This window comes from Peromyscus californicus, unplaced genomic scaffold (genome assembly GCF_007827085.1).
Source record: "Peromyscus californicus insignis strain IS unplaced genomic scaffold, ASM782708v3 Scaffold_13__1_contigs__length_99412109, whole genome shotgun sequence".
NCBI classification, from domain to species: Eukaryota; Metazoa; Chordata; class Mammalia; order Rodentia; family Cricetidae; genus Peromyscus; species Peromyscus californicus.
Genome location: NW_026294424.1, coordinates 16136429 through 16423378, shown reverse-complemented (window position 1 = coordinate 16423378; position 286950 = coordinate 16136429). Strand labels below are relative to the sequence as shown.

The following is a 286950-nucleotide window of genomic DNA, read 5'->3' as shown; positions in this document are numbered from 1 at the left end:
ATTTAGTATCTTGGAGCCTGAATTTTTTCATTCATAAAATCTGGAAGCACCTAGTATAGATGGTTTAATTGATGCAGTGTAGAAGATTTAATAGCTAGCATTAGCTAGTGCTGCTTTATCAAGCCATGTGACCTGCGTGTGGTGCCAAGGGAACTTTTCAGTCACAAAGAAGATGGAGTTGTTTGCAGAAAAATGGATGCAAGTAGAGACAGAGTAGGTGAATTAAGCCAATTTCAGACAGAAATTATGCATTTTCTCTCATCTGTGGTTCCTATATTTTATATAGTTACACAAAACCATGTATGTATAAAACAAAAGTAGAAATAAAATTGTCTAAATGACAACCATGTGGGGATGAGAAAAGGGAGGATGGGAAGGTATAGTGTGTGTGTGTGTGTGTGTGTGTGTGTGTGTGTGTGTGTGTGTGAGATCAATATACAATGTAAACCTGAACAAACTATGTGGGGGTGGATGGGTGCCACCTTGCATTCACACGCAGAGGCCAGAGAAGCATGTCATGTATCTTCTTCTACCATGAACTCCTGCTTTATTGCCTTGAGACAGGATCTCTCATTGAGCAAGAAGAAATTCACTGATTTGGGTGTTGGCTGGCCAGATGACTCCCAGGAACTGCCAGTCTCTACCAGGCAGTACTTGGTTACAGGAATGTGCATTCGTACTCTATTATTTGTATGGGTGCTAGGGATTTGAACTTGGGTCCTTTATTTACACAGGAAACACTCTTGTACACTGAACCATCTTTCCCAGGCCCACTGTATGAAGAAAAATTCTTTTGATTAAATTTAATTAAAGACCTACCACAAGGTCACAATCTTTGGGATCTAAACCACTCAGGAAAACTTTGGCAACAAAACTGCAATGATATATATAACATTATATTAATTAATCAACAGTTATGGGTATTACATTTCAGTGTTGATGATAATATAATATTCCAACCATTATTGGTGTTTTCTCTAGGGCATTGCACATTATGGATCTGATAATAATTATTGACTTTTTAATACAGAAAGTATTGCACAGCTATTAGTGGTTTTTCCTCATAACTATTTGAGGAACTGATGTTGTAAATGAAACAGTGTGAATGTTACCATCCTTAAAAGGTTAGGAATCACTGAGGTTTGGAAGGTATTCTATGTTTCCTAGTTTCTTTTTAAGGCCGTTTTTCCTGTTATGCCTAAAGAGTTCCAGAGGTATAACCCTCTTCCACACAGCGGTTGCAATGCCTTGTTGTCTAATTTCTGAGTGACTTCTATATTCTGACCCATTAACACTGGACTGTGAGGCTTTTAATTTATTCATTTGAGACCCCAAGACCTAGAAAAGAACTCTCTGTAATAAAAAAGCCTTGAACGAGATTGACCTATAAAAACCCTTTCTTTTACAAATATTTTTCATTTTATTTACTTTGTAGGCCAGTGTGTATATCCTACTAAATCTATACTGCTTCTAAATTTCCAGTTTTTTTTAATAGACACACATTAAAAACTGTTATTGTATTCCTTAGAGAATCTCCACATTTTATACATGGTAATTAAAAGTTCTTTTAAGCTAAACAACTTAAGTTCTTCAGCACCAACCATAAAATCTACTTTGAGTCCTTTGATAGTGCAAATTGCCATTTCTGTACTTTTGAGGGGAGGAGAACTATTATTTATTGAACTTTCAGACTAGACCTGTGTTGAAATCCTTGCTTTGTGTCACTGAAGAAGTTATTTATTGATGGCCTTCGATTTTTGGATATTTTGGTTGTTAATTAAAAATAAGAAAGATCTGGGCATCATGGTACATACCTTTAATATCAACATCAGCAGGTGAAGGTAGAAAGTTCAAGGCCAGCCTGAGCTGTATGATGGCATCTTCAAGGCAAACCTAAGCTAAATGAATCTTGTCTCCAAAAATCAAGGGCTGGGCGGTGGTAGCACACACTCTTAATCCTGTCACTCAGGAGGCAGGTGGATCTCTGTGAGTTCAAGGCCAGCCTGGTCTATAGAGCTAGTTCAATGACAGCCAGTGTTACAGACAGAAACCCTGTCTCAAATAACAAACAAAACAACAACAACAACAACAACAAAAAACAACCCAAAATCAATCAATCAATCAAGGGATAATGGTAGAGTGCTTACCCAGTAACCAAAAAATAAAAAATTAAATAATGAAAGTGAAAGGTAGTAGAAGAACTTGTAGGGTTGGTTGGTTTATAACCTGACACAAAAGAAACACAGAAGCCTCAGTGAAGTTGAAACCTGACACACAGCATTCAGAACACTGGCTGGAGGACTGGGGATCTGAGCTCATGTGGACTTCACAGTTCCAGGCTATCCTGGACTATACAGATGACAGAGTGAAACCCTGTCTCAGAAAAAAAAAAAAAAAAAAAAAAAAAAAAAAAAAAAAAAAAAAGCTGGCCAGATCTTGCTCTTGCAGCCACACCTGACAACCTGAGTTTGATCCCTACAACCGTAGGGTGAAAGGAGAAAAGAGACTGCCCCAAATTTTCCTCTGACATTCACATGCACACCACAGCACATGCCTGTGCACATGCAATCACACACAAAATAAAATGTTATAAAGATAGTTTTAAAAAAACACAACTCAAACCGAAACAAAATCCAAAATAAGCCCTCAATAAGTATTCCTCCCTGCTGCCCTTAGTATCTTCAACCTTATCCAGGAAGAAGTAAAACAACTACCATTTGCTTTTGCATCCGTTTTCTCACTTTTAGACATCATGGCCTTCCATGTACTCTTGTCCACCTTTAGCTTTAAAGCATGGTAGTAATAATGGGACATGATACCCTGAGCAAGGTGTTTCTCCTGTAGACTAGATTGTAAAGATTAGGAGCACTGTGTTGTGAGATTAAGTTTTAGATCAAATCATTTTAATCACAGATTTAGAACAATTAAAATCAAACTGTGTGACAGAAGTGGATGGCAAGTGGAAGAGTGAGGACTGAAGGCTGTGTCAGTGGGCAAGGATAGTTATTCAGTGATGGGTGCAAAGGTTAAGTGTGCTGTATCTGCTTGTGGAAAGTCACCATTCACAGTGAGCTCTGACACAGGTACAAATGCCATGGCCAGCTGAACAGAAACAGTAATGATTCAAGAATGAGCATGTAATCACAAAGGTCATGACTGCAGCTTGTGATCTTACATGGTGCCACAGTGTGACACTGCCACTGAGTTGCGGAGCAGTAGTGAATGTTTTGATGTGGGTGGGTGGATACCTTCTTCTGTAGCACAAGTAAAGTGGTGAGGCAACTTAAGATTCCATTAAGAAAAAAAGTCTAAAAGTTCGAGCCTAAAGAAGAATCACAGTTGAGAACTTTGAGAAGAAAATGGGAGACACTTGATGAATAGTTTAGTTTACTTCTGATACCTCCTAGGCTGATGCCATTCTTTTGAAAACAGTTTGTCAAATTAAGCTTTCCTGAGTCTTTTATTGTATTGTTCTAGCCTACCCTTCCTTCCTTTATAGAACTATAATGGAATTTGTTTTCAGGTCGAAGTTAATTACTGCAGCATTTACAAGCTTTTCCAGAGTTTGGAAACACAGCCATGATTTTAATCCTCTTATAACAAGCCTGAGGCAAACCCGATTTAAGTTTCCTTTTTGTTGCTTTCTCTGCCAACCAATGAGGATTTAATAATTGGTTATAAGATTCAGGAAAAGAAATCTTAGAAACTTTTCTTTATTTTAAGAGACAAAAAGCAGCATTAAGAAGAAGTTGTGATATTTCAACCCTTTTTTAGTCATAAGGGATAAATAGCCATGGGGAGCATTGCAGACAGTGAGTCCTTCTGTGTCAGGGATGGTCAAGTGGGGTCTGCAGGAAGCTTTGTCAGCAGCCACAGTGAAGGAGGGTATGCTCTCTCCTGCTGAGAAACAGTAATTCAGACTGTTAATATTCTGATCTGTCCAGTGAAATTCTGACCCTTGGCACCGCCCTTCCTGTAAAAGGAAAAACTTGGCCCCTTCTCTCTCTTCTGCTTTCCTCCCATGAGGTGGTGCACCCCTTCCCCCTCCTCCCTCTTTCTCTCTCCTCTCCCCCCCCCCCCCCCCCGCCCCCCACACCAAATAAAACTCTTCACTGAGCACTGTCTGCATGGCATTTCTGTCTCTCATCTATTAGTGAAATTATTAAGGCCACTCCACGTAGTTAAAAGGAGATTTATTTAATGGCGTAACTTACAAGTTAAGGGATAGGCAGGTTGCGGGGTCTGGGGAAGGTGTATCGCAGTCCAGCGGTGTTCTCTGGAGCTCTGCTTGGCCCACCTTCACTGTCCAAGGTCCCGGAACCAAGTGAGTGCCCTGCCCATCCAGATCTCAGGTCTCCAGGCACCTCCCTCAGCCCCGCCTTGTAGGCGTGACAGTTGCCAAAGTCTCATGGGGGTTGGAACTTCCAGATCAAAGCTGGAATGGCTACCCACTACATCTCCCCCTTTTTGTCTAAATAAGAAGGTTCTAACCTAATACAAGACTAGATACAAAGGAATGGTTATCAAATATATTGTCCAGGAATAATGAGGGATAATGACCTAGATAAGATGGAACTACAACCAATGCGAACAATATCAAGCAAGAAACACATACTAAAATCCAGAGAAGTATAGAGCATAGGTAAATGACATGTTACAAAGATCATTCCAAAAGGTATCCTATCTTAAAGAACCTGAATCTAATACTTAATATGTTCTATCTACTAAGTTGTAACTATAACTGCTAGTCTTCAATCCCATCAAAGACCTGAGAAGGAATATAATGGTACCTGAGAAATGGTAGATGGATGCAAGCAACTTTCGGGAATCTTGCAAGAGTAGACCGAGACAGCTGGCAGCCTGGACAGTCACCTAATGTTTCTCAGCATTGTTGGTATATTCAAATTGGCTACAGGCCTAAAGCATCTGACAGACCATTTTCAGAAGCAGGAATTCTGAAAGACCATCTTACCCTGTCTTGGCAGAGTACAGTGGTCGCTTTCCTTGTGTCCCACTTGTCCAGAAAGGACAGCACTGCATTTGTACTGTCAGCCGTTGAGGCAAGGGCAGTTCTTTGCTCAATAGGTCATTTTGTGCCAAGAAGACAAACTTCTAAATGGAAATGTCTAGAAGCCCAACATTCTCTCAGGATCAAATTGGTGCAGCCAGGAGCAATTGTGTCTCATGTCAACAGAATTCTAAGTTATTTAAATGCCATATTCTCTAGGTCTATGAAGTGTTTGAAGATTACCTGGGCATCTGATCTATGTATCTGTAAATCTGGATAACCTAACTAACGTAACTATAGAGATGACAAGCATAGGTGACTATAAATCTATAAGTCTTATTTACCTTAATAACCTAAGGACTAAGGCTTCCTTAGTTAACAAGGTAAACAGTCTATAATCAAATGTATGGTAAAGAACGATGACTTCAAAATTGTCACAATACACAAGATGTTTATAACAGAGGTAGGAGTATATAGTGTGATATGCAATATGACAATAATCTTAAATATATATCAATATACCGAATATCCTAAACAGAAGTAGAACATACATAAAGTATGACAGATATAAATTTACATTTGTATCAATATACATATGTTTCAAATAAGAGTAAAAATATATGTACATTATAACAAATATAGTTCTGTATTTGTATCAATATACAAATTATCTTAAACAGGAATATAAAAATAGTTTACATTTGTATCAACATATAAGAATCCATAACAGTGCAAATTACAGTGCAAATTATTTAAGGCTGCTATTTTACTAAATTTGTTTACTAGTATATACAATAATCTACCATAATATCTTATACCTATCCATTCCATTTCTTCTTTTCCCTTTTTTCTCTCTTTTTTTTGAATACTGAGTTTAATATTTTCTTCCACCCCCAACCCTATAACCATCATCCACAACCCTGAGAATTATGAAACCTAAGGGAGAAGGGCCGTCGTTTTCTTAGAATTGCTTCCTGCTGTTTAGGGGGTACTCTGTTGGGTACTGTGAGAAAGCTCAGATAGTTAAATCTCAGTTAGACTAACTGTAGGTTCTGCAGCAAGTCTTAGAGTAATGTGTAAGATTGTCTGAAATTCTGGTAAGTATAGTATGATGATGATTACCATGGCATCATTCTGGATTGGGTAGAGTTGTTGTTGGGGTCCCATCTTCCTTCTGGAGACTTCTGAGATTGCTATTAGAAAAACTTATTTGTTATCAAAATGGAAGGTTTGGATTTAAAGAGGACATAGCATGTAAGAAAGGATTCTGAGAAATCAAGAATAAGCATGGAGAGAATTAGAATCTAGAAGAAAATGGTCCCTTTTTATTGGTTTCCTTCTGTCCCACACCAGAGGGCTCTTCTGATATGGGACTGAAGAATCTCTCAAACTTCTTTTAGCAATGTGCTTGGGTTTGGAGAAGGAGTGAGCCAATTCCATCTCCAAAGCCAGCTTGGCTTATAATTGAATTGGAACCACAATTTTTCTAGATTGATAGAGAGATAGATGTTAGACAGTGAGATTTTACCATGTGTAGATTGGTACCAATAGATTCTTTCTTTCTGCTGTAAACATCTGGATATCCAAGGCCTTATGATTTTTGGAAGGTGGGTATTTCCATTATCCTGGAAAGACAAAAACAGAACCCTACCCCAACCTTTGATTGTTAAATTTTTCTTACAACTTGTAGAGATGTCACATTGGTGGATGATCTTTTACTTCTCCTCATCAAGGGGTTTTTCCTGTTTGAATCAAATTTTTATTAATTTTGTTGGTATCCATAGCTTTTCTTCTCCTGCAGAAACAAAGGCAAAACCCCTTCCCCAACATAGAACATATCCAGGTTTCCATTCTGAGGTCAGCACATCCTTGAAATAAACCGGTTGGTTTAGCTCAGGAGTTTTGTCTGTCATCCAGTGTCTCTCCGCAGCTGTTGTTCCTTTCTCATCAGCATTGAGAAAATTCAAGGTTAATAAAGTACTATGCAATCTATTTCTAGGAGTCATTGTTACCTGTTGCTGTTTATTTAGCATATCCTTTAAAGTTCGATTGGATCTTTCTATGACTGCTTGGCCTGTGGGATTGTGTGGTATACCTGTAATATGCTTTATATTGTAATAAGCAAAGAATTGTCTCATTTTATTTGAGACATATGCTGGGGCATTGTCTGTCTTAATTTGTACAGGTATTCCCATGATGGTCATAACTTCTAATAGGTGTGTAATCACAGAATCAGCCTTTTCAGAACTCATAGGAATTGCCCATTGAAATCCTGAATAGGTGTCAATGGTATGATGTACATACTTTAATCTTCCAAATTCTACAAAATGAAACACATCCATCTGCCAAATTTCATTTCTTTGTATACCTTTTGGATTGCTCCCTGCAGGTAATGGAATTTGGTTATAGATGGAACAAGTAGGACATTTTTTCACAATATCCTTAGCCTGTTGCCAAGTGATGAAAAAATCCTTCTTCAAACCTTTGCTATTTACATGATATTTCTTATGAAATTCTGAAGCTTCTAGCATATTACCTATTAGTAACTGATCAATATCATCATTATCTTGTGCTAGAGGTCCTGGCAGACCTGTATGGGATCTGACATGTGTTATATATATATAGGATGTTCCCTTTTTCTGATGATTTCCTGCAATTGTATGAATAATGAAGTTAATTCTGCATTATCAGGAATAAATTCAGCAGTTTCAATATGTAAAACAACTCTCTCTGCATATTGAGAGTCAGTGACTATATTGAGGGGTTCTGTGATGTCCATCAGTACCATAAGAATGGCATACAGTTCTGCCTTTTGTACAGAGCTGTATGGACTTTGTACCACTTTACTTAAGTCTCTTGATTTATATCCTGCTTTCCCTGATTTATTTGCATCAGTATAGAATGTGAGGACTCCAGAAATTGGCTTTTGTCGTACAATGTGAAGAAGGACCCATTCGGTCTTCTTTATGAATTCTATTCTCTTGCTTTTGGGATAGTGGTTGTTAATCTTTCCCAAAAAGTTACTGCAGGCTCTCTGCCAGTATTCATTATCTTTCCATAGTGATGAAATTTCTTCATAAGTTAAAGGTACTACAATTTCTGCTGGTTCCATTCCTGTCAACTGGTGAAGTCTTAGTTTACCTTTTTGAATCAAATCAGAGACCTTTTCTATATAAGTCTTTAATTTCTTATTTGGTTTACGTGGTAGGAATATCCATTCCAATATAATATCAAAATACCTGTGGGGGAATGTCTGGAGGGGAATATGACAAGAATGCATTTAAGTTCTGGATCCACATGATCCACATGTGCTTCTCGAATTGTCTTTTCTACTAGAGCCAATTCCTTCTCAGCTTCGGCTGATAATTCTCTTGGACTATTTAATTCTTTGTCCCCTTCTAGAGTATTAGCCAAATTTTGTAGTCCATCTTTGGGTATTCCCATGATACCCAGTAAGTTGGAAATGCTTCCTAATAACTTTTGAAAATCATTAAGAGTCTTCAATTGATCTCTCCTTAGTTGTACCTTTTGGGGTCTAATTTTTTGTAGCTCTATCTTATATCCTAAGTAATTAATAGAATCTCCTCTTTGTATTTTTTCAGGAGCAATTTGCAGTCCCCAGCGAGGCAAAACTTGTTTTACTTCTTCAAACATGCTTTCTAATGTATCTAATTTTGGATCAGCTAATAGGATATCATCCATATAGTGATAAATTATAGATTGTGGAAACTTTACACGAATTATCTCCAATGGTTTCTGCACAAAGTATTGGCACAAAGTAGGGCTGTTTAACATTCCCTGTGGGAGGACCTTCTATTGATATCTCTTGACTGGCTGAGAATTGTTATAATTAGGTACTGTGAAGGCAAATTTTTCTCTATCATTTTCTTGTAAGGGTATGGTAAAGAAACAGTATTTTAAGTCAATAACTATTATAGGCCATTCTTTAGGTAGCAGAGAGGGCAAGGGCATCCCAGTCTGTAGGGAGCCCATTGGCTGAATTACTTTATTAATAGCTCTCAGATCTGTCAGCATTCACCAGTTACCAGACTTTTTTTTAATAACGAATACAGGAGAATTCCAAGGGCTGGTAGATTCTTCAATGTGTTGAGCATTTAACTGCTCTTGAACCAGCTGTTCTAAAGCTTGTAGCTTCTCTTTTGTCAAAGGCCATTGTCCAACACAGACAGGTTTATTAGTTAGCCATTTTAAAGGTAAGGCAGTTGGTACTTCTGAGAGTTCAACAGCAGTTGTGCTCTGTTTGTGAACAGCCTGAATGGTTGGTGACTGATTTTTATAGCATGTCATGATATTGTTCCTAGAAACATGTATTGGTCTGTATTCCTTTTCTGAAAGTGTAGGAATTTTAATCTGGGTATTCCACTGTTGTAACAGATCTCAGCCCCAAAGATTTACTGCTACATTTGCTACATATGGCTTCAGCCTTCCTCTCTGTCCTTCTGGCCCTATGCATTCAACCCATCTCGAACTCTGTTTTATGTGAGATAGGGTGCCAATCCCTAAAAGTTGGACATCTACCTCTTGAAGAGGCCAATTCGGATGCCATGATTTTGGTGTAATCACATCTGCATCTGTGTCTACCAGGCCCTCCAGAACCAGGCCATTAATTCGAATCCTAAGCTTTGGTCTTTCTTCATTTACGGAAGTCTGACAAAATATTTGTTTTATAGTGTTCTTTGTAAACTGTAATCCACCTATCAGAGCTGTTTTATCATCCATTGCAGTATCGGTTTTTACATTAGGCATTGGTTTATTCAGTTGTCCTGGAGAGGAATTTCTTCCACAGTGGCTGGGAATGTTTGTACTACATTTGATTTGGGGGCCTGCAGGAGGCCCCCTGTGGCGTTTCCCACCAGTAAAGGGTTGCCTCGTATATCTATTTTTGATCTGCACTTACTGGTCCAATGTCGGCCTTTGCCACACCTTCTACATAATCCAGGAGGTGGTTGGGGTCTCCTGTTTAGGCTATTCCTAAAAGGAGTATTACTTCCAGGAGTACCCCACGTACAGTTTTTACTTATATGACCTGGTGTACCACATTTAAAACATCTGGTAACACGGGGCCTTCTTTCACCTCTGGGATTTGTCTCTCCTATCTAAGCCTCATTACTGTGAAAGACCTCACTTATAGCAAGCTTTTACTTAGCCTAAGAAGCGCCATTCTGCAAGGCAGGGAAAACAGGGAGTTCATGACTGTGGCTGGCCACCTGGCCTTGGTAAAGAGAGCTGTGGTCAGCCACCTAGCCTTGGGAGAAAAACCGTTGAGTCAAAATAAGACATCTGTGGTTAGCTACCCGACCTTGGGGAATAAATAGTTGGGCTGGGAAAACACCCACAAGGCCAAGTCAGACACACACATCAAATTCCCGAGAAGTTTAAGAGTTCACCCTGACCTTAATTGAATCCACCAATGGGAACCCTGTAACTATGCCTCTCGCTTCTGTAACCGCGCTTCTGCACCTGGAAACCTTTAAAAAGTCCCCCTTACCCTAGGAGGGCGCGCAAGTCTTCCGAGAGACTTTGTCACCCAGGTACCTGTATAATAAACCCTCTTGCTGTTTGCATCTAATCCGTGGTTTCGGCGTGTTCCCTGGGGTTGGGGTCTCTCCTGAGGGAAGATCTCCTCAGGGGGTCTTTCATTGGAGGTTCCACCGAGATCAGAGACCCCTCCCTGGGACCACCGACCCACCGTCAGGAGGTAAGCCGGCCTCAGTTTATGTTGTCCCTGTCCTGAGTATTGTTTGTCTGTCTTTGTCTGTCTGTGCGCATCTGATGATCTGTCTGTAGCGGTGGGGGCTGAAGGAGCTGACGAGCTCGGACTTCGCCCACCGTAACCCTGGAAGACGTTCCACGGGTGTCTGAAGTCCCCTCAGGGGCACGGTTTTTCAGGGCCACTCACGTATCCAAGGGATACGTGGTGTTGGTCGGAGACGAGGAGTCCGGACCCTCACAGCAGTCTCCCTCTGAGTTTTTGCTTTCGGTTTGGAACCGAAGCCGCGCAGCGCGTGTTAGTCTTATTTCTGTTTGTTTATTGTTCTTCATTTTCTGTTTAACCGTTCTCCTCCTAGAAACAGCCATGGGACAGACTGTCACCACCCCCTTGAGCCTCACGCTCGACCACTGGTCAGACGTGAAGGCACGAGCCAACAACAAGGGAATTGTAATCAAGAAAAATAAATAGATCACCCTTTGCGAGGCTGAATGGGTCATGATGGATGTGGGATGGCCTCGCGAGGGAACTTTTAACCTCAGTCTCATTTCACAGGTGGAGGGAAAAGTTTTTGCTCCGAGCCCCCATGGCCGCCCGGATCACTATTGGCAACCGAACCTCCCCCATGGGTTAGGCCGTTCCTCTCCCCTCCAGTGCCCCAGGCTTCCTCCCCCATGTCACTGCGACCCCGCCCCGCCCGGCCTGCGCTTCCCGCCGCCGCCGACCAGGCTTCCTCCCCCACGGCACCGCCGCCCCCCTCGCCCTTCCTACCTCCTCCCTTTATCCTGTTCTCCCACGAAAGGATCCCCCTAAGACCCCTGTCCTTCCCCCAGACCCCAATTCACCTCTTATTGACCTCCTGACAGAGGATCCACCTCCATACCCAGGGAATCGGAGACTAGAGGGACCGGCGGCTTCCGCGGCGCCTTCCGCGGCGGCCCCGGCGGCTTCCACGGGGGGGCCTCCGAACCAACGCCGGCCTCCTCCCCACTTGCTGATGAGGCTCCAGCTCCCTCCCCAATTGCTGGTCGCCTCCGAGGAAGGCGCGACGAACCAGCCAAGGACCCTGTTGCCCTGACTAACTTGATTGAGTCCATTTTAGTGACCCACCCAATTGCCTAATGTATGCAGCTTTTCCCCTCACCCGCCCGGACTGGGACTTCATGACTCCAGAAGGTAGGGAGCACCTACGTCTCTATCGCCAGTTGCTCTTAGCGGGTCTCCGGGGGGCTGCTAGACGCCCTACCAATTTGGCTCAGGTTAGAAATGTGATCCAGGGCAGCATTCTTAGAAAGACTCAGGGAGGCCTATAGAATGTACACCCCATATGATCCGGAAGATCCAGAATCTATCAGTCAAGTTCAGATATAAGGGCCAAGTTACAGAGACTAGAGGGATTGTTTGTCAGATTTATTAATAAGAGAGAGACAGAGAAAATGTTTAATAAGAGAGAGACAGAGAAAATATTTAATAAGAGAGAAGCAGAGAAAATGTTTAATAAAAGAGAGGCAGAGAAAGAAAAAAACTCCCGAAGAGCGGGAAGAGAGGATGTGGCAGAAACAGGAAGAAAGGGACGAGAAACGTCATAAAAAAATAAGTAAAGTCCTGGCCGCTATAATGTCTCAGGGACAGGGCAGAGAGAGAGTTAGGACGGGAGATCAAAGAAGGATACCGCTTGATAAAGACCAGTGTGCTTACTGCAAAGAGAGAGGAACAACAGCAGGCCTTTCAACGAATTAAGAGAACTTTACTCGAGTCACCAGCCCTTGGCCTACCAGATCTAACTAAGCCCTTTGAACTGTTCGTGGACGAGAACTCAGGCATTGCAAAAGGAGTGCTGGTACAGAGACTGGGGCCATGAAAGAGACCTGTAGCCTATCTATCCAAGAAACTAGACCCGGTAGCTGCAGGTTGGCCCCCTTGTCTGCGCATGGTAGCCGCTATTGCTGTCTTGCTCAAGGACGCAGGGAAACTGACTTTGGGACAGCCATTAACTGTGTTATCCTCCCATGTGGTGGAAGCTCTGGTCCGACAGCCCCCAGACCGAGTGATGTTCGGACCAGTTGTCTCCCTCAATCCTGCGACCCTGATGCCCTTGCCAGACCCATCCGAGGAGTACAACTGCCTCCAGATTCTGGCAGAGGCCCATGGTACCCGCTCCGACCTCACAGAAGGGCCGGAGCAGCCGTCACCACCGAATCAGAGGTCCTTCAACAGACACCTTTTCAGGATGGACAGAGGCCTTCCCTACCAAGAAGGAGACCGCTAACGTGGTAACCAAGAAACTCCTGGATGACATATTTCCCAGGTATGGGATGCCCCAGATATTGGGGTCAGACAATGGGCCCGCTTTCATCTCCCAGGTAAGTCAGAAGGTGGCCAGGCTATTGGGGATCAATTGAAAACTACATTACCGCCCCCAGAGCTCAGGACAGGTAGAACGCATGAATAGAACCATTAAGGAGACTTTAACCAAATTAACGCTTGCAACTGGCACTAGAGATTGGGTGCTCCTACTCCCGCTAGCCCTCTACCGAGCCCGGAATACTCCTGGACCTCATGGCCTAACCCCATTTGAGATTCTATATGGGGCTCCCCCACCAATTGTAAATTTCCTCCACCCTGATATCTCCTCTTTTGCCACTAGCCCAACCCTGGAGGCGCACCTCCAAGCCCTCCAATTGGTACAGAAGACGGTGTGGAAACCCCTGGCTGATGCCTACCAGGAGCAACTGAACCGCCCGGTGGTGCCTCACCCATTCGAGATTGGGGACTCTGTCTGGGTTCGACGCCATCAATCCAAGAACCTAGAGCCGAGATGGAAGGGACCGTACACGTCTTGTTAATAACTCCCACCGCACTCAAGGTTGACGGGATAGCGACTTGGGTCCACGTGTCACATGTGAAAGCTGCCAAGAAACCCAACGAAGCAGAGAACACCGAGACGTCTACATGGAAGGTTCAACGCTCTCCAAACCCACTAAAGATAAGACTCACCCGTGGGCCCCCTAATCATCCTCCTGCTCATTTTAATATTTGGGCCATGCATCTTCAATAGATTGGTCCAATTTGTCAAGGACAGGGTTTCTGTTGTCCAGGCTTTGGTCTTGACCCAACAATATCAGAGGCTAAGACAGTCGGAGATGGAGATGACCCCTTATTCTCCATCCTAAAATGGAAGATTCCATTTTGGGCCCATAAGAAAATGGGGGAATGAAAGACCCCACTTATAGCAAGCTTTTACTTAGCCTAAGAAACGCCATTCTGCAAGGCAGGGAAAACAGGGAGTTCATGACTGTGGCTGGCCACCTGGCCTTGGTAAAGAGAGCTGTGGTCAGCCACCTAGCCTTGGGAGAAAAACCGTTGAGTCAAAATAAGACATCTGTGGTTAGCTACCCGACCTTGGGGAATAAACAGTTGGGCTGGGAAAACACCCACAAGGCCAAGTCAGACACACACATCAAATTCCCGAGAAGTTTAAGAGTTCACCCTGACCTTAATTGAATCCACCAATGGGAACCCTGTAACTATGCCTCTCGCTTCTGTAACCGCGCTTCTGCACCTGGAAACCTTTAAAAAGTCCCCCTTACCCTAGGAGGGCGCGCAAGTCTTCCGAGAGACTTTGTCACCCAGGTACCTGTATAATAAACCCTCTTGCTGTTTGCATCTGATCCGTGGTTTCGGCGTGTTCCCTGGGGTTGGGGTCTCTCCTGAGGGAAGATCTCCTCAGGGGGTCTTTCAACTGTAGTTAAGAGACTCAACACCATTAGTATACTGAATCCATTCTTCCAAAGGAGCTGATCTGATCTTTAATGGTATAAGTATTCTTCTACATTCTGCATTAGCATTGTCGAATGCCAAGGACTCAGTTAATACTTTTCTTAATTCTTTATCTGATACAGCTTTTGTTATAGCTGTGTTCAGCCTTTGTAAAAAATCGGTGAAGGGTTTGTGAGGTCCCTGAAATATCTTTGTGTATACCTCAGTTGGTTTTCCAGGTTCTGGAATTTTTCCCAACCATTTAGAGCTGCTGTATGGCATAGGGATATTGTATGCTCATCATAAGTGGCTTGTACATTCCTGTCAGCGAAACATCCCTCACCAAGTATTTGATCTTGGGAGATCACAAAACCTCTGATTTTACCTTGTTGTTCTAAATTTTTTGCCTCTTCTCTCAACCAGCTTTTCCACTGTAGCTGCTGGCTATATTCTAGAACAGCTGAAATTAACTGATGTCAGTCATCTGGGATGATTCTATGTGAGGTAGACCACGAGTTTAACATCTGTCTTACATATGTGGAGTGTATCCCACAGGTAACTACTGCTTCCTTTATATTTTTAAAGTCCCTTGTTGAAATTGGTTGTAATGTATATGTATTATATGGCTCGGGGTGTGTGTCATCTGCTGGCTTCTCATGGATGATAACAGGATAAGCCATTGTGTGAGAGCCATTTGGAGATGTTACAACCTCTATGGTCTTGCCCTTCTGCTTATTAGGTCCCTTGTCATGTTTACTGAGAGTTTCTTCTAAGGCTTGCAAACGAGCACCTAGGATCTGTTCTAGGGAGTGAACCTCCTCTCTGGCAAGGGACTCCAGATTTCTCATGGAATCATAGAAGTTTTTATGTTCCTCAGAAACACATGATTCCATGGACCTTATCTTATCAATTAATGATAATCTTTCTTCCTTATATAGTGTCTGGAGAGTTAGTGTTCTGTCCATTAAATATTCACATTTATTATCAATAAGATCAATTTTTGGTACAAGCCTGTTTTGTAAATCCTGATCAGGAGATTCCAGAGAAAGAATCTTTTTCTGTAAGTTTTCATTGCTCTCTTTTAAAGCAGATTCCAGAGAGAGAATCTTTTTCTGTAAGCTTTCATTGCTCTCTTTTAAAGCCTGTAAATCCTGGTTAGCAGATTCCAGAGAAAGAATGTTATTCTGTAAGCCTTCATTGCTATTTTTTAAATCATGTATCAGTCCCAATAATGACTCATCTTTGTTCTTGTTATTAAACCAGTGCTTGAACATTGTGTGAATTATTACGATGAATGCCAAAATGGTACAGGCCAGATATGCCTTAGGAATTCCAGGAAGATGTCATTCATCATACAGGCAAAAAGGTTTTCAAATTCTTGTGAGGTAATGTTGTCAGCCATATTACAAGAATTATTCAAAATTTGTTAGTCAATTTTAAGGTGTAAAATTATCAAGTACTTTTACTTGAAACAATATGCTTACCTTTCGTGGTTTTGGAGGGTGTAGTAGCACTTTTCAGTCAGCACGTGGCATTGGTACAGCTCCAAAGCAGGGTCTGCTGGTGATCTTGGCTGACTGCAGCTCGCTGGAGTCAAGATGGCGGGAGCCGGAGCCGGTGCCAGCTCTCAGGAAGCGGGGGAGTGCCTCTTTCGCTGGTCTCAGGGCTAAGCTAGGGAACTGAGAGCAGACTAGCTGCTCCCTTTTTTGGGAATGGAACCGTGTAGGCGTTCCCTGGTTATATGGAACTTTGCAGGCGGGTTTAGGTACCCGCTAGCCGGAGAGGAGGCTGAGGGTGGGAACCACCCAGGCCTTTGGAATTTGCCCCACATGAGTGCCAGATATTGGTGAAATTATTAAGGCCACTCCACGTAGTTAAAAGGAGATTTATTTAATGGCATAACTTACAAGTTAAGGGATAGGTAGGTCGTGGGGTCTGGGGAAGGTGTATCGCAGTCCACCGGTGTTCTCTGGAGCTCTGCTTGGCCCACCTTCACCGTCCAAGGTCCCGGAACTGAGTGAGTGCCCCACCCATCCAGATCTCAGGTCTCCAGGTGCCTCCCTCGGCTCTGCCTTGTAGGCGTGACAGTTGCCGAAGTCTCATGGGGGTTGGAACTTCCAGATCTAAGCTGGAATGGCTACCCACTACACTCATCTGCCATGGTGCACCTTGGCTCTACCTGTCAGGACCTCCCTCATACAATATCATAACATTGGCACCCAGCATTGCCAGGCAATCCCACTGCTTTTGTTGTACCCAGATCATGACCCACAGAGAGACCACTAAGGATGAGCATACCAGAATGCAAAAGCAAGGTTTAATTCAGGATATCCAAAAGCAATACAAGCCTAGGCAGGGACTTTGTCTAACAGATCCAACGCAGTGGAGGCTGGAGGAAGCGCCTGCCTCTTTGCAAGCTCAGTTTTTAAAGGCAAAAATCACAAGGTTACATCATTTAGGGGTGCTAGTACGGATACAATTCTGATTGGCTTGTGTCTAGGAATTCCAGAAATCACAATTTAATTTTCCTTCTAAGGAGGTGGTTGCCCATCACCATTTCTCATTGGCTGCCCCCAGATGGGGGCATCTGGTGATTACACAGTCACTATGGAAACTAGGGTTGGGACACTCTATGGTCAAACAGTTACCTAGGGAACCAGGGAGAGGACATTCCATAGTCCGGCAGTCATTACCTCCTGACTATCTTGTAACTCTGTACTTTTACACTTCCTGGTTTCTGGAATCTGGACTGACTGGTTTCAGTAACTCCTGGCCTATTCCGGTAACTCATGGCCTGTACCTAAAAGGAGAAATCTTAGGCCTTAGTTTTAGGGTGAAAGCATTTTGGTCTTATTTTGGTTCCACACTTTCTCCTGCCTGTGGCACTCTGAGGAGCTTTGGGACCCTGTACCACCCACCATTTTTCTGGCCAGAGGACGTGGGTAAAATCTTCACCCTATTGGATCTGTAAGTTTCTTCCTTCCCTTTTGGCCATTTTCCCACAACTGAGGATTATATCATGGTGCTGGTACCACTTCTCTTCTGGGCTCTAAGCCCCTCAGACCTATGCCCTCTAAAGCCCATGCCATTGTGGCGATTGTTGTGCCCAGATCGTGACCCCCAGAAAGACCACCAAAGATGAGCATGCCAGAATGTAAAAGTAAGGTTTAATTTGGAATATCCAAAAGCATATCCAAAAGTAATACAAGCCTAGGCAGGGACTTTGTCCAATACATCCAACACAGTGGAGGCTGGAGGAAGTGCCCACCTCTTGCAAGCTCAGTTTTAAAAGGCAAAAACCACAAGGTTACATCATTTAGGGGTGCTAGTATGGGTACAATTATGATTGGCTTGATTCTAGGGGCTTTCTAGAAATCATGGCTTAATCTTACTTCTGAGGGGGTGGTTACCTGCCACCACTTCTCATTGGCTGCCCTCAGGTGGGGACATTTCTGTGGTCAGTTACCCTGGAAACCAGGGAGAGGACATTCCATAGTCTGGCAGTCATTACCTCGTGACTACCTTGTGACTCTGTACTTTTACACTTCCTGGTTTCTGGAATCTGGACTGACTGGTTTCAGTAACTAATGGCCTATTCCTAAAAGGAGAAATCTTAGGACTTAGTTTTAGGGTGAAAGCATTTTGGTCTTATTTCTAAGATGGCTCATTTTGGTCTCACAGCGATGGTCCTTTAGTTATCTTGTGCTGTTATACCTCATTGTGGAAAGATGAGCCTACAGGCCCCAGCCCTCTCCCTGTCACCCCCCCCCCCCCCATGCTCCTTCAGCCTCTGCTAAGCAATTACATCATCACCTGCAGCCGGGTTCCTTTCTGCAACATGTAAAATTGCCCACCAGGCAAAGCTGGCTGTCTTGGCCTGTCCCTTGCTCCTAATTCCTCTTCTTGTCTGTAAAGTATCACTTAAATCTTTCCTCTCTGTCATTTTGCCTCTGTCACCAGAACCTCCTATTCCACCCGCTGGAGTTTCATGTGAGTCCCCCTCCAACCATGGCTTGGAGCCCTGCCACTCCCTCTTCTAGCAGCCTGCCTTCTTGCTGCCCTGAAATGGGGCTCCACTGGCTGCTGCACCACCACTTGGTCACATGGTCAGGTGCCATATTTGATAGGGACAATCATTTGATCAGGTAGTACCATCTTAAATAAGGGCAACAACATGGTCTAGCCACCATCTTGGCTAAGGTCAAAATAGGCAGGTCGTATTACTAAGGGCAGTGTGGGTGGGGGCACCCAGCACTTAAACAATCGGGGTAGGGTGGAGAGAGGTCCAGTCTTAGTCTGCTGTTTATTCCTCCATGACCACTCCAGGGCCTGGAGACATATACACTCCCTCGGGGGCATCAGCGGAACTACATGTTGGTGATATAGCCAACTTTCCAGCTAATTGGCCTGGTAGTCCTCAGCTGCCCCTCCTATGGGGGTGGTGGGGACGACATGCTCCTATGCTCCTGTGGGATAGGGTAGCAGCACTAATACATAAGTGCTGTAAGCCACAGGAAAATGTAATGGAATTCAGCTACTATCACAAAAGCTACTACTTGGAAAAGTCAAGGACTTCTCCAAAGGTCAAGCCATGGCTTAAGAAGTCTTGGTGATATTTTAGCTTTTAGGAATCATTTGGTTCCTAAAATGATTTTCTTGTGTGCTTCCAAGAACTCCTAACAGTGTATTTATCTAAAATGCCTATCAAGCATCCAAGGCCAAATGAAACAACACCTGTCTCCTAGGTCAGGTGGATAGCTTTATTTCTTGTGCAATTTAGCGTGAGACCCTCCTTTCTTATACAACCTTACTAATAGACCCCTAACTTCTCACCTAACCACCTCTAGGAATATAGACTTAATAGACCCCAGACCCAGGGTACTACCTTCTCGGGTGGGTGCCCCAAGAACCCAGACTCCAGTCCAGTTGATGCAAACAGCAAGAGGTTTATTGATGCGGCTGTGCAGTCAGGCTACTCTCCTCCCAAGAGCAAGAGTCGAGCCCTACTGCAGTCACATAGGTACTTTTAAAGGGAAAAAAAAAAACCATACAAAGTCATAAGATTACAATTCCCATGCAATTTCGTTCCGATTCACAAGATCATGGCCTAATCACAGGGTAGGTACAATCACGTCCATGTGCACATTTTTCCCGGAACCTCATGGGGGGGGTATCAGGGCGGGAGTGAAGGTTACACAAAGGTTACAGTGGTCTTTCCTGGAATACTTGCAATTATCCTGGTCACAGGTGAGCAACATATCTTAACAGAAATCTCCATACATTGTGGTAAGGGTGGTTGAGTAATGGCTGAGTCAGTCTGCCTTTGGAACTAGCTTTTTAGTTCCTCATTCTCCTGGGGCTTGGGAGGTGTAAGCCTGAAGGGCTAGGGTCTTTCAGACTGAGCACATAGATCCCCTTTTTGATATACTAACCGGTCATTCACACTCAGTTGACCTCCTCTTTTACTACTCCCATTTTGGATTATAAAAGAAAGTCTGGTGGTCACTGCCTGAGGAAAATTCTTACCTGCCTTTATGACCTCGTAGAATTCAAGTCTGGTGACCTTGCTTGACCAGGGGATGGCTATTGCTTGAGTATATAACTGGATTCCTGGGAGACTTAGGATGAAAGTGGAGAACTTAGAGAGAACAGAGAGGGATAAGGAGGATTTGGACCAGAGAGAATGTGTGAATGAGATAGAAGATGAGGAAGAGTCAGATGGGGAAGTACTAGCTGGGTAAGAACAAGATGAAAAGGATCTAGATGAGGCAGAATTAAGACGAGAGAATTAAGATGGAACTTAGAAGGAGCAGTAGATTGTAGCTAGAGTTTTCCTGCCTGGCCCACAGTCAGGACAAATCTCTATCACCCGCCAGTCCCACAGCCACTCAGACCCAACCAAGTAAACACAGAGACTTATATTGCTTACAAACTGTATGGCCGTGGCAGGCTTCTTGCTAACTGTTCTTATATCTTAAATTAATCCATTTCTATAAATCTATACCTTGCCACATGGCTCGTGGCTTACTGGCATCTTCACATGCTGCTTGTCCTGGTGGTGGCTGGCAGTGTCTCCTTCTGCCTTCCTGTTCTTTCTTTTCTCCTCTCTGTTAGTCCTGCCTATATTTCCTGCCTAGCCACTGGCCAATCAGTGTTTTATTTATTGACAAATCAGAGTAATTTGACAGACAGACCATCCCACAGCAGTAGATAAATAGAAAAATCAGGCAAGAAAGGAGCTAGGCATGAGAACAGAACTGAAGCTGTGTAAATAGGATGTTATGCCAGAGGAATTAAAGCAAGTGGACTATAGAGCTTGGTGTCCTGAGATTCTATTTCCCAAAAATAGTCCTCACCATTAGTTCTCTCTCCTGGGTCACTGGGATGTGTAATATTAAAGCTGGTCCCACTAATACATACAAGACATAAGATTTTAAATTTTGGATTTTAACATTTGGATACTATTTGGGTCACAAGCTCAGAATTTTAAACCTACAGGTATGAGTCTACTGCTGCTTTTCAGATGTCCCATCCCTGATCCAGCTGAGGAGTCTTTCTCATATGTCTATTCCTGAAGATGGCATTTTTTTTTCTCTCCTGGTCTCCAATTACCAAAACTATAGGCCTGAAAGCTTCAAATAAATTCATAAAATTTTAACTCATCTCTAGTCTATATTCCAGCAGGGTGGCAGAAACATTGAAGCAGCAGTTATGGAACATGTAGCACTTTCCCTGCCATGGATGCCAACAGAGATTTTTGTCTATGTGATGTGGACCATCCCCAGCCAAACATAATTATTTTCTTCCTCTACTGCTAGATCAGATTATAAATACCCCATTGGGTCCTGAACACCTGCGCCCCAGTTCAGCTTGTATCAGCTATGGAGAATACATCATCCTGTGCTCCCTGTTGATATTTATTAATTAAAATGGTTCTGCAATAAGATTCTGCACTTGACCTTCTTTATGCAGAACTGAGGTGACATTATATGACCTTAAGGAATTATTATGTCTATATCAATCATTCAGAGTTGGGCTTCACCCTGACTCACAAGCCCCTTTTCTCCTGTTCTCATTCAGCCTTGGGATCTTTCCCTGTTACTTTCCTTGCCTTCTCAGGAGACAGCTTAAGAAATAATTATTTCTATATGAGTCATTGAAGATTATAATCTGGCTGTACTCAAAGATCAGAACTACAGCTACAGGGTCTGAAAAATGGTAGTAGATTCAGATATCACAGCCAACAGCTTAAAGAATGTCTCTCTTCACTCAAGGTCTATTCAGGCTTAGAAGGTTAGCCCCCACCCTGCCCTTGCTAATTTCATTATGCCGTAACTAACTGGGAAACCTGTATATTCAGGTTTAAGCCATACACACACACACACACACACACACACACACACACACACACACACACACACATGCTCTCAAAGTCATAAGTACATCTAACAGATTTTGTTCCCCCAGTCCTCAAACACCTGTAGAGATCTGAGAATATGGCATTTAACATAAAAGCTTGTTAAGGTAAAGAGACATGTCAGCTCCTGGCAGCAGCATCCTGTATCATCTCCAAGAAGATAGATGGCCACTGTACCTTCACCTGAAAGCTTATGGTAAGGCAGCCATGGAGCAAAATGCTGAGATCCTGTCCAGACCATGAATAAAGAGGAGTAACAGAGATAGATAGTCCTCTTTGCTAAGACAGGTAGGACAACCTCCCCAATTCCCACTCTACAAAAAAATCTGTCAGATCTTCTGGGCCTATCAGCTGAACAAATGCTTCCTTTGGGGCTTCTTTCCCCCTGCCCCAGTGACCACAGAGAGACTTGGGATTGCTGCCTAGGTAGCTGGAAAGCTGTCTCACTTTTTAAATTTATCCTTCTCAAATCTGAAGATGTTTGATGACCAGGGTGTATCAGTTTGACAGCTCCAATCCCAAGATTACTGACAGTTCGTTAATACATTTCCTATTAAAATTACAGACAGGTATACCTCATTCACAGACTTCATGGTACAGGATAGATGGTTTTCAGATGTAACTCCAGAGGTTCAAAATTTTAATATTGATAAATGCAGCTTTGATAAACTGATACAACTTTGACTACAGATAGTTCTTAAGAGTCCTTAAATTTCTGTGGATTCTGAATCCTTTTGCTATGATGTAAATCTTTTCCAGCTGTCTTACAGATACCTACAGGTCCCTGGGAAAAGTTCTGCTACTGTATCAAGAAATCTGGTCTGATGAAACCTAGTGATCTCCAGAGCCCATTTTAACCTCACCCATTTTCAAGCATATCTTGCAGTTTCCCTCCCCTGCCTGGGCCAAGGGGCTCCCCAGATACACCAGCTCCTGCACCAGCTGGCACCAGCTCTGAGGTTGCCAACCCCCAACCAAGGACACCAACTGAGATGGATGCACCTCTACCTCCAGAGAAATGACAGATGTGATGACTCCTACAATCCTGAAGAACACATCCCTAAGTTCACTGCTGGTACCACCTCTCCGGGCTCAGGTGGGCACCTCCCCAGCAACTGGAATCTGGCTTTCCAAGATGTCCCAATGAAAGACATACATGCTGTCATGTCTCACTCATTCATGATAACAATCTATTTTTTTCTCCTAGTAACCTGCCCTCTCAGCACATTCAAAGGAACAGATGCCTGAGATTTTTCACAGTGACACAGCTCACTCAGGGAACAGATGCCTGAAATCTCCATGATGACAGCTAACTGGATGCTTCTTCATTCATGCCTCCCACCATGCATGACCGCTGGTTTCCCCCCTCTCCACTTCACCCCTTTCCAGCTTGAAGTAGCCTCAAGAATTCAGCAACCCTGTTCCCCTACTTGCTCCCACAACTCACCTCTTTTTATAGTAATCAAAATGGAGAAATGTTAATATTCTGATCTGCCCCTTGAAATCTTGACCCTTGGTGCCACCCTGCTTGTAAAAGGTAAAACTCCACCCATTCTTTCTCTTCTGCTTTTCCTCTCCCCTTGCCCCCCTCCCTCTTTCTCTCTCCCTTTTCTCTCCCCCACCACCAAATAAAACTCTTCACTGACCACTGTATGGCATCTGTCTCTCACCCACCATGGGGCACCTTGGCTCTACCCACTAGGACCTCACCCATACACATCATAACACAGACTGCTTTTCTTGTTCATTACTCCTGAGACCCCTGGCAAATCTGACTCCTCTGAGCCTCTTTGGCTTTACTGTCCACTAGGTCCATCATTTACCCTGCCTATCTGAGCAGAGTTCAGGAAATAGTTCCATGGGAAAGAGCTTTGTGAAATTATTACTAAAATTCCTTTCCTGGAGGAGATGTAAGCAACATCTACCCTTCTCTCCAAGGTCCCAAGGACAGACAAACTGAGGTATAATTCTGCCAAACTTCATCCTGGGGGGAACAACGAGTTTATTATACTTACAGATCATGGGTGAGGGGACAGGCTGGAGGAGCTATGTTGAAGGTCTGTACCCAGCACAGATGATAATTTCCACATGGTCACCTAATGAAACTGTCCTTCCTAGTTCTTTCCAACCTATGTACTCTGGCCTCTTCCCCAGACCATGTGCAATTAGGGCAGAATTGCATATGTAGAGTTGGGAAGAGAGAGGCTGAATGCTTCAATTCAGTCCCATGACACTTTCCACTCCTTCCTTCTATGACAGAATGTTGATATTCATCAAGAGATGCTGTGATGACCTTTTGTGAACAGGCCCAGCTGAACTCCTAAAGATGGCTGCACTTTGCCTAGGAAGATAGCACTGCCAAACAGCACCTGTCTTTGCTTAAGTCCATGGTATCATTTTTTTCAGTCTGATGTAGGGTGTGCAAGTGTTCTAATCTCATGCTCCTGGGAACAGTTTCACAGGGAAGACTCCCCATGGGTGAAATACCATGTTTGTCAATGTGCATTTTGACAGGCAACTGCCTACAAAACTAGCATTTGCTTATTGTTCTATATGTTTGCTGAGCTTGTCATTATTCCTCATTTTAAACTAGATATCATCTCTTTCAGAATAGTAGGCTGAGGATAGTCTCCTCCCAATATAATCTACTCCAGACTCATATTTATCTCTTTAAACATGAGCCTTACTTGTATAGAAGATAGGACAAAATAGCTCATTTTTTTTTTGGAGCTTGGATCCTAATAGTTCCTCCAGGGGAGGGGGTGAGAAGGTGTGGTATCAATGGCACAGACACTTGGAGTCTGTTGAAGGCAAATAATGAACTCATTTATTCAATAACAGGGAAGGCCTTATATAACCTTCTCCCAGCACCCAGTCTGTGTGGTCATCCCTCATTGGCTGGGCATGATCAGGAACTCTGACATTGATCAGGAACTCTGACAGTGATTGTTGCTAGGCCCTCAAGCAGACTCTAGGTTGGCTCTTAAGGAATATGTTATGTGCATGCCTTGGCAACTGGTCTAAGCCAATTTCCTCGACCCTATGGGCCTGTCCTACTACATATACACCTTTTTATTTTATTATATGGTACTCAGCTGGAGTCAGAGTTCTTTGCTCTGGCCTTGTTGAACCCACCTCAGGAGCTCAACAACTGGACTGTGCCTGTATTAGGTTGGCTTGCCAAACAAGGTCTTACCTGTCTTTGACTACCAGCCCTCAAGAGCATAGTGAGTTACCCCAGGTGGGGAGTTTCAGGCCGTTTGAATTTCAGAAAGCCAGGCATGCATAACCTCCTATGGAGGGCTATTAGTTGGATGTCTAAGAGTCATTAACACCTATAGAGTCGCCTTAGTGGCCACCTGCTGCTGTTGGATGTGCTGTAGGAGACACTTAAAAAGGAGAAATATCAAAAGCACCACCAAGTTAATTAAAACATAAGTGAAGTCCAGGAAGGCTCAAACAACCTCTTCATATCATGCCAAACCTTTTCAAGAAATAAAGAGTCAAAGGCCAAAACCTGTGCTATTGTCTGATTTAACTGGAAAATTACATGTGTTAGCTGTAATGGATAATATAGAAACTTAGCCCTTAAAATATTTAGCTAGCTCCCAGCCTGCTAAACTAATGTTTCTCATCTCAAAAGACATCATACAAAATCAGGAAAAGCAAGGTTCCACAAGTCTTCAGCCTTTAGAGGGGAAATGAGAGCAAGAAAGTGGAGTATATACATTACCCATCCTGGGTGATTTTCTCCTTGGTGGAAGCAGGCTGACCTATGACCAAGTGCACATCTCTTGCTGGGACCCATATTGGCATAGTGGCACTCTGAGGAAAAACACAAGCGTGCCCTCTCCCACAGGTTAACAGGGGGGCTGGCAGCTACCATTGGAGGGAGATAGGGTCTCTCCATCTCACCAGGGTCAGAGGCATGTTCCTTGGCAGAGATGCCCAGTGCTTGCAACCTGGGCTGAGTCCCTTGTAGGACCTTGAGGGCCAGGTCTGAGACCTGTTGAAAATAGACATTCAAACCAATCTGTGCCTGTTGCACAGGATAGACATATTCCCCATGCCCTGTGAGCATATTATAGGTCACTGGGATGTTAAACAAGATGTTTGTCCAGGCCTGGGATTTTGCTTGATCATCATAGGCTGATTTCCAACTGAGAAAGACTGCAGGCTCCAACACAGCTTTAAGCAAATGGTACCAATGGAAATACGTTTGTAACTGCATCAACCATTGGGCCCATATTGAGTGGGAAGACTTCTATGGGCCTACAGACCGACAGTGGTGCAGGGTGTGAGGGTTGTAAGACATCTGGCACTGTGGAAGAGTAGCCACCTCCTGAGGCAGGCTGGTATTGGGGAAGATTGCTCCAAGAATACTGCAGCAGAGGGGTAGCTGCCAGAGGTGGTGGTGGAACAGAGTGGGTAGCAGCACATGATTTACTGACAGCTGCCTTCTCTTTGACAGATTTGGCAGGACCCAAACTGACAGCTACATTTTCCTTGATAGATTTTGTGGGGCCCAAACTGGCAGTTACATCCTCCTTGACAGATTTGGGGGGCCCACACTAACAACTCTGTTTACCTTGTCAGATTTCATGAAACCCAAACTGACAGCTAAGTTCTCCATGATAGATTTCACCAGGCACAAACTGACAGATATCTCGGGACCCAAACTGACAGATTTCTCAGGGCCCAAACTGACAGCTACGTTCTCCTCATCCTTGGATATCATAGAGATATCTGACAGGGAAGTGGTGGGGGTGATGAAAAGATTACCCATCTTTTCAATAAGATGAAAATTTGTATTGGACCCTTATGTCCTGTGCTTAGTGGGGGACTTTCATGGTTTTTTAGGCCATGACTGTAAGCCCACATGGTGTCTGCAGATGAGGGATGGTGATTGGGAGCTGAGACTTGGTTCCTCCTGGGGGGCGGTGGTGAGCCCTATGTTGAGGTGCCGAGAGAACTGAAACAAAAAAAAATATGCCTTCCTAATGGGATGGGCAGACAAACAATGCAGAGAACACAAAAGAAGGAAGGAAGTGGGGGTCCCAATGCTTACCTGCCAAAGGGACCAAAAGAACGCAACACTGAGGGGCCTTTTCACCGAAACACACTGTCTTGGGGGCCCTGTCAAGCACCATGAGTGAAGAGACAGAGAATATCAGAACCTGTACTGGGGGAAACAAACTAACAGAAGCCCCATGTTCAAGCACGAGATGTTGCTTGGATCCTAATGGCTTCCTGGGGAAGGGTTTGAGAAGGTGCTGAGTCAATGACACAGATATCAGGAATCTGTTGAAGGCAAATAATGAACTTATTTATTCAATAACAGCGAAGGCCTTATATACTCTCTTCCCAACACCCAGTCTGTGTGGTCATCCCTCATTGGCTTTGTATGATCAGGAACTCTGACAGTGACCAGGACCTGTGACAGTGACCAGGACCTCTGACAGCTCCTGTTGCTAGGCCTTCAGGCCGACTCCAGGTTGGCCCTTAAGGAGTATGTTATGTTCATCCCTTGGCAACTGGTCTGAGCCAATTTCCTTGACCTTATGGGCCTGTCCTACTACAATTTCTGACTTTTGTCTTAACTTCAATATAGGTTTCATTAGTTTATAGAAGCACAAAATAGAGAAATATAATGATTCTAAGTATACTACTTCCCTAATGAATGCTTGAAGCTACTTGAAAAACAGGGAGGGCATATAATTTCATTTTAGGCATAATTCACAGAGTTGTAGTGCAAACTTTTTTCTATCACTTTTGTTCATATTTGGTAATTTTAAATTTGTGCTACAATCCATGATTACTGCTCTTTTCAAACATTTTATCTTCACTTTCTCTAAAAAAGTTTATGCTTGTTTTGCTTCGATGCAGTACATTTTTTTTCCTGAACTGAGTACAAACAGAACCCAAACCTTCATCTGTATTTTTAATACTCTTACTTGCTTCTCATTCAGCATAGTGGTTACAGGCTGGATGCTTTGTCTTTTAGCTATTTCCTTACCTGCCAATGGATACCAACTGTAGACCTTTCCCAATGGAGTTTTCAAGAGACATGGTGGCCCATGTGTACTACCCAGAAAATAGTAAGGGCTCATTCATCTTTTTCCATGAGCTGCTATCATCCAAATCAGACAGAGAGGAAGGCTGAAGCCATATGTAGCAAATGTAGCAGTGAATCTTTGGAGCCGAGATCTGTTACAGAAGTGGAATACCCAGATTAAAATATCTACACTCTCAGAAAAGTAATACAGACGAATGCATATTTCTAGGAATAATATAACATGCTATAAAAAACAGTCACCAACCATTCAGGCTATACAAAACAGAGCACAACTGCTGTTGAACTCTCAGAAGTACCAACAGCCTTACTTTAAAATGGCTAATAAACCTGTCTGGGTTGTACAATGGCCTTTCACAAAAGAGAAGCTACAAGTTTCAGAACAGCTGGTTCAAGAGCAGTTAAATGCTCAACACATTGAAAAATCTACCAGCCCTTGGAATTCTCCTGTATTTGTTATTAAAAAAGTGGTAATTGTAGAATGCTGACAGATCTGAGAGCTATTAATAAAGTAATTCAGCCTATGGGCTCCCTACAGACTAGGATGCCCTTGCCCTCTCTGCTACCCAAAGAATGACCTATGATAGTTATTGACTTAAAAGACTGTTTTTTTTTTACCATACCCTTACAAGAAAATGATAGAGAAAAATTTGCCTTCACAGTACCTACTTATAGCAATTCCCAGTCAGTCAAGAGATATCAATGGAAGGTCCTCCCACAGGGAATGTTAAATAGCCCTACCCTGTGCCAATATTTTGTGCAAAAACCATTGGAGATAATTCATGTGAAGTTTCTACAATCCATAATTTATCATTATATGGAGGACATCTTATTAGCTGATCCAAAGTTAGGCACATTAGAAAGCATGTTTGAAGAAGTAAAAAAAGTTTTGCCTTGTTGGGTACTGCAAATTGATCCTGAAAAAATACAAAGAGGAGATTCTATTAATTACTTAGGATATAAGATAGAGCTATAAATAATTAGACCCCAAAAAGTACAACTAAGGAGAGATCGATTGCAGACTATTAATGATTTTCAAAAATTGTTAGGAAGCATTTCCAACTTACTGGGTATCATGGGAATACCCAAAGAGGGACTAAAAAAGTTGCCTAATACTCTAAAAGGGAACAAAGAATTAAATAGTTCAAGAGAATTATTAGCTGAAGCTAAGAAGGAATTGGCTCTAGTAGAAAAGACAATTTGAGAAGCACATGTGGATTGTGTGAACCCAGAACTTAAATGCATTCTGGTCACATTCTCCTCCAGACATTCCCCCCCAGATATTTTGTTGCAGAGGGAAGATATTATATTGGAATGGATATTTCTACCATGTAAACCAAGTAAGAAGTTAAATACTTATTTAGAAAAGATCTCTAATTTGACTCAAAAAGGAAAATTAAGACTTTGCCAGTTGACAGGAATGGACCCAGCAGAAATTGTAGTGTCTTTAACTAATGAGGAAATTTTCTCACTATGGAAAGATAATGAATACTGGCAGAGAGCCTGCAGTAACTTTTTGGGAAAGATTAACAACCACTATCCCAAAAGCAAGAGAATAGAATTCATAAAGATGAGTGAATTGATCCTTCCTCATGTTGTATGACAAAAGCCAATTTCTGAACTCCTCACATTGTATACTGATGCAAATAAATCAGGGAAAGCAGGATACAAATCAGGAGACTTAAGTAAAGTAGTTCAGAGTCCATACAACTTTGTACAAAAAGTAGAACTGTATGCCATTCTTATGGTACTGATGGATTCCATAGAACCCCTGAATATAGTCACTGACTTGCAATATGCAGAGAGAGTTGTTTTACATATTGAAATTACTTAATTTATTCCTGATAATACAGAATTAACTTCATTATTCATATAATTGTAGGAAATCATCAGAAATAGGCAACAACATATATATGTATCTCAGATAACATATGGGTCTGCGAGGACCTCTAGCACAAGGTAATGATGAGATTGGTCAGTTGCTAATAGGTAACATTCTAGTAGCCTTTGAATTTCATAAGAAACACCATGTAAATAGCAAAGGATTTCTCCATCACTTGGCAACAAGCCAAAGAAATTGTAAAGAAAAAAATGTCCTACTTGTTGCTTCTATAACCAAACTCCATTACCTGCAGGGAGTAATCCAAAAGGTACACAAAGAAATAAAATTTGGTAGATGGATATGTTTCATTTTGTGGAATTTGGAAGATTAAAGTATGTACACCATACCATTAACACCTATTCAGGATTTCAGTGGGCAACTCCTATGAGTTCTGAAAAGGCTGATTCTGTGATTACACACCTATTAGAAGTTATGGCCATCATGGGAATACCTGTACAAATTAAGACAGACAATGCCCCAGCATATGTCTCAAATAAAATGAGACAGTTTTTTGCTTATTACAATATAAAGCATGTTACAGGTATACCACACAATCCTACAGACCAAGCAGTCATAGAAAGATCCAATCAAACTTTAAAGGATATGCTTTAAAGCAATAGGTAATAATGACCCTAGAAATGGGCATAATGCTTTGTTAACCTAATTTTCTCAATGATCATGAGAAAGGAACAACAGTTTAGGAGAGACATCGGACGATAGACAAAACTTCTGAGCTAAATCAACCAGTTTATTTCAAGGATGTGTTGACCTCAGAATGGAAACCAGGATATGTCCTATGTTGGGGAAGGAGTTTTGCTTTTGTTTCTGCAGGAGAAGAAAAGCTATGGATACCAACGAAATGAATAAAAATTCAATTTGAACAGGAGAAACCCCTTGATGAGGAAAAGTAATAGGTCATCATCAATGTGACATCTCTACAAACTGTAAGAAAAATTTTAACAAACAAGGGTTGGGGTAGGGTTCTGTTGTCTTTACAGGACAGTAGAAATACCCATCTTCCAGAAATCATAAGGCCTTGGATATCCAGATGTCTATAGCAGAAAGAAAGAATCTGTTGGTACCAATCTACACAGGGTAATATCTCACTGCCTAACATCTATATCTCTTTAAATCTAGAAAAGTTGTGGTTCCGATTCAATTATATAACAAGCTGACTTGGGATTTGGAATTGGCTCACTCTTTCTCTAAACTCAAGCATATTGCTAAAAGAAAAGGTTGAGAGATTCTGTCTCATATCAGAAGAGCTATCTGGTGTGGGACAGAATAAAACCAATAAAAAGGGACCATTGTCTTCAAGATTTCAATTCTTGATTTCTCGGAGTCCTTTCTTACATGTCATGTTATTCTTTAAATTCAAACTTCCCATTTTGATATTAATAATGTTCAAGTTTTTCACAGTAAAAAATAAGTTTTTCCAATAGCAATCTCTGAAGTCTCCAGAAGGAAGATGGGACCCCACAACAATGACTCTACCCAGTCCAGAATGATGCCATGGTAATTACAAAAATTACTCAGTGATCAACCTTGGACTGAAAACTCTCCAAGATAATTCCATTATAAGGTGGTTCATCATACTACACATCTAGCCAGAATCTCAGACAACCTTACCCATTACTCTGAGACTCGTTGCAGAATCTACAGTTAGCCCAACTGAGACTTAACTATCTGAGCTTTCTTATAGAACCCCACAGAGATACCATTGCCCCCTGAACAGCAGGAAGCAATTCTAAGAAAACAACACCCCTTTTTCCCAAAGGTTTAATGTTTCTGAGGGTTATGGTTAATGGTTATAGGGTTGGGGGTGGAAGAAAACATTGGATCTGTATTTACCTTAAGAAAAGAAAAAAAAGGGGAAAGGATAGGTATAGGATATTAAGGTAGATTATCGTATATGCTAGTAAACTAATTTAGTAAAATATCAGCCTTAGATAAATTGCACTGTTGTGGACTCTTGTATATTAATACAAATGTAAACTATTTTTATATTCTTATTCAAGATAATTTGTATATTGATACAAATACAGAACCATATTTGTTGTAATGTACATATATTTCTACTCTTATTTGAAATGTTTTGTATATTGATACAAATGTAAAATTATATTTGTCATACTGTACATATGTTCTACCTCTGTTTGGAATATTTGGTATATTGATACATATTTAGAATTATTGTCATATAGCATATTGTACTATTCATTCCTACCTCGCTTTAGCTATTTTGTGTATTGTCACAATTTTGAGGTCATTGTCCTTTTATGGTACTTTTGCTTATAGACTGTTTACCCTGTTTACATGAAGCCTTAGTTCTTAGGTTATCTAGGTAGATAAGAATTAAAGATTTACAGTTACCTATGCTTGTCATTTCTATAGTTATGTTAGTTAGGTTCTCCAGACTTACAGAAACATATGCCATTCTGACAGGTGTAAGATGGATTTACATTTCCCTGATGGCTAAGGATGATGATGTAACTGGTATGTAGAAGATTGAAAATAGATCCATGTCTATCACCCTGCACAAACTCAATTCCAAGTGAATCAAAGAACTCAACATAAATCCAGATACATTGAACCTGATAGAAGAGAAAGTAGGAAGTAGCCTTGAATGCTTTGGCACAGGAGACAACTTCGTGACTAGAATTCCAGCGCACAGACACTGAGAGCAATAATTAATAAATGGGACTTCTTGTAACTGAAAAGCTTCTGTAAGGCAAAGGACACTGTTAATAGGACAAAACAGCAGCCTACAGAATGGGGAAAGATCTTCACCAATCCCACATCTGACAGAGGGCTGATTTCTAAACTGTAAAGAACTCAGGAAACAACAACAAACCAAGTAATCCAATTTAAAAAAATGGGGTAGAAACCTATACCCTGTACTTTCTTAAGGGGCTGTCCCAGCTGGCCTCATGATCTCAGTTTTGTCTACTGGTGTCATCAGGGAGCTTTATTCAAGCAGTTAGAGATCTTGAGGGAGAGGACAGATTCTGTCATCTCCTTTTCATCTGAATCTTTATCCTTGAGCTGAGTTCTTGCACAGCTAAAGGAATCAGAGTTTTGTTTGCTATTTGACTGTAATTTCTGGTTTACATAATCCTTTCACAAAGAATTCTAGAAACAAGACAGAATCCACATGCAAAACCAAATCCTTAGTGCTATTATCCATTTAGATTAGGCTACCTTATAACACTTTTTAAACAGCCTCTATGAATCTTTTCCTTAAACTTCTTACAATATGAAGAAATAAACCCTGATTATAATGGCCTATGTTTCCCTGTTAATGAGTGTGAGATTCCTGCTGTGTAGTTATTCAGATGGCCAAAAATGCCATGTAGGCACTGGGTAGATGAAATTGGCCCGGTTTACAGCCACATACACTAGTAGTGGTATGGAAAGGATACTACTTGAGGTTTATATGTGAGAACCAGATGAACAACCAGAGGCTGTGGAAAGCAGGATTGGTGTGACTCTAGGTTTCTAATAGAAGGTGTGGTTAGCTTGTTTGAGTGACTCTGCAAGTTGGCAAGGAGATGAAGCCTGCTATTCAGTAAGAAGCAGGAAGCAAATCCAGTCCTTAGATAAGGAGAACTGTTTGGCTAGGAAACCTTTTTCATGGGGACAGAAACAGAGGAAGAGCACTTCAGACCATTTCCCCAGATAGTAAGATTTATGCCACACTTAACAGCAGTCTATAGCATCATCTATTTATTGCCTTAGAGTTTTACATGAGATGTGCCTATTAATGTCTTATTTTCTAAACTGTTGGCTACTCAGGGGTAGCCAGTATTTAAGTCCCTCAATTAAAAACAATGATCTTTGTGGTTTGCAAAAACACAATTAGCAACAAAATGATCCATTTTGACATTTTCAAGAGATGTTTCAAAAATTATTCATATGAATATCATTTCACATACTGAAGTTTTCTCTTTGCACATGGGTACAAAATGTAGTGACATTGTTAGTTCTAAAGCATGTGTGAGGCAGAATTTAACTTACATTCATAGACTCTTCATGCTTGGATGGCAGTGATGCCCATGAACACCCATACTGAGTTAAGTTCCTATGATGTGCTGTGGATTGACAGCTCAAAACAGAAAGTGTTTCCCAGGTCTGCTTTGCTTACATTTGAGAACAGCACAAATTTCCCCCACTCTGCTTCTAAACTACTGGCGAAATAATAAAATGATGGGAGTAGTGACATTCCTTTTTTAATCAGAGTTAAGCTACAGCCTAAACAGAGTGTGCTGATACCTCAGATGTATTGTGCACACTGAATACTGTAAAGCCCTAATGGGGCCCATGAAGAGACTCCTTACTGTTGCTAAATTCAAACAAATTGGTATGGGGGAGAGCTAGTAAGAAAGAGGTCATAGACAAATCAGAAGTATTATTTGGCTTCTCTGTTTTCTAAAAATCTAATGTTAAATCTTTCATTCATTTCAACTTAAATTCATCTGATTATATTTTCTGCTTTAGTGATATATCAAAACTGTATAAAACCACAAAACCAGATCTCTCCTCTTAAAATTAATATAGACAATGAATTGTAAGTTTCAACATTTTTACTTTCCTTTTTCTTCAGAATAATCCATTGTGTCCTTGAGATGAAAGATCATTTCTGATTTATAATTCCATCAGATTAATCACATTAAAATATTATTATGGAGAAACTAGTGGACATATGAGATGGCTCAGCAGATAAGGGTGCTTGCCACTAAGCCTGGTGACCTGAGTTTCAAGCCCATGACCCATATGATAGAGGAAAGCACTCTGACCTCTACATATGCACTGTGACATACCTGCACACAGGCAGAAAGACACACACACACACACACACACACACACACACAGCACATTAAATGTTAAAAAGAACACTTAAAGAAATGACTGATTTCGCCGGGCGGTGGTGGCGCACGCCTTTAATCCCAGCACTCGGGAGGCAGAGCCAGGCGGATCTCTGTGAGTTCGAGGCCAGCCTGGGCTACCAAGTGAGTTCCAGGAAAAGGTGCAAAGCTACACAGAGAAACCCTGTCTCGAAAAACCAAAAAAAAAAAAAAAAAAAAAAAAAAGAAATGACTGATTTCAATAGAACATAATAACTTAAAATCAACTTACTAATTTAAATGAAATGATTGTAAAGGTTTTTGTTAAAGAAACATCTAGAGATAAACACAGCTTTGAAGGATTAAGTCCTAATTGGGTTTATATTCTGGTAGAGTTTAATTTTTAAAAATTCTAGTGAAATCAGCTGGGTAGTGGTGGTGCACACCTTTAATCCTAGCAGACAGGAGGCAGAGCAGGTGGAGCTTTGTGAATTCTAGGCCAGCCTGGTCTGGTCTATAGAGCAAGTTCCAGGACAGGCTCCAAAGCTAAACAGAGAAACCCTGTCTTGAAAAACAAAACAAAACAAAACAAAAATCTAGTGAAATCATTGCTTGCTTTCAAGTTTGGCATTAAGGATTTACTATGCAGTTTTCAATAAGTTATTTTATATTCTAAAGGAATAAATGCATTCCTACAAAACAATCTGGAAGCATACACATAAGCAAAGCAAGTATCCTAGTTGGAGGTTGTGGTTTGGTGGTTTTATTCTATAACTTTCCCATCCACCCATGCTGTATTGTCCAACACGACAACACTAACCATAAGTGACTACTTACATTTACATGAATTAAAATAAAAATTAAGTCCACATTTCAAGGCTCAGTAATCATGCACAGCTAGTCCAAACAGAGCACATTTTATCATCACAGACAGTTCTATTTGCAGTTCTAGTCACAGGGAATCTCTCTCTCTCTCTCTCTCTCTCTCTCTCTCTCTCTCTCTCTCTCTCTCTCTCTGTGTGTGTGTGTGTGTGTGTGTGTGTGTGTGTGTGTGTGCCTACTTTTATATCAATGACACAAGCTAGAGTCATCTGAGAGAAGGGAGCTTCTGTTGAGAAAATGCCTCCATAACATCAGGCTGTAGGTCTATGGGGCATTTTCTTAATTAGTGATTGATGGAGGGAGGGCCTAGGCCATTGTGGGTGGTTTCCCCTGGCTGGTGGTCCTGGGTTCTATAAGAAATCAGGCTGAGGAACCCATGGGGAGCAAGCCAGTAAACAGCACCCCTCCATAGCCTCTGCATCAGCTCCTGACTCCAGGTTCCTGCCCTGCTTGAGTTCCTGTCCTGGTTTCCTTCAGTCATAGACTATGATGTGGAAGTGTAAGCCAAATAAACCCTTTCCTCCCCAACTTGCTTTTTGGTCATGGTATTCATTGCAGCAATAGAAACCCTAACTAAGACTATATATATATGTTGTGTATATACACAAAAGTATATATACAAAAATATTTATGTACACAAAAAAATTTATACAGAGTAAACCTGCTATGGATATCGCTCTGTATAAATAAAATGCTGATTGGCCAGTAGCCAGGCAGAAAGTATAGGCAGGACAAGGAGAGAGGAGAATTCTGGGAAGTGAAAGGCTGAGACAGAGAGACGCTGCCAGCCGCCACCATGAAAAGCAAGATGTAAGGTACCAGTAAGCCACGAGCCACATGGCAACTTATAGACTAATAGATATGGGTTAATTTAAGATATAAATCTAGGTAACAAGGAGTCTGCTATGGCCATACAGTTTGTAAGCAATATAAGTCTCTGTGTGTTTACTTGGTTGGGTCTAAGCGGCTGCAGGACTGGCAGGTGAGAGAGATTTGTCCTGACTGTGGGCCAGGTAGGACTGGAGAAAACTCCAGTTACATAAACCCAATGTATAGTTTTGATGAAAACATTTGTACACAGCTTTGCTTTCTGAATTTTTACTTATAAGTGGATTCATAGTACCAGAATAACTTTTCTGAGACTGTCATTATCCTTTGTCCTTTCACACTTAAAAATTTCTGGTTGATGATGGTCTCTTCCCTAAAGACTGAAAACAGCCCTGGCACCCTCTGGCTTGCACACCTGCTCCAGCGGTGGCCTATATCTGAGTCACTGTGGGAGATTTTCTGTTATTTATACCATCACACCATGTTCAACTGCAAGTGTTTAAAATGCTATTCTGCTTTCTGGGGAGGTCAGAATTGGGGGTTCAGTTTCACAGAATTACCTCCCACTGTGACCATTCCTCTTTCATCTTTTTCTTTTTCAGAAATTAATGATAGAATTTAAAGGCTTTGCATTCCATTGATGGTGTTTCTAATCTCATCCAGTCTTTCAACAATTTCCCCAAATCCATTTCTAGCTTACTAGTATTCTCTTCAATGGCATCTAATCTGTTGTTTGATGTGACAGCTACATTTTTTTTTTTTTTTCGAGACAGGGTTTCTCTGTGTAGCTTTGCGCCTTTCCTGGAACTCGCTTTGGAGACCAGGCTGGCCTCGAACTCACAGAGATCCGCCTGGCTCTGCCTCCCGAGTGCTGGGATTAAAGGCGTGCACCACCACCACCCGGCGACATCTACATTTATAACTTCAGCAATTATATTTTTCTTTTTTTTAATTTTTACTGGGTTCTTTAAAAGAAATCCCCAAATGTTAAACCAAGCCAACCAACAAACCTCATCCAGGCACGCCTCTGATCCTGGTGCTAGAAAGCAGAAAGCAGGAGGACTGGGAGTTCCAGGCCAGCCGGATCTGCATCGTGAGACACTGTCTCTAGTACATTGGATGTGAAATTTATATAAAGTGCACCTGAGCCTGTAATTCCTTGAATTTTGACAAATATCCACATGCATGCAATTTCTGGCTAAATTAAGAAATATGTCTGGGTAGTGGTGGTGCTCATTTTTAATCCCAGCACTCAGGAGGCAGAGGGAGGTGGATCCCTGAATTCAAGGCTGGCCTGGTCTGTGGAGTGAGTTCCAGGACAACAAGGCTACACAGAGAAATCCCATCTTGTAAAAAAACAAAACAAAACAAAAAACAAAACAAAACAAAACCAAACAAAACCCAAACAGAAAAAATCCCCCCAAAACAAAAAAGAAATATGACATATAACTAAAAATTTAAATTTGTAACTGTTTAAGAAGTCTAGCATTAGCAAAGCACAAATTTATCATAATCCGAGTTCACATTATATGGTTGTCAGCTTTCCTCTGCTATGACCCTTTAATCTAGTTCCTCATGTTATGGTGACCCCCAACCATAAAATTATTCGTTGCTACTTCGTAACTGTGATTTTGCTACTGTTACGAATCATAATGTAAATATCTGAAATGCAGGATATTTGATATGTGACCCCTGTGAAAGGGCCATTTAATCTCCAAAGGGCTCGTGGCCCAATGGTTGAGAACCACTGCTAGTACAGTATGTGCAGCACTGGGCAGCTGGCTTAGCCCCAGCAGGAGCTCTGTTTATTGCATATTGTGTAGTGCTCCAGTGTGTCAGGAGCCCATGGCCTACGGTGCTTTCTTTACCTTTGCTGTCTTCAACACTTTCTTTTTCTTTTTCCTTTTTTTTTAGTTTAATGAGAAAAACACTGACTTACCATTTTTAATGATTCTCTCGGGGGTAGGGGTAAAGAGTTTATATTTAGAGTCGTTTGGGGGCTGATAGATTTCTTACAGCGCAGATCTGTTGGAAACTATTTTTTTCCAGATTTGGTACATCTGGAAAAATGCTATTTTTATCTGTTTGTTTGTTTTTGAATTTTCACTAGATGTAGAATACTAGGTAGTGTTCAGTTTTCACTCCGAATTTCAACGGTGTGTATTCTAAAAGCTAAGGACTGAGAACCTGGCATTTCTTTCCTTCCTTCAGGGTTAGGCTTTGTTTGGCAGTATGAGTTATGTGCAGATTAATAGGCTTCTTCCAGTGCTGTTTTTTGGGTTTCCTGTAATAGGTCTAGAACAATCCCGGAGCATGATCTACTTCCGGTTTCTCCTTTTTCAGCTCCGTGCCAACATTAGCATTTTCTTCTTTTTACAGTTCCCCCTGTGTCTTTGTGGAAATTCATTCTGCACATGTGTGGCTCAGAGGCATCGAAAACTCCAGGGAATGCCTGTGAATATTTCTGAAGCGCCCCACCCCCACCCCCACCCCACCCCCGTTCAGCTTTTTTATTTCCAGGGCTCTCCCCTGCTAGTTCTACCAACCTGAGACTCCCTAGACTCCTTTCTGTCTCTTGCCCTCCACACAGTTCCAAGTCCCCCTTCCATGATTTGCCATCTGGAAGTTACCTCTAAGCAGAAACTCCTGTTCCCCTTTTCAGGGGATACAAGTGTTTTGTATATTTTTGTTCAGTTGTTTAGCAAAGGCGAGCTACCCTAGGGTTTGTCACGTTGTGGTTGATAGAGATGTCGTCACTGTATGTCTCTTGTCATCATTGATACAAAAACACAGTTCTCTGCTTAAAAGGGATTTAGAGACAGTTTATTCTGGAGCCAAAGATAGGTGACCAGAGCCCAAGAACATGGATTCATGCTGCCCCAAATAAAATGTTAGCAACAAAAAGTTAGAAATCATAATATTTTTAAAAGACATTTTTGGGAACTTCAGGTTGGGCAGTTACACAAAGAAGGGAAATCTCTGCTATAGGCCTCAGAGTTCATCTGATGACATTCTTAATTTTTGGTTTGCTGGAAGCTAAGAGGTCTTGTTTGTACATTCCAAAAAGAATTTTTACTTAGTAGTCACAAAGATATTAGGTCAAATACAGATCTGGGGGTCAGATGTAAAGCTGGGCAATGAATAGCTACTAAGCAGGCCAAAAATAACCAAAGATAATGTGCCTCAGTGCCTGCAACATTCCAACTGTCCACAATCATGGAAGTTCTGTTACTTTAGCAAGCCTGTGGAGTTTTTCACACAGGTGAGGTTTTCTCATGGGGACTTCAGCTCACACAGTCATCAGTTTAGCCATGTCTTATTGATAGTGATGAGTACATGGTCTCACTTCTATCATCTATGCTAAGTCCTTGGTCTTATATTTAATATTTACTGCTGGGCATTGACAATGGCTACATGCTGTCATAGGTGTTACTGACCCGCAGGGCACAGCCGTGTCCCCTTCAGCTTTCTTTGGGGGGGTGAATGGTAATAGGTAAGCTCCATGTGGAAAATGAAGGTGTTGATGAGAGACTGAAGAGTGAGTATTTTACAGTCAAATGTGGTGACAGGTAAGGCACATGGATAGAATGACAGAAGGAAGTAGCTGAGCCATGCCTGTGCTTACCGAAAACATTTACATGAGAGTGAGTGGTAAGCAGAAAAGCCTGGGATAACTCATTACTAGGAGCCTTCTATGGCCAGAGTGGCACAAACAAGCTGGGGCAGAGCAAACAATGAGTGCAAAGCCAGAAGGGCAGGCTGGATGGTGCGGGCCTGCTGGGCACTTGGAATGATCCTTGCCTTTACAGAGGGTAAGAAGATGACACCAAGAACGTTCTGAGCTAAGGTATGGCTTGATATGGTTTCCGTCCAATCCTGTTCCCCTACCCAACTGTCCCCAAACTTCTGATGATCAGCTGGTTTGGCAGGCACAGCTCCATGTTGGTAACACATTTTGCTGTTGGCTGTAATAATTCCATTAACTTTGACTATATTTTAAGTGTGTGTGTTGCCTGTTCCTCAGGTATAATCTTTACACCCCAACTATCTTTGCCTCTGCAGTGCTGTCATTAAAGGGGAGTGTACCACAGTGCCCTGCCTTCAGCTAATTTTCTTTTTTAAAATTAATTTTTTAATTTATTTTTTATCCCTACCACAGTTTCCTCTCCCTCCTCTCCTCTCATCCCCTCCCCCATTCCACTCTTCCTCTATTTCTGTTCAGAAAGGGGCAGGTCTCCCATGGGTATCAACAAAAGCATGGCATATCAAGTTGCAGTAAGACTAAGCACCTCCACTGTAAGTAAACTGCAAAAACTCTGGGTTTGGTGTCCTGGGTTTCAGCACCAAGATGTTAGTAAATTGATGGCTGAAACTGCAAGGAGACAGTTCAGCCCTAGAGGGTGAGGTATCCCGGACACCTTGAGCTACTTAGAACAAGAGCTCTGCCCTGAAGGTGTCCTGGACACCTGGAGCTGTGTAGCACAGCTCTGATGACTGGGACTGCAAAGAAACAGTCCAACCTTGGAAAGGAAGGTTTTCTGACTTCTCGGGAGAGTCAGGCCTGGAACTGCTTCAGCAAGGAAGGGTATCCTGACTCTTCTGTAAAGTCAGGATACACCTGGTATGATGTCTCCCCACAGGACACAGCAATCCTGCTCCTCTCCTGGAGAGCCACAATCTCTTGCTCAGTGTTACCAGCTCTTTCTCGTTCAGTCCACTATGGGACATCCCAGGAAGGTTCTTCTGTTCAGCTCCCCCTTGCTCAGTCCACTATGGGACGTCCCAGCAAGGTTCTTCTGTTCAGCTGTCAATGAAGGTCTTCACCCAATACTCTTTTGAGAAAGAGGTTTATTTTGGGAAGGAGGAGTCCAGGAGAGTAGCTGCCTCACAACTGACTGGACAGGGTGGTTTATATAGAATATCTAGGGGACAGAGTCAACTCTGATTGGTTAGTTTATTTTCTGCCCAGGGATTGGCCAGTTTTGTGAGCAAGGGGCAGAGATGACCCTGATTTCAGGGCCAAACTGTGTTTCTTTCACTGGCCTTTCTTGGCTTTTTGACACTACCTCTAAGGCCAGGGTACATTTCTTTCACTGACTCTGATTCTAGGGGCCAAGAGTGTTATTTTGGTACTAGTTTCAGAGTCAGGGCATATTTCCTGGGTTCTGGGTTTGGGGATAAAGTGTCCACTTCTCTGGCTCAGGTCCCAAACACAGGCTATGTTTCTTTCCTTGGTCCTGGGTCCTAGGGCCAGGATTCTGCTGTCCTGCTCTATGATTGGTTGATTTCACAAGTCAGTTGGACAGGGGCAGAGATGGCTCTGATCTGAGCTAAATTGTGTTTCTCTCACTGGCCTTACTCAGCTTTTTGACACTACTTCTAAGGCCAGGGCACATTTCATTCACTGACTCTGATTCTAGGGGCCAAGAGTGTTTCTTTGGTACTAGTTTCAGAGTCAGGGCATGTTTCCTTGGTTCATTTCTCTGGCCCAGGTCCCAAACACATGCTGTGTTTCTTTCCCTGGTCCTGGGCCCTAGGGCCAGGATTCTGCTGTCCTGCTCTGTGATTGGTTGATTTCACAAGTCAGTTGCACAAGGGCAGATATGGCTCTGATCTGAGCTAAACTGTGTTTCTCTCACTGGCTTTATCTGAGCCATCCTTCCCTAATTCTGGGTTCCAGGGTCAGGGTGGGTTTCTCTAGCCAGCCTCTCTTCCCTACATCTACCTCCTCTCATATTCAGCTGGGCAAGACAATCTAGTATGAGGAATAGGTTACCAAGAGCCAGCCAATGCACCAAGGAATGAATAGCCCCTACTCCCATTGTTAGGAGTCCCACAAGTAGACCAAGCTACACAGCTGTCACATATATGTATTGGGCCTAAGCTGGTCCCATGCAGGCTCTGTTGGTTTAGACTGTGAGTTCCTATGAGCCAGGGTAGTTGTTTCTATGGTTTCCTTGTGGTGTCCTTGACCCCTCTGGTTCCTACAATCCTTCCTCTGTCTCTTCCACAGGGTTCAATGAGCTCCACATAATGTTTGGCTGTGGGTCTCTGCATCTGTTTCTATCAGTTACTGGATGAAGGCTCTCTGATGACAATTGGGGTAGTCACCAATGTGATCATAGGAGATGGCCGGTTCAGTCTTCCTATCCACTATTGCTGGGAGTCTTAGTTAGGGTCATCCTTGTAGATTTGTGGGCATTTCCCTTGGATCAGGTTTCTACCTGACCCCCAAATGCACCCCCTTTTCAGTCATCTCTTTCAATACTCTCCCCTCATCCACTCCACAACCCAATCCCTCAAGTTCCCATTCCCATTCACCCCCATTCTACCCAGGAGATGTCTTCTATGTCCCCTTCCCAGGGAGATCCATGTATCCCCTTTGGGCCCTCCTGGTTACCTAGCCTCTCTGGGTTTGTGGACTGTATCATGGTTATCCTTTACTTTACAGATAATATCCACTTATGAGTGAGTACATACCATGCTTGTCTTTCTGGGTCTGGGTTACCTTACTCAGGATTTTTCTAGTTCCATCCATTTGCCTTCAAATTTCCTGATGTCATTGTTTTTAATAGCTGAGTAATACTGCAAGTAACACTCCATTGTATAAATGTACTACATTTTCTTTATTCATTCTTGGGTTGATGGACATTTAGGTTGTTTCCAGTTTCTGGTTATTATGAATAAAGCTGCTATGAACATAGTTGAGCTAGTGTCCTTGTGATAGGATGAAGCATCCTTTGGGTATATGTGCCCAAGAGTGGTATAGCTGTGTCTTCAGGTAGATCAAATCCCCATTTTCTGAGAAACCACCATATTGATTTCTAAAGTGGTTGTACAAGTTTGCACTCCCATCAGCAGTGGAGGAGTGTCCCCCTTGCTCCATACCCTCTCCAGCATAAGCTGTCATTTGTGCTTTTGATCTCTTACCCATTCTGACAGGTATAAGGTGGAATCTCAGAGTTGGTTTTGATTTGCATTTCCCTGATGCCTAAGGATATTGAACATTTCTTTAAATGTTTCTTGGACATTTGAGATTCCTCTGTTGAGAATTCTGTTTAGATTTGTATTCAAGGTTTTAACTGGATTATTTATTTTGTTGCTGTCTAGTTTCTTGAGTTCTTTATGTATTTTGGAAATCAGCCCTCTGTCAGATGAGGTATTAGTGAAGATTTTTTCCCATTCTGTAGGCTGTTGTTTTGTCCTATTGACAATGTCCTTTGCCTTATGGAAGCTTTTCAGTTTCATGAAGTCCTATTCAATAATTGTCAATCTTAGTGTCTGTGCTATTAGTGTTATATTCAGAAAGTTGTATCCTATGCCAGTGCTTTCAAGACTATTCCCCACTTTCTCTTCTGTCAGGCTCATTGTAACTGGATGTTGAGTTCTTTGATCCACTTGGACTTGAGTTCTGTGCAGAGTGATAGGTATGGATCTGTTTGCATTCTTCTACATGCCAACCTCCAGTTATGCCATTTATTGAAGATGCTTTCTTTTTTCCATTGTATAATTTTGGCTTTTTTGTCAAAAATCAGGTGTCCATAGGTGTGTAGATTTACAACTCAGTCTTCAATTTGATTCCATTGACCCACTTGTCTGTTTTTATGCCAATACACAAGCTATTTTTATTACTATAGCTCTGTAGTAGAGCTTGAAATTAAGGATAATGATACCTCCAGAAGTTCTTTTATTATACAGGATTATTTTGGCCTTCCTGGGTTTTTTGTTTTTCTATATGAAGGTCTGTAAAGATTTGTGTTGGAATTTTGAGGAGGATTTGTTGAATCTGTAGATTGCTTTTGGTAGGATGGCCATTTTTATTATGTTAATCCTACTGATCCATGAGAATGAGAGATTTTTCCATCTTCTATCTTCTCCAATTTCTTCCTTCAAAGACTTGAAGCTCTTATTATATGGGTCTTTCACTTGCTTTGTTAGTGTTACCCCAAGATATTTTATATTGTTTGTGGTTATTGTGAAGGGTGTTGTTCCCCTGATTTCTTTCTCAGCCCATTTATCATTTGTATATAGGGGGACTACTGTTTTTTTTTTCAGTTAATCTTACATTAGCCACTTCACTAAAAGTGTTTATCAGCTATAGGAGTTCCCAGGCAGAATTTTTGGGGTCCCTTATGTATACTTATATATATAAAATATAATATATATATATAATGTCATCTGTAAATAGTGATACTTTGACTTCTTTTCCAATTTGTATCTCCTTGATCTCCTTTTGTTGTTTATTGCTCTAGCTAAAACTTCAAGTACTATATTGAATAAATATGGAGAGAGTTACAGCCTTGTCTTGTCCTTGATTTTATTGGAATTGCTTTGAGTTTCTCTCCATTTAATTTGATGTTGGCTATCAGCTTGCTGTATATTGCTTTTATTACATTTAGGTATTTTCCTTGTATTCCTAATCTCCCCAAGACTTTTATCATGAAAATGTGTTGGATTTTGTCAAAGGATTTTTCAGCATCTAATGAGATGATCATGTGTTTTTCTTTCTTTCAATTTGTTTGTATGGTGGATTACATTGACAGATTTTCATATGTTGAAGCATCCCTGCATTTCTGAGATTAAGCCTACTTAATCATGGTGAATGATCTTTTTGATGTGTTCTTGGATTTGGTTTGCCAGTATTTTATTGAGTATTTTGCATCAATGTTCATGAGTGAAATTGGTCTGTAATTTTCTTTCTTTGTTGGGTTTTGTGTGTTTGGGGTATCAGGGTGACCAAGGCCTCAAAAAGAATTCGGCAACATTTCTTCTGTTTCTATTTTGTGGAATAGTTTGAGGAATACTGGTATTAGCTCTTTGAAAGTCTGATAGAATTCTGCACTAAAACCTTCTGGCCCTGGGCTTTTTTGTTGGGAGATTTTTAATGACTGTTTCTGTTTCCTAAGGGGTTATACGTCTATTAAAATTGTTTATCTGGTCTTGATTTAATTTTGGTATGTTGCACTTATCAAGAAATTTGTCTATTTCTTTTAGATCTTCCAATTTTGTAGAGTACAGGTTTTTGAAGTATGACCTAATGATTCTCTGGATTTCTTCAGAATCTGTTTTTATGGCCCCCTTTTCATTTCTGATTTTTAAAATTTGGATATTCTCTTTCTGCCTTTGGTTAGTTTGGATAAGAGTTTGTCTGTCTATCATTGGTTTTCTCAAAGAACCAACTCTTTGTTTCATTGGTTCTTTGTCTTGTTCTCTTTGTGTCTATTTTATTGATTTCAGCTCTCAGTTTGATTATTTTCCACTGTCTACTCCTCTTTGGTGTGTTTGCTTCTTTTTCTTTTAGAGCTTTCAGGTATGCTGTTAACTTTCTAGTATGAGATTTCTCTAAATTCTTTATGCAGGCACTTAATGCTATAAACTTTCCTCTTAGTACTGCTTTCATTGTGTCCCATAAATTTGGGTATGCTGTGTATTCATTTTCATTGAATTATAAGAAGTCTTTAATTTTCTTCTTTATTTTTTCCTTGATACAATGGTAATTCAGTTGAGAACTGTTCAGTTTCCATGAGTTTGTAGTCTTTCTGTAGTTTGTGTTGTTGTTGAACTCCAGCTTTAAGCCATAGTGATCTGATAAGATACAGGGGATTATTCCAATTTTTTTGTATCTGTTAAGACTTGCTTAGTGACTGAGTATGTGGTCAATTTGAAGAAGGTTTCATGAGGTGCTGAGAAGAAGGTATATTTTTCATTGTTTGCATGAAATGTTTTGTAGATATCTGTTGGGTCAATTTTAGTCATAACATCTGTTAATTTTGTTATTTCTCCACCTAATTTTTGTCTGGATGACCTGTCCATTAGTGAGAGTGGGGTGTTGAAGTCTCCCACTATTCATATGTGGTATTCTATATGTAATTTAAACTTTAGTATGTTTTTTGTTTGTTTGGGGTTTTTTTTGTTTTTGTTTTTTTTTACAAATGTAGGTGCCCTTGTATTTGGGGCACAGATGTTCAGAATTGAGACTTCATCTTGATGGATTTTTCCTGTGATGAATATGAAATGTCCTTCTCTATCTCTTTCAACTGATTTTAGTTTGAAGCCTATTTTGTTAGATATTAGGATAGCTACACCAGCTTGCTTCTTAGGTCTGTTTGATTGGAAAATCTTTTTAAAATCCTTTATGCTGAGGTAATGTCTGTCTTTGATATTGAGGTGTGTTTCTTTGACACAGCAGAAGAATGACCCTGTTTTCATATGCATTTTGTTAGGCTATGTCTTTTTATTGGCAAATTGAGTCCATTGATGTTGAGAGATATTAATGACCAGTGATTGTCAATTCCTGTTATTTTGTTGTTGGTGGTGGTGGTAGTGGTGGTGGTGTATGTGTTTCTCTCTTTGGGGTTTTGCTGGTGTGGGATTATCTATTGCCTGTGTTTTTGTGGGTATAGCTAACTTCCTTGGGTTGTAGTTTTTCTTCTAGTACCTTCTGTAGGTCTAGGTCTGTGGATAGATACTGAATTGAATTTGATAATTCAATAATAATAATAATAAAATTTGATTTTGACATTAAATATCTTGTTTTCTCCATCTATGGTGATTTAAAGCTCTACTGCATACATATATAGTAGTCTGTGCTGGCATCCATGATCTCTTAGAGTTTGCAAGACATCTGTCCAGGATCTTCTGGCTTTCAGTCTCCACTGAGAAGTCAGATGTAATTCTGATAGGTCTGCCTTTATATGTTACTTGGCCTTTTTCCTTTGCAGCTTTTAATATTCTTTCTTTGTTCTGTATGCTTAGCGTTTTGATTATTATGTGATGACAGGACCTTTTTTTCTGGTCTAGTCTAGTTGGTGTTCTGTTAGCTTCTTTTACCTTTATAGGCATGTCTTTCTTTAGATTAGGGAAGTTTTCTTCTATGATTTTGTTGAATATATTTTCTGGGACTTTGATCAGGGATTCTTCTCCATCTTCTATTTATATTATTGTTAGGTTTGGTCTTTTCATAGTGTCCCAGATTTCTTGGATGTTTTGTGTTAGGAATTTTTTAGATTTAACTTTTTCTTTGACCTATGAATCTATTTCCTGTATCATATTTTCAATGCCTGAGATTCTCTTTTCTATCTCTTGTATTCTGTTGGTGTTGCTTGCATCTGTAGTTCCTGTTCACTTACCCAGATTTTTCACTTCCATAATTCCCTCAGTTTGTATTTTCTTTATTTCTTCTATTTCCATATTTAGGTCTTGAGCATGTGGAGGCCCACAAAGGTTTTCTAAAGAGATCTGAGCTTGCTTTACCCAGCAGAGCTGCATTAGAGGATTGTTTGACCATGTTCATGATTACCAGGTGATTGGAAAGGGTCTGCACTTGGCTGAGCTAGGGGGAGGTCTTTTGCTCCATCCCTTGGCATTCCTATAAATAGTCCTTTAGAAGAGCCAGAAGAGGCTGGTGGATTAGGATCCAGGCCCTCCCAAGGCTATCCTGTGTTTCTATCTGTTTATCTCCCTTCTATCCTTCTATCTATGTCTCTTATCCCTCTCTCCTCAAGAGCACCCTGGGGTAAAATGTGGGAGCTGGTTACCCAGGTGGTCTCCCACATGAGCAGTTTTATATGTTTCCATCAACTGTTTATTTTTTCTTGGTTTTCTTGACATTCTTTAAGAGATTTATTGATTTCCACTAATTGTTTAGTTGTCTTTTCCTCAACTTCTTTAAAGGATTTTTTCATATCCTCTTTAACAACCTCTATCATCCCCATAAATTTATGTTTTAAGGTCATTTTCTTATGCTTTAGCTGTGTTGGAATGTTCTGGTCTTGCTGTTGTAGGATAGCTGGGTTCTGGTGATAAGATATTGCCCTTTCTGTTGTTGATTGTGTTCCTACACTGGTGTTTAGGCATCTGGGTTTGGGGTGATTATAGGTCTAGGTGTTTATTCCTGTGTTTGTCTTTGTTGGAAGGGTGTTTTGTTCCTTGGTTTCTGTTTCCTCTCTCATCTTCAGGTCTAAGTGGCCAAGGGTTTGGTGACTGGTGAGTCTTCATGCCCAATAGGATGTCTCCAATGGGGGTTTGGGGGGGACTTGGATCCCTTGATCTGGTCTGACCTCAGTTAAGCTGAAGTTTTCTTGGGTCTCTAGACCCAGCTTGGCCTCCAGTAAAGCCTGAGTCATCCTCTGGGATACCTAGGACCAGCCTGCCTTCTGGCAGAGCTTCTGGGGCTGTTCTTCCAAGTGATGTGACTCTACATGGGCCTATGGCATCTGTTCTTCCAACTGGTGTGGGCTGTGTCTGGACCTATGGAGTCTGCCGGAGTTCTGGGAAGGGCCAGTCATAGGGAGGATAATGAGATGGGAAGGGTTAAGTGATGGTGTGGGTCTTGGTGGAGCAGAATCCAGGGGGTAGCAGCAGTCCAGCTGGCAGGCAGGATACTCACCTGCTCATCAACCACTGATGAGGGCTGCACCAGAGCTGTGGAATTCCTCTGAAGTTAGGGGCAGGGACCAGCAGTGGTGCGGGTGCTGAGATGGGACAGGGCAGGCTGGTGTGGTCTGAACCTTAGTGGTGGAAGTCTGCTGGACTTGGGGACAGGACCCAGCAGCAGCAGGGCCAGGGACCAGCTAGGATGAAGTTGGCCTGGGGAAGGGTCATGGGGTACAGAATCCAGGGAGGGGTACAGTTCTGGTGGCAGGTGCTTACTCATTCCAGCTAAGTTTCTAAATCCATCTATTTTATCGTAATTTGTATACATTCTCTCCAAAGGTGCTCCGCTTTTCTTTGGCAGAGGTCAATTCTCATTGTGTGCTACAGAGTGAATCAACAGATGTTTCCTGAAATGTTTCTTCCAACAACAAATCGTTTTCAGAGTTATGCACATCCGCTGTTCTAAAAGACAATGCACCCTTTACCTTGGGCTGTAGGGCTTTGTGTGACTTGTAAGGCTTGTTTTCATTAGCATTCATATCTCAATGAGGAAAGTTTATTTATATACTGGCCTGTATTTGCCAAAAGAAAAGTATATTCCTCTTGTGTTCAAAGTCTTAGCATGGCTGATCTGCCCTAACCCATACTGTGCTATGACACTTTTAGTATCATTAGTTTTTTCTTTTCTTTCTCTCTTTCAATTATGGCATGTATAATACATATAAAAAGCCATACAGAATACATTGTAGATTTTAATTACAAAGTGAACATTTATGAGTTTACAACTCAAGTGAAGAAATATAAGCTCCTAGCTGGCCAGGGGGTGCTTTTTTGTGTACTTGTTCTGGCCCACAACCCACTCCCTCTATCCTGGATATAACCACTGTCTTTGTTTTGCAGCAAGCATCCCTTGTTTTTCTCTACTTCCATCACTGCTGCTGACATCCGTCAACACTTTCCCCTAGATTCTGCCTCTGAGGCTCTTTTCTTTGCTCAAATGCCATGCTTTGGCTAAAAGAACAGCCCACTATACCACCACCATGTTTTCCTTGGGTGCTGTGACTTAAGTGGAAGAAAGTGTGGTAATCAGGATCAGTGAAGAAAGAAAGGCTGATTCTTCTAAACTTCCTTGAAAAATCACCTTTTACATTGTTGAGATTCCTATTCCGTATATTTCCCCTTTGGTTGATATCCATCCTACATCTCCAAAGTGATGTAGGCAGTACACTCTTTGTGCAGATTTCCTGATTGAGTTTTGTAGGCATGTTTTTCATCCAGATGAATTTGGTAGAAATTGTACTTTCATACTTGTAGAGTAAAATCATGATGATTTATAATTGGACTTTCTTTGGGCCACCAGCTCCCAAATAATGACATGGAGACTTCTTATTAATTATGAAAACTTGGCCTTAGCTTAGGCTTGTTCCCAACTAGCTCTTAAAACATATATTTATATTGATCTATATTCTTCCCTGTGACTTGTTATCTCTCCTCAGCACTATACATCTAACTTCTTCCTTGTCTCACTGGCCAATTCCCCACCTCTCAGATTCTTCCCCAGAGTTCCCCTCTCTCCATGAAAGTCCCACCTATCCTCTCCTGCCTAGCTATTGGCCATTCAGGTCTTTATTAACCCAATCAGAAGGTGCCTTAGGTAGATGAGCTAAAACAAAGACACATCTTCACACTGTACAAAAAGATTATTCACAACAATAAATTTCACTTTTTAGAGTTCTGAAATAGAAACTCCACTCTAACATCTCTTTCCTGAGTCTTCTGACTTCCTCCAGACATCATCTAAGATGTGTGAAGAATGAAGAGGGAGGGAGGGAGGGAGGGAAATGGAAGGAAGAAAGGGAGAGAGAGAGACTATATTTATTGTTACTTTCAGCATTTATCATGAAAAGTGGAAATAAAACTCATAAAATAAAAATGTACTTTGAAGATGAAAGATGCATCTGGAATATCTAACCAGAATGCATACTGATTTTTTTTTCTAGCAGAGAAAAAAGATAATCCAGATTCCCTTAAAAGGGGAAAATAAACCACTTCCTGTTGAAAACCTGCTGATGGGCTCACATAAGAACTAGACTTTTAAATCTTAATTTAAAAAAAATCATCAGAACTTGGTTTTATTGTCAATCACAAACCATAGCCAGAGGTAGGGTTCAGTGGTAGAGTTTACCTAGCACACACGAGGAATAAAACAAACAAACAAAAACAGCATTCCCCGACAGAGACCTGTGAATTAATTAAGAAAAAGCTACCTCCTATCCAAGATCTAAATATTAGAAATTGCTATGACATTTATAAATGTATAAACATTTATAAATTTAAAAAACATTTAAAAATTAACCACTAATTACATATTTGTATTTCTTCTTGCATAATTTCCATCTTTGTTAAGATAAAAACAGAAATAAGAGATAACATAAAAACAAACTTGGAGACTACTGTAAGAAGTAAGAATTTGTTTGCTATAGTGCTTTCTGCATAGCATGTGTATTCTCAATACAAATGGCTTATGGTTCAGTTTACATACTATGTCAGCCTGACAGAGGCAATCAGAGCAAAACTTAGAAAACTCCTAAGTTACTAAACCTGAGGTCTTGGTTGTTTTGGTTTTGTTTGCATCTCTAGGGTACTGTTTCAGGCCTGCACATGCTGGGCAAGTGCTCTACCTGAGCTGCACCCCAGGCCCAGGATTTGGCTTACAAAATGTCCAGGGCAATCCTAATACATGGATGGGTTGAGGGGTGGCTCTGCTCTGGCTGGATCAGCACCAGAGGCTAAGAACTAACCCACATCTTTTTCATGGCTTTCTCTGGCTTCCCTCCATCACCCCTGGATGTCCTCTGGCTCACCTGCATCTGGGAAGGATCTAACTTCTAGATGTTGCAGCTGAGGATCCCAGGACACTGCTAAGTAGAGGATGGATTGGGCCCAGAACGCAGGCCTCCTGAACCACTCAAAGTCTCTGATATGCCGTGTTTAGTTCCTCAAGGGAAGCCTTTCTTTTTACAGAAGGGTGAACATTTTCTGATACCTGTATCCACAGTCATGGCGAGACTTAATGTATAAACCATATTTGTAACACATATATTTCCAAAAAAGTCATAACGTGTTTTATGTAACATCAATTAATGAAAAAAAAATGGTCATGGATTTAAAAGAGAGTCGGCGGAGGTATATGCAAGGGTTTAGAGTGAGGAATGGGAAGGGAGAATAAAATAATATTTTTAAAAAGTCATAATGGTCAGCAGATTCCAACAAAATCATATTAATGGGCATTGTTGCCAGCCTTCACAGCACACCTGCTAGTTTTAGATGAACCCTGGGTTCATGCCCCTCCTGATAGAAACAGTTGAGAGCTTTCTTCTTCTGTTCCTTGGGTATCTCCTGCTGCATAAGAGGCATTCTCTACCATACTCCCTCTCCTGTCAACAAGTCCTGCTGAGCTTTCCTTGTTTTACATATTTGAGTGTTTTGTCTGCATTGTTTTGCCTGTATGTCCCTGAACTGGAATTACAGACAGTTGTGAGTCACAATGTCTGTGCTGAGAATTGAACCTAGATCCTCCAAAGAGTGCAGCAGCCTCTTGACTGAGTTTTTAAAAAGATAGGAACTTTTATATAAATATGAAAAATGATTTTGTCAGTCATGCTGCTTGGGATTCTGGTTGCTTAAAGGGCAGGCAGAGTGGGTATGAGGAGTATTGAGGCACCAGTTGATAGTCATTGAATTAAGTATCTTCCCCTTAAATTTTTCTAGGTTTTTAAAATGTCTAATTCTGACATAAACCTTTCTTATTATAACATCTGGAATACTGTATATAAATTAAAAATCCTTGTATAAATTAAATATGAAATTCAACGAATTAAAATTTAAGGTGTGTTATCTGGTTTCTATAACACATTTATATGTTGATTTATCCTATATCTTGCTTTCTACCCATTCATATACTTCAATCATTACCTACAGCATTTCTACTCACTAGTAGAGGTTATTTATTTATTTATTTATTTATTAATCATTAGTATGATTTACTTTGTGCAGATAGAAGATTGTTTCAACAAGGTGTAATTATTTTAAGAGTTAAGAGAACTACTAAAGGACATAAGTAAAATGTCACATATTTTTTACACCACTGAGCCTTCATATATACAGAGAAATACAGATCTTTATTCCAAACATGAACGGGGAGACATATCTATCTTCCTCTTTCTACTGCTGTCTGTGAGCTGGGAAGTTAAGTCTGTTTCCATGTGTGTTGCCTTCTTTCTCAGAAGGAACACATAAGAGGCCTTAGATGAGAAAGTGTCCCAGGTTGACCTCTCTGGTCTCAAGTGTCTGTCATTTACTGTTACTACAACCTAAGCCACTTTAGTGATTGTAGATGCTTTGCAGTACTTTGGGGATAAGAATTTTGGTAGGGCCGGGCGGTGGTGGCGCACGCCTTTAATCCCAGCACTCGGGAGGCAGAGCCAGGCGGATCTCTGTGAGTTCGAGGCCAGCCTGGTCTCCAAAGCGAGTTCCAGGAAAGGCGCAAAGCTACACAGAGAAACCCTGTCTCGAAAAACCAAAAAAAAAAAAAAAAAAAAAAAAAAAAGAATTTTGGTAGGGCCAGGAGTGCCTATTGCATCCTACTGATCTCCCTAGGGGGGCTTCTGGAAGAAAGGTACAGGTTTTCATGACATGGGAAAGTGCAACTTCTTGGCTGTTTCCAAAGTCTGAGATAATCCTTTGCTCCCTTAGGTCTCAACATTGCTGCTTCTCTTTTACCCAGTGAAGACCTAGTATGTATCTTTGTCCACACCCACAGTACAGTGTCCCCCCCCCACCCCCATCATTTTGTTTTTCAAGATAGGGTTTCTTTGTGTAGCTCTGGCTTTACTGGAACTCACTCTATAGACCAGGCTGGCTTTGAACTCAGAGATCTGCCTGCTTCTGCCTCTTGAGTGGTGGGATCAAAGGCATGCGCTGCCAGTGGCAATGCTCTCTTAAAATGAAACCTTAGAAGAAAAGTCATCAGATGCACCTGGCATCAAAACCCTCCCCAATGAAAGGTAACACAAAATCATGTCTGCTTTCCTTCACATGGAGTAGGGAAATAGAACAGAATAAAATTAAACTACCCAATAAATATACTGCTTGTCATCATGATAGTCTCAAATAATAGGAATGTTTCTTTCTTTTTAGGTTATATAGAAAGTCATTTCCCAACATTGCACTGTCTTATGTACATGTGATATGTTATTACAATCCATGGAATGAACTTTTCAAGCTAACAGACATCCCACCTCTACTCCTTTTTCTCAGTTCTCACCATACAGCAGGTAGAAGAGACGGAGGCACAGTCTAAGACACATGACTCAGACTACATATAGCAGTGGAATCTGCTACACGGATAGGATGGTAGTTTCCAGCCTGCATTTCCAAGGGATTTGAAATAGACCAGAAATCAAGGAAGGAGAGGCTCAACGGGCCTCTCCATTCCATTCAATCACATCAGCTGTGCTAAATCACAACAACAAAACATAGCAATCAACTTCTTTTATGTGTTCAATTCTACATAAAGTTCTGTTTTAATGGAGACTTCCATTATAAAAATGTGAAAATCAGGACCACAGCGATAAAAGCGCTGGTTACATGATCCTGACAGCTTAGGACACACATACAAGGTAGAAGGAGAGAAATGGCTTATGAAAAATTGTCCTCTGACCTCTACACACATCATGGAACAAGCATTTCTGCATTCACACACAAATTCGCATGCACACATGCAATAAATGCAATAAAAAGAAATAAAATTGCTGGGTAGTGGTACCCATGCCTTTAATCCTAGCACTTGAGAGGCACAGGCAGGTAGATCTCTGTGAGTTGAGGCCTGGTCTACAGAGCAAGTTCCAGAGCAATGCAGAAAAACCCTGTCTTGAAAGACCAATATAGAAATCATTGAAGAACATATGTATTATATACACATTTGAAACAGTATTTTCTGTTAAAGGTCTTTCCTATTCAATATTACAATTCCATGGTATAGAAATTAACCCTCATCTTCAAATATTATGTTGCCTTCTTATCATTTGAAGACCCCCAATTGATAGTCCAAGTTTAGGTGACTTAGAGCCTCCCAGTGTTTTTAGTCATAGGAATGCAGCTGGAGGGAGTGGATACAAGTCTTGAAGCTTGCTATGCTGAAACAAGGTCTTCTAGGTGCTGTCACCCAGCCTGCCTCTCCACTCTTCAGAACAATGAGGACAAACATGCCAAGTAGCTCTGGCTTAGTTCTGACTCAGGCCTGGGTTTACCAGAATTCTGCACACTAACTCTATTGCTGTTACTTTCTGGCTACAGTGATCATCACATACAGTTATTTTAACCATTTTTAAGACTTCAATGACAATACAAATTACTCAACTCTAATAGTAACTTATTATTCAGAGGACATTAAAATTCACCCTATTAGCCAACAGTACCTAAAGATAATTTTAGATAGCTAACTTTATTTCATGTCTATCCGAATAACATGTATACTGTAATGTTTTCTGAAATTAATGACTCCATAAGACAATACTTCACTTGAATGATCATATCTGAATCTGATACTTTACAACATTTTATTTTATAATATTTGTTTTCTTCTTGCTGAAAACATAGGTGGGTAAAAGTTTTTCAGTTTCAGACATTTTAGTAACATAATTCTGAGGTTTCCAGAACAGAAAGTCCCCATTTTTTAATCCTACTACTACAAATTTAAGAAAGTGTTTTATTTCCTGCAATGTAACTTTACAATTGTTATTTTTCTCCCATTAATATCGAATACTAAAATTAGAGTATTCCAGTTTAGAGATGGTTTTTTCATTAGAAAAGTCTGTCCGGTCGATGCGAGAACTAGGACTCCCAACCTTGCTTAGCCAGGCTTTCCTACAAAACAGAAACAAACAGAAATGAGCATGTATATAACACAGAGTTACTAAAAGATCCCATAAGAGGTAAGAAAGGGAGTTCACACATTTGCAATGCAACTTTTGCATATAATGTCACAATGGAGGACATTATTCTATATAACAAAAATTAACTATGATAAACAAATTGCTTACATTGTATATGCTGTTCTAAGAATTCTACCAAGTACAATATAAGATTACACATGGACAAAGAAAAGGTAATAATTTAAGTAACTTACTTCATATTAAGATCATTCTCCCTACCCTAAAAGAAACACTTCAAGGTCATTATTACCTAGCTCTTTTAAGTTTCAAAATATTTTTACAAAGTGGTTAGTAGTAAAAGTAATTCGTCATTCTTTTTATTACAAAGTATATGGTAGACTTGTGTGTGTGTGTGTGTGTGTGTGTGTGTGTGTGTGTGTGTGTGTGTACATGTGGGCATGTATGGAGGCTAGAGAACAACTCAGTATTGTTCCTCAGGTGCTATATACTTTTTTTTTTTTGAGACAAGGTCTGTAAGAGGCCTGGAACTTGCCAGAAAGGCTGGGCTGGCCAGTGAGCCCCAGTCTCTGCCTCTCCAGCACTGGGATTACTAGCAGGAACACCATGATCAGCATTTTTCTCACATGGGTTCTAGGAATGAAACTCAAGTCCTCATGCCTGCAGGCAGGTATTTTACCAACTGACACCCATCCTCCACAATAATGAGGCTGTTGTATGCAAGTGATGGCATGAGCCCAGCTGTTACGGAGGAAACAGTTCCTCACATCCCTGAAATTACTCCTTGCTGTGAAACACACCTGTATTGTACTGTGCAGCGTAATCTCATATTGAATTAAGGCTTGGATTAAAAAACTATTCTCTGGGCAAAACTGATTGTCTGAAAATGACTCTTAACCAGGGAAAAGAATTCTAATGACTCAAATTGCCATTATGCTTTGAGCTCCACCCACTTGGCTTTACTTGTGACTTTTGCTGGGTGAGGTTAATTTTGCTACTCTGCATGGGCTAAATCATCAATAGTTACAGACTTCATTTCTTTTACTCATCTAATTAAAATCTTAAAAGTGAAAATTTCACATTCTTAGTTACTTCCTCTTGCTGTTATTAAACACAATGGCCAAGGTAACTTATAAAAAAGCATTTTAATTTGGAGCTCACTGCTCTAGAGGAGTGGAGTCCATGATTATCATGATGGGAAGCATGGCAGCAGGCAGATGGTATGGTGCTGGAGCAGCAGTGAGAGCTCACATCTGATCCACAAGCATGAGGTAGGGAGAGCTAACTGGGAATGATTGAGCTTTTGAAACCTTGAAATCCTCCTCCAGTGACACACCCCCTCCAACAAGACTACATCTAATCCTTTCCAAACAGTTCCACCAACTAGGGGTCAAGAATTCAAGTATATGAGCATACGGGGCCATTCTCATTCAAACCACCCACACTTATTGAATAAAATTCAATTTTTGTGACAAACAGTTGAAGACTTCAATTTTACTTATCAAATCTCTAAATTTTCTTGAAAACAAAGGCCAAAATTGTAGCCAAACCTAACATTTAATGAGCACCGACTGTCGACTAAGTTCTTTATATACACTTTTTCTTTATTCTACATGTGAGCCCTGGAGCTAACAATCTACTACTTCCCAAGGAGATAGAAAGCAAGAGAACTCAGTAAGCTGCTCCATGCGGTAGTAGCAGAGGAGAAATGGTCAGGCTCTGAATGCATCTAAAGGACTGTAAGTAGATTTGCTCACAGAGTGCACACAAGTGGGAGAAAAGGAGAGGTGTGAGGATGACAGCCAGTATTTGGTGTGAGTAACTAGCTGGATGGAGTTGTTACTTACTGACAAGGAGAGGTAGGGACAGGGGCAGGTTCTGGGGGAAGATGAGAATTTTAGTTTTGGGATACCAAGCTTAAGATGCTGTTAGCCATCCAGGTGAGATGTTGACTTGGGGTGGGATCTACAAGTATGGCAAGAGGAAACACAATTCAGAGTCTTTTAGCAAACAGACCAGTATCGAACACTGTGAGACTGGTTGGCATCATCATGAAAATGAAGATAGATAGAAAGAATGGGGGTTCTGTGACTACATTTTGAGGTACACTAATGCGAAGAGCTGAAAAAGGTGAGGAAGAATCAGAAGAACCATCCATTGAACTCTGCAGAAAACTAGGAGAGTGTGGTATCCTGAAAGCCCATACAGTCTGCAGGGAATAAAAGGATGTCCACAAACCTGCTGGTGGTCAGGGGAAGAGAGAACTTAGGAATGATCATTGCACTTTAGCAATGGTGATGACCATAAGAGAAGTTTTGTGGAATGAAAACCATATTTGAGTAGGTTCAAGATAGAACAAGAGCAGAAAGATTAGAATGCAAAAATCCAAGACAAGGACAGGTGGGCAGAGGAATGCAGGAAATCTATCTGTGCTGATAATGCAGTGTGTTGAGGTAGCTGCTTTATACCAGCTCCTCACCATCCATCAATACCTTCCTGATTGCTAGTCAGATGGCCAGATAAGGACATCATGACTGGTTGTTGGAAGGTTTAAAGGCCTTGTTGTTTCCATTGTGGTGAGGATGGCCACATTGTGTCATGGTTCCACACATGCCACTACTGTCACTAAGAACCTCATTGCCTGACCTGGCTGTTAAGGAATATCCTGACCACTGGTCACAAGTCGTGAAACCTCACTCTCCCCGGGCTGTTCTTGCAGCTGGCGTTTAACATGTAGTTAGGTTCGGAGACTGTTGATCTACGAGTTCTAGGGAAAAACAAAATTGTCATGAAATTTCACATAAATGTATGCTAATTAAAAGGATGCTTACCCTATCCCATACATTTCACATCTACATACATATCCACATATGTATATATGTATGCATATATACATACCCTTACATTGAAAGAGACCCACATCGTCAAATGGTATAGGTGACCAATTCACCAAGAAGGCATTTTATGCATGGCATATTCTAGGTGCTTGAATGCATACACAAATGCATACTTAAAATGAAATTTGTTCTCTTGGGGACTTATGTCAAATAGGGAAGTGTGGAGAATAAAGATGGCTATATGGTAGAATGTAACATGCAAAGTGCTGTCCACAAAGGAGGAGACACACCAAAGGCATGTACACTGAGAATGCACTTGGGTATATCACTGTGAGAGTGATAGCACTTCAACTACGTTCTTAAGAAAATGTTAGCAAATTTGCAAATCTTAGAAAAGCACGATTGAAACAAAGAGCTGCTGGTAATTTTTATATAAAATTGTTCAGGTTTTGAATGACCAAAAGAAAGTCTTAAACAAACAAATAGCAAAATGGAAAACTTATTTGGAATATTCTTCTTATACAGACTACTTTAAACCAATATATAAGATGTTAGTGCAATAGAAAAATGGGCAAAAAACATGAGTACATAAAAATAAATATAAATAATGCCAATAAATATCTGAAAATATTCACAGTTTTATGTTAAAAATTCAAAGAAAGAATGAGATAGTATTTATTTATTTATTTATTTATTTTGTGTGTGTGTGTGTGTGTGTGTGTGTGTGTATGTGTGTGTGTGTGTGTGTGTGTGTGTGTGTGAGAGAGAGAGAGAGAGAGAGAGAGAGAGAGAGAGAGAGAGAGAGCATGTGTGGAGATTAGAGGAAAATGTGAATGAGTTGGTTCTCTCCTACAATATTGGCACTGGTGACTGAACACAGATCATTAAGCTTGATAGCAGGTACCTTTACCTGCCAGGCCATCTCTTCAGCCCTTATAACACTTTCAATAATTTAAATTTTGTTTTATAGAATTTCATCCATGAGAACTCAATGTGCATCATTTTTACCACTTCCCTTCCAATCTCTTCCATGTTCCCATCCCTCCCCCTCAAATTCATGACCTCTCTTTAATTATAAATTTTGTAAATTAAAAAAATCAAGTTTTGCCGGGCGGTGGTGGCGCACGCCTTTAATCCCAGCACTCGGGAGGCAGAGCCAGGCGGATCTCTGTGAGTTCGAGGCCAGCCTGGGCTACCAAGTGAGTTCCAGGAAAGGCGCAAAGCTACTCAGAGAAACCCTGTCTCGAAAAACCAAAAAAAAAAAAAAAAACAAGTTTTATAAATTATAATTTATAAATAGAACTGGTAAGTCCATTTAGTATTGCTTATATGTATATGTGTTTAAGGTAGACCACTTGGGATTGAATGACATTTCACAGACTTGTCCTTGGAGAAGATGGATTTTCTCACTCTCAACTGCCATTAATTGCCCATTGCTCTTTATTTGGGGTGGGGCCTTGAGAGATTTCCCCATCCATGTTAACATGTCAATTAGTGTTGATGATGTAGGTCTTGTTTAGGTGTACATATTGTTGAGATTTTATGGCTACAGCTCCCTGTTATACACAGAAGACACTGTCTCACAGCATTCTTGGTCCTCCAGCCTTACAATCTTTCCACCTCTTCTTCTGAGATGTTCCCTGGGCCTGAGGTGTATGGGTTGCATTGTGGATGTATCCGCTGGGGATGGGTACCCTAGGTCAATTGTTCTCTGTGTTTTGAACACTTGTGTGGATCTCTGTAAGAGTTTTCTATCTGCTGCAAAAAGAAGCTTCTTTGATGAGGGGTGAGAGCTCCATTTATCTGTGGGTGTACGTATTTAGAACACAGTAGTTAGGAATTGTACTGGTGTCAGAATTATCAGTAGTAGGTTCTAAAACAAATTTTTCCCAAAATTTACTTAAATGTAAACTTAAATATAAATATCTTATAGTGGCAGTTAAGGTACAAGCAAAGAGACATTTTTTTTTCCGTGTTGTTGATGAGATTACAGGACTTGTTTTAAGAGCAGTTTGGTTCTACCTAACAGATGATGAAATGTCCACATTACCTAGGCATACTATCATTGGGAGGATATCCTGGGATACAAACTCTGAGACAGAGATTAGCATGTTAATCAAAGCTCTGGTTTAACATCTCCTGGGAGGTAAGAAAACAAGACAGAACTGGATGGCGGTGATGCTGAGCAGCTTATCCAACATGAAGCTCTTGAAGCCAGAAGGACCCTTCAGGGTTGTCCAGTATAAGGTGAAAGGGTTGTGTCTTTGTGTCTTTACTTCCTATATTAACCAGACAAACGATGCTGTGCAGAGAAGGGGTTTAGCCTTTACTCAGGAGCCTGCTCTATCGAGAGGCCATTCCTCAGGAGGGTGATGACAGTGGCCAGTCTTCTAGCAGCTCTCCCAGCACCTGGAGGGAAATATAAGTGGCACTTTGCAGCCTTTGTTCATGCCCTCAGCTCAGGGGGATGATTGAGCGGGAAGGACAAAGGGATGGTGACTAGTGGGACAAGGCCCAGGGGAAGTTGGATAAAACAGGATAGGCACATTCATTAGGTTTAATTTCTGTTTTATACTTATTATTTGTCTACATGTATATGTGCCATGGCACTGTGGTAGTAGAGCTCAGAAAACAGCCCCTGGGAGTCAGTTCTTTCCTCTTATTCTTATAACCAGGCATGGCAGCAAGCCCCTGTGCCCACTAAACCATCTTGCCAGTCCACTTTTTAGAAAATAAGGAAGACACTTCTTTTCTTTCCAGAAGGGAACACAATACATTTATTTAAAAATTGAAGAGCAATTTGGATGTAAAGAGACATTTACATGAAATAGTCTCCATATTCACAGCAATGTAGGAATTAAGATAATTTATTGTGCATTGACAGATACACAGTGAACAATGGGAGGCCTTAAGTTCTTCCCTGGATGCTGGCCCTACTAAGCTGGTCAATGCCAGTGAAGCCAGGGGTCAATGTCTGGGCCAATAGTTTCTCAAGAGCAACAACTCATCTTAGGGGAGATTTAAAATTTTTTAACATAGTTTTGTATGAGACTCCCACCTCCTCCAACCTAAAGTGGACTTATCTACTGGCTTGTCCCTAAGTTCTGCTTCTTTCTGTGTTGAATAGGATGAGCCAAATAAACTGCTTCCATGGTGAGTCTGCTCTTGGTCTTTGAACACCTTTTCTCTTCTATCTATTATATTCTACAGGAAAAAACACACCTGATATTCCTGCCCACAGGGCATAACCTGGCCATGCTGTCCTGGGAGTCTGTGAAGGTTAAAGCCTTGTGCTGGCTGGTTTTACGTCAACTTGACACAAGTTAGAGTGATTTGGGAAGAAAGAACCTCAGTAAAGAAAACACCTCCCACCCCCAAACCCCACTCCCATTTACCCCCCAGATTGGCCTGCAGGCTAGGCTACTGTGCATTTTCTTGGTTTCTTGATTGGTGACTGATGTGAGAGTGCCCAGCTCACTGTGGGTAGGGCCACTACTGGGCAAGTGGTCCTGGGTTGTATAAAGAAGCAAGCTCAGCAAGCTAGTAAGTGGCACTCCTCTATGGTCTCCACATCAGTTCTGGCCTCCAGGTTTCTGCCCTGATCTCCCTGGATGGTGAACTACAAGTTGTAAGATGAAATAAACCCTTTCCTCCCCAGTTTGACTTTGGTCAGTGTCTAATCACAGCAACAGAAACCCTGACTAACACAGACTTGGTGCACATTAGATCTTAAGTATCCCCCAGAGGTCCATACAGTAAAGACTTCCCCTGAAGTTGGTGATAGCAGGATACAGTGGAGCCTTTGAGAGGGAGCTTACTGAGAGATCTGCAGGTTGTTGGGGGATAACCTGGAAGTGCTTGTGGGACTCTCATCTTTTCTTTGATCACAGGCCACAAATAATGGTACAAATCAGTCATGGACTGAACCTCCAAACTGTGAGCCAAATAAACCTTTACCCTTTATAAGGTGATCATTTCTGATGCTTTGCTATAGTAATGGAAAGCTGAGTAATGCAAGATGTCCACATTCAATGATTCACTTCCACTGGATTTCTTTTTCGGTCCTATATTATCCTCCACTGTGCCCATGGGACCATCTCCAGGGCATAAAGTTTTGACTTCCTCTGGGATCCCCAGCAGCTTGCTAGTAAAGTCTGTAGGATAAGTGCTTACTATTCAAATCTGGAATAAGTCTTATTTTTAGCCCTCCCTTCATGCCTGTGTCCCACTGTCTGAGTCTTGTTGGATTCCCACTGTATTAACTCTGTTACACAGCTGTGCAGCTCAAGTCTACCTCATATTCACCCAACTGCTTCCCAGTTTTCATGGTTGCTGTAACTTTCTATCCCATTCTTAGACCTTATAGGTGTTTCAAGAAAATCCTTCTTCCTAGTAAGTGGAGTTTATGTAGGAGTAAAAGTAAATGCCTGTGTTCAAAATGTAATATCTTTAAAATATGGTTTTATCCTTTATATTTACAACTTCAGGGCCAGCAAGATGGCTAAGTAGATAAAGGTACTTTTCTGTCAAGTCAGACAACCTAAGTTCAATCCCTGGAATCCGCACATTTGTAAAAGGAGAAAACGACGTCTAAAAATTGTCCTCCTACCACCACATGTGTGCAATGATGTGTGTCTCACAGCACTCTGAGACTTTCCTGCCTCCCCTCTCCTTTACACAATAAAGAATTTTTTTTTTTTTTTAAAAAGAACGTCTTTAGCCTTTGTGGAGTTATATAAAATATCTCCTAATTTTTAATAGTTAGATATTTTCTTCAGTACTTTTTACTGAATAGCTTAGCTTTCCCCACATGCTTCAAACAGAATTTCCAGCACATTCTAAACTGGCACCTGCACCTAATGTTTTCCTAGACATTCTGCTTGGCACTGGAATCTGCTCTCTAAGCTAGTACCAACATTATAGCTTTAGAGCACACTTTAATTCAGTCGTCTCCCTACTTCCTTCAATGACTTTACTTTTGAATGTTGTCTTATATAGTTTTCTAGCTCTTAGCAGAATTTTAACCATTCCCTGTTAAATATTACACCTGTTGAGAGAAAACTCACATTCTGTATTAGCTACTTGTGACATAACATTCGATAGAAACAATTTAAAAGAGGGAAGGATTATTTTGGGTCCTGATTACAGAGGTTTCAGGCCAGGGTTTCTTGGTCCCAAACACGTGGGCAGATCATCTTGGTGTCAGAAGCATGTGACTTGGGAGCTTCTTCACCACATTATGGACAAAAAGTAGACAGGGTGACTGAAAGGAGCCAAGGACAAGGTGCCCCTGAAGAAGAATCCAACCCAAGGATCTATTTCCTCTGGGTAGGCTGTAAGTTACTCTTAAAGTTTTCAGAATTTCCCAACATAGGGCCACCAGCTGGAGATTTGGACTTTAAAACATGATCCTGAGGGGCCTAAGGAGCATTTCCTATTGAAACCACAGTGTGTTTAACAATCTTATCAAGAGAAAAATGTTCACTACTTTTTTTCAAGTCTTTAAGTGCCTCCACTCAAGTTTGTAGTTTGCTTAGCTTGGGTCCTCTGTACCTCTCAATAAATTTCTACTTAGTTAAGCTTCCACATTTCTTGCTATTTTGAGCAATACTTGAACCTTATAGGTGGAGATTTTAGTGAGCTCTTAAGCTGTAGTTGGTGTCTTGCTGAGCTTTGCTGGGGGTGTAATGTTTCTTACTTGTTTTCATTGGTTTCCTATGATTTACTTAGAGACCATCTCATGTGATTTTTTTTTCTGATTTGTCAGTTTTTTTCACACTGACTGAATAATTTCAAGTTCTCTGTATTTTGGGTTTCTTAGCCACATTTCTCCAATTATTGCATTCTAAAGAACTGCTGCTGTAACTATGCAGAGAAAGAAAGGGACATGGGCAGCATGCACAGCTGAGTGCACATCACAGCCAGCACACATTGCTCTGGTGCCTTCCTATCTTATCCATTTATCCATTAGTGCAGTAGACTCTATAAATGGTGAATGGATCATTGGACTGATAGATGAATTCTATGCACCTGAGAGAGACTGAAGTCAAATACTTCTGTTATAAATCTGAATGTATTCACACATACATGCATTTCACGTATTTCTATTCAAGAAACACTATCCTTTGATAGGATCTTTAGAAAGTTCAAAATCCAAGTTTGAAAAAATTGAAAAAGATTTGGAAAAAAACCTATTGACAGAAGTCATATTATTTGGGAGTCATATGTCTCCTTTCACTGCAACATATTTTAAATGTTTTTTGTTTGTTTGTTTGTTTGTTTTTTGAGACAGAGTTTCTCTATGTAGCTTTGGAGCCTGCCCTGAAACTCACTCTGAAAACCAGGCTGGCATTGAACTCACAGAGATCGACTTGCCTCTGCCTCCCCAGTGCTGGGATTAAAGGCGTGTGCCACCACCACCTGGTTTAAATGTGTTTTTAAATGTCTTATGTAGAGTTTTTAAAAATGAAACTAATTTTTGTAAGACTTTTTATTTTTTTACTAAAATCATGTTGGCTTTAACATGTAGCAACATGTAACATAACACAGTAGCAACTGAAAAAGGGGTTTCATTGTGAATGTATTTCTTATATATTTGATGAGAATTATACATGTTGTGAAAAGAATTTTTTATGGAAGGAAAAATCACAATGATCTTACATGAATGATTTCTAAGCACCTTCTTTGCATTATAAATAAATAAAACACAGGGCTGGTGCATATCAAATGGCCAAGGAAAGATCTCTTGTCTAATAAATTAGCAGTGCTATGTTTTTATTATCATTATTATTTTAGTGTGTGTGTGTGTGTGTGTGTGTGTGTGTGTGTGTGTGTGTGTGTGTGTTACCATTCAGATAGTCATCGACCATCAGGCCCGTTGGAGTTCCACAACGTTCTCTATAATTCTTTGTGGCAGATGGTACATATTTAGCCATCAGATACAGTAAGTGCCATACATTCATGGCCTTGGCAACAGTAAAGCAGTCAGATGTGGCCTTTGAAAATGTGCTTAGGCTACTGACCTTCCAGGGTCAGTATGGAAAGGCCCTGCCTCCACAGTGTGTCATAGCAGTGACATTTGTAAATTGCTATATATGTATAATTGCTTATGTGTCCTTGATATGCCTCCCTGACACTAGCATGCAAATTCTAAGACAGACTCAGTCTTATTATTAAATAATAATGTCAGTACTAGATAATAACATATTGAAAGAATGAGTCTTTGTCACCTGTATGCTTTCTTCAGGTCTACAGCTCCCATGCCTTGGAGAGTATTCTAGGTCCTATACCATCAACATGCAGAAAGAAACCCTGAGTATGGACTCAACTTTGATTTTATAGCACATGAAACGAAAACCTTAATTTTGAAATAATCTTTGAAAGCAAAAAAAAAAAAAAAAGGTTTGCCCATGGTGTTCTCCTATGAAACAGCACAATTAATGGCTACGGTCATCTTCTCAAAGGGTACTGGAAGCCTTGGCATCTGACTAATGACTTACACCTAAGCCTGGGAAGCAAGATGATTCATTGCAATTGGTTCATTTATTTTTAACAGCTCCTCTAATTTTCTTATGTTTCTTATGACTGAGTTTATACAGGATAGAAATAAACACAGTGACTGGCTTTGCTTGGTGTTCAGAGTAATTCTTACAGCATGACAGGGGGATCCAGTTCATCCTGCATGCCCAGTCATGGACATGCCGCCATCTCCTGCGAATAGTGCATGACTGTTAATGTGGACATACCAGTCCTAGGATACTTTCCTTAGTGTCTCAACAGACATACAAACACCCACTCATGTATTTGTTATATTAATTCAGGATTTTCAAGCCTTTGACAGAAAAGATCTCTTTTTCCAACATTTTAAATGAAAGCTTCATGCTCTTTGGCACAGTGCTTTTCTCTGACAGAAGAGAATGACTTGTGTGTGTGTGTGTGTGTGTGTGTGTGTGTGTGTGTGTGTGTGTGTATGCACAGAAATCCCATCCACCACAGGCTTCACTGCCCTCAAGCATTTCAGGAGCATTCCAAGGGCTATGAGAAACTCAGTGTGAAAACTGCCCCATTAACCTATCATTCAGCAAAGCCATAGAGTAGACTGTAAAGAGAATTCATCATCTGTGGGAACAGAAACCAGCAGCGCTGTCTCCTCTCTAACTCAAGTCAGTGTTGCCCGTAGAAAGTGGGCAAGTGAGCTCCTAGGATGATAGAAAAAAATGCCATCTAAGTAATATCCTTGACTGAAACAAAGAGGTGAAATTAAAGCACTAGAAAGCCAACACTATCAATAATTCATAGCAGTTCTATTTCCTGGGACTAAAGTGGGGTGGAAGTATCCTTTCAGATATCTCTGCAGCACTGGTATAAAACTCGACTGAAGTGAGGAAGCAGACAGTAAGAAAAGATAGTGTATGAATTAAGCTAATGTAGTGCTTGCCAATCTCAAGCTTTTAAGCCAGCATTAATAATGGACAGATAGTGTATAACATTTTTGCTATTCTCTTTTTCTCAAACTGCTTTCTTTATTCAGGTATATGCAGACAAATAATACTATATTATAAAAATAAATGTTTAAATGGTACTTTAATAGCAAGCCTAAAAACTTGCTAGCTGATTATCCAGAAACCCCCAGGTCCTGCATAATTAACCAGAGATGAGATTCCTCTACTACTGTCATCACAGAGATTCTGAAAAGACTGAAGAGGATACCCAGAGAGGCCTTCCCCTAGGTCCCATCCCTGGGCACCAGCCATTCCGGGGAAGACCTGCCCAACTTGGCCCCAGGTTCGGGAAGGTTCCCCTTTTCCAAGACCCCAGGCAGACACTGCAATCTCCATGCCTTGCCCCCACACCCATCTGCCTGAGACCCCAGTCACTTCCTGAGACTCAGAGACCAGCCCCCAGCTCCCATCTGGCCCGGAACTCCCATCTGGACCAGAGGTGAGTGCCTGGGGTCATACCCAGAAGGTCCCATCCCTGGGCACCAGCCATTCCGGGAAAGACCTGCCCAACTTGGCTCCAGGTTCTGACCATCAGGCGGGACCTCTCCCCCAAGGTTCCCCTTCTCTAAGACACCTCCTGCCCCGGCAGACCCTGCTATCTCCACACCCTGCCCCGACACCCATCCACCCAAGACCCCAGCCACTGCCTGAGACTCAGAGACCAGCCCCCAGCTCCCATCTGGCCCAGAGCTTCCATCTGGACCAGAGAAAGGCTTCCTGAATCTGTCAGCTCTGTCTGGACCAAGAGCGCTGATAAGACCAAGAATGAATCCACGAGGAGATGGGCAGACGACAAGGCAGAAGTACATACAACAAAATAAAGAGCAATACAGCATCACCAGAACTTAGCCCTCCTCCAACAGCTAGACCTGAACATCACAAAATGGAAGAAGCAGAAGAAAGCAACCTTATGAATAACATCATGAAGAGGGGAGAGGCTTATATAGAAGAAATCACAAATGAAATTGAGGAACAGACAAACAAAAAATGGGAAGAACGCTATAAAAAACTAGAGGAAAGGACAAATAAAGCAGAAGAAAACAATAAATCCCTGAAAGAAAATCATGAAAAAGCAATGAAACAGATGAGGGAAACAGTCCAAGACCTGAAAAGGGAAATAGGAAAAATGAAGAAGACACAAACAGGGAATGCTGGAAAAAGAAAATCTGAGTAAATGAACAGGGACTTTAGATGCAAGTATAACCAACAGAACGCAAGAGATAGAAGAGAGGATCTCTGGTGTTGAAGATATGGTAGAAGAAATAGATTCATCAGTCAAAGAAAACAGTAAAGCCAACAAAGTCATGATCCTAAATGTCTAAGAAATTTGGGACACCATAAAAAGACCAAACATATGAATAATAGGGATAGAGGAAGGAGAAGAACACCAACTCAAAGGCACAGAAAATATATTCAACAAGATCATAGAAGGAAACTTTCCCAACTTAAAGAAGGAAATGCCTATGAAGATACAAGAAGCTTATAGAACACCAAACAGACTAGACCCCCCCAAAAAGGTCCCCTTGCCACATAATAATTAAACAACTAAACCTACAGAATAAAGAAAGAATATTAAGAGCAGCAAAGGAAAAAGGCCGGGTGAGTTATAAAGGCAAACCCATCAGAATAACACTCAATTTCTCAATGGAGACTTCGAAAGCCAGAAGGACCTGGACAGATGTAATGCAGACACTAAGAGACCATGGATGCCAGCCTAGACTAATACACCCAGCAAAACTTTCAATCATCATAGATGGAGTGAACAAGACATTCTAAGACAAAGCCAGATTTAAACAACACTTATCCACAAACCCAGCCCTACAGAAAGCACTAGAAGTAAAATTCCAACCTAAAGAAGTCAGATACAACCTCGAAAACACAGGCAATAGATAACACCACAGCAGTAAACCCCAAATAAGAGAAGTACACACACACTACCATCAAAAAAATAACAGTAATGTGCTGTGGGATGTTCTGTATGGCAAATGTGTTGCTGATTTGTCAATAAATAAAACACTGATTGGCCATTGGCTAGGCAGGAAGTATAGGCGGGACAAGGAGGAGAATAAACCTGGGAAGTGGAAGGCTGAGTCAGAGAGACGTTGCCAGCCTCCACGATGAGAAACAGCATGTGAAGATGCCGGCAAGCCACAAGCCATGTGGCAAGGTATAGATTCATAGAAATGGATTAATTTAAGCTGTAAGAACAGTTAGCAAGAAGCCTGCCATGGCCTTACAGTTTGTAAGCAATATAAGTCTCTGTGTTTACTTGGTCGGGTCTGAGCGGCTGTGGGACTGGCAGGTGAGAGAGATTTGTCCTGACTGTGGGCCAGGCAGGAAAACTCAAGCTACAGTAATGAACAATCACTGGTCATTAATATCCCTTAATATCAATGGAATTAATTTACCTATAAAAAGACACAGGCTAACAGAATGGATACAGAAGCAGGACCCATCTTTCTGCTGCATACAAGAAACACACCTCAAATTCAAAGATAGACACTACCTAAGAATAAAAGGCTGGGGAGAGACTTTCCAATCAAATGGTCTTAAGAAGCAAGTGGGTGTAGCCATCCTAATATCCAGCAAAATAGACTTCAAACTAAAATCAATCAAAAGAGATCAAGAAGGGCATTACATACTCATCACAGGAAAGATCCACTAAGATGAATTTTCAGTTCTGAACATTTATGCCCCAAACACAAGGGCACCCACATATGTAAAAGAAACATTACTAAAGCTTAAATCACATATAAACCCCCACACATTAATAGTGGGAGACTTCAACACCCCTCTTTCACCACTGGACAGATCTCCCAAATCAAAACTTAACAGAGAAATAAAGGATTTAACTGATGTTATGACTCAAGTGGACTTAATAGATATCTACAGAACATTCCATCCTAACAAAAAAGAATATACCTTCTTTTCAGCACCCCATGGAACCTTCTCTAAAATTGACCACATACTTGGCCACAAAGCAAATCTCAACAGATACAAAACAATTGGAATAACCTCCTGCGTTCTATCAGACCACCATGGTTTAAAGTTAGATTTCAACAACAACAAAAACTACAGAAAACCTAAAATCTCATGGAAACTGAATAATGCTCAACTGAATCACCAATGGGTTAAGGAAGAAATAAAAAAAGAAATTAAAGACTTCCTAAAGATCAATGAAAATGAATACACCACATATCCAAACTTATGGGACACTATGAAAGCAGTGCTAAGAGGGATATTCATAGCACTAAATGCCCACATAAAGAAGTTGGAGAAATCTCACACTAGTGACTTAACAGCACATCTGAAAGCTTTAGAACAAGAAGAAGCAAAGTCTCCCAGGAAGAATAGACACCAGGAAATTATCAAATTGAGAGCTGAAATCAATAAAATAGAAACAAAGAGAACAATACAAAAAATTAATGAAACAAAGAGTTGTTTTTTTGAGAAAATCAACAAGATAGACAAGTCCTTATCCAAACTAACCAAAAGACAGAGAGAGAGAGCATCCAAATTAACAAAATCAGAAATGAAAAGGGGGACATAACAATAGACAATGAGGAAATCCAGAGATTCATCAGGTCATACTTCAAAAACCTCTACTCCACAAAACTGGAAAATCTAAAAGAAATGGATAATTTTCTGGATAGGTACCACATACCTAAGTTAAATCAAGACCAGATAAACTATTTAAATAGTCCAATAACCCCTAACGAAATAGAATCAGTCATTAAAAGTCTCCCAAGCAAAAAAAGCCCAGGACCAAATGGTTTCAGTGCAGAATTCTATCAGTTCTTCAAAGAAGAGTTAATACCAATACTCTTTAAATTGTTCCACACAATAGAAACAGAAGGAACATTACCAAACTCCTTCTATGAGGCTACAATTACCCTGATTCCTAAACCAAACAAAGATGCAACAAAGAAAGAGAACTACAGACTGATCTCCCTCATGAACATTGATGCAAAAATAGTCAATAAAATATTGGCAAGCAGACTCCAAGAACACATCAAAACAATTATCCACCATGATCAAGTAGGCTTCATCCCAGGGATGCAAGGATGGTTCAACATATGAAAGTCCATCAATGTAATACACCATATAAACAAACTGAAAGAAAAAAAACACATGATCATGTCACTAGATGCAGAAAAGGCATTTGACAAAATCCAACACCCCGTCATGATAAAGGTCTTGGAGTGATCAGGAATACAGGGAACATACCTAAACACAATAAAGGCAATTTACAGCAAGCCAACAGGCAATATCAAATTAAATGGAGAGAAACTCAAAGCGATTCCACTAAAATCAGGAACAAGACAAGGCTGTCTGCTCTCCCCATACTTATTCAATATAGTACTTGAAGTTCTAGCCAGAGCAATAAGACAACATAAGGAGATTAAGGGGATACAAATTGGAAAGGAAGAAGTCAAGATTTCCCTATTTGCAGATGACATGATAGTAAACTGAGTGACCCCAAAAATTCAACCAAGGAACTGATACAGCTTATAAACACCTTCATCAACATAGCAGGATACAAGATCAACTCAAAAAAATCAGTAGCCCTCCTATATACAATTGACAAACAGGCTGAGAAGGAAATCAGAAATACATCACCCTTTACAATAGCCACAAATGATATAAAATACCTTGGTGTAACTTTAACTAAGCAAGTGAAGGACCTATATGACAAGAACTTTAAGTCCCTGAAAAAAGAAATTGAAAAAGATGTCAGAAAATGGAAAGATCTCCCATGTTCCTGGATAGGCAGGATTAACATAGTAAAAATGGCAATCTTACCAAAAGCAATCTACAGATTCAATGCAATCCCCATCAAAATACCAACACAATTCTTCATAGACCTGGAAAGAAGAAATCTCAGCTTCATATGGAAAAACAAAAAACCCAGGATAGCCAAAAGAATCCTGTACGATAAAACAACCTCTGGCGGCATCACGATCCCTGACCTCAAGCTCTGCTATAGAGCTACAGTAATAAAAACAGCTTGGTACTGGCATAGAAACCGACATGTGGACCAATGAAATTGAATTGAAGACCCTGACATTAACTCTCACACCTATGAACATATAACTTTTGACAAAGAAGCCAAAAGTGTACAATGGAAAAAAGAAAGCATTTTCAACAAATGGTGCTGGCATAACTGGATGTCAACGTGTGGAAGATTGCAAATAGATCCATATCTGTCACCGTGCACAAAACTTAAGTCGAAGTGGACCAAAGACCTCAACATAAATCCAGTTACTCTGAACCTGACAGAAGAGAAAGTAGGAAGTAGTCCTAAATATAACACCAGTAGCACAGACACTGAGAGAAACAATCAATCAATGGGACCTCTTGAAACTGAGAAGCTTTTGTAGAGCAAAGGACACGGTCCACAAGACAAAGTGACACCCTACAGAATGGGAAAAGGTCTTCACCAATCCCACATCTGATAGAGGGCTGATATCCAGAATATATAAAGAACTTAAGAAATTAGACATCAAAATGCCCAACAGTCCAATTAAGAAATGGGCTAAAGAGCTAAACAGAAAATTCTCAACAGAGGAAGTTCAAATGGCTGAAAGACATTTAAGGAATTGCTCAACATCCCTAATCATCAGGGAAATGCAAATCAAAATGATTCTGAGATACCACCTTACACCTGTCAGAATGGCTAAGATCAAAAACACTGAAGACAGCTTATGCTGGAGAGGATGTGGAGCAAGGGGAACTCTCCTCCACTACTGGTGGGAATGCAAGCTTGTACAGCCATTTTGGAAATCAATATGGTACTTTCTTAGAAAATTGGGAATCAATTTCCCCCAAGACCCAGCTATACCACTCTTGGGCATATACCCAAGGAATGCTCAACCATACCACAATGCTCAGCTATGTTCATAGCAGCATTGTTTGTAATAGCCAGAACCTGGAAACATCCCAGATGCCCTTCAACTGAAGAATGGATAAATAAAATGTGGTACATATACACAGTGGAATACTACTCAGCAGAGAAAAACAATGACATCATGAGGTTTGCAGGCAAATGGATGGATCTAGAAAAAAATCATCCTGAGTGAGGTAACCCAGACTCAGAAAGACAAACATGGCATGTACTCACTGATAGGAGGATACTAGATGTAAAACAAAGATGACTAGACTGCTACTCACAACTCCAGGGAGGCTACCTAGAAAACAGGACCCTAAGAAAGACACAGGGAATGCCCAATGACAGAGAAATGGATGAGATCTACATGAACAACCTGGATGTGAGTGGGGGTAATTAAGGGCAAGGTTCGAGGGAAAGAGAGCTTAGGGGAGTGGAAGATCCCAGCTGGATCAAGAACAGAGAGGGAGAACAAGAAATAAGAGACCATGATAAATGAAGACCACATGAGAATAGGAAGAAGCAAAGTGCTAGAGAAGTCCCCAGAAATCCACAAAGATACCTCCACAATAGACTGCTGGCAATGGTCAAGAGAAAGCTCGAACTGACCTATTCTGGTAATAGGATGGCCAAACACCCTAACTGTCGTGCTAGAAATCTCATACAATGACTGAGGGAAGCAGATGCAAAGAACCAAGGCCAGGCCCCAGGTGGAGCTCCAGGAATTCAATTGGCGAGAAAGAGGAGGGATTGTATGAGTGAGAATTGTTGAGACCAAGATTGGAAAAAGCACAGGGACAAATAGCCAAAATAATGGAAACACATGAACTATGAACCAATAGCTGAGGAGCTCCCAACTGGATCAGGCCCTCTGGATAAGTGAGACAGTTGATAAGGTTGATCTGTTTGGGAGGCACCCAGGCAGTGGGACCGGGACCTGTCCTTAGTGCATGTGCTGGCTGTTTGGAACCTGGGGCTTATGCAGGGACACTTTGCTCAGCCTGGGAGGAGGGGACTGGACCTGCCTGGACTGAATCTACCAGGTTGAGCTGAATCCCCAGGGGAGTCCTTGCCCTGGAGGGGATGGGAATGGGGGGTGGACTGGGGGGAAGGTGGGGGGGGCAGGAGGGGGGAGGACAGGGGAATCCATGGCTGATATGTAAAATTAAATTAAATTATAAAATAAAAAAATTTAAAAAAAAAAGAAAAGACTGAAGAGGATGGTTGCTTGCAGATCATCTCATGGACCATCTAGATCACATAGTAGACTCTTTTTTTTTTTTTTTTTGGTTTTTCGAGACAGGGTTTCTCTATGTAGCTTTGCACCTTTTCCTGGAACTCACTTGGTAGCCCAGACTGGCCTCAAACTCACAGAGATCCGCCTGGCTCTGCCTCCCGAGTGCTGGGATTAAAGGCGTGCGCCACCACCGCCCAGCTGTAGTAGACTCATAATAACTGTTATTGCAGTATAATTGTTCTCTGCCTTTGCACATTTGGTAATCTCTGGGATTCCCATAATCACATACTTCCAGGGAAATTCTACTCATAAGGCCTTCAGTCTTGGCAGAAGTCCTTCTCAGCTGTGGTGTAAAGTGTCACATCACTCTACCTCTTCAAATTAGTAAGTCTGGGAAAGTATCCCAGGCATGAGCTGTGACCAGAATTCTGAGAAAGCCACCAATCCAAGGGCCTAGGAATGGAGAAGGTAGAACAAGTGAGTCCATAACTATAACCACAGTGACAGACATGCTCTAATTTTTGTCTTATTCAGAAGTAAGAAGGTGCTAGCATCGTAGCAATGGCAATGGACTTCAGGATCCTCATGCTTGGTTGTAGGGCATGTAGGAATTACTAGAACTTCCCTGAAACATATCTTATATGGAGCAAGGAGGCTGCCACTGAAATAATTCACAGACATATGGGCATAGCAGAAAGCCCTACCAGAGTCATGGATATCTCAGCATTGTTGTCCCTGGCCCACATAACACAACCCAAAGTTCAATTTTCACCTACATATCACTGAGTGTGAAAGCATAAAGCACATATGAAATCTTGACTTTGAGGCAAGTCATGGAAATATAGCTTCTAACTCTGTTGGGTCTTAAATAAAAGATAGCAGGAGGAGTTTGGACTAGAAGTTGATCAGGATAACATAGCACACCTATCTCCACTACTGTTGTTCAGTTAACAAGAACTACATAAAATCCTATGCTGTGGACTTCAGAAGTAGCAAGTGTCTTCTGTTTGTTGCTAGTGTGCAGTTTTAGTATATGATATTGTTGGACCCATTTCTTCAAATCTAAAGGAACACCAGCATTGAAGGATCAACAGAAGAGAAGCAGAAACACACCAGTGAAGGAGCAGAGAAGAGGACCGACCAAAGTGTAGCTCTGGGAAAACCAAGAGCACAGAGAAATTTATGGGGACAGTAGTCAACTTTCAAATGCTGCTGGGGCCAAGTAAAATATAAGCTGAAAAGTGGTTTGTAACCTTAGCAAAACAGCATCAGTGATGTGGTTGAAGTAGAGGAGGTTAGAACAGTTTTAAGGGTGAGGATGGAGCAAGAAATGGAGAGAGCAAGAACAAAGCTGTTGAGTTGTCTGTGAAAGAAGAGGTAGAACAGCTTCACAGAATTCTGCTGATGACCAGTCCAGCCAGACTAGATTTTGAACTCAGTGCCTTTGGGTATTCATGAACATCCTGTGTTAGAAGTGTACTGAGAAAGGCTGTATTAAGGACACATAGTTCAGCATGTTCTCTGTTCCAAATATGTTAAGATCTATTCCTACAGGAAGCCAAATGAAAAATGAGTTGGCCGGACATTCTTGTATTTTCACCCTTTACCCTGACTTTTCTATTTCCCTTAAAAATGCTCTTAGGCAAATAGAGGCTAATGCCATTAGCAGATGGAGGGCTACTAGACAGTTTAGAGCCAAACTCCAACCCACCCACAGCAGAGGTCTTATTGTATTTTTATGGCCTTCTTTCTGACTCTATATTATACCCCCACCCTTAATTTCATTGCTAAATGTCCGCTCTCTTGTTAGCAGTTTAATATGTTCTTACAACTCATTTTAAATTATGTAGGGATCTAAGTAAGGTATAATAAATACATGAAGCTGTGATCTTTTCTCCTTCCTTGATATTAACTTTGTTACTTTCTCAATGAGAACTACAGGATAGGGTTACCTATAGACTTGTGTTCTATAATTGGCTTTGCTAGAGATCCTTTTCCATTAATGCAAGGAACACAATCTTCTTCCATCATAAAAACATATGTCTTAAGGGCAGTGGGCTCTGCAACTGCAGTCCTGTTGATGGCCATGAATTTCTGGACTGAGAGCTGGTTTCCCCAGATCAAGCAAGGGTGGAGTAAGACTGGATTGACTCTCTGAGGTGATGTGCCTGTGTGCAAATGCATGCATCCCCTTGGCAATCACTTTGAAAATAGTTTGCAGAAAAATGAATCAGAAGAATAGTTCAAGTGCCTTTGTGTGAAAAGCTATCTCACTGTCCCTTCACTTAGAATCTTATGTCCTAACAGATAGTTTATATATAATCATTATTTGCATACATTTAATCTTTTAATTTCAATAATTTATTCAGCTCCAAATATGTCATATATCAGGCCAAATGTCATATTCTGTCCCAAATGTGTGTCATATTCAGCTCCAAATGTATAAAATACTAAAAACACAATTTAAGTCCAATTTTGAGACAAAAGTACTTAATTAACATATGCTTCATTTCCAGGGAAACTGGGGTCTTCTGGGTAGTAAATAAAAACACTAAAAATGCATAGCAAGATAATTTTAGCTCCTTTGTAGAGGACATAGGATGTAAATCAGTAAACATATAAATGAAAGCCATAAAAAGGAAGTTTGCTTGCCTCTGTTATAACTCATTTATTCTATATAAGAAAATAATTTACTTGTAGGGCTTAATTACTGTTTTTATAACTCTTGTTCAGATTCATTTCAGTGAGTCTATGTAGTAGAAAAGTGAAGACCACGGTGAAGCATTTTCCTCAATCATGTTGGCTTTTCCCTCAAAATCTCCCTGGCTTTCTCACTAGGCACTGTAACTCTCATTTGTAAAACTGTGGTTCTATTTTTTTTTTTAATTTTACCCCATAGTACTGGAGTCTAGAATTAACCCACACATCACAAAAACTGAGCACAAGGGCTTCTCCAAACTCTCTTCATGACTGCTGCTACATAATGTCTTTGCTGTTCTAGTTCCTAGATAAATTTTGTCTAGCCTCCACTACCAACTCATCTTCACCTGTCTTGGGTATTGTATATGCTAGTCATGTACATCTCATAGCCTATTCATTCAGATATTATTTTACCCCAATACATATCAACAGTGCATCTCAGGTGGTGGAGGCAGAGGCAGGCATATCTCTGAGTTCAAGGATAGCCTGGTCTACAGAGTGAGTTCCAGGACAGCCAAGGCTACAAAGAAAGAAAGAAAGAAAAAAGAAGCAATGCATCTGTGCATATGCACTGTGGTACCACCATTGATATACTTTACATATGCTACTTAATTTGATAAATTGAGTTCATTTAGGTAAGAAACCTTCTGGCAGCTGAAGAATGAGATTTTAGGAAATTGACATTGAACCTTTCCTTCAAAGCTGAGACAGCAAGGTTAATTATAACTGGACTCTGGCACCTGGTGATCCTTCTTAGTGGGAAGGAGTTCTTACTTTGCTGAGACCATTTGGTCGTCTTAGGCTTAATTCTGTCTCCATCTTCACTCTCTGAATGATTTAGCATAAAATTTTCAGATACACTGTGTGCACTTGATTTTTCAGCTCTTACACCTCTACCTGGCTCCATGCCTCTGCCCACTCACACCCCTTATCCATGTGTTCTCCTGCATTCTGGAACCTGACAGAATCTTGGTGGTTATAGGCTGTTAGCCATCTTGCATAGCCAATCAACTTTGATTTGAATATTTTTTTTTCATTTCTCTCTTTTTTTCCATCCTTATTACCTCTTACTTACATCAGGCTTTTATCTGCTTGCTAGGAATACAAATTAAACTTGCTTCTGAGGCTTGGGGCAATTGTAGCAGATGCTATGAAAAAATTTTGAGATTTGTGTCTTTCCTAACAGTGTTTGGTTCTGGACATCTTTTATTGCTGGATCTCAGTGGATTGGAGTGGAGTCTCAGAAATGAAGGAAAAACTATAAATCACAATTTGTATATCATCTTCATTGCAGTTAAAATTTATCTTAAAACAATCACAGAAGATGATAAGTCAAATGCAAACTACTTAATAACAGTTATTAAATGCCTATTTTGTACTCTGTGCTAGGCATACAAAGACAAACAGGAAGGCTGCCTGTCCCCAGTGAACTCTGTTGGGAGAGACAAATGATTACAGTTTGGCAAGACAAACACAATGACATGTGTGAGCCCTGAGGAACCTCTACCCAGGTGCTCATCTTCACTGCAGTAAGTTACATTGGCAAACTTGTATTTGGGTATGAAAACTTAGGATTCCTGTAGAGAATAAATGAGACATTTGAAGACAAGGAGTATATCTGGGACATTTATGTTTGTAATCTCTTTAAAGGAATTTATCCACACAAGGATGAAAAAAAAGGACTTATAAGTCATTGAAATTTCAGCTTCACTTTTTTCTTACAGAAAAGATGTATGCTGTATAAATGTAAATATAAGATGAATATTTACATTTATGCAATTAGCAATTGTTTTATGGGCTACTATAATATGTCAAGCTAAGGATATGCTTAATGTTACATTTTATTGGCTAAGTGTTAATTAATTAGTGTGTTGGTTTCTATCACCTCTGTGCTTAGCATTCCTTAGGAAGGAGAATGTTCATTCCCAAACCCACCCATGCTCTGGCAGCTATCAGACTTCCTGGCAGCAGAGCCCTAAGTGTGCTGAAATAAAGCACAGAATTTGCCACTCTAACATTATTCCACAATTTTAGGGAAAATTAACAAAATTATTGACCTAATATTGGAAGCTAGAAACAGTTGCACTGTTCCCCTTTCAAAGTTAACAGCTGTTGAGGCTTATCCATGTCAGTTTCTACTGCTCTGGGGAAAATGTGTTTGCATTACAGTTAACAGCAGTCTGGTTCTTTTGTTTGTTGTTTGGTCTGCTTTTGAGACAAGGTCTCATTTAACCAAGGATGGCCTCAAACTTACTATGAAGATGAAGACAACTTAAATTTCTGATTCTCCTGCTTGAGCTCCTCTTGAGCGCTGGAGTTACAAGTATGCATCACAAGGCCTGCAATTTAGGGATTTACAAAAAGTCTAACTTGAGAAAATACAGGAAGAGTAGCCACATTACAGTCATCCAGTAGAGCTGGATCATTTCAAATCAAGGTCAAAAGCACATTTGATTAGAGCACTTAGTAAAATCAACATTATTTAGGTCAGGTAGTTCTCTTTTCTTTTTCATGTCCTATCTAACAGAGAGCTTTAAATTAATATTAGGAACCTTTAATATGGTTTAGAGAATTCTGGACCATTTCAGTTCAGGTTGCCATGGTATTATTATTGTTTTTAAGTAGCCAAGCCCTGTATTTCTTTGGCATCATAAACTAACATTGAGAATATAAAACTGGTACACATTATCGATACATTATTATTCAGATTTAATTAACATGTTTTCCTCTTCCTATTCTTAGACAATAGTGTTTAACCATTAGAATGTAGTGAACAAACATTCGCAAACAAAGCCTGAAGGGCTCTCTAACAGGCCCAAGCATGCAAACATGGCATCGACAGGCTTTGCCATTTTGCCCTTTTCCCCTTTCCTCCCCCTTGCTAAAAACCATTAGATCATATTCCTAAGCTAGCTCCCAAGATCCATCCCTTATTTGGCCACTGACTCATTCCTGAGACAAACACCAAAGTCCAACAATCAAAATTCATTATTTGGCTAACATGCCCAATCAGGATTTACTAGCTCACCCTAGCACAGACTCTCCCTTTTCTCCTTAAAAACCCATTCCTGCCAAAACACCTGCTTGTTGTTGCTGTTTGCTATCTGCCTTTGCGGACCACACCCTGCTTGCTGCTTGGGGTAATAAATTTCCTTTGTGCTAAGAATTTGGTGTCTGGGTGTGTCCTGACTCCTGGGCGGGGGCACTCTCCCTAACAAAGCCATTTTTTTTCCCATTGTCATTGCTCTGAATGTTTCAGTTTGATCCATGATACTGAAAGCTCCACCCCTGTGGAAGCACAGACCTGTGCCTCCTCTTTTGTGTCTCTTAGACACTGCTCCCGGCCTATGTAAGGTTTTCTTTTCCCACATATACAGTGGCTTATACAAAATACCTTGAGTCTTTATTGCTCTACCCACTATCCATCCTTTTATTCAGGAACTCAGTAGAAAAAAATTGATATCCTAAGGTTAAGTCATTTTTCAATAAGAAACATTTAAATCCTCTGGAGTTTTCTTTTAGTTTAAAGAACAATAATTTTTATGGTCTTAGTATGATGCTGATCTTTACAAAGCTCAAGAGACAAAACCAAACACTTTTGCATGTTGCAAATTCTTATTTTTAATTCCTAAAATAACTGCTGTAACTACTGGTGATACAGGCCTTCCTTCCTTGCTTCCATTGGCTAGGGATGAAGCAGAGGAGTGCTCAGGCATAGAGATTTAGAAATATCAACAAATGATGGGTGAGATAAATTGTCTCCTAGGGACTGTGCACCTTCCTTTTGGATTTTTTTTACATAACAGAATAACATTGTAGGATCACAGGAAATGGCAATAGGAACAACTCAAGATAAGGGAAATACGGCTGTTGTAAGCAATTTGCAATCTTTAAGAGGATTAGAATATACATTTAGCAACAGGACCAGTCTGTGGAAATTGAATTATTTTATTTAATTCTTTATATGCAGACTAGGAAGATGAAGTAACCCAGGTAAACCATGTCACAGACATGACAACCAGAATGTGGACATCACTGGCTATTCAGAGCAGCCCGTTTCTTCATTATTTAACGTTTAGATAATTTTGGACAAATTGCTGAGATCTTAAAGGACTGATACTGTTTGAAGGCAAGGACAGGGAGAATGCAGACTGCCCTCAGAACTGTCTTCTCTTAATTTACTGAGGTCAAGAAAGGAAGTGACAGGTGAGCATAAAATAAGAATTTGGGAGAGCTGGTCCAGCTCCTAGATCATTTCCTAGCTCCTAACAGAGTGGAAAATTCAAGGTCAATCCAGTTTCCAGGAAATAAGAAGTCTACCAGATCATAGACTTCCATACACAGGCCAGCACAGAGAGATACTATAGTATACTAATTCTTATTGCTTCATCAGGCCTATCATGGACAGGCTGTTCTGCTGGAAACCTCCAGCTCATACTCCTGCTTGAGTGGAAAGCCCCACTTCTCTCTCTCCAAACCCTGCCCTCTCATAAAATCTCCAACAAAGAAAAGCTGTCAAAAGCCCAGTTCTGCATTTTTAGTGGCTTTTGGCAGCTCCTCCCCGGAAGTTGCCAGCCGCCTAAAACCCCACCTAAAGTGTTCAGCTTTTAACCATACTTGGGCACAAACTCAGCTTGTGGAGGAGACATCATCACCCCTTGCCTACAGGATATATAAATTCCCTGCTTTAGCTTGGCCATGTGACTTCTTGGGCCCTGATCTCTGGGGCTGGAGGGCTAACCCAGGAGTTGCTTTGCTCAAATATACCTGTTCTTTTACTTTTTCAATTTTGCTTGATCTGACTTACCTGCGTTGGTGGAGAAACCTATTATCACACTACAGAAAACCGATTATCTTGGTGTCAATAACCTGGGAGAAGTTAAGCCTTCCTGTTGGGTGGACTAGGTTCACCAGCCACGTGGTGGGGCAGGGGCACTCCTCTCCCTTTATCTTCCTCTCCACCAGACATGATCAACTTTTGACTTAGAGTAAGTCCCCCATTTCCCAGACACCACCTAAAAGAGGTACTGGGTACCTTTCCCAGGTCAAAGACCCCCGGGATTCCCTGCCAAGTCACTGCCATGCCAGGGCAAGCCCAACCATTTCAGGAGCAGATGGTCATTGCTCCTGGGGACTTTGCGGAAAGACATCCTTCCCAAAGGCTACCTCTACCCCTACTGCTCCACCCCAAGCTATCCAGGGGGAATGCCTTGCCCTAGTCTTATGTCTCTGGCACAGGCTTGGAAATGGGCAACCCTGGGTCTAAACCCAATCCTCAGTCACCCAAGGGGTGTCTGCTCCAAAATTTACCCAAATTGGGGCTGTCTCATACCATATGCAAATGGTTTGGGCTCCCTTATCCAGGGTTTGTGAGCTCTGCACTCCCGCCCCTCCCTCTGTAGCCAGTGCTCAGTAGCCCAGGTTTTGTTGGCCAAGGTTGTGGTGGCTCCAGGGGCCACCCAGAGATTGACCCTGAGCCCTGCTACCTGACTAGGCTGCCTGAGTCACTGGCTCCCCCTCACCTCTCTTCTTCCTTTCGTATCTTCTCTGCTCTGTTTGTCTACCTGCCTCTCTGATGTCTCTACTCCAAGATGGCCTTTACTCTCCCCATTCCCCAATAGACCTCTTACATTAACTCTGTTGTTCATGGTGTATCCCTTGGAAGGGGCTGCCAAAAGGTACTCACTTTGCCTTTTTTCACTCACTGGGCTTTCCTGCCATTTGATCTGAACTATGCTGGGATTCTACCGGCCCGCTCCACCTGCAACAGATTCTATCTCCTGGTTTGTTTCTGTCTGCTCTTCCACACCACCATGCTGGAATCCTACCCCATGTTCTACCTGCACTGATCCAGCCTCCCCAGCAGGAGCCATGGTCCTGGCTACCCATTTCATTTCACAGCCATCGATAGATGTTGGAAAAAACCTAAAAAGGCTGAGGACATTCCCTACACCTCCATACAGGAATTGGTGAAAATGGCTTTTAAGGTTTTTAACACTGGAGAGGAGGCAGCTGAGTCTTCCTGGCAGGCTCAGATGCAACAGAAGGCTATATACTCCATGCTCATGCCTTGGCAGTTGACATGAGGCCATCAGCATTCCTGAAGAGGGAGCAAGGGAAGTCCACAAGGCTCCATCCCACTGGGGCCTAGCCAAAATCAACTTCACCAGGGGCTTGCTTCAAATGGGGCCAGTAAGGCCACTGGTCCCAATGCTGCCCCAACCCTTAGCTGCCAACAAGGCCATTCCCTGTCTGCTGGCAGCCTGGTCACTGAAGTTGGAATGTGCCTATGTGGGCTCATCCTCTATGCCACACCATGGAGGTCCAGCCCCACCAACACAGGCATCTGAGACTCTTCCAGCCTTCAACTTCTTCAGCCTGGTGGAGGACTGACAGTACCCAGACGCTGAGACTCCCATCACCCTCACAGAGCCTAGCTTCCTGGTGGACATGGGAACTACTTTTTCAATCTTGACCTCTTACTCGGGTCCCAGAGTTCCCTTGCCAATTTCTGTCATGGGAGCAGATGGGACCCCCTCCTTTCCGCCTAAGACCCTGCCTCTTCCCTGAATTTTTGCAGGGCTATTCTTCTCACACTCTTTTCTAGTCATACCCGTTTGTCTGGTACCTTTACTTGGCTGTGATATGCTCAGTTGCTTTGGGGCCACCCTCACCTTGGCCCCTATTCTGTCTTCTGACATCTATCTTCTTTTTTCTTTAATTGCCTCACAGGACCCTGCAACCATCCTCCCTGCCCCTTCCTCATCGGATACCTCCTCCCACTCCTGCCCAGAGGCTGTGGAGGATTTATGCTCACCCCAGCCTGGTCTCCTACACCAACCCCTCACAGACCCCGAATTCACCCTCTTTGTTGATGGAAGCTCTCTTATAGACAGATCAGGAAACCACCAGGAGGCTTGTGCAGTGATCACTTCCATTGAACCAACCTGCCTGCCATTGGGGACCTCCTCACAAAACACTGAATTAATTGCCTTGACTAGAGCACTCAAAATATCTAAGGGTCAAAAGACAGGCTAACATCTACACTGACTCTAAATATGCCTTTTAAAATAGCCCATACCCATTCTGTCTTTTTGAAGGAAAGGGACTTTCTCATTACCAAGAGCATTCCCATTGTCAACAGACCCCTTATAGCCAAGCTCTTGGAGGCCCTTCATCTTCCTGCAGAGGTAACCATAATCCACTGCTGGGGACATCAGTCCTCCAGGGACCCAGTGGCCTTAGGCAATTCCGGGGCTGACTCAGTAGCCTGGGGACTGGCCTCCAGCTCCTCTGGATCTACAGGACATATTTTGCTTTTGACACCCTCCTATCAGCCTTGTTACCAACCAGAGGAGAGGGACAAACTCCTGAATAAAGGGGTCACGCAGACAAAAGATGGAAGGTTCATCACCCCTTGCCTACAAACTAAAGCTCCCTGCTTTAGTTTGGCCATGTGACTTCTCCAGCCCCAAATTCTGGCACTGAAGGGCTCACCTGGAAGTTGCTTTGCTCAAATATACCTGTTATTTTACTTTTTCAATTTTGCTTGATCTGGCTTACTGCATTGGTGGAGAAACCTATTATTGGGTTATAAAAGACCTATTACAGGCTACCGCTGTTCATTTCTGCTTCCTCAACTGTGATATTTAATTATTTTAATACAATAGCAACACCACAAATCATTTATCATACATCATTATGACAGATATAACAATAATTTCAAATATAACAATAATTTCAAAAACTGAAGCATTTTGAGAATTACAAAATGTTTCACTGGGACTGTTGAGGTGTTTCAGCAGATGAGGGCACTTGCCACAACCAACCCTGATGACTGAGGCTCAATCCTCAAGATACACATGGTTGTAAGAGAGAACTCACTCTTATAAGTTGTCCTCTGACCTCCACATATACACTGTGGCATGTACACACATGTGCACACACACACAAAATAGATATAAATGTAAAACAAATTCAAAATGTCACACCAAGACACAAACACACCACACACAATACACATCATTGGAGAAAAGGTATCAGTCTTATTTGAGGTAAGGTTGTCACAAACCTCCAATCTGTAAAAGCGTAACAAAAATGGGGCATATCTATGTACTTCTAGGCTTGCTCTAGGTCCTGATCCTGATGGCTTACATGGAGTGCCAAGTGTGGCTCCTGATCCAGGGGCTAAGGAAAGGTGCTTCACAGATAACCTCCTCAGATGAGGAACTGACAGGGAGATGCAGCCCTTCCTGACTCTCTAGCCTACTGCTCTTTCCAGAACACAAACAAGGAACACATTCATTCATCAGGTATTCACTCTCTGCCAATGGAACGAGGCAATAAATAGATAAAACATGATTATCTGAAGTTTTCGATGACCATAAATCCTATGGCATCTATTAAATTTACTAGCTTACTAGGAATTTTTGAAAGTGATTGCATTTATAGTGAATTTAACATAATTAGGATCTCTATCATAATTAACCACCAGCTAAGTAATACAATAAAAAGGCTAAGAACAAATTCTTTTTAAATTAGAAAAATAGGGGCTGGAGAGATGGCTCAGTGGTGAAGAGCACTTGTTGCTCTTACAAAGAACTCAGGTTTGTTTCACAGCACCACATGGTGGTTCAGAACCCTCTACAACTCCTGTTCCAGGGATCCATCACTCTCTTTTGACCTCTGCATACATCAGGCATGTATCTGGTACACATATGTACATGCAGGAAAAACATTCATACACGTGAAATTTTAAAAAATCAATCTAAATTGGGAGATAATATTCAAGATCTACATATGGCATTTATAAAATATTATTTTAAAAATTTATGTGCCATATGTAAGTAAGATTGCAGTTTTCTTGGAATAGCTAAAACAATGAACAAATTGAGGTATATCACATTATTAACAGGAAATCCATTTTCACCAGGTTATTTACTATTTGTTTAACAATATAATTTCATATTAATAAAAAGACAATGAGTTAATGTTGGTCTAGTCCTCTGAAAATTCTGATATAAAGCACACTAATTTTTCAGTAATTAAATAAATAAGGCAGGACCGAGGAGGGCTCTGAGGTAGAATGCTTGCCTAGGCATACATGAAACTCTTGGGAGAGCAGTATGGTACATATTGAAATAAATTTAATACATGATCTGTAGTCATATTAAGGAAAATACTTACTTAGAAATTACCTAATGACACAAAGGAAGAAGCATAGGGAAACCACTCCCCACTTCCTCTCTCTAAATGATGGACACTCCCACGCCCAAGCACAGGTCTCTGGATAACTATGATCCCCCAAGTCTTTCTGAGAAGCCAGAGTCAGAAATACATTCTTTCTCTTCATATAAGAGATGATGGAAAAACTATGATAAAAATTTGGGAGCTGGGTAGTGGTGGTGGTGGCGGTGGTGGTGGTGGTGGTGGTGGTGGTGGTGATGGTGGTGGTGCACGCCTTTATCCCAGCACTTGGGAGGCAGAGCCAAGGCGGATCTCTGTGAGTTCAAGGCCAGCCTGGTTTACAGAGCGAGTTCCAGGACAGGCACTAAACTACACAGAGAAACCCTGTCTCAGAAAAACAAACAAACAAACAAAACCAAACAAACAAAAATTTGGATCTTTTGGAGATTTTAACCCTTCCCCCCATACTACCTTCTTTTTAAGGAGCATCACTGGAGATGAGAAAAGCTGCATTTCAGAATGCTGTCAGAATGGTTTTGACACTGTTTATTCTATTGGTGTAATTTTGTAGAAAAAGAACAACTTTGATCATTTAGGGATTTTTTTATATAAATTTTTTTAGAAATCTCAGACTTGTATTTTTGTGTTTGACATTTTTATTAAGTTCTTTTTGTAACTGGAACCATGCCACAGTATGGGGAAACTGCCTTCTTTCAACTCTTTGCCTCTACTGTTTTCTAATTTTTAGGTGGAAAGAAAGCAGATACATCAAATTTACCTTTCTGTGTAATTAAAATTGTATTTATCTGTTAAAAAAGGAACGGCTTAATTATACCCTAGCAACTGCCAAAATAAGTGGCTCACATCTAAATACAACAACAACAAAAGCAGTGACTTAGATAAGCTCTTATATCAAATACCAGAGTAAGTCCTGGTGGACTAAATGGTGAAATATTTCCTTTAATTCTTTCCATGTTAAGAAAAAAAAACAATCAAATATTTATGAAGTCTTTAGATGGACAATTATTTTTCAAAAGTTTATGACAACAGTGGAAATTAAATGGCAAAAATAAATTGCTCAAAACTACAAGAAAAGTTATTTTAATACTGAAAACTGAATTATAATAAGAGAAACACAACTGAGAAATATTCATAACAACACAGAAAGTTAGCATATAACAAATAGCTTACTCAGATTTTCAAAAATATTCAGGCTAAGAGATAAAGAGGCCAAGAATTAAAAACATGCCATTCATATAAGAAACTCAAATAAATTAGGTACATAAGGACATTCTTAAAGTACTGATAGCAACAAAAAACTGTAAACAAACTGTTCAATAAGTTCTAACTCAACATACCACCATGTAGTCATGAAAATTTATAATGAATATATTTCCCAGGTGGAAGAAGGTTGCTATTGAGACATGGAAGTTAGTCTTAATAATAACTCCACTCACTGTGTGTATTAGGCACATAGGAAACAACAAAAATGAAATTCACTATTTATATTCTTCAGATAAATTGTAGTAGAACATTACATATTTTTATTGTATTTAATATATTATAGATTTTATGGTATTTTTCAACATATAAAGGAGAACAAGAAGAAAAACAAAAGAAATGAGGACTATGGTATCCAAAGGTAAGCAGCTTTCTAGTGCTCTTTCACCACACCAGAGCCCTCTGGGGGGCTCCTGATGCTACCTGTGGAGCTCGGTTCTAGATGTCAGTGCCATATGTTACTTCCTCTTCCTCCTTAGTGTAAAGAGGTGAATTCTTGATTCATGTTCTTGAGGGCATCTTAGGTTCTTTATGGAGTCACATGTAAACAATAGGGGAAGTTTCATTCCTTACAGCACCTAAGTCAAAGATCTCACTTACTAGAATTGGAATGATGTACCCAATCCTGGCTTTATGACTTTAACAGTCCAATGGCTTCACTGCAACTAAGAAAGCTGTGGAATAGTCAAAACCAAGATGCAGAACTGTTTGGTGGAGTTTATACTTAAACTTTTGAATATGAAAATTAATCTCAGTTGAAAAGTTCAGGTAAGTAGGAAGGAACACTTTTATTTTATTTTATTTTATTTTATTTTATTTTATTTTATTTTATTTTATTTTATTTTATTTTGGTTTTCCGAGACAGGGTTTCTCTGTGTAGCTTTGCGCCTTTCCTGGAACTCACTTGGTAGCCCAGGCTGGCCTCGAACTCACAGAGATCCGCCTGCCTCTGCCTCCCGAGTGCTGGGATTAAAGGCGTGCGCCACCACCGCCCGGCTGGAAGGAACACTTTTAAAGGAATTCAATGTTGTGGCTCATGTTCAAAGTAACCATGGACAGCAGAAACCCAAAGATTCCATTTGCTATCTTAGGCTATGACTAACTGCGGTACAGGTTTTGTGAGTGTTTTTCAAACTTGAAATCAAAGAGTGCAATACAAACTTTACTTGAACTTTATCTAAATTTCAACAGGTACTGACAGATGCTTTTAGAATGAATAGGCCCCAATTCCCAAACAGCACAGCATTTCAAAGCTATTTTTGATTCTGAAATGAGAAGCAATTCCAGGAAGACAGTCCTGAGCCTTTTTTCCAGCTACGGAAATAGCTCCTCTTGTGGCCCTTCTGACCCACACCAAGGAAGCTGGTTGAGAAGATGTACTTTTATCCACAATCCTATGACTAGTGTAGCCCACAAGTGGAAAAGTAGGCTGTTAGGTCATCTTCAGAGAACCTATTCTCATATTTCCCGGAACCAGGTATATATACAAAGCCACAGAGTTCTCAATTCCTCTTCTTCTTTGAAATGATCTTAACATTTTGTTACCTTGGGAGACTCGTTTACAGAGTGAATGGGGGGGTGGTTATCGATCAGTGGATAGTCACTGTTAACCTTCTACCAAATAACTCAATTCTTCTAGAAAAGTTTTGGCAACCCCAGCCTCAAATCTTTGGGCCCTTGTTTTACTGGTTGTAATTCCCACCAGCCTGAACCACATTTTGCCTTTCCATGGCTTCCCACTCCTTACTTGGGATGTTCAAGGCTTTCTCATTCAAAAGTAAAAGACTTTCACTGAATTATCCTCCAGTATCACCCCACCTTATTTGTCCTTCACATCCAAGCTTCCAGAGCTGATGAATTCCTATTGAACCAAATGGAAACTCTGACTTAGCTTTCAGGCATAGTGACAATTGTGAAGGCAATACAGACCCCATCTTAGGGAAGGGTCACCATCTTATACCACCTGCTGTACTCAGTTCCAGAAAGGACCTCAGGAATGTGCCATGACAACTCGAACAGAGCAGTATGCTCCTGCAGACATTCTGTCTTTGGTTTATGGCCCTTGAAGATATTTAGATAATTCTGCTGGGCAATCCAGATAATTGTGTTCAGTGGGTTGTGGTTTCCTGCCAAAAGTATAATCCAATAGTTTCAAATGTGGCTTCATGCCGAAAGTCTAGACCAACAGTTTCAAAAAATCACCTTGCTCCATATCCTTTCTACCCAATCCCAAGCATGTAATTCCCTACTTGTGGTTTTCCCTATAAAAACTTTCTACACCTGGGCTCATGGCTGCTGCCACATTTCCCTCCATCTGCCATGTGTTGGCCCAGGTTGAACCTGACAATAAAAGGACCCTTATGTGCTAGCATCAGAAACCAGCTCTGTGGTGGTCTCTGGGGGTTTCGAAGGTACAACAGCAATGACTTTATAGGGCGCCTTTCTAAACCAGGGATTCTTTTTTTTTTTTTTAATAATTTGATTTAATTTTATATATCAGCCACGGATTCCCCTGTCCTCCCTCCTCCTGCCGCCTCCCCCAGCCCAACCCCCATTCCTATCTCCTCAAGGGCAAGGACTCCCCTGGGGATTCAGCTCAACCTGGTAGATTCAGTCCAGGCAGGTCCAGTCCCCTCCTCCCAGGCTGAGCTATGTGTCCCTGCATAGGCCCCAGGGTCCAAACAATCAGCTCATGCACTAAGGACAGGTCCCGGTCCCATTGCCTGGGTGCCTCCCACACAGTTCAAGCTATTGAACTGTCTCACTTATCCAGAGGGACTGATCCAATTGGGGGCTCCTCAGCTATTGTAAACCAGAGATTCTTATAGGGATTTGTTAAACATTTTCTTGATTAAAAATATACAAAGATCATCTCCTGCTGCATTAGTGACCACCAGAGCTACAGTCCCCACCTGCACCTGATTGGTGGAAGAAGTGAGTGTCTGAGTGATGGCTGGACACCCATGCCCTCTAGGTCTTAGCCCCTGGGGGCACATCCCAGGCCCTTCCCCCACCTACCTTCATCTCAGCAACTCAGGAGCAACATCATCTCTCCCAACCATTCCCTACTGCATCAGTGACCTCCAGAGCCACAGTCCCTATCTGAACCCAATTGGTGGAAGAGGTGAGTATCTGAGTGCTGGGCTGGATACCCCCCACGCCCACCTCAAGTGCCTCCAGCCCCTCTAGATCTTAGCTTCTGGGAGGCACATCCTGCACCCCTCCCTCACCTGTCTAAGTCCCAGTGACATGGCAGCATCCCCCTCAAACCATCTGCAGCCTCTTCAGAGACCACTGCCACATTAGCAACCACAAGAGCCACAGTCCCCACCTGCACCCAATTGGTGGAAGAGGTGAGTGTCTGAGAGCCCAGTTGGACAGCCCTGCTCTCTAGGTCCTAGCCCCAAGGAACATACCTTGTGCCCCTCCCCCAGTCACCTCAGTCCTAGATTGGTAGAGGAGTGACCATTGGAGCTGTAGAGCCCACCTACACCCATTAGAGGAAGAGCCCCTAGCGACTGGGCAATAACATCCCCTCCCAACCATTCCCTGAAGCCTCAGCGACCCCCAGAGCCACAGACTCCACTTGTACTGATTGGAGGAGAGGCAACCCCTGGAGCCACAGGCTCCACCTGCACTAATTGGAGGAAGAGATGGGTAGATGGCAGTGTAAGAATACATTCAACAACATAAAGAGCAATACGGCACCACCAGAAACTAGTGGTTCTAAAACAGCAAGACCTGAACATCCCAATGCAGATGAAGCAGATGAAAATGACCTTAAAAATAACTTTATGAAGATGATAGTGACTTTTAAAGACAAAATGAAAAATTCCCTTAAAGAAATGGAGAAAAAGACAAAGAATTGGAAGAAATCAATAAATCCCTTAAAGAAAACCAAGAAAAAACAAACAGGTGAAAGAAACAGTTCAACAGTTCAAGACTTGAAAATTGAAATAGAGGCAATAAAGAAAACACAAGCCGAGGGAATTCTGGAAATGGAAAACCTGGGTAAATGAACAGGAACTACAGATGCAAGCATCACCAACAGAATACAAGAGATAGAAAAGAGAATCACAGACACTGAAGATATGATAGATGAAATAGATTCAGTGGTCAAAGAAAATGTTAAATCCAACAAAGTATTAACACAAAACATCCAGAAAATCTGAGACCCATAAAAAGACCAAACCTAAGAATAATAGAGATAGAGGAAGGAGAATGCCAGCTCAAAGGCACAGAAAATATATTCAACAAAATCATAGAAGAAAACTTTCCCAACCTAAAGAAGGTCATGCCAATGAAGGTACAAGAAGTTTACAGAACATCAAATAGACTGGACCAAAAAAAAATTCCCCTCACCACATAATTATCAATCTACTAAACATACAGAATAAAGAAAGAATATTAAAAGCTGCAAAGGAAAAAGGCCAAGTAACATATAAAGGCAGACCTATCAGAATTACACCAGACTTCTCAATGGAGACTCTAAAAGCCAGAAGGTCCTAGACAGATGTTTTGCAGCCACTAAGTGACCATGGATGCCAGCCCAGGTTACCATACCCAGTAAAACTTTCAATAGTAATAGATGGATAAAACAAGATATTCCATGACAAAATCAGATTTAAACAATACCTATCCACAAATCCAGCCCTGAAGAAAGCACTAGAAAGAAAACTCCAACCCAAGGAAGTTAGTTGCACCCATGAAAACACAGCCAATATATAACCACACACCAGCAAATCCCAAAGAAGAGAAACACACACACAAACACACACACACACACACACACACACACACACACACACACACACTACCACAACCACTAACAAAACCAAACAAAACGGGAATTAACAATCACTGGTCATTAGTATCTCTCAATATTAATGGTCTCAATTTGTCTATAAAAAGACACAGGCTAACAGAATGGGTAGGATAATAGGACCCATCCTTCTACTGCATACAAGAAACACACCTCAACCTCAAAGACAGATATTACCTCAGAGTAAAGGGTTGTGAAAAGATTTTCCAATCAAATGGACCTAAGATACAAGCTGGTGTAGCTATCCTAATATTCCACAAAACAGACTTCAAACTAAAATCAGTTGAAAGAGATGGAGGACATTTCATATTCATTACAGGAAAAATCCATCAAGATGAAGTCTCAATTCTGAACATCTATGTCCCAAAATACAAGGGAACCCACATTTGTAAAAGAAACATTACTAAAGCTTAAAGCACACATCAAACCCCACATACTAATTGTGGGAGACTTCAACATCCCACTCTCATCAATGGACAGGTCTGCCAGACAGAAACTTAACAGAGAATTAAGAGAACTAACAGACATCTATAGAACATTTCACCCAAACACAAAAGAATATACCTTCTTTTCAGCATCTCATAGAAACTTCTCTAAAATTGACCACATACTAAGTTACAAAGCAAACCTCAACAGATACAAAAAATTGGAATAACACCCTATATCTTATCCAAAAACCATGGTTTGAATTGAACAACAACACAAATTGTAGGAAGCCTACAAACTCATGGAAATTGAACAACCCTCAAACTGAATTACCACTGGTAATTAAAAATAAATTAAAGACTTCATAGAATTCAATGAAAATGAATGCATAACATATCCAAACTTATGGGACACTATGAAAGTAGTGATAAGAGAAAAGTTCATAGCACTAAGTGCCTACATAAAGAATTTGGAGAAATCTCACACTAGCAACTTAACAGAACACCTGAAAGCTCTAGAACAACAGCAACAACAACAACAACAATAACAACAACAACAACAAACTCATCCAGGAGGAGTAGATGTGGTTGAAAGTTTCTTGGTCTGCCTGGTCCCCTGGCAGAGCTGGTCATTTGGGCAAGAAACTGCTCTTGCCTGGACTGCTTGACATTATGTTATATAAACTGGACATAGAAAAGTAGATGGCAGGAAATAATCAAATTGAGGGTTGAAGTCAATAAAATAGAAACAAAGAGAACAATACAAAGAATCAATGAAACAAAGAGTTGGTTGTTTGAGAAAACCAACAAGATAGACAAACCCTTATCCAAACTAACCAAAAGGCAGAAGGAGAATACCCAAATTAACAAAATCAGGAATGAAAAGGGGGATAAAACAACACACACTGATAAAATCATTAGGTCATACTTCATAAAGTGTGACCTCTACTTTACAAAATTGGAAAATCTAAAAGAAATGGACAATTTTCTGGATAGGTACCACATACCAAAATTAAATCAAGACAAGATAAATAATTTAAATAGTCCGATAACCCCTAAGGAAATAGAAGCAGTCATCAAAAGTCTCCCAATTAAAACAAAACAAAACAAAAATCAAATCAAATCAAATCAAATCAAAACAAAACAAAATGCCCAGGGCCAGATTGTTTCAGTGCAGAATTCTACCAAAATTTCAAAGAAGAGCTAATACCAATATCCCTCAAATTGTTCCACATAATAGAAACAGAATGAACATTGCCAAACTCTTTTTATGAGGCTACGGTTACCCTGATACCCAAACCATACAAAGATGTAACTAAGAAAGAGAATTACAGATCAATCTCCCTCATGAACATTGATGCAAAAATACTCAATAAAATACTGGCAAACTGAATCCAAGAACACATAAAAAAAAATCATCCACCATGATCAAGTAGGCTTCATCCCAGAGATGCAGAGATGGCTCAACATATGAAAATCAGTCAATGTAATTCACCATAAAACAAACTGAAAGAGAGAAAAAACCCACATGATCATCTCATTAGGTGCTGAAAAAGCCTTTGACAAAATCTAACATCCCTCATGATAAAGGTCTTGGAGAGATCAGGAATACAAAGGACATATCTAAACATAATAAAGGCAATTTACAGAAAGCCAGTAGCCAACATCAAACTAAATGGAGAGAACCTCAAAGTAATTCCACTAAAATCAGGAACAAGATAAAGCTGTCCATTTTCCCCATATCTATTCAATATAGTACTCAAAGTTCTAGCTAGAGCAATAAGACAACAAAACGAGGCCAAGGGGATACAAATTGTAAAGGAAAAAGTCAAACTTTTATTATTTGCAGATGATATGATATGAGTGACCCCAAAAATTCTACCAGGGAACTCCTACCGAAGATAAACACCTTCAATAATGTGGCAGGATACAAGATTAATTAAAAAAAATCAGTATCCCTCCTATATGTACATGATAAATGATCTGAGAAAGAAATCAGAGAAACAACACCTTTTATAACAGCCACCAATAATATAAAATATCTTGGGAGTAACTCTAACCAAACAAGTGAAAGACCTGTATGACAATAATTTTAAGTCTTTAAAGAAAGAAATTGAAGAAGATATCAGAAAATGGAAAGATCTCCCATGCTCTTGGATAGGATCAACATAGTATAAATGGCCATCTTACCAAAAGCAATCTACAGATCCAATGCAATCCTCATCAAAATTCCAACACAATTCTTCACAGACCTCAAAGAACAATACTTAACTTCATGGGAAAACAAAAATCCCAGGATTTTTGTACAATCCTGTACAATAAAGGAACTTCTGGAGGCATCACCATCCCTGATTTCAAGTTCTATTATAGAGTGACAGTACTAAAAACAGCTTGGTATTGGCATAAAAACAGACTCTTGAATCAATGGAATCAAATGGAAGACCCTGATATTAATCCACACACCTATAGACACCTGATTTTTCACAAAGAAGCCAAAATTGTACAATGGAAAAAAGAAAGTATCTTCAACAAATGGTGCTGTCAGAAATGGATGTCAACATGTAGAAGACTGCACATAGATCCATATCTATTGTCGTGTACAAAACTCAAGTTCAAGTAGATCAAAGAACTCAACATAAATCCAGTTACAGTGAACCTGATAGAATAGAAAGTGGGAAGTAGCCTTGAATGCATTGGCTACTTCCTAAATATAGCACCAGTAGCACAGACACTGAGAGAAACAATTAATAAATGTGACCTCTTGAAACTGAGAAGCTTCTGTAAGGCAAAGAATATGGTAAATAAAACAAAACAGCCTACAGAATGGGAAAATATCTTCACCAACCACACATCTGACAGAGGGTTGATCTCCAAAATATACAAATAACTCAAGAAATCAGACCTCAAAATACCAAATAATCCAATTAAAAATGGGGTACAGATCTAAACAGATAATTCTCAACAGAAGAATCTCAAATGGCTGAAAGACATTTAAGGAATTGCTCAACATCCTTAGCCATCAGGGAAATGCAAATCAAAATGACACTGAGATATCATCTTACACCTGTCAGAATGGCTAAGATCAAAATCACTGCAGACAACTTATGTTGGAGAGGATGTGGAGTAAGAGGAACACTCCTCCACTGCTGGTGGGAGTGCAAACTTTTACAGCCATTTTGGAAATCAATATGGCAGTTTCTCAGAAAATTGGGAATCAACCTACCTCAAGATCCAGCAATACCACTTTTGGGCATATGTCAAAAGGATGCTCAATCATACCACAAGGACACTTGCTCAACTATGTTCATAGCAGTATTATTCATAATAGCTGGAACCTGGAAACAACCTAGGTGCCCCTCAACTAAAGAATGGGTAAAAAAAATGTGGTGTATTTACACAATGCAGTATTACTCAGCAGTAAAAACAGTGACATCATGAAACTTGTAGGCAAGTGGAAATATCATCTAGAAAATATCATCCTGAGTGAGTTAATCCAGACCCAGAAAACAAACACAGTATGTACTCACTCATAAGTGGATTTTAGATGCAAAGCAAAGGATAACTAGGATACAATCCACAATCCCAGAGAAGCTAGATAAAAATGAGGACCCTAAGAGGGACATACATGGAGGGCCCCAGGAAGGGGAAATAGTTAAGATCTCCTGGGTAAACTGGGAGAGGGGATAGAAGGGAGAGGATGGAGACAGGGAACATGAGGGATTGAGGTGGCTGAGTTGGGAGAGGGACAGAGAGAAAGAACAATGAAAGAGACATCTTGACAGAGGGAGCCATTATGGTTAAAGGAGAAAGCTGGTGCTTGGGAAATTCCTGGGATTACACAAGGATGGCCCCAGGTAAGACTCCTAGCAACAGTGGAGAGGGTGCCTGAACTGGCCTTCCCCTGTAATCAGATGAGTGATTACCCTAATCGTCACCATAGAACCTACATCCAGTGACTGATGGAAGCAGATGTAGTGATCCATAGCCAAGCACTGGGCTGAGCTCCTGGAGAGCAGTTGAAGAGGGGAAGGAAGGATCATATGAGCAAGGGGGGGGGGGGTCAAGATCATGATGGGGAAAACCACAGAGACAGCTGACCCAAGCTAATGAGAGCTCACGAACTCTGGACTGACAGATGGGGAACCTGCATGTGACCAAACTAGGCCCTCTGAATGTGGGTGACAGTTGTGAGGCTTGATCTGTTTGTGGGGCCCCTGGCAATGGGACCAGGACTTATCTTGGGCACATGAACTGGCTTTTTTGAGCCCATTCCCTAGGGTAGGATACCTTGCTCAGCTTTGATGCGGGGGTGGGGGGGTGGGGGATGGTGGTGGCTAGGCCCTGCTTCAACTTGGCATGCCAGATTTTGTTGACTACCCAAAGGATCCCTTACCCCCTCTGAGGAGTAGATGAGGAGTGGTGGAGAGAAGGGGAGGGAGGGGTAACTGGGGATGTTATATAAAATGAGAAAATTTAATAAAAAAAATTTTTGAAATTAAAAAAATATATACAAGGATAAGGACTGTGACAAGTCAAACCATACAGAAGCAGATAAAGACAGCATCAAAATCTCCTACCCAGCTCTTGTTATATCTACATAAAATACACACACACACACACACACACACACACACACACACACACACACACACACACACCAGAGAGGGTGTGTGTGTTCCATTATGTACTCCTGGCTTGCCTAGCACTTACAGAGATCTACCTGTTCCTGCCTCTCAGTGCTAGGATTAGAGGGGTGTACCACTATTACCCAGAAAAATAATGAATTTTTGATCCTGTGAGATGGCACAGCAGGTAAACAGGCATTTGTCATGCCAACTGTTGAAATGATTCCCCAGAACTCACACAAAAGTGCAAAGGAGGAACCAACTCTACAAAACTGTCGTTGGACCTGCATACTTGTGTCCTGGCACAAATGTGTGTGGCTACCGCTCTTAATTCCTACATCTTCCTGTAGCTTGCTGATGTATATATATATATATATATATATTTTTTTGGTTTTTCGAGACAGGGTTTCTCTGTGTAGCTTTGCGCCTTTCCTGGGACTCACTTGGTAGCCCAGGCTGGCCTCGAACTCACAGAGATCCACCTGGCTCTGCCTCCCGAGTGCTGGGATTAAAGGCGTGCGCCACCACCGCCCGGCAGCTTGCTGATGTATATTAAGATCAACTTCATTGCTGTTTTATAGGTGATTGATATTGTTACTTTATTTTTTCACATTCTGACATGTAGTAAGAGAGATAAAATAACATTCTGCTGTGACATGAATTGCTAAACAGTTTATTAATAAAAAAAAAAAACCCAGAGCCAGACATTGGGGTGAAAGCTGAAAGATCAGAGAAACAGAACAAGCTAGCCATGTTCTTACCTGCACGGAATCCTAAGCCTCATGAGAGACACTTCCTGTTTACTCATGTCTTATATACCTTTCTGTGCCCTGCATCTTCCTTCCTTCCTAGTGCTGGGATTAAAGGTGTGTACCACCATGCCTGGCTCTGTTCCCAGTGTGGCCTTGAACTCATAGAGTTCTGGATGAATCTCTGCCTCCCAAATGCCAGCATTAAAGGAGTGTGCTACTACTGCCTGACCTCTATGTTTAATATAGTGGCTGGCTTTGTCCTCTGATCCCCAGGCAAGCTTTATTGGGGTACACAATGTATCACCTCATTCTGCAATAGAGTTTCTACCCTGTGTTTTCTGCAAGTTTTGCATTAGTGTGCGTGCGTGTGTGTGTGTGTGTGTGTGTGTGTGTGTGTGTGTGTGTGTGTGTGTGTTTTAATACTCCCTTCTGTGGAAAATTCATTGTAGTTCTGTAATTGTAGCAGCCTCTTTGAGGGACTCTTCTTGTTTGGATATATGGTCAGAACTTTAATATTTTCCTCAATCTTTCTCCACGATAGTGTCTGTGGAGAAAGTGTATGTGGAGGGGAATGGTTTAGTGATCTCCTGGCTCCAAGGGAGAAGAAACTTGCATGGTTCTCATTTCCTCTGAGCTCCATGGCAAGGCCCTGTGTCTATCTGGATCTTTGGAGCCTTGCTGGTCTTGATGCTTAAATCCTTGGCTGATAAAGGTCAGAGGTCCTTCCCAGTTGATGTTGTACAGTTCAGGGAAGCTCTTGGGTTCCGATAGTCAGCAACTGTCATTGCTTACCAGCCAGGGAATGCTTTATAACTACATTCTCCCTCCCTGAACTAGCTTCCTAGCCAGCCTCTGAGTTATGGTTGCTGCATCTTTTCACTGTGAGAATCAAGGGCAGTTCAGAGTGCGACCTTAGGCTCCCTCTGTTCACCAGACTGCAGCTACTCTGTCCCTGCTCTGCTAGCTCTCACAAGTGGGAGCATAGGTCTCCAGATGGAAATGCATGAACACTTTGCTCTTGGCTTTCTTTCTTTTAGACCATCCTCAGATCACCTCTATGGAGTCTGACTCAGAAAACGAAAGTCAGCAGGTAAGTGCCTCACTTCTGGCTTCCATCTTCTTCACATAGTCCCTTTGGCTAGAAGGAAGGAGGCATCCTATTGTATCTTCTCTGCTTCCTTAGCATGTGGGTGGTTTGTCATAGCACACATGTGCTCAGTATACCACTTCCAGGAGTCAATTCTTTCCTTCTGCCATGTAAGGTGGGGTAATTTAATTCAGGCTATCAGACTTGGCAGCAATCACTTTTACCCACCGAGCCACATCATAGGTTCAAGCTTTCTCAGCTTTTATGTATAGGTGAATTGCCCCAGGACCTTGTTAAGATGCAGACTCCAATTTAGAGAATTCAGGGAAGTCTTGAAATTGTGTTTATCCAACAAACTCCAGGTGAGGGCAACGGTGCTAATTTTTGGACTATACTTTTAGTAGGAAATCACTACTATTATACCCCTTCTTTTGAGAGGCATCCTTCCTCTCTCTTTCTCTGGGCCTTAATGGCAGAATGGCTCTGGGACAAGGAATAAATACAGCCAGATAACAAAATCTCTGCAATGTATGTCATCATTTTAATCATCATATCACCCTTTGCAGACAGCATGTATAAAACAGAAGAAAAAAACATGGGATCAAATATGCTAAGTATCTGCCCAAGTCCAGCAGATCATATCTGTGTTCTTCCCCCTTTCCTTGCTGCTTTTCATCATCTGCCTCATCCAGCTTTTTTCAAGACTGTGGTGCTTATGGGGCTAGAAAAGTGCACTTGCCTAGCATGGTTGAGGCCCTGGGTTTAATCCCTAGGACCACCCAAAACCAAAATAACAAAACAACTTCTTTGGGTCAGTGAGATGGCTCAGTTGGCAAAAGTGCTTTGTGCACAAGTCTAAAAAGAGAATGGTGATTACATGCTGACACTCATGCTAACACAGTCTTTATACATATACCAAAACACAGAAGGAACAGTAAGACTAAATGATTCTGTGTGCTTTGTGTGTGAATGCATTCATGCACGCATGCATGTGTGTGTCTGTGTGGCCAGTTAACATTTACTGTATTTGCTTTCCTTTCCTCCATCCCTCCATTCATATAATTTGATTAAAAACCTAATGTTCACTGGAGCTGGAGAAATGGCTTAGCAGTTGAAAGCACTTACTGCTCTTGCAGAAGACTTGGCATCCACATGGCAGCTCACAACCATCTGTAACTCCAGTTCCAGGGGATTCACTGTCTTCTTTTGGCCTCCCCAGGCACCAAGCACACAGTGCGATGCACGTCATACGTGGGGCACTCACACACATATATAAAATAAGTATTTTTTAAAATCTAATAATCAATCGAAACCCCCATTTTCCCCAACTGCACTCAGTGTTTTTTATAGCTTCCCTGCCTCCTGTCTTGAACCAAAACTATAGATCATTTTAGAACAATTTGCCATCTAAATGTACACTTACTTTTTGTTATATTTTAAAAGCATTCATTGTTCAGTTTATTTAGTTACACTTTTGTGAATTCTGAGAAATTCTAAAACGACAACTGGTATAAAGGCTGACGTTTGGGCATTATGTAGTGTGAACACTATAACACTAGTATTTTGCTACTCTACTGCATTCATAAGGGGAGGCACTTGGCACTGGTTAGGACCCAGGTCCAGTCAGGGGCCTGCACCTCTGCCTACCCCTGACTGCGTTGGGCTAGCCCTGCCAACTGTCTCTGCTACCTCGAGGCCAGTCAGCTGGGCCAGGACTTCACAGACCTTCCGTATCTTGCATCTTCAGGAGGCGGTTGCCTGTATTGCTGCTTGAGCATACTTGAAAACAGTTAATCGTAATTATTAACTTATCTAAGATAAATCAGTATCTAAATCCTAGCAACATTTCCCCCTGCTGTCTACATTTACATGATCTATATGATCTTTCTAAGAGGCAGGAGCCTCTGGCACAGCTACAAAGCCATTCAGGAAACCACTTAAGGCTTCTATGTAACCATGCCCTTTACAAACAGCTTTAATTTACTTTCTAAGGGAAAGAGGAGATTAACAATGTGTTTCTTCTCTGGCCTACCAACATGCTTTTCATTTCTTAGTCCAATGAACAATAGTTCTGAACAAACAAGGCTGTTTAAATAAGTCAAATGGCTTGTGAGGTATCCCTTTCAAAACAAATTGGAACTGAGTAACAATATTTGAGGAGTCAAAGGAAAACATGGCTGTAATTCACAGGCTCTCTTCTTTCATCTTACATTTACTTTACCTTTGTAAAGTCACGCTTTTTCTGTTTCTCAGAGATTTTAAATATGCCAGCAATTCTGCAAGCAGATAGATGTGTAACTCAACTGAAATGTCCCCAAAAAGCCCCCTTTTTCTTCCCTTAGCTCCATTCTCTTCTCTTTTGACTGCATTTTGGAAATTCTGTATTAGTTCTATTTGATAATTCTAAAAACAACACAACGGAAACAACAATAAGATGCAAGCAGAATGTGTTCCCTGAGGGTTGCAACTGTTCTTTTCAATAGTTTCTGGTTCCTCCCGATGACACTAGCAGAATGGAACACCATAAGGAAACAATATTTCACACTGAACTCAAAGACTATCATCAGCATTCACATTTAATTTTTAAAAAGGATATATGGTTCTTATTTTTGATTGCCTATTGTATATGTGGTATTTTAGGTTCTTAAAAGAAAATGAAATAGTATATAACAGGGTCTGCAATGTTAGAAATATGAAATTCTTGAGTGTCTGCTTTCCCGATAGTGAAAGTTTACCCAGAAGTGGTGGCCCTGTACCTTAGCTCTACAATACAGACACAGCTTTGAATGTCCTGATGAATCAGACTACTTTGCATTATACATATCATTCCCCACATTTATTGAGAATGGGTTCTGGGCTCATTTCTGCTTCTCTCTGGTCTTCAATTTCAATGATTTCAATATGCACACAGGGGATCCTTCCAACCCTGGCCTCATAGTTCACTCGCTTCCAACCGGCAATGACCTTGACTTCAACTGGCCCCATGATAGCCCCACACGGACAGAAAAGTGGGATTCTGACAAATCCTCTGCAGCCCACTCTCTCTCACACTTCTAGCTTGCCTTTGTAACCCTTCAGTATCCAGGCTCTTGCCCACAGTCAGACCACCTTTTCACTGACCCTCTCCTCTGTGCATCTCTGTCCTTACAGCTGGAATTCTAAGACCAATTACTGCAATCATACTTGCTATTCTTGCTTCAGCTCTGACTAAATACAACTCTGCTTTCTCACATTGCACCTGGAGACTGCTTGGGGCTGGAGGAAGATTCACAACCATGGTGAGTGCTAAGTTTCAAATTCACAACTCTAATGCTGTCTGAACATCACCCCACAGTCCAGTCACCCATATATTCTCACGGTAACTCTCACACTTTCTTTTCTCTCCTCAGAGTCCCACAGGCTCTTGTCATGTCCTCATGCTTACTCCTCTTGCTTTCTACTTTTCTGAGAATGCTGAAGCATTCAGAAGACAGTTCCATGAATCTAGTTATCCTTTCTCTCACCTGTGTACCCATCCTCACACTCTGCCCTCCTGCCAGTTATCAGAGGTAAAATTGTCATGTTTCTATTAAATGTCTGACTCCTGCTGCACTCAGGCTCTATCTCATCTATCAAGGCATGTGTTTGATAACTCTCCTCCCATCTCCTACACCATTAGTCTTTGCTCTCTCTTAGATCATCCACAGAATCATATACACATGCATCTTTTTCTCAAATTTAATTTTTAAAATTTATTATTGTATGCATGATGAATGTATATGATGTGTATGTATGAGAGTATGTGCTATGAAAGTCAGAGTGAGGCAGACAAATAGAGGAAACAGTTTAGTAACCCAGGAGCTCCATTTGGTTTTGGGTTATTCATCTTTCATTCTTGTAGTAATACACTTGGTATCCCAATTCCTTCACATGCACTGCGTCCTGTAGTAATCTTTAAGGAAGCATTCCCTGTTAACTATCTTATGCCTATGAATAATATGGGTTTGCATATAATTATGGGAAAGGGCATGTGCTGCAAGAAAAATAAATGTATGACTTAATCTATCAATCAAAATAGAGAGCCATTCTAACTATACCCTTTAAAAACCAAACTCCTCCTTCTCTCCAACCCCACTAAAGAAAGCACCCAAACAATAATTGGACCCTTGAGTGTTCTCATTTGGGGGCCTCCATCAGTCCTGAGTGTCTCCCTCTATAACTTTAACCATCACTCTGCCCCAAACAAAGTTGTCTTGCTTCTTTTTATAACTCTCTATAAACCCCACATTTCCAGTTCTTCAGATTAAAGACCAAGAATCTGGAAATACCCAGCCCAAATCTCAATAAGCGGTAGCAAGAGGAGAACTTTCCTGAGTTGGTTTTTTTCTGTACCAAGGGTTCCGAGGACTAAGCATGAGCCAGTTAGGCTTCTGTAGGAAATGCTTTCATCAAGTGAGCCATTTCACCAGCCTTTTTATCTATCACTTACAAAGAAAACAGCACTTTCTTTGGCCCACATTTCTATCAACCATCATCTCATTTCTTCAAAGAAAAAAATAAACCTTCAAAAGAATTGGTTATATTTTCTCTTTTAATTTTTCCGTTCCTATTTTCTCCAAACTGTCACCTCCACTGAGACTGTTCTTGTCATGACCCCATTTCTTTGTTTCCATTTGGAACAAAATTACTCAAAAGAACAGTCAATGTGCACTGTTGCCCATTTCTTTCCTTCTGTTCTTTTAAAACCTATTCTATTTCCTAGCAAGCCACTAAAAGTACTATTGACTCATGGGTGGTTTAAATGAGAATGGCCCCCATAGGCTCATGTATTTGTATGCTTGGTCCCCAGCTGGTGGGACTGCTTGGGAAGAATTAGGAGGTGTGGCCTTGTTGGAGGAGGTGTGTCACTGGGGTTGGTTTTGAGGTTTCAAAAGTCCATATCATTCCCAGTTGTCCTGCCACCTCTGCTTCTTGCTTGTGGATCAGGATGAAGCTCTCATCTATTGTTTCATCACTATGCCTACCTGCCTGCTGCCATGCTCCTCACCACAGTGGTTATGGACTCATCTCCTGAAACTGTAAGCTCCACAATAAAACCTTTCTTCTAGTTGCTTTGATCAAAGAGTCTTATCACAGCAATTGAAAAGTAACTAAGACTCTCTCACCAATGACCCTTCTGTTCTAAATTCCAGCTGTGACTTCTCCTCATTGACCTAACTTCAGCCCACACTTGAGCACTTCCATTTCCATCTTTGGTTTCCAATACACCACCCTCTCCTGGCTTCCCCCCACCCACCCCCAATCACCCCTCAGTCTCTATGTTAGTTTTGCTGCTTCCTTTTCTTGACCTTATAACTTGAGCCTGAAAGCCTTTTGTGACCACATATACCCATTATCTCTGACATGAATGTCCTCAGCTCTAACCTCTAAACTCATGATGCGTACTGGCGTCAGAACTCTACTGCCCAAGTCACCTCCAGCTTAGTATGTCCAAAGCACACACTTTTCCTGCAAAGATCACTCCATCTCAACTTCTCCCATCTTTTCTTCTTCCAACTCAGTTGTACTAGCTGTTCTGGTGTAGCTTGAGTTTTCCTGCCTGGCCCACAGTCAGGACAAATCTCTCTCACCTGCCAGTCCCACAGCCACTCAGACCCAACCAAGTAAACACAGAGACTTGTATTGGTTACAAACTGTATGGCCGTGGCAGGCTTCTTGCTAACTGTTCTTACAGCTTAAATTAATCCATTTCTATAAATCTATGCCTTGCCACATGGCTCGTGGCTTACCGGCACCTTCACATGCTGTTTCTCATCATGGCGGCTGGCAGTGTCTCTCTGACTCAGCCTTCCACTTCCCAGCTTTATTCTCTTCCTTGTCCCGCCTACACTTCCTGCCTAGCCAATGGCCAATCAGTGTTTTATTTATTGACTAATTAGCAACACATTTGCCATACAGAACATCCCACAGCATTCTGGTCCGAATCTTAGGGGGCCATCCTTGACTTCTTTTTATACCCCACTATCCAGTTAATATAAAAATCAATCTAATTGTACCCCTATATCATATCTGCTATCCACTGCTACTGCTACCATCTGATAAGAGAAACATGCTTTATCTTGACAACTGGAATCATGTCCTAAAAGACTTCCCTAAAATGTATCATTGAGTCCACACAGTCTACACCTTATCTATGAGCCAGAGTGATCTATATAAAACATAAAGCAGATTTTGAGTCCTCCACTCAAAATCCTGTAGTGATTTCCCAGTTCACTAAGAATAAAATCCAAAACTATTTCAAAATGATACAAGCCCTGTGTTAGCCACTTTTCCTGTTGCTGTGACAAATATCTGACAAAAGTGACTAAGAGAAGGAAAGACTAAAACAGCCACTGAGACCGAAGGATACCAGGACCTGTCACGTCACGTCAAGAGTCAGGGAGCACAGGGAGATGAGTGCTAGTGTATGGCTCACTTTCTCCTCTTCATTCAGACTGGGACCTTGGCCTGCGGGTTGGTGCTGCCCACATTCAGGATGGGTCAGTTAAATCTTTCTAGAAACATCGACAGTGAAGATTAACTATCACAGAGCCCTGATTGACTTAGCCTTCCACATTGACTCTACTTCCATGCTCTTTGAATAGCCCAGGCCTATCCCCTATCTTCTGCTACCTTCTTCTCTCCTAGAATGCTCTTTTCCAAGATAAACATGTAGGTCACAATGAGGCCTTTTGACCCCAGTTACATAGTAGTCTGTTTACTACTCCCAGAATACTCTATCCTTTTAGTCTATTTTTATTGTTTCTTCCACAAGGTTTGTAATTTTCTAATGTGCTGCTTTCTTCCTCCCTTGCTAAAATATAAACTGTAAGAGGGAAAATGTTCATGGACTTTGAAGAATGGCAGGCACACAGTAGGTGTACAACAAACACTTATTGGATGTTTAATGAATACCAAAATGCATAATGTGTTCCTTAAAGGGTTGATAGCATTTGCCATGAAATCATTTGAACCTCTTGTTATTTTTGTGGACTTTACCCCAAACTCCTGATAATTTATTGCTTCTAGGTCTATGTAGGCTTTCGATTGTATGCCTGGTTGTCAGTGTTAATGAGTTAAGCATTTCCATCAAGTTACATACTTCATTTAAGTGTGAAAATGTACTGGCACAAAGCTGCCCCAATGTTCTCTTAATTTCTGTAAAGCACCACTGTGACTGTTTTTGATTCAAAGCACTGCTTATGCACTCTCTCTTGCTCCTTTTAGTATCAATTATTGCTGATGCTCTGCATTATCTTTCATAAATTTCTCTGTTACTGTCTTTGGCCAAATTCTGTTGGTCTTTTACACATTACCCAAGTTATACTCTGTGAAGGGTCAGTGTCTTCACCATACTCTTCCTGTTATCGTCTCACTCGATGGGGTTGGGGCACAGGGGGTGAGGGGTAAGCGGTGGGGACTTTACCTCCCTGACTCCTTAAAGTTAGGCCAGGTCATTTGGTTAATGGTTAAAGCCATATATCCCTTTAGATGAAAATATTTTTTAAAAAATCTATGTACAGGAAAGAAAGTGTCTTTCCAGTAAACATGGACTGGGTCAATTAGATATTCATATGGATAAAATAAATCAAGATCCTTATCACACCATTTACAAAAATCTCCAGATGGTTGGAAGATATAAATGTGAACAATCTTGGACAGGCAGTTTAAAAAAACAAAACAAGAGGCAGGTGGAGGCGGCTAGCCACAGAGGCAGGCAGGCGGAGGCCGCAGGTGGCGGTAGTTGTAATAAAGACCAGAAACTGAGCTATTACCCGCGGGAAGAGTTAGTGAAAACAAGCTCTTAATCAAGAGCCTGGAACAGGGACGCCTTTAATCCCAGCACCCGGGGAAGGAGCCATCTTCATGAGACAGAACCAGAACGGATCTGAACACTGTCTGAGGCCAACCCAGGGCCCAGCTGCTGATCCTGTGAAACCCAACAACTTGGAGGTGTTGGTGAGACTACCCTGCTCAGCTGAAATCCATCCGGGAGAGGATTCAGATTCCTACAGTTTACAGTCTGAGGAAACAAGATCAGCTGAGGAGTTGATGAATGGGCAAAACATGACGTGAGAACACAAAAGAAGGCACCGCCCAGCCACCGAACCAGATCACCAGAATCGTAAGTATACACTTCACCGACTGAGAACAGGTATGCTCCCATCTCCAGACCGACAGATCAGGTCTCTAACCCCTAGGCCCTACCCATCAGAGTCCCAGCCCTTTCCCTGCTCTCCCCCCAACTGCCCCCCAAAAGAAAACAAAAAACAAACCCCTACGAACCTAACAACCACTGAAACCATAAGCTCACCCTACACCAACTGGGAACAACTGCTCCCAGAGACAGAACCCAATAACACTGATTTGACTAAGCTACTCCCGAAGAAACAGAGCCCAACAGCAACAATTTAATCAAGAACTCCTAGTGAACCAAGACTAAAAATTAGAACAAGAGAGGCACCTTCAGACACAGACACAGCCTGCACCGAGCAGAGGGAGAGATGAGTAGACGCCAGTGCAAAAATACAGGCAACAACATAAAGACCTATATGACAACATTAGAACCTAGTGATTCTACACCTGCAAGACCTAAACATACCAAGACAGAAGAAACAGAAGAAATCAATCCTAAAAATGACTTTAAGAAGATGATAGAGACCCTTAAAGAAGAAATAAAAAATTTTCTTAAAGAGGAAATGAAAATCTCCATTAAAGAGGAAATAAAAAATTCCCTTAAAGAGGAAATAAAAATCTCCATTAAAGAGGAAATAAAAAATTCCCTTAAAGAGGAAATGAAAAAACTCCATTAAAGAGGAAATGAAAAACTTCCTTAAAGAGGAAATAAAAAAATTCCCTTAAATAAATGGAAGAAGAAACAAACAAAAAATTGGAAGAAATCAAAGAAAGCCAAGAAAAAGTAATTAAACAGATGAAAGAAACATTCCAAGATCTGAAAAATGAAATTGAGACAATAAAGAAAACACAAACTGAGGGAATGCTGGAAATAGAAATCCTGACTAAATGAACAGGAACTACAGAAACAAGCATAACCAATTGAATACAAGAGATGGAACAGAGAATCTCTAACATTGAAGACACAATAGAGAAAATAGATTCGTCAGTCAAAGAAAACACTAAAGACAAAAAAGTTGTAACACAAAACGTCCAAGAAATTTGGGACACCATGAAAAGACCAAACCTAAGAATAATAGGGATAGAAGAAGGAGAAGAATATCAACTCAAAGGCACAGAAAATATATTTAACAAAATCATAGAAGAAAACTTTTCTAACCTAAAGAAAGAAATACCTATGAAGATACAAGAAGCTTACAGAACACCAAATAGACTGGATTAAAAAAAAGTCTCCTTGCCACATAATAATCAAAACACTAAACATACAGAACAAAGAAAAAATATTAAGGGCCACAAAGGAAAAAGACCAAGTAACATATAAAGGCAAACCCATCAGAATAACACCAGATTTCTTAATAGAGACTATGAAAGCTAGAAGGTCCTGGACAAATGTTATGCAGACACTAAGAGACCACGGATGCCAACCCAGACTATTATACCCAGCAAAACTCTCAATCACCATAGGCAGAGTAAACAAAATATTCCATGATAAAACCAGATTTAATCAATACCTGTCCACAAACCCAGCCCTGCAGAAAGCACTAGAAGGAAAAATCCAACCCAAAGAAACTAAACACACCCATGAAAACTCAGGCAATAGATAATCCCACACCAACAAACACCAAAAAAGGACAACACAACAGGACCACAAAAAATAACAGGAATTAACAATCACTGGTCATTAATATCCATCAATATCAATGGTCTCAACTCAACTATAAAAAGACACAGACTAACATAATGGATAAGAAAACAGGATCCATCCATCTGCTGCATACAAGAAACACACCTTAACTTCAAAGACAGACACTACCTCAGAGTAAAGGGCTGGGAAAAGGCTTTCCAAGCAAATGGACCTAAGAAACAAGCTGGTGTAGTTATCCTAATATCTAATAAAATAGACTTCAAACTAAAATCAATCAAAAGAGATCAGGATGGACATTACATATTTATCACAGGAAAAATCCACCAAGATGAAGTCTCTATTCTGAACATTTATGCCCCAAATACAAAGGCACCCACATGTATAAAAGAAACATTACTAAAACTTAAATGGCACATCAAACCCCACACATTAGTAGTGGGAGATTTCAACATACCACTCTCACCAAAAGACAGATCTACCAGCCTGAAACTTAACAAAGAAATAAAGGACCTAACAGATGTTATGACTCAAATGGACTTAATAGATATCTACATCACATTCCATCCTAACACAAAAGAATATACCTTCTTATTAGCACCCCATGGAACCTTCTCAAAAATCGACCACATGCTTGGTCACAAAACAAATCTCAACAGATACAAAAACATTGGAATAACCTCCTGTATCTCATCAGACCACCATGCCTTAAAGTTAGACTTCAACAACAACAAAAATTATAGAAAGCCTACAATCTCATGGAAACTGAATAATGCCCACCTGAAACATCAATGGGTCAAGGAAGAAATAAAGAAAGAAATTAAAGATTTCCTAGAATTCAATGAAAATGAAAGTACAACATACCCAAACTTATGGGACACTATGAAAGCAGTGCTAAGAGGAAAATTCATGGCTCTAAATGAACAAATAAAGAAGATGGAGAAATCCCATACCAATGAATTAACAGCACACCTGAAAGCTCTAGAACAAAAAGAAACAAACTCACCCAGGAGAAACAGACGCCAGGAAATAATCAAATTGTGGGCTGAAATTAACAAAATAGAAACCAAGAGAACTATACAAAAAAATCATTGAAACAAAGAGTTGGTTCTTTGAAAAAATCAACAAGATAGACAAACCCCTAGCCAAATTAACCAAAAGGCAAAGAGAGAGCACCCAAATTAACAAAATCAGAAATGAAAAGGGAGATATAACAACAGACAACAAGAAAATCCAAAGAATCATCAGGTCATACGTCAAAAACCTGTACTCCACAAAATTGGAAAATCTGGAAGAAATGGACAATTTTCTGGATAGATACCACATACCAAAATTAAATCAAGACCAGATAAACCATTTAAATAGACCAATAACCCCTAAAGAAATAGAAACAGTCATCAAAAGTCTCCCAACCAAAAAAACCCAAGGACCAGATGGTTTCAGTGCAGAATTCTACCAGACTTTCAAAGAAGAACTAATACCAATACTCTTCAAATTGTTCCACACAATAGAAACAGAAGGAACACTACCAAACTCTTTTTATGAGGCTACAATTACTCTGATACCCAAACCACACAAAGATGCAACAAAGAGAGAATTACAGACCAATCTCCCTCATGAACATTGATGCAAAAATACTCAACAAAATATTGGCAAACGGAATCCAAGAATACATCAAAACAATTATCCATCACGACCAAGTAGGTTTCATCCCAGGGATGCAAGGATGGTTCAACATACGAAAATGTAATACACCATATAAACAAACTGAAAGAAAAAAATCACATGATCATCTCATTAGATGCTGAAAAAGCCTTTGACAAAATCCAACACCTCTTCATGATAAAAGTCTTAGAGAGATCAGGAATACAAGGAGCATTCCTAAACATAATAAAGGCAATTTACAGCAAGCCAACAGCCAATATCAAATTAAATGGAGAGAAACTCAAAGCGATTCCACTAAAATCAGGAACAAGACAAGGCTGTCCGCTCTCCCCATACTTATTCAATATAGTACTTGAAGTTCTAGCCAGAGCAATAAGACAACATAAGGAGATTAAGGGGATACAAATTGGAAAGGAAGAAGTCAAACTTTTATTATTTGCAGATGATATGATAGTATACATAAGTGATCCCAAAAATTCTACCAGGGAACTCCTATAGCTGATAAACTCCTTCAGTAAAGTGGCAGGATACAAGATAAACTCAAAAAAATCAGTAGCCCTCCTACACATAAATGATAAAAGGGCTGAGAAAGAAGTCAGAGAAACATCACCCTTTACAATAGCCACAAATAATATAAAATACCTTGGGATAACACTAACTAAACAAGTGAAGGACCTTTTTGATAAGAACTTTAAATCTCGAAAGCAATTGAAGAAGATCTCAGAAAATGGAAGGATCTCCCATGCTCATGGATAGGCAGGATTAACATAGTAAAAATGGCAATCTTACCAAAAGCAATCTTCAGATTCAATGCAATCCCCATCAAAATCCCAACACAGTTCTTCACAGACTTGGAAAGAAAAATACTCAACTTCATATGGAAAAACAAAAGATCCAGGATAGCTAAAAGAATCCTGTATGATAAAGCAACCTCTGGAGGCATCACCATCCCTGACCTCAAGCTCTACTATAGAGCTATAGTAACAAAAACAGCTTGGTACTGGTATAAAAACCGACATACGGACCAATGGAATCAAATTGAAGACCCTGACATTAATCCATGCACATATGAACACCTGATTTTTGGCAAAGAAGCCAAAACTATACAATGGAAAAAAGAAAGTATCTTCAACAAATGGTGCTGGCATAACTGGATGTCAATATGTAAAAGATTACAAATAGATCCATATCTGTAACCTTGCACAAAACTCAAGTCCAAGTGGATCAAAGACCTCAACATAAATCCAGTTACATTAATCTTAATAGAAGAGAAAGTAAGAAGTACTCTTGAACGCATTGGCACCGGAGACCACTTCCTAAATATAACACTAACAGCACAGACACTGAGCACAACAATTAATAAATGGGACCTCTTGAAACTGAGAAGGTTTTACAGGGCAAAAGACACAGTCAATAAGACAAAAAGACAGCCTACAGAATGGGAAAAGATCTTCACCAACCCCACATCTGACAGAAAATTGATCTCTACAGTATATAAAGAACTCAAGAAACTAGACATCAAAATACTGAACAACCCAGTTAAAAAATGGGCTAAAGAGCTAAACAGAGAATTCTCAAAAGAAGAATCACAAATGGCTGAAAGACATTTAAAGAAATGCTCAACATTCTTAATCATCAGAGAAATGCAAATCAAAACGACTCTGAGATACCACCTTACTGCTCTCAGAATGGCTATGATCAAAAACACTAATGACAGTCAATGTTGGAGAGGATGTGGAGCAAAGGGAACACTCCTTCATTGTTGGTGGGAATGCAAGCTTATACAATCACTGTGGAAATCAGTGTGGCGGTTTCTCAGAAAATTAGGAATCAAATTACCTCAAGACCCAGCTATACAACTCTTGGGCATATACCCAAGGAATGCTGATTCATACCACAAAGATACATGCTCATCTATGTTCATAGCAGCACTATTTGTAATAGTGAGAACCTGGAAACAACCTAGATACCCCTCAACTGAAGAATGGATTAAGAAAATGTGGTACATATACACAATGGAGTACTACTCAGCAGAGAAAAACAATGACAGCATGAAATTTGCAGGCAAATGGATGGAACTAGAAAAAATCATCCTGAGTGAGGTAACCCAAACCCAGAAGGACAAATGTGATATGTACTCACTCATAAGTGGATTCTAGATATAAAGTAAAGAACAATCATACTACAACCCACAGAACCATGGAGGCTATATATATAACATGGGTGGCCCTAGGATGACTGTGGCTTACAATAAGTTTTGGTTTTACTCCATTACTGAGCAAACCTCAATGAAACATTTCACTATTAGGATAAGAATTTATACTGTATCAAGCTGATAATAGAAAAATTAATTAATTAATTTAAAAAATAAAAAAATAAAAATAAAAATAAAAAATAAAAGAAAAATTTAAACTATTAAAAAAAAACCCAAACAAACATATTTTGCTAAAGTAAAAAGGGGGAACTAGGGACTCATCATTCCTCTCCACATTCTATTCTTTCCCTTGTTTTATATATTTTAAATTTTTATCGGTGGATTCTGCTGGAGTATCCGCTGCAGATAAGCACTGGAGGGCTCCTGTTGCAAATCACCCTCTGGAGTGATGGAAGGATCTTTCTATTGGCACTTGGAGGAGACACGATCTGGTATTGGTGTGGGCCTGGGGTTCAGTTTATGTCTTTCCTCAGGACAATGAGGTTCCTCTTTGGATTCCTGAGCACAGAGTGCACCCTGTGGCTGCTGCTGAAGCCCAACATAGCAGAGACCTATTGGGCCTTTGTGAAAAACTCTCCCCTTCTGACGCCAATGGGGATTGAGAGCCCAATTTGGCCAACTTTGGCAAGCATTAATGTAAGCCTAGGAACTGTAGCCATGCAGTTGGATTCTCCAGAAGGTAATGTATGGTAACTGCTTTTTCAAGTATGTTTGAGAACATGTCACCCAGACACCTTGGAGATTAAGGATAACCCTGAAGGTCACTGACCTCCATTTGTTAACAGTTGCATGCCAACTAAGCCTTTTCATTTTCAAAATCCTCTTCAAGCTGGCATAATACATACTTTTCAGGAGCGGCTCTGTGCAACATTTATTGGCCTCCTGAAATTCATTTAACCCCCTTTGAAGATACCTTAAAATTTATCAGCCTAAATGTAACCATTATAAGACCATTAGTTATGTTCCTTGTGAGATGCCTGTTTTTTGTTTTTTTTTTTTTTTTTTTTTTTTTTTTTTTTTATGGTTCTTAGTTGTTCTTTTGCAGAGCTGCCTGATTAAGTTGTGCTGGGATCAAGAAAAATGGACCTTGGCGATTCATGTTCCTGGAGTTATCCATGCCAGTGGATGCCCACACACTCCAGAAGAGAATTTGACATTGCTGCTGCCATTGTTACTGTTATAGCAGAGGTGGCCACCTGTGCTACTGTTTCTGGGATTACCATTTCATAATTGGTTACTACAGCTAGCACAGTGGAGACCCTGGCAGCAAAAGTAGCTACCACAGTTAATTAATCTTTCATTCTATTGGGCATGATAAATTTAATTCAATAGTTATGTACATTTCGACTGGCTTTGAAAATTATAAATTTATAAACTCAAGTTCCATTTGCTTTTAGTATACCATCTTACAAGGACTCCAATTTGCAGTAAGGCTCATTAAGGAAGGGAATGTTGCCTTTAGCCTACTGGCTATGGGTGGGTTAGGACTTCTGTTGGTCTTTTCTGTGTCGAACACGCAGATTGCAAGCCCAGTGCCACTTTGAGATCTTTGGCAGCTCATACACTGTTGAGCCTGTATGATAATGAGTATTCAGAGACGGGTAATACCTGGGGGGCGCTCACCAACCTAAGACAGAGCACCTGTGTGGCCTGGGCAGGCATCTCCATGACAGGTTAGGTGACCTGCTGATGTCCCATGCAACCTAAGTCAGAAGCTCATTTATTAGTAAAAAGGGGACCTGTAGGGCCCTGGCCCCCGTTTTAGGTAACTGTTGCCTTGCTTGCTGACCTTGATATCCTCCCTACGCTAATTCCCTCCCAGGTTCCACCCTCCTGAATGCTTAAGGGAAGTTCATTGTCTATGTATCCTGCATAATGGGCATTAACAGCTTAGATGCAAGATTGTAAAACATCTGTAGCGAACTTCTGCCCTCCAGGGTTCTCCCATTGTGCTGTAAGCCTATATTTAAGACCTCCTCCCTCCTTCAATAAACGGCATTTGGCATTAAAAAAACCAACAAAACAAACAAAAAAACCCCTAAAAAACCAAAAAAACAAAAAACAGGGCAACAACAACAAAACAAGACAAAAACAAAAAAACCTCTAAAGAGAAATGAAAAATAGTGAAAAAATTTGGTGCTGTAGCACACAACTATGGTAATATTTTATTTGTACTGAAATGTGATTTTATTTGTATGTTAATAAATAAAGTTGCCTCGGGGTCAGAGCTAATAGCAAGCCATAGTAGAAGCTGGGCAGTGGTGGTGCTCACCTTTAATCACTTGGGTGCAGAGCTAGGCAGATCTCTGTGTGTTCAAGGATACAGCCAGCATGTAGACACACGCCTTTAATCTCAGTACCAACCACAGAAGACCTGGAGGTCTGTATAGACAGGCAGTGATGAGGAGGTCATGTGGTTGGGTTTACAACCAATGAGAAGGCAGAACAGAAAGTCAATAAAAGGACAGACACACAGGAAGTAGGCCTCTCTTTTCTGAGGGGAAGGATGACAGCGGCAGCTAAGGGTAAGAAAGGCAGTTTTAAGTCTCAGCTTTCAGCTACTGCTCTGACCTCTTGGGCTTTTAACTCTGCAATTGGCTCTGTGTTTCTTATTTAATAAGACTGTTCATCTACATACAACTGTTAATTTTAGCACTTAGGAAGCTGAAGAAGGAGGATTGTTGTGAGTTAAAAGACTAGTCTAGGCTAAAGAATGAGACACTAGCTTGGTGGTGGTGGTGGTGGTGCATGCCTTTAATCCCAGCACTTGGGAGGCAGAGACAGGCAGATTTCTGTGAGTTTGAGGCCAGCAGAAGCAGGCAGACTTCTGAGTTCCGGGCCAGCCTGGCCTACAGAGTGAATGAATTCCAGGGTAGCCAGGGTGAAACCCTGTCTTGAAAATACACACATACACAAAAGTGTGACACTATTTCTCACACATACACACACACACCTCAAATAAGACCAAACAACAAACAAAGCGGGAGATTTACAATGCACACATCTGAAATTGACTAAGCATCTAACATGCATAAAAAGATTCTTAAAAAATATGAAGGGCTAGGGACATAGCTGAATAGATCACTTTCCTAGCATACATGAGGGCCTGACTTCAATTCTCTCCCTCAGTCAATATGAAAAAGAGAATACTTAGTTGAAAAAACTGGGGGTGGGGGTGGTCAATGCTTAAGAGAAGTGGCCAGGAGTGGCGCTAATTCCAGCACCCTGTAGTCTGAGCCTGGCAGGATTAGACTGGCCTGGGCTACAGACAGACAAAAACCAAACTACAGAATACCTATGCTGTTGTCAATCCATTGGATAAAAACATATTTACATTATCCTGCGGTGCCGTTGCAAGCTTCTGTGAAAACTGTGGGACAGGCGAGGGTAGGGTTTGTGTGGATCTCACGAGACTCGAACGTGTACCTGAGAGCAGCCCAGCGCAGGGCATCACAGCCCCACTGCCCAGTGTCCAACCACCACTCCAAAGGTCGGTGGCCTCGCCTGTGAGGAAGACGATGGTTCCGCCCGAGTCTGGCTGCTCCGACATGAGCTCCCTCGGTGGGACGGAGCCGAACCCTGCCCTCCACACATTCAGTCTCACACCCCCTGACTGTGGTGCCTGGCAGGGCCTCGGAGGGGCGATGCAGGCCACCGGGGCAGGTGAGCACAGCATGGCACCTCGGCCTGCAGAGGCACCTGGAGCCTTCTGGGAGCCTGCTGCAGAGAAGTCTCCCCAGAACCGAGCCTGCGGGAATCCTGGCCACAGCATCGCAGTGGGCATCGACAGGGTGGGGCAGGAGGTGGCCTCACCACCCCGGAAGGCCTGGAGGCCACCCCTGACGAAGGCTTCACGTGAGGCTTGCCAGGTCCAGGCGGGGCAAAGGCCCCAGAAAGCTGCAGCGCAGCAAGGCCTGCCCCGATGGCATGGCTAAGGCCAAGGCCAAGGTCTAGACAAGACCGACAAGAGCGCAGGGAGGAAGGGGCTGAGAAGCCATCAGACATGGATGTGGAGGCAAACAGTGGGGCGGAGGAGTCAGGGCCGAGCCTCCTGAATGTGGCTCTGCAGATGAGGTCCCTGGAGGCTGTCCAGCTGGATCTGAACACCGTGAATACCCAGGCCGACTGCGCCCTCCAGCAGCTGGAGCATGGGCAGATCCATCAGTACTATCTAGAAAGCAGGAACTACGGCATCCAGAGCATCCCAGGCTTCTGGATCACCACCCTTCGGAACTACCCGCAGCTGTTCGAAATGATTACGGGGCTGAGATGTGGAAATGTTAAGATACATAACCAACCTGGAGGTGAAGGAGTCTTTCTAGGGCAAGCTGCCGGTTCAAGTTCTTTTGAAGAAACCCCTTCTTCAGAAACACTCCGATCGTCAAGGACTACAAGGTCAGACCCACTGGCCAAGTGGTATCACTCTCCACTCCAATCATATGGCGCCCTGGCCATGAATCTCAGCCCTTCATTCATGGGAACCAGGATGCCACGTGTAGTTTCTTCACCTGGCTTCCAGACCACAGCCATCCAGAGCGTGACAGGATCACACAGATAATCAAAGAGGACCTCTGGCCAAACCCACTGCAATACTATCCCTTACACGCAGGGGCCGCTAGAGCCAAATGTCACAAGATAAGAGACCCTGTGGAGATCCCTAGGCCCTTTGGGTTCCAGTCTGGTTAACCATTGCCCATGTGATTACTCCCATACAGGTCCTCTACAACTCACTGCTGGACCAGTGACTAGACAACAGAAACGGGTATGCCTTTTATTGTGTTGACATTTCTGTACCCTCCTTCTTTTAAACTTCTGTTTTTAAACTTTTTCAGCTACAAGACTGAAACTTTATGATTCTGTTGCCTTGTTTCCATATGGTCTTTTTTGCATTTTTTGCATATGCGCTTTTTTGCATTTGTATCATATGATGTCAAGTTCACCTATTCTAAACCAAGCAAATGATGCTGTACATTTCACCCTCTTTATCTGCATTGTTTGGACACTATTTGTTTTCCAGGGCCTTTGGTCTACCACCTAGATTTCAAGCTATTCCTGGAAACATGCTCTTCCCTTCTCTACATTTGTCAGTATAGACATATTGCCTGTGGACAACCGCTGAAGACTGATGACATTGAGAGCATTAATGGGCCATTTGGTCTGTGCAACTTACATGGTTCCATGTTGTTGCTGCTACAGGATTTCCACACTTGAGTTGCTGCCAGTGGATGAACAAACACCAGACCATTGACTGTTATCAGCTACCATTTTCTGTTGTCTGGTAAACAAGGATCTCCAGAACTAGTAAGGGAGCAAGACTTTCTGCCAGAGTATGATTCTTTCCTCCTTAAGGGACTTTCCCCCTGCTTTTCCTAACCACCACCTCTACCTCCACCACCTCCACCACCACCACCTCCACCACCACCACCTCCACCACCTCCACCTCCACCACCTCCACCTCCACCTCCACCACCTCCACCACCTCCACCACCACCACCACCCCACCACCACCACCACCACCCCACCACCTCCACCACCACCTCCATCCACCACCACCCCACCCACCACCACCACCACCCCACCACCCCACCACCTCCACCACCACCTCCACCTCCACCACCACCCACCAACCATCCCCCACCACCACCACCACCTCCACCTCCTCCACCACCACCCCACCACCCCACCACCACCACCACCTCCACCACCACCACCATCACCACTACCACCACCACCACCACCACCACCACCACCACCACCACCACCTCCACCACCACTACCCATCTGCATCATCCAGAAACGCTGTTGACTATAAAGTAAGTGGCTGGGGTGACAGGGTAAACATTATTTTCAAGTAACAAACTTTCTCAACCCCAACCAGTGAATTAATACCAAATATAGGCACTTTTATTTGCCTCCCCTCCTCAGCCTGAAAATAAATGTTTCCAGGGTGGTGATGATATAATTCATCTTCAATCTCTGTATCTCTTCTGGCTCTTTAAAGAAGTTGGTGGCCCCAAAGCATCTATGAAAGTGGGCTTTTGGGTGGTGGTGGTGCACGTTTAATCCCAGCACTCAGGAGGCAGAGCCAGGTGGATCTCTGTGAGTTCGAGGCCAGCCTGGTCTACAGAGTGAGGTCCAGGACAGGCACCAAAGCTACACAGAGAAGCCCTGTCTTGAAAAAACAAAACACAAAACAAAACAAAAAAGTTTCTTTCAAAGGGTAATCAGGCAACAATCCACAACTCTAGAGAAGCTAACTAACAGGGAAGACCCAACGAGGGATGCATGGACCACCCTGGGAAACTGGGCATGAGGGGTGGGTAATGGAGGGTGGGGATAGGGGATGAGAGCATAAGGGAATGGGATGGTTGAACTGGAACAGGGAGGGAGGGAGAATGCAAGGAAAGAGATACCATGACAGAAAGAGACATCATTGGAATATAGAGAAACCCGGTGCTAGGGAAGTTGCCAGGAATCCCCAAGGATGACCCCAGCCTGGGTTACTAGCAATAGTGGAGAGGGTGCCTGAACTGAACTGGCTTGCCCCAGAGATCAGACTGGTGACTACACTAACTGTCATCACGGAACTTTTCTCCAGTGACTGATGGAAGCAGAGGCAAAGATCCACAGCCAATCAGTAGACAGAGCTCCAGTCCAGTCAAAGAGAGAGAAGAGGGATTCTATGAGCAAGTGCATCAGGATCATGATGGAGAAACATGCAGGGATGACCAAACCAAACTAGAGGGAACTCATGAAAGTTGGATCAATGGCTGTTGGAGTCTACATGGGACTGGACTAGGCCCTCTGCATGGAGAGACAGCTGTGTAGCTTGATCTGCTTGGGAGGCCCCCTGGCTGTAGGATCAGAATCCATCTCTGGTGCTTGAGTGGACTTTTTGGAGCCCACTACCTATGATGGGATAACTCTTGCAGCCTTGAAGCAGGGGAAAGGGCTTGGACTTGCCTCTGCTGAATGTGCCTCATGGGAGGCCTTGCCTTCTTGTGGGTGGGAGTGGGGAGTGGGTTAGGATGGGGAGGTTAGGGGGGTGGGAGGAGGGAAGAGGGGGATTTTTGATTGGTGTGAAAATGAATGGAAAAATTTTCTTAATGAAAAAAAAAAGGGAAAAAGTGGGCTTTTTAGTTTAACTTTAAGCTTTTATTTCCAGAGGCAGAGAGGCTTGTAGACTTCCAACACCTTGTCCTCCCTTTAACAATGCCACATGTAGTTTAAGGTTTGAGGGATATAGATTTAGATAGGAAATAAAGGTAATTCCTAGCTTATTGAGGCTAGAACAAAGTTGTGTGTGTACATCCTAAGCAAAGAAAATTGAACCAGAGACCAGAGGTGAAGCAGAAATGAGGTAGGGAAAGAATAGAAGACTAGACTGACAGCTTGTGACAAAGAAGTTTTTACTGTTAGGGTGACAGGAAGAGAAATACATTTCCTGGGGCTGGAAGAATAGCTAAATGATAAGAGCACTAGCAGCCTCTAGGCCTTTGTGTTCCAGCCCTAGCACTGAAAAAAGAAAAAAAAGGTAGAAATACATTTCTCAGGACTGAGATTGGAAAATGAAGATGGTTGGAGTACTCAATGTGCTACCTAGAGAAGGGTTCTTTGAAGGAACCATGTGTTCATTGGGGTTTTCTGATTTCATATGGTAAGAGATTAAAACTATCACAAGTCCTTAGTAATTATCTGTTTCTGTTTACTGGGAAGACAAGCATGCAGATTTTCTTTTGCTTTTAGTTTGGGACAGTTAGGGAAAAATCATTTCTGTGTAATGCAAAGATGTAAATATAACAGTTTTCATCTGTTTTGATTTCTGTTAAAATTATATCCTTAATTTTAATAGCTTGATTTGTCAGACCTTGAAAATTGGATTTTATTATTTTCACGGAAAAATGATTTACAAAAACAATTTTTTGCTCTAATTCAATAATTTGTCTTGTAAGAGGTTATTAACTGATATGTTTCCTTCCTAAATAGCATGCATAGTTGTGAGATTGTAAAACTGGAAGTATACCATTGCCATGTTTGTCTTTCCTTCATGATGATAAAAGAATGCCATTCTTTAAAAAAAAAAGACTCACTCAGGGCTCATTTGAGAGCAGTCTAATACAAATTCTTTAGAAAGCTGAGTGTCTCTGCACACACACATCTTCTAATTCTGGGAACATGTGCATTCCAACTCTGAGTTTGATTCCTGGGACCTACACAGCACAAAGAAAAAAACAATTCCTGCAAGTTGCCCTCTGACTTCCACACCCACAGTGGCACACCTTGGCTACCCACTCTCCAACATACACAAATTATTTTTTATATGTATGGATGTTTTGCCTGCATGTATGTCTATATACCATATACATGCAGTACTCTTGGAAGCCAGAAAAGTGTGTTTGATTCCCTGGGACTGGAGTTACAGTGAGGCACCATGTGGGTGCTGGAAATTGAACCTAGATCCTTTGGAAAAGCAGCCAGTGCTCATAACTGCTGGGTCATCTCTCCAGGCTCAATAATCACAGAATTTTAATACTAAATACTGGTAGTGACTTCAATGTCCACCAATAGGAGAAAGAAATTGTGTGTGTGTGTGTGTGTGTGTGTGTGTGTGTGTGTGTGTGTGTGTGTGTGTGTGGTATAGGCACATGGATGAGGGTGAACCTAGAAAACAAAAGGATATTAGGTGTCATGCTCTGTGATGATATATTGTGTACCCTAATTAAATTTATCTGAAGATCAGAGAACAAGCCACTAGATTAAATGGAGTACAGGCAGTGGTGGCACACACCTTTAATCCTAGCACTCAGGAGCAGAGATTGTCTGGATCTTTGTGAGTTCAAGGCCCCACTGGAAGCAGATCCAGACAGCGGGGGCACACACCTTTAATCCCAGGAAGTGACATCAGGGCAGAGAAAGGTACATAAGGTGTGAGGAAACAGGAACACTTGCTCTTTAGGCTGAGGATTTTGTAGAGGTAAGAATTTGGCTGGCTTGTTCTATTTCTCTGATCCTTCAGCTTTCACCCCAATACCTGGCTCCAGGTTTTCTATTAAGACCATTTAGCAATTCATGTTACACATACCTTTAGCCCTTGAGGATTTAGAGAAACACTAATTGACATGACTTCTAAAATAATTCCTGAAGAAAGCAGAGCCAGCATGGAGAACTCTGTTACATTCTAAGAAATGTTAGTTCTAATTCATTGAGGAGGCTATGCAGTTAAATGAACTGCTTTGTAGTCATAGGCTCAAATTGAGTCAAGCCATTAAATTTTAACTTCACATGAAAACACATGAATAAATTAAAGGAAACAACAGGCTTTCTTAAAGCTCCTAACAATCACCTAGAATAATATCTATTACTTACTGAGCCTTCTATGGTGCAGGGCATTGTGCTGAAGATTTCATGTGCATTATTTTCTTAGTTCTCATGCAATTTCATGAGGTAATATTGACTCCAGTTTTCAGATCAGCAAAGAGACTCAGCTTGCATATAACTTGGATCTAGTTACCTGGCCTAGAAGTGGAAAGCTCCAGTTCAAACCCAGGTCTATCTGAACCCAGAGTGTGACAGCTACATATGGACAGAGATGCTGTCTTCTGTTTTGCAGTAGAAAATTAATCAAAATAATAATTGGTTTAGATTTTCCCAAGTTGCTTTAGTTCCCTAGTAATTGTCTTGGTTTTCAACTTTGAAAAAACAAAACAAAACATCATAATCAAAGTAACTTATAAAATAAAGCACTTAATTTGGGGCTTACGTTTGGTTTTAGAGGGTTAGCATTCATGACCATCATGATGGGGAGCATGACAGCAGGCAGGCATGGAGCTGGAGCAAGAAGAAGGCACACAGGGAGAGCTAACTGGGAGTGGTGTGAGCATTTGGGACCTCAAAGCATGCCCCAGTGACATACCTCCTCCAACAAGGCCACAACTCCAAATCCATCCCAAATAGTTCCATCCCTCTAACGAGGACCAAGTATTCAAACATACAGATATATGGAGGCCATTCTCATTCAAACCACCACACAATTTTCTTAATATGAATGATTTAACAATTTTGATATTCTGTAATAATGAAGTTAAGACAGTGGATTACTGTAAAATCAGAAGTTAGGACTAGTCATATGTAATCATTACTTTTTTGGAGGTAGCTATCATTTTTCTTTTGTTTTATAGGGTTTCACTATGTATCCTTGGCTGGCCAGAGACTGATGATCTTCAGCCTCTCACTCCCATGGACTGGGATTGTGTGCAATATCCCATCATTCTCCACTTCTTAAAATAAAAGCTTGAATATTACAATGTATTATCAAATTTCTCCTTGATATCTGGATGCTACCCACAAACAAATGTTAGACACAGCAGCACTTATAACATATATACTGTTTACTGAAACAACCTCACTAAAGGAACCATCAGAGGTTAAGCAGGTTTCCAGACATTCAGTGGCTCATTTGAGACTTCTACTTTTGTTCCAGATAAACCAACAGCATTTGGAAGACAGTGCACTTTATCCAGGAAAAATGAATAACAAAGAAGTCCTTTTGGGTGGGAAAGGGATTATGTCACTGTCTAGAAAGCCCCTTCAGTAGACTTGGCTCCTCAGCAATGGCAGGCTGGGCAGGAAGAATGCACACTCAAAGAGCCCAAGTGAGATGAAACAATGCAATTAATAAGAGGTATAAAATCTATTTAGATGGGCTTTTGTAGGCAGGTTTCAGAGAAATGGGTATATACTCAAAGTACACTGAATCTAGGATTGTTGAAGGTGCTTTTCACAAAAGTATGAATGCCATTTAATTAAGAATGTGGTATGTGGTACAAATGAACCTGGGGAGATTCTGTCTTCAGTGGATTGTGAAAGCTAATTTAGCAGAAGCTGTGGCCTACCTATACCCAAAGGAAGCAGGGTGGCCACCCCTTCAGGGCATCAGAGTGGTAGCCAGGATAATAAATGTTCTAATTTCTGGTTAGTAATAGAAGTAAATGGCTGCTTTCCTTCTGCCTCCTTGAATCAGTTTAAGCAATCAGAAGCCAGAGACTGTGGGAGCCTGACCGGCAAAGCCTGCTTTCTTGGTCACAGAGCTGAGAGGGAAAATAGTGGATCTACCTGGTAAGTAGGAGCCTTTAGTACTGGGCTGAAAGAGTCAGCTCCAGTATGAGGTCTTTGAAAATTATTGCATGATATTTTAAAAGTGTCAAGATCTTAGCTCTGTTCTTCCAGCTTCCTGCAAAAGCCACTCACTGAAAGACCCCATGAAGTGCATGAAGTTGGACTGTGTGTTTCTTCCCTCATCAGACTGTAATATATCAACAGCAGCTGAAAAGAAGGGAACTTTAACTCATAGGCCCCAGCTGTACGGTCTTGATTATTCTACTTATAATAGTTTAAGTGTGGCAACAGTTCCAACTTAGTGTATGATTCAGCTTAAATTGTTCAAATTTATATTGGTGTGTGAAAATAGTATTGTACATGTTAGCTTTTATTATCAATTTGGCATAAGCTAGAATCATCTGGGAAGAGAGACCTTCAATTGAAGGATTCCATATATCAGATTGGCCCCTAGAGCATGTTTGTGAGGCATTGTCTTGACTATTAATTCACTAAGAGAGTTTATGGTGGGAGACACCATTCCTTGGACAGGTGTTCATGTCTATGAGTGAGCCAGCAAGCATCATTCTTCTATGGGTCCTGTGCTGGGATCCTGCTTAACTTCCTGCCCTGCCTTCCCTCAGTGGTAGACTGCGACCTGGAAGTGTAAGCCAAACAATTTCTTCCCTCTACAAGTTGCTGTCCATCAGAGTGTTTTATCACAGCAATAGAAACCAAGCTAAAACAAATACAGGAGAAACCACACTTGAAATTTGAAATTTTCTTGATTATGTAAAATTTGACTTTTCCCCCCTTCTTAGGAGTCACACTGCCAGGTGTCATTCCCCTGTGTCACCATCCCTCCCTCTAATGTTCCAGGCATTCTGGCCTTCTTTATTCCTCATTCAAACCTTGAGCCACACTTTTGCTCTTTCTAGAATGCTCCTTCCATGCTAGCTTCCTCATGTTCTTTAGTCCTCAGCTCTGTCATTGGAGCATCCTTTCCTGATCAGCTTCTCTAGTGGATCCTCCCTGTACCATTCATTAGTTTGTTTCTCATCACTCATGATAGAATTTAATTCTCTATGAAGTCAAATCTGTTGATTAGTGCACTTTGTGTCCCTTAGTTCACTAGCTCCTCCTTTAGGCTGTAAAGCCCTTCAGGGCCTAGAAATTTGTCATGTTCTTAGGCCCATTTCTCTGCCTTGGCACATATTTCTGGAGAGTTATAGGACAGCTTGGGCTGGGGCTTCCTGAGAAGAAGCTTGCAGCAGTCTCGAGTTCCCAAAGAGTACTAAAGAGGATCCATAGCCTCTTAAGCCTCAGAGGTAGTCACTCAGCTACCTGAAGATAGAACAGAGTGCCAGAATGACGAATTTGTATCTTTTCTTTACCATCCTCTCTTCAGTTAGTGTTGTGACCAGAAATGTCAAAGAACTCATCATTACCATACTACATTCAACACATCACATGAGATATTCAACACTTGATAGGTAACTTTCCCAACTGAAGGTAGTGAAAGTATGCTGAGCATATTTAAGGCAGGCCAGGCTAAGTGCTGATATTTGGCAGATGAGATATACTAAACACATTTTCAATCTAACAGTTTTTCTAGCTGGTGAGGACATAGCCTCAATGTAACTGGAAGACCATCTTTGCTTGTTATTTAAATATTAGTATAATGGTGGGCAGAGAAGGTCAATCTCAGGAGATCCTTTTGTGGGCTGCATACAAACATTTTTTATAGGACATCTGCCATAGTAGAGTGGATGAGCAATTAACAGTGGTGTTTTGAATTTATCAAAATTGTTAGAAGTATAAGAATTTAAAGAAGGAAATACAACTATTATAATTTATGCTTCATTTGGAAAATCTACGGTATTAAGCTAAAAACATACTATAAACAATAACATTTAGTAAGGTAGTCAGATACATAATTACTATGTAGCTATCAGTAAACTTCAGATGTGTGAAACAGCAAGTTAAAAAATGAAGTGGGGAAGTGCCATGGACCATGGCAGCAGGAAAAGATGAAATCTCTGGGAAAACACCTAAGACATGTGCTATATTTATGAATATTTCAAAAGCATTCCTGAAAGGCATGAAGACTTGCACAAAGAGAAAGGCCTGCTTTTAGGAAGATTCAACATCATGAAGCTCTCAGTCTTTCCTAAGAAAACCTGGATATTTATTATAATCACCATAAGAAGACAGAATATAGGGGGATAGATAGGAATCAAATAAAATAATCTACAGTATACATTAAAAATAAGACAAGAATTTCAAGCAATGTTCCACAAAAAAAAAAAAATGATGAGGGAAAGGGATATTTCTAACACTTACCACAAAATAATATAAAACTTATAAAATAATTAAGACAAGAATTGACACATGAATGAATAGAATAGAACAGGGAGTCTAAAAAATAGACCCATGTGTACAGAATTTGGCCCTGGAAAAGCATGGCACCTCATTTCAAGAGGAAGCTCTCTTGAGAAAACCATGTTTTCCAAAGCATGCTGTATTTATGCCATTCCTATACCCTAATAAAAGCAGAAGGACTTAAATTTAAAGGCTGAAAATAATAAAAATGTTTAATGAAAACAAAGGAGGGCAGTCTCCATTGGCAGGCCAGCAGGTGGGAGACCTGCAGGCAGGTCTCACCACCACCTCCACCATGCACTGGACTCTGTGACCTCCTAGACCCACTCGACTGCCCAAACCCACTGACCCCATCATCCTCCCCTTGGCCAACCATCCACCACAAAGTCAGCAGTCCCTTAGGCTCAAGCACCACCTGCACCAATTGGAAGAACAAGCAGAAGAACAGGCATAGGCACAACCCACAACAGTTGGAAGAACAGATTCCATAGGCACAAGTAAAGCACACACCAGCCAGAAGAACTGGAAGATATGCTGGATTAAGACACCCAACCCCCCAGAAACTTCAGCTGAGACAACCCCACTTGATCTGACAACCAGCCGATCACCAGAACCCTTGGCCATTCAGGACAAAAGACAGTAAAGGAAATAGATAATAATGGCACAAAAGACCCATCCAATGAAGGCATTATAAGAATCAACACCTGTACCTATGATTATCCCAAATCCAGATAGGTAAATGGCAGTGTAATAATACATTCAACAACATAAAGGGCAACATGGCACCAGCCATGGCACCTAGTGGTCCTACAGCAGCAAGACCTGAACATCCCAATGCAGATGAAACAGAAGAAAACAACTGTAAAAATAACTTTATGAAGATGATAGAGGTAATGAAAAATTCCCTTAAAGAAAGCCAAGAAAAAAACAATCAAACAGGTGAAGGAAACAGTTCAAGACTTGAAAATTGAAATAGAGGCAATAAAGAAAACACAAGCCGAGGGAATTCTGGAAATGGAAAACCTGTGTAAATGAACAGGAACTACAGATGCAAGCATCACCAACAGAATACAAGAGATGGAAAAGAGAGTCACAGACACTGAAGATATGATAGATGAAATAGATTCAGTGGTCAAAGAAAATGTTAAATCCAACAAAGTATTAACACAAAACATCCAGAAAATCTGAGACCCATAAAAAGAACAAACCTAAGAATAATAGGGATAGAGGAAGGAGAAGAATTCCAGCTCAAAGGCACAGAAAATATATTCAACAAAATCATAGAAGAATACTTTCCCAACCTAAAGAAGGTCATGCCAATGAAGGTACAAGAAGTTTACAGAACACCAAATAGACTGGACCAAAAAAAATTCCCCTCACCACATAATTATCAAACCACTAAACATACAGAATAAAGAAAGAATATTAAGAGCTGCAAAGGAAAAAGGCCAAGTAACATATAAAGGCAGACCTATCAGAATTACACCAGACTTCTCAATGGAGACTCTAAAAGCCAGAAGGTCCTAGACAGATGTTTTGCAAACACTAAGAGACCATAGATGCCAGCCCAGGTTACCATACCCAGCAAAACTTTCAATAACCATAGATGGAGAAAACAGGATATTCCATGACAAAACCAGATTTAAACAATACCTATCCACAAATCCAGCCCTGAAGAAAATACTAGAAGGAAAACTCCAACTCAAGGAAGTTAGCTGCAACCATGAAAACACAAACAATAGATAATCTCATACCAAGCCATCTCCTCAGCTTCTTTTCATCCTTTTTGATGGTGTGTAGAAAACGAAACTGTAACTTTTGTGGGCCAGAAAATCATTCTGTGAAAATGATATCTATAGTGATGTGCATGGGCTTGAACAGATTAACCAAAATATTATGAACACAGCAACTCTGCCCTTACTTCTTCCATGCATACAATAGTTATGCACATTTATTATGCATATGGTAAGTACACATCTCATTTCTTTTCCTGTGCTATGTAAAACAATTGCATAGTCTTAACTGCAACATATTTGATGAAAATATTTGGTACTGGTTTATTCTTTAAAACTTTGATTATTCAAAAAAAAGAATGTGGGGGCTGGAAAGATGGTTCAATGGTTAAAGCATGCACTGCTCTTGAAGAGAACCTAAATTTGGTGGTTCAAAATCAACTGCAACTTCAGCTTTAGGGGATCTGCATTCACATGCATATATCCGTACATGTACATATAATTTTTTAAAAAAATTAAATCTCTTTAAAAAAGACTATGACTACTTTGCTCTTGAAATACAAGGAGGAAAAGAGGTAAAAAATTCACAGAACTATTTCTTATACTCCTGTTCACTGTTTGATGTTAGAGGAACAACATGGATAGCCAAGGTCTTAAGGCAGTCTAAGACAGTCTGAGGGACCAAGATGTTGTGAATCTTTCTCAAGTGTACTTCCTGAGCACCTGGGTACATACTTTAATACGTTTTATTAGTAGAGGATTTATTTTTAAGGTCAACGTTTCACTTAAAAAAGGCAGTAATTTTAGAACAATCCAAGAACACATTGCATTAGATGATTGTTACTTCCATGGAAATTTGGATGAGGTTCAGCTGGCATCTATTATAGTTTGTCAAGATATGTCTAAATTAGAGATTAATTAATTTATAATTGAATTGGCTTGGTTAAAAATGTTTTTCCATTACTTCTCAATCACAAGCATTTGAGAGGTGGGCAGGGTGTCAGAGGACAGTTTGCAGGAGTCGGTTCTCTCCGTCCACCATGCGGGTCCTAGGGATTGAACTCAGGCCGTCAGGCTGGGCAGCCAGTGCCATTCTGGTATTTCTTACTCAGAAGCTGAAAGAAACATACTCCTTAGACAATATCAATGATACTTGCTCTCCCGTTAGCCCAAAGAAGAATGGGAAAAAAACAAAACGACTCCCCACCACACACACACACACACACACACACACACACACACACACACACACACACACACAAATGACTTCTGAATTAAAGGGAAGAAAAAAAAAAGAAAATGGACAAATTTCTTTACCCAAATAAGAACAGATTTATCCACTCAGCCTAAGCACCTGTATAAACTCCTAAAAGAACATCAAGTCCCAGACAGCTCCCACATCAAAGGTGAAAGTGACCTTATTTTGCAGTTTAAGCCACTGAAGCTGGGGTGGTGGGTGGGTATTGGAGGGTGGAGGATGGAGGGATGGGGGAGTGAAGGGGTGGGTGGAAGCCAGTGTTGACTGTTAGGTAACAGAAGGCCCAGTTTTTCTAATTTCAATGTCACTGTGTTCCTCTCTATCTGCTGGAAAGCAGCTTATCACACCAAACAGTTCCTTAACTGTATCCTTGTGCAGTTGGAAATTTTAACTCATCATACATACGATGAAGCAGGGGATGTGTTTGTTCTGAAGACCAGTAAAAATGGAAGAACTCAATGCTGGGAAATGAGAATGCACAGTGTGGTTAGATAAGGCACTGGAGTCAGAGTGGAGAGTGAGTTCTTCAGGGTCTAAGAGTCTGACAAGCTGCTTTTGGGAGACAACCAATTTTCTTCTTTGAGTCTCTTTTTGCCAAGATGGCTAACTACACTTGTGGATGGGTTCCTGTGTGAGATCCACTCTAAAATGATAAGCTATTATTCTCTTCTTAGTTGGGTGATTGTGACCTAAATTTCATTTCTAAAATGCACCACTGAGATCACAGTGTCAACCTTCCCAAGCCACATTCCCTGTGAGCACGCTCATTCCACTTCCCTTTATCAAAGGAACACCTAGCATCTACTGACCACACAGAGAACACCACACTTGAACTTCATTATGGAGAGAAATTCCCACCTTATGACAAAACTCCAGGTCCCTGGACCACTTGAGTCACACTTTCTTCAGAGGATCCCTCTAATTTTAAATGATGCTGATATATGCAATTTTTGTCCTAAATATTTTAGATTTAGGAATTTTAAGAAAGTATTTCTCAGGAGAAATTAAAAAATAAATTCACAGACAACCTATCATTTATATATATATTCTTCTTTATTCTGTCATGAAAATAGCACATTTGGCTTTTTGATTGTGACCATGAGAGTTCATCTGCCATGACACTTGTCCATGTCACCATGGGTGGTAAAGTACGAATTATATTAAATATTAGATTGGCTGTGGTGGCACCCTGCACTTTATAGCCTTGGTGGCTTAGACAACTCCCTCTTTTTCATTATGAGCTCAGTATTTCTAACAGGGAAACTGCATAGCCTTGAATACACCCCACTAACTCACATCAGACACTAACAATCCAATTTCAGAGGTGGAGAATAGGAGATTTAGTGTGTTGGTAGATGGTTTTCTCCTTAACCTTTCTAGGAAGTGTTTATCATTAGATTCATTCTAGACTAGAAAATAAATGGGCGGTGGTGGGTGAGGCTTTTGGTTGATGACTTCATCTGCTCCATTTCTGTTTTTAAACAGGGCATTTGTTTGAAGCTGGATAAAAGAACAAGACAGGGACCATTATTGTTCTCTTTATAAGCAGCAAACTGTCACAGTATGGCATCTTTTCTTTCAAGCAGGATCCCTTTGAGACATTCCTGAAAAAGCAGCATAACCCACAAAGATCAGCAAGGCAGCTGACCTCTGGAAATCTTACAGAGTACCAGTGAGGTCAGAAACATTCTTAGCAGATGTTTGTCAGGAAGCTTTGACGGCAAATTCCCTCCGAGGAGAGTGGCAGAGTGTCATGGGTAGATCTAGGCTCTATAGGTGAATTTATAATTTAGGGAAGGAAATTTACAAAGACATTTTAGGAGATCAGAGAGGGTTTTCTTTTTGCCCATAAAAAATGACAGTCATATGAGTCTCTAAATACATACACATAAATAGATAGCCCCATAAGCCATAAAAGAAATAGGCTGGACAGGTACTGCTAGTTTTAGCTTTTGTACTTTTAAGTACTCAAAATATTCTAACAAAATTGTTTAACACATTTTATGTGCAATCAGAATAAGAGTAGCCAAAGGAAAATGGAAGGATATCTTCAAAGTTGTTAATACACACACACACACACACACACACACACACACACACACACACACACACACACAAAGTTCCCTACCTGTAAAATTGCCCCTTAGAAGAAGAATGGGGGAGTATTTTTCGTCTTATGTAGATAAGTTTTATCAACATTATATAAAGGAGAATACTCCACTCTCAAGTGGAAGAAGCTAAGACACAAGAAGGAATAAAGAACAATGAAAAGGGCATATGTGGATATATTTAACTGAGTTTAAGTGACTATTATAATTGCGATACTATTAGGAGATTTTAAGTATATATTAGATGAAAATATGTCAATATCATATAAGGCTTATCTATAGTAGTCAAAGGTGACAAATAAGGAAAAAACATAATTAGAAATAGGTATATTTAGAAATTATAAACACTGAGTTCTGGGCCAGCAAGAAAACTTAGCAGATAAGAGCATTTTCCTGAAAGTCTGTTGAAAGTTCAATCTCTAGATGCACCATGGAAGGAGAGAACAGACTCTCCACAGTTGTCCTCTGATCATATGTGTACACACACACGCCCACTTTGATGTACATATCATACACACTTGAGCTTCTGCACACCCCACACACTAATAATAAATAAAATTAAATTTAAAAAATTGAGCTCTATAGTAAGCAATAGTAATTCTTCTTTTTAATGTACCTAATAACATGATCTAAAGTTATATATTAAATGATATTGATGAAATAAAACAGAAGTGAAAAATCATAGTGAGAAACTGGAATGTAATATCTTTATACATTAGACAAAATGATTTATAGGATGAATAAGATTTGGACACATAACCCAGTAGTCAGATGTATCATACTCTAAAGTTGCAGAATGCATACATTGATTTTGAATAGGAATAGATCATTTTTTTTTTAAATATCAACCATATGTGAAAGTGGTTATTGCATACATCTGAACAAGTACAAGTATTGTATAGAGATAAATGGGGAGGCGGGGTTTATATATGCAGTTGGATCAAGGAGACAGAGTTCATCCCTGCCGCAGCGCTCTCTGTAAGGGAGCAGTCTTCAGTCCATAAACATCTGGAGGAAAAAGCTATGGTGGACATTTTCTGTACACACTATCAACATCCACGTGATCCAGAAGAAGGCTTTGTCACTTCCCTGAGCCTGGGGGTGGGGGTGGGGAGAAAGCTTAGCTATTTCCCTCTGAGTCTCAGGTGGGGCAAGGGGTGGGGGAAGGGGCTTTGTCATTTCCCTTTGGGTCTGAGGCTAGGGTCCTTGACAGGGTCATGTCCATATCAACAACATAGCCATTCAGAATCTCAAGGCTTTCTTGTTTCCTACAGGATGCCCTGGAACTAGAGTTCCAGGTGGTTGTGAGCTGCCATGAGAGTGCTGGGAGCAAAACCCAGGTCATCTGCAAGAGCGGCAAGTGCTTTTAACTGCTCAGGCATCTCTCCAGCCCTCAAATCCATGCAAAATAAAATCTTCAATTGCAAAAGAATTAGACTAAAAATCAATACCAAGAGATACTTAGAAAACCTATAATAAACCAATCAATATAGTTACTAATAACATATGGGTCAAATAAAAAGGTCATAGAGGCAGCTCTACATTGTCACTTTCAGCACCTTAAGGGGATTCGATTAATAAGTTAGAGACCTTGATGCAGGAAAACCTAGGAGTCATGGCTTCAATACAGAAAAGAACTTGAAGACTTGCCAGTATTATGAAGAAAAGTTAGAGTTTATTAAAGATACTTTAGTATAGATCTTAGGTAGGAAAGTTAAGAGAAATAGAGACACCCAGGAAGAGTAAGGTACACCCTTAATCTGAGTTTGGACCTCTCAAAGAGAGTTGTCTTACTGTCTTTACAATTTGTTGGGTTTTAAAGTAATTATCTTCAAAGGGCTATCCAAATGAGATCATTGGGTCATTCCTGATTACAATTGATAAGGTAAAGCTGTGGAGCACAACATTAAGAAGGGCAGGTTATCTGTATCATAAAGTTAATAGTCTTGCTTGAGATTCTCAGAAAATAGGGGTTGGAAGGAAGAACAAGATGTACCAAGGACATACACATTTAGTCATTTTCGTTGCTATTTGACACAAAATATCTACATATGAAATCTACAGTCAGTATTATGCAACATATAGTTTAAAAACTAAGGGAATAACAACTTAAACTGGGCCATAACATATATGTGAAACAAGCCTATCAAAGTATGTACATACAAAAATTAATCTTTCTGCTCCATAGCCCTTGGGCATCTAATGTCACCACTACTTGATGCCATGTTCTGCAGAAGCAGAAGCTACTGTGGTGAAAAAAACAATCTTAGTAAAATTACTCTTTTGTCTAGAACTCTAACCCAGTTTGGCCATTCTCTAATGGCCTACCTGGCCTGGTGCCCTTCCTTCTCCTGAGTGGACTCTATTATATTAACCCTGATTTATAGCTGTGCATCTGACCAGAGCCAGCCAAAGAGGAGAGATAACATAAACCCCTTATCAAGAGCACCTTGCCCCTGCCCTGAACTACTGTTCCTCAGATTTTATTCCAGTCTACCATGACAGTTTTCCTTGCCTTGTCCCTCACTTTTCTATTTATTTATTTGTTTGTTTGTTTGTTTATTCTTTCTTCTTTCAATTTTAGAACTCCTTGAATGTTGGGGCCATTTACTAGACAATTTAGGACGTAAGACTCAAGACTTGATGTCACTAGCTCCTCTAACTAAATTATAAATCTATTTTTAAATTCTTAAAGGCAGCACAGCATTCTGGTTAAGAGTGGCTTTTGCATACAGGTCCCAAGTCTGAAAGCTGGCATGTATGTGTATGACCTTGTAAACATTTTTACAGACTTTGACTTTTTATCTTCAAAATGAGGGTAATGGCAGGCCTCACATCATACACAAGTACACAGATAATCTTCAATGCCCTGTTAAACAGACAATATTCAATAAATGGCAGCTGCTACCTTAACATGGTTCTTCTTTATTCTGTTTAATAGTCTACACTACTGTCACTTATCTCAGCGATGAAGATCTCCTGATCCCCTATGTCTGTTCCTTTCAGATCTACTCAAAAGATGCAAGTCTATTTTTTGTAATGAGATTATAGTAAATGGGATTATTTTCTAAAGAAAGAAGGCAATTTGTTGCTTGAGCTATCTTCTGTTTTCTTTCTAAAGAAGTAGGCTATAGTCAACTATCTGAACTTGTACACACTGCTCTGTATTTAAAATGCTACTTCCTTTTTTTGGTTTCTTTGTCAAAATTCAGGTGTTCACAGGTGTGTGGATTGATGTCAGGGTCTTCAATTTGATTGCATTGGTCCACATATCTGTTTTTATGCCAATACCAAGCTGTTTTTATTACTATAGCTCTATAGTAGAGCTTGAAGTCAGGAATAGTGATGCCTTCATAAGTTGCTTTATTGTAAAGGATTGTTTTAGTTATCCTGAGTTTTTTGTTTTTCCATAAGAAGTTGAGTATTGTTCTTTCCATGTATGTGAAGAATTGTGTTGGGATTTTGATGGGGATTGCATTGAATCTGTAAATTTCTTTTGGTAAGATTGCCATTTTTATTATGTTGGTTCTACCTATCAATGAGCTTCAGAGATAGTTTCATTTTTCTAATATCTTCTTCACTTTCTTTCTTCAAGGACTTAAATGGTGCTGAAATAACTGGATGTCAACATATAGAAGATTGCAAATAGATCCATATCTGTCGCCATGCACAAAACTAAAGTCCAAGTGGATCAAAGACCTCAACATAAATTCAGCTACACTGAACCTGATAGAAAAGAGAGTAGGAAGTAGCCTAGAATGAATTGCCTCAGGTGACTACTTCATAAATATAATACCAGTAGGATAGGCACTGAGAGCAACAATTAATAAATGGGACCACCTGAAACTTAGAAGCTTCTATAAGGCAAAGGATACAGTCAATAAGACAAAACAGTAGCCTACAGAATAGGAAAAGATCTTCACCAACTCCACATCTGACAGAAGGATGATCTCCAAAACATATAAATAACTCAAGAAAAAAGACCTCAAAATACCAAATAATACAATTTAAAAAATGGGTACAGATCTAAACAGGTAATTTTCAACAGAAAAATCTCAAATTGCTAAAGTCATTTAAGAAATTCTCAGTATCCTTAGTCATCAGGGAAATGCAAATCAAAACGACTCTGAGATTCTATCTTACACCTGTCAGAATGGCTATGATCAAAAATACTGATGACAGCTTATGTTGGAGAGGATATGGAGCAAAAGGAACACTCCTCCACTGTTGGTGAGAGTGCAAACTTATACAGCCACTTTGGAAATCAGTATGGTGACTTCTCAGAAAATTGGGAATCAATCTACCTCAAGAAAAAGCTATACAACTCTTGGACATATACTCAAGGGATGCTCAAACATACCACAAAGACACTTGCTCAACTATGTTCATAGCAGCATTATTCATAATAGCTAGAACCTAGAAACAATCTAGCTGCCCCTCAACCGAAGAATGGATAAAGAAAATGTGGTACATATACACAATGGAGTATTACTCAGTGGTAAAGAACAAACACAACATGAAATTTGCAGGCAAATGAATGGAACTAGAAAATATCCTGAGTGAGGTAACCCAGACTCAGAAAGACAACCATGGTATGTACTCACTCATAAGTGGATACTGGATGTAAAGCAAAGGATAATCAGACTATAACCCACAGCTCCAGAGAAGCTTGGTAAAAAGGAGGACCCTAAGAGGGACACATGGATTGTTTTGGGAAGGGAAAACAGATGAGATCTCCATGAGTAAACTGGTAATGAGGGTGGGCAATAGAGAGGAGGGACTAAGGGATGAGAACATGAGGTAATGGGATGGCAGAGCTGGGGGGGGGGACGGAATGGGAGAACAATGAAAGAGATATCTTGATAGAGCGAGACATTGTGAAGTAAGGGAGAAACGTTACTAGGTTTCTAGAAGGTGCTAGGGAAATTCCCAGGAATCCACAAGGATGACCCCAGATTGGAATACTAGCAGTAGTAGGTAGACCTGAACTGGTCTACTCCCATAATCAGATTGGTGAATACCCTGTCATCATAGAGCCTTCATCCAGTAACTGACGGAAGCAGATGCAGAGATCCACAGCCAAGCACCAGGCTAAGCTCCTGGAGTCCAATCGAAGAGGGAAGAGGGATTATGTGAGCAAGGGATTATGTGAGCAAGGGTGGGAGGATTCAAAATCATGATGGGGAAATCTATTGAGACAACTGAACCAAGCTCGTAGGAACTCACAAACTTTAGACCAACAGCTGTAGAACCTTCATGGGACCGGACGAGGCCCTCTGCATACCAGAGACAGTTGTGTAACTTGCTCTATTTGAGGAGTCCCTGGCAGTGTGATCAGGATCTATCCCTGATGCATGAGCAGACCTTTCTGGAGCCCATTACCTATGCTGGGATGCCTTGCTCACCCTTGATGTAGTGGGGAGGGGCTTGGTCCTACCTCAATTGAATGTACCAGGCTTTGTTGACTCCCCATGGGAGGCCTTACCCTTTTGGAGGAGGGGATGGGGGTTTTAGGGAAGGAGGCTTGCAGGGAGCAGGAGGAGGGATGAGAGAGGATCTGTGGTTGCTATGTAAAATAAATTTTAAATAAATGAAAGATGTTATTTTCATAGGCAGCCTGTCATCTTGGCTTATCTTAAAGGTCAGCTAGGGTTTCATTTTCAGAGAGTATGATTTTAATGTTATGCAAAATCAGAGAAATCATTATATAATATACATATATATGGGATTATTATAGCTTTGAGTACTGGCCCCTTCCATTCCTACATGGTCATTTTGAGTCTCAATCCTGGAATTTTTAAGCTGTGACTAAGAGACTGAATCTAAAAAAGACACCTATAGACCTTAGCATGTGGATACTTACCAAATATGAATGGACACATCTTAAAAATATGAATATGTATGAAGATAAAATGCTTAACAATAGTCATTTTCATGATTCTACTCTATGCAATGTCTCCACCATTATTCACACAGAGAACTATACTGCAGTTTGACAAAGCCTTAGATACATCACTTCCCTCTGATATTTTTAAGGTTTTATCACAAAACATTATATATGTGAGTGGAGTCCCACTGGAAAAAAGGAGGTCAAAATTAATGTATATGTTTTGAAAGTGGGATAAGTAAGATGAGACATAAAGTGACTTAATTGCAAATTCATATGGAAGAACTGAACATGAGTCCAGGTTCTCAACTTTTTGCTTCACTAACTGCCTTTGGGAAAACAAGAATGTGCAGTTCATTCTTTGAATAAAGATACTCACCCAGCAGTGGTGGCACAAGCCTTTAATCCCAGCACTTGGGAGGCAAAGGCAGGTGGATCTCTGTGAGTTCAAGGACAGCTTGGTCTATAAAGTGAGTTCCAGGACAGCCAGGGCTACACAGAGAAACTTTTCTCAAGAAAAAAAAAAAAAAAAGAAAGAAAACGGAAAAAAGATACTCTGTATGCATAGGACTTAAAGTTACATATACTCCAACACTAACTGCCCAACTTAAACCCTGAAGCAAGTACTCAACTTTCCAATTAAACTCAATACTAGATAATTGCAGAATTCCCCAGAAAATATGCATAATAAAATAAAAATAAATAAATACAATAAAATATTATGCTGTCAAACAATTCTATAAACTCAAGCAGTTTTATCAGTATATCAGCCAAATGTTGATGAAATTTTTAAATCAGAATACACACACACACACACACACACACACACACACACACACACACACACACCTCTAAGCATCAAAATGGATGTACTGGGTTCAGCTGGATACCAGTAATGATTCAAGATTTTCAATACTATTTCTCAAGCTCTGATTTGGGAGTAATTCTGACCCATGCTGCTCTCAAGAATACTGGTAAGTGTTGTCTCACAGTATGGTGGTGGGGGCATAAGGACTTGAAGGGGAAGTAGCCATCGCCCAATCTAAACCTGGGGTAGGACACTGAATTATAAAGGACTCTGTGTTCCATTCCAGGGCTGACCTCTGTCACCTCCTCCAGTGTTTCCTTTTCTCTTTGGTTTCACTTAGGGATTGGTTACTAGCACTAATCTTGTGACTCACAGCCCATGAATTACTCTGCTGTTATTGTGCAGGAGTCATCACAGAAAGTACATTCACAGCTGCTTAAAATTAACACTTGTTTCTTATCAGAAATGGCTCTTCTCTTTTCCTGACATCAACACATTATTGAAAGTTCAGTACTATAAATCCTTTGTCCTCCCCAACTCTGCCCTTTCAAGCTGGCAGCCAGAAATAACAAGGGACTGTCTATCAGAAAAAGCCATGTTCTCCCAAATACATAAAAACTCCCAGTGCTCAACCTCTTCAAAGATGGGTCCAGACTTATCTTGAAGTTTTGGATCCTGAAGGTGGGGTTCAGGATTCAAAGCAGCTCATACATGATACGAATTTATAGTCACACAGTGAGAACTTGAGCCACTCACGTTCCAAAGTGGGATTTCTGTGCCAAAGAAAAACAATGAAGATCAGCATCCTTATACAAGACTTCATTTTCCCACAAACTTGCCCATGTGCTCTCTAAATCTTTAACTGACAATAGGCACCAAAGTAGTGTCTTTAACCAGATACAGTAGGTTGGTGCCTCTTGTGACTTGGCATCTTTCAGAATGTCTTCTTCCCAATTCCCACACACTCCATATACACAAGAAAAGTGAAACTTTATCTTATAATTTGTCCAGGAAAGAAATAAGTCAGAAAGCCATCCTTAAGGCATTCTAGAGTAAAAAATGATTACCACTAGTTGGGAGAAATTACTGTTTTTAAGTTCTCTCTTTAAGTATCAATACTATACTGCCTATATATTCCCTGTAAAACCCATCAGATAACACATAGGATGTGGCTCATTGAGCACTAAGCTATGAGTTTGATCCTCATATTGCATAAACTGGATGTGATGGCATGTGTGTAACCCCAGCCGTTCAGAGGTGGGGATGGGAGAACCAAAAGTTCAAGGTTATCCATAGCAAGTTAGCGGCCATCTTTGGCTACATGAGACTCTGACTCCACAAACAAAACATCCCATCAAAGATAAGTATCACTAGCAATTAAAGAAATTTGATACAAAATATGAAGTGAAAAATTATGCCCAAAGAGTTATCACTGCAAAACTACAACAAAAACAAATAAGTAGAATTTTGTTGTGACAATAATGTCCATGAAAAGTGAAAAGATCATATTAAAAAAATCAAGTATGACAAACTCTAAGGAATATGCTGATACTGTTACTCATTTATTCTTTAAAAAGTTGTAGAATTTTATTTGCAACATTTAAAAAATATTTATCTATATGTATGTGTATGCCTGAGCACACACATGGGCCCCATTTGTGTGTAGTGACAGTGTAGGTCAGAATAGGGTATTTGATTCACTATATTCCCTGGAACTGAAGTTACAAACAGTTGTGAACCACCATGTGGGTGCTGGTCACCAAACCCAGGTCCTCTGGAACAGCACACACACATACACACACACACACACACACACAGACACACACACACACACACACACACACACAAGCAGTTCTTTTGTGAGGGCTAAAGTTATGTTTTAAGTTTTAATTACTGTGCCTAAGAGATCTATAAAACAAAAATGCCTCTGACTTATAAGCCCTACTTGCCCAAGGAAAGATAGCTTCCTGGAATGGTGGAGGCTGTTGTTCATGTAAGGTAAAAAGCCACATGTTTTCACTTCTGTAAACAAAGTTAGATGCCCCAACTGCACAGGATGTGCTTGATCACATGTAGGTGGGAGATATATAGGCAAGAATTATATAGGATTTTATTTTCTCACAAACTTGCCCATGTGCTCTCTGAATCTTTAACTGACAGTAGACACATCAAGATGTATGATTGCCCCTGATTGGACAAAGGCAGGAAGTATGTAGTCTTGTGGGTTTTGCCTTTATAAGCGCTGGACTAATGTGATTTGTGGCCATTCTCTGTTATGGACCTGGTTAGTGTCCATTGTCCTGGCCAGTGTTTTATATAACGTGCTACAAATTTGGCTAAAAAATTGTGGTAATGATCTTATTCTCGCTTGGTGGGAGTAATACTTTCTCTGTCTCCAAACACAGTCTATCCTGTACAGAACCATGGCCAGACGAAGACTTGCTTTAAGGCCAAGCTCAGAATCCTGTCATTCTGTGTCTCAGTGACAAAAAGAGGGTGCCGAGCACACTGCAGACTGAGAAATCACCCATACTGTAGAAACCTGTGTGCACTAGGGCCAGTTAACCACTGCTGTGCCAGGCTGGTGGTTTCTGCCACACCACCTTATAAGGGTTTATTTATTTCAATTTATTTTTATATCTATATTAATGTCTGCCTGTATGTACATACATATGTATGTATGTATGTATGTATGTATGTATGTATGTATGTATGTATGTATTCCATCACCTGCTTTCTTGGTGCCTGTGGGGGACAGATGAAGGTGTCAGATCCCCTAGAACTAGAGCTACAGGTAGTTGTGATCTTACATAGGGGTGCTGGGAACCAGAACCCAGGTCCTCTGTGAGACAGCAAGTGCTCTTAACCTCAGAACCATCTCTACAGTCTCTGAACCATCTTTTAACCATTTAGGATTTGAGAACTATGGACTTCCAGCCTGCAGAATGGCTATCAGAATGACCTTTCTTTTCCACCATGATCACTCACATTAACCGACACTTCTTTAATTATTTTATTTTTATTACATTTTATGTATTTATTTTATGTGTGTGTACTGTGTTTCTGTGTGTGTGCAGACAGATATGTGTGCATGTACCTTCCATGAAGCATGTGTGGAGGTCTGAGGGCAACTTCCTGGAGTTGGTTCTTTCCTTCCTCCATGTGAATCCTGGTGATTGAACGTCAGTCATCAGGTGTCTTTACCAGCTAAACCATCTCTATTGGTGAAATTATTATGGCCACTCCACGTAGTTAAAAGGGAGGTTTATTTAGTGGTGTAACTTACAAATGAAGGGATAGGTAGGTTGCAGGGTCTGGGAAAGACGCAACGCAGTCCGGTGGTGTTCTCTGGAGAACTCTGCTCGGGTCTACCTCCAGTGTCCAGGATCTAGGAACCAAGAGAGTCTTCAGGGCCCTCTCTTGGCCCTGCCTTGTAGGCGTGACAGTTACCGAAGCCCAATGGGGGTTGGAACTTCTAGATCAAAGCTGGAATGGCTACCCACTACATCCCACCAGCTCCCTTAACAACACTTTTTAAAGGAAGTAGAGCAGCACACTTTTCATTTAACATGTACGGAATGAGAAGTGAGTAGGTTACAGAATTTGGTCAAGTTTCACATAAGAGAAAGTACTTTGTGTACTCAACTAATGGGCTTCCCTGCAGTGTTCCACATAGAATCTTAAAATACACACCTTCAAATGCATCTCACATGCAGGATCCACGTCATCTTTCACTCACTGCTTTTTATTATTGTTTATAAATTCAAATATCCCCAGATGCAATGCTTTGTTTAATAAAAAGAATAATGTTTGCTCAATCAGAAAACCCACGCCTCTATGATCATGGAATGTGAGAAAAAAAATGAGTTCTTCAAAAATCCATTAAAGTAGTACCTTAGGTAAGAAACAAATGCCTGCCAAATTACCAGGCAAACTGCTCTGTAAATTAAAGATGAATACATTAAAATTATATTAGATAAGAGAGATAATTCAAGTTCTTTTGGTCAGTTAGTATTCAGCTTTTTCCCATTAAAAATAATCCTGACAGAAATGAAAATTCTAGTAGCAAATGATATGATATAAGACACTGGGCCTAGCTTGTCCAGAGGTAGACAGCAATCTTCAGCTACTTCCCCGTGTTGCAAAACAATGTGCTTTAGACTGTCTAAAATTGTGTCAGAGTCTAAATTCTGGTCTTACAAATAAATCCAGTTCTCAAACTCCTGAAATTCACTCTGAATACCTAATGAGGAATGAGGTCTGGAAAAAGCTACAGAAAATCCAGACTGATTAGGTAAATTTTATAAATCACATTTTTAGAAAAAAGGTGGGAAGCCAGCATATTCTAAAGAAGGTTTTTCTTCTTTAGTTATGTAAAATCAAGTATCATTTCTAATCTAAGAACAGAGTAGTGTTTTCTTATATTAGACTACTTTACTTCTCACCATTTAAAGTTAATTGAACACAATAGTTAATGTTGAGAACTCAATGCAATCCAATTTTAAAATTAAAATCAAGCACAGTGGAGACTGTCAGACTAATAGACTAATTCCAACTCATGCTCTTTCCTAAGAGTCTCACTATTTTTGCTGTTAATGAGATTCAGACAGAGAATGCACATACATACTGACATACTGATTCTCCAGCTGGGGATGTCACTCCTGAATTTGGGTTCTAGACTAGAAATGCTTCAAAGGAAGTTTCTCTGGGAAACAGAAGAGGAAAGGACACTGGCTCCATGGGCAAAGTATGGAAGATCATATGTAAGGGGACTCTTAGCAAAACTAAAACGTCTGAAGGTGTGGCCAGTAAAGACCAGAAAGGGTGGAGTTCCATGCCTGTATTACAGCCCAAGTTCAGGCAGCTTCCTGAGGCACTTCAGGAACACTAGAGAATAAGTCCTGGGAATCAGTTGGAATGGAGGGAGAGCCTTCAAGCCTAGAGAAGGGATTAGGCGTTACACTAAGCACATGTAGAGTTCTGAATGCTGAGGAGATTCTTGGTGTCATCTGAATCATGTGGGAAGTGAGCTGGGATCACACTCTCAAACGCTCCACGTATTACTTTAAAAACTCCATTTCCCCTTAGTTCTACCAAGCTGAACATGAAGAATACAATTATAATAATGAGGTGATCTTTTCAGTGAGACACACCCTGTCAGATCCTAAGATTGTACTTCCCTATCCATGAAATTTGAACCTGTCTCTTCTGTCTCCTGACCCTATTTCTCAGTCCAGCAAAAAATGGGGTAACACACACTTTGCAACCCCTGGCAAACAGCAAGTGCTCAGTGAATATGTGCTGACTGCCTGGTGTGTGGGAAGGTAGGCAAAGGCTTCTAAGCCACTTCATTTTATAATGACTTGTCCTGAAGGATGGGATTAGTTAAGAAACAAACAAGGCCGGGCAGTGGTGGCACACACCTTTAATTCCAGCACTTGGGAGGCAGAGGCAGGCGGATCTCTGTGAGTTCGAGGCCAGCCTGGTCTCCAAAGTGAGTTCCAGGAAAGGCGCAAAGCTACACAGAGAAACCCTGTCTCAAAAAACAAAAAACAAACAAACAAAGAAACAAACAAAAACAACAAGCAAACAAAAACAAGGAAATCATGCCTTGTTTCAGGCATTTTACTCAATAAAATTTGTAATTATCACCAGCCAAAAGAAACTCTCAATTAGTGTTACATACTATTATTTTTCAATTAAGCAGTGATTTTTTTTCTTAAAGAATATATGCATGTTTTTCAGGGTAATAACTTTCTGTCAGCTACTGCCACAAGTAATCCTGTATAACAAAACTTCCTGAATTTAGGGACTTATAATAACAACCATTATCTCCATGGTCATAGGTCTGTATATTGACCATAGATCAGGCAGTATATGCTGGAATTAAATGAGGGAGTATAATTCAAATGCAGGCTGGGCTGTAGTATTCTCCACCTGTTCTCCACCCTGATATTGGGACCCAACCTGATCATCAACTACCAAACAAAAAGCCCTCCTCATTACTAATTACCAGTGTGTGAAACCCAAGATGAAGAATGCAAGCTTATTTAGACTTCATGTTACATTCACTAATACAGTCTAGTCACAAAGCAAGTGGGGATTGGGGCAGGAGAGATGGCTTAACAAAAGCACCTACTACTTGCAGAAGATCAACCTTTCAGCTCACAACCATCTGTAACTCCAGTTCCAGAGGATCTGACACCCTGTTCTGGCCTCCACAGGCACCAGGCACACACCTGGTACACATACATATATGCAGGCAAAGCATTCATTCACATAAAAATAAAACAAAAACAAACAAAAACAAACCCATTAAATAAAACCCAGGTGTTGTGCTTGAGACAGCAGGTGCCTGAGAACTGAGGAGCAGGCTCCAGAAGCAGCTTAGGAACCGGGGACCATGAGTGGCCATGCTCTGAGCTCTCAGCTCCAGAGGTGGCAAGGCAGAGTACAGGACTCTCCTTCAGGTTATGACCAATATCCCCCTTGAAGATGTAGCCGGAAGTTTTCCTGGGTCCTGCAGACACTTGATCCCAAGTCAAAACACAGAGACATATTAATTGCAAACTGTTTAGTCTATGGCTCAGGCTTTTTGCTAGCTAGCTCTTTCATCTTAAATTAACCCATTTCTATAAATTGATGTGCTGCCATGTGGCCATGGTGTTACCAGTCTGCTGGCATCTTGATGCTCCTTGGGCAGCAAGCTGGCATCTGCCTTTACTCCACCCTTCTTTCTCCCTCTATTCAGTTCAACTTTCTCACCTGGCACTATCCTGCCTTGCCATAGGCCAAAGCAGCTTCTTTATTAATCCATGGTAGTAAGACATAGTCACACTATACAAAAAGACCATCCCACAGCACTTCCCCTTTTCTGTCTAATAAAAAAGGAAGGTTTTAACTTTAACATAGTAAAATTACATATAATAGAACAGTTATCAAGCAAGAATTACAGTTAGAATATCTAGTCTATTTGTATCATAACTAAGGAAAACTATATAATTATCTAGTCTTTAACTACATTAAAGACTTCAGAAGGATATAATATTATCTGAGTAGACAGGAAGCGCATTGTAAGCAACTTCCAAAATTCTAGAAACAACAGAGACATCTGGCTGCTTAGACAGTTACCCAAGGTTCCTCTGCAATGTTGGGGCATCCATCTTCAGCCTATAGGTCTAGAATCTCTGGCATATTTTTTGGTGAAGCATGAAATTTGAAGGGCTGTTCCACCTAATGGCAAAGTTCATCAGTCACTTTCCTCTGTGTCCTGCAGAATGTCTGGCAGTTTCTTCTGTGAAGCAGGAACCTGAAGGACTATTTTATCTTGTTATGGCAAAGTTCAGTGGTCACCTTCCTACGGGTCCTGCATGTCCAGTTTAATCAAGCAGTCCAGGCAAGAGCAGTTTCTTGCCCAAATGGTTAGCCTTTTTCACACTGTAAGCAAACTCCATAAAGAGTTTCTTCAATGCCCATCATCCTCTTTGAAGTAATTGGTGCTGCCAGGAACAGATATGTCTCATCATCCAGAAAAGTCTAAGTTCTTAAAATATTTTAAATGCCATATTCTGCAGGTCTTTGAAGTGTTTGAAGATTGCCTATCTTTCTGAAATATATCTTTGTTTATCTAGAAAACCTAATTAATATGATTATAAGTTTAATTATATATTATATATTAATCCATATATTTTAATTATATATTACAATGTCAAATTAGCTGTATAAACATAATACCCCAAGCAAGAGCAGAAATATACATATAGTATAACAAAATTAACTTTAAATTTGTATCAAGAAACCAAAATCCATACCAATGTAAAGTATTTTAAGATTAACAGATGTTTTTCAGATTAAAGTAGATCCAATAATCTACCACAGTTTAGGAACTGGGGACCAGGAGTGCCCATGCCCTGAGCTCTCAGCTCCAGAGGCAGCAAGGCACAGTACGGGACTCTCCTTCAGGATATGACCAACATCATCCTTGAAGATCTGGAACAGCTCAAGTCTTTCTGCAAGAAGGATATCCCCAACAAGAAGAGTAAGGAGATCACCACATGCAGTGCTTGGCTTTACTTCCTGGAAATCCACAGCTAGGCAAAGACAACCTTTCCTTCACTGAGCACATCTTTGAGATATCCAGCTGTCCTGACCTACTCACTATGGGGGTTGAGTACAGAACCTGTGTGCTGTAGTCTGAGGAGGAAGAGCTGGACACCAAGCTAACCCATATCTCCAGTGCCAAGAAGTACAAAGACACTAACAGGCAGCCCTCTGAGGAAGAAATCATCAAATTGGCTCTCCCACCTCAGCAAGAGGTAGGAAAAGGAGGAAATTTGGATCTTTATCATACCACTCCCTTTACCATCTTCAATGGGATGGCTAGTGCAACCCCCTTCCCAAACTTCATCCTAACCTCCTTATTATGAGCATGTGTGTTTGTGTGATGGAGCTCTGGCTGTCTGGCTGTCTACCTCATCTAGTTCCTCCTCCTCATGAGGGGACTGAAGTCAAGGGAGGTGGGGGCTTAATTTCCGCACTACAGGAGGAAATAGAGGCTATTTCTATGTAAACAGAAACTGGCACACTCCTTGTCCTCCCGTTTCCTCCTCTTTTCCCTCACATCTTTAAAGGATAGAAGCAGAAAGGACTGGCATTTTCCTACACTGAGGAGCTAAGGTGAAGATGGGAGAGATGATTAGAACTCAAGAAAAACAGCGAGCAAAGAAACTATTCAACCTCCACCTGGAAGGTCGAAGAAGAGCCAGAGTTCAGTGTTTGTATCTCTATGCTGGGCTGGCTAGAACCCAGTTTCCTGCTATTCCTTATGTTAAAGGCCTGCATGCCAGTAGGCCCTCTTTTATGCCCTTGTCATGGGCCTGGGATGGGTATAAGCCAGAAATCGTAATAAGAAGACCACTAGATCTTTTCCTGGCCCCAAAGATCAAACCCCATGGAGAATCCAGCAATTGCTGTCCTGTCCCTACCTTGTGCTCTGGAGAGACTATGCTGAGACCATGCACTACTGATCCTGAGGTAGACAGGCCCACTTTCTACTCCTCTATTCCTGAACACAGACTGTTGAATATACTAACCTTGAGCCTTGGGAGGTTGGGAAAAGAGATCCATAAGTTTTAACCTCAACCTGCCCACACCTACGGGGTCCCAGTACGAATATTGTAGGCAACCTTCCCATTTTACAGTTTAGAATACCCCAAGCAAGAAAAAAGTTAGTGTCAGTGGTTTCCTTTGTACTGATTACCACCACAATTCATTCCAGGAAGAGACTTGGTAACCTTTTTCATTTGGGTTTAGGGATGTCTCACAGCCAAATCGTTAGAGTACAGTGAGTGAACCCAACTTCCTACCTGTCCCCAAATGCCCTTCCCCATCTTGGCCATGCTATGTGTGTGTGTGTGTGTGTGTGTGTGTGTGTGTGTGTGTGTGTGTGTGTGTGTGTGTGTTTTCTACATATACATACATTAAGCCCACACTGCCATGTCTGTCCTTTTTTGTGATTTTGAGTATTAACTTATTGTCTAGGCCAGGACAGGAGTGGGAGGGAATGCCACAGTGAAGGGAGTGGCAGAGCTACATTGTTACATAGTCCAAACAGAAAAGAAAGCATTTAAACCAACCACAGCAAACATTAAATTTACATGCAAACTCAGAGACTATGTAGAGGGAGTTGAAGGTAGGAGCTTCTAGGATGTGGGAGCAAAGCCTCATAGGGAGGGGAGGACCAGTGTCAGAAGAGGAAAGAAGCCAGAGTGCATAGAGCACCTTCAACTCCTAGCCCAGTCCAGTCTGTCCATCCCCTCCAGCCACTGCTGCAGACCCCTGCCTTAACACACAAACCTCAAAGCCTCCAGTTTTGCCTTAAAGGTCCTTCCTAAGTCTCCCTAGTCCTGTCTGACTTCTTGACGAAAAGAGACACTTGTACAACTGGGAGAAAGGAAATAAGCATAAATCATCCTTCCGTCTGGGATGGTATATGAGAGCAAGAGTAAGATGAAGCTTTCCTTATGGAAGAAATGGGAGAAAAGAGAGAGTGCTTTTAAGCAGTTTCTCCATAAGGCAAAAACCCCTACAGACCTTAAATAGACTAACCTGCCCTGAGAGACTGACCCACCCTGTTATCCTTGATCTGCTGTCAGATTGTCCCTAGCCTGTGCTCTGTTTGCAGCTTGCACAGCCTTGTTCTAACCCTGGAATAAAGGTCACTGACTGTAAAAACAACAAACAACAACAACAAAAAGCAAAGTCCCATAGCTGAATCCAGCATCAGGGCAATGGGGTTGAATAGTAACTCCCAACAATGAGCATTTACATTTCAAGTAGGTTGGAGTAACACAGTAAATATTTGTGTAATCTGTGTTCTTACTTGAAGTTAAATTTTTACTGGTGAAACTCTGATAGGAAGGTCCTATGGTAATTAAAGAGAAGAATTTGGAAAGATGAGACACTTGGTATTTTGAAAGGAAATTCTGTGATATTCTAGTTGCTAAAGAAATGTAAGTCAGGCTTCAGTTGTTCATTTATAAAGTAATTTAAAGCAAATTTTATGTGTTTTTAAAATGTCTTATTGATGCCATTATTAAAGTAGTACATGACAAATCTTAGTATTTTATGTGATTTCTAGTTGAACCAATATCTGTTATTTTTTAAAATTCATAAGTACATTAGGGGAAAGATCTAACATACCTCACTTATTTCAAAGGACCTACAAAATGTATAAAGGTTGATTTTAAAAGGAAAATGAAGTTGGGTATGGTGGCACATGCCTGTAATCCCAGCGCTCAGGAGGCTGAGGCAGGAGAACCACAATTTCATAGAGTCTGGACTACATAATAAGACCATGTCTCAAAAAAAAAAAAAAAAAGAAAAAAAGAAAAAGAAAGAAACAGAAACCAAACATCCAACAAATAAATAAATAGGAAACCATTAAGTTAGCATGTGTGCTTTGAAGTTTAAACATCTTCAATAAACAAAACTTTAGACTGATAAGTGATAGCTAAAAAAGCATACTTAGTCAAAACTGCACCAGTATGTTTACAATCATTTTATAAATTATTCAGTGCAAACTTGGAGAAATGAGTTTAATTAAGCAAGATTATACTTGGTTATTAATATGAGAAAACAGACTGACAATATTTTAAATATTTGTCAGAATGATAATAGAAACAAAGAATTGCTTGGCAATGGTGAAGTTCAAGTTTCGCAGGAGTCTATTTCTAGGACTTCACTGTTTTGTAACAGAACAGTGAACAGTCTCAAGCATCTATATGGGGTATAGGGAGCATGATAACCAACTACTTTGGTAAAAACCTGTCATGAATTTCACTACTGGTGAAAATAGCCTTGGGTATTAATTATAATGAATGAATCTGCAATATTCTTTTAGACTCTAACACAGTATCTGTATTCTATCTTTTTTTACTTTATCTCTCTTTCTAGAACTTGACAATGGTTCTGGTGATATAAGTAACTTCAGATTGCAAATGCATGGTGCCATCCAAACCTTCTATCATGTTATCCCAACTTATCTCTTCCATCCAATACTCTTGTCGGGTATACATGTGTGCTGACCTGTTTGTGTGGGTGTGCATGGCATGCAGAGGCCAGGGGAGGACCTTGAGTGTCATGCATTCTCTGCCTTATTCCCTTGAGAGATCTCTCACTGAACCTGGAGCTTACTGTTTTGGTTAGACTGACTGGCCAGAGAACTCCTAGGGTCTGCTTGTCCATGACCTCCAGTGTTGGAGTTACAAGCATGCAAGTCCATGCCTGTCTTTTCTATGTATGTGCTGGGGACTCTAAGTCAGATCCTCATGCTTGCATAGCAAGTCTTTATCCACTGTGCCATCTCTCCAGCCCTAACCATCTGATTTTTCTATTCCTTCACAGTATAAGCACACTATTCTTGTTAATCTACTATTCTTGTTAAATCTACTGCTTTAAAAGTATGTCTTCAGTCTATTATTTTATATTGTCAAAAATCATCAACAAATGCCTCTGTTTAATTATTGATCCATCTTATATGGGTCTATTCAAATTCCACCTTTAAGCTGAAGATTTTCTAGTGGACTCCATCTTTAAAGTAGTTTGTCCACCTCTAATCTTTGGTAACATCTGTATGTGCACATGAAATTTACCACACAACCATCTTGAATTGTTGTCTACATGTGTCTTATCATCTCATAGATTATAATGTCTGTTTTTATTTTTTATTTTGTTTATTATTTGGATTTTTTGAGATAGTGTCTTATGTAACCTAGACTGGCCTTGAACTTGATATGTAGTTGAAATGACTTTAAACTCCCAGTCCTTTTGCCTCCCCACCTGCTGAGATTATAGGCATGGGCCACCATACTCAACTAATCCTAAGATCTTGAAGCATAATTTTTATATCTGTGACATATATTCCAGGGTGTCCATCCAAGACTCATTTGTCTTTCTTTCTTATAAAAGGAATACCAATTCCTTTTATATAGAGAGCACCCAGCTAAAACTACTCACTTTCCAAAATTCCCCAGTAAATAGTGATGCCCATATGACCCTAAGTTCTGACTAAAGAGATGAGCAGAAGTCTGTTTATTGAGACCTTCTTTGGAAGGAAATAAAATATGAATGTTATGCCTAAAGGAAGAAGAGCCTTGTGTGATACCAAGGACAAAACTACATAAACAAAAGCTTAGGACATTGGTGAAAATGGACAGTAGACAATGAGATAATTAGAACATTGGACAATGTACTCACAAGGGACAAATACGTACATCAGTAGCTACAAGACACTGTGTCAGATCAAGTAGTAATGTTTTTTCTTCAGACAGGGTCTCATGCAGCCATGACTGGCCTCGAACTCAATGTTTATTAAGTAGAGGATAATCCTGAACTTATTGTCTGCTATCTCCACCTCTTGAGTGCTAGGATTACAGGCATGCACCACCATGCCCAGTTCATACATGCTGAATGTAAAACCTGAGGCTTTGTGCATGCTGGGTAACTTAACTATACCTCCAACATCCAAATTGTAATTTTTATTTATTTGGTTTTTTTTCAAATGGTAAATTTAAAGGACACAAATTAAGTACTACTCTCAATAGAGAGAAAACTACTTTCAATTCAGGAGATCAAGAATAAGTTCTTTTGTGGAGGAAATACACTTCTGAAGGACTTTAAAGAATTTGTAAGGTAGAAATTGAGGAGACAGGATTAGGAGAAAAGGTGTCTGGATATTAGGAAACAAAGAAAGAGAAACTGAAAAAAGTAAAAACAACGTTTGGGGTAGGAAAATGGTGGTAATATTAACAACACAAAATAAACACACACAAAGTTAGTTAACTAATACACAATACAACAGCAAACAAATGATAAAAAGAATAAAAAACCAGCAACAAAAAGAAACAGTGTATATTGAGAAGACAGAAAAAGGATTGAACTTTATCCACACTTAGTCTTAACCAAGCGAACAGGTGAAAACAAGACTTCTTTGAACTCATCTCACTCCAGCTGCCATTCGACTTCTTTGACACCTAGCTAAAGGCACATAGTTGACAACTATGCAAGGAGCAATCTCACTTTCATCCATCATCATGTGAAATCATATTTGAAATAGTCAACATAAGTGACAAAGAAGACCTAGAGTGTGCTGCCAAAGCATAGAACCTGAGTCCATTACGGTTAAAACAAAATGAAAATTCAGTTTTTTTGTCTCATCAGTCATATTCCATATGCTCAGTAGATACATGTACTGGACAATGGAAAAACAACCCATAACTACAGAAAGTTCTAGCAAACGGTCTGACCTAGAGGAGGTCTCTTTGAAATCAGGGATAAGGCAAAATTGTCTATAGCCAATTCTTCAGCACTTTTATGGACTGGGTTTGAGCCCATGCAGTGTGTTAGTTAAGAAAGGGAAATGAAGCTGAAGCAATGGAAAAGAATGGTTATTCCTTTGGAAAACCCAGGAAAACAAAAATCTGTTACAAAACCGAATGACTAGGAAATAGAATATAAAACAAATACATATGTTTGCACAGCAATCTTTATAAAACAAATGGGTGGCTTTTACTGACAGCAGCAATGAAGGTGTGGACACATCTTGAAATATGCTTAACGAGGAACATAGCAGTTATATACTACAGCTGAAACAAAGTCTCTAGGAGGCAACCCCCAAAAGTTGAACATGGATATACATGTCTACATGTATGTGTATGTGTATATATATGTGTATACATATGTATGTGTGTGTATGCCAATCTCCCTCTAAATCTTTATATTTCAAATAATCCCAAAAGTTCAAGTTATAAAATAACTTCAATTTGACTAATTATTATCAAACTTATCTGAAAAATTATCAACTTTTAGACTAGCTAAATTCTTTGAAAAAAGAAGGGTCACTGCTTAATGGGACATCAATCGAAGCATATTTAAAGCACTCAACAATTGGATAATATCAATAAAAATAATTGAAATTTATATGTCTAGGAATAAAACCAGTATTTTATAATGATTATTTATGACAAATTGATACATTAAATTGGCAGAGAGATCAATTATTTAACAGAGGATTTTAGAAAGAATTAAGAATTAAGTCAGATTCTTGCCTCATAATACGGAAGACAAATTCTACATTGGTTAAAACTTTCAGGGTTAAATAAACAGAGCTAAATAATTTTAAAATATTTGTGTTGGAAAGGGATTCCCAGACATGACTCTAAAGCAAAATCATGAAAACAAAAAAGATTAGACTCACAGAAACATGTAAGTGTTTACTGTTATAAGACCAACAATAAATAAGTATGAAAAGTAATTTTATAATTTAATTTTTATTATTTGAGCTTTATTAAATGAGTTTTTTATTTCATCCATTAATATACTGAAATACCTTATAGCCATTAGTGATAATAACAGGAATATATGCTTACTGACATGTAAAGACATTCATGAAAAAAATTAAATCTGTTTCATAAAACATTATACACCTTTGTAGAGACCCACAGACGTTTCCTAGTGAGAACTTACTCAGGGTCCGAGAATCTGAGCTTGCTTTACCCAGCAGGGCTGCATAAGGGGATGACTTGACCAGAGGCATGGTTACCAGATGTTTGGAAGGGTCTACACTTGCCTGTGTGGTGTACTTTGATCTAGCAAGGGGGAGGTCTTTTGTTTGCCCTGCCCCTTGGCATTGTTATAAAAAGTCCTTTTAAAGAGGCAGAAGGGGCCATTGGATTTTGATCCAGGTCCTCCCAAAGCTATCCTATGTTTCTGTCTGTCTCCTCTCTGATATCTTTCTATCTAAAAGTTTCTTATCCCTCTCTCTTTCTCATAGGAACCATTTAAAAGGTGGGAGCTGGCCTCCTATACACCTCTTTATAAATTTATATAATTTTCTGTGAAATTACAAGCCAGGTAGAATGTTTGCCAAATTCTTAATTGCAGCCCACTCTAGATGGAATTCCAATGGGCTGTTTTCTTCTTATTTAATCTATAGCTCCTCATTTGTCTAAAAGTAAGTTTTTTTCTTGATAGTAAGTAAAAAGGATTTTTGAGCTTTTGTGTTTAACAACAGGCAAGATATTTTTGAAGGAAAAAATAAAAGTAATTGCTAGCTTCTATTAATGAATTTATTTCTATGGTCAGGTTATAGGCAATTAATCTTTTTTTTTTTTTACTTTTGGGGATTACTTCTGTACAGGAATACTTTCACTCTTTTTGTCAAAGTGAAAAGATAACTTTTCAACTATGTTTGGGCTATGCAGCTACAGATCACACAACTGCTTTATGAAACAGAATTTGCTGTCCAGTGAGTACAGTTGACTAGTACACAGAGCTCCATATCCTTGCTGTTTGATCACAGTCAATGACCTATATGTAGACTAGGGAAGAAGGCCATTTTCTTTCTATTCTTCGAGTGGTTATCACTCTTGATGCCAGTGGCACAGCCTATGAAGTGATCACTTCAGTCCTCGGAAAGGACAGGTTAATTCTCTGTCATCTGTGCAGGGCAAAGCAGAACACACTGGAGATGTCAGGGTGACAGATAAACTTAAGCTATAACCAAAAGCAAAACAAAATGAAAGAAAGTCTGTATGTAATTTGATATACAATCTATAAGGACTGTATCCTGTAATGTGAAAAGCAATCCTTCAGTGAGGCTTCCAGACAGCATGCTCTTCAGAGGTGGATTAGTCAAAGGAATTAACATTTCCAAGCGATTCTTGCATCTCCCCCAGATAATAAGAGTGGAGGCAAAGACCTGTATACAAGTCTTCAGCTTCAACTGGAAAACCCAAATTTGATTTTACTAAAAACAAACACCCCCCCACACACAAAATTACCATGACTAGTAACTGAAATCCATTAACTCTTCATTTGTGTATTCCTTAATTTGCCTGCAATGAACACTGACTGTGTGCCAAGAACAATCTAGTGCATTGTTATGCCCCACTTTTAAACTCTGTCCCGAACAATGTTGCAAAAATATATTAGGGGTGAAGAAAAAGAGGAAGAGCTGTAAGAAAAAGAGACAGGAGAAGGATGAAGGGGAGGAACATGGACTTCTTGGTACCACGATGCAGATTTGCTCTACTTGAATTTTCAAGTGCTATTTCCTACACTGCCAGGCATAAGAATAGCTGAGTGCTGGACCAGAAGCCTATAATCCTTGCATGTGGAAGGCAGGCAGAAGGATTAGGAGTTCAAGGTGTATGCTGCCACACCTGACTCTCACATGAGTGCTGGGGATCGGAGCTCAACTCCCACGCTCATTGCAAATACTTTATCCACAAAACTGTATCTATAAAACTCAATTCCTGTGTGTGTGTGTGTGTGTGTGTGTGTGTGTGTGTGTGTGTGCGCACGCGCGCACATGTGTATGACTAAAGGCCAAAAAATTAACTTAAGCCAGGCAGTGGTGGCACATCCCAGCACTCGGGAGGCAGAGGCAGGCGGATCTCTGTGAATTTGAGGCCAGCCTGGTCTACAGAGCAAGATCCAGGACAGGCACCAAAACTACACAGAGAAACCCTGTCTTGAAAAACAAAAACAACAAAAAAATTAACTTAAAGTGAATTGTCAGGAATAAGTGATGTTTATTAAAGTGTTAGGATAAGTTCAATCTTCAGTATCACCAGCAAAAAGTAGAACACATGATATCTAAATTTTGTCATCATCTGGAAAGATAACTCTTGATCTCCCTGATCCCCCTAATCCTCCAGATACCTCTGATCCCACTGATTCCCCTGGTCCCTCTGGCCCCGGTCCCCCTGTTCTCCCTGGCTTTCAGGGGGGAGAGGGGGGAGGGAAATAGTCTGTCAGAAGCTGAGACTGGGTCTATTCACCACAATTAGACTACTGCTCAGTGCTTGATCTGACTTTTAAGTTGTGGGATATTTACAAGAGGAAACAAATTCAATAAAAATCATTCATGATGATAATTATAAACATTTTAGTCACTATTAACATTTTAGTCATACTATCTAGATTAATCATCCTTGATTCAAAGTTTAAAATAAAAAATGCACCAAACTCCAAAACTTTTGAGCTTTAATGTGGAAATTTCCACACCTGATCTTCTGTAATAAGTCACAGCCAACACATGGGCACTGAAATACTGTATAATATAATACTAAGTGTGTAAAGCAATATGAGCCATAAATGAATTTTATGGTTAGACTTGGGTACTTTCTCCCAAGATATCTCACTATATAATGCAAGTATTATAAAATTGGAAAAAAAACCTAAAGTATATATCCAAACATATGAACTATACAGTATATACTGCATGTCATTCAGGTTTCCTTATTTAGGTTTCCTTGCACTGATTTACTCACATACAAAATGAAAGTGACAGTAATATATTTTATAAATGTGCTGAGATTAAATATCAAAATGATTGTAAAAAATATATATGTAATTTTACTTAACATAAATGAATGAATGTGACCATGCCTGTGGTGGTTTGAATAGGCATAGCCCCCATCTGATGGGTTTGAATGCTTGGCCCAAAGGGAGTGGCACTATTAGGAAGTGTGGCTTTGTTGGAGTGGGTGCTGCCTTGTTGGAGGAAGTGTGTCACTATGGGGGTGGGCTTTGAGGTCTCAGATGCTTAAGCCCAGGCTCAGTGGCACACAGTTCTTTTCCTGCTACCTACAGATCAAGATGTAGAACTCTCAGCTACTACTCCAGAACCATGTCTGCCTGCATGCTGCCATGCTTCCTGCCATGATGATAATGGACTAACTTCTGAAACTGTAAGCCAGCCCCAATTAAATGCTTCCCTTTTGGAGTTGTCATGGTCATGGTTTCTCTTCAGAGCAATAGAAATTCTAACTAAGACAATGGCATTAAAATGTCTTATAGCAGATGAAGAAGTCTATACTTTAAGATTTTTTTTATGTGTATATATGGATGACTGTGTGATATCTGCATGTGAGTGCAGGTGCCTGAAGAGGACAGAAAAGTGTACCAGATTCCTTGGAGCTGGAGTTACAGGCATGGGTGCTGGGAACTCCATTTATACCACATCTGTGCTTCTGCTCTACCAGCTCTCCTGCCTCCAAAAGATATCTATTTTATCATGCACCCCAATTTATACACTAATCTCTACTGTAAAATCTTAATGACAAAAGCCTAGGATTCAAATCCCAATAGTTTTCCAAGTGGTTATAATTTAAACATCATTTCATGTTTCTCAGCTACAATTGTAAAGGGAAGGAGGAAATTGGAATGTCGGTACTATTTTCTTTTGTTAATATAAATGGAATAATTAATGAAATCAATATAATTTTAAGGGTTAGGTAATTCAACATAAAAATATTAAGATTTAAAGATAGTCCATATGTTTCAGATGACCACATGCAATTGGTGTCTACTGTACCGAGAATTTTGTGCAGGCATCTGTATGCACAGCTGAGTTTATTTTAACTGACATCATGGAAAAGTCGATCCTATGGTCAAAATAAACAAAGAGTGGGGAGCCCAGGAGCATTTTTGTCTACACCATCTTGAATCAATTTGTTAAAATGAAGCATAATTGTAAAGAGGCAAAAAATAATAATTTTTCTTGATTCTAGTGGCAGTTGTGTTTTTTTAATAATACCTATTTAAGGAAGTTGTCAGTTAGGTTAATTTACCTTCAAATGATGACATTTTAGAGAGTTGTCATGTACCACACCTACATATTCTAAGACTGGCAGAAGTTTGCTAGAAAGGCCTTGTTAATCTAACTTCTGATCAAAAACTTAAATGTACAAAGATTGTATTGAATTACATATTATGAAAACTGGCATTTATTGGCTAGTTATATCAAAATCCAAATGCAAAAGCAGTTGAGGCACAGAAATAGACTGCTAGCAACACCTTTCCACTGAACCTAACCCCTACAGTCATCAACCACAGTGCTCGTCCTGGTAAATCAATGTTGATCTGAACTGAATTACAGTACTGAATTACATTTGAATTATTATGGGTTTGTAGTACCATTTATGTTTGTTTAATCTGTAACTTTAGTAATTGCATTCTGTTCAGATTTATAAGCATTTTGTTATATGTAGTTTTATTTGCACACATAAGTAATACAATGGTAAAAATAACTTCAATCAATACTAGAAGTCCACAGGAATTTTATTATTACTCAAGAGTGTGGGCTGTAAACTTCCAATCCTCAGCTTAGGGACCACTGTAACATGGCATATATTAGCTCCATCCAGGATTTAACAGCTACAGGGTACACATTAGCTCCATCCAGTATTTAACAGCAAATGGCACGCATTAATTCCACCCAGGATTGAACAGCTGCATGGCACACATTAGTTCCATCAGGGAGTTAAAAGAAAAGAAGTACATGGGATAGAAAGGTGGCTCGGGGTGAAGAGCACTTGCTGCTCCTCCAGGAATCCAAATTTCCCAGCACCCACATTGGGTGGCTCATAGAAGAGCTTCTGGCCTCACCAATCACATACACACACAGAAATAATGATAAAAATAAATCATTTTTAAAAAGAGAGAGAAAAACAGGAAAGAAGCAAGGTACCATGTTGATTTAAATTCCATTTCTTCACTTCAAAGCAAATTTCTTTGTCCTTGCTTCTGATTTACTCCCCAACTTCAAAGTTCAATACAGCACAGATAGTTCTATCAAGGACATTGGAAGGACACAACCAGGGAAAGGACCCCTCCTGCAGCAGTTATGATACTGGACTGCTTGAAGTTTTTCCTGTCAGTTTCTAAGGAGATAGGCCAGTGGCAACACTTGTTACAACTGGGAAGCCAACCAAAGTATTTGTCAAATGAAGGAAACAACTAGCTCTTTCTACTCACAATACTCTAGTATAATTTAAGGAAATGCATTGGAGCAACCATTTTAACTGTTTAAGAGATGTTCTATAAGAAGTACAATGCTGTCTAGTCAAACCATAAGTCCCAGTGAATCCTAAGAATCAACAGCCCTTGAGAGATTCTCTAAATAAGGACAAATTAGTCCAAAATTAGAGTCAAAAGCCTATTGAGAATTACGTATACACTGCGAAACAGTGTTACTTTGCTTGAAATACTTAAATATTACTTAAACATTTAAAATGTATTATACAAAAGTTTTAAACTTAACAGTTCACAAAAATGAAAAGATTTTGTACCTCCCCACAACCAAATACCATATTTTAAGAAAACAGGTTTGTTTTTTTTTTCAGTTGCTGGGTGGCACAAACCTAGAAGCCAGCAAACATTCCTGGCTTCATTCTTAAGAATGATTAAATACATCTGCAAAAACAAACAGTTTGAAAGCCAAGCTTGCCAAAATATTTTTTTGAAGCACCAGAAAAAAAATAAAAATTCTTTTTCTCATTTCCTCAATACTCTTCCAGAGAAATCAAAGTGAAAGCCAGTAAACTTTTTTTTTTTTATGGAGAATAGCTTCAGTGAGCATATATTTGTTTATACACACAATCACAGAGTGAGGTGTGAGGCCACAATTTGACAAATAACTAGTAAAGCTGATTTATGGTGCAGAACATTACTCAACACCTTCGGCAAGTAACAATGATCCTTCTGTTTTCCCTTTTAATGGGAATCTACACTGAGCCCAAAATACCCCGAAAATATGAAAATATCTTTTCTTCCAAAGTCTAAACATAATTTCTTATCAGTAGGCTATCTAATGAGTCAAGTCAATCACTGGGCCATTAATTCAATTTTGTCTTTAGCAGAAGAAGTCTTCAAAGCTAAGAAAGTCATTTCTGTTGTATCTTGCTATTCTGAACAAAATCTAATTTCCTGGCCAAGCATGGAACTCATATAATGCCAAATCCAGCAATTAAAAAGAAACACATACAATAAACTACCATTCTGCATTCTAAGTATCTAAAAAGCAAGCAACAATAACCTTTAACAACAAAAATATGAGGAAGGCTGCCATGTAAAATGAAAATAAGAAATATAAGACAGAGAACAGCTTTTTATTAATGCCAGGATCATAACTTAGCAAATAAGACATTCGAAAAAAGAGAATGGGGGGCGGCATGCTAGGGCTGCAGAAGAAGATGATTAAAAGTAATTTTTAAAACGTGAGTCAAATTACAAAAGACAATAATGTGGAGACAAAAACAAGGTTAAAGAGTGAGCATGCCTCAAAGAACCCTAATTAGATGGTGGGGCTCAGAGGAAAGTGGCCACAGTGTTTCCCTGGGCTGAAGACAGACACAAACCACACAAGGAACACACCCCAGGAGATAAGTGTGGATCTGTGTGAGGTCCTGGAACATTCTGTGCTGTCCCAACTTTAGCACTGCAGAAATCATGCAGGCCAGCTGATTAATCTTCTCTCTCTAATCTACATTGTATGTACATGAAATTGGCCAATACAGAATTGTGCAAAGAACCTGAAACCCAAGTTTCAAAGAACAAAATATCACACCATTATTGAAAAATGATGAATAAACTAATAAGAATTATGGTTCATGTTTTGTGTTTCATATCCTGGTCATTCAATTTTAGAGTACCAAGGTCTAATTTGACATTTTTATTACTGTAGTTCTGTATAACTATTGAATCCAAGTTAGCAAAAATTCTAGCTACCAAGAGCTTTAATTTGGCCACTGCCACATTCACAACAATGCATATTAGATGCTTGTGATTGTAAATTTTGTCAACTTGGCTACACTAAGGTACTCAATTGTTTAGTCAAAGTCTAGACTGGGTCTTGCTGTAGAAGCACTTTTGGATGTGACTAATATTTACAAGCAGTTAATATCAAGAAAAACAAATAAATCGACACAGTATGAAGGAAGTTCATTCAATAGGTGAAGAAATCAAAAGGAAAGACAGTTTTCTGAGACCAAGAATTCTGCCTCCAGATTGTGGCATTAAAACTTGAGTGTAGGGACGGGACTGACATCAGGAGCCAAGATGGCGGCGGCGGCGGTCGGTGTCTCCGTGAAGCACGGCTTCCCGGCTACAGCTCAAGTCAGAGTTGGCCTGCAGTTTCAGGCCTGCCAAGGGGCACAGACAGCTGCTGCTGCAGCTCCCCGAATCAAAAAATTTGCTATTTACCGATGGGACCCGGACAAGACTGGAGAAAAACTTCGAATGCAGACTTAGGAAGTTGATCTGAATAAGTGTGGACCTATGGAGTTGGATGCTCTAATCAGGATTAAGAATGAAATTCATTCTACTTTGTCCTTCCGAAGATCATGCAGAGAAGGGATCTGTGGCTCTTGTGCCATGAACATCAACGGAGACAACACTCTGGTGTGCACTTGTAGGATCGACACGAACCTCAGCAAAGTCTCAAAAATTTACCCTCTTCCACATATGTATGTGATCAAGGATCTAGTCCCTGATCTGAGTAACTTCTACGCACAGTACAAATCCATTGAGCCCTATCTGAAGAAGAAGGATGAGTCCCAGGAGGACAAGCAGCAGTAGCTGCAGTATGAGGACCGGGTGAAACTGGATGGATTGTATGAATGCATCCTGTGTGCCTGCTACGGCACCAGCTGCCCTAGCTACTGGTGGAATGAAGACAAGTACCTGGGGCCTGCAGTTCTCATGCAGGCCTATCGCTGGATGATCGACTCCAGAGATGACTTCACAGAGGAGCGCCTGGCCAAGCTGCAGGACCCCTTCTCTGTCTACTGCTGCCACACCATCATGAACTGTACACAGACATGCCCCAAGGGTCTGAATCCAGGGAAAGCCATTGCTGAGATCAAGAAGATGATGGCCACCTACAAGGAGAAGAGGGCCCTGGCTTAACCCTCTCCCGTGCTGGATGTGTTTGTCAGCTCTGACTTGAATACTTTTGAGCACCGGATTCTCTAGAAAGCAGCATGTATAATAAACATTTTATGAAAAAACAAACAAAAAAAAAGAGCTTGAGTGTACATGGGGCATGGTGGTGCATGCCTTTAATCCCAGCACTTGGGAGGCAGAGGCAGGGGGATCTCTGTGAGTCCGAGGACAGCCTAGTCTATAAAACTAGTTTTAGGACAGACAGGGTTACACAGTGAAACCCTGTCTCCAAAAGCCAAAAGCCAAAAAAATTTTTTTCTTGAGTGTATAGTCTTCAGACTTAACACACAATAAATTGTATGTGAACTTCTAGCTTGGTAGCCTGCCCAATAAACTTCAACTTGCCAACTCCCACAAATGTACAAGCCATTTCCTTAAACTCATTCTTCATACATATGTATATATTCATATATATATGGTGCATACAATGACAATCAGGATCTGGGGACATGTTCAATCAGTAAACTGCTTACTGTGTGTATGCCTGAGGACCTGAGTGTGGTGGTATTTTACTTGTACTGAAATGTGATTTTAATTGTATGTTAATAAATAAAGTTGCCTGGGGGTCAGAGCTATTAGAGCCATAGCAAGTGTGTGGCGGCGGTGGTGCACGCCTTTAATCTCAATACCATAGAGGACCTGGAGGGCTGTACATACAGGCAGTGACGAGGTAGTCACGTGTTTGGGTTTACAACCAATGAGAAGGCAGAACAGCTAGACTATATAAAGACATACACACAGGAAGTAGGTCCCTTTCAGAGAGCTCTCTTGGCTGAAGAGGATCGCTGAAGCAGGAAGGGTGAGGCTCTTAGCTCTGACCTCTTGGCTTTCTTCTCTGAATCGGCTCTGTGTTTCTTATTTAATAAGATGGTTGGTTACATCTACACCTGAGTTCCAGTCCTCAGTGTCCACTTAAACCTGTCCAGCTGGTTTAGCTAAATTGGTGACATCTAGGTTCAGTGAGAGACCTTGTCTCAAATATATATATATATGAAATAAAGAGGGAAGAAGAAGAGAGGGAGGTGAAAAGCAATTGAGGAAGGAAGACACCTAACATCAATCTGGCCTCCATACATTCACACACACATATGCACACCATATGCACTGTATATACAAAAAATAAAACAAAATTACATATTTACATCTTTCTGCACACACACATACATACATAAATATATAATAAAGAGAGAAAGAAATAGACAACTACATAATATACATGTAGATATACCTATATAGACTCGTTTTATGTCTCTGGAGAACACCAATTAATATAATATATAAAATTATGACAAAAACCAAATTTATTAGACTAGGCAGAGTGTCACATTCCTATAATCTCTGTATTTGGGAGGTGGAGACAGGGAGATCACAAATCCTAAGTCAGTCTGGGCTATATCCTAAGTTTAAGACTGCCTTAGGCTATCAGTGACATTCTATCTCAAAAAATTATTGTATTTCATCTTATACTATAAAGTAAAACTTCCAGTGCCAGGAGGGTTACATTTTGTTGAGTCATTGGCCAAAGGGACTCCTTGGAAACTCCCAAGCATAATAGGCTACTGCCAAGGCTATTGGTCACTCTAAACAACCTGATGGTTAGGCCTATTGCTAAAAACAACACTTATATATGTCACTGAACATAGAGAGGTTGAGCTGATGCCTAACTGGAAGCTTCACTCTAGTGACTACTTTTCATGGTACTAAAAGGCACTCAGCATACTACTGAAGGAGAAAGGTGATCATCAGTCTCTCCCAGGTACAAAGCCTGAGACCTGTAACAGTGACCTTCCTGTAAGTATGCTGATGCAAGAGTGACACAGATGTTATGGGAGTGACCAATCACTTTCTCAACTTGTGTTTAAGGCTCAGATGGAATCCATACATGACATTGCTAAAGTGGTCAAGAACCTAAAACTAAATAGGACATGGAACTAGGAGGAAATATAATACTATCATTCTTCTAAAAGAAGGCAAAAGTAAATAACTCTTGTTGACATACTGCCATATCAGTGGCTTGCTCATATCTCATCAGAGAAGCTTTTTGCAGTAGATGAGACCTAACACAGAGACCCACAACTGGACAATGTGCGAAGACTGAGAGACTTTGGAGCAATCAATCCTAAATGTCTTCATCAAAGACTTCCCTTCAAGGCTCAGGGCTCTATGTGGAGGAGGACGCAGAAAGAATTTAAGAGTGAGAAGTAATGGGTGACTCCAAAGAAACAGTGTCTTCCAGATATACCAGGAACAATGCACATTTAAACTCACAGAGACAGTGATAGCATGTCCAAGGCCTGTACAGGTTCAAGTTAGATGGAGTTCCAGCACTAATAGGGAGAAGTAGACATGGGCTTCCACCCCTAACCAAGAAGCTATCTGCAATTTATACCTGTTGGCAAAGGAAAATTTCATTTTCTCTAATCAAGTCTCATTGGGTATATTAGCAATACCTGAGGACAGCCCTCATTATCAGGAGTAGTTAGTTGGCCAATACAAAATGAACTCAATGGTATTTTATAGAATTTTGGACTCATTTTGTTCTGTTGGGGCATTTTTGTCTTATTGGTATTTTTCTAAATTATATTGATTTCTGTTTTGTGAGGGGTGGTTTTGTTTGTGTTTCTTGCTTTTGTTCTGATTTTGTGTTTGTTTGTTTGAAAGAAAGAGAAAAAAACAAAGTTGGATGGGTAGAGAAATGGGAAGGATCTGGGAGGAATTGGGGTAGAAGAAAAACATGTATGAAGAAAATTTTAAATAAGATAGTTTTTAAAATAATGTCTTTACCTTAAAAGTAAATAGATTTACAATTTGAGGGAAAATGATTACAATCCAATGTACAGTTTTTCAATCACTTAAAGAACTTATATTAAACAACATGGATAGAGCCTATTAGTCCCTTGCATGGTTTATAGCCTTCATTGCATATATTTAGTGTTTAAAACAGGCTACATCTTCTGCAAGGGAACACTTACCTAAATTACATTTTGAATCAAATAATGAATTTTATTTACAATTATGAAAAATATCACAAAGATGATTAGACAGAACTAAATGAAAGTGGGCCAACACACCTATGTCAAGGGAAAAGAAAACAAGGCACCAAAACCATGAAGGATTATAAATGCTAGTGAGCACTTAGTAAATATAACAGCTGTCACCTGTAAAAACTGTGGCATATGTCTGTCAAAGAAGACAGGAAGTTTATCTTGTTTTGGAGGCGCCTTTTTAGTTAACCTCAATAGAAGTATAATTTACTAATTATACATTTAACAAAGTGACAGGCACCTTAATTAAACAAAAACATAGTAACATAATTTTAGAAACAGCACAGGATTTGAGAAAAATTTAATTGGATAGAAAATAATACAAAGTGGCTTCTAAGTATGTCCAATGCCAGTAAAGAACAGATCTGCATTGCAATCCACAACATCTGCTCCAATTTATGTCATTCATTTACTCAAGGAAACTATTTACAAACAAATAAATTGCAATAATATCTTGAGCACAAGATACTAATTGTCTTTAAGAGCATGGAAGTCAATTTAAAAAATTAGGAAATTTCAAGTATAAGAAGAGGCAAGCAGGTCTCCATTCTTGCTACCTCAAGAGGAAAACTTACATTAAACAGTGCAAGAAAAATTCAATAAAGCAACAGCTCATGAACAACTGCCAGCTGTAATCTTTGACTAAATAGGAGACATAAATTAGAAAGAAAATAAATTGCTAAAGTGAGTATACATATGCATATGAACCATGCAACTCTAAAACTGACTTTTTATTTGTTAAGTATATTACTCACAATTGCTATTATATATTGAACCTTAAAAAAGCCTGTATCACATGAAAAACACAAAATTAACAGCAGAAAAGTGTCCCTGTTTCAATTACATGGGACACTGGTAAATCTGAACTCATTGAAAGCTCTAAGAAGGGAATTAAACTTCAGAGAAGGGAAGAAGAGGAGCAATTCTAGAAAAGGGATTTATAAAAGAATGAAACTATTTGTGTGGCATTACTAAGAAGGTCACACCTGGACTGGTGACCCTAAATGACTTTAGAAAGAATGTGGTGAAGCTGGGTGCCCAGCATCTAACTGTGTGGAGGAGATCTGTCTGGGAAGAGAAGTCAGCTCAAGACACCTCAAGAAGGGAACAGAGGGGTGTGTGTGTGTGTGTGTGTGTGTGAGTGTATGTATGTTAGTGTGTGAATATGTATGTGTGTGACTGAGTGGATGTTCAAGTGTGAGTGTACATGTATGAATGTGTTTGTCTGTCATGAGCAGATGAGAAGAGAGGCATATAAATATTATAAATTGTGTAATAGGGTATGTAAAGGTTTTTGTGAGAAATGGACAATAACAGAAAACAGTGGATGCCCCTGTCAAGATTCAAGCATCTTCTCCCTGTTAGATGGCTTACCTGTTTCTCTGTAGCTGATATCTCTGTTCATTTCCTCTACTTGTTCACCATGCCTGAGACCAAAATGGTTTCTGGTTCATGGACTCTCATGTAGTCGAAAGGTTTCTCCAGTCCCACCCGGTCCCCAGCCACTTGAATCCAAGTAAACACACAGAGGCTTATATTACTTACAAACTATATGGCCTAATGGCTCAGGCTTCTCACTAGCTAGTTCTTATAACTTAACCCATTTCAGTTAATCTATAAGTTGCCACATGGCAATGGCTTACCAGTATTTTCACATCTTGGTTACAGGGGTTTGTTTTTGTTGGTTTTTTGTTTTTGTTTTTGTTTTTTCTTTTTAATGATCACCTTTTTATTAAATAAATGAATGCTGTAATTTAACTATTTCTTTATGACTGAACACTAATTAGAATTTTTACTACTGAAAACAATGTACTAGGAGCTAGAGTAATGATTTGTTTGGTGAAGTTCTTACTGTACAAGCATGAGGATCTGAGTTTGGATGCCCAGCATCCTGTTAAAAGCTTGGCATTGCTGTACCTGTAAGTCCAACCTGAAGGCGGTGGAGACAGAAGGATTCTGAGAGCTTGTTGCCTAGTCTACCTAGGCAATTGATGAGCTCCAGGTTCAGTGAGACACTATCTCTAAAGATAGTGAAGAGTACTGAGGGAGATACCCTGTGTCTACTTCTGGCCTCCTCAAGAGCATTCATGGGCACATACACCTATACACCACATACCATGCATGTCCACACAGACACAGATACAGACACATACATACACACACACACACACACACACACACACACATACACACACACACACAAACACACACACAGACACACACACACAAATCCTCAGAGTTAGAAGAAAATATCAAACAGCATATGTGTGTTTAAATCCACACATATCTGATTATTATAAGTTATGGTCCTTTAAAGTGTAGTTACAGAACAAAAGAAAAGAGTTTGTATGCTCTCAAGCTTTTACATAGGTAGTCTTGCAAAATGTTCATGTCAATGTACAATACAAATGAAAATGTCTGAGGGCAGCGTTTTCTCCATACACTTCCAATACCAGTTTCTTTCTCTGTTTGTCCCTCTCTCTCTGTCTCTCTCTGTCTGTCTCTAGCTCATGTTTGACTAAGGTAATTTCACAAGACAAAATGAACCTTAACATTAAATAGAACGATTTACTCAGTTGCATGTGTGCATGTGTATATGTGAATGCATGCATGCCAAGATGGGTTTGGGGGATCGAATCAGACTCTGTAGCAGCACCTTTACCTGCTGAGTCCTTTTGCCAGCCTTTAGTCCAGTATTTTTAAAATTTTTTGTAGCCACAGAATTAGACAGCTTGGATTGGACCATGAGGAGTTCCCTGAGACACAGAATCCCCCAGCTCCAATTAGACCAAGAGCTAAGATTGGACCCGGGGGGGCCCCCTGAGACACAGACACAGCAAGCACAGACTGGACCAATAGCAGCTCGCTCAGACACAGGCACCTTTTGCGCCTATTGGAGGAAGAGATGGGAAGACGCCAGTGCAAATATACATACAACAACATAAAGAGGAATATGGCATCACCAGAACCTAACGGTTCTACAACAGCAAGCCTGCATATCACAATGTAGAAGAAGCAAAAGAAAATGAGCTTAAAAATAACTTTATGAAGATGATAGAAGCCTTTAAAGAGGAAATAAAAAAAAATCTCTTAAAGAAATGGAGGAAAAGACAAACAAAAAATTGGAAGAAATCAATAAATCCCTTTAAGAAAGTCAAGAAAACCATGAAAAAGCAATTAAACATGTGGAAAAAAAAAAACAGTTCAAGACCTGAAAATTGAAATAGAAACAATAAAGAAGACACAAACCGAGGGAAAGCTGGAAATAGAAAATCCGAGTAAACAAACAGGAACTACAGATGTAAGCATAACCAACAGAATACAAGAGATGGAAGAAAGAATCTCTGGCATAGAGGATACAATAGAGAAAACAGATTCATCAGTCAAAGAAAACACCAAAGCCAAAAAAGTCATAACATAAAATGTTCAGGAAATCTGGGACACCATGAGAAGGCCAAACCTAAGAATAATAGAGATAGAAGAAGGAGAAGGAGAATACCAACTCAAAGGCACAGAGAATATATTCAACAAAATCGTGGAAGAAAACTTTCCCAACTTAAAGAAGGAAATAACTATGAAGATAAAAGAACCTTATAGAACACCTGTAGCTGGAGTTATCTCCAGTCCTGCCTGGGCCACAGCCATTCAGACTCAAATTAACACACAAACACTTATATTATTTAAACTGTTTGGCCTAATGGCTCAGGCTTCTTGTTATCTATATCTTACATCTTAAATCAACCCATTTCTATAAATCTATACCTTGCCACATGGCTCGTGGCTTACCAGTACTGTACATCCTGCTCCTCGTGGCGGCAGCTGGCAGCATCTCCTGACTTAGCCTTCTTCTACCCAGCCTTCTCCTCTCTCCTTGTCCTGCCTACACTATCCTTCCTGCCTAGCTACTGGCCAATCAGTATTTTATTTATCAATCAATCATAGCAACAAACACCAAATAGATTAGACCCCCAAAAAACTCCCCTTGCCACATAATAATTAAACCACTAAAAATACAGAATAAAGAAAGAATAGTAAGAGCAACAAAAGACAAAGGCAAAGTGACTTATAAAGGCAGACCCATAAGAATAACACCTGAATTCTCAATGGAGACTCTGAAAGTCAGAAGGTCCTGGACAGATGTAATGAAGACACTAAGAGACCACAGATGTCAGCCTAGAATAATATACCCAGCAAAACTTTCAATCACCATAGACAGAATGAACAAGACATTCCAATACAAAACCAGATTTAAACAATACCTATCCACAAATTCAGCCCTACAGAAAGCACTAGAAGGAAAACTCTAAGCTAAGGAAGTCAAATGCACCCATGAAAACACAGGCAATAGATAACCCCACAGCAGTAAATCCCAAAGAAGGGAAATACACACACACTACCACCAAAAGATAACAGGAATTAACAATCACTGGTCAATAATATCCCTTAATATCAATGGATTCAATTAGCCTATACAAAGATACAGGCTAACAGAATGGATATGAAAACAGGATCCATCCTTCTGCTACATACAAGAAACATACCTCAACTTCAAAGACAGATACTACTTCAGAGTAAAAGGCTGGGAAAAAATTTTCCAATAAAATAAACTTAAGATACAAGCTGGTGTAGCTATCTTAATATCTAACAAAATAGACTTCAAATTAAAATCGATCAAAAGAGATCAGGAAGGACATTACATATTCATCACAGGAAAGATCAACCAAGATGAAGTCTCAATTCTGAACATTTATGACCCAAATACAAGGACACCCACATATGTAAAAGAAACATTACTAAAGCTTAAAGCACACATTAAACCCCACACATTAATAGAGACTTCAACACCCCACTATCACCCATGGACAGATCTGCCAGACTGAAACTTAACAGAGAAATAAGAGACCTAACAGATGTTATGACTCAAATGGACTTAATAGATATCTACAAAACATTCCACCCTAACAAAAAAGAATATACCTTCTTCTCAGCACCCCATGGAACCTTCTCTAAAATAGACCACATACTCAGTCACAAAGCAAATCTCAACAGATACAAACAAAAATTGGAATAACTTCCTGTATTTTATCAGACCACCATGGCTTAAAGTTAGATTTCAACAACAACAAAATTTACAGAAAGCCTACAATTGCATGAAAACACGAATAATGCTCAACTGAATCACCAATGGGTCAAGGAAAAAATAAAGAAAGAAATTAAAAACTTCCTAGAATTCAGTGAAAACAAATGTACTACATACTCAAACTTATAGGACACTATCAAAGCAGTACTAAGAGGAAAATTCATAGCACTAAATGTCTACATAAAGAAGTTGGAGAAATCTCACACTAGTGACTTAACAACACACCTAAAAACTCTAGGAAAAAAAAAAGAAGCAAACTCACCCAGGAGGAATAGAGGCCAGGAAATAATCAAATTGAGAGCTGAAATCAATAAAATAGAAACAAATAGAACAATACAAAGAAACAATGAAACAAAGAGTTGATTCTTTGAGAAAATCAACAAGATAGACAAGCTGTTATCCAAACTAACCAAAAGGCAGAGACAGAGCATCCAAATTAACAAAATCAGAAATGAAAAGTGAGACATAACAACAGACAATGAGGAAATCCAGAAAATCATACCAATACTCTTTAAACTGTTCCACAAAATAGAAACAGAAGGAACATTACCAAACTCCTTTTATGAGGCTACAGTTACTCTGATACCCAAACCACACAAAGATGCAGCAAAGAAAGAGAATTACAGATCAATCTCCCTCATGAATATTAATGCAAAAATACTCAATAAAATATTGGCAAACCGAATCCAAGAACACATCAAAAAAATTATCCACCATGACCAAGTAGGCTTCATCCCAGAGATGCAAGGATGGTTCAACATACAAAAATCTGTCAATTTAATACACCATAAAAACAAACTGAAAGAAAAAAAAACATGATCATCTCATTAGATGCTGAAAAAAGCCTTTGACAAAATTCAACACCCCTTCATGATAAAGGTCTTGGAGAGATCAGGAATACAGGGGACATACCTAAACACAATAAAGGCAATTTACAGCAAGCCAACAGGCAACATCAAATTAATTGGAGAGAAACTCAAAGCGATTCCACTAAAATCAGGAACAAGACAAGGCTGCCCACTCTCCCCATACTTATTCAATATAGTACTTGAAGTTCTAGCTAGAGCAATAAGACAACAAAAGGAGATCAAGGGGATACAAATTGGAAAGGAAGATGTCAAACTTTCACTATTTGCAGATGATATGATAGTTTATATAAGTGACTCCAAAAAGTATACCAGGGAACTCCTACAGCTGATAAATACCTTCGTAATGTGGCAGGATACAAGATTAACTCAAAAAAAAATCAGTAGCCCTCTTATATACAAATGATAAATGGGCTGAGAAAGAAATAAGAGAAACATCACCCTTTACAATAGCCACAAATAATATAAAATACCTTGAGGTAACTCTGTCTAAACAAGTGTAAACCTGTATGACAAGAACTTTAAGTCTCTGAAAAAAGAAATTGAAGAAGATATTAGAAAATGGAAGGATCTCCCATGCTCATGGATAGGTAGGATTAACATAGTAAAAATGACAATCTTACCAAAAGCAATCTACAGATTCAATGCAATCCCCATCAAAATTCCAACACAATTCTTCACAGACCTGGAAAGAACAATACTCAAGTACATATGAAAAAACAAAAAACCCAGGGATAGGCATCACCATTCCTGACCTCAAGCTCTACTATAGAGCTATAGTAATAAAAAACAGCTTGATATTGGCATAAAAACCGATAACATGGACCAATGCAATTGATTTGAAGACCCTGACATTAACCTACACACCCATGAACACCTAACTTTTGACAAAGAAGCCAAAAGTGTACAATGGAAAAAAGAAAGCATCTTCAACAAATGGTGCTGCCATGACTAGATGTCAACATATAGAAGATTACAAGTAGATCCATATCTATCGCCATGCACAAAACTCAAGTTGAAGTGGATCAAAGACCTCAATATAAACTGAACCTGATTGAAGAGAAAGTAGAAGGTAGTCTTGAATGCCTACAGAATGGGAAAAGATCTTCACCAACCCCACATCTGACAGAGGGCTCATCTCCAAAATATATAAAGAATTCAAGAAACTAGACATCAAAATAATGAACAATCCAATTAAAAAATGGGCTACAGATCCAAACAGATAATCCTCAACAGAAGAATCTCAAATGGCTGAAAGATATTTAAGGAATTGCTCAACATCCTTAGTCATCAGAGAAATGCAAATTAAAATGACTCTGAGATACCATCTTACACTTGTCAGAATGGCTAAGTTCAAAAACACTGAAGACAGCTTATGTTGGAGAGGATGTAGAGCAAGGGGAACAGTCCTCCACTGCTGGAAACCAGTATGGATGTTTCTCAGATAATTGGGAATCAGTCTTTCTCAAGACCCAGCTATACAACTCTTAGGCATATACCCAAGGAATGCTCAATCATACCACAAGAACACATGTTCAACTATGTTCATGGCAGCATTATTCGTAGTAGTCAGAACCTGGAAACAACCTAGATGCCTCTCAACCGAAGAATGAATTAAGAAAATGTGGTACATTTGCACAATGGAGTACTACTCTGCAGTGAAAAACAATGACATCATGAAATTTGCAGGCAAATGGATGGAACTAGAAAATATCATCCTGAGTGAGGTAACCCAGACTCAGAAGGACAAACATGGTATGTACTCACTCATAAGTGGATACTAGACGTAAAGTAGAGGATAACCAGACTACAACCCACAGCTCGAGAGAAGCTAGGTAAAAAGGAGGACCCAAAGAGGGACACATGGATTGCCCTGGGAAGGGGAAATAGATGAGATCTACAAGGGCAAACTGGGGGTGAAGGGGGACAATGGAGGGTAAGGGGTAGGGGATAGGAACATAAGGGAACAGGAGGTTCTATCTGGAACAGGAACAGAGTGGGAGAGCAATGAAAGAGATATCATGATAGAAGGAGACATCATGGGGATAGGGAAAAACTGGGTGTTAGGGAAATTCCCAGGAATCCTCAAGGATGACCCCAGCTTAGACTACTAGCAATAGTGGAGAGGGTGCCTGAACTGGCTTACCCCAGTAATCAGATTGGTGAACACTCCAACTGTCATCATAGAGCCTTCATCCAGTAAGTGATGGAGGCAGATGCAGAGATCACAGCCAAGCACCAGACCGAACTCCAGGAGTCCAGTCAAAGAGAGAGAAGAGGGATTCTGTGAGCCAGGGCATCAGGATCATGATGGGGAAACCTACAGAGACAACCAAACCAAATTAGTGGGAACTCATGAAATTTAGATCAAAAGCTGTGGAGCCTGCATGGGACTGAACTAGCCCTTATGCATATCAAGACAGTTATGTAGCTTGATCTGGTTAAGGAGCCCCCTGGCAGTAGGATCAGAATCCATCACTGGTGCATGAGCTGGCTTTTTGGAGTCCACTACCTATGATGGGACACCTTGCACAGCCTTGAGGCTGGGAGAGGGACTTGGACCTGCCTCTACTAAATGTATCTCCCCATCGGAGGCCTTACCTTCTTGTAGGAGGTAATGGAGGTTGGGAGGGAGCGGCTGGAGTGGCAGGAAAAGGGAAGAGGGGGATCTTTGATTTGTATGTAAAATGAATAAAAAAATTCTTAATAAAAAATTAATTCAATAAAAATTTTTGTAGCTTATAGTCATTCAGAAACTGTAACTTATTTATATTTTCAGTTTTGTTTTAGTAGAAGGCTTATTTGCTAAAGTGGGGCTATAGGACATGTTTCATTTAACAGTTAATTAGTTTGTTTAAAAGTAAACATTTGGAGCCAGCAAAGTGGTTCAGCAAGTGAAGACACTTGCCATTGAACCTGACTGCCTGAGTTTAACCCCTCCCTGGTGGAAGGAGAGAATAATACCCCAAAGTTGTTTCTGACCTCCACCGATAGCACAACATGTGTGCACCTACACACATACCCCTAAATACATAAATGTAACACATAAATAAACAAAGGTAAACATTTGGCAAGTGTTGTGGTACACACCAGTAATCTAGCATTTGGGAAATGGAAACAGAAAGAAGGATCAGCAATTCAAGGTCATCTTTAGCTGCATAGAGTTCAAGTGCAACCTAGGCTACACGAGATTTTTGTCATCCCCTCCTCCTATGACAAAAAAGTCAATATTTAAATGTAGGTCATTTTTGTGGGCCTCTGTTAATACACTTACCCAGACTCTACAATTGTTAGGGAGAGCTCTGATTCTGGGTTGTATTCATTTAGTAGGAAGCTCTAAGAACAAATGCAGGGTGGAGTGGTGGCTGACAGTCCAATCATATCCAATCCTAGCAGCCACAGCAGAATGCTGTGTTCATTAGTTTCTTATTAGTGTGGCCTAGGCACATCATTCTCATCAGACCATGGAACCTAAAGCCAGGGCTGGATGAACAACTTAGTGTGGTGGCAATTAAAATGAAACCCATCACATTAACCCTAAGGCAGCTACTGAATTGCCCAAGTTTCTATGAATTCTTATTAGTTCTAATAGTTTTTCAGTTAGTTTTTGTGAGCGTTCTAGATAGATGATGCTATAAAATGCCAACAGTGACATCCTGTCTCCTACTTTATAACACTTACTACTTATACTGCATTTTATTACCCTTGAATCTCCAACCCCAGCTAAATGTGGGTGAACAGGTGTCCACCTTGTTCCTAGCCTGAGTTGGACTTCCCTTCAGCAGTTCATTACTAAATACCATGTATATTACTCATCACTTCCACATGGAATCTTTCCAAAGCCCTGGTGAACATGGGCATGGGCACTGCCAAATAAACAAACAATAATCCAAGGAAACACAAGACCAGAAAACTTCCATTTTGTTAAACTTTAGAACAGGGTCACTGCCAATTACAACTGTGTGACCAAATTCCTGCTCTGTTCCTGTAAGCAAGAGACAACACAGGAGAGGTGGGACTGTTGGACAATGTATGTCAGACAAGAATTCTGTCTTATGTTTTTATGTTTTTGTTATTTCTAGGGGAATGACAGTACTTTATAGTGAGCAAAGAGAGGGCAATGAGGGGGGATGAATATTATCAAAAAATATTATATACACTTATTCAATTGTCAAAGAACAAATTTTTAATTAAGAACATATAGTAATCACATAAATAAGCATTTAGACTTTTGTTAGAGAATGACTAAGACTTTAAGAACTATGACTAATGTTTTAATCTATTTTGCATGTTTAATATATTGCATAGTTGGACATGGTGGCACATACCTGCAGACTCAGCCCTCAAGTCTGGGCTACACAGTGAGGCCAGTATGGACTACATAGTAAAACCCTGTCTCAAAGAAAACAATTTCTTTCACAGTTCTAAGAAACATTTAACATATTATGTGCCTCCTAATGGGGGCACCAACTATCAGTACTGCTCAGGGGAAAGATGGCCAGGGATGAAAGATAGCTTTGTGAGTCACCACCAAGTAAGATCAATAAGTAGATAGTGTCTACTTTATTCACCATTATATTACCAGAGACCAGCACATGGTAAGTGCTCAATGAATATTTCATGAATTAATTGATTCAAAGATGTATAGGATATTTCCCTGAAATCAGGTCACCAGGGAATGGTTATTACAGAATTCAGATTTAAAGTTATATAATGACATTAGGAAGGATTAATAGAAAGCTACTATTTATTTGGTGCCTGGCAGAAAATAATGTTTATAATGCTTGGATTTTCTATAATTTAATTCCATAACTATTATTAATAGAGACTATTAATTATTATATCCTCATTGTCTCTTTGTTAGCCTGTCATGGTATTCAGAGACACTGGGAACTTGCACAAAGTCATGAAGTTGGACTTTAAATCTAGTCCTCTTTCAGCCCACTGGAGCATGGTATCCTCTAAAACATTTACTTCTTTCATCCAGAGTGCCTGCTCCATTTATTCTTGTTCCCCATCCTATTTATTTTCTTTTAGGGATCATGACATGACTCCTTTGAGAGATTCTGTTGCTAAGAGATTAGTGATTTTTCTAGTTTTCTACAGCCATATCCTGGTACTTTGAGCATGGTAACTTTTCAAACAGTTAATGAATGAATGAATGAATAAATGAATGAATGAATCTATTCAAGTCCCTCAGCAATACTAAAGGAAAGTTGACTTTAGAAAGAGGTTGCTACTGTCTAAGCACTTGTCCTATGTCCATGTCTCTGTTGTATCTGCACCTTTACCCCACAATCAGATTTCTATATTGAAAGCTTGTCTCCAGTGTGAAGGTGCTTAGAAGTGAGATCTTTGAGATGTGATTAAGACAGGAAGACAGCACCGTTACAGAGCAGGTCCCAGGAAGCTCCCTCACCAACAAGAAGAGTTGTCCATAAAGGGAAGCAGGTTTCTTACTAGACTAGGAATTTGCTCAAACCTTGACCCTGGGAATTTTAGCTTACAGAATTATAAGAAACAAATTTCTGTTGTTTGCAAACCACCCAGTCTATGGTAGTTTGTTTTACTAGCCCATACAGATTAAGACAAGATTTTTTATGAGTCACAGAGTAGTGAAGAGAGCTTGCAGGCTAGGGTTTACAAGTTCACGGCTACTTTGCTCTGGTCTCCTGTTTCCTTAGAAACCTGTTCTTCAGTGTTTTTAACTGTGGCGCTGTTCTTAGGGAAGATGAATGACAATCCAACTGTATTGTCTTTCAAAGCTTTTCCACTAAACGCTTCCTACTTTTCTAGAATGACAAAGTACAGGAATATAAAAGGGTCATACTCAAGCAAAGCATTGCCCAGAAAACATATTGGATTCAAGTTTTTTGTTGTTATCTTTTTTGTTTGTTTGGTTTGGTTGGTTTTTCAAGACAGGGATTCTCTGTGTAGTTTTGGTTCCTGTCCTGAATCTCACTCTGTAGACCAGGCTGGCCTCGAACTCACAGAGATCCACCTGGCTCTGCCTCCTGAGGTCTGGGATTAGAGGCATGCACCACCACTGCCTGGCTTCAAGTTTTTTTAAGTGTATTTACATCAGGACCCAAAGTGGTGGGCTTAGGGGAGTATATGGGTATGTGTGTGTGTGTGTGGGGGGGGGTTGGTCAGCTTTGCTTTATTCTGTGGTACTCTCAAAATAAAATGAGCCAACTGTTTTAAAATGTTTATGCTGCACAAAAGAAATTAGATGGAACCAAACAAACCTCCTGTCACTATTGAATAAACAATTTGAGGTACATGATCCACCCATAAGTCATGCTTTCAGAAGGTATTATTTATTGAGAGTTTTTTTTTTTTAATGGCATAATAAGTGTTTTGATATATTGTGATAACAATCAGAACAAAATTATGTATACAAGCCAAACTTGGTGGCAAATTTCTGTAATCTCATCACTTGGAATGTGTTGGAATATGGTTCAAAAATGGAGTTGTACAGAAGGGAACTCTGAATGCTTGTTTAAAAAAAAAAACTCCAAGAAAACAAGACAAGAGTCTTGTGACCTCTGTTTCTTCAAAAGCACAGAATTACTCTTAGAATATGCTTTTCTGCCTCTCCCAGGTATAGTAGATAGGAATACATTTACTCTAGATTATTCAGTACAACTGGGTATTGTTATTTATTTATATTCCTCTATGGAAAAACATGTTTTTGCCACATGCGGCTTGCCTACCACATGTGGCTTATTCTTGTGTTTGGATATCTTACTCCTATTACTCAGAGTATAAATAGTCTGGTGCCCTGAATAAAGTTGGCTATTGCATGAAACTTTAGTCTGCCTCATTTTTAGACTCCACTCTCTCAAGTTCACACCATCAATTAGAGTGGTAAACAGGGAAGGAAAGGCAGAAAGATCAAGAGTTCAAGTCCAAGGCCAGAGTGGCTACATGGTAAGTTTGAAGTCAACCTGGGTTACATGAGAACTTTTTTTTTAAGTGTATAATTCAATAATACAACCAGGTGTAGTGAGGGTAGACTAGTAATGCCAGAATTAACTCAGGAGGCTGATGCAGGAAGACTGAGAGTTTGAAGCCATCCTGAGTCATGGCCATATAAATTGAATCTCACAAAATGTTTACAAAATGGGAGCTACTTTCTATACATCTTTAAGTTAGTCATAGTTCTGTCAGGGACAGATGACACATTCAATCCAAGTGACAGAAGAGTAAACTACTTGCAAAATTGTGAGCAGTGATAAAGGAAGGCAAGAAGTATCCCAGGGCTCAAAACAATGGGGACTCCTTACCATTCCTGAGCCTGAAAGAGCAGGGAGGAACTAATGAAATGAAATACTAACCAAATAAAATACTCTAATACTGTGGCTATGCAGAGGGTCTCATGTCATGTGCTATAGATTTGGAAGTACAGCCTGGAAAGGAAGGCACTGGAAACAAGTAACTCTGTCTTTCTATTCTTCCACCATCTTAGCAGGCAGAGAAGGGAAATCCACTGACACGGTCCAAGGAGGTCAGCCTTCTACAACAGAGCTAGTGGGAAGGAGGGTGGATAGGGAGCGACAATTAGAGAACACACAACACAGAATTTAGGGGAAAAGAAGCAGTATTACAATTATAAAATGTAAATATATACACAGCATCATAGGTCAAGTTCAGAGGCTTTAGTTTCATTTCAGAGGGGTTCTGACCACATGATCTTGCTCCTACAATATCAGCTCTGTTTTTAGTAAGTTTTACATACAAGGTGAATGCTATTATTTGAATTTGTCCCCTCCAACATTCAGGTGTTACAACTTATTGGCTCATGTGATGGATGGCATCAAATAGTCTGGAAACTTTAAGAAGCAATTAAGCTCCTCCCTCATAACACAGAAGAGACCATGTGCAGCATTTAGTGCTCTTGGCTTTTACCCTCTACCCTGTGAGGACATAGTGAACCCATCCTCCATAGGACACAGCAACAAAGTACCACATTGGAAGCCAAGAGCAAGCCTATCAGACAACAGCCTGTCAGAACTTGCTCTTGCACTTCACATCATCCAGAATGAAGACAAAATACACTCAAATGACTCCATCATGGATAATTTATGCTGCAGCAGCACAAATAGAGTTCAGCAATGAATCAAACCACTTCAAAGAACAGAGCATTGGCCACAGTTTGAATGAACTGCTTTGAGTCACATGCTAATCAATGTTTGACTGATAAATGCCTGTATGTATGACTGAACTTTGAAAGAAACTTCATTAGCTTTTCATGAAGGATATCTACCAAAAAATAAGTCAGGAAATAGCCTAATTTTCTTACATTCTGGTGAGAAAAAAATTGAAAAGAATAATCAATGGCAACAACTGCTTGTAGTGAAAATAAAAGTGAAGTGATGGGAAGTGACACCAGTAAGATTCTTTCTAGAGAAGCACAAATCTGAACTAAGACCTTAATAACAGAGATAGCTGTGTGAAAATGGGTTGAAAGGGACTTCCCAAACATGGAGTGTTATGACACAAGATAACACACACACACACACACACACACACACACACACACACACATATATATATCTCAAAACCCCACAGATTACCAGGATCAATCAAAACTGTTTTTGAAAACTGGTGGTAGCAGTTGAAGACCCATTAATAACTACTTGGCCAATGCAAACGACAGCATCAGAAGGGAATAAGGCTGAGACAGAAAGATTCCCCTTGGTTTATATCCCAGAAAGAAGCAATGACCACTTAGCAAATCTTTCCCAAGTTTTCATCTTTTTATGTATGCATGTTTGTGTGTGTTTGTGTTATATTTGCATCTGTGTGCATGTGTCTGTACATACACTTGTGTGTACATACATGTGACACTGGGTGTCTTCCTTGGCCACTCTTTATTTTATTTTTGAGACAGGCTCTCCTACTGACCCTCAAGCCTGCCAATTCAACTACACTGGGTGCCCAGCAAGCTCCTGGGATCCTTATGTCTTTGCTTCCCAAGAACTGGGTTTGCAGGTGTGTCTGACTGCACCCAGCTTTTTAATGTAAGTCATGGGATCCAAACTCAGTCCTCAGGCTTGTATGGTAAGAACTTTCCAAGCATAACCATTTCTCTAACCCTGAGCTTTCTTCACTAAAGTACCTCAGAAAACATGTAACTGTGTGGAAATCCATTAGGATAAGATATAAAGCTGCCAACATGCAAAGCCCATGAGCTACAAACTTACAGTACAACATAAGAGATTAATGAAGTCCAGATCCTCTTCTCTTTCCACTCAGTGGCATCCTGTCCCTTCTCTAGGTGGGAATTAGGTTTGCCTCCACACCTCTTCTCTGACAGGGGTTACACATGCCCCTGTGTAACATTAATCAGTATGGTCAATGATTTGAAGAGAAGTAATTTCAACCTGGAGTGTCACTTCAGTTGCTAAAAATGTACTCACAAATAAAGCTCATCATCACAGTAAATAACTCCAGCCATAAGAGCTTTGCCTAAAGCATCTAACTTCTGTGTGTCAGCCCTTTGAAAATACTTATATATAGTTTTTTAATGATCATGCTTGGAGGGGATATGAATTTTTAAAACCAATATTCCAATTAGAATAAGAAAAAAATGGTATCTTTTTTTAAAAGAAAACAAGCCTTCAAAGAAGGAGAAAGAAGTGTAATTAGAAATGCATCAAGGACTAAAGCTGCTTTTAACTTGTTTCCTAAGAAACCAAAAATAGAACTGACAAGTACTTCCAGCAAGCTTAGATCTACTTACTCTATTATTAAATTTTCTAGTTGAAAATTTTTAGACTCACTTATTTAAAGAGCGGGGAGCATTCCTTGGTTAATTTTGTTTGCAATGCTTCTACTCATGGAAGCTGATCTTTATAAGCAAGTAGAATGCCAGGTTGTCCTTAAATAGGTGAACAGCACACTAATTTGTGACATCTGGCTAATGTCACTGTGATAACAAATAATAGACTTCAGAACATAATAGTTCTTGGCAAGCAAATTACTTGACAAAGGAGATATGCTCTTGGTCATTAGGAATCAAAGGTCTCACTAGAGTTCCACTTAACTCAAGTTTTGTTACCATTCCCTATTCTGCTCTATATGTTTTGTGCAGAGAAGAAATGTATGGCTGCAAACTGAGCTTATGTGCCTCTTTAGTTTTAAAACCCTTGGGGAATTTTATGATTTTGAAGGAGTTTGTATTTGGAGATGGGTGGAGCAGATGTGGAGGGAGGCTTGTGTGAACTTTCAGGAATATACAATCAGTCTCTGGGCCTCACAATGGCCCTCAAGCAGCCACACCATTCATCCAGTGGTAAACTATAGACAGAAGGGCAATGAGAAATTAACCAAAACAGACACTTCCTCTCAGTTACTATAGCCCTTGGCTTGCAACATACAGGGCACCAAACAGCTTAAAACCTGTCCTTCACAGAACCCTGCACATGTTCTTTTCTACCCTGAGAAAGCCAGCTGCACCAGTGAACCCTGGTGTTTTCTTCCCATGGGATTGAGGAGCATCTCATAGCTGTGGCAAAGTGGTGACTGTGTCAGGAAGTGGAAAAGTACTGAGACCTACAGCAGGTTCTGCAGGCTAAAGGCTATTAGAATATCCCCCCTCCCCACCTTTCACTACATTCCAGGAGTCCCCAGGCTCAGTAAGGTAAAGAAACCAGAATATAAAGCATATCATTCCTTCCTATGCCCACCCCAATCCTAATTATTCCTTCTCAACTCCATATATAGATATATGTTTGTGTATATATATATATGTATATATATATATACATATATATATACACACACACACATACACACACACACACACACACACACACACACACACACACACACACACACACACACCAGGAATAGACAGGGTTGTTATGAAGATCAAGACAGCCTCAAATTTTTAATGATCCTTCTGCCTCAGTTTTCCAAGTGATGGGATTAGAGATGTGTGCATGACACCATGCCTACCTTCAACTCCCTATTCCTTGTAGAACCATGACACATTCCTGACCCTGGAGACTTTACAGTCTAGTTTGAGATATAAACAAGCTTCTAACACCTGAGATTATTGTTATTGTGGGATGGATGGTGCTTAGTAAGTACTTTTGTGACAGAATTTGGAGATAAAGTTTTTCCTATGACTTATAATTGGCAAACATCTACCATTAAGTACTAGCAAATTCTCAAAGGAAGATTGAACAATCATAGCCAGTGACATGTGACATGTTATCCTAGTGACATGTTAGAGGGATAATGAACAACTATATCTCTTCCTAGGCTTTAGAGAAACAAGAGGAACTCACTTGAAGGAAGACTTGAAAGTATGATGTTCTTGGAGAATATGAAATCTCATTAAGTAATTAACACATAATTCTACAACTATAAAAACCTGGGGCTGGGGATGTGGTTCAGGTAGTAAGTGCTTTCCATGCAAGCCTGAGGACCTGAGTTCATATCTCCAGTGCTGATATAAAAAGTCAGGAATAACAGCATGTGTCTATAAACCTCAGATTTGAGGGGTCTTAAAGCAAATTACTGAAGCTTGATAGACAACCATCAGCACTAGCAGCACTACTGAGCTCCAGGTTCAATGATACTGTATCTCAAAAAATATAGTAGAGAGCAACTGAGAAAAATACCCAATGTTGACCTTTGACCTCAACATACATATGCACATATGTTGCAGAGTATTTGTTTAACTATGCAAAGATGTGTTGCATTTGTTTAATTATGTAAAGAAGTGTTGCTGTTTCACCTTGCCTGCCTAAGGCACCTGATTGGTCTAATAAAAAGCTGAATGGCCAAAAGCAAGGGAGAAGGTATAGGCAGGACTTTTGGGCAGGGAGAGTAAGTAGGAGGAGGAATTTAGGCCCAAGAAAAGAAAGAAAAAGAGACACAAGGGAGATGCCAGGGGCCATCCAGACAGACATGGAGGAAGCAGGAAAGTAGGACATACAGAAATAAAGAAGGGTAAAATGCCCTGAGATGAATAGAAACAGGTTAAATTAAGTTAAAAGAGCTAGTGGGACAAGCCTAAGCTAATGCCACATTTATAATTGATAATAAGTCTCTGTGTCTTTATTTGGGAGCTGGTTGGTGGCTCAAAGAAAATGCCAACTACATACACACACATGGATATACACACATGTACAATGCACACAAATAAAATATGATGAAATAAAAATTTAAAAGATAATTCTTTTACATTTATGCATTTATTTGTGAGTTTTTTGTGTCTGTGTCTATATACAAGTATTCACCCATGCCCACATCCATGTGTACACACCATAGTGCGCATGTAGAAGTCAGAAGACAACCTGTGGATGTTGGTTCTCTCCTCCTACCATGTGGTATCTAGGGATCAAACTCAGGTTGTCAGGCTTGGTGGCAATGCCTCCCAGCTGAGCATCTCATCAGCCTGACTGGTTCATTTAACAGAAAGTCATGAAATGATGGAAAAAAGCAATGGAAGTATATTCTATCATCATCTATCATAAGAGAAAGTCATTATAAAATATTTATGGTTAATAATTTATCCATTACAAGTCATTTTTAAATTAGGAACAGCACCCAAAGAAATCATTAAAATAACTGTTGAGAAGTAGAATTGACAGGTTAAAGAGGAATGGCTGCTGGGTTTTCCTGGAGTAATTCATTACTGTTGTTGTTGTTTTAAAGCATTATTTGCTATTTTAAACATGTCCAGCTAATAACTTTGTTAAGAATAAAATTTCGTAGGTCACGGCAAGTCTTAAACTCCTAAAGTCTGTGGGCTGCTTATCAAGTACTCTCAAGCAGGTGCCAAAGAAAGGTGAGTATGTGTGCATTGATTTCAGTAATGTCTACAGAAGTAGAAGTCAAGGAAGTATATGGAAAGGGCTCTCATGAGAGTGCTCCAGATGTCAAAGAAACAGATAAAACTACACGGGCAGACGCACTCTGGACAAAGCACTGGTTATTTGGTGTTAACACAAATGGCAATGTGTACATCAACTGGCCCTAGAGTCACTCACTGCAGACTGGAGCCATGGAGATGGGCGTGAGAGTGGCTGACCTTTGCTAAATAACTTTCATCTTGGAAGGGGTCAGTACAGAATGAGTAAAACAGTTTCCAAATGTATCTTCTAAAATGGCACACACAGAAAAATTCTTCTGTAACATTCCTAAGTAGCTCTGCTGGTAGGAAAGCCAAACAACGAATTCTGAATTTAAAGCACTGGAAACTGGTCCCAAAATGAAACTGGTTCATCTCACCAATGTTTCACCTTCACTGCCCATTTTCCCATCACTTAAAGCATACACCAGAAATTGTGCATTTGCCATCCTCAGCTATTCAAAAATAGCAGTTATAAGTCCACAATCATCCACCTAATATTTCCCCTATGGCACCAGAATTTCATTATCCACTCTACTTTCTGTTTTCCTAAGGGATAGTTACATTATCTCAGCTCTTCCTTTTTGTTGGATTCATTGGGTCTCTTTGCTTGATGCAACAATTAACATCAATGTATTTTAAAAATACTAAGCAGCCATGAGAACTGACTATACATAATATATATAAATTCTATACATAAATTATACCCTAGAAATACATCTAAATTGTATTAATAAAGCTTCCCTTGGTGATAGCTAGTGATCTTTCCATGGTTCCTATTCATTACTCATGCTTTTGTTTTTTGTTGGACATTCTGATGTAGCAGATTTGACAGTGATTTTTGGCTCAGGGATATTTTGATGGAGCCAATAGCAAAGAGGACATTTTGACAAACTGTTTCTAGAAGTCTGCATCAAGACATATAAATAATTCTTATTTTAAAGTATAACAACAATTAGGGTAGGGGATGTGATGGAGTAAAGTTCAGGGATGGCATGGGAGCCCAGAAAAGATGACATACTCTGTTTTACATATTACATGACAATTGTTCTTTAGAATCTATCAAAATATTTTAGACTCAGCATTTTCTGACAAATTATCATGTATTCATTTTATCTGTTCCTTAAATACTTCCCACTCAACTACCTTCCCATTGGACTTTTATGATTGTCTGAAATATTTTAAATTAAAATTGTGGACGCTATCACATCATACTCAACACTTCAGGAGAAAGTTGTAAAAAGTAAAGCTATTTGTTCCCATATAATGATGATACTATTAGCACATCTATCAAATTTAATGCTAAGTCTTTAATGTTCTTTAATACTATGGCTATATTCAAATATCTCCAATAGTCTTCCCATGTCTCTTACTGTCAGTTTATTCAAATAAGAGGGGAGGAAATAAGTGTCTTTATTTGTGAGATAAATGTAGAGAAACATTACAACTGTGAAAAGCAGATGTGAGCCATTCAGCATATTATGCACTCAATTTCTATGTATTTCAAATCATAAAATACAATTTCAAAAATATTTATGTCATTACATGTTTCTAAGTGTGTATATATGTGTATTAAGAGGAGGCTATATCTAGGGTGTGCCATGTGTTCTTGAGTTGGAATCAATTATTTCAAGAATAATGTAAAAATTATGCTTATTGGACTTTTTAGTTGAGGACCTAGGAAGAATGGATTAGATGCCTGAATGATGATCCAGACACTGGTAAAGAAATTTAAGGTAATATATTGATGTAGTTCCATTAAAAGCTGGAAACAAAAGTCATGAGGGTCCTAAGGATTACCATGTAGCATTTAATGGAAGGCTCAAATGAAATTGTGTAAATCATTAGGAACAAAAACCCAAAATGCCTTAGCAAAAGGGGCTTGTCCTCTCAGCTTTTGAGCTCCATGTGTGAGCCTCATTGGGCAACTGTTTGACTATGAACAAGAGAGAGGTGGGATCCATGGGAAGGGGACAAATGCTAAATTGCTATAAAATTTTAGTATGCATTTCCATTGTAAAGGAAAACTTCAAAGCAAACCACAAAGTAGCCCCACTACCTTGCAGTGAGAGCATAAATATTATTGAAGCATCCAATTCCTGCATTTGGTCTCCACAGTCAGAGATCACTTAGCCCTGTGTCTGACAGAATGACATAAACATCAGCAAAACCAGACATGCAAATGTGATATGAGCCATGTAAAATGTCACAGTACTAGAATTGAGGTCACTTGGCATTGATAAGGGATCCTGGATGATGTTTGTTTCCAAAAAGAGTAAAGTACTTTACACAGCTCCCAAGGTCCTCTGACTCAAAACCTCTGTGTTACCATGCACTCGCATTCTTTGTCTAGCCAGCCAGTCTACAAGGGCAAAAACTATGCTCCTTATCTTTACATCTATGTTTCTTAATACTGCCTGACCCATAGTAGATACTTTACACTTGTAGAATGAATGAATGCATGTTCATCAGTTCACACTTTATCAGAGACTTGACAAAGTCCAAGTCACTACCATGCGCATTTTGATCTAATTGGATAAGATGACCAATAAATATCAAGGAGTCAAGGGTTATGACTGTTCTCAAACATTCACAACTAGTCAAAGAGCAAAGAATAAGTGTCTGTTATCTCTAGAGTGTTCAGCCATAAATGGGACTCTACACCATATCTTCTCCTCTCAAGACTAAGGGAACATTGTGGAAGAAATAACAGAAAGATTGAAAGAGCTCAGGGTTTGGGAGGACCAGACTAAGACAGTGTCTTCTGGACATGACAGGGCTAGTATTATCATCAACTCATAGTAGCTGTAGTTGTCTGCACAAGAACAGCAAAATATAAAATGAGTCAACATTCTAGGATGGAGGGTGTGGTGGTCTGAAAAAAAAAATGGCCCCCATAGGTCCATAAGGAATGGCACTACTAGGAGGTGTGGCCCTGTTGGAGTAGGTATGACTTTGTTGGAGGAAGTGTGTCACTAGGGGTGGGCTTTGAGGTCTCAGAAGTTCAAGCCAGGCCTATTGGCTTACTGTCTCTTCCTACTGCCTGCAGAACCAGATGTAGAATTCTCAGCTACCTCTCCAGCACCATATCTGCCTGTATGCCACCATGTTTCCTGCCATGATGATTATGAACTAAACCTCTGAACTGTGAGCCAGCCCCAATGAAATATTTTCCTTTAGAGTAGTTGCCATGGTCACAGGAATAAAACAATAAAACACAGCAATAAAACCCAAACTAAGACAGAGGAATAGCTTAGTTATTACTGGTCTATTACTATGCAGAGACACTATTACCAAGGCAACTCTTTTTTAAAAAAAGAAGCATTTAATTGAGGGCTTGCTTACAGTTTCAGAGGGTTACTTCATTATTAACATGGGGGGAAGCAGACAGGCACGGCCCTGGAGAAGTAACTAAGAGCTTTACCTCCTGATCCACAGGCAGAAGATAAAAAGAGACACTGGGCCTGGTGTGGGCTTTTGAAACCCCAAAGCCCACTCCCAGTGACACACTTTCTCCAACAAGGATACATCTCCTCCAACAAGGACACATCTCCTAGTCCTTCCCAAATAGTCATTAACTTATGACTAAGCATTCAAGCCTACGAGCCTACAAAGGCCATTCTCATTGAAACTACTACAAGAGCTTGAGCCTGAGCCCCCAAGCCCCACATGATTATTTATTGACATTTGATAGCTTCTGGATAATCATTTTCTCTATAGGTTTTGCCTCTGGTAGGTTGATCATGCTCCAGTGATAGCCCCACACCCATGAGTATATGAGAAACACAAATGGGACTCGGTTTACACAAAAAAGAGGACACAAACTGGGGAAAAGTGGAGGGGATGGGATGGATCTAAGAGGAGTTAGAGCAAGGAGTCAGGGAGGCTATGAACAAAATATATTATATGCATGTATAAATTTATCAAAAGATTAATAAAAATACTACATTAAAATATAATTTAAAAAATTTTAAAGACTGCCCTTGGGAGAAGACATGTACATGGACGGAGGCAGCACGGGAGCTTCAGACAGCAATGGAAGAAACAGTGTCAAGTCAGGCTCACTGGCTCTTCCTCAATACTTCAATGTGGATTTGAAGTAATTTCAGAGAGATAATATCAAAAACGGCTAGCAATTATTGATAAAGAGTTACCTTGCCATGTAGTGGTGATGCTCGCCTTTAATTCCAGCATTCAGGAGGCAGAGGCAGGCAGACCTCTGTGAGTTCAAGGACAGCCTTCTCTATGGAGTGAGTTCTAGGAAGTCAGGGCTAGAGAGAGATAATCTATCTTGAAAAACAAAACAAAACAAACAAACAAACAAAAAGTGGAGCGGGCAGGGGGGTTGTACCTAGATTTCCTGCCTGAAGATTCCTTAATCTAGGGTCCAGGGCATACTGGATTTCCCTTAGGGTGGAAAAGACTCATGGGAAGATCAGGTCAAAGTGCTCTGCTGTCCCTTGGTTAACTGCATATTTGCTGCCGTCTTCACTCACTCTGTACGCCCAATCCAGTGGCCACCATCAGTGTTTCTGCCCCCATTTTATCACTTCAACTCATCCTTGTTCTTAAAAGGAATGATTGTTCTTAAAAGGAAACCATGTTGATCACCTTCCTACAGCTAAAAGCTTTCTTTAATGAATCCTTATAGAATCTAGAACTAAGTTAAAATTCCTAAGCCTAGAAGTTAGTCTTCACTTTTATTATCTCTCACAGACAAGTCAAATTCTATATAGTATGCTTCTACTTCCCATATGCACGCATGATTCATTCCTGGATGCCACCTGTTGACTACCTCCTCTTTCCTGGAGCATACTCCTCCTTCTCTGTCCTTGAATATCCAAATTCTATCAATATTGTAAAGCCTGAGCCAGATTCCACATCTTGAACCTTTTCAACCATTAGCTAATCTTTGGTCCATGGAGGTTCTACCATGATTCTTTACCATTTGACAAAATGATCCTATAGTGTTCATTAGCTTTTACAGTCAAGGACACTTAACTGGACACAGCTTGTCTAGTTAAGGACACTGTAACCTCCTCAAAGTTAAGGATTTTGTCATTTTTTTAAATAATTATTTCCTAAAGCCATGATATAATACTTTAAGTGGCAAGTGCTCAATAAATAGTGAAAAATCAATGAATGATTCCAAACATTTATGAAACTCTTTTGGCCTGAAAATATCCCTTTAAACCTCAGGATCTTCTCTATAGTTCATAATGGTATGAATTGTTGAAGTCTCAGTTTTAAAATATTGTGATCTTTATGTGTTCAGTGCTGGTAATAACAGAGAGTCCCCAACACAGATTCTCACAGACAACAGCATTCAGTAAGGGTAAGTCAGTTTAAACTAGGCAAGTGAGCATTATATTCCAAAAAGTGTCTTGTCTTATTGAGAGCTTCCTGATAAAAGACTACATTTCCCAGCTTCCTCTGAAACCAGGCAAGGCCAAGGAACGGCTCCAAGGATGGAAATGCCAGCTATGGGCTAAAGCAGCAAACATTTACACTCCTTCTTCCACCCCCTATAAAGGTTTGCAGCCAAGTTTTTTCAGTGGCAAATGGCTAGGGTATATGCCCCCTTGTCATGTGCACCAATAAATATGATACTGTCAATGAAAGGTCAAATACCTCTTTTTCTGTCTTCTGGAGCACCTGGAACCTGAGCCCAGTCCCCAGCAGGCAGCTCCAAACCCACCTTCTGGGACCTTTTAACTACCTACTATCCTTGCCTACCTATACTTGGGACCTGTTCTCTCAGGAGCAGAGACTGGCCAAGCTCACTAAATACATTAAACAGTCAACTGTGGTGATATTTATTTGTGCTGAAATGTGGTGATACTTTATTTGTGCTTTAATAAATAAAGCTTGCCTGGAGATCAGAGGAAAAAGCAAGCCATTTTAAGTAAACAAAGATGTCAGGCAACAGTAACACACGCCTTTAATCCTATCACATGGCAGGCAGGGATCTGTCTGGATCTATGTAAGTTCAAGGCCACACTGGAAACAAAGCCAGGTATGGTGGCACACACCTTAAATTCCAACACTAGTTAACCCTGGAGGTCTGTAGGTCTGTACAGACAGACAGGAAGTGACAGAGCTGGTCAGGAAGAGGAAGTGATATAGCTGGACAGAAAGAGCAAATCAGATGGCAGAACAGCAAGGCACATAGGTGTGAGTAGATAGGAAGTTGAGCACATTTGGAAACTGCCAAGTTGGTGAGGTAAGGTTAGCTGTGGCTATTTCCCTGATCTCTCCCAGGCTTTCATGCCTATATCTGGCTCCGTGTTTTTTTTTTTTATTTAATAAGACCATTTCTTATTTCTTATAGAAATTCATCTATAGTCAACAATCTTCCTGGGACCTCTGGCTTTTGTGGCCTCTACCTGTGTGAATGGTGCAATTCACAAAGATGGAGCCTCTAGCTTGGTGGAGTTTACTGGTGTTCTATGTAAACCCAGTCTAGAACCTAAGTAGGTCTAGTAGGGCCATTGGTCTCTCCCAGGCAATCATTTCTTTTCACTCCGCATCTCTGTCCTTCTTTCTCTCACTTTCCTATCTCTCTAACACAGTCTGGCCTTCTAGGGAGGAGGCCATGTTCCATTCAAAAAGGCCATACATGCAACATAGCCAAAATGCAGGACAAGAAATCCGTGGGACCTAACTTGGAGGTGCTACAGTTAGGTCTCAAGGGCTCACAGTAACCCCTTCCTCTTATCTTGTCCTGAAACTCACTTGGTTGCAAGCACCTGGAACTTTCCACTGGCAATGAGAACTTTGGTCAAGAATTCTATGAATTCTGGCCAGTGTGACAAAGCTTCCCATTTCACTGCAGTCTCTGAATCTTACTTTCCAGGCATATTTTGGTCAGTCCAACACTTGGTGGATGCTTCAAGTGGTTGGATTCTGAGGCCTGTTTTACCTTGGCCCTTAACCCAGCATATGTTCCAAATTGTTCCATTCAAAGGATTCATCCTTATCTTGGCTGCAGTCTAATCCAAAAAGCTCCATTTGGAAGACCTCATACCAAGTTCACTATGTTTGGCTCCAAGTCCATATCTGGCCTCAATAAATATCAGACAAATGACCACTGTTGGCTCAACTTCAGAACTTTTTATTTTAATGTCTAATTGACTTAGAGAACTTCATAAGATGGAAGGGTAGTATGATCTGAGCTCTCCTTCCAATACAATGCTCAGCTCAAGTCAACCTTTCTCTTCCCTGCCATTCAGCTCCAGCTTGCAACTGTACCATGTAGTAAGAAATCTAGCAGAGTCACTGTATCTAGAGTAAACATTAGAATAATATAGTTGTCTTTCACTGTATCTGGGGTAAACATCAGAACTTGTTTCTAAGTACTTAGACCTTGAAGAAATCATGATGGAAAACAGTGATTGTTTTCTGTTGTCTATAGAGTGTTTTTCTGAAGGAGCTTTACGGTGTTTGCATGACTTTGGTCACAAGATGGTCCTGGCACACCTGGAGCATATTGCGTTATTGGGTACCTCAAACAGTACACAATAAGGACTAAAGTTGCAGGGGTGTGATGTTTTCCTCCAGAAAACATAGAAAATAGATCAGGGGCTTTGGTATGAAGAACTTGTTTTACCCAAAAAAATAACTTTTATGTAACAATCAATAAATATACCTTTGTATGGTTGTTCAGGGTTCAGTTCATAGAAACTCCTCCTCCTTGCTGCCAGACAGCCTGAATTGCATCTTGGAGTAAACCTCTTTCTTTGACCAATGCAAGCAACACAGAACACCTGAATGCACCCACAGCCAGAATGCTTGCTGTTCCTACTGGGTCTCCAAGCCTGCACAATCGTGGGTTTCTGTACAATTCCTAAAATACTTGCAGACACACATTAACTGGTTATGGACACGCAAGATTGCTGAGTTCAGTCTTACAAAGATTCAAATGTCTAATGGATAATGTCAGAAACTGTTACATGATATTTTACTAAATTGGAAAAATGGCTCTGGATATGGGACATGGGCCTGCCCACTTTAGACCTAAGAAAATTTGTCTAAAAGTTTTTTCTAAAGCCACTATCCTGATCTTGACCGGGAGAAGGAAAATAACAGAGCAGCCTAGGGAAAAGAAATTACATACTTGGGAACAGCTAAGAGGTAAACTATTTTCAATAAAGGCTAAGAGAAATGTGTGTGTGTGTGTGCGTGTGTGTGTGTGTGTGTGTGTGTGTGTGTATGTGAATGTATATAAATAGGTAAATGTAGTCACAAATGTTTAACTCTGAATACTCCCTCTTCTTCTTGTTTTTGTTTCAGAAAAATGTCCTCCCATTCAAGGTCATGAATATCTTTGAAGCTTCTGCTGAAATGTAAACTGTATTTCAGGATCTTCAGAGGACCATTGGGGTATGGTTTTAAAAGGCTATAAAATTTCAAGCAGAAAAAAAGTTAGCTTAAACTTGTAATAAAATAAGGTTAATAATTAAATGTCTATGTATTGATAATCTTAATTTGCTACAACATATCATATATGTAACTTGAATTCAAATCTTGGCAGCAGTCATGTGACTTGGCCACCATCTTTAATAGATGGTGACATTTTATTGGATCTGACATTATCCAATAGACATTTGAATCTTTGTAAGACTGAACTCAGCAATCTGCGTGTCCATAACCAGTTAGTGTGTGTCTGCAAGTATTTTAGGAATTGTACAGAAACCACGATTGTGCAGGCTTGGAGACCCAGTAGGAATGGCAAGCATTCTGGCTGTGGGTGCTATCAGGTGTTCTGTGTTGCTTGCGTTGGTTTATAACATTATATATTTAGAAGAAAAATGCCATGTGACTTAACCCATCTTGGTTAATGACCACATGGTATAAAATAACAATGGCCACACCCGTAGAACTAGTTCTACTGAGCCCACTGGTTATCACTATATCTCTTTTTAAACTAGACTAAGGAGGCAACATCAAGCCTCCAAGATATTTTAGCTAAGGATATTTTGTTTGATGATTTTGTCCTGAGAATAAAAAATAAGGACAAAACCATGAACAAGGTTCATGGTAAAGAGAAGAAACAGCATATTTTTGATGATTAAATTTTATAAATTCCTAAATGATCTGTTCAGTCTATCAGAAACTGACTTAAAAGTGTATGTCTAACCACTTACGTCTTTGCTAACTTTGATAAGTTTTAGCTATTTGGAGAAAATTAGTAATATTAAAAACTGATATTTGTAAAAGTGCATGATAAAAGGATGAGAAAAATGAAGTTCAAGTCTCTCATGAACTGTACTCGTGGTCTAAAGTTTATCTTAATACTAAAGGGTCTCTACAATTATAAATTTTAAGGCTCAAACTTAACAGGCATAAAATTATGAAATTCTAATCTTACAAATTTTATAAATTTTAAAAAGCTAGTAACTTATTATAAACTGTTGAAGATAATTAAGATATAAAAGTAATGGTCAGTCACCTTGTAAATGACCAAATTCTCTAACGTACTGAGAACTATGTTTGCAATCATGGTAAATACAAATGTAATTAATTTACAGAGCCAAGCTTGTAGGGAAAGACTAATTTATATCTCCTAGTATATAGTCTTCTGTATATGTTTTCAATATTAAGCCTAAATCAAGTAATTCAAAACAAATTTAAAGTAAACTTAAAGTTTGCTTAATGTAAAATAATATTCAAAATCAGGTATATTTAAAAACTGGTCGAGACAAATTGAATGCTTGAGTAAAATGAATTAAATTTATAATACACTTGCATGGCAGGATGTACCCAGGCTCAAGTAGTTCCCTTGAGCACAATCCCACCATAGTAAGTTGCACACTGCCTTAATTACAAGATAAGCATGTATGGAAAATAAGACCTACCAGAAGTCTGCTGCTGCTGCTTCTTCCAATGAATAGTTCCAACCAGTATGGCTATTTAGGCCAAAACAGAAAAAACTCCTCCTTATGTGTAGGAAAGATGTGTAGTTAGAGTTTTCCTGCCTGGCCCACAGTCAGGACAAATCTCTCTCACCTGCCAGTCCCACAGCCGCTCAGACCCAACCAAGTAAACACAGAGACTTATATTGCTTACAAACTGTATGGCCATGGCAGGCTTCTTGTTAACTGTTCTTATATCTTAAACTAATCCATTTCTATAAATCTACACCTTGCCACATGACTCGTGGCTTACCGGCATCTTCACATGCTGCTTGTCCTGGTGGCAGCTGGCAGTGACTCCTTCTGCCTTCCTGTTAGTCCTGCCTATACTTCCTGCCTAGCCACAGGGCAATCAGTGTTTTATTTATTGACCAATCAGAGCAACACATTTGCCATACAGAACATCCCACAGCAAAGATGAATTACTCCTGATGTCTCATGTGACAGGGGAATGGATTCTCTCCCCTAGTGAAGGGTCTTAGAGTCTGCACCTACATCCTAAATGTCTCAAACAACAGAGAGACAAATAGTAGTTACTCTGTCCTCAATGTCTCCTTAACTGATATATGAGGATGCTATGAACATGGGACCCTTGTACCTAAACCTACCACCTGCCATGGAATATTAGTTGAAGTTGTGTTACATTTGTTTGTGCTGTGGAATATTTGTTTAATGATGCAAAGATGTATTGCAGTCTTCTATGTTGCATTTGTTTAACTCTGTGAAACTATGTTACTTTGCCTGTCTAAGACACCTGACTGGTCTAATAAAGAGATGAATGTCCAATAGCTAGGCAGGAGAAAGGATAGGCAAGGCTGGCAGGCAGACAGAATAAATAGAAAGAGAAATCAGGGAAGAGAGGATTGAGGAGCAAGAAAAGGAGGAGAGGAGGACATCAGGAGCTAGCCACCCAGCTACACAGATAGCCATGGATTAAGAAGTAAAGAAATGTATATAGAATAGAGAAAGATAAAATTCCAGAGGCAAGAGGTAGATGGGATAATTTAAGTTAAGAAAAGCTCGTTAGAAATAAGCCAAGCTGAGGACAGGCATTCATAAGTAAGAATAAGCCTCTGTATATTTATTTGGGAGCTGGGTGGTCATCCCCACCCCCAAAGAGCTAAGAGTAAAAACAAAACAACCAACTACAACCACTGACTCACATGAGACTTGAATGCTAATTCAATTAGCCATACCCTTTACCCTGGCATTCAATTCTTTATCTTAGCAAAGGTCTATACTATAGCCACCCATGTTCCCTGATGGCTGTTAGATACTCTGTCATCAAACTCAGAGCTTTGGAAAGTTATTCAGACAATCCACGTTGTATCTTTGGAACTTTTCTAGACAATCCTATAAAAATGACTCAAATAGTCTCCTATTCCTCTTTTAAATTGCCAATTAGATGCAGAATTTAACTGACTCTTTTACAAAGCTTCCAAAACTTTGTCTCTTAATGTTCCCCACAAAGTTGTACAGCTATTACCTCCTGGCTTATGTTCTGGATCTTTGCCATCTATTTCGATTCGTTGTTGCCCCTAGGATGGACCCTCTTCTAAGGCACTATAGCTTCTACCCCTTCTACACAGCCCATTTGTCAGTTTGAAGCAGTTACAGTTACACTCAAGTCATCCCTCTCTTTACTATTCTGGGCATTGTTTTTGGGACTCAGAACCAATGAAGATGGAATGAAGCCTTCTTTGCATCAACTAACCCTTTTGTCTCACCAACTCTCAAAAAAACCTTAGAGAAATCTCAGATCAGCCGAAAATGCTTCAAAACCAACTCCATGTTTTTGGCTGCTGCAGTACTCCAAGACTAGATCTAACTACCATTAAGGGTAGGATTTGCACTTTCCTCCACGAATGATGCTTCTTCCACACCAACAAATCCTAACTGGTTTGAAATGGGGCCTAAAGACATTGGGACCAAACAAAAATTCAACCACAAACCTCCTCCTAATATATGGGCTTCTGGTCCCCTCCTGCTTGGTTGCTCCCTCTGGTTACTTCATTCTGCCTAACTATCCTCATACTTATGTTCCTTCACTATCTTTGAAATCTTTTACTTACTTAAGCTTCCCTTATACCCAATGGCTGTCACTCTACAATATACCCATTTATTCCATTTTTTCCCTCATATATCTACAAAAAGACCTTTTAGATGCTCTTGAGAAACTGGATACAAGGGAACTTCATGCCCTTCACCCCAGGCCAAATACATTTCTTTACATTGGTCTTCTATTTTCTCATGTCCCCTTCCTTCAATGCTCTGCAGCTCCCTGCAGCTACTGATAACTCACTTTTGTACAATGTCCCTGAGTGGGACTAGTCATTGTCACCCAGAATCAACTCTACACCCACTTCCTCTTGCTGGCTCACTCTGTCTCTTCTGCCTCTACTCCTCCTCTCCCTCCACTTTCCTGGGCAATCTCTGTTTTACTTGGTAACCAAATCATCTGCTTATAGCCCTCTAATAATTACTTTTCAAAACTCTCTAAGAATACAGGACAGCAATTGCATGATTCACCACAGCAGATCAAGTTAAAACTCTCCTTCTGATAAGTGACCAGAGGACCCCTGTGGGTGCTAAAGTTACGTTTTAAGTTTTTTGTTTTTGTTTTTTGTTTGTTTGTTTGTTTGTTTTGTTTTTTTCGAGACATGGTAACCTATAAACCCCACTGCTCCACAGATAACTCCTGGAATGCTGGGGCTGTTCATGTAAAATAACAAACCACAATGTGTTTTCACTTCAGTAAACAAGGTTGGTTGTCCCAACTGCACAGGATGTGCTTGATCACAAGTAGGCGGGAGATATGTAGACAGGAAGTATGTCAGGATGTATGCTTGACACTGATTGGACAAAGTTGGGAGGTATGTAACCTTGTGGGTTGTGCCTTCATAAGCACCTGACTAATGTAGTTTGGCCCCAATCTCTGGGAATTCTGAGTATGGACCTGGCCAGTGTCCATCATCCTGGCCAGTATTTAATAAAGCTTGCTTCAAATTTGGTTCAAAAATTGTAGTAATGGTCTTATTCTTGCCTGGTGGGATTAACATTTTCTGGAAGCCCCAGTGAGATCAGATCACCCACTCAAATCCTAAAGCCAGACCTTCACTTTGGGTCTCTGGGGCTGAAGGGCCACTTCAAGAGGTGGACACCTTGAGATGCCCCAAGGCTCTGAAGTGTGACTTTGGTTTCACGGACTATTGGAATGAACTGCCATGCTGAGAAAAGCAGCAAGCATCTACAGGGGCCTCCCCTGGTAAGTCATAGCTGGTTCTGTTCTGTGGGATCCTGATCTAGGGCATGCATGGGTTCAATGGTACCCAAATACTCTCCCATCAAGGTCAAGAAGAGAGATATCACCTGCTTGCCTGGTTCTGGTTATTTAAAAGTTTGTCTGTGTTTTTGGTGTATGGATGTGTCTGTGTTTTCTAGTATGTCTGTAAGTTCTGTTGTAAACATGGGAGCCACTGCATGTTTTGTTTCTGAATAATCTCCTTTGAGGGTGAGATTTGTTTTGTTTTGATAACTCTACTGTTGCCAGCTACTAGCTACCACAGCCATCACCGCTGGCCATAACTGCTTTTATGGCCAGGGCTCAGAATTTATCTCTGAGATTTCTGGTCACTGGATTCATGTTAGCAGAGATTCAAATGTCTCTTGAGTGTGGGTAACATTAAAGTTGTTTTATGCTACTCTACTTTATTGAAAAGCTGGCTCTAGAGTTTGGGTATGGCTCTGCCTTCTCTAGACCCAAGCATATTTTAAAGTTTCCTCTATGTCCTGTGTCAGGTGATCCCCCTAACTATGACAGGGAAAAGAAACAAAGCTGAACAGCTAAAAAAATTGCACTATTGTCAGGTGGTGCACGCCTTTAATCCTAGCACTTGGGAGGCAGAGGCAGGTGGATCTCTGTGAGTTCGAGGCCAGCCTGGGCTACAGAGTGAGTTCTAGGAAAGGCACAAAGCTACACAGAGAAACCCTGTCTCAAAAAAACAAAAAAAAATGCACTATTGGTTCCATTTAACTGCCTAAAACTTTTGCTAAGATATAAACCTTACCTCAAGATTTGTAAGACTATTGAATAAAATTTCTGTACCTCAGAATTTATAAGTTTATTGGGTATGGTTACAAATCAGTAATATCTGTAACAGAAAAGTTGGCTTAAAAGTTGTAACACAAGAGTTGATAGTTAAAAGTCTATACATAGGTAATCTTAAAGAAACCATGTGTCCTGACACCATCTTAGCTTCTTATCATTCATATATATATATATACATATATATGTGTGTGTGTGATAGAGTTTTGTTTTTAGTTCAATGAGAAGCATCTTTAAATCTATACTTAGAAGACAAATTTGAAATCTTGAGCTTGTGATTAATAATAGTAGTCAGTGCTTTACAAGATTATAAGAACTCCATTGATCAATCTTAAAATGCTGAACTTTTGAAATTTTAGTGTAACAATAGTATAGAGAAGGGGAAAATCTGAAACATTTTTTATTACCTTAAATGACTTTCTTATACCTTTTCAACTTACATTTACATAATTTAAAACACTTTCTTAGACCCTCTGAACTTGTATGGCTTTAAACCTTTTTCTTTCCATCTAGTCATTTACCAGAGACACAAGTAGCTATTATTGAGAACAATCATTGCAAATTAAGTTCTTTTAAATAAAGAAATAGTAAAAAGCTACATCTGAGCCGGGCAGTGGTGGCGTACTCCTTTAATCCCAGCACTCGGGAGGCAGAGCCAGGTGGATCTCTGTGAGTTCGAGGCCAGCCTGGGCTACCAAGTGAGTTCCAGGAGAGGCGCAAAGCTACACAGAGAAACCCTGTCTCGAAAAAAACCAAAAAAAAAAAAGCTACATCTGAACCCTGTTTATCCTATAATAAGAAGCCTGTTAACTAGTCAAACCTGTCTGCCTTTTTCAACAAGAGACTTAGTAGCTCTAAAAAAAGGAAGGCCTGACTTTTGCATATGAAATGAATTAACAAGACTGCTGCAGCCTTGGGGGATGGAGCTGGTTGCTAGCTGCTGCCAAACTGACAAAGTTACAGTTACATCTACACTTAGCCTAGCTATCAATGCCAGTCTTCTAGGCCTCAGCCAGCTCTATTTCACTGTGGCTGGTGTTTCTGGTGGCTGTCACATGACACCAACATCTCCAAAACTGCTGGGGTCCTCCATTGTAACTGGGCTCTCTTTAGGAACTCTCGCCCTGCCACACAGTGCAAGCCTCAGCTGCTTTCCATGACCCCTTAATGCCTTTAAAACCAATACTACCTGGGTGACTCTTACATTACAAAGTTTAGCTGCCAGTACAAGGTACATTTTTGTTAAATTTGTATAAATGCATGGAGGTGCAGCTTTAATACCTTACTAAACAAGTATTATTTTTAAATCCCATCTTTCATAAACTTTGTTTTAATGACTTTGTTTTCAGGATGGAAATTATTATATAAAAATCCATCCTAATCCAAAATATCCTGCAGACCTGTTGTTGTCTCCTTGTTTGGTTTATACCATGTAGTCACTTTTAATCAAGATGGTGGTGAAGTCACATGACATCCACTCTCTCCAAACCTAGCAAAGATGGCTGTCAGTCATATATATGTATACACATATATATGTATACACACACACACACACACACACACACACACACACACACACACACATATGTATACAGCTCTGTAGACAGAGAAAAGAATCCTTCTTCACCCAAAGCCATAGCCTTTGCTATGACTCAAAGGTGTGAGTCTACTCCAGCTATTTTATAGACACCTATTAGCTGCTTTTTCTACAATGTGGATTTTAGTAAAGACTATAATCTGTAAACAAGTTTGGTTCTCCCAAGTGCACAGGATGTGCTTGGTCACAGGTAGGTGGGAGGTGCATGGACAGGAATATACATCAGGATGTATACTTGCCTATGGTTGGACAAAGGCAGGAAGTATGTAACCTTGTGGGGTTTGCCTTTATAAGCACGGGACTAACATAATTTGTGGCCATTCTCTGGAAATCCTGGGTGTAGACCCGTACTGTGACCATCATCCTGGCCGGTATTTGATGAAGCTTGTTCCAGATTTGGCTTAAAAGTTGAGGTAGTAGTCTTATTCTTGCCTGGTGGAATTAACACCTCTTTTCAATGGACCCAGAACCATCCCCTCTGACAACAGCACTACTGCTCAGCAGGAAATAGCTAAAAAGAATCTCTGTCCCTGCCTTACCCTTTTCTAGATCCTTTTAGGGCTTGGAATGATAGTTTCCTCCTAAAAAGACTACACTTCTCAGCTTCCCTTGGGGCCAGATAAGGCCAAGAAGAGGCTGCAGGAGGGCTACGGGTTACAATAATTTCCATGTTTCACCTTATCCCTACAAAGGGTGCAGCCATTTTTTCCATGGGCAGATTGCTCAACTTCCTACAGAGTATGCCCCTTGCTGTGTCCCAGCTCAAACACTGCTCTTTTTATGTCTCTTTAAGCTGTCTCAGAAATCTAACACTGTGATTAAAAAGCACATTGACTTTAGGCACACTAAACCAAAGCTATACACTTATAAATGATAGATTACTTTTCTAAGTAGACAGGGGTGCAAGTCTCACCAAATGTTATTGCCTGGTTAGCATTATCATCATTCAAAACATGACCATGGACAAATAGAATGTACACTGCTTGGGAGTTTGTTATGAGGCTCCATGGAAAATTTATTGGAAACCCTTGCCTTTTAACAAAATCACCAGGTGACTTGAAAAGTACTGGGCAAACCCCAAAAGAGAATAACAAACTACACAGAAGAAACAAGTTTCAGTATTTCACTGTTCTGAAAACAGCTTTTCCTAACAGCCCGTGCCACTGGTACCCCAAAGATTTCTGACCCCACCTCTATAGCATGGTCCTGAGAATCAAGTGATGCCAATGATGCTGGTTGATGAACCACCATCAATGGCTCATACTATATAAAAGTAGCATGCCTCATCTTCTGGAACTTCTGCTGTCATTCGAACAGAAGAGAGAACACTGAGCTAGGAAAATGGGAAGAGAATAACAGCTGTAGCAAAATGTAGTGATATATTGTGTACCCTAATAAACTTGCCTCGGGACTGAAGGACAGAGTCAGCCACTAGATTAGACATAGAGGCCAGACAGTGGTGGCACACACCATTAATTCTATCACTCGGGAGGCAGAGATCCATCTGAATCTCTGTGAGTTCAAGGCCACACTGGAAACAGAGCCAGGCAATGGTGGCGCACACCTTTAACCCCATTACTGGGAAACACACATACCTTTAATCACAGGAAGTGATGTCTGAGCAGAGAAAGGTATATAAAGTGTGAGGAAACAGGAACTCACTGCTGTGGGATGGTCTGTATGGCAAATGTGTTGCTCTGATTGGTCAATAAATAAAACACTGATTGGCCATTGGCTAGGCAGGAAGTATAGGCGGGACAAGGAGGAGAATAAAGCTGAGAAGTGGAAGGCTGAGTCAGAGAGACACTGCCAGCCGCCACAATGACAAACAGCATGTGAAGATGCTGGTAAGCCACGAGCCACGTGGCAAGGTATAGATTAATAGAAATGGATTAATTTAAGCTGTAAGAACAGTTAGCAAGAAGCCTGCCACGGCCATACAGTTTGTAATCAATATAAGTCTCCGTGTTTACTTGATCAGGTTTGAGCAGTTGTGGGACTGGCAGGTGAGAGAAATTTGTCCTGACTGTGGGCCAGGCAGGAAAACTCTAGCTACAACTCACTCTCTTTAGACTGATGATTTTGTAGAGGTAAGAATTAGTGGTTGGCTGCTCTGCTTCTCTGATCTTTCAGCTTTCACCCCAATATCTGGCTCTGGGTTTTTTATTAAAAGACCATCTAAGATTTGAACAAGATCTAGTGCCCACCCTAATAAACTTGCTTGAGGATCAGAGGACAGAGCAGTCACTAGATTAGACATAGAGGACAGTCAGTGGTAGCACACACTGCTGTGGGATGGTCTGTATGTCAAATGTGTTGCTGATTGGTCAATGAATAAATCACTGATTGGCAGTGGCCAGGCAGGAAGTATAGGCGGGACTAACAGAGAGGAAAATTGAGAGAACAGAAAGCTGGGAGGGGAGACACTGCCAGCCGCCATCAGGACAAGGAAGATGTAAAGTACCGGTAAGCCACAAGCCATGTGGCAAGGTATAGATTAATAGAAATGGATTAATTTAAGCTGTAAGAACAGTTAGCAAGAAGCCTGCCACGGCCATACAGTTTGAAACCAATATAAGTGTCTGTGTTTACTTGATCGGGTTTGAGCGGCTTGGGACTGGCGGGTGAGAGAGATTTGTCCTGACTGTGGGCCAGGCAGAAAAACTCTAGCTACAAATGGCGTCCAACGTGGTGGCAAGAGTTTCCACCTAAAACCTGAAAAAAAAGATTCTAAAACGGAGCTAAAAACAGCTTCCTAATTGTCTCTCTCAAATGAGCGGCAGCTGCCGGTTTGAGCTACTGGCGGGTTCCTAGCGTGTGCGCTCGACCTGCCGCCATATGGCGGGAATGAAGCCTCTGCAAGTGGCACATTAAGCTGCATTGTGGATTTAGCCTTTGCTAGTACAAAACAAAAAAAGAGGTTTCTGGGCTACATGCTGCTTGGATAAAAGCATAGACCCACGATGGCTCCCAGAGCTGGCGGTAAGCATACTGCCGCCATGTTGGGAAGCTGAGGTGGGCGGAGCCAGCAGCCACAGCTGCTGCAGCTTAAAGCAATAGATTCACAATAAGACAGATTCAGATGTAATAGTTTAAAATGTGTGTAAAATATACGTAGGCTTAAAAGAGACAAAAAAAGGTGATATATACAGTATAGAAACAAATACATGGTTTTAAAAAAAATAGTCTTTAAAGAGACAGTAAAATTAATATAAAAAATAAGCCACGTAGAGATGACTATTACACAGAGAGTCTGGATTGTGTTGTCTTTGGGATTCTTAACTACAGAGAGATATTTGATTATAAAGGAAGCTGAGTTAAACCAGTATGTATATTTTAAAGATACTTTGACTTCAAAATTTGGATGTAAGGATATGTTGCTTTGGAAAAGAGTCTCTTTTGTTTCCACAGAAAGCCAGAGGCTATGGATTTGCTCAAGATTAAGACACATCAGGTTTGACCAGCCAAGACCACCTGAAAGGTCTCCGATGACACCATGGCCCAGATGATCCAACATCCAGAACCGTTTCAAGGCAACTGGCTCAGATGATACAGCCTCACGGACTACTCCATGATCCTAAAATTTTCTTTGTTTCCCCAGAAGATACAGCGCCCCCCTCCAGCAGGAAGTAGTAAGAGAAGCTACACCCAAATTCCCAAATATACCAAGCTGACTTTGGAGATGTGCAAAGGTTAAAACCTTCCTTTTTAAGAAAAGAAAAGGGGAGGTGCTGTGGGATGGTCTGTATGTCAAATGTGTTGCTGATTGGTCAATGAATAAATCACTGATTGGCAGTGGCCAGGCAGGAAGTATAGGCGGGACTAACAGAGAGGAAAATTGAGAGAACAGAAAGCTGGGAGGGGAGACATTGCCAGCCGCCATCAGGACAAGGAAGATGTAAAGTACCGGTAAGCCACAAGCCACGTGGCAAGGTATAGATTAATAGAAATGGATTAATTTAAGCTGTAAGAACAGTTAGCAAGAAGCCTGCCACGGCCATACAGTTTGAAACCAATATAAGTGTCTGTGTTTATTTGATCGGGTTTGAGCGGCTTGGGACTGGCGGGTGAGAGAGATTTGTCCTGACTGTGGGTCAGACAGAAAAACTCTAGCTACAACACACCTTTAATCCCAGGAAGTAATATGGCAGGACACAGAAAGGTATATAAATTGTGAGGAAATAGGAACTTGGCTCTCTTGAGGCTGAGGATTTCATAGAGGTAAGCTAGTGGCTGGCTCTGTCCTCTGATACCCAGGTAAGCTTTATTGGGTTACACAATATATCGCCACAGCAAAACATTCATTTGTGTCACAGGAACACAACTGTTAATGCTCCTTTGTTTACAAAGGGGTAAAAATAGTTGAAGGTAGTATTAATACCAAAGCAACAGCAGCATTATACTCTGGCGCTTTCTCTGCTGACACCATTCATAAAGGAAGGCCCATTGGTAGTGATTCCATCTTAACATTGAGGCTTATCACAAACAAATACATGGGAAATATACCCTATATTCACTAACTTTCATGGGATAATGACACAAATTTATGAAGAATTTGAAAATGACTGAATTCCAGTCCAGTAATAAAATAAAATAAGTTTCTAATTATGTGGCAATGAAACAAACAGAAAGGGAGAACTGAGAAATGTTGAAAATACTCAAACGTGTGTAGAAGCTTCTAAAGATCTCCAAATAGCTCCATTTAAAACAAAACAACAACAAAAAAAAAACAGTGTCTCAAAATTATGTACATGTGTGTATGTGAAAGAGTTCCACTTAGAGTCTGAAAAAGCTTGTTTTACTTATATACAAAGAAATATCATTTACCCAGATCTACATGCTTTCCACTAATGTTCACAATCCTTTTAAAAGCCCTCATAAAAAACACTAATTTCCCCACAATCAACCAGGAGCTTCAGGCCCCACCTGGGTCTGACTCGGCAGTGAACATGGATGGCCCCGCCCCACCAGACGTTTTGGTCTGTGGGGATCACAATCACCCAGGATCAGGTATCATCATACCAAGTACTGCCTGAGGTCTCCAGGCCTGGGCACCAGAGAGAGGAAAGGCAACAGCTCCACACCATACCTTATGGTTGGGGCGGGCAGTACTCAACAAAGCTCCACCTGTGACCCAACCGAGAGTCCTTGTGCTGGATGGTTTGGCACCATTGTGATGAGAGAGTACAGGGTAGGGAGATGGAAGAGAGGGAGAGGTACAATGGTTTGTGGGTTGGGGAGAGAGGCAGATCTGGAGAGGTTCGGGTGGTGAGGAACAGGCTGACATGAATGGCCAGCTGGCCACCCAAGTCCAGTGAGCGGTCTGGGCCTGGCCTATGACCAAGGTCTAGGTCTTGATCTATGGCCCTGAAGCAGCTGAGGGAACCTGTGTTGATGTCTGTGGCTCCTGTTGCCACTGGGGGCCATTCAGGGGCCTGCGGTCTGGGCTGCCACCTGGTGCCATGTTGGTGCCCAAGTGCCACACTCCCACAGGGTCCATGCCAATCTGGGTGACCTGCACAGCCACCTGGGGCCATGGTGACAATCTGTCCCAGTCTGCTGCCAAGGGACATGTCTGAGTCCATGTTCCTGCCACAACCAGGTTCTGTGTTGATGTTCCTGGTCCATGTTGCTACCAGGGGCCACTTGGATGACAAGGATCTGGGCCACAACCTGTGACTATGTTGGTGTCCAAGGGCTGTGCCACCACCAGGGCCAGGCCAATTAGGGTGGCCTGTGCTACCACATAGGGTCATAGTGTCATCCAGACCAAGGCTTCGGCTGAGGACCCATGTCTAGGTCCATGGTCCTGCTGCAGCCAGGGTCTGTGTTGATGTCTATGGCTCCTGAGACCATTGAAGACCACGTTGATGCTAGGGGTCTGGGCTGCCACCTGGGACCATGTTGGTGTCTGAGGGTCACACTGCTATGGGGGCCATGCTGGTCCCAGTGGTCTGTGCTGCCACCTTGGACCATGGTGACATCAGGCCCACACCACTGCCTAGGACCATGTATGGGTCTGTGGTCCTATCATAGCCAGAGTCTGTATTGATGTCTGTGGCCCATGTTGTCACCAAAGGTCACATAGATGCCTAGGGTCTGAGCCACAATCTGTGCCCATAAGGGCATCTGAGGGCCATGCTGCCCCCAGAGACATGCTGAGTGGCCTGAACTGTCACCTGGGGTCATGGTGTCATCCCTGCCAGAGCTGCTGCAAAGGGCCATGGGTATGTGGCCCTACAGCAGCCAGGGTCTGAGTTGATGTCTGGGGCCCCTGTTGTCACCAAAGGCCATGCAGATGACTGGGGTCTGGTCAGTCATCTCGGATCATGTCGCTCTCTGATGACCATGTCACACCCAGGGCCACGCTGATCTGGGTGGCTGGTGCTGTACCTGGAGTCATGGAGAGACCAGCACGGGTCACTGCCTAGGGCCATGTCTAGGTCCCTGGCCTCCGGGGTGGTGTCCATGGTTCCAGTTGCCACTGAGGGCTCTGGCCAGTCACCTGGGACCATGTTGCCACTGGGGCCATGCTGATCTGAGTGGTCTGAGCTGCTACTGAGGCTGAGGTGGAATCTGGGCACAAACTGCTGCCAAGGGCCATGTGTGGGTCCATAATCCTGCTGCAGCTGGGGTCTGTGGTGATGCTCATGGCCTATGTTAGCACAGGGGTTATTGGAACCATGCTGTGCTGAGCTGGCCCACCCTTCACTGGCCTGCCCCTGGCTGGATACTGCAGCAAGCAAGCTGGCCCCACACCTCGGGAGAAAGCTCACCCCCACACTTGGGGAAAATGTCCCCAGCCCTCACCAGAGGTGTGCATCTCTCCTGGGAAGAACACTAGAGCTGACCCTATGGTCAGTGATGCAGATGAGCTGACCCTGAAGGCATGAGAGCAAAAGAGCTGACCCTGCCTCCCCTCATCTGTCATGTGGTTGCATGGGTGAGGGAAAAATGCTCTCCTCTTCCTGCTGTCCCTTGCTTCCTGCAGCAAGCAAGAGCACTGGCTCTGGGGTCACAAGAGTGAGAGAACAAGCCCTGCCCCTCACCAGCTGCAGCACACAGGGGAGTGGGCCCTGAACCCACCTGGGCAGCACACTAGAGCTGACCCTGTTGTCAGAGACACAGGTGAGCCAGCCCTGAGGGGGTAAGAGGAGGAGAGCTGACCCCGCCCCCATTCCCTCTACAGCAGTCAGGAGAGAGGGCACCTTGCCTGGGCAAAACAGTAGAGCTGAGTGAAGGGGACCTGAGGGCCTGAGAGCAGAACTGGTCCGGCTGGCTTCTGGCTGCAGGCTGCACTTGCATGAGCTAGCCAGGGCAGTGCTGGAGAGCTCTCCCAGGTAGTGAAGATAAGGGAAAGCTAGCAAACTACCACTCAGACCCAGACCCAGGTCTATGACTTGGCCCACCCAATGACCACCATCTATGAACTGTTGGAGCATGTGAAGGAGACGAACCTACAGATCCAAAACAGCAGGATCTCCATGACACAGGACAATAGGATATCCAAGAGGAGTTCCAGTGAGAGCCCATTATTGGTGGTATAGCAGAAACCAGGGGCCTTGAGCCAGACCAATGACTCTTGGCAGTGAATATGCAAGAAAAGATGAATGAACTAAAGGGTAAACTGTGTGACGCAATGGGCCACACTACAGCCGTTACGAAAATATTCTTTTTTATTTTTAATTTTTTGTTTGTTTTTATTTTGTTTATTTTGTTTGGGTTTTGGTTTTTCTTTTAAATTTGGTTTTGATTTGGGGGTGGGGAGATTGCAAGGGCAACAGAGGGCAGATTCGTGGAAATGGGGAGATCTATCGGAATGAAAGATGTGAAATCCACAAAGAAACAATAAAAGGAAACAAACAAACAAAAACCAAACAAACAAAAATCCCCACTAACTTTCTAAACTATAAAAGACAACATAAAAGAAAGCTGAATCATTTATCATACTGTCTGGTATCTAATTTCTTCTACAAGTCAGGCAGCTATATATGAACAATTACCTTTGGGCAAATTATGTAGAAATTGAACTGGTGTTTAAAGCAGTATGAAGACATCTTGGGACAGATTCAAGAGATAACATTCTCACCTGAACTTGTTCCTTGACTTTGAACAACTCATCTCTTCTTGGGTTTTCTTATTAACAGAGGTTAGACAAGATTGGTGGTTCTTGGACCTGACTGTACTTTGGTATCACCAAAACTAGCTTAATGCCTGAGTCTCAGCGCCAGAAGTTCCAGTTCAGTTGTCCTGCGGTAGAAAGGTAATCTAGTGTATTGAAGGCTATCTCCAAGCTTTTCAGTTACTGTATTTTCCAAGATACTGTTCAGTATCTACTGCTCTATTTTATGGTTCAGAAGCATCGGAATAGATCAGAAATACCTGGAAGGCTTGTTAAACAAAAACTGCCGGACCCTACTCTGGAGAGTTTTGGAATCACTTAGCTCAAGAAAAACCCAAGATTGTGCTGTTTTGTTTTTTGTTGTGGTTGTTGTTTTTGTTTTTTAAGACAAGGTCTCTATATAGCTCTGGATGTCCTGAGATTCACTAAGTAGACAAGGCTGGCTTTGAACTCACAGAGATCTACCTGCTTCTGCCTCCTAAATTCTGGGATTAAAGGCACCACCACACCCAGCTTCTTTCTTCACTTTTAAAAATTAATGTAATAACCTTATAAATTCTTTGAGAATTTCACACATGCTATTTTAATCCTGCTCATTCATTCCCCATTCATTCTCCTACAACCATACATATTTCATGGCCTCTTTTAAGTCAGTTTGTGCTGCCCATATACTCATTGGTGGGGCCCCCATTCTTAAAGGAAACAGATTCTTCCTTGCCCTGAAGCCATCACTTGTCCATAGCTCATTAGCTAGCAGTGCAGGCTTGTGAACCCCTTAAGAATTTACATTCTAACAAGCTGCCAAGTAATTCTGATGCTGCTGATCCAGGGTAATACATAATAATCATTTCCTGATTATAAAATTGTATTTACCAATTCTACCAATTATTCTTATTTACTTATGAAACCACAGTATACTATAGTTCATTTATCCACGTGATTCCAATCTCTTTTCTAATTTTTGGTCCACTCTAGCAGCACAGTGTTACATGATATTTGATCACATTGTGAACCCCGAGTTTACATTTGTGTTAATTAAATAAAATCAACCTTGGGTCAGGAGGTGGAGCCAGCAACTAGTTGACAGAAAGTAATCCATTTGGAAGATAGATAGAGAGATGCACAGAAAGTAGTAGGGAGGGACTTTGAGTGTGGCAGTCTCTTTTGGTTTGGTGCAATGGAAGGACATTCTCTTTCTGAGATGCTGGCAAAAAGGAAAGGTCAGCTAGTTGCTCCTCAACCTCTCTGAGCTAGCAGATTTTCACCCCAGCCTCTGATTCCTGAGTCTTATTGATAAATAGAACTATAGATATTTGGTTAAAAACTACATATTTGGCGGCAGCAGGAAATAGGCCACTGTAAGACAAATTGCTAAATGGTCTTATTAATAAAAAAAAAAAAAAAAAAAAAAAAAAAAACCTGGAGCCAGATCTTGGGGTAACAACTGAGAGATCAGGGAATAGGACAAGCTACAGCCAACCTCACCTCACCAACTCTCCAGCCTCCAAAGAGAGCTACTTTCTGTATACCCACACCTATATGCCTTTCTGTCCCTGCCCTCTTACTTCCTCTCTCAGCCCAGCTACATCACTTCCTATTTCCACCCAGCTCTATCACTTCCTGTCTGTCTGTACAGACCTCTAGACTTCCATGGTTAACCACTGTTGGAATTTAAAGGCATGTGCCACTAGGCCTGGCTCTGTTCCCAGTGTGGCCTTGAACTCACAGAGATCTGGATGAATCTCTGCTTCCCAAATGCTAGGATTAAAGGCATGTGCTACCATTGCCTGACTTCTATGTTTAACATAGTGGCTGGCTTTTTCCTCTGATCTCCAAGTAAGCTTTATTTATTAGAGCACAAATAATATATCACCGCAGGCCACTGCCTGAAAAGCAGGCCAGTAATTGTGGAGCTGCAATTATTGGCTGAAACAGCCATGGACTCAGGTGCAGCCACAATGACAATGGAAAACAACAGCACAACAGTATGGTTGGAATCAAAGCACCTCACTAACCTATGTGCTGAATACTTTGTCTTTAGCTAGTGGCACTATTTTGGGAAGTTCTAGATACCTTAGGAGATAGGACCCTGCTGGAAAAAGTAGGACTCAGGAAGTGGCCTTGTGGGTATCTTATCCTTGGACCCTTCCTGTCTTTTCCTCTACTTCTTTTCTGCAAAGAGGTGAAGAAGTTCCCTTCCTGCCTTTCCCTCAGACAATTATTTAATGAAGTCTCTGAAACCATGAGCCAAAAAATAAAACCTTCCCCCTTACTTACATCAGGTATTCTGGTCATGGGAGGTGGGGGCACAAAAAACTAATACAGAAAATTGGTCCCAAGGAAGTCTTTACTGTGATTACATGAACACATAGTTATTAGTTCTCTGGAACTGGTTGGTGGGAGGAACTTGGAGACATCTGGACCATGTGCCAGAGAAGGTCTAGAATGTTACACTTAATGAGTAAGCTGATAAGAGCTCAGAAGAAAAGAATGCTGCCAAAAATGTAGACAGTAAAGAGTAAGCTCATAGGTTTACATTGGAAATAAGGACTACACTGGGAACTGGACTTGGGGCTAATTCTTATTACATTCTGGAAAATAATTTTTCCATATTCTTTTTACCTATGTCCTGAGACTTAAAGAGTAAGACTAATTTGGCAGAGGAAATCAATCTCAAGACAGAATATAGCACTCAGGCTGTGGTATGACTATCACTTACTGCTTTTAGCCAGGTGTGGTGGCATATACTTTTAATCTCAGCACTCAGAAGGCAGAGGTAGGGTGATCTATTGAGTTTGATGTCAGCCTGGTCTATAGAGCAAGTTCCAGGGCAGCCAGGGTTACACAGAGAAACCTTGTCTCAAAAAAGACACCTGAGGAACTGGCCCAACTCTGCCCTTGCAAGCTCCAAATATACACCAGTCAACTCATTTGAAAGACTTTTTCTTGAAGAGCAGCTGCAGTGTCAGCTTGAAAAAGGGAGTCCCAGGAAAGGGCTTCCCCAGCTTCAGTAGCCTAGGAGCACAGAGGCTGTTGCAGTTGTGGTCCAAGGAGATCTAAATAATCTCAAACTGGAAGCAGAAGTTGGCATAGTCTACATATTGCTAATTTTGTAGACATGCAGAGCCATTAGGTTATGGAAGTTTCTACCCAGATTTCAGAAGAAAGCCCTGGCCATGCAGTATGAGACCAAGTACCTATAGGCAGCTCCTGAGAAGGCGATATATGAAGCTATGAGGATGAGGCCTAAACCACAGTGAAGACCTTCCCTCTCCAGAATGTTAGAAGTGTCAGGAACACTGCAACAACTATCAAGAAATGTGGTAGGCTGTGAGTGAAACAGCCCAAAAGCCAGGAAGGCCCCATGGGCTGCACAGAAGGACACAGGATCAGGGCTGTCCAAGGTATTAGAGCAGAGCTCTCAACACCACTGTCTCACACAAGGTTAGGGAAAAGCTGCAGGATTTCTCATCTGTCCTGCTGGGCCTCCATCTTGCTTTAATTCCTTCCTCCTTTCCATGCCGCCAGTCTTCCATTCTATGATGGGAAAGTTTACTCTGTGCTGCTATATGCTGAAAGTATATAATTCATTTTGTCTTAATAGAAGCTTTCTGCTAAGTTTGCCTTGATTCTTAGAAAAGACCTTTGAGCAATATTGGAACTGTTAAGACTTTGGTGGTGGGATTCTTTCTGAAGGACTAAATGGATTTTTCACTGTGTAAGGACCATGACATGCCTTTGGGGCTCAAGGGCATATGGTCTGATTCTGAAATAGTCCTAAAGGCTCAGGTTTCTGAATATCTGTTTACTAGACAGTGGTGTTATTTTGAGACATTCTTGAGATTTTAGAAGATGGGCCTAGCCAAAGAAATAGGTGACTGAGGGTGGTTCCTTAGGGATCTCTTGTTCCTGGCTCCTGCCTGAAATGAGATGGAGAGGTTCTGGAAGCCTCTTCACCATGCTGCTCAGAGAACCTCAGCTCACAAGTCCTCTCCATAGAAAGCCTTCCCCTGACCATCTTCTCTAAGGAAGAAAGATCATCATTATTTCTTTCATGGAACTTACCCTCATCTGAAAATATCTAGTTTGTTTACTGACAGTCTCCTCACACAAGAAATTCAACCTTATGTCTTGATCACACTGGGATAGTGGGTATCATACATATAATAGGTACCAACTAAACAGTTATCAATCAAATTAAAATAAAGCATTTATACAAAGATGTTCATTGTAATGAGAATTATAATAGCAAAAGACTATAATAATAACCCAAATGTTAATGGTAGATAAATGATTAAGTAAACTATGATTTATCCACACAGCAGAAATATTTACTAGAGTTTAGGGATATAGGTCAGTGGTAGGACACTTGACTAACAGGTATGAGGTTCTGGATCCCATTACCAGCACCTTCAAAAAAAAGAAAAAGAAAATATGATTGTAAGGAAAGCCTGGGTCATGCCCAAGAGAAGCAGAACAAAACAAAGAGAAAAAACAAAAGGAGAGAGGAAAGGAACTTGGAGGAAAACACAAACAATGCAAAAGATGACATTTTCAGAAAAAAACAAAACAAAACAAAACACATGTGATACCTTTTTTAAGAAAGGAAACAAACATGCCATGAAATAGGAACAGTTAATTCACAGAGTGGAAGCAAACATAATAATGAGATATCAAGGATGCAAAGTCCAGGCTCATTCCTAAATAATGCTGTTCACTAGGCAGGTGAAGTTGAAAATCACGGCATCAGGTCCACACAGAAGAGGAGAGAGGGAAAGATATAGCAAAAGAAAAGAAGTCTCTCAGGGAAACTCTTATACACCGTTGGTGGGAATATGACTCAGGCAGCATCCTTAAAAAACTAGAGCTAGACCTTTCCTTTGAGCTTGTAATCCTACTGCAGAGCATACATTCAGAGGAAGTGACACCAGTGTGTTAAGTAGATATCTGCATGCCCATATTCACTGCAGCAGCAGCACTCTTTACATAGCCAAGAAACAGAAAGCAAGTGTCTACCACCCAATGAATGGATAAAGAAAATGTGCTACATATTCACTATGGAATTCTATCTAGCTGTAAAAGCATAATAAAATCCTGCCATTCACAGAATCATGGACAAAACTGCAGGATGCTATGCTATGAAATAAGTTAGGTTTAAAAAGACAAGTATCATATGATCATACATATACGGAAGTTAAAAGGTTGGTTTCATGAAAGAGGAATATAGGGCGGTGAGACGGTTCAGTGGATAAAGGTGTCTGCTGCCAAGGCTGACCACCCACATGGTGGAATTAGAGAACTGACTCTTAGAAGTTGTCTTCTGACAGCCACATCCCGGCAAATGTACACACAATTAAATAGATAAGTGTATTTTTAAGTAGAAAATAGATTAGTGTGGAAGAGAGATGGTTAGGAAAAATCGTTAAAAAGGTACAGGGATATGGCTGGATAGAAGAAATACTTTCTAATATTATAGAGCAGAATAAGATAACTACAATTGATAATGGGTTGTATATTTCAAGATAGCTAATATCAAGGATTTTGTTTTTGCCACACACAAAGAAACGATAAATGTTTACGTCATAGATAGAAGTTACCTTGATCTGATCATTACACATTCTGAATACACTGAAATTTCACACCATGACCTGTAAATGTGTATAATTATTGTGTACACACACATATACCATTTTCCTCCTCTAAGAATCCAGTGTTTAAAGAAACTGGAAACATGTCCAGGAGCAGATGATATGAAAATGTGGAAAAGAGGGATAAGGATAAACTGAACATCTAACAATCTTCTAAGCAGAAGAAACTGTTGTGATTCTCAATGTTTTGTTTCAAATAACATCAAACCTCAAAAAACAACACTAGAAGTCATGACATGACATATTCAGAATTCTGAGCAGATGATTCATCCACAGTGTGGACTCCAGAGATCAAACCCAGGACATCACACTTATGGTAGGTGCCTTTACCCTGAGTCAACTTGTCAGCCTGTAGAATTTTATGACTCTATCAGTCAGTCAAGCATAGGGACAAGTGATCATATAATGTGATCACTTTTTGTCTCTTGTGTGTCTTTCCTTGAAAGAATTCTTTTCACATATGGAGAATTTATTTCTGTAAAACAAGGAGCTAAAACAACAAAGACAAAAATTCAAGATTAAGAACGACTGCTCCTCAGACAGGGGCAAGTCCCAGAGCAACCACTGTCCAACCGACCTTGACCCAAACAGACAGGCCTCTGGGGCTCCATGACTGACAGGTCATGTGCTGTGCTCTGGCACTGCAAGGCCGATCTGCTGTGGGGCTTAGACTGTGTATTAATGGGTAAGCAGATTTTCCATTAGAGAAACACAATAAAAAATTAAATGGAACAATGAAATTATTCTATAAATTAAAATTTATCAGATATTGCCAGTTTTGCATCAATCACTGACATTTATAGGTAGATAATATGATGGTATAAAATTTGTCATAAATACTCTGAGGTCATTTGAATGTAATTGGCTCCCATAATCTCATAGGGAGTGGCACTTAGGAGGTGTGGCTTTGTTGGAGGGGATATGGCTTTGTTGGAAAAAGTGCAGCACTGTCGGGGCAGGCTTTCAGGTTCCCTATGCTCAGGACACTGCCCAGTGTCTCAGTCAGCCTCCTGGTGCCTGCAAGATGTAGGACTTCAGCACCATGTCTGTCTGCATGCCATCATGCATTTGAACCCTAGAACATGGTAGAAGGAGAGAACAGACTTCCACAAGATAACCTCCACACACATACATACACACACAAAAATAAATAAATAAATAAATAAATAAATAAATAAATAAATAAATAAATAAATAAATAAATGTAAAACAACCCAAAATATTATAAATATAGGGAAATGTGTTGTGGAATAACTTTTTTTGTACACTGTGAAGATGTGTCACTCTGGTTTAATAAAAAGCTGAACAGCCAATACCTAGACTGGATTTCCAGACAGGGAGGAATCTGGGAAGAAGAAAGCAGAGATGCCAGAAGAGGCAGAACAAGGAGGATGAGCAATACAGAGAAATGGGTTAATTTAAGTTTGAGCTAGTTAGAAACAAGCCTAAGCTATCAGTTGAGTATGGTGATATTTTATTTGTACTGAAATGTGATTTTAATTGTATGTTAATAAATAAAGTTGCCCGGGGGTCAGAGCTATTAGAGCCATAGCAAAAGCTGGGCATTGGTGGTGCACGCTTTTAATCTCAGCACTTGGTAGGCAGAGCTAGGTAGATCTCTGTGTGTTCAAGGATACAGCCAGCATTGGAGACACATGCCTTTAATCTCAATACCAACCATAGAAGACCTGGAGGTCTATACAGACAGGCAGTGATGAGGCAGTCATGTGGTTGGGTTTACAACCAATGAGAAGGCAGAACAGAAAGTCTATATGAAGACAAACAGACAGGAAGTAGGTCTCTTTCGGAGAGGTCTCTTGGCTGAAGAGGCTAGCTGCAGCAGGTGGGTAAGGCTCTTAGCTCTGATCTCTTGGCTTTCTTCTTTGCATTGGTTCTGTGTTTCTTATTTAGTAAGATGGTTGGTTACATCTACAGTTGAGCATTCATAATTAATAATAAGTCTCCATGTCATTATTGGGGAGCCAATGATCCAGGCAAAAAAAGTCCAACTACAGAAATGTCATAATAAAAGCCATTATTTGGTATGTATATTCTAATAAAAGACAGAGAAAGTAAAACACTGTGAGACAATTGCTTAATTATAAATTGTGAATTTAGTATTTAAGGTGTTCTACAAAGTATTCTATTGTTAAGACCCTATCTTTGTTTAATTTCTGTTACTGTGGTAAAATTCCCTGACAAAAAACAACTTGAGGAGAAAGGGTTTATTTAAGGTCAAATTCCAGGTCATAGTCCATCACTGTGGGGAAGCCAGTGTGGCTCATCACGCCATACCCACAGTCAGGACAGAGGGAAAAGAGTGAATGCACGCTGGACCGTGCTCAGCTTCCTCTCTACACATGCACAGTCCAGGATCCCTTGCATAGGAAATGGTGGTACTCACATAGGCTGTGCCTTCCCACATCAATTAACTAATCCAGACAAGTTCACAGGCCAACCTGATCCAGATTCCTCATCTAGTCTCTCTTCCCATACAACTCTGTATTGTGTCAAGTTGACAAGGGGTGGGCTTGTGATAGATAATCTTAATCATGGTTGTCAAATTGACTGAATCTGGGATCAACTAAAAGGAAAGCTGTTTGGAATTCCTGTGAGGATTTGTTGTTGTTGTTGTTGTTGTTATTGTTGTTGTTTTGGTTTTTTGAGACACTTTCTCTGTGTAGTCCTGGCACTAGCTCTGTAGACCAGGCTGGCCTTGAACTCATAGAGAAGAGATCCACCAGCCTCTGCCTCCTGAGTGCTGGGTGGCAGTCAGTGTGCCACCACTGACTACCTGGCTGGGAGGGATTTTTTTTTTGATCAGATGATTTTAAGTGGGAACACCCACTCTAAATGTGGGCTGCTCCCTCTAGTGGCAGCCCAGGGAAAAGACAGAATTTGCCTAATTGCCTTTTACTCTTGCTGGTGAACTCATTTATATTGTTGTTGCTGCTGCTGCTGCTGCTGCTGCTGCATTTCTCACTGAAATTGGGACCTATATTTGGCTTTCCAACATGGACTGAATATTAGCAGTTCTCCAGGAAACTTCCAGGTTTTCAGAGCCAAATGGGAACAGCTATCAGGTTCTTAGCCTATCTGGTAAGACAGCTATTGTTGGACTCTCCATACCAAATTATGCAAACAAAGCCAATAATTCCCCTTTAATATATACTCATTATATCAGTTCTGTTTCTTCAGAGAACCCTAATACAGATCCTGACATCAATGTTGTAGTTTTGAAATCAGAAACAATCAGAGCTCAATGTGATAAAGTATATTTACCCTGAACAAAGAACAAACATCCCTAAGTAGCCTAGACTGGTTGGCCAGCAAGCCCCAGGGATCCACCTATTTCTACTACCCAGTATTGGGATTAGAAGCATGTGCCACTATGCCTAGCTTTTTTATGTGGGTTCTGAGGGTTGAACTGGGGTCCTCATGCTTGCCTGGCTAGCACTTTACTGATTAAGCTATCTACTCAGCCCCTAAAATGTGTCAATATTAATTAATTAACCTCTATATCATATCAATGAAAATTGTTAGTAGAAAACTAGGTAAGGAACATATGCAAATTATATTATCTTCATAATTTTTCTAAAACTCTTCTAAAAATAATGCTTACATAAAAAGCACATGGTGGTAGTGCATGCCTTTAATCCCAGATTTTGGGAGGTGGAGGCAGGAAAATCTCTATGAGTTTGAGGCCAGCCTGGACTACAAAGCAAGTTCCAGACAGCCAGGACTATGACTATTACACAGAGAAACCTTGCCTCAAACAACAACAACAACAAGAAGCATACACATGAGACAGAAATTCTTTAAAAAGTAAAGATAACAGAATTCCAGATAAGCGGATAAGGATTTATTAAACTTCAGAATTAATAATGCATAAGGAAGTAGGTTTTTCAGGCCACATCTGTGTCCCAGGCCCCAACTCAGGCAGACACCCCAGCTCAACCATAGGCCACTTCTGCCAGAAGATCAGGTAAACTGCCCACAGACCTTCCCTACTCTCCCTGTTACCCCAGACTCAATTCTCAGGGTTGCCCCAAGTGCTGCAACAGAACAACAGCTGCAGCCCCTTCCCCATCCATGCCTCCTGTGGATAGCACAGATCATCCCAGACATAAATCCACACACCTAAGGACACCTGATTTTTTCTAAATAATCCAGAAATACATACTGGATAAAAGAAAGCAACTTCAACAAATTGTGCTGGTCAAATTGGATGTTGGCATGTAGAAGAATGCAAATAGATCCATGTTTATCACCAAAGTGAATTAAATATGTCAACATAAAGCCTGATACACTGAATCTGATAGAAGAGAAAGTGGGGGATAGACTTGAATGTATTGGCACAGGAGAAGACTTCCTGAATAGAACACCATTAGTGCAGGCACTAAAATCAACAATTAATAAATGGGATCTCATTAAACCAAAAAGCTTCTGTAAGGCAAAGAAAACCATCAATTGTACAAAGAGGCAGCCTACAGAATGGGAAAAGATTTTTACCAACTCTACATCTGATAGAGGTCTAATATCCAAAATATATAAAGAACTCAAGAAACTAGATATTAAAAACCAAATAATCCAATTAAAAATGGTGTACTGATCTAAACAGAGAATTCTTAATAGAAGAATCTCAAATGGCTGAGAAATGTTCATTATCCTTACCGATTAGGGAACTGCAAATCAAAACTACTTTGAGATTCCATTTTACATGTGTCAGAATGTCTAAGATCAATAGCATAAGTGACCGTTCATGCTGGAGAGGATGTAGAGCAAGGGGAACACTCCTCCATTGCTAGTGGGAAAGCAAACAGCCACCATGGAAATCAATATGGTGATTCCTCAGAAAATTCAGAATTGATCTTCCTCAAGACCTAGCTACACCACTCTTGAACATATACCCAAAAGACACTCTACCTTACCACAAAAACACTTGCTTAACTATGTACATTGTGGCTTTATTTATAATAGTCAGAAACTGGAAGCAAACTAGATGTCTCTCAATTGAAGAATGGATAAAGAAAATGTGGTACATTTACACAATGTAGTATTACTCAACAGTTCAAAAAAAAACATGACATTATGAATTTTGCAGGCAAATGGATGCAAACAGAGAAAATCATCCTGAGTGAGGTAACCCAGACCCAGAAAGACAATACGGTATGTGTTCACTTATAAGTGGGTATTAGCTGTAAAATAAATAATAATCAAGCTACAAGCCACAGACACAGAGAGGTTAAGTAAAGAGGACCTCCTTGGGAAGGAGACATAGAATTGATTCTGCAGGTGGACTAGGGGCAGGTAGGCATGGGAGTAGGAAGGATCAGCTGGAGGAGGAGAGATGGAGGCAAAGAATGCAGGTAGAGATAGCTGGAATTGGGGGACATTTGGGGGGCAGTGGGGAAATCTAGTGCAGTGGAATCTTTCTGGAATCTATGAGGGTGACCCTAGAACCTAGGAATAGAGCATACAGAGTCTGAATTGGCCATCTTTTGTATCTAGGCAAAACTTCCAGTGGTGGGACTGGACTACATTAGGTTGAGTTGTTGGTCAAGGAGGTTCCATGGAGATCCCTAAACAACCCACACTGATGCTAAGACAGAAGGTCACTCTCTGAAAACTGAAAGTGGGGCCCCATAGCTGAGGAAAACATCCACACAGCTAATTGAATTTAGGTTCAGCTGATGAAGGCATGGAGCCTTCACCCCTACATTCCAATCTCTTTGGTTTAGGAAGGTACTATGCAGGTAAGAGAAACCTATAAACCAACCCAGCCACAAAACCTCCCAGGTACAATCTGTCCTGCCTGTGAGATGTGCTGCAGAACTTGTAGGAATGGCCAACCAATGTTTGGTTTAACTTGAAGCCCAGGCCATGAGAGGGAGCCCATGTCCTAAACTGCCTGGATGGCCAGGAACCAGAAACTGGAGAGCCGAGACCTAGTGTAGAATCAAACATGACTGACCAAAAAAAAAAAAAAAAAAAAAAAAGTCAATGAAATGATTCCTGATGATATTCTGCTATACTTATAGATCGGTGCCCTGCCCAGTTGTCATAAGAAAAGCTTCCTCAAGCAGCAGATGTGAGTGCAAAGACCCATAGGCAGACATTATGCATGCAGAGAGAGTCTAAATTGGAGGTCTCCATCAGGTTCCTTCCCTTGGAGATCTGAAAACCCCAGTGGAAGAAGGGAAAGAAAGATTGTAGGAGTCAGAGGGAATGAAAGACACCAGGAGAACATGGCCCACTGAATCAACTAAGCAGGGCTCACATGAGCTCACAGAGACTCAAGCAGCAATCATGGAGCCTGCATGGGTCTGCAACAGGTTCTCTGCTTATATGTTATGGCTGTTAGCCTGGTGGTTTTGTGGGATTTCTAACAGTAGGAGTTGTGTGTATCTCTGACTTTTCTGCCTGCTCTTCAGACACTTTTCCTCCTTTTGGGTTGCCCTGTCCAGCCTCAATAAGAGGGATTTTGCTTTGTCTTATTGTATCTTGTTTTGTCCTGTTTGGCTGTTATCTCTTGGAGGCCTGCTTTTTTCTAAAGAATAAATAGAGGGGGAACTCATCTGAGAGAGAGGGGAGGTGGGGCGCGCTGAGAGGAGTGGAGGGAGAGGAAACTGTGGTCAGAATGTATTATATGAGAGAAGAATCTATTTTCAATAAAAAGAAAAAAGAATTAAATATCAAAAAAAAGAAAGGGAAAAAAGAAAGTAGGTTTAAAAAACAAAAACAAAAACTGGGAACTGGAGTGACATTTGAGCAGGTAAGACTACTAGCTGCTCTTGGGAAGGACCCAAGTTGGGTTCCCAAAATCCACATGGCAACTCACAACAGTGAGAAACTCCAGTTTCAGGGGATCCACCACCCTCTTCTGGCCTCTAAGGGCACCACATGCACATGTTACATGGAGGCAAAAAAACCAAAAAAAAACAAAAACAAAAACAAAAAACAAAACAAAACAAACAAACAAACAAACAAAACCCAACAAGGTAACTAGCACACACAATGTTTAGCTGGGCGGTGGTGGCACACACCTTTAATCCCAGTACTCGGGAGGCAAAAGCAGGTGGATCTCTGTGAGTTCAAGGCCAGCCTGGTCTACAGAGTGAGTTCCAGGAAAGGCACCAAAACTACAGAGAAACCCTGTCTCAAAGAAAAAAAAAAAAAGAATAGTGAAAAGAAAAATGCTATAACGTGACTGAAATTGGATCAATAATGACTTAGTATGGAGATAAATGGATCAGTGGGGTAGAACAGACTCCAAAGCTAAAATCTAGTTGATATTACATTCTAATATATAACAAAAATATATCTCAATTGAATGGCATAAAGCACAAATTAGTAAGTGATGCTGGCACAACTGGCTACCCATCTGGTAGAACATGGTTCATTCTCTAAAATTACAAATAAAAAGGAATTCCAGATGGAGTAAATGCTTAAATATAATAAATAAAGCATCAAAAATTAGGGGGGAAACCCAGGACACAGCATAATATACTACTTAACCAGAAAAAAAACATATTTGAGTTTATAAAAGTTAAAAACAATTTATGTTGCAAAAACTATTACAGACAAAGCTAAATGGCAGACACTATGGGCTTGGAACCTTTACCAGTCTACAAAAACCACCTCAATATTGGTAAGAGACAAGCATCACAATGGGAAAACAGGGGACAGATGGGAAATGGAATTTGTGAGGACAAACCTGTGCAGCCATAGGGATGATACTGCTTGAACTAATTACTAATTAGAGAAATGTAATTAATGTAAATAATAACTATTAGTATTCAGGCATTTATACCAGCCTGCCCTTGGGGACCAAGTGACATCAGGACATGACAGCAGCAGCGGCCAAGATGTGACACTGTGGCTTCTGCCTCAAGAAGCCATGCACTCTCCCTACATGCATGCACTATACCCTATAAAAAGCTAGCACCTTCTCTCCCAGCTCTCTCTTCCTTCCACCCTCATTCAGAGGCTGATCTGCTTCCCCCTCCATAAGGCTCTCAAGTGGGATCTGTTACATGATGCGACTTTGTGGTACCCCTTGGCTCCAACCTGCCAAAGTACCTTTCTCCATTAAATCATTAAAATAACCACTCCATTGCTGTGGGATGGTCTGTATGTCAAATGTGTTGCTGATTGGTCAATGAATAAATCACTGATTGGCAGTGGCCAGGCAGGAAGTATAGGCGGGACTAACAGAGAGGAGAATTGAGAGAACAGGAAGCTGGGTGGGGGAGACACTGCCAGCCGCCATCAGGATAAGGAAGATGTAAAGTACCGGTAAGCCACAAGCCACGTGGCAAGGTATAGATGAATAGAAATGGATTAATTTAAGCTGTAAGAACAGTTAGCAAGAAGCCTGCCACGGCCATACAGTTTGTAACCAATATAAGTCTCTGTGTTTATTTGGTTGGGTCTGAGCAGTTGTGGGACTGGCGGGTGGCAGAGATTTGTCCTGACTGTGGGCCAGGCAGGAAAACTTAGCTACAAATGGCGTCCAACGTGGTGGCAAGAGTTTCCACCTAAAAACTGAGAAAAGATTCTAAAACGGAGCTAAAAACAGTTCCTAATTGTCTCTCTCAAATGAGCGGCAGCTGCCGGTTTGAGCTACTGGTGGGTTCCTAGTGTGCGCGCTCGACCTGCGGTATGGCAGGAATGAGGCCTCTGCAAGTGGCACATTAAGCTGCTTGGTGGATTTAGCCTTTGCTAATACAAAACAAAAAAAAGAGGTTTCTGGGCTACATGCTGCTTGGATAAAAGCATAGACCCACGATGGCTCCCAGAGCTGGCGGTAAGCATACCGCAGCCATGTTGGGAAGCTGAGGTGGGCAGAGCCAGCAGCCACAGCTGCTGCAGTTTAAGGCAATAGATTCACAATAAGACAGATTCAGATATAATAGTTTAAAATGTGTGCAAAATATACGTAGGCTTGAAAGAGATTAAAAAGGTGATATATACAGTTACAGAAACAAATACATAGTTTTAAAAAATAAAGTCTTTAAAGAGACAGTAAAATTAATATAAAAAATAAGCCCCGTAAAGATGGATATCACACAGAAAATCTGGATTGTGTTGTCTTTGGGATTCTTAACTACAGAGAGATATTTGATTGTAAAGGAAGCTAAGTTAAACCAATATACATATTTTAAAGGTACCTTGACTTCAAAATTTGGATATAAGGATATGTTACTTTGGAAAGGAGACTCTGCTTTTGTTTCCACAGAAAGCCAGAGGCTTTAGATTTGTTCCAGATTAAGACACATCAGGTTTGACCAGCCAAGACCCCCTGAAAGGTCTCCGATGACACCATGGCCCAGATGATCCAACATCCAGAAACGTTTCAAGGCAACTGGCTCAGACAATACACCCTCATGGACTACTCCATAATCCTAAAATTTTCTTTGTTTCTCCAGAAGATACAGAGCCCCCCTCCAGCAGGAAGTAGTAAGAGAAGCTACGCCCAAATTCCCAAATATACCAAGCTGACTTTGGAGATGTGTAAAGGTTAAAACCTTCCTTTTTAAGAAAAGAAAAGGGGAAGTGCTGTGGGATGGTCTGTATGTCAAATGTGTTGCTGATTGGTCAATGAATAAATCACTGATTGGCAGTGGCCAGGCAGGAAGTATAGGCGGGACTAACAGAGAGGAGAATTGAGAGAACAGGAAGCTGGGTGGGGGAGACACTGCCAGCCACCATCAGGATAAGGAAGATGTAAAGTACCGGTAAGCCACAAGCCACGTGGCAAGGTATAGATTAATAGAAATGGATTAATTTAAGCTGTAAGAACAGTTAGCAAGAAGCCTGCCATGGCCATACAGTTTGTAACCAATATAAGTCTCTGTGTTTACTTGATCGGGTTTGAGCGGCTTGGGACTGGCGGGTGAAAGAGATTTGTCCTGACTGTGGGCCAGGCAGGAAAACTCTAGCTACACTCCATAGCTAATTAGATTAAAAAACAAAAACAAACAAAAAAGAAACAATAGCAATTGCTAACAGAATGAGGAGGGGGAAATGCATATTTCTACATCTAATTTTGAAAGCAGTCCACTGTGCTTTGAATGAGGAATGTCCCCCATAGGCTCATGTGATTGAACAGTTAGTCCTCAGCTGATGGCTATGTTTAGGAAGGTTATGGGCTCTTAGGAAGTGGATCTTTGATGGGGAACATACATCACCAGGGGTAAGCACTGAGGTCATATAGCTTGGCCTACTTCCCATTCTATGTCTACTTCTGACTACTGATATGTGTAGTCAGGCTCCTGTGGCCATGCATTCCCCAGCATGTGGTCTGTACAACCTCTGGAACTGTAAGTCCTGTCTCCTGTAAGCTGCTTTTGTCAGCATTTTATCACAATAGAAATGAAACTAATACAGAGTCTGGTGAATATTTTACATGAAATACACCTCAACAAATCACACTCCTGGGAATCCACCCCATAAAAACAAGATAAAAGGACCAATCAAAGGCTTATGGCAGCATCCTCCTACTGCAAAGAGCAAGTAACAAAAACAAGCGTTCAAAGCAATGAGATAACAAATAATGGCACACATTATTATTATTAAAGCATACATTAAAAAGAATATACATCAGAAGAATTTTCTTAGAAGCATCTTAAGTGACAAAATGTGATATAGGAAACTATGGCTTTATTTTTAAAAACCAAATTTTGTGCAAAAATTGTTGATGTTTATATGCCAAAGTATAAAAAAAAAAGTCTTTGTCCTTTTCTCTGTCTGTGTGGTTGTAAGGAACAGAGACAAAGAAAGAAAGAGAGAATGTGACCAGGACACAACATAGAAGGTTACAAACCAGCTTGCTAGCACTCAGTACTTGCAAGGGGGATAAAGGGTTTGAGAAGAAAGGAGACAGTGACATGCCTTCATTTATGTCAAGTAACATCCAATCCGTGCTTACCTGAGGACTAGGAATGCAGCATGAGTGGCTTGAGCTTCTACTCCTCTCACAGTCTCCACTCTTAAACCACTCACAATCACCTGCATTTTCTTATCCTTATAACTACCAGTTTTATACAATGTCTCACATATTTTCTGCATTTTATGAGAATCCTATTGTTAATTAATGGTTAATTGTTAACTCATGTTTTATGTAAGATCACTTTTAGACATGACTTTTCAAGTTGGTGGCTAGGAGGTTTTAGTTTAAATGAGAAAGGTCCCTATAGGCTCATGTATTTGCATGTTTAGTCCTCAGTGGAACAAAGAAGGATTAGAAGGTACAGATAGTGTGGTCTTGTTGGAGGAAGAATGTCACTAGGGGTGGACTTTGAGGTTTCAAAAGCCCATGCCAGGTGAGTGGCTTTCTACCTGCTGCCTGTAGATCAGGATATCCATCTTAGTTACTTCTCCAGCACCATGTCTGTCTGCCTGCTACCATGCTACCCATGTGATGATAATAGGCTAAACCTCTGAAAGCGTAAGCATGCCCCCAATTAAATGCTTCCATCTATATGAGTTACTTTGGACATGGTGTTTTCTCACAGCAATAGAACACTAAGAGAGGGTGCACAATTTTACATAAAAATGCAAATACATAGCTATATTTAAATAAATTAGAAAACTAAGAATTCAGTCATTATAAACTAACTGACTATAAAAATGCATATCAAATGAAAACATGTTGTTGAAAATATATCAGAGTTCCAGTAATAAATAAATGAGATATTAATTACAAATATATACTTGAAGGAGACTAGAGAGATGGCTCAGTGGTTAAGAACACCGGCCACTCTTCCAGAAGAATCAGATTCAATTCCTAGAATCTACTTGGAAGTTCACAACCATGCTTAACTCCAGTTTCGGGAGATTCAACTCCTTCCTCTGTCATCCTTGGACACCAGTAATACACATGGTATATAGACAAACATTCACACAAAACACCCATACACACAAAATCCAATAAATTTTACTGTACACCAATGTTTTTAAGAAAAGAGGCAGCTGTTGAAGGTATTCTCAAGGCCACTGGGACAGGTTCCACTCAGGAGAAGGAAACAGGAAAGAGTGGTAACCAGCTTTGCTGTCATATCTCTACATTCTGTTATCATGCTTATTACAACAAGAAAAAAAAATATTACTTTTGAAGCATGAAAACAGTAAAAAAGGATAATTTATAAATAAACTATGATTTAGTATCTAACTCATAGGCTCTGTTGAAAAGACTATATGTAATAATTCATGCAAAGTGTTTACCTCATTCCCAACATGTTGTAAATGCTCAATAAAAGTTAACTATTTTATTTTTAAAAAATTAGCATTCTAGACAGCAGTGGAAATTGTGAAGCTAAAAAGTCAAAGCCTTTGGAAATGGTATTACACAGACTTGACACAGTCACCCTCACTCTGAATCTGCTCTCCTTTAGACTGTAAGGCTTGTACTATGGTAATAATAGTATTCATTAAACAATTCTATTATCAGAAAAATAAAACTACAATTAGGTAAATACATTATTATACAATAGAATGGAGATGGCAATTTTTTGCCTTGAAGACTACATTAAGAACATCAAGAACCATCTTCAGGCATTGTGCTCTGTCCTAACATTTGAAATGATAAATACTTGGGTCCTGGATATGGACTCCATGTTGGGGGAGACTTGAGATGACATATTAGGAAGCAGTGCAATAGTTCTTCTTGAACTCTGCCCAAGAGAGAAGTTTATTCCCAACAAAGAAATGCCACTTTGACTGTGGCCTACCTACAAACACTCCATCCTAGTTATAATCCACGAGAACTAAATCTGGCCATTGGTGCCACTATTATCCAACGAAACATCAAAATATCAAAACAGCTTCACAAATGTTGTAGACATGCTGGTCTTACTACTCACATGGAATCCACCTTTTCTTCGGGACCTTGCACTTGACCTGTCACAGTCCCTTTGCTTGTATTCTTCACCCAGCCAACCACTCCTCTTTTCTTAGCTTCTCCTTCTGTGTACTGATTTCAGGAAAGAAAACAAGAGAGGTCAAGTCCATCGTTAGAAGTCTATACTTATAAAACAACTCTAGTTGAAAACGTATCAGAGTTCCAGTTATAAATAACTGAGATATTAATTACAAATATATACTTTAAGGAGACTAGAGAGATGACTCAGTGGTTAAGAAACTGCTAACCTGACATTATTTTTTTTAAAAAATATAGTCTATTGGACTGGAGAGATAGCTCCATGGTTAAAAGCACCTGCTGCTCTTGCAGAAGACCAGGGTTCAATTCCCAGCACCCACATGGTTGCTCATAACCATCTGTAACTTCAGTTCCAGGAGATCCAATGCCCCATCTGGCCTCTGTGGGCACTAAGTATGCAAGTGGTACATAGACATACATGCAGGCAAAACATGAAATACACTCTGTGTGCTTGCATAGCTGACCTGCAGTCACACCACTATTTATAAGATCAGTGCAATTAGAGAAAAACAGACCAACAGTGAGAACTGTTTCAATAGTTTCTAGTACATAAAATTCAATCCGGGCTTCAAAGACTGATGAACCCAGGATTCTCAATCACTGATTTAAAGCTATCAGTTTGTGATCAACATAAAATACATACAGGCAGAAACAGACACTGGACCCATTTTGAAAATTCCAAAAAAAAAATAGATACAATTTTAATAATAATATCAAACCAGCAAAAACATAGGCCTACACACAGTGATCTGGAGGCTAGTGTACAGTTAGATGGTTCTGATAGAGTTGGTTATGAACAAATGCAGGAGCTAGTCTGAAAAACAAGAAAATAATGAAAATTGGGGCAATGAAATCTAAAGGACAGAGTTATCCTGAAATAAGAGGAGCTTGACTGATGGGGACATGGTGGGACTCTTGGGGCCAGCAACCAGACACCTAAAAGAGTGATACCCAGATCAGAGAGTAGGTGAAAATACAAACTACAGTTAAGTTTGAGGGAGGGGGCATTTTTTAAGACAAAACCAAGAGCAGGGGTGGGAGTGGGTTTTACTGCTAAACTGTGCTACACTGGCACCCTCTCACTTTACAGTGTGAGATGTGCCCCTGACCCAGGAGGGTGTGCATCTAAAACATGAGAAAGAACCCATAATTTGTATCTAGTATACTTAGCCAAATGCTTAATTAGAATCACATGCCAGAATACTTTTGAAATTCATAGAAAATTCTAAAACCTAGGAAAGCTATAACAAAACTTTAAAGATATTTCTAATAGAACTCACAAACAGTAAATTTTAAGAAAAATATCAGCAGTTGTCAAGAATAGGATATAATCAGTAGGCTAGAAAATGGGTCGAAAATGCCTCTATGATTAAAATCAATAGTAAGAAAAAAAGGCATAAAAATAAGAGATAGGTTTCACTTACCATTCTGAAGCAAACACCTGAATGAAAGAAGGACAAAAAGAAATGTCAGCTTGTCTGCCTTTTACAAACTATGCATTTTCTGCCATAACTTACATCTATTAAAGGGTGAGTAACAAAATGAATGAAACTCTCAAATCTGAATGTACTCAAGTGGTCTTCTTAAAAATTATTTTCTTTTGCCGGGCGGTGGTGGCGCACGCCTTTAATCCCAGCACTCGGGAGGCAGAGCCAGGCGGATCTCTGTGAGTTCGAGGCCAGCCTGGGCTACCAAGTGAGTCCCAGGAAAGGCGCAAAGCTACACAGAGAAACCCTGTCTCGAAAAACGAAAAAAAAAAAAAAAAAAAAAAAAAAAAAAAAAAAAAAATTATTTTCTTTTAAAATGAAGACTTTGGGGGGACAAAATATATAATATTTGAAATAAAAGTATATAATAAAATGTTGAATTACACTTTAATCATATTTTAAAATGTTAATTAAACACACAGTTGATCTGGTAGTACGGTCCCATAATCCTGGCTACTTGAGAGGCTGAGGAAGAGGGATGACAAGTTTAAGTCCAGTCTAGGCTACATAGAAAATTCAAGACTAACCTGGGCAACTTTACCTTAAAATAATAAGAACAATGAGGAGGTCATCTATGCATGCAGCTCAATGGTACATTTGCCTAGCATGTATGAAGCCCTAGACAGTCCCCAATTCCACAAAAACTGAATGAATGAACAGTTGAGAGTAGTTGATATAAAATGTACCCATCCTCAACTTTTAGAATTTCTTTTATAATGCAAGAATGAAATTCCAGTTTAAATAGTTTAAATTGTTTCTAGATATAGCCAGAACCAATGAAGCAAAACCAACATCAGGAAATGATATGTGCTTGACCACTGCTGGGCTTCCAGGGCCTCATCATTAATGGAAATCAATGCCAATGAAAATGATCCCTGGAGACTTTCTTGTGTAGCTTACATTATGTGCATACTTTGGATCATATATGTTGGGTAGTATTGTTCGTGTTGGTTATGTTTCTCTCTCTAGACTGTGGCATACCAAGCTTTCCTATATTAATCACTACCAAGCTGTCACATACTTCAGTTATTCAACTTCAGGCTGTAGGAGCTTCATCCCAGACATAAGTCAAGAATGCCAGGGTTTGGGGATGGCTCAATGGTAATGCACTTGTGTAGCATGCATGAGGCTCTTGGTTTGGTCTTCAGTGCACATAGGTGCACTTGTGTATAAATACACACACACACACACACACACACACACACACACACACACACACACACATCTCCACAAGGAATGCTATCAACTTTATATCCTGTGTTGTCTATAACCAAACACTGATACATAAAAACTTGGTTTTCTAAAGGAAGTAAGACAAGAGGCTAGACAGTTCCAAACTATCAAGGATGTATCCTGAAGACTTGGACCCATTGGAGAAGGCCTAGTACATCTTTCCTAGGAATTATAATGATCTTAAACAACATATCTCAGGTCATTCCCCCAAACTGCTAATCAGATCCTTGATCACAAAGAATGCATAGAAGAAAACTAGCTCCTACAAGTTGTCCTATGATCTCTATATGTATACCACGGCATGCACAACCACAGACATACATAAAATAAGTAAATGTAAGTGTTCTAATATTTTTAAAGGACCATCCTGAGCTTCAAGTACAAAGCCCTGCCAAAACACACACACACACACACACACACACACACACACACACACACAGCACCACCACCACCACCACCACTACCACCACCACCACCACGATAGGTCCACACAATGGAATACTACTCAACAGTAAAAAAGAACATACAGATACCCATAGGAACTACATATATGCATAAAATGCAGTATTCTAAGCAAAAGAAACTCACACATTATGTATAATGACATTCTAGAAAGGAAAGGCCACAGAGACTGAAAATAGATTGCCTGCTGCCAAGGTCTGGGAGGGAAGCGAGTGATAGCAGGAGGCTCAAGGGAACTTTCTGGGGTGATGGGTGCTCTCTGAACTGTGCTGGTGATTCCATGACCCCACACATGCCAAAAAAATGAGTATAGAACAGCAGAAGTGTTATCAGTTGTAAATTATACATTGATGGAAAACAATCAGGAAAATATTCATTGAGAAGTCACAGAAAACAGACCAAACCAACCTCCAAGGAAGTCAAAAGATACTGCTTGCACACAGCAGCTGTTCCTGGGTAGGAGCATATGAACATTCCACAGTTAGGGTACTTTATAACTTTGCAGTGTTTCCTGATGGCAGTATACTGTAGAATCAAATAAATAGGAACAAAAAGACCAGTAAGGGAATGAAAACAGTGTAACTTTATAAGACTATAGAAATATTTTTTAAATACATCTGATTGTGGAGGAATTGTGAGTGGGAAGAACCAATGAGAAGGAGAGCCAGAAAGCAATCTGTTATCCATGAAGGTAAAGATATCAGCCTGTGGATAGAAAAGGAAACAGCAGAAAGCAACACATGTGGCTTCTACCACACAGCAGGGGGCTCAGAACACAGTAAGTGCTGACCAAGCACACAGCCTAACAGTTCCAGGCTGGACATACTTCCTCTGGGCTTCTCAACCTCAACAACTTTATGTACAAACACTGTGAAAGGAAAGGCCATGGGCAACTGAAGTAAAAAGAAATTGGGGGGCTGGAGTGTAGCTTAGGGACAGAGCACTGGCTTAGCATGCACAGGGCCCCAGGTTCAAGCCTCAGAATCACAAAAGGGAGAATAAAAAGGATGATCTCTTTCTTACTTAGATGAGAGTCTACAAAGCACCAGTCACTGGGAGTTTTCTTAAAATTCAAACCCTAAGACTTTATCTCAGACTTACAGAAACTGTGCCTAGAGTCTAGGGAATCTGCTGTAAAATCAGTGGTTGGAAGGGAGGTCAAGGGGAGCATTATAACACTTTTCTAGCATGAACAAGGCCTTGGGTTCAAGACCTAGTGATGGCTTCCCACTGGTGTGGTTCAGTTGGAGTGGATGAGAAGCCATATGATCACTTATCAAGTCTGCTTGCTAGTTTACAAGTCAGTAGTACACAAGTAAGCTTGGATGATGACGAAAATCCTAACCTGCACTCTAACACGGCCTGGTATTAGAGTTGCCCAAGCAGCCTGGCAGCTTAGGTTGCTCACTCCATCCTTACCACTTCCTGTCCCAGAAAGGGAAGTCCACATCAACCCAGCACTAGCAAAGAGCAACATTGTTTCAGTATTCATGAACCCCAAGGAGAAATGAAGGCTTATAACTCAAACAGGGACTGAGGAGATGTTTCAGTTGGTAAAATGCTTGCTACAGAAGCAAGAGGACCTGAGTTCAGATCCCCAGCACCCATGTAAAGCCTAGCATCCCATGCACACCTGTAACCCCAGCTCCAAGAGGAGCAAAGACAGGTGGATCACTAGAGCTCGCAAGCCCTGGGTTTAGGAAAAAATTCTGCCCCAAAGGACAGATGGTGGCAGAAAAGGAAACAAATACCTTCTTTGGGCCTCCATGTGTGCACAAACACACGTGTGCAATAAACACACATATACTCTCTTTGGGCCTCTGTGTGTGCACAAACACACGTGCAATGTACTCACACATATAGATAAATAAACACTTTCAAAACGTAAGATAAAAAAGAATGTAATAGAGGAAGACACCTGACATCAGCCTCTTCCTTCACATGCACATGCTCAGGTGAATATACCTATACATATACACCACACAAACACACATTAGATACATGGATGGATGGGTGGACAGATAGGTGATAGATGATAGACAGACAGACAGACAGATATATGCTCATAACTTAAAGCAAAGGAGTTTGAGGAGTTTATTTTGTTGTTGGTTTTTTGTTTTGTTTTGTTTTGTTTTTTTGAGAGGAGCTCTCACCATGTAGCCCAGGCTGGTCTCACATTCACTATGTAGCCCACACTGGCTTTGAACTTGCAATCTCTTCTCAGTAAAGAACTCAAAAGCAGTATCAAACAACAAAGCATACCCAACTTTAGGAATAAGAAAATTACATATATAATCTATTAATGGATTGTTTCAGATAAAGCCTAAAAATTAGACAACTCAAATATATCTAACAAGTATAAATTATTCATGCAACAAAAGATTAGTCTAATTCAAAGTACAAAAGATGAGTTGAGTATGCAAGGCACAGTTGTCTCTGCGTCTAGTAGCTTAGAATCTAGTAGGGAAAGCAGAACACCACACAAAGAGAAACAGACAAATAAACAGGGTGTGCTGCTGCTAGAATCTGAGACCTGCAAGGCATCCTTAACAATTTTGAGGCCAGCCTGGGCTACATGAGATTCTGTTTATAAAAGGTCAATATAAATAAATATTTACAGCTGGACTAGGCTAAGTAATGTAAACCTGTAATCTTAGTAATTGGGAGGTAGAGGCAGGAGAATTGCTTCAAATTCTAGGTAGGTCATCCTGGTCTATACAGTGAGTTCTAGGATAGGTAGGAATGAAACCCTGTTTTAAGAAGGAAAAGCAGGACAAGCAAAATGGTTCAGTGGGTAAGAGCAATTGCTGTCAAGCCTGACAACCCGAGTCTGATCCTTAGAACCCATATGGCAGAAGGAAAGGACCAACTCCCACAAGGTATCCTCTGAGCATCACACCCCTAACACACAAAAATAAATAAGCAAATGAGAAAAAGGAAAAACAATTTTAGCAATAATCTCCATAAGCCTGGATACCAATGAGAATTTACTGGACAGACAAACCAATATTGGTGACTTTTTGACACACTCATTGAAAAACAGGTTTTCAAAATGAAACATGTATGAAAATGTTATAAGAAAACTATTATTTTGTAAGTTAATTTTTAAAATAAACTATTAACTTTTAAATGAGTTTTTGAAAGTTCAAACTTCATTCATGAGCAACAGTTAGCATGGTAAGAGCAATGTTACATGATGGATGAAAAATATGCTGAGGCCCAAAGCTAAGATTATCACATAGTTAAACATGCAAAGCCATGTGTGGCCTTGAAAAATTATATCCCAGCTCTAAACTGTACTGCAGACTTACTAAAAGACAGCTGAGCTGTGCTTCAGCTGTTTCTAGAAGAAATCATGTTTCAAACCCAAAGCTTCTAGTCTCTCAACTTACCTACTGCAAGCACCTCCCCACCCTCTTGTGTCCACTTCTGCCTTCCACTTATTTGTCACAAACCAGGAAAGGTGGTTTTCTTTCCTGAAGTAAAATAAAATCACTTCCTTCCTAAGCTTAAAACTCTCTAATGACTCCTCATAATACTGAAAATAAAATGAATTCTGATCACCACATTCTCTGTGACCTTCCCAACACTTTACCTCTCAGTCTGCCATTCCTCTCTGGTTGATTTGAAAAAATATGCATCCCCCCAATAGACTCATATTGAGACTTGGTTCCTGATTGGTGGTGCTCTTTGGGGAGGTTATGGAACCCTTAGGGGTAGAGCCTTACAGGAGGAAGTATGTCACTGGGGGCGGGATTTGAGGATTTATAGCCTCACTCCACTTCCAGTTCACTTATTCTGTTAACTGCATATGATTGAAGATGTGATCTCCCAGCTTCTGCCTCAGTTACCTGCTGCTAGGCTTCCCCACCATGATGGACTGTCCCTCTGGAACTGTAAGTCCAAATAAACTCTTCCTTTTATAAGTTGCCTTTGGTCACAGTATTTTATCACTGTTACAGAAAAGTAACTGATACTATTTACTCTATTGTTATCAAACTTGCCTCCTTAAATATGCCAAGTGTAGTGGATCCCCATTTCCTTTGCACATATTCCTTCTGTGTAAATGATCCCTTGTCTTCTTATATCTGGCTTTTGTTGTTCCTATCTCTGCACATAAGTCACCCTGAGACAAATACTCACTAACTTATCTCAAATATCACTGCATATTTGATATCTCAAATATCACTGAATATCAAATATTCCACAGTTCCTGTATAAGCATGCCACACTGACTACCACATGCCATTGCTATAACTTAGCAATTCACTTTTTGTTTCCCATCTTCCTAGTAAACTGCAAATTCCACAAGGGCAATATCTTCTGCTAGACCAGAGCTGGGCACACAGGTGTTGCATATATGAAAAAAGAAAAGCTAGTTGAAGAATACTCTGTAACAATTCATTATTAACATTATAAGTATACATATAGCCATATCAATTAGAATTTAAGTTTACTTTCAATATAAGGATGCTACATTTATTGCATTCAAAGTTCTGCAATGAATCTCAAGAATTCTATACTGATTCTAGAAGAACTTTACATAAGTAATAATATAGTGACTGAATATATAATATATTTATCCATGCCTATACTTACATGTATGAATGTACATATCTGTATACAAACATGATTACATGCATACAATATAAAAGGTAGCAGAAAGTTACTAAATAATGCCTAAATTGACATCAGGCAGGTATAGAACACTAAGCACACACACACACACACACACACACACACACACACACACACACACACACAATCTTTAAGTTCGGAGTCTTTTATAGAACATAGAGTACTTGGGGTGGGAAACTGAACAAGATATGCTGGCTACTGATTTCCACTTGCTCTTTGACATTGATTTTTTGCAAATCCAAGCACATATGTTAGTTTGATTTAAACTCTTAAGGTTTTAAATTTAAAAGTATTTGTAACTATAAATGGTAAGGTCACACACACACACAAAATCTTAAAATAACTACAGGATCTATTTAAGAGACTGACATAGTTTCAGGCCAATTTCATACTGCTTGAGCAACTCTAATCCATGTCACTGCTGAGGGAGTGATATTTGGGAAAAACAAAAAACAAAAAACCAGATGACTCCTGTATGAATGACATGTTAAGTATTTAATATAAATTTAGGTTGTCTTAATTGTATATCTAATGTTTCAAGGTTAAGACCACATGGTTGTTCTGTAAAGTCCTTAAATATTAATTGTGTGTTAATTTATTTATTATATGAGTGCTTGTGACAGATGCTGCTAGCTGCATATACAAAAATCCATCTCCCTTTCTTCTTAACAGAACTCTAATTTTCACCTAACAGCAGAAAATGACCTACATTTCCAAGCCTTTTTATCATAATGGTGGACAGTAAGACATAAGTGAAGACACTGATCAAGGCTTAGGAAAGCTCTCCCACAGGGACTGACTCAGAATATAAGACTGAAACAACCACAGCCACTTTGAAACCATGAGGCCTTAGATGTGACTTGTTAAGAGCTTTAATATGCCAGAAAACAGATAAAAAAGTAGGGGATGCAATGTGAGTCGGAATAAGAAGTTGTATTTGAGCAGGGGTGGAGTAGGGAAGTCATAGAAATATTCTGGAACTAGATAACAGTAACAGTTGTGAAATACTAAATATATTAAGAAAAAACACTGTATACACCACATAATATGAATATATATCAATTTCTAAAAATACTATAAAAACAGAAGAAGAAAGTGAAAATGGGGCTGTGGTACAGGCCTCCATACCTTACCTGAAGAGCAAGGTAACCATTTGCCAGTTTTTGCTCACTACACCTTCCTCACTTCTCCTATGGTTCCATAGAAAAAAAAAATTCCACAGTGCAGATCATCTTGAAGTACTGCAAGCAGAACTCAGTGGTTGTGATTTCTCGGGCTTTTACAATTTATTGCTGGAGAAGAAAACCTCTTGCACTCTAGCAGTATTTACTTCCATGGGGAATATTCACTACAGTGATGGTCCTGACTGCTCTATCTTGTCTGTCTCTTCCACAGGGATGTGCAGTGACTCAGCTCATGAATTCAGGAGACACATGTAGCACCAGTAAGGTTTATGCCTTGCTCTCATGCCCATGAGGGTACTTACATTTAATCTGTAATACAGATTATTATAAAGTCCCTTATATGCACATACATGCCACTTTCCTGTCAATAATTCAGAGAATGAAAGAGGATATTGATTATTGGACCCTTTATTTTAAATCCTTAGAAGGAGTATGTCAAGTGGATCTCCAGTCCATTAACTTTCTGAAGCATCAAGCCATGTAGAAATCAATAAAGTTCCCAGCCCACTTGACATCCTCTAGGATCTTTCCAAGAGGCCTGGCCCTTAGTTTGATGTGTACTGTGTAGCAGGAAGCCATCTAAACAGGCAAATGTGCAGCCAGGTTTTCTGCAGTTTATCAGCTGTGACTGGAGCAGAACATGCCAGGTTAGGGCCTCTGTTGGAGAACAGGCTTCTGTGGTCTGTCAAACTCCCTGCTCCCATCCTGCTTTCACTTCACTTAATAAAGAAATAAGGAACTATTATGACACAACTGCTCTGGAAACTGGGACAGACATAGGCTCCTTCAGCCATGAAATACGCAAGTGCAATGTGTTGCTCAATCAGGCTCAGTCGGCAGCAACCTGTTCCTTACTGGATGGAAAGAGAGTCAGAGAAAACTGAGTATTTGCAAAAGAAATATACCTTAAATCTACAAGGAAACCCTGACATTCAAAGAAACCATATGACAAATTTAAATGTCTGAATCCATTGTTTGTATCATATTTTCATACTGTAAATATACTTAGGATCTGAATGCAGGATGTGAGCTACATATCAGCCTTTAATGATTTCAAAATAGCGTTCACTAATTATATAAAATGTGTTTGCTTACATGGTTTCACATTGTATGATATACTTTGGACATTTCAAAACCTTCATTGTCTTTCTTGTCTCCTCCCTGACTTCCCACTGGTCAGCTTCCCTTAATGATTTTTAACAACTTTAATTACCAAAACAGATTTCCTTTTAAGGAGGAAATCTGCTTAACCTTTCTCCATGGTCAAGGAGCTATTGCTTGGAGCTAAATGTCATGTTAGGATCTTTCAAATAGTCCCATGCTACCTCTTCTCAGAGCTAATTATCACTGCACCACAATTTAGAGGCACAAGCCCTGTTGGGGACAATAATAACAAGCCATCAACCTGATCTTCAAAATATTACCCTTCCTGAAATAGTGAGAGAGGCAGACCTGGGTACACAAATAATTGTAGGGGAAAAATAGCATAAATGAAAGGAAATGAAAGCAGGGAATGTAACAGAACTATCAAGAAAATGGAATAATAACACAAATGTGAGGAGCTAGAGTCAGCATACTTACACTCCTTGACTCTAATGTACTTAAATTTCTAACTTCTAAAATGCAGGTTTTCTATTTATCTGTCTATACAAGGGAAGATATGTATGTGTAAATCATGTGATAAGGCCATTGATGGTTTATATTTGAAGTAATATTTCTTTCCCTTTTTCTTTCTCTTCCCTCCTTCAACCTCCTTCCCCCCTATCTTTCTTTCCTTTGAGGCAAGATGTCACTATGTAGCCCAGCTATGTAGCTGGCCTTGACTTTGTGATCCTCCTGCCTTAGTTTCCCGAGTGTTGGAATTATAGGTATGTACTACTATACTCAGTTTAAACAAACTTAGAGAAAACTATTTATATCATATTCCAATAAGCCTGTCCTATTCTAAAACCTAGTTACTACTGTCCAAAACAAACTCCTAGCCTTCTAAAGCACATGGAAACTAGCACATGGCCAGGATGCATTTCTAAGAGTGTTAGTATTCACCAGAAAGCTGATAAAACACCACATCATCTATACAATTAACCAGTTTTCAATTCTTCCTCCCCTTTTTTGAGATAAGGTTTCACTGTCTAACAAACCTGGCTGTAGACTACAAACTCATTTTGTAGACCAGGCTGGTCTCAAACTCATAGAGCTCTGAGAGGGCCAGGCAAATATCATAACAGCTTGCCCTAATAACTCAGTTAAGAACACCTGCTGCCCAGACTGCAGACAAGCAAGACACTGACAAAATAAAGTCAGTCTTCCCCAAGTTCCTCCTCTATAAGGAAAACTATTACCTTATGGACCTGGAAGCCAAAGACAGATGCTATCCTGCCAATGCTATGAAGACTACAGGAGCCTGGGATGATGGCAGTCTGGGTAATGGGTAGTCTCTGTCATTTTTTTTTATTTTGCAATACAGTTCAGTTCTACATATCAGCCACTGATTCCCTTGTTTTCCCCCCTCCCGCCCCCCTCACCTTCCCCCCCAGCCCACCCCCTATTCCCACCTCCTCCAGGGCAAAGCCTCCCCCAAGGACTGAGATCAACCTGGTAGACTCAGTCCAGGCAGGTCTAGTCCCCTCCTCCCAGGCCGAGCCAAGCGACCCTGCATAGGCCCCAGGTTTCAAACAGCACAACTCATGCAATGAGCACAGGACCTGGTCCCACTGCCTGGATGCCTCCCAAACAGATCAAACCAATCAACTGTCTCACCCATTCAGAGGGCCTGATCCAGTTGGGGGCCCCTCAGCCATTGGTTCATAGTTCATGTGTTTCCATTCGTTTGGCTATTTGTCCCTGTGCTTTATCCAACCTTGGTCTCAACAATTCTTGCTCATATAAACCCTCCTCTTTCTCACTAATTGAACTCCCAGAGCTCCACCCAGGGCTTAGTCATAGATCTCTGCATCCAGATCCCTCAGTCGTTGGATGGGGTTTCTAGCACAACAATTAGGGTGTTTGGCCATCCCATCACCACAGTAGGTCAGTTTGGGCTGTCTCTCGACCATTGCCAGCAATCTGTTGTGGCGGTATCTTTGTGGATTTCTGTGGGCCTCTCCAGCACTTTGATTCTTCCTATTCTCATGTGGTCTTCATTTACCATGGTCTCCTATTCCTTGTTCTCCCTCTCTGTTCTTGATCCAGCTGGGATCTCCCGCTCCCCCAAGCTCTCTTTCCCTTGACCCTCACCCTTCATTACCCCCACTCATGCCCAACAGTCCAATTAAGAAATGGAACTAAACAGAATTCTCAACAGAGGAAACTCAAATGGCTGAAAGACATTTAAGGAATTGCTCAACATCCCTAATCATCAGGGAAATGCAAATCAAAACAACTGTGAGATACCACCTTATGCCTGTCAGAATGGCTAAGATCAAAAACACTGAAGACACCTTATGCTGGAGAGGATGTGGAGCTAGGGGAACTCTCCTCCACTGCTGGTGGGAATGCAAGCTTGTACAACCACTTTGGAAATCAATATGGTGCTTTCTTAGAAAATTGGGAATCAATCTACCCCAAGATCCAGCTATACCACTCTTGGGCATATACCCAAGGAATGCTCAATCATACCACAAGAGCACTTGTTCAGCTATGTTCATATCAGCATTGTTTGTAATAGCCAGAACATGGAAACAACCTAGATGCCCTTCAACTGAAGAATGGATAAACAAAATGTGGTACATATACACAATGGAATACTACTCAGCAGAGAAAAACAATGACATCATGAGGTTTGCAGGCAAATGGATGGATCTAGAAAAAATCATCCTGAGTGAGGTAACCCAGACTCAGAAAGACAAACATGGTATGTACTCACTCATAGGAGGATACTAGATGTGGAACAAGGATGACTGGACTGCTACCCACATCACCAGGGAGGCTACCTGGAAAACAGGACCCAAAGAAAGACACGGGGATCGCCCAATGATGGAGAAATGGAAGAGATCTACATGAACAGCCTGGACATGAGTCTCTGTCATTTTTTAAAACAGATTTGGAAACTGTTTGGTCTGTACTCAGAGTTTATCCTTCTCAGATCTGATGGTATTGATGACTAGGCTGGCTATACCTTTGTCAGCTAAGCAGCAACAGATAACCAGAGTCTTCCATAAGGCTGCAGTCACCTTGTTAATTCATTGATCAATATAAATTTTAGGGGTCTGAAAGAAGATATTTTAAAAAATGGAATGCAATTTATGGAGATATATAAAGGATGGCTTAAGATTTATGAAAAATATTGCAAAATTTCTTTCCTATGCCATACTGTCATTACATTAAAATTTCAAAAATTTGAAGTTTAACATTAATAGAATTCTGACAAGCTAATAAAGCAATGACTGCTTACTGTTTGGGTCACAAGCTCAAGATTTTAAATTTCTTTTGGTTATCTTCTAAATATAGACTTACAGATGCTTTTCATTGGGTCAAAGACATTTCAGTCCAATCTATACCTGGCTTTCTGTACAGAAGAAAATATACATGCTTTTTAAGCCAAATTTGTAGCTTTTGCTAGGACTCAAAGATGAGTCTACTCCTGCTGTTTTACACATATCTGTTACCTGCTTTTTCTACAATATGGATTTCAATACAGATTGATAATACTGATATATCTGGAATTTTATGTCTTTTTATAAAATGAAAATTCACATAAACTTCAAAGAATCAAAAAAAACTTGGATCCACTTCTCACAGGTCAAAAGGATTCTGAATAAATACAGCTGAAGTTTCCCCATCTGTCTATTCCTGAAAATGGTATTTTTCTCTCTCCTGGTCTTGGTACTTCTCTCCCTTCCTCAATTACTGAGACCATGGGTCCAAAAGTTCCAAATAAGTTCATAAATTTTAACTTCTGTTCCTAGTTTGTATCTATCTTGACAGGTTTCCACTTGGCTGACAAACACATCCAAGTTGACTATAATCCGCTCCAAATGACTGCGAGCCTTGAGCATTCTGAAAGCTGATACCGACTAATCCATCTGATGTTAATGCTGTCTCTTCAGCTGGTCAATGAACCAGATGCTTCTAAATTCCCTCCTTGACTTTGACTAATATTCTGGCTTTCCAGGACCCTGACAACAACATTCTAATGTAAGCAGGAAGTAATTACAGAAGCAAATATGTTGCCCTTGTCCCCCCTGGAATGTTAGATTAAAAAGGGAATTTTTTGTCATAGGGAACCTGAGATAAAATAACTGGTCCCCATTCCTATTTCCAAGTTCCTTCTAGATAAGGAACTCGTCGGCCATTGCAGGGCCTTTGGCCCTTCTGTTTCTGCTAATTGCTATTAGCTCTTACATCACTGATGCCTTAACTAAATAATTCCTGTCTGGTTACCACTAAACCAATGATGCTAAACTCCCAAATATCAGCCCCTGGATCAAACCCATGACAAACTTGACATGACAAACTTGAAGATGGCAATAACCGAATAAGGAAAGGCTCACTTTGCCATTGGTAATGGGAAATGGTCTCTGTTTGGAACAACCTCTGCATGACTAACCCCCACTCTGTAATCTCACTCATAATCCAATGGGAGTTAGCTTCCTGATCCCACTGAAGGACACCTGATGGGCATATACTTCTGGCTTAACTCCCTGTGTTAATGTTCAGGTTTTAGATCAAACTAAAAATTTCTGTGTCCTGATCCAGTTAGGTCCAACAATAGTCTACTACCCTAATGATAAAATCTTTTACCAATTAAAACCATCTCCAAGATTAGAGATGATGTACTACTCAAGTGGGGAATGAGAAGGCCAGGCAAATATCATGACAGCCTAATAACTCAGTTAAGAACTAGGCCTGGGTCCCCGCTTTTTGGAACTGAGCAAGCAGTTTCTGAAGAAGAGCCATGAACAAAAGACAATCAGTCTCCAATACCCCTGTCAACAGGGAGGATAACTGTACATACTAGGCCAGCCCCTGCCACAGCAGCTCAAGGACAAAGCCTGGGACTTGTCCAGGCTTTCCCAAAAATATAAAACTATACCCCTGACTAGTCCTGACTAGCCCTAGCCAATTAGAACATACTAATAATGATTGCCTCTTACTTGAGCCAATCATATCAAAAGTGACCTAACTTCCTTAGGACCTCCCCTTGGCTAATAAATGCTCTTGTTGATTGCATACATCGATGATGGTCTTTTGTGGGACTTCTGCAGGACCCTAACATATGGTGCATTAGCCAAGAACTTGCCATTGGACTTCCATCCCATTGAGCGTCTGATAAACTGGTAGGTGAGTGTGAGCACTCTTTGTCTTAGTCTGTATTCTGTTAATATGTTGCTGTTCTGTTCCATGTGTTCATGTCTATAAGAAGCTCAAGCTAAGTAAGTCCAGGCCTGAATGCTAAGTGGATGCATCAGTAGCATTTACAACATGTGGGTTGGGAGACATCCTTAACTGCACCTTGGTTGGGACTTTGGGGCTCCTTTGGTTGAACTGAGATAAGCAGGTCACTCTTACCAGGTGGGGCTTACATTCAATGGGTTACAAATACTTGTCATCACTTAGGGGAATTTGTTACAAATTATTATTGGTCATGATAAGAACAGAACTACTCAAATGTTTCATGTTGAGGTTTTTATATGTTGATGCAAATTCAGAATTATTTTGTTATGAAATATATTTATTTCTGCTCTTATTTGAAATGTTGTACCTATGCAATGTTCTGAACTGCTGAGAAGAAACCACAGAAAAAGATTTTGATTAAAATATGCATGTTGTCTGGGAAACAAGGGAGAAGACAGAAAACTAGAATAATGAAGGGAAGGGAAAGGAAAAAAGAATTTGTCTATGTCTGGCTGAAGCAGAGGAGCAAAGACAGGAAAAGACAGACTTGAAGATACATGGGAAGATGTAGAAGGCCAAAGGGGATATGAACTATACTGAATTTGAAAAGAAACTGTAAAATATATTGGAGATTTGACCATATTGAATTAATTCTGGTTGGGTTTTTCATTTTCAAAATAACTGATGATTCTTGATTGCAGAATATTCATACTGAAAAAGAGGTCATGTTCTTTAAAGAAGAGAAAGGAGGACTAAGGTCCAAAACCATTATGTTACAACCTTCCAAGTCACAGGGTTCTATATGTTTGGCCTCCTATAAAACGACAAAGGTAAAACTATTCAGAATTTCATAGAGAAGTACAAACCTGCTTCTTAAAACTGTCAACTTCACATCTATGACCTATAAATGAAAACTGCAGTCTAACTGCTCCTGTAATATCTGTCTATGGATAGGGAAAAATGCTTCTAAAATATACTTATAAAAGAAAAAACAGAACCCGAGAGGTCCATTTAAATAACATATATACAAGGGAAAACAACAGCCTTGTTATTATTACCAAACTTAGAGATGTTTTCAAAATTAGGCCAAAATTTGTTTAGTTCAAATATATTTAGTAGGTAATGGTCCTCAAACTTGTCAAAGATCTAATCTATTTGATAAAAACTTACTACGACAAACAGAGACTCCCAGCTCCTAGCAATGACACCCAAGGTCTCCAAAAAGACATGAGACAACAGAAGAATGATGCCACCTGGGTTATTGATAGCACTGACCACTGGGCAAGATGCCCTAATGCAACATCTGCTGCCAGGACCAATGGCTATGCTTAAAAGTAAAATCATATCTAAAGTGACCTAACTGCCTTAGAACCTCCCCTTGGCTATGCTTAAAAGGAGCCCACACATCCCTCTCAGGGTCTTCACCATCTTGCTTTTGTGTGGGATGGCAGGTCCTAGCATGTTGGAATAATAAATGCTCTTGATGATTGCATATGTGGATGGTGGTCTTTTGAGGGACTTCTCTAGGACCCTAACAGCTCTACCTGTCATTACATCTCAAATGCTGGCACTAAAGGCTAGTGCCATACTACTTGGCTCCTTTTCAATTCTTTGGAGTCTATTATTTTATGGAAGAAATGTAACTAAACATCCATAGAAACATTGTAAGCCAATGCATAGCTACAAGTGCACTAAAGCCTCAGCTTCCAGTCCCAAATCCTCAGGAAAGCCTCAGCTCCCACCTCTGGTAACAGAAATTCACAGGAAAAATAAACAAAACCCATGGATCATCTATGCAATGTAGAAATTTGTAAAATGGAAAACTGACAAAGGAGAAAAAGTTAAAATAACTCTACAGTAGAGAAACCTGCAAACACTATCTTAGGCAACTGAGGTCAACATTAACTGTCATGAGTCTCAGTGACACTTGTGATATTCAATGGAAATGGGACATTACCTCTGGGGTCTTCTGTTGTCAAATCCCTAACCTGGTCTTCTCATGTCAAAACTATCAGACAAGGGCCAGCAAGTGTGGCTCATGGGAAAAAGACCACTCCAAGGTTGACTACTGAGTTCAATACCAGGACCCACATTGTGGAAGGCAAGAAACTAACTCCCTGGGCTGGAGAGATAGCACAGTGGTTAAGAGCACACACATACACTGTTCTTTTAAGACCAGAATTCAGATTCTAGCAGCCAGCCTTACACTTCACTGTCATCATCAGCAGATTTAGTGAGAAAACTTGGAATTCATAAAGGGAAGGGAAGTAGTTTTTAAAAAGAGAGTTTTTCCCACATTAAAAAATGGGAAACACTACTATGATGGAGGAAGTTAGGTCTCTGTATGATTCTACAATGGATGATTTAATGGAACAGATGAATGAGGGGGAAAGTAACTTGGCTGGGATATAAACATTATCAGTTTGGCAATTCTTGTTTTATCCCTAAAAGTTGGTTGATATGAATGCCAAGATGGCCTTAGAAAAGGTTACTAAAGAAAAGAATGCAATTTTGACTGATTTAAGTTACAAGTCTTAGAAAAGCTTACTAAAACAGATAAAAGAGATATTCAGACCCAGACAGAGGAATTTAAAGGACAACCAACCTCACCATTACATTATAAAACTAGAGAGTAACAGTCCAAAGTTATCAAACAACCAACCTTAATTTATCCAGTCACGTTATGGGAACAACTGCCAAATGACAGGTATCCCAAGGCTATGCAAGAGCTGCTATGGGATAATGCTTTTGTACACTGGTTTAATAAAATGCTGATTGGCCAGTAGCCAGGCAGCATAAGCAGACAAGGAGACACCAGCCTGCCATCCAGGGAGCAGCATGTAATGGCACACAGGAAAAGCCACGGAACATGTGACAACATATAGATTAAGAGAAATGGACTAAGTTTAAGTATAACAGCTAGTCAGTGGTAGGCCTGAGCTAATGGCTGAGCAGTTTTAATTAATATAAGCCTCTGTGTGTTTATTTGGATCTGAGCAGCTGTGGACTGGGTGGGACACAGGAAAACTCCAGCTACAAATTGCTGTGGATATCACTCTGTATAAATAAAATGCTGATTGGCCAGTAGGCAGGCAGGAAGTATAGGCAGGACAAGCAGAGAAGAGAATTCTGGGAACAGGAAGGATGAGTCAGGAGACATTGCCAGCTGTCGCCATGACAAGCAACATGTAAAGATACCAGTAAGCCACAAGCCATGTGGCAACTTATAGATTAATAGAAATGGGTTAATTTAAGATAGAACTAGATAGCAAGAAGCCTGCCATGGCCATACAGCTTGTAAGCAATATAAGTCTGTGTGTTTACTAGGTTGGGTCTGAGCCACTGCAGGACTGACAGGTGATACAGATTTGTCCTGACCGTGGGCCAGGAAAACTCTAGAAACAAATGGTGCCCAATGGGTTGGCAAGAGTTTCCACCTAAAACCTGAGAAAAAAGATTCTAAAATGGAGTTTAAAAAAGCTCCCTAGTTGTCTCTCTCAAGTTAGCGGCAGCCTGCAGGTTTGAGCTACTCTATGGCGGGGTTTGTGGTGTGCGTGTGGGCTTGACCTATACTATGTTACACAGAGGTGTCTCCAAGCTGTGCACTATGCTGTGTGTTGGATATAGTTTTTGCTAGTTAAAAAAAAAGTTTCTGGGCTACATGCTGCTTTGATAAAAGCATAGACCCACTGTTTCTAAGAGTTGATGGCTCCCAGAGCTGGTGGTAAATGTACCACTGCCATGTTGGGAAGCTGAGGTGGGTGGAGCCAGCAGCCACAGCACTGTTTGAGTCTTAGAATGCTGCAGTTTACAGCAATAGGTTCACAATAAGACAGATTCAGATGGAATAGTTTACAATGTGTGTAAAATATACATAGGGTTGAAAGAGAAAAAATGTGATATATACAGTGATATAAAGAAATACATAGTTTTAAAAAATAAAGTCTTTAAAGAGACAGTAAAGGTAGTATAAAAATAAGTCATGTAAAGATGGATATTACACAGAGAATCTGGATTGTGTTGTCTTTAGGATTTTTAACTGCAGAAAAACATTTGATCGTAAAAGCTGTTGAGTTAAGCCAATATGTATATTTTAAAGGTACCTTGACTTCAAAATTTGGATGTAAGGATATGTTGCTTTGGAAAGGAGGCTCTGCTTTTGTTTCCACAGAAAGCCAGAAGCTATGGATTTGTTCCAGATTAAAATGCATCAGATTTGACCAGCCAAGACCCCTTGAAAGGTCTCCGATGACACCATGGCCCAGATGATCCAACATCCAGAACAGTTTCAAGGCAACTGGCTCAGATGATACACCCTCACGGACTACTCCATAATCCTAAAATTATCTTTGTTTTCCCATATGATACAGTGCCCCCCTCCAGCAGGAAGTAGTAAGAGAAGTTATGCCCAAATTCCCAAATATACCAAGCTGACTTTGGAGATGGAATTGGCTCACTCCTTCTCTAAACCCAAACATATTGCTAAAAAAAGAAAAAGGAAGGTTGAGAGATTCTTTTGTTCCATATCAGAAGAGCCCTATGGTGTGGGACAGAGAAAAACCAATATTTTTATTTAAATCAGGTTGATTATAAATGCAATCTCTTTCTAAAGAAGAAAAGGGCATATGATATAGATATGATAGGATGAAAGGGTAGATTGTTGAATCTAATTTTAAAGAGCAACTTATTTAAAATGTTTTACATTACTATGGATTTTAGTTTATTGATACAAGTTTAAACATAATTTTGTTATAATGTATATATATTTCTATTCTCATTTGAGGTATTATGTTTATGTAACTCATTTAGATTGTAATGGATAATTAAGAAATACAGAATAATAATTAGTCTTCTATGATAGTCAAACTTATAGTCATGTTAAGATTTCCAGGTATACATAGATATATTTCAGATAGATAGGTAATCACCAAACACTTCAAAGACCTACAGAATATGGCATTTAAAATGTTTTAAAAACTTAGACTTTCTGGACAATGAGACACATCTGCTCCTGGCAGCACCAATTTACTTCAGAGAGGAGGATGGGCATCGAAGACACTCTATATGGAGTTTATCTTTTTCTTGGCAAAAATAGCCATTTGGACAAGAAACTGTTCTTGCCTGGACTGCTTGATTGACTGGACATGCAGGACCCATGGGAAGGTAACCACTGAACTTTGCTTGGCAAAATGGTCCTTCAGGTTCCTGCTTCACAGAGGAAACTGCCAGACATTCTACAGGACACAGAGAGGTGACTGAGAGACTCTAGGCCTGTGGGCTGAATACAGATGCCCCAACTTTACAGAGGAAAGTTGGATGACTGTCCAGGCTGCCAGCTCTCTCTGTCTACTCTTGCAAAACTCCCAAAAGTTGCTTGTATCCTTCTTCCATTTCTCAGGTAATATTATATCCTTCTGAGGTCTTTGATGTACTTGAAGACTAGATAGTTATAATTTTCCTTAGTTATGATAAAAGATAAGTTAGATATGGAACCTTAGACTCACAAAAATAGGATAGATAGAGATCTCTTCTTTAATTTTGCCAAATACAAATAGACTAGATATTATAAATAGACTAGATATTGTAACTGTAATTCTTGCTTGATAATTGTTTTGTTATATGTAATTTTACTATGTGAAAGTTAAGATCTTCCTTTTTGAAAAAAAAAGAAAGAAAGAAAAGGGGAAGTGCTGTGGATATCACTCTGTATAAATAAAATGCTGATTGGCCAGTAGGCAGGCAGGAAGTATAGGCAGGACAAGCAGAGAAGAGAATTCTGAGAACAGGAAGGATGAGTCAGGAGACACTGCCAGCTGCCGCCATGACAAGCAACATGTAAAGATACCAGTAAGCCACGAGCCATGTGGCAACTTATAGATTAATAGAAATGGGTTAATTTAAGATAGAACTAGATAGCAAGAAGCCTGCCATGGCCATATAGTTTGTAAGCAATATAAGTCTCTGTGTGTTTACTAGGTTGGGTCTGAGCCACTGCAGGTGATAGAGATTTGTCCTGACCGTGGGCCAGGAAAGCTCTAGCAACAACAAATGGTGCTAAAACATGGGGCAAGAGTTTCTAGACAAATTTCTAAGTTGTCTTATTAAATAAAAAAAAAATTAAAAAAACACAGAGCCAGAAATAGGGGTGAATGCTGGGCGGTGGTGGAGCACACCTTTAATCCCAGCACTCAGGAGGCAGAGGCAGTTGGATCTCTGTGAGTTTGAGGCTAGCCTGGTCTACAAAGCGAGTTCCAGGAAAGGCGCAAAGCTACACAGAGAAACCCTGTCTCAAAAAAACAAAAAAAGAAAAAAGAAAAAAAAAGAAATAGGGGTGAAAATCTGACTGAGATCAGAGGAATCAGAACAGCCACCAGCTAACCTTACCTCACGATACTGCAGCTTCCAAAGTGAGCTTCTTCCTGTCTACCTGGGCCTTTATTACCTTGCTGTTCAGCCTTCTCATACCTTGCTATTAGCCTAGCTACCTCACCTCCTTGCCACTGCCTCTCTGTACAGACCTCCAGGTCTCTATGGTTGGTACTTGGATTAAAGGTGTGTGTCACCACACTTGGCTCTGTTTCCTAGCATAGCCTTGAACACACAGAGATACAGACAGATTAAGGGCATGTGCTAACATTGCATGACTTCAGTTTTTACTAATAGTGGCTGACCTTTATCCTCTGATCCTCAGATAAATTTTATTGGGGAACACAGATAAATTATCACCACAAGAGTTTCCACCTAAAGCCTGAGAAAGCTGTGCAAAATAAGATTCTAAAATGGAGCTAAAAACAGCTTCCTAGTTGTGTCTGTCAGGGAAGCCATGAGCTACAACAGTATGGTGGGTTCACAGCAGCATGTGGGCTTGACTTGCAGCATGGCAGATTCCTGCCACAGTACACAGAGGTGTCTCCAAGCCACACATTACACTGTGTGGTGGATTTAGCCTTTGCTAGTACAGACCAAAAAAAAAAAAAAAGACCCACTGCCTCCCAGAGTCAGTGGACAGCATGGTTCCCAGAGCTGGCAGTAAATTACTGCCACCATATTGAACAGCTGAGGTGGGCAGAGTCAACAGCCAAGGCTGCTGCTTCAGTACTAGCCACTGCAGTTTTAGGCAATAGATTTACAATAAGACAGATTCAGATGGGATACACCCTAAACAGTTTACAGTGTGTGTGAAAATGTACATAGGCTTGGAAGAGAGAGGAAAAGAAATATTGACAGTTATATAAAAAATAGAAAGTTTTAAAAAATAAAATCTTTAAAGAGAAAGTAAAACTATTATAAAAAATAAGCCACATAAAGATGGAAATCACACAGAGAGTCTGGATTATGTTGTCTTTGGGACATATAGAAAAACATTTGACTGAAAAGGCTACTCAGTTAAACCAATATGTATATTTTAAAGGAATCTTGACTTCAAAACTTGGATCTAAGGTTATGTTGCTTTAGAAAGGAGGTTCTGCTTTTGTTTCCACAGAAGATGAGAACCTATGGATTGCTTCCAGGCTCATATGGTTTGATCAGCCAAGATCCCCTGAGAGGCCCAGATGATCCAACATCCAAAATCAGCTTCAAGGCAACTGGTTCAGACAGTGCAACATCACAGACTACTCCAGTCAGGACTTGACCATAATTCTTAATTTTCTCAGGATCCCCATTAGATTGCCAGTGCCCTCATCCAGCAGGAAGTAGTATGAGAAGCTATTTCCAAATTCCCGAAATATTGCTTATTAATGTTTATTTTTATTTAAAACAGGTTGGTTATAAATGCCATCTCTTTCTAAAGAAGAAAAGGGGATAGTGTAGATATGATAGGATGAAAGGGTAGATTAATGAGCATACTTTTAAAGAGCAACAACTTGTTTAAAAATGTTTTATATTGCTATGGATTTTAGTTTATTGATACAACTTTATAGTTGATCTTGTTTATATATATATATTTCTATTCTTCATTTAAGGTATTATGTTTATATAACTCATTTAAATTGTAAAGGATGATTAAGAAATACAGATTAATAATTAGTCTTCTATGATAGTCAAATTTATAGTCATGTTAAGTTTTCTAGGTATACATAGATATAATTCAATGGTAATCTTCAAACACTTCAAAGACCTACAGAATATGGCATTTAAAATGTTTTAAAAACTTAGACTTTCTGGACAATGAGACACATCTGCTCCTGGTAGCACTGATTTACTTCAAAGAGAAAGATGGGCATTGAAGACACTCCATGTGGAGTTTATCTTCTTCTTGACAAAAATAGCCATTTGGGCAAGAAACTGTTCTTGCCTGGACTGCTTGACAAAATGTTGTATTGACTGGACATGCAGGACCCATAGAAAGGTGACCACTGAACTTTGCAAGGTCAGATGGTCCTTCAAGTTCCTGCTTCACAGAGGAGACTGCCAGACATTCTACAGGACACAGAGAGAAGCATCTGAGAGACTCTAGGCCTGTAGGCTGAAAAATGGATGCCCCAAGATTACAGAAGAACTTTTGGTGACTGTCCAGGCAGCCAGCTGTCTCTGTCATTCTAGATTTTTGGAAGTTGCTTACAATGCTCTTCCTGTTTACTTAAGTAATATTGTATCCTTCTGAGGCCTTTGATGTAGTTGAAGACTAGAAGTTATAATTTTGGTTTTCCTTGGTTATGATAAGAGATAAGGTAGATATGAAACTTTAGACTCACAAATATAGGATAAATAGAATATTTTCTTTGAATTTGCCAAAAATAAATAGAGTAGATATTGTAACTGTTAATTCTTGCTTGATAACTGTTTTGTTTTGTATAATTTTACTATGTTAAAGTTAAAACTTTCCTTTTTAATTAAACAGAAAAGAAAAAATGCTCTGGGATAATGTTTTTGTACACTGGTTTAATAAAACACTTGTTGGCCAGTATCCAGGCAGGAAGTATAGGCAGGATAAGCAGACAAAGAGAATTCTGGGAAGAGGAAGGCTGAGTCAGGAGATGCAAGCCCGCTGTCCAGGGAGCAGCATGTAAAGACACACAGGTAAAGCCATGGAACATACGTCAACATATAGATTAACAGAAATGGGCTGAGTTTAAGTGTAAGAGCTAGTCATTGGCAGGCCTGAGCTAATGGCTGAGCAGTTTTAATTAATATAAGTTTCTGAGTGATTATTTTATAAGCAGGCCACAGGACTCTGTGGGAGCTTGGTGGGGACTAGAGAAGACTTCCAGCTACAAAGAGCTGACTGAATCCCCATGCAAATGTTAGATTTAGGAGATTTAAAGAAGTGATAGTCTCATAGTGTATGTATTCACCTTTTGTGAGGCAGATGTTAAATTCATGGTCAACTAATAATAGAATTGTCCAACAACACTGGAAAGACTTGGTTACAGCAGTATTGGAATCTGTTCCTCAATTACAGTGGAGGACCTGGTAGAAAAATGAGGCTAAGACCATTGAACAACAAAGTAGGACTAGAGGTATGAAAATTTCCCAAGACCAACTTCTTGGAGAGGGCAATTATGCTGATGTACAAAGACATCTGTATATGCTGACCACACCCTGGCTCTATGCCATGCAGCAGCTTTGAATGCTTGGGACAGAATTGAAGAAATAAGAAAGAGAACTAAGTCATTTACTAAAGTTAGACAAGACCCAAAAGATATCTTCATTGATTTTTTTTTTAACAAAGATTGACTTCAACTATAAATAGAATGATAATAAATCCAGAAGCTAGGCAAATAATAATTGAATTTTTTGGCTTTTGAAATTGCTAATTCACAATGCAAAAGGGCAATTGGGCCTTTAAAGACAAGATCAGCACCCATACAGGAATGGATCTGAGATACAGTCAATACTGAATCTCATAACCATGATGATATTTGGATAGGAGAGATGATTTGCAGAGGCTTGAAGAAAAATCAAAATGTCAGATGTTTTAATTGTGGTAAACAAGGTCACCTAAAAAGGGACTGTAGGTAGAGCATTCCTAGAAACAATGATTTTTCTAGGAATAATCCAAACAGAAGGCCCATGTCTTCTGAAGTATGCAGAAGGTGTGGCAAAGGCCAACATGGGACCAAAGAATGTAGATCAACAAGGGACAGACAAGGTGACCCTTTGCCATTGGGAAATACCTTGAGGGGCCTCTCACAGGTTCCCATGTCAAACTTGGTTCAATCGATCCCTGTCACCATGCAGGAAACTCCTCCCTAGAGCAATTAAAGAAACTAATGCCTATTGTAAAACAAAACAAAACAAAACATACTGCTCTGAATGATAGGGCAGCTTTAGAAGATAAAACAAAAATTTCAGGAGAAACTATAAAGCAAATATTTTGTTAAACTTTCTATAAATGATCAAAGACCAAAATTAAAAACTTGAATAAATGACATTATAATTGAAGGTCTTGTAATAGGGGCAGATGTAACAATAATTACACCAGAATCTTGTTATCCAAATTGGCCTCTTCTGGAGGTAAATGTTCAGGTTTTAGGGATTGGAACTTTACCTAAGGTAAAACAAAGCACAAGATGGATCAAACGTACAGGGTCAGAAAGGACAGAGAGGAAAATTAAAGCAATATGTGGCTTACACAGCAATGAATTTATGGGGATGTGATTTATTACAGCAACGAAATACACAGATTAACATTCCTCCAATCTCAGAAACCAACCATAAACTCAGGTATGTTTCTAGGAAAAATATTAAAAGATATTATAAAGAACAGTCACCAAACATTCAGGTTGTACATAAACAGGGCTCACAGCTGCTGATCTTTCAAAGGTACCAACAACCCTACCTTTAAAATGGTTAACTGACAAAACCATCTGGGTGGAACAATGGCTGACCCATGATTGAGTTTTTCCTCAGAGTGCAACTACACCAACATGGGTCCCAACAAGACATGTATATCTCGCCATGGAGCAGCCCACCTCCACCAAAGAATTGGTCGTGGATGGGTAATGTACATACTCACTACCATTGCCCCTTTTATTTCCCCCAAAGCAGAAGATCTATGGACTCTGGTTCCCTTGTTTCCCATTCTGTTGCCAATGGCAATTAACTCCTGCTTTCCCTGTGATATTTACCACCAACTCTTCCCTAGCCTGTACTTTATGGACCTGGTGCTGACCACCAAAATATTGGAGGGCACCTGGTCTGTGGAAAAAGTCCTTTGTTTTACACCCCCCTTTTTTTTTCTTTCTCTTGTCAATGCCTAAGAAATAGAATTAGTAAGAGACATGTCCCTACTGGCTTGCAATCCATGCTTCCATGCAATCAATGTGCCTCACCCCTCAATTACGCCATTATACTCTGGGAACAAATATCCCATCTCAATATGACCAAGGTCCCGGTGATGTCACTGGAGACAGATTTTTTTTAAACTAAAGTCTGTGACAACTTTAAAAGGTCATTTGTGTAGTGGGTAGCCATTCCAGCTTTGATCTGGAAGTTCCAACCCCCATTGACAGGAATGGACCCAGCAGAAATTGTAGTACCTTTAACTAATGAGGAAATTTCATCACTATGGAAAGATAATGAATACTGGTAGAGAGCCTGCAGTAACTTTTTGGGAGAGATTAACAACCACTATCCCAAAAGCAAGAGAATAGAATTCATAAAGAAGACTGAATGGGTCCTTCCTCACATTGTATGACAAAAGCCAATTTCTGGAGTCCTCACATTCTATACTGATGCAAATAAATCAGGGAAAGCAGGATATAAATCAGGAGACTTAAGTAAAGTGGTACAAAGTCCATACAGCTCTGTACAAAAGGCAGAACTGTATGCCATTCTTATGGTACTGATGGACTTCACAGAACCCCTTAATAGAGTCACTGACACTCAATATGCAGAGAGAGTTGTTTTACATATTGAAACTGATGAATTTATTCCTGATAATACAGAATTAACTTCATTATTCATACAATTTCAGGAAATCATCAGAAAAAGGAACATATAAAACACATATCAGATTCCATACAGGTCTACCAGGACCTCTAGCACAAGGTAATGATGAGATTGATCAGTTACTAATAGGTAATGTGCTAGAAGCCTCAGAATTTCATAAGAAATATCATGTAAATAGCAAAGGTTTGAAGAAGGATTTCTTCATCACTTGGCAACAAGCTAAGGATATTGTTAAAAAATGTCCTACTTGTTCCATCTATAACGAAATTCCATTACCTGCAGGGAGCAATCCAAAAGGTATACAAAGAAATGAAATTTGGCAGATGGATGTGTTTCATTTTGCAGAATTTGGAAGATTAAAGTATGTACATCATACCATTGACACCTATTCAGGACTTCAATGGGCAACTCCTATGAGTTCTGAAAAGGCTGATTCTGTGATTACACACCTATTAGAAGTTATGGCCATCATGGGAATACCTGTACAAATTAAGACAGACAATGCCCCAGCATATGTCTCCAATAAAATGAGACAATTCTTTGCTTATTACAATATAAAGCATGTTACAGGTATACCACACAATCCCACAGGCCAAGCAGTCATAGAAAGATCCAATCGAACTTTAAAGGATATGCTAAATAAACAGCAACAGGTAACAATGACTCCTAGAAATAGATTGCATAGTGCTTTATTAACCTTGAATTTTCTCAATGCTGATGAGAAAGGAACAACAGCTGTGGAGAGACATTGGACAACAGACAAAACTCCTGAGCTAAACCAACTGGTTTATTTCAAGGATGTGCTGATCTCAGAATGAAAACCTGGATATGTTCTATGTTGGGGAAGGGGTTTTGCCTTTGTTTCTGCAGGAGACGAAAAGCTATGGATACCAACAAAATTAATAAAAATTCGATTCGAACAGGAAAAACCCCTTGATAAGGAGAAGTAAAAGATCATCCACCAATGTGACATCTCTACAAGATGTAAGAAAAATTTAACAATCAAAGGTTGGGGCAGGGTTCTGTTTTTGTCTTTCCAGGATAATGGAAATACCCATCTTTCAAAAAACCTAAGGCCTTGGATATCCGGATGTTTACAGCAGAAAGAAAGAATTTATTGGTACCAATCTACACACGGTAAAATCTCACTGTCTAACATCTATCTCTCTATCAATCTAGAAAAGTTGTGGTTCCAATTCAATTATAAGCCAAGCTGGCTTTGGAGATGGAATTGGCTCACTCCTTCTCTAAACCCAAGCACATTGCTAAAAGAAAAGTTTGAGAGATTCTTCAGTCCCATATCAGAAGAGCCCTCTGGTGTGGGACAGAAGGAAACCAATAAAAAGGGTCCATTGTTTTCTAGATTCTAATTCTCTCCATGCTTACTCTTGATTTCTCAGAATCCTTCCTTACATGCTATGTCCTCCTTAAATCCAAACTTTCCATTTTGATAACCAATAAGTTTTTCCAATAGCAATCTCGGAAGTCTCCAGAAGGAAGATGCGGCCCCAACAACAGCAACTCTACCCAATCCAGAATGATGCCATGGTAATCATCATCATGCTACACTTCTTGCCATAATTTCAGACAATCTTACCCATTACTCTAAGACTTGCTGCAGAACCTACAGTTAGTCTAACTGAGATTTAACTATCTGAGCTTTGTCACAGTACCCAACAGAGATAACATCACCCCCTAAACAGCAGGAAGCAATTCTAAGAAAACGATGCCCCTTCTCCCTTAGGTTTCATAATTCTCAGGGTTATGGATGATGGTTATAGGGTTGGGGGTGGAAGAAAATATTAGACTCAGTATTCTAAAAAAAAAAGGAAAAGAAGAAACGGAATGGATAGGTATAAGATATTATGGTAGATTATTGTGTATACTAGTAAACAAATTTAGTAAAAAAGCAGCCTTAGATAATTTGCACTGCTATGGATTCTCATATGTTGATACAAATGTAAACTATTTTTATATTCCTGTTTAAGATAATTTGTATATTGGTACAAATACAGAACTATATTTGTTAATAATGTACATATATTTCTATTCTTATTTGAAATATTTGTATATTGATACAAATGTAAATTTATATCTGTCATACTTTATGTATGTTCTACTTCTGTTTAGGATATTCGGTATATTGATATATATTTAAGATTATTGTCATATTGCATATCACACTATATATTCCTACCTCTGTTACAAATATCTTGTGTATTGTCACAATTTTGAAGTCATCGTTCTTCACCATACATTTGCTTATAGACTGTTTACCTTGTTTACGTGAAGCCTTAGTCCTTAGGTTATTTCGGTAGATAAGACTTATAGATTTATAATCACCTATACTTGTCATCTCTATATAGTTACATTAGTTAGGTTATCCAGCTTTACAGATACATAGATCAGATGGACAGGTAATTTTCAAACACTTCATAGACCTAGAGAACATGGCATTTAAATAACTTAGAATTCTGTTGACATGAGACACAATTGCTCCTGGCTGCACCAATTTGATCCTGAGAGAATGTTGGGCTTCTAAGACATTTCTATTTGGAAGTTTGTCTTCTTGGCACAAAATGGCCTACTGGGCAAAGAACGGCCCTTGCCTCGATGGCTGACAGTACAAATGCAGTGCTGTCCTTTCTGGACAAGTGGGACACAAGGAAAGCGACCACTGTACTCTGCCAAGACAGGGTAAGATGGTCTTTCAGAATTCCTGCTTCTGAAAAGGGTCTGTCAGATACTTTAGGCCTGTAGCCAATTTGAATGCACCAACAATGCTGAGAAACATTAGGTGACTGTCCAGGCTGCCAGCTGTCTCTGTCTACTCTTGGAAAATTCCCAAAAGTTGCTTGCATCCATCTACCATTTCTCAGGTACCATTATATTCCTTCTCAGGTCTTTGATGGGAATGAAGACTAGCAGTTATAGTTACAACTTAGTAGATAGAACATATTAAGTATTAGATTCAGGTTCTTTAGGATAGGTCACCTTTTGGAATGATCTTTGTAACATGCCATTTACCTATGCTCTATACTTCTCTGGATTTTAGTATGTGTTTCTTGCTTGATATTGTTTGCATTGGTTGTAGTTCCATCTTATCTAGGTCATTATCCCTCATTATTCCTGGACAATATTTGATAACCATTCCTTTGTATATAGTCTTGTATTAGGTTAGAACTTTCTTCTTTAGACAAAAAGGGGGAGATGTAGTGGGTAGCCATTCCAGCTTTGATCTGGAAGTTCCAACCCCCATTGAGACTTTGGCAACTGTCATGCCTACAAGGCAGGGCCAAGGGAGGCGCCTGGAGACCCGAGATCTGGATGGGCCAGCGCTCTCTCTGTTCCGGGACCCTGGACGGTGGAGGTGGGCCAAGCAGAGCTCCAGAGAACACCACTGGACTGCAATACACCTTCCCCAGACCCCGCTACCTACCTATCCCTTAATTTGTAAATTACACTATTAAATAAATCTCCTTTTAACTACATGGAGTGACCTTAATAATTTCACCAATACTTTTGATCCCTCCTGGGTGATCACATATGCTTTGATTGGTGGGGTGATACTGTTAATCCTTATTCTCTTTATATGCCTCCTGTAGCACATCCAACAGCAGCAGACAGTGACTAAGGCAACTCTTCAGGTTTTAATGGCTCTTAGATATCCTGCTCATAACCCTCCACAGGAGGTTATGCATGCCTGGTTCTCTGAAATTCAAAAGGCTACTTCCTAATAACACAGTTCATTTAAAAAAGTAATGTATAATTAAGAAATGTAGATTAATAGTCATCTATAATAGTCAAACTTATAGTCAGGTATGTTTTCAAGGTAATACACAGATATATTTAAATTGATGGGTGGTCTTCAAACACTCCAAAGACCTACAGAATATGGCATTTAAGATGTTTAGTAACTTAAGGCTTTTCTTGACAGTGAGACATGTCTGGCAGCACCCATCTACTTCAGAGAAGATAATGGGCATCAAAGAAACTGCATATGGAATTTACTTTCTTTGTGGCAAAAGTTAGCCACTGGGCAAGAAACTGTCCTTGCCTTGACTGTTGACATTATGCTGTCCAAATTGGACAAGCAGGACACAAAAGAAAGTGACTACAGAACTGTATCAAGACAAGGCAGAACAGTCCTTCAAAAATCCTGCTTCATTGGAAAGTCTGTCAGATATTCTAGGCCTGTAGGACAAAGATGGATGCCCCAACATTACAGAGGAACTTTGGGTGACTGCCCAGGCAGCCAGCTGTTTCTGTCATTTGTTAATTTTGGAAGCTGTTTGCTCTGTACTTCCTGTTTACTCAGGTAATATTACATCCTTCTCAGGTCTCTGATGGAGTTGAAGACCAAATAGTTATAGTTATAGTTTTCCTTGTTACCAAATTCAGAAAAGAAACTCAAAAAAGTGGTGTAAAGAGTATAAGGTTGAGAGACATAAAAAATAATTTTGTGTTGATAATACAAGTTAGCATAGAAAGTGAATTAGGTACAACCCTTTGGACTCAACAAGGTAGGATAGATAATAGAGTATTTTCTCTGAATTTTTCAAATTCAAATGGAGTGTATTTCTTGTCTGTATATATTTGTATATAGTTATTGTACTTATTGTATATAGTTTTACTATGATAGTTAAAATCTTCACTTTTTATTTAGACAAAAAGGGGGAAATGTATGATATTTTGATTGTGTTCTGACAAATAAATCTTGTCTGGAGTTAGAGGGTCGAGCTAGCCACTAGTTCACCATAGAGATTAGGAAAACTAAGGACAGATAGTATACAGGAAGTAATAAGGTGGGGTGGAGAGTGGTCCTTTTGGTCAGAGGAAAGAGGTAGGAAGCAACTGTGGCTGCTCCCCTGGATCTTTCAGGCTTTTAACTTGATATCTAACTCCAGATTTTTTCATCAATAAGATTAATTAGATTAACACTTCACTTATTTTTCCACAAACTTAAAAGTTTTACCTACTGAGTCACCAAATCCTTTTCCACTTACAAAAAATTGGTGAATTGGGATAATCAAATGTATTTTATCTCTTTAAGTTTGTAAAACAGTTCACACCATGGGCCTTTAGTGCTCTCCATGCTCCCAGGAGAGGCTTTCATAACTAGAGAGGTTTTGGTAACTCTATGTGTTGGCAAATTGGAAAGTCTATTCCAGATCTTAAAAGAGTCATCCTTATACTTCTATTGTTTAGAACCACTTCTGGTGCCAAAATCTGTATTAGTCATGGTTCTCTAGAGTAACAGTACTTATAAAATGAATCTGTGTATATAGAAAGGGAATTCACTCTGGGTGGTGGTGGCACACGCCTTTAATCCCAGCACTCGGGAGGCAGAGCCAGGCGGATCTCTGTGAGTTCCAGGAAAGGCACAAAGCTACACAGAGAAACCCTGTCTCGAAAAAAAAAAAAAAAAAAAGAAAGAAAAAGAAAAAAGAAAGAAAGAAAAGAAAGGGAAGTCACTAGAATAACTTATAGGCTGTGGTCCTGCTAATCCAAAAATGCCTAGCTATGAACAGAAAGTCCAAGAATCTGGTAGTTGCTCAGTCCATAAGGCTGGAAGTCTCAGCTGGTCTTCAGTATATGCCAGAATCCTGAAGAAATAGACCCTAATGCTAATGAACGAATGGACTTGCTAGCAAGGTAAGGACAAGCAGGCAAAGATCAAAAGCTTCCTTCTTCCATGTCCTTATATAGGCCTCCAGAAGGTGTGGCCCAAATTAGAGGTTGGTCTTTCTACCTCAAAGATATGGATTAGAAGCAGATCTTCCCACTTCAAATTAAACAAAAATGCCTCTGAAATGTGACCTCCATTTTTGGGTTTTAGTTAACTCTAGATGTAGTCAAGTTACCACAGTATCAAAAGTACTAACCAGGCCCAATACTGCTCAGCTTCTGGGATCAGACAGGATCAGATGGGTACTATGGCCATGACTCCTGATGCACTTTCTAAAGGTACAAACCCAAGAATTGTAAGGGAATCACTTTTCAAATTTTCAGCTTCCTTGCACATTGTTTCCTAAACCTGACCTCAGATTTGTCTGCCGTGAATTTCCTTCCCTACCTCCCTTTTCATAATGACTCTGTGAAGCAAAGGTGCCTTATAAGGACAAACAAACAACAACAACAACAACAATAAAACACTTCTATCCATTTTTTAACCTTACCCTGGATACATTGCCCCAAAGTGTAAAATATCTATAAAATAACAAAATGGACAAAAATAATAACAAAAGGATAATATTCCTCTCTTTTTAAAAGAAGGTTCTATTAAAAAAAAAATCCCGAGCCGGGCGGTGGTGGCGCACGCCTTTAATCCCAGCACTCGGGAGGCAGAGCCAGGCGGATCTCTGTGAGTTCGAGGCCAGCCTGGTCTCCAAAGCGAGTTCCAGGAAAGGCGCAAAGCTACACAGAGAAACCCTGTCTCGAAAAACCAAAAAAAAAAAAAAAAAAAAAAAAAATCCCAGCTTTCCTGCTTAGAAATAAATTCCCAATACAAACTCACCTTTTAAATCTATGAATAGTTACCATTAAAGCTTATTGCTATTGGCAGTTAATACAAGCATCCCATATCCTGTTTTTATTACACACATAGACAGCACATCTGGGGTGGGAGTGGGGTCCAGATGGAGTGAGCAGTAAGAAACTCTCCTGAATAGTGGGATTTATCATGAAAATTCAGACTCAAGCAGGAAGTTATATCATTGTAAAAGAGCCTTGTTTTTATTTTGGAGACAGGGTCTCATGGAGCCTCGACTGGCTTCAACTTGATACCTAGCCATCTCCCAAGTGCCGGCTGGATTATAGGTTTATGCCACCACACCACATTGGTGTAGTGCAGAGTATTCAATCCAGAGCTAGGTGAAAATTAGGCAAGCACTCTACCAACTGAGCTATATTCCCAGTCTCAAAAACCTTTCTTCTTTTAAAGGAATAATAGTGTATATTAAATCTTTACAGTACTGGCATTTCATTAGATCATTTTCTCTGTGTGTAGACTACACTAGTCTCGAACTCAAAGAGATCCACTTGCTTTTGCCGAACGAGAAGGCGTGGGCCACCATATCCATGTCAAGCCCCATTAGGTAAATTTCAAAGAATGTTTTAACATTTTAAATTACAAATATAAAGATTATACAATAAGTCAGACATTATGTTCTGTGCAACTATCTAAGCTTATAATGAAACAAAAATTAGAAAACTCATTTAAATTGCCTAAGAGTGTCGTGCAATGGTATAGTGCACAAAATATGTATAAAAATGTAAGGCTCAATCTCCAAAATCCAAGGAAGGAAAAATTGCTAGTTAGCTGGAGAGGGACTACAACCTCTGACGAAGTAAACCATCCAGTATCATTAAGGTATCCTTGCTAAACCCAAGCCTGACAACCCTTTGTGACCAATAACCTCTGCTTTTCCGACCCACTCCAGCGTTTTCCAGTAGAGTGGCAGCCGGCCCCTCGGACACTCGGGGTGCTGTCCCTCCACACCCAGGCGCCTCCCTCCCGCAGCTCTCCTGCGCACGCGCAATGCCCATCCTTCCCACGCGCGGCTGCTGTGTCATGGCTGAGCGGAAGTCCGTGCCTCAGAAGGAAGAGGCAGCCCTAAGGCGGATGGCACTAGCTTTCTCCTGGCCCTCCCACAGCCCCGTCCTGGCCTCCCGGGGTCAGGATGTACCCTGCACTCTCCCGAACACTTCGTAGTCCACAGACTTGAGCGGCTCCGCCATGGTGGCCAGCCTTCTCGCGAGCAAGCGGAGCGGGATGTGCGGCGCGGGTGCTGCGGCGGCGCGGAGGAGGCTCGTGGCGCTGGCGCGGGTGCCCGGCGGCGGCGGCGGCGGCGGCGGCCCGGACGCGAGCGCCGGGTCATGCGTCAGAAGGCCGCACACGACGGCGGCCCGCAGTGAGGGCGACGGACGCAAGGCGGCGGGCTCGCGGGTCCCCAGGACCCGGTTCTCTAGAGTGCCCAAGGTCGGGCCGCGAGGGGATTAAACCAAACTAACATATTCATCTACCCACTGACGTTTATTTGACACACAAAAAAGAGTTTTTTTCTTTTGTTAAGGATGAAACTAAGAGTGGACTTGTTGGGAGGAGGAAGGGGTAGAGCCAGAGTGGGCTGGGGAGAGAGGATAGGTAACAGGAGATAAAAATTATCAAAATTCATTATATACAAGGATAAAATGTCAAAGAATTTTTCTAAGTTTTATGTGTTTTTATATAGGTATACTGTAAAGAGATTAATTCAAGTTAATTAACATTCATCTCACATCTGATTTCATTTAAGATCTCAACAATTTCAGATATATATTTATCAATCTTAACTATGGTCTGTAAATGTGTTCTCCACTTGATATGAACCAATTTTGTGCCCTTGAAACAATATCCCCATTTCCAACCCCTCAATGACTCCCGAGATTTGCGTTTGAAATGAAGGCCCTGCATAAGCGTAGTGGCACAGGGTATTAGGTCAGAGAATTAATTCTGAAATGTTTTGGCAACTGCCAAATCCATGGTGATTGTGAACTAAACCATAAGTTAAGGTTGACCTTTATAGTCAGTCTGCTGATTAAAAAAAGCTTGTACCTGAATCCCTATTCTACATAGATGTCTAGAAGGAGAAATTTTAATAATTTTGTCTCATGCTAATAGGAACAAACGCTTACAGTCATCTTGTCTGTTGTCATACAGTTTTATATGTTTTGTAGTTTTGTTTTCATGGTCTTGATTACTGGTCAGTGACATTTCAGTTGCCTAGGGCAGTTAAGACAGTTTATATTTAGAGAATTATATTTCTGGTGAGATATTTAAGGTCTTACCTTATATTAGCCCATCACTCCAAATAATCAGGATAAAACTTTTGATAACCTGCTTTCTAAATTTCAAATTCTTTTATATGTGAGAATTTCCATTTCTCAATTTATTTGTTGGCCTCGATACCTTTACACATTTTTTTTTCATCTTTCCGAATAAAAGAATCTACTACAACTTAATTAAATACTGTGTGCTAATTCTGTCTGGGAACCCACACACAAAACTCAGGGCCAGGTGTGGTGGCATACTCCTTTAATCTCAATACTGGAGAGGTAGAGGTTGGCTGATCTCTTGTGAGTATGAGACCAGCCTGGTTCCAGGCCAGCTAAGACTATGTGGTGAGACTCTGTACCAAAGTGAATAAGTACACTAAAACTTGAGTGTGATCAAATCAGTAAGACATGTTCTAGAAGTGCTAGTCTGGATCAATTTACCTAATGAAGGTAATTATTCTTGGTATTGCAGATTTAACTCCTTCCTCTTATCTCCCAAGTCACTTCTTGAAGACCATGGAATCAACATAGATTTTAAGTAATTCTCAGGTGTTTTCAAATTCTCTCCATTACATTCAGAAGCAAACCTTCTCTAACCTGTTATTTTGTGCTTCCCCAAATCCTGAAGGTGTCCACTGCTCACAGCTCTCAGTACAACACAATAAAAAATCTTCTCTGGAACCTACTTTCCCTGGGATACCTCCAGGTACCCCACATCTTTGCTATGCAGCTCAGTTGTCTTACAAGTTCTTGTAAGATTGTGTCCTCCCCATCAATGCATCCTCCCCATAGTTCTGTGTCTTAAAAATCATTGACTGGGAAGGCTGACATTTTCCTTTTCTTAATCAACCCTTGACTTTTCTCCACATTTACCCAGGAGTACCTCTGCCAGTTATTATGTAGCTCCGTTTTAACTTTAGAAGTGTTATAGCAGCAATTGACATTTGCTTTGCTAAAAACTGTATTGTGTCTGCCAACAGCTGAACATTAGTAAATGGAAATTTTTATGTACCAATTCAGCATGGATTGCTAATAAAATGTGGCTCTAAGACTTTAGAATTGTAAGCAAGTGTTTTTAATATTAAGTAACTTTAAATAGAGATCTAGAAAAATTTAGAAAATTTTAAAAAATCAATCACCCATAATCTTAACACATCTGATATCATTTTTTACTATGTTTTCCCTCTTTCCCTCTCTCTCTCTATATATAGATATGTGTGTGCATATATGTATGTGTGTATACATATGTATGTATGTGTGTGCATATATATGTATGTATTTAAATACAGCATGTATTCAACTACAACATTAATATAAAATATACATGCTTTAAGTATGAATTGAACTTTTGTTGTCTTTTCCAAGTCATAGTATTTCTAATGAATATTTTAATTCATTATATTATATGTATATTATATAATATTTTAATTTAATCTGTTATTGCACATTCAGACTGCTTCTTATTTTTCACCATCATAAAAAATATAGTAAAGGAAATATGTATATGGCTCCCCTCCTTTTTGTAGGGTAGTCAGAAGACAGGTCTCATTGTATAGCCACCAAAGGATCATCAATCAGTTCTTGAGATGACCCAGTTCTACAGTGAAGGCTGACATGTCTTCAGTGGGTTCCAGAACTGCATTTCAGATGCTTGTGGCATGAATAAAGCTAAGACTGGGAGGAAGTGACCTAGAGCCTCTCTCCTTAGCCCCTTCAACAACTCTATTAGCCACTTAACACTAAATGCTAAAATGCTAAATCATTTCTTCTGAGTACCTCTTTTCCCCTGTAATTTAAACTCTGACCAGTTCAATGCTTGGGGGGCAAAAAAACATTACAATAGGAGTAGATCTAAAATTAAAAAGAATGGAAGTTCAAATATGCCACACCCACATGTCTGTTAAGCATTAAGGATTTTAGTACTTACAAAGAGGTAAAATATAGACTAATGAAAAAATCTAAAAACCAGGCATGGTGGCACATGCCTATAATCCCAGCACTCTGAAGAAAGGAAATCAGGAGTTTGAGGCCAGCCTGGGTTTTGTAGCCAGACCTTGAGATGGAGATTAGAGAGGAGAGAAAAGAATAATAAAACTAACCCTCAACCTTTTGATAATTTGTTGAAATATTATGAGACAAGGGCTTAATGTAGCCCATGTTCTGTTAATTAGCTGCATCCTGCTTATTTGTATTTATTGTCTACCCGATTTGCAGATATCCTGTTTTATTTTTATAAATTAGTGAAACAATAACATTAAAAAGAACCCTCTGGCTGGGTGTGGTTGCACATGCCTATAACCCCTGAATTAGGGAGAGTGAGGCAGGTGTAACACTGCAAGTTTGAGGCTAGTCTGTATTAAATGAAATCCTGTCTGAAAACCTAAAACCAAAGAAACCAAAGAACATTTCCAGAGTGCTGCTTAGTTATAAAGCATAATTTCTGGTCTCTTGCTGCCACCTACCAACTGCTCAAGGCCATGCAGTCTATGAGCATAGGATGACTCCTTCAGAAATGCTAGCAGGACCTACATTGACTCTCATTTCAAAGTCAATCTTCTGAACTAGCTGTACCCATACTAAACCCTTAAATGAGAAACACGTTTAAATACTGTTAGGATTTTTTACTCAATAGGTGGCTTAAATATAAGAGAAACTTGACCATGAGTTATTATTAGATATGGACATTATAGAAAAAAAAGTTAAGGAAATTCATTTAGTAAATTCTGGTTGACTCCCATTATATGAGACATTATACTGAAAATATACTTATACTATACCCTTTAAGATGTTTTTAATTGGGCTGGAGAGATGGTTCAGAGGCTAACAGCACTGGCTGTTCTTCCAGAGGTCCTGAGTTCAATACCCAGCATCCACATGGTGACTCATGACCATCTATAATGAGATCTGGTGCCCTCTTAAGGCATGCAGTCATACATGCAGGCAGAACATTGTATACATAATAAATAAATTTTTTTTGAGACAGGGTTTCTCTGTGTAGTTTTGGTGCCTGTCCTGGATCTTGCTCTGTAGATCAGGCTGGCCTCAAACTCACAGAGATCCACCTGGCTCTGCCTCCCGAGTGCTGGGATTAAAGGCGTGTGCCACCACCACCTGGCATAAATAAATAAATCTTTAAAAGTCAAAAAGAAGATGTTTTTAATTACATTTATTTATTTATTTGGGAGGTATACACATTCTACAATGTTCCTGTAGAAATCAAAGCACAAATTTTGGGCATTGGTTATCTTCTACTACCATGTGGGTCCCAGGGACTGAAATAAAGTCATCAGATTTGGTGGCAACTGAGTTTATCTGATGACCCATCTTGCCTTTAAAATTAGTCCTTGTGAAAGCAATGTGTTTCAGGGGCATTTGTTATATAAGTAAGAGTTTACTTGAGCATGGGAAACATTTTGCAAAATTTCATCTGTAATTATTTACCTTTCAGTTATAAAACCTTATGTCAGGAAGATTGGCAGTGGCAATGACTGAGGTATTGCATCAATCATGTAGAACTTTGTCAGGTCCCAAAGAAACCTGGGACAAGTCTTACCTGTTGCTCCTCCCAGCACTTCTCATCCTGCCTCCTGCTCTAAACATCTCCAGCCCAGAGACTGGGCTATGTGCTTCTCTTCCCCTAGGCTTCTCTTTCCTATATAATGCAGCCATTTCAGCCTATGCACTCTCTTGGCCTCTTGGTTCTTCTGTCTTTCTAGGCTTCTTGGTCCTTTGCTCTTTGCTCCTGGCCCCCTGTTTCTTCTCTTCCTCTCTCATTCACCCCACGTCTCTCAGGCCCTGCTCAGTGTGGACCCTTTCAGATGCCTCTGGCTGTTGTTTTCTCCCTCATATCTACAATAAAACCCTTCCCTCTCAATCATACCTTGCAGTAGTCATGTCCTCATTTTCATTTAAACTTAAGGCATAGTTTTCTCCCATTTAATCTGTTTTACAGAAACTATGTTGAAAATACAAGCACTATGTCTAAAATACAAGCACTGTATTTTAGAGATAAATAAATAGCCTCAGTGTTAGTTATTTAGTGGCGCTCTTACCCTGTGAGGAAATGTCACGAAACACAACAGAATCTACTAACAAGAGTTTTATTAAGATAAAAGGGACAGATGAGTGCTCAGGCCTGTGGAAGAGACACGTGTGTGGAGAAGAAGAAGAAGGCAGCTGGGCATATGGTGCTGGCTTATAAAGGCTGGGTGGTGCACATGCATACACAGGTCGATGAAACTACTCCACGCATGTGCAGATCACATGGCTGTGTTGCGCGTTCTTATATAACCATGCAAAGTCACGGGATCCTGGTCACATAAGACACCTTGACCCGCAAATGGCTATTTTGACCTGGAACTGGCTAGGCGGAAGTGTCTAGGTCCACCGGGCATGCGCAAACACGCCCAACCAAGGGGGCGTGTTGTGAATCCATCACTCAGAACTTTTAAAGAATTGTTCTAGATCACCAGAAACAAAATCTTACCTAGAACCTGACCTTTTGAGGCAAAACTCACCTTCAAATGGTCTTTCCTTCACTTGTTAGCAAGTATTTATGGTAAGATGAATGTGTGCCATTAAGTGGGTGCTGGGGAGAAGGTAACGTCTTATTTAGAGATTGTAGGTATGTTAGGGTGAGTGTTGAGAAAGTAATCTCTACAGGATGGATAAAAGTAAATCAAAGCCAGGCAATGATGGTACATACCTTTAATCCCAGCACTCAGGAGGCAGAGTCAGATGGATCTCTGTGATTTTGAAGTTAGCCCGGTCTACAAAGTGAGTTCCAGGACAGCCTGGGCCTTTACACAGAGAAACCCTGACTCAAAAAACCAAAAAAAGGGGGGGGGGAGTAAATCAGATGAGAAGGTGGGAAGATTGAATCCAGGCAAAGGGAACAGTAAGGAGAAACCCCAAGTTTCCCTAGTATCAGGGTCTAATAAATTCCTTTCCCCAAAGTCTAACATTTAAAGAAATGCCAGTATTCCCTCAGGGGCTTGAAGATTGCTCCTACTAGCTAAAAAGAATCATTCTCCTTATCACTGGCAAAAGAACATGTGGCTCTCCTATTAACATATGACTGTGGTGCCTATTAGCATGTCAAAATCAATCCTAGTCCCTAGGTTCCCTCAGTCCCTACTCACAAGCCTGAAACCTAGCTCACAGGCTCCCTTCCTTCCAGGTACCTGATCCCATATAACCCTAGAGGTCACCCCAACACATGTGTGCACGCGCGCGCGCGCACACACACACACACACACCTCTCTCTGCTTTCTTGAGAGACAACCTTGGCAGTTTGAAATAAACTTTTCCATTTTTCATCCATGGAGCAGCTATTTTGGCTTCTTTGCTATGCCCATTTCATTCATTCTGGTGCTAGAAACCCAGGAGGGATATGCATATGAGCTCCTCTTCCAAAAGGAAGGGCATCCTGGAAGTCCGGAGCCAAGGAACACCACAAAGTCACTGTAAGCATAGCAGCTAACAACTCTGCTCCACAGGGGAGGGTTTCCACAGTGAAGTTGTTACAGGTCTGCTCTTTAAGGGAAAGTTTCCCCAGGGAAAGCATTACAGCTTTGCTCAGCTGAGGTCCCCTGGAATGTATCAACTCTGCTCCACTAGGATAAAGTTTCACCAGCGAAAGTGTTGCTGTCATGCCCAGATCGTGACCCCCAGAGAGACCACCAAAGACGAGCATGCCGGAATGCAAAAGCAAGGTTTAATTCTGGATATCCAAAAGCAATACAAGCCTAGGCAGGGACTTCATCCAATACATCCAATGCAGTGGAGGCTGGAGGAAGTGCCCGCCTGTCCGCAAGCTCAGTTTTTAAAGGGAAAAATCACAAGGTTACATCATTTAGGGGTGCTAGTATGGGTACAATTCTGATTGGCTCGCTTCTAGGGGCTTCTAGAAATTACTTCTAAGGGAGTGGTTGCCTGCCACCATTTCTCATTGGCTGGCCTCAGGTGGGGGCATTTTTATGGTCAGTTACCCTGGAAACCAGGGAGAGGACATTCCATAGTCTGGCAGGCATTACCTCATGACTACCTTGTGACTCTGTACTTTTACACTTCCTGGTTTCTGGAATCTGAACTGACTTGTTTCAGTAACTAATGGCCTATTCCCAAAAGGAGAAATCTTAGGCCTTAATTTTAGGGTGAAAGCATTTTGGTCTTATTTCTAAGATGGCTCATTTTGGTCTCACATTGCAGTTCTGCTCTACTCAGCTCCACTGTGGCTCTGGGGAACGTTGTTACAGCTGGACTCTGCTCCAGTGAAAATGTCATACCACACAACAAACCGTACTCAAGATATTTATTGAGAAGGAAGAATCCAGGATGGTGGCTGCCTTGGGCGAGAAACACAGCAAACTGAACAGGGCACAGACCTTATATAGGATTTCTTGGAGGGTGAGGGTAGAGCTTTCCAGGGTGGCTTGGTATTGGTGGATTTTGTGGCCTGATTCTGGGGCAAGCTCAGGGATTGGTGGGATTCTGTGCACAGGCATTGGTGAAATTCTGTAGCCTGACTCTGGGGCAAAGTCAGAGATCAGTGGAATTTCAATATGTGGTCCTGGGGTCAAGTCAGGGGCACAGTGTTTTTTTCCTTGTCCCTTTTCTACCCTACAGATATAGTGCATGCACATACAGAGTGTGAGACTCATGGTGGCAGTATCAACATCTGGCTGAAGACATGTGCTGCTATCACTCAGTCCCTTTGGTTCATTATAAAAGATGAGAAAATAGGAATGAGGATGGTGAGCCAGGAATGGGAGGCATTGTGCTCTTTTAGACTATTTCCTGTTGTCTGGAGGCATAGACATCTTTGGGGAACTGTTAGTCCATATCATCAGGGCATATTTGTTAGTCATGTACCTCCAGCTCTGTGGTAATGCTGTAACAATAGGTCATTGATTAGAGATTTTTTTTGAATTTGTCATTGGAGGAAGTAGAGAAGAAAATGATAAAGCAGGGTACTATTAGTAGAAACAGGAAAAATGGTAAGGAGAGAGTCAGGAAGGAAAGTATCCACTTCCATATGGGATTCTCAAGGGCCCAGGGGCTGGAGGCATCAAGTTGTTCCTCACGTTTTTGGACATATGTTTAAAGTTGTTGGGTTTTGTCTTTTACTGAAGTTTGGTTGACTTAGAAGCCTCTTCTACTTCCCTTATCTCCAGGCGTTGAATAATCAGGTCATATTTTCTCAGATTTTGTCTTTTATTGTACCTGACTGCTTGACATAGAAGCAACATTCCTCCCTGAGGAAGAGACAGAGACCACCTCTTTCTGTTGTTAGTGTATCTAATGCTTGCAATTTAGGACAACCAGTGACTCTGTTTGGTCCTGGAAGATAAGGATGGTCTGAGCCACCTGTTGGAGATCCTGGATGAACTGAGGAGAAAGCCAACAGTAAATATCTCTGGAATCAGCCAGTCCCACCATGCCAGTAGTGAAGCCAGCAGTTATACCCAGGACTGCTAGAAAGGGTCTGACCTAAACCACTCTTTTGTCATTCCACATTGCTATAAACCCTGTGATGGGAATTGACAAGGGCTCTTCACCAGGCAGCACCCCTAGTTTTGAAAAAAAGGGATACCAGGGCACAAGTCCCAAACCACCCAACAGGTCACCAGTGATAACCTTGAGTGCTACACAGAATTGAGGCATTGTGAATGTTTGGGCACAGGGGCTGAGTGGTAGTACCAAGGGTTATAGTATTATTGCAGTCTGCAGAACCAAGAGGGCCCACAAAGTTTTCCTGAGGAGTTAAAGCAGTCGGTGACACCAAAGAGAGAAATGTCGGAGAGATAATGGGTGGTAGTGATATTTGGCTCAGAGCAATTCACAAAAAGCAAGGTGAGAGAACCTAATAAGGCAATGGGCAAGGCCACAAATGGTGGTCATGACTTTGACCCAGGAGGAACACATAGCCAGCATTCTCCAAAGCAGTCCAGCAAAGCATTATTCAATATCTGGCATGCAAAGGCTAAGATCTGAAACGAGAGATGGTGTGACAAGGAGGTGGGATTAATATCATCTAAAAGGGGTGATATTAGGAATGTATGGACTTTTGAGAAGCTTTGGACCACTTCTTGTACCATGTCAATATCTAGGGGTTGAGAGAGTGGGATTTGTATCCTCTGTATTTTGATTGTGCCTGATGGGTGGCTGTGAAAAGTGCTATAGTAAAGTTTACCAGTGACCCTGTCTTCCATCTGGAATGTCATGGATCATTAATTAGAATATAAAAGATTGGTTATTTTGCATAAAAGGTAGAATGCTTTCCTGAATGTCTCCTACATGACCAATAAGGGCAGTTTCCAGAAGTCAATGTAAACAGTAATCTCTAGTTTGATCATAGAGAAAGCAAGCATAGGGGACAGGTGTTTTAGACATTAATTTAGGTGTTATAGGGAGAAGTATCTCCTTTTTGAAACCTGGTGATGAACAGTCCCCAGACCCCACAATGTGAGTGGTCTGATACAACCATTAAATATAGGTTTACTGAACCTTTGAAATGTTAATATAGTAATAGCATAGAGGGAGAAAGAAATCTGAAACATTTTTCATTACTTACATCATTTTCTTATACCTTCAGAACTTTCATTTACTTGCCTTAAAAAAAACTTTCTTAGAGCCTCAGAACTTTCTTAAATGCTGTGGATATTGCTCTGTATAAATAAAATGCTGATTGGCCAGTAGCCAGTCAGGAAGTATAGGTGGGACAAGCAGAGAAGAGAATTCTGGGAAGTGGAAGGCTGAGGCCGAGAGATGCTGCCAGCTGCCACCATGACAAGAAACATGTGAAGATGCCAGTAAGCCATGAGACACATGGCAAGGTATAGATTTATAGAAATGGGTTAACATAAGATATAAGAACAGTCAGCAAGAAGCCTGCCACGGCCATATAGTTTGTAAGCAATATAAGTCTCTGTGTTTACTTGGTTGGGTCTGAGCAGCTGTGGGACTGGCAGGTGACAGAGATTTGCCTGTGGGCCAGGCAGGAAAACAAGTGGCGCCCAACAGCTCCAGTTTCCACCTTAAACCTGAGAATATTTAATAAACAATTCTAAACAGAGCCAAAACCAGGTTCCTGCCTTATGTCTCATATGGGCAGCTAGATGCCGCAAAACGTGGGTTTGAGCTACTGGCGGGTTCCTGGCGTGCACGCTCGACCTGCAGTATGGCAGAAATGAGGCCTCTGCAAGTGGCACATTACGCTGCCTGGTGGATTTAGCCTTTGCTAGTACAAAACAAAAAAAGAGGTTTCTGGGCTACACACTGCTTTGATAGAAGCATAGACCCACTATTTTCAAGAGTTGATGGCTCCGAGAGCTGGCGGAAAACATACCACTGCCATGTTGGGAAGCTAAAGTGGGCAGAGCCAGTAGCCACAGCACTGTTTCAGTCTGAGAATGCTGCAGTTTAAACAATAGGTTCACAATAAGACTGATTCAGATGGAATAGTTTACAATGTATGTAGAAATGTACATAGGCTTGAAAGAGAAAGAAAAAGTAATATATGCAGTTATATAAACAAATAGATAGTTTTTAAAAATAAAGTCTTTAAAGAAACAGTAAAGATAATATAAAAAATAAGCCACATAAAGATGGCTATCACACAGAGAATCTGGATTATGTTGTCTTTGATATTTGTAACTGAAGAAAAACATTTGATTGTAAAAGTTGTTGAGTTATGCCAAAATGTATATGTGTGTGTGTGTGTGTGTGTGTGTGTGTGTGTGTGTGTGTGTGTGTGTGTGTGTATTTGGTTTTTCAAGACAGGATTTCTCTGTGTAGCTTTGCGCCTTTCCTGGAACTCACTTGGTAGCCCAGGCTGGCCTCGAACTCACAGAGATCTGCCTGGCTCTGCCTCCTGAGTGCTGGGATTAAAGGCATGCGCCACCACCGCCCGGCCAAAATGTATATTTTAAAGGTACCTTAACTTCAAAATTTGGATATAAGGATATGTTGCTTTGGAAAAGAGGCTTTGCTTTTGTTTCCACAGAAAGCTAGAGGCTATGGATTTGTTCCAGATTAAGATATATCAGGTTTGATCAGCCAAGACCCCCTGAAAGGTTTCCAGTGACACCATGGCCCAGATGATCCAACATCCAGATTAGATTCAAGGCAACTGGCTCAGATGATACACCCTCACAGACTACTCCATGATCCTAAAATTTTCTTTATGTCCCCATAAGATACACCACCCCCCCCTCCAGCAGGAAGTAGTAAGAGAAGCTACCCCCAAATTCCCAAATATACCAAGCTGGCTTTGGAGATGGAATTAGCTCACTCCCTCTCTAAACCTAGGCATATTGCTAAAATAAAAGGTTAAGAGATTCTTGTGTCCCAAATCAGAAGAGCCCTCTGGTGTGGGACAGAGGAAAAACCAATACTTTTATTTAAAACAGATTGATTATAAATACAATCTCTTTCTAAAGAAAAGTGGATATGATATAGATATGATAGGATAAAAAGGTAAATTGCTAAACCTATTTTAAAGAGTAACAACTTGTTTAAAATGTTTTACATTGGTATAGATTTTAGTTTATTGATACAAACTTAAAGTTAATTTTGTTATACTGTGTGTATATTTCTACTCTTGTTTAAGGTGTTACGTTTGTACAGCTCATTTAAAATTGTAATAGATAGTTAAAAATAGACTAATAATTAGTCATCTATGATAATCATACTCGCAGCCATGTTAGTTAAGTCTTCTAGGTATACATAGATATATTTCAGGTAGATAGGTAATCTTCAAATACTTCAAAGACCTACAGAATATGGCATTTAAAATATTTTAAAAATTTAGACTTTCTGGACAGTGAGACATGTCTGCTCCTGACAGCACTGATTTACTTCAGAGAGGAGGATGGGCATCAAAGACACTCCATATGGAGTTTATTTTAACCTTGGCAAAAATAGCCATTTGGACAAGAAACTGTTCTTGCCTGGACTGCTTGATCAACTGGATATGCAGGACCCATAGGAAGGTGACCACTGAACTTTGCTTGGCAAAATGGTCCTTCAGGTTCCTGCTTCACAGAGGAAACTGCCAGACATTCTTCAGGACACTGAAAAAAGTGACTGCACAGAGGAAACTGCCAGACATTCTTCAGGACACTGAAAAAAGTGACTGCACAGAGGAAACTGCCAGACATTCTACAGGACATTGAGAAAAATGACTGAGAGACTGTAGCCCTGTGGGCTGAAGACAGATTCCCCAACTTTACAAGAGAACTTTGGATGACTGTCCAGGCTGCCAGCTGTCTCTGTCTACCTTGCAAGACTCCCGAAAGTTGCTTGCATCCTTCTCCCATTTCTCAGGTAATATTATATCCTTCTGAGGTCTTTGATGTAGTAGAAGACTAGAGTTATAATTTCCTCAGTTATGATAAAAGATAAGTTAGATAGAAAACCTTAGACTCACAAATATAAAATAGATAGGATATCTTCTTTAATATTGTAACTGTAATTCTTGCTTGATAATTGTTTTGTTATCTGTAATTTTACTATGTTAAAGTTAAACCTTCCCTTTAAAAAAAAAAGAAAAGGGGAAGTGCTGTGAATATCACTCTGTATAAATAAAATGCTAATAGGCCAGTAGCCAGGCAGGAAGTATAGGTGGGACAAGCAGAGAAGAGAATTCTGGGAAGTGGAAGGCTGAGGCAGAGAGATGCTGCCAGCCGCCACCATAACAAGCAACATGTGAAGATGCCAGTAAGCCATGAGACACGTGGCAATGTATAGATTTATAGAAATGGGTTAATATAAGATATAAGAACAGTCAGCAAGAAGCCTGCCATGGCCATATAGTTTGTAAGCAATATAAGTCTCTGTGTTTACTTGGTTGGGTCTGAGCAGCTGTGGGACTGGCAGGTGACAGAGATTTGTCCTGACTGTGGGCTAGGCAGGAAAACTCTAGCAACTTTAGCTTTCACATTCTCAGACCTTCATAACACTTTCTTATACTCCTATTGCAACTAGACTGTGTTTTCACTAATAGCCTCTCCTGGGCTCTCTTTAGGAACTTCAGTCCTTCCACACAGTGCCAAGTGTCAGTTTCTTTTCATGACCCCTTCATGACTTTTTAAAACTAATACCACCTAGGTGACTTTATTACAAAATTTGGCTACCAATATGAGGTACATCCTTGTATGAGTACATGGAGGCACAGCTTTAATACCTTATTAAATAAGCATTGTTTTTCTTAAATCTTATCATAAACCATGTTTTTGTGATTTTTGTTTTCAGGACAGGAATTATCATACAAAAATAGAGAAAACAGGCATGGGGGTAAGCCCCAGTGAGGGAGAGATGGATAAGGAAGTTATAAGGAACTGAATTGGCCTTTGATAGCCTGACATAGAATAATTTTCCTACTCTATTAGGACTGGCTATTAGTTAGAGGTGGGGGGGTCTCCATATGTAAGAGCTACTCCGGGCAAGTATACTTAGGAAGAAATAGAGAAGAAGAGAGAGAGTTTAACTATAAAAGATTTTCATATCATCTGTTTATGCAGTGGCAGAAGTTGCCACCATTGAAAATTGAGCATACCACTTTAGGCCATCAAAATGTACTGTGGCCAAGCTCTTTGTAGTAACAGAGTGAGACTTTAATAAAATCCAAGTCATTGGAGGAAGAGAGGAAGGGTCAAAAAATAAATTTCACTGAAGGGAGTTTCTATAAACTCCATGTGGGAGCTGAGAGGCAAGAGAGAAGTCAAGGAGGGCATGGAGAAGCTGTGAGACTTCCAGAACAGAGCTGAGAGACAGGAGGGACAATGACACAAGAGGCCCAGAAGAGCTTAAGGAATCTTCAGGACTTAGCATGCAGCTCCTCTCGGGAGTCAAGGAAAGTCACAACATATAAGCCCAGACGGGCACTAGGAGAGACAGAACGGGTAGCTCTAAGGAAAAGGGGACAAGGAAAGGTTTTAGAACCTGGAGCATGTAGGTAGCTCCTAGGGGGAGGTAAGGAAGTTCTGGATGAAACTGAGAGCAACCATGAGGGAACAGAGTGGGTAAGTGTCAGGGTAACAAGAATTTCAACCTGGGATGTCCTCAAGTAGACTGAGAGACTTGTCAGAGATAAACGTCCCAAATTACAGAGGAGAGGCATTCCTTTCCATATTGTGGGGGACCAGTGAGAGGAAGCTTCTTGGCACAATGGTGTGGCACAAACTAGGAAGCTCCAAAGTGACACTTACCCAGTAGAAGGTGAAAGACAAGTGGTCAGAGCAGGTAGAGGAGAAAATAGCTGGAGAGGTACAAGTGTCTTAGTAAATAGAATTGCCCATGTGGTGGGGCACTGAAAGGCATTTCAGGGAGTATGAGAACATGGTGGACAGCCCAAAGGGCATGTAAGGAAGATACCCATGTAGTGGGTGGCCCAAAGGGATATGCCCATGTTGTGGGTAGCCAAAAAGGGCATAGCTAGGAAAAAGGGCACTTACTGAGTAGGTGAAAAGAGATGGATCGGTTAGTTAAGGAAGAGAGAAGCAGCTGGAGAGGCAGACTCTAGAATCAAATTTGGTGAGTGGTAAAAGCCAGTAGAAGCAAATGATCTACAAATACCTTAGGAAAGTCAGATCAGCAGTTTGAGTCAGTTTGAAATGTTGAGATGTGGATGTGACTGAAAGGTAAGTGTAGCATCTTCTCCCAAACCTACTTGAAGAAAGAGAACTTTAGAAGAGGAACAATGTTTGGAGACCCTTGTATGTTAGGAGATAGGATAGGTGGTGAAAAGAGAAGACAGTAGTGGGTGACCTAAAGGTTAACCGTTTTTTAATATGAGTATAAGAAGCTCAGCTGGAGCCAGAGGACACAGGCAAGGTGCCCATTTGTGGACCGTATGCTCTATTTTTTGTAAGTATGCAATAGACACTAAAGAGGGTCCCAGTTAGTGATCAAGGAATCTGAGGGCATATTTCTCCTTTTCTGAACCCTGGAGAGAGAAGAGGTGAGTTGAGTCCAGAAGACAGGGCTAAGCCTAGAGGAGGGCCTGTTGAAGTTTATAAAATGGCTCAGTAGTGGGTACAGGAAGGGTCCAAGGGCTGCTTCATATAGGGGACAGTTGAGAAGAGATAAAGAATGAATCTAAGAGCATAAGAAGCAGGCCATTCCTAGGAAGGATACAGTATTATCCTTGGTGGTGGGGATTGTGAGTGACTGAATTAAGTGTTTTCTATCTAGGGTCTTGTGAATTAGAGAAATAGCTAATACCAGATAAGTAACCAGAGAAGTGGACAGCTGAACCTTAGAGGGTGAGACTCTATATTCCTGGCTGGACAGAAAGTTTAATAAGGTAGAGGTGTCAGCCTGGCTAATTTGGGATGGACCACAAAGGAGAAGATCATCTACATATTGTATAAGCTTGGATTTAGAAAGAGACAAAGAGAATAAGTCAGAGGCTAGAGCTTGGACAAATAGATGTGGGATGTCTCATAACCCCTGGGGTATGACAGTCCAGGAGAGTTAGGTGGAAATATGAGTATCTGGGTGTCTTAGCTAGGGTTTCCTATTGCTATGAAGAGACACCATGACCATGGCTACTCTTATAAAGGAAACATTTAATTGAGGGTGGCTTGCTTACAATTTCAGAGGTTCAGTCCATTATGATCATGAAGGGGAGCATGGCAGCATATAGGCAGACATGGCACTGAAGCTGAGAATGCTACATCTTGCAGGCAACAAGAAGTTGACTGACTGTCAAACTGAAGGAAGCATGAGAAAAAGAGACCTCAAAGCCCGCTCCCATAGTGACACACTTCCTCCAAGAAGGCCACATCTCCTAATAATGCCACCCCCTTTGGGGGCTTTTTTCTTTCAAATCATCACACTGGGTCAGTCCAAGTATAAGCAAAGTTATTTTGTAACTAGAGATCAAGAGATATTGAAAAGAAGCCATCCTTGAAGTCTAGGACAGAGAAATGAGGGGTCTCTGAGGGGATGGTGGAGAGTAGAGTATAGAGGTTGGGTACTATGGAGTTAAGGAGAACTATTGCAGAGTTGATAAGTTGGAGATCCTGAACCAAGAAATAGGTTCCATTGGGTTTTTAAACTGAGAGTATAGGGTAAGGATAATGGAATTTTCCCAAGTTCCTGCCCTGAGAAAATTCCTCCCCAAGTCCTGGGAAAGGCACTATGTATGACGTGGAGTATCTGAGGGAAAGGAATCTATATACACTACACTCTTTTGTCCATTGACTTTATTCCTCTATGACAAAATTCTGTCTATACAGCTTCAGCTCTGTCCTCATATTCAGCTCCTCTCTGTACCCAGTTTTCCTGTCCTCATAGTTTAAGTAAGCTCTTATGCTTTTGACCTGATCTTCATCCTCTGTTCCTTTGTCCTCCATCTATCCTTCCTTCCTGGGTTCTTACCCTGGCCCTGATAAACTCTACAAGAGATCTGCTTTACCCTCTACAGAATTTCTGTCTTCCTCTCCTCTCTCTGGCCATGCAGTTCTGTGTCTGGAATTCTGCTCCAGTCCTTACTGCACCTGATTATGCAAAAAGCCCTATTGTCCTCAGTCAATCTTTCTGCCATGCCCCTAGGCCTAAAGGAAGGGGATGGTCTGAGCTTCATTTGCACAAGAAGCAAAGCTATGTGGCTCAGTGGGGGAGTTAGTTACCTAGAGGTTCAGCAGGTCTGAGGAGCTGACCTGTTTGCCAAAGGGTCTGGTAGTATTTGGGCATGCAAGAATTTCATAGCATAAAACAGCTGAAATATTAAGGCTTGATAGACCCTAGACCCAGAGTACTACCTTCTCGAGTGGGAACCCCAAGAACTCAGACTCTGGTCCAGTTGATGCAAACAGCAAGAGTTTTATTGATGCGGCTGTACAGTCGGGGTCCTCTCCTCCCAAGAGCAAGAGTCGCACCTACTGCAGCCACATAGGTACTTTTAAAGGAAAAAAACCCACACAAAGCCATAAGATTACAATTTCCATGCAATTTCGTTCCGATTGGTTCATGTCTAGGGGCTAATTTCACAAGATCATGGCCTAATCACAGGGTAGGTACAATCACGTCCATATGCACATTTTTCCTGGTACCTCAAGGGGGGCAGTATCAGGGCGGGAGTGAAGGTTACACAAAGGTTACAGTGGTCTTTCCTGGAACACTTGCAATTATCCTAGTCACAGCTGAGCAACATATCTTAACAGAAATCTCCATACATTGTGGTAAGGGTGGTTGAGTAATGGCTGAGTCAGTCTGCCCTTGGAACTAGCTTTTTAGTTCCTCATTCTCCTGGGGCTTGGGGGGTGTAAGCCTGAAGGGTTAGGGTCTTTCATTCCCCAATTTTCTTTTGGCAAATTTTAATCTTAAAATTATGGTATCCTATATTTCAGTAACTTTTTTTTTTTTTTTTTTTTTTTTTAAGATTTATTTATTTATTAATGTATACAATGTTCTGCCTGCATATATGTCTACAGGCCAGAAGAGGGCACCAGATCTTATTACAGATGGTTGTGAGCCACCATGTGGTTGCTGGGAATTGAACTCAGGACCTCTGGAAGAACAGTCAGTGCTCTTAACCTCTGAGCCATCTCTCCAGTCCATATTTCAGTAACTTTTAAAGCTTGATATTGTTGAGTTAAAACAAGGGCATGTACAACAGATAATCTCTCCCAAATAAACCACAGTAACATATTTAAAATGCATGGGCCAAAGGTTAAAAGCAGGAGCAAAATAAGCAGGGGTCTCATAATTGCAGATACCAGGGTTGTCATCCATGGGGACCTATTAAACCATCCTTCAAACCAGCCTTGTTGTGCTTCTCTGTCTTTTATCCAACCTAGCTCAGAGCTTTTCCATAGAGTCCCTGAGCACCCCTGAGTTGTCTACATAAAAACAGCATTCTTCTCCTAAGGCGGCACAGAGGCCACCTTCTTTTAGAAATAGTAAATCCAGTCCTCTTCTATTCTGGAGCACTACTTCTGACAGGGAGGTAAGGGACTGTTCTAACTTGGAAACCAACTGCTCCAATGCTCGGAGGTCCTCATTGACTGCAGCCTGGAGAGTTAAATAATGCTGATTCCCCTGAATCAAGGCTGCTGTCCCTGTCCCAACCCCTACAGTGACTCTGAGCCCTAGCAGAACTGCCAGAGTTAGAGACACAGGTTCTCATCTGAAGCGAGTGGGGTGGCTAGAATAGAAATTTTCAAGGGTACCTGCCGGGTGGAAATATATTCTGGGGATGATCTGGACCATTGCACAGAAGCCTCCCTCTGTTTCTAACTTTTTAAGGACTTCAATGGATACACAAGGGGTCAGCCCAGTGGTGCAGGCCCACCAAGATTCTTTAGGTGGGATGATGTACGGTCCCTGTATATTGGAGGTTGGGATGGTCTTATTACAGAGGCTAGCTTGTGATCCTGTAGGTCGCCCAATGCAAAGGCCTGCCCCGATAACTTCAGTTAGGGTTAGCTTAGGGGAACTAAACTTTCCAGCAACAAGTGGAAGCCTCGCCAATGGTATAATTTCCAATAGTGGCAATTCCCTCATAACAAGGGGGTGCCGCCCCTAGGCATAGCCAGCAGGGGTCTGCTAAGCTAGGCTTGGTTTGGTTGATGATCCCAAAAGCTCCCTCTATCAGGTTGAACATTCTTTTCCCGGTGCCCTGTGGGTGCTAGGCATTGGGTTTGGTAGTGTTGGTAGCGCCCTGAATCAGAGTGGTGCCCTGGTTCGAGGTAGATCTAGGGGTTGGCCCCATAGGTCCGGGGGGGGGGGTCTTTTGCTCTGCCAATACCTTGTTTGGCCCCAGGACCTGTGGAGGGATTGAAGGCACAAATCGATGGGAAAGAGTGATGAGAGCCCCCCAATCATATCCCGTAGGGTGGTAATGTCATAACCCTCAAGTTCCTGGTACCTTGGAGGGGTCTTTGCAATTGAATTTCAGTTGGAGATTGTACCTATCTTGGTCTGGATAGCAAACATTTCCACAATCTTTCCGTTCTATTGAAAGGGGGTCATTACCTTGCTTTGTGCCCCATCTTCCTGCTGTTCTACCAAAAGACGATGTCTCGCAACCCCATTTATCACAGTAGAATTGCTGTGGGGAGTTACACCCAAGCAGTGAGTGTTTTTGTTCCCAGGGCAAACATACCAGTCATCAAACCAGGCCAGACCATGAATCTTTTCACCTAGAGTTTCAAGGATCCTCTTGAGGTCTGCTTCCATCTCATTTGGACATCTAACTCCATATGGGCTGGTGAAAGATTTAGTATCCAGAATGACATCAGTGCCCACAACAGTTAGGGTCCAGGTAGTTGTTCCTGGTATATGGGGGTTATTCATAGACAGAGTCCCAGTCATCCCCATTATGAAGACCAGTGTCAGACATGCATGATTTTGAGCTTTTGAGGATTTTGAGTTTGCTGAAGCTTCCATCTGGGGGCCATGGAGTCCACGTTGGCCTCAGCAGGTGCCAGCTTGACATGGGAGGCATGGATCCAGGCAGCGATTCCATTGACCTTGACGGTTGTTAGGGTGGTCAGCAACACGGTGTAAGGTCCCTTCTAGCGAGGTTCCAGGGTCTTGGTCTGATGTCTGCGGATGTAGACAGAGTCTCCAATCTGGAAAGGATGAGGGACACTAGGTGGTTTGGACTGGTACACAGCTGCCAGCGGTTTCCAAACTTGGTTCTGGATGAGCTGTAGGGCCCTCAGTCATGCCTGGAGACTAGGGGATGCAGCAAAGGAATCTATGTCAGGCCCCAACAGGTCTGCTATTGGGGGAGGGGCCCCATAGAGGATTTCATAGGGGGTTAATCCAAAGAAAGCAGGATTGTTCTGAACCCGGAACAAGGCCATGGGGAGGAGTTCGACCCAGTCTCTAGTGCCAGTCTCCATCGCTAATTTAGTGAGGGTCTCTTTGAGGGTTCTATTGGTATGTTCTACCTGTCCTGAACTTTGGTGTCTATATGCGCAGCGCAGTTTCCAATCCAGCCCCAATATTCTGGCCACCAACTGACTTACCTGGGAAACGAAGGCAGGACCATTATCTGACCCTATTACCTTGAGCAGGCCAAAACGGGGAAAAATCACTTCTAAGATCTTCTTGACCACCACCTGTGCTGTTTCTTTCTTTGTAGGGAAAGCTTCCATACAAGCAGAGAAGATGTCTATAAAAACTAGGAGATATTTAGCTCCATATCGTCCTGGGCAGATCTCAGTGAAGTCCACCTCCCAGTTTGTTCCTGGGCGGGATCCTCGATCTCTGGCTCCTTCTGGTAATGCCCAATGATTGGCATTCACCTTGGCACAGGGAACACAGGACCCCGTAACCTGCTTCATCAGGGAATTTAGGTTGGGTATGAAATAGAACTGTTCTTCTCTCCAGTAATAGCTCTCTGAGTTTTTTATGTCCTAGGTGGGTCAGGTGGTGGAGGTCAGTCACTAGCATTCTAGCCATCTTTTGGGGTAGGACTGTTTTGTCCTGAAGTCTCCAAGCTCCTTCTTGTTCATCATATTGTGCCCCTATCTGTTGGACAATGTCCAGATCTCTATCTGAATATTTATATCTTGGGGTTTGGGGCTGTTCTCTAGGCTCTTTTAGGGTATTTGTTTATCCAGAGCAGTGGCCTTGGCTGTTTCATCGGCCATCCTATTTCCCCGAGCTACCGGGTCATCTCCTTTTTGGTGTCCCGGGCAGTGTATAATACTCAGTCTCTTGGGCAGGTGAAGGGCTTCTAAGAGATCTAGGATCTCTTGTTTGTTTTTAATGTCCTTTCCCACAGAGGTCAGCAATCCTCTCCTGCGATATATCTCCCCATGAACGTGCGCAGTGGCAAACGCATACCAACTGTCGGTATAAATATTGACTAACCTACCTTTGGCTGTCTTCAAGACCTACATGAGGGCCACTAGCTCAGCCCACTGGGCCGAGGCCCCAGGGGCCAGAGCCCTTGCTCAGATCATGTTAGTGCCATCCACCACTGCCGCACCTGCCCTCTGTCCCCCCGATGTAGGAAGCTGCTTCCATCCATATACCAGGTGCAGTCTGCATACGGAAGTGGCTGGTTCGTCAGGTCTTCTTGAGTGCCATGGGTCTCAGCCAGCACTAGGTGGCAGTCGTGCTCTACTGCAATTTCCTCCTCTTTCTCAGGAAGCAGGGTAACCAGGTTAAGAGAAGGGACTGTCCCAAACCGGATCCATTCAGGGTTCAGTAACATGGCCTGGTAGTGGGTGACTCTGGCGTTTGAGAGCCATTGATCAAGGGGTTTCCAGATTACTGTCTCTACAGCATGTGGGGCCATTATTGTGAGAGGTTGTCCCAGTGTGAGTTTACCAGAGTCCTTGACTAGAGTTGCCACTGCGGCTATCATGCAGAGACAAGGAGGTCATCCTGATACTACATTATCCAGTTTCTTGGAAAAGTAGGATACCGGTCTTTTCAAGGAGCCCAATTGTTAGGTTAGGACTCCCTTTGCTATCCCTCTTCATTCATCCACATATAGGGTGAACGGCTTTTTCATGTCTGGGAGGCCCAACACAGGGGCTGACAATAAAGCCTTCTTGATGTTATCAAAGGCTTGCTGTTCCTTCTCGCCCCAGGTGCAGGGAGCATTGGCCTTTGTGAGGGGATATAACGGGGCTGCCATTTCTGAGAACCCCGGTATCCAAAGGCAGCAGAAGCCTGCACTCCCTAGGAACTCTCTCAGATTCTTAGCGCTAGAGGGCAGAGGTATAAGAGCCATGGCCTGTTTATGTCCTTCAGTTAGCCATCTCTGGCTCTCTCGTAGAAGGTACCACAAGTAAGTCACCTTCCGCTGACAGATCTGGGCTTTCTTGGCTGAAGCCCGGTATCTCAGTTCTCCTAGTCTCTTTAGCAAGGCCCCAGTACCTTGGAGGCATTCCTGTTCTGTCTTTGCTGCCAGGAGCAGATCATCCATGTACTGGAGGAGGGTCAGGTTTGGGTGGTTGACACGGAAATCCGCTAAGTCCTGGTGCAGCGCTTCGTCAAACAGGGTGGGGGAATTTTTGAATCCCTGTGACAGTCTGGTCCAGGTCAGCTGCCCTGAGAATCCAGACTCTGGATCTTTCCATTCAAAGGCAAAAAGGGTCTGGCTCAGAGGGCTCAATCTCAAGCAGAAAAAGACATCTTTTAAATCAAGTACGGTGTACCAGACATATCCTGGGGGCAGAGTGCTGGGCAAATTGTAAGGGTTAGGTACAGTAGGATGAATGTCCTTAGTCCTTTTGTTTACCTCTCTCAGGTCCTGGACCAGTCTATAATCATTGGTGCCAGGTTTCTTGACTGGCAGCAGGGGGGTATTCCATGCCGATTGGCAGGGCTTCAAAATGTCCAAGTGTAAGAGTCTCTGGATGTGAGGCCTTATACTCTCTTTCACCTCCTTGGCCATAGAATATTGGTGGATGGACACAGGGGTGGCGGTAGGCTTTAAAGTTATCACCAGCAGTGGCTGCTGGGTGGCTGGTTAGTCCCATGCTTGCTATTTCTGCCCATGCCAAGAGGCAGTTGGTGAGCCATTTGGGGTCCATTCAGAGGGATTTTGGAGGGGCTTCATGTAGCCAGTCCTCATTCTCCAGACTCAGGGTTAGTACCTGGAGAAGCTGACCCTTTGGGTTTATAACAGAGACTCCCTTTTCTTGGAAGTGAATTTGGGCTCCTACCTTGGAGAGAAGATCTCTTCCCAGCAGTGGGTATGGACAGTCTGGTACCAGCAAGAATGAGTGAGTAACTTTTCCTGTGGATAAGTGGACCTCTCTCTCCGAAGTCCATTTATATAGTCTTCCCCTGGTGGCCCCCCTGGACCCATGATGTTTTGGAGCTCAGAGACCCCTTGGTCTAGGTAAGGACCGAATGTTGAGCCGCTGTGTCAACCAGGAACATCACTGGTTGGTCTCCCACTTTAAGAGTTACCCGGGGCTCAGGGGGAGGCTCCTGGCCCTGATTCACCTAATCTTCTTCCAAGGACAGTACTGGGACAGGCTTGCATGTTTTTGTCTTCTGGACATGAACTGGACATTCCTTGGCCCAGTGTCCCTTTTCTTTGCAATAGGCACATTGGTCCTGTTCCAGCGGTGGCCTCCTCCTGTTTCCCAGGTTCCTATTCTGCCTAGGCTTATTCTGCTCTGTCCCTGAGACTACAGTGGCCAGGATTCTAGACAATTCTTTATTTCTCTTTCTGTCTCTTAAGTCCTCTCTCTATTCCTGTTCCCTATGCAGCTTTTCCTCCCTTTGCTCCTGCTCTCTGCATAGCCTTTCCTCCTTCTCCTCCGGCATCTCTCTTTTGTTGAAAATCTTTTCCACTTCTCTTACTAGGTCTGGCAAGGTATACCCCTAGAGCCTTTCCAGCTGCTGTAGCTTAGTGCAGATGTTGGGGGCCGATTGTCCAATGAAGGACATTATGACCTCGGCCTGCCTGTCAGGCACCTGGGGGTCGAAGGGAGTATACATGCGGTATTCCTCCATTAATCTCTCTAGAAACCCTGCCGGAGTTTCCTCTGACCCTTGTACTTACAGCACGTACCTTAGCCAAATTGGTGGGACTTCTACCTGCCCCTTTGAGACCCGCCAGGAGAATCTGGCAACAGAGATGAAGTCACTCCCTACCACGAGGGGTATTGATGTCCCAGTCAGGGCGAGTCAAAGGGAAGGCTTCCTTGATTTCATTTGGTAGTTGTGTGGGCCTGCCATCGTCCCCCGGCACATTCTTACAAGCCTCTAGGATGACACGCTGTCTTTCTTCAGTTGTAAAGAGGGCCTGTAAAAGTTGGTTACAATCCTCCCACGTGAGCTGGTGGGTCAGGAGAATGGACTATATTAGCTGGTTAATGCTTGGGGGTCTTGGGAGAAGGGCGGATTATGAGTTTTCCAGTTATAGAGATCCAAGGCGGAGAACAGCCAGTATTGGGTTTGGCCACCCACTGAGCAGAGGGGAAAAACCTGTGAGGTCCAAGTGTCTCCCGCCTCCAGAGCCCTATCACAGCGGAGGCGAAGGCGGCTGCTGGGAGGTGGGGAGGGGTCTCGGCGGAGAGAGTGGTCCTGGCCAGGGGAGTTCGCCTCTGGAGCCGTTCTGGAGGATTCCCTCCCCCACGTTGGCGGGTTGTAAGGGGGTGGGGAATTCCATCATTAGTAAATCTCCCCGGTCTTCTGGGAGGACTGGGGGTTTCTTCTCTTTAGATTCTTCATGTTGGATCTCCTTAAGGGGGTAAAGGGAGGAAGTGGGAAAACTGGGAGACAGTGGGGGAGGGCAGCCAGGGCTGAAGGGATAAGGGAAGTGGGAGTGTGCGGATCAGGTGGCAGGGGTATAAGGGGAGTTTGGAAAGGAGGAAGTGGAGGTCGGGGTCCCAGCATTGCTGTGGTGGGCGAAGCTTGCATCTAAGCTTGTATCTAGGCTTGCATTAATGTTTGCCAAGGCTGGCCATATTGGGCTCTCAATCCCCACTGGCATCAGAAGGGGAGAGTTTTTCATGAAAGCCCAATAGGGCTCTGCCATGTTGGGATTCAGCAGCAGCCACAGGGTGCACACAGCACTTGGGAACCCAAAGAGGAACCTCATTGTCCTGTGGAAAGACACAAACAGAACCCCGGGCCCACACTATCACCAGATTGGGTCCCCTCCAAGTGCCAGCAGAAAGATCCTTCCATTGCACCAGAGGATGATTTGCAACAGGAGTCCTCCAGTGTTTATCTGCAGTGGCTATTCCAGCAGAATCCACTAATAAAAATTTAAAATATATAAAACAAGGGAAAGAATAGAATGTGAAGAGGAAAGATGAGCCCCTAGCTCCCCCTTTTTACTTTAGCAAAATATGCTTTTAAGGTATGAAGAAAGACCAGCCAAGATCCCCTGAAAGGTCTCTGATGACACCATGGCCCAGATGATCCAACACACAGAACAGTTTCAAGGCAACTGGCTCAGACAACACACCCTCATGGACTACTCCATAATCCTAAAATTTTACTTTGTGTCCCCATAAGATACAGTGCCCCCATCCAGCAGGAAGTAGTATGAGAAGCTACGCCCAAATTCCCAAATATACCAAACTGGCTTTGGAGATGAAATTGGCTCACTCCTTCTCTAAACCCAGGCATATTGCTAAAAAAAAAAAAAAAAAAAAAAAAGGTTGAAAGATTCTTGTGTCCCATGTCAGAAGAGCCCTCTGGTGTGGGACAGAGAAAAACCAATATTTTTATTTAAAGCAGGTTGATTATAAATACAATCTCTTTCTAAAGAACAAAAGGGGACAGTATAGATAATAATAAGATAAAGGGGTAGATTATTGAACCTACTTTTAAAGAGCAACTTGTTTACAAATGTTTTACATTACTATGGATTTTAGTTTATTGATACAAATTTAAAGTTAATTTTGTTATACTGTATGTGTATTTTTATTCTTGTTTAAGGTATTATGTTTATACAATTCATTTAAATTGTAATGGAACAGTTAGTCTTCTATGATAGTCAAATGTATAGTCATCTTAAGTTTTCTAGGTATACATAGATATATTTCAGATAGATAGGTAATCACCAAACACTTCAAAGACCTACAGAATATGGCATTTAAAATGTTTTAAAAAATTTAGACTTTCTGGATAATGAGACATGTCTGCTCCTAGCAGCACCAATTTATTTCAGAGAGGAGGATGGGCATCAAAGACACTCTATATGGAGTTTATCTTCTTCTTGGCAAAAATAGCCATTTGGGCAAGAAACTGTTCTTGCCTAGACTGCTTGATCAACTGGACATGCAGGACCCATAGGATAGTGACCACTGAACTTTGCTTGGTAAAATGGTCCTTCAGGTTCCTGCTTCACAGAGGAGACTGCCAGACATTCTACAGGACACAGAGAGAAGTGACTGAGAGACTCTAGGCCTGTGGGCTGAAGACAGATGCCCCAACTTTACAGAGGAATGTGAGATGACTGTCTAGGCTGCCAGCTGTCTCTGTCTACTCTTGCAAGACTCCCGAAAGTTGCTTGCATCCTTCCCCAATTTCTCAGGTAATATTATATCCTTCTGAGGTCTTTGATGTAGTTGAAAACTAGATAGTTATAATTTTCCTTAGTTATGATAAAAGATAAGTTAGATGTGAAACCTTAGACTCACAAATATAGGATAGATAGAGATCTCTTCTTTAATTTTGTCAAATATAAATAGACTAGATATTGTAGCTGTAATTCTTGCTTAACAATTGTTTTGTTATATGTAATTTTACTATGTGAAAGTTAAAACCTTCCTGTTTGAAAAAAAAAAGAAAAGGGGAAGTGCTGTGGATATCGCTCTGTATAAATAAAATGCTGATTGGCCAGTAGCCAAGCAGGAAGTATAGGCAGGACAAA

The 286950-nt window shown here is 40.6% G+C and overlaps 2 protein-coding genes and 3 pseudogenes across 8 annotated transcripts; 3 read left to right on the top strand and 2 right to left on the bottom strand.

Annotated features, from left to right (window-relative positions):
- Positions 1 to 55402: 55402 nt before the first annotated feature.
- Positions 55403 to 260615, bottom strand: Acyp2 (acylphosphatase 2). Of its 7 annotated transcripts, XR_008217386.1 has the most exons (8): positions 260501 to 260610; positions 238447 to 238513; positions 229168 to 229284; positions 227002 to 227018; positions 225501 to 225610; positions 100218 to 100351; positions 58399 to 58519; positions 55549 to 55726 (listed from the first exon to the last, which is right to left on the bottom strand). XR_008217386.1 is itself a non-coding variant. In XM_052734567.1 (7 exons), the coding sequence occupies exons 3-7, from the start codon at positions 229223 to 229225 to the stop codon at positions 55713 to 55715; spliced, it is 216 nt and encodes a 71-aa protein (XP_052590527.1). In that variant the 5' UTR covers positions 229226 to 229284; positions 238447 to 238513; positions 260501 to 260610; the 3' UTR covers positions 55403 to 55712. The 7 variants fall into 7 exon arrangements, 4 of the variants coding, with proteins under 4 accessions (XP_052590527.1, XP_052590524.1, XP_052590525.1 ...); XM_052734567.1 differs by lacking the exons at positions 58399 to 58519; positions 100218 to 100351 and adding an exon at positions 138795 to 138811 and having other exon boundaries at positions 55403 to 55726; XM_052734564.1 differs by lacking the exon at positions 58399 to 58519 and having other exon boundaries at positions 55403 to 55726.
- Tspyl6 (TSPY like 6) lies at positions 113831 to 118118 on the top strand. Its single transcript, XM_052734563.1, has one exon. It carries the CDS (start codon positions 116691 to 116693, stop codon positions 117324 to 117326), a length of 636 nt encoding a protein of 211 aa, XP_052590523.1. The 5' UTR covers positions 113831 to 116690; the 3' UTR covers positions 117327 to 118118.
- Positions 143282 to 147450, top strand: LOC128108995 (astrocytic phosphoprotein PEA-15-like; annotated as a pseudogene).
- LOC128108245 (succinate dehydrogenase [ubiquinone] iron-sulfur subunit, mitochondrial-like) lies at positions 158995 to 161595 on the top strand (annotated as a pseudogene).
- A 19358-nt stretch (positions 260616 to 279973) lies between the features above and the next one.
- On the bottom strand, positions 279974 to 284060 carry LOC128109013 (uncharacterized; annotated as a pseudogene).
- Between the last annotated feature and the right edge of the window lie 2890 nt (positions 284061 to 286950).

Bases quoted from the DNA above. Each gene is read 5' to 3' on its own strand.
- Tspyl6 (XM_052734563.1), top strand. From the start codon at position 116,691: ATGGCATGGCTAAGGCCAAGGCCAAGGTCTAGACAAGACCGACAAGAG.
- Acyp2 (XM_052734564.1), bottom strand. From the start codon at position 229,225: ATGCTCCTACCCAGGAACAGCTGCTGTGTGCAAGCAGTATCTTTTGAC. The intron at 100,352-225,500 runs GTGAGTAGTAAG...TATGTGTGTGAG, and splicing joins GAAGAAAAGGTGGATTCCAT to TGCCCCACGTATGACGTGCA.